This window comes from Quercus robur, chromosome 10 (assembly GCF_932294415.1).
Source record: "Quercus robur chromosome 10, dhQueRobu3.1, whole genome shotgun sequence".
In the NCBI taxonomy this organism is placed as follows: domain Eukaryota; kingdom Viridiplantae; phylum Streptophyta; class Magnoliopsida; order Fagales; family Fagaceae; genus Quercus; species Quercus robur.
In genome coordinates, this window is record NC_065543.1 from 29,071,350 (window position 1) to 29,336,479 (window position 265,130).

Sequence of the window (265,130 nt, forward strand, 5' to 3'; positions counted from 1 at the left end):
CCATACATAGTGCAAGTTTAAGACTAGTATATAGCGACAGGCCATTCCCCCCACCCCCAAAAGAAATCCCTTGACCATTGCTTTTACTCCAAGGGGCTTGCTCCCTCTTGTAGGTTAAAAACGTTGCCGTCTTCACTGCTGTTTAAAAGACATTTTTATGTTCCAAGTCTAAAGAGGTGAAAGTAGGTTAATTACTTTATTTAGCTTCACTAAGATTAAAGGGGATTTTATTCTCTCTGATAAATGAACCTCGAGGGAAGTCTAATTATGCTATGTAGATTTTTTTTTTTTTTTTTTTTTTTTATAAATTTAATAGTTGGGGGAAGGGAATATAAATCATAAATATCTCTTATTAAAAATATTAGAAGGTGTCAATTACTTGAATCATAAAACTTTTCACATGCTATGAAGATTAAAAATTGTGTTCTTTGAAGCTTTTTTGTTTTTCGTGAAGGATCCAAATTCATTTTCGTTCGTTTTCGTTTGTTCTTTTCTTTTCAGCGGCATATATGAACATTCTGGGTAATTTCCTATGAAGTCCCCAGACTCCCCACCATTATGGTTCAATAAAAGCCATTCGTCTTTTTGTACGGTGATCTTCACTTCATCAATTACTCCCTTGTCCCATTTTGTTTGTCCTCTATTTCATTTTGGGATGTCCCAAAATAATGTTCTGTTTTTAAAAATAAAAGTCATTAATTTACTAATGTTTCTATTATACTCCTATTAATTTACTAATTTAATTTTTTGATAAATTTATTTAAGGGTAGTTTTGGAAACTTATACATTTTTAAAAGGTAGACAAAACAATAAATGATGTTCCCTTAAAAAGTTTGACTTTTCAAACAGGACAAACAAAGTGAGACGGAGAGAGTACTAATTAGGAGATATGATCATATGACTCAACCATTAATTAATTATGATTGTGGAATTAAATAGTTATTCCCTTTGTAAGAACCAAGTACGAGACTTCTGGGCCTTAGATTACTTGGGCTCACAATTTATTTGTAGTGAGTTTGAGGATTTCCTACTTTGGGTCGTTCTCAGCAGAGAGACTCAAAGCAACACTCAGTTATTCTTTCTCACTTGATGGTTTTCTCTCAATTTTTCTGAACCCCTTCTTCTCCCCAATTTCTTCTATTTATAGCCAAGGTTAGTGGGGAGATTATGATCACAGCCACCGTTAGTGCTACTAAGGGTCCAATATTATCTGGTTAAAGTGGATGTTTAGGTGAGAGGGCGGTGCAGCATTTATGACCTTGGAACTTGGTTCCGGCTTGATGGATTATGTTCGGCAACTCAGCTTCCCGTGCATATCATGAGTTTCCCGTGCATGTCATGACTTTCCCGGACACGGCCAATTCACTTGCCCGGGAAGGTTAAACTGATCGTCGGTTGGAACTCTGACCCCAAAGCTTGTTTTCACGTTAAGGTAGTTTCAAGAAGGGCGTAGGGTAACTGGACCTTTCCGCTGGGCCTGCATCCAAAACCAGTATGGGCCTGGGCCCAAGACCTGTATGGGCTTTGGGGTCTCGGTGCCGTACATTAGCCCCCCCTTGATTCATACTCGGTCGTCGAGAAGAATCAAGGAGTTGTCTGGGACTTTTAACCTCGGGAATCTTATAGCCTGGGACTCGTGACTACGGCTTCTCATTAATATTTATCTCAAAAGACGCGCCGTTTCGCGGCGCCAGATGCAGTCGCCATTATTGCCTGTTGGTTCGCGAACCGAAGCGACGCGCGAATCACTTACGTTTGGCATTCGATGGGCCGCTCGTAAATCGTGCTCATTTATTGCTTGATTAAACGTTTCTTCTCCCGCCTTTCCTTTTGGCTCTATAAATAGTCCCTCTCTGAACATCATTTCATTTTTCCTTCGCCTCAGATTTCTTGCGCTTACTCTCTGCCGACCAAATCACTGTGCGCTTACTCGCTTGCCCAGTGTTCCTTTCTTGCGCTTACTCTCTGCCGACCAAATCACTGTGCGCTTACTCGCTTGCCCAGTGTTCCTTTCCTCCTTAGAACCCAAAGTAAGTTTTTCTTCCCCTTCCTGTTCCTTCAGCTTTATTTCTTCAAGTTCCCCTTTTGTAGTTTTAGTCACTGTAGATAGGTTACTCTTACCTTCTAGAATCCCCGGCTGCTTTAGCCACCTTTAGGAGTAAGTTTAATGTTCCCGATGACGTGGATGTGGCCTACTGCCATGAGAGTGATATTGAACTCCACCGAGGGCGGGGTACAGCCTTTTTCCCTTTGATGTCAATTTTAGAAGGAGGGGTTAGGTTCCCCGTGGATCCCCTCTTGATAAACGCACTTACATACTATGGGCTGTGTCCCGACCAGCTTCCCCCCAACTTTTACCGGGTAGTTAGCTGTGTCAGTAAGTTGAACCATACCTTTAACTTACAGTTAAACCATCATGATATTAACCACATGTATAGCCTCTGTGGGAACAAGTCCACCAACTATTACTTAAAGACAAGAGATAATCGGGTACGGCTGATATCCTGCCTACTTGACTCGAACAGGAACTCCGCCGGGGAGTTTGTAAGGGTGCGCGGCAATTGGTTTGCCGGGGACGTCCCCTGCCCCCTTTCACGGCGTGAAGTGGGTTCGTACTATTCCCTTGATTTAATTGCTTTCCTCTGCTTCTCTTTTTCTTCTTATTATTAGATACTAATGTGATACTTGCTCTTTTGCAGACGGCAAGGTGTTCGTTCCGGACCTCAGACCCGTCCACGTCAAGGATCTGAACTTCGTCCTCCGTTCCGAGATATACGTTCATTGGGACGGACAACTCCGGGCCTCGCACTTGATCCTCGAGATAGAGCCAGTTTACTCTACTTGGCAGACCTTCAAGCAGGCATTACTAGTTGACAGCCCCTTGCTATCATATATAGACGTCCGGTACGTAAACTTTTTGCCTCCGAAACTTACAATCGGGGAGGCAAAGGAATTTGGTCGGCGTTTCACTGCCTCGGACGAACTAGCTCCCTTGTGAGACGAGTCCGCAGAACGGGTATCTCAGCGCCTTAGAGAGATAGCCCACGAAGCCATACAGCAAGGTGACCAAGCCCAAGAGCAGCCCAATCCCGAGAATCCACCCGCCAAGCCTCAACAGCAAGTGGTAGAAGCGGCTACCTTGCTAGCTGAAGCTATCCAACCCGGTGCAAGGATGGTGGCTAGAAGAGTCATGACCATCGACCGGTTTGTGCCCGGTGCCTGGCAGCCCAATCAGCCCCCGCCTATGTAGGGTCGGGGTCAAGTGTCTCAGCCTCCACCCCCTTCGCAGTCCGGACGGGCCCGTAAGAAGCAGAAGGTGACCGATCAACCTTCCACGGGTCCGGGGGATGCCACAGCCCAGACTCCTCCTCGACCAACAGGAGGAATTGTTATCCGTGAGCCAACGGCTGAAGCTGGCACGGGGGTTGCGTCCTCCTCTCAGGTGGCTCCAGCATGGAAGCCAAAGTTTCTACTGGACGGCAAACCACTGCCCTCAACCGCCTGTGTTCGGATGTGGGAGAAGGGAGAGGGCGGCCGTATTGCCCAAACTTTGGCTGAAGGTCTCCTTCTTCCCGAGGATGTGCATGCCTTTGAGGAGGGATCCGAGGAGTCTATGGGGCGTCGGTTAGAGTGGCACGCCATTGCGGTAATTACTTAGCTTTTTGTTATCTTTCCATGCACCTTTTTCTGCCCCTTTATTAATTTTTGGGCTTGCCAGGCTGCCCAACTGGCTCACATAGTTGCCAGCCGGACACGGGATTTGGCCGAGGAAGTAGAGCGCGAGAAGGGGGCGCGGGAGTCGGTAGCCAAAACGGCGAAGGAAAAGCTTAAAGCTGCCGAGTCTGCCGAGAAGAAGGCTGCTGCTGCTGAAAAGAACCGGGCATTGGCCGAGAAAAGATGTGCCGAGATCCTGGCGAAGCAGAACGAGACGGAGGTTAAGTTAGCCGAAGCCATCAGCCTTAACACCGCCTACGCCGATGACATAGCCGATCTCAGGGCAGCTTTGGAGGCCGCGGAGCAGAAGTGGTACAACGAGGGCTTCGCTGATGCCGAAAATTCAGCAGAGCCGGTAGTGGCTCGGGCTCGGCATATGGGTTTTGAGGCCGGGTGGTTCGCCGCTCTCCAAGCAATGGGAGCTCCTGAAGATTCGCATCTGAGGGACCCCGGCCAGATTCCGTTTCCGAGCCCTGTCCCTCCCGTCCAGGAAGCCCCGGCCGCTGTTGACGAGGAGGAAACGGCCAGTATGAGGGAGCTCGTTGAACAAATTGATGCTCATGCTAAGCCCGAGGAAGTGGAAGTCACCAGCATCCCGACTGTGCAGGAGCTTCTTGGTGAAGTCCCGCCTTTCCCCCTGACCGTCCAAGCAGAAGTGACTGATCCTACCCGACCTTCCAACTGATTTCCTTTACAGCTTTTTTGTATTTTTACTTTGTCTTTATTAATTTTCTAATTTCAAAGGTTTGTTTGCCTAAGGCACCGGGATGTGGTGCATGAATAGTAATTTTATCTATTTGACGAGTAACATGCTTTCCGTTTGACTTCTATTTTAATCAGTTGCATGAATTTTTGTCAATTGTTTTGTTTCACGGGAATTATGCCAGTGCTTTGGGTCATTTAGTTTACCCGGGAGTCGTGTTTTAGTCCTTTGTGTTTTTAGTTATAAGGTCTAAACCCGTTTGTTGGTTCTAATCGAGCCGAGTACCGGGTTTTTGTCCTTAAAGATTTTTAGCTGTAAGGTTTCCACCTGCTCGGCGAATATGATCGAGCCGAGGGTCAGGTTTCTGTCCTTAGATTTATTTGTAAGGTTTCCACCTGCTCGGCGAATGTGATCGAGCCGAGGGTCAGGTTTCTGTCCTTAGAGATTCATTTGTAAGGTTTCCACCTGCTCGGCGAATATGATCGAGCCGAGGGTCAGGTTTCTGTCCTTAGAGATTCATTTGTAATTCTCTTGGTACATAGTTGCGAAAACGGCATAAATAAGTTCGTCATAATCTTGATTTTAACGAAATACAAGTTGTGGCTTACACGGGTAATTATGCGTAGAATTTCTTTAAGTTGTTGGCGTTCCATGGCCAGGGAAGCGGCCTCTCGTCGAGGTCTTCCAAGTAGTAGGCCCCTGCCCCCGCAATGGCTGTAACTCTGTATGGTCCCTCCCAAGTCTGAGCAAGCTTCCCTGCAACTATATCTTGCATGTTTCCCACCACCTTCCTTAATACTAGCTCCCCGGCGCTGAATTCCCTCCCCTTTACATTTCGGTTGTATCTTTAAGCCAATTTCTGTTGATACTCGACGAGCCGTATGGACGCGGCCTCTCTGCATTCTTCTATCCAATCCAAACGCTCCATCATCAGGTCGGTGTTCTGGACGGGGTCAAATCCGGCGACCCTTGCGCTGCATAAGCTCACCTCGGTCGGTATCACTGCTTCCGCTCCGTACGTCAGAGAAAATGGGGTTTCCCCTGTGGATCTCCTGGGGGTCGTGCGGTAAGCCCATAATACACTGGGTAGTTCATCTGCCCATCTTCCTTTCGCCCCGTCCAACCTCCTCTTGAGCCCGTTCAGAATAGTCTTGTTTACTACCTCCGCTTGACCGTTGCTTTGTGGGTAAGCCGGGGTTGAATATTTGTTCCTGATGCCGAGTTCGCTGTAGAAGGTCCGAAAGGCTTTGCTGTCGAACTGTAGCCCGTTGTCCGTTACTAGCGCATCTGGCACCCCAAACCTGGTAATAATGTTTTTCCACACGAACTTTTTCACGTCAGTATCCCGGATATTGACCAGGGCCTCGGCTTCCGCCCACTTCGTGAAGTAATCTATTGCCACCAATACGAAACGACGGTTCCCCGTTGTTCGGGGGAACGGTCCGAGAATGTCAAGCCCCCACTGTGCGAACGGCCAAGGGCTGCTGACAGGATTCAGACGCCCTGTAGGCTGATGGATCAGAGGGGCGTGCTTTTGACACTGTTCGCAGCTCCGAACATATTCAGCGTCATCCTTCTGCATCTGAGGCCACCAAAACCCTTGGGTCATCGCTCTGTGTGCCAAAGATCGTCCCCCAATGTGTCCGCCGCATACCCCCTCATGTAGCTCAGTCAGAAGCTCCTTGACTTTCTCGGGATGCAAGCACAAAAGGTAAGGGCCAACAAAGGACCTTCGGTTCAATTTGCGGTCCGAGGACAGCCAGTACCGAGGAGTAACCCGACGAATCTTCTTGGCCTCTTCTTCATCCTCTGGAACTACATCCTCGGCAAGAAAATCTATGATCGGCTTCATCCAACACGGATTAGTCACTGCTGCCTGCGCAACCTCTACTCTGGTTTGGCCGGGGACACTCTTCACACTGATACTTGGCTCCCTTATAAGTTCTATTGTGACTAACCGAGGCGTGTCCTCCGTAGCCGATGAGGCTAGCGTGGCAAGGGAATCGGCGTGCTTATTTTGCGACCGAGCTACCTGGGATACTTTTACTGTTCCGAATTGGCCGATGATCTGCTTGGCCATACTCAGATAAGCCTTCATTCGAGAGTCCCGAGCCTCGAAGTCTCCTGTGATCTGATAAACAACCAGCCTAGAGTCCGAGTAAACTTCTACATCTTTTGCACCCAAATGCAATACGGCCCTCAAGCCAGCCAGTAGGGTCTCATACTCGGCTTCATTGTTTGAGGCTTTGAATCCCAACCTGAAGGAGTGTTCCAATCGTATGCCATCAGGGGTAATTACGACAATGCCAGCTCCGGCCCCCATAGCATTTGATGCGCCGTCCACAAATACCCTCCACGGGCGAATTTCTGCGCTACAAATTACTTTGCCATCGTTCTTAGGTGTGAATTCTGCGATGAAATCTGCGAGGACTTGTCCCTTCACCGAGCTCCTAGGTCGGTATCTTGTGTCAAACGATCCCAACCGAGTCCCCCATTTGGCAATTCGGCTCGTCAAATCAGATCTCTTCAACAGCGACTGTAAAGGATACTCGGTGAGAACGAACACCGTGTGAGCCTGGAAGTAATGTGGCAACTTCCTCGTGGCATGCACCAGGGCCAAAACTAACTTCTCCAGAGGCAAGTACCTTGTCTCAGCATCTACCAAGGTTTTGCTTACGTAATACACTGGCATTTGTACTCCTTGGTCCCTTAGCAATACAGCACTTACGGCATGCTCGGTAACTGAGAGGTACATAAACAAATCCTCTCCGGGCTCTAGGGCTGTCAACCTCGGCGCCTTTGCCAAGTATTCCTTCAGCTCTCGGAAAGCCTCGTCACATCCTTCGTCCCAACGAAACCCCTGCCACTTCTTCAGAAGTTGATAGAATGGTCGGTAGCAATCGGCAAACTTGGAGATGAATCGGTTCAGGGCGGCTAACATCCCAGTGAGCACTTGCACCTTCTTAGGATTGCTCGGTGGTTTGAGGCGATTGACGGCCTCTATTTGGTCGGGGTTAGCCTCTATTCCCAGAGTGGAGATCAGATAACCTAGGGACTTGCCAGCCCCCACTCCGAAAGTGCACTTTTCAGCATTCAGGCGCAGTTTGTGCCGTCGTAGTATCTCGAATACTCCCCGAAGGTCTTCAGTATGCTGCAACTCTTTTCTACTTTTTACCACCATGTCGTCGATATAAACTTCAACTGTGCATCCAATTTTTTCTCGGAACATCCTTGTCATCATACGCTGGTAGGTGGCCTTGGCATTCTTTAATCCAAACGGCATGACCTCGTAGTGATAGTTTGCGTTCGAGGATATAAATGCTGTCTTTTCTCGGTCCTCGGGCGCCAAGGCAATCTGGTGGTAGCCTTGGAAGGCGTCAAGGAAGCTCATCCTCGGGTGCCCGTACGTGGCATCTACTAGCTGATCAATCTTGGGCATCGGGAATGGGTCCTTGGGACACGCTCTGTTCAAATCTGTGAAGTCCACACAAACTCTCCATTTACCGTTCTTCTTCTTCACTACGACAGTGTTTGCTAGCCATCTCGGGAAGAATATTTCTTTTATGGCCCCGGCTTCCTTTAGCCGCTGGACCTCCAGGTTTACTGCATCGACGTGTTCCTTTGATGCTCTTCTCGGTTTCTGCTTCTTCGGGGGAAATGATGGGTCCACGTTGAGTTTATGGACAATGAACTCGGGGTCTACGCCGGGCACGTCGTACGGGTTCCACGCGAAAACATCTACGTTCTGCAAAAGGAACAACAACATCTCCACCCTTTCCCGGTCATTCATGCTTGTGCCTATCTGAAAATACTTGTCAGTATCTGGAAGAATCCTAACCTTCAATACCTCTTCGGCCACATCCGCCCCCGCTTCCCCTCGGGGCCTCTGTAATTGCTATGAAGTCTCTTTATCGGCCTGCTCAGCTTGTCCGGGTTGTTCACTTTTCCATGTGGCAGCGGTGATAAGGCACTGCCTCGCCACTTGTTGGTTCCTCCTCACCTCGGCAATTCCGTGCTCGGTAGGAAATTTTACTTTCACGTGGAGGGTGGACGGGACAGCCTCCATGGCGTGAATCCATGGCCTCCCCAGGATTGCGGTGTACGGCGAGAATGATCGGACTACTATGAAGGTAACTATAACCCCCTTGCCTTCCATATCCACCGGGAGAGAGATTTGTCCCTCGGGAATTACGACTCTCCCGTCAAATGAGACCAGCGGCGTGTCATACTTCGCCAAATCTTGGGTCCTTAATCCGAGCCCTTCGAAGAGGTCTGGGTACATAACGTTAGCCCCGCTCCCCTGATCAATCATTACCCTCTTCACCAGGAACCCGCCTATCCGGGCCGTGACCACCAAAGCGTCGTCATGTGGTTGGACCGTTCCTTCCAAATCGTCTTCCCCGAACGATATGTTAAGCCGTCCAACTTTCTTCTTCTTCTCGGCTGATCCTCCTCCCGTGCAAGCCACTGTCAATACCCTTTTTGCTGCTGCTGTTCCTCTTGGTGCAGCGTGGATGACTTCGATTACCCCCAGTGGAGGCGGGAGGGGGTTCCTTTTCTGTTGAACGCCCCGTCCGGCTTCTTGGTGAGTGGCGTCTGCAATGAACTCTTTTAGGTACCCTGCCTTTACCAGCTGCCCGAGGTGATCCTTTAGTACCCGACACTGCTCGGTGGTGTGCCCCTTGTCTCTGTGGTAGGTGCAGTACAGGTTTTGGTTCCTCCGAGATGGGTCGCCCCCCATTTTGTTTGGCCATCTGAAAAATGACTCGTTCTTGATTCGCTCCAAGATTTTGTGCACGGGCTCCTTAAATGCCACATTTACCCCTTCGATATGTACCTCTGGTTCTTGCATTCTGAAGTCTTTCTTTGGTTTTGTGGGCAAAACGCCTTGCCGAGATCTCCCAATTAATGGGGCTTTCCCCTTGCTCTGCAGCCGGTCGTCCTCCAGGCGTTTGTACTCCTCTATGCGCCTCATCAGTTGCCTCATATCCTCGGGAGGTCTTTTCGTCAACGACTCCCGTAACTCAGAGTCTTCGGAGAGCCCCATCCTGAAGGTGCTCGCCGCAATTTTCTCATTCCCTCCACCAATCTCGTTGTAGAGTTCCCAGTATCATATGGCATAACTCCGAAGGGTTTCCCCGACCCTCATCTTCATGGAAAGTAGCGCGTCAACCGGCTGTTGCACTCGGCTACATGTAACAAATCTACTGCCGAATTCTTGAATCAGCTCGGCAAAGCTGTGTATGGAGCCCTTCCGTAACCCATTAAACCACCTCAGGGCCGTTGAGCCGAGGCTAGAGGGGAATACCTTACACATCAGTGCATCGTTGTGCGCATGTAAAGACATCATGTGGATGTAAGGACTGACATGCTCCACGGGGTCTGTCCTCCCCTCATAGGAATTGAATGGTGGTCGCGTGAATCTGCTCGGCATGGGTGCCCGTTCAATCTCATCGGAGAATGGAGACCGGGTTGCCATCCGTAAGACTCTGCTCATGGCGTCCATTGCGGCGTTGTGGTGCCGCCGCTCCTCTGGCGACTCCGATCCTCGGTCATGATATCCATGCGATCGGGAACGATCCCGTCAATGACGTGTCTCCCGGGAGTGTCGATGTGACTCTTGAGAGCGTGATCGGTCTCGGTGTTGTTGCATAACAGATCGGCTGGAACCCTCCTCGCCCCGGTTTCTCCTTGGTTGGGGGTTGCGGTTCCTTTCGTGGCGCCGACCCCTCGCTTCCAGCTCCAAGTCCATTACCAATCTACGTAACCGCTCCAGCTCTCGGTCTCTATCATCATATTGCCGATGTGCTGAGACGCCTGAAATCGTCCGGTGTGTCTGGGCCGATCCTTCTCCCAAGCTGGACCTTTCCTCTCCTCTTGGATGCTCCCTATCCTCCCGCCGTTTCTGCCTTCTCTCCCTCCACGTCGATCCCCGAGAAGATCCTATGGAATTGCTCGGAGCATGCCCTCCTGAACGCTCCTCAGACATCTCCCTTGTTTGAGTCTCACTCGAACCACAGCTTCGTAGGAGAGCCCCACGGTGGGCGCCAATTGTAAGAACCAAGTACGAGACTTCTGGGCCTTAGATTACTTGGGCTCACAATTTATTTGTAGTGGGTTTGAGGATTTCCTACTTTGGGTCGTTCTCGGCAGAGAGACTCAAAGCAACACTCAGTTTATTCTTTCTCGCTTGATGGTTTTCTCTCAATTTTTCTGAACCCCTTCTTCTCCCCAATTTCTTCTATTTATAGCCAAGGTTAGTGGGGAGATTATGATTACAGCCACCGTTAGTGCTACTAAGGGTCCAATATTATCTGGTTAAAGTGGATGTTTAGGTGAGAGGGCGGTGCAGCATTTATGACCTTGGAACTTGGTTCCGGCTTGATGGATTATGTTCGGCAACTCAGCTTCCCGTGCATATCATGAGTTTCCCGTGCATGTCATGACTTTCCCGGACACGGCCAATTCACTTGCCCGGGAAGGTTAAACTGATCGTCGGTTGGAACTCTGACCCCAAAGCTTGTTTTCACATTAAGGTAGTTTCAAGAAGGGCGTAGGGTAACTGGACCTTTCCGCTGGCCCTGCATCCAAAACCGGTATGGGCCTGGGCCCAAGACCTGTATGGGCTTTGGGGTCTCGGTGCCGTACACCCTTCCCTTTTGACATGCACAAAATCTTGATAATATATAATTTTTAGGAACTTCAATATCGATTTCCACAATTTGTATTTCTCAATTATAGAATTGTATGTCCTAAAAATCATGAAAGTCTAATTTTGATTGTGTATGTCCTGAAAACTGTGAGAAAATTCATTTATAGCATGGGTTTATGGAGAGGCAATAAAATTGAATATTCAAATGCAAAAGAAGAAAATGATAGAAAGCTGATATAAAAGTTCATATTAAAAAAAATAAAATGGATTTTTAACTACATATGTATATATATCTGAAAGGTTTTACTAATGTATACCCTTAAAGTACACTTAGAAAATTATTTTAAGAAACTTTTTATGTAAAAATGAAAAAATAACCAACTTTTTTCTAATGGTTATTTAATTTTAAGTAATGTTTTAGTACCAAGTAATACATTTATAATGCAAAAGTCAAGATAACTGTATTTTTCAGAAAAAGTGGTACAGAAAATTTGAACTTCACCTAAATAAGGTCACCTCATTATCATTACTATTAATTGTTTCCTCACGTGTTGTAGGAGCCCAAAAATGCAAAGTCCACTTAGAATAGTGGAGTCAGATTCTTTAGGCTCAATGCAATTAATTTGTTAGAGTATGAGCTTACAAGGTCAACTTTAATGCGTAATTATGATCCAACTATAGGGTCAATGGAGCTAGGGCTTCAAAGATAACAAAAGAAACACAACGGTAGAGAAGTAACACTTCCTCGGGTCTGTCCAAGGAGGTAATATACATTAAAAAAAAAAAAGGTTTAGGTGTTTAATACAAAGTCATGTTCTTCAGTTTCTGTCATTTTCTTTCAGGTTTCATTTTCTTTCTTGGATTTATTCCTTTACTTTATATAGTCCTTAGGATTGCATCCTAGCCCTCTTCTTGTACAGTTAATGACCTTCAACTGGATGCTTGTCCCATCAAAGTTGTGCTGGAGGTAGTAAACTGTGTTGCAAGTTGTGAGACCACTGTTCAAGGGTCACTCTTTCATTAATGTGGCCATCTAAGTTGGTAAAGTACATTAAATACGGAGGTGATGGCTACTTTATCTAGATATTTCCTTTCTTCTTTACTCCCTTGTCTCTTTCTCCTCTCTTGGTTTCTTGTCTTGTAGCACTGTCGGCTTGCTTGAGAATTCACGAGGGGTGCTTGCTTCTTGGGCTCCTTGGGGGGGGGGGGGGTCATCTTCTTTATCTTTCCTCCTCGGGCTCAGGCCTGCGGGTCGGGCTAGGATCTGATGTGCATGTGGCCCTTTTTTCCTCCTCGGGCTGGGCTCACGGTTCCTACTCCATACTCGGTTCCTCCCCTCCCACACGTGTTACAGCCTCTTTTTTTATTTATTTAAATGATCAACTCAATTATATTTATAGATGATTCTCAACCAAAAAAAAGAGAGGAAGAAGAAGATTTATGGATAAATTATATGACAGGTTGCTTCGAGTAAGGATTCTCCTAAACAACAAGACGCATCAGATCCTTGTAGTTGTAAATGATCCCCATGATGTATGGTCAACTCCTCACCTCTGAACTTATTATATTCCAGCAACACTTCATGCTACAAGTCGTTAATTGAATATAGTCTTGAAATCTACGTGTCGTTTATTTAAGTTTGCTACTCTTTGTTAGTATTACTGGTCGTTAGTTTGTTACATTTCAGTTTGGATTCTGTTTTGAAGGCTTCATAAATCTATTTCATCATCTTTAGATATTGAGAAGTGCTACGTCTATAATATTTTTACAACATTTTCACAACAAGTTATATGTGTTAAGTTATTATCGGTTCTAATTTGAATCTACCACTAAAATTACTTTTTTACCCACTCAATAACAACCTACTACTTATGATTTGTTGTGAAAGTATTGTAAAAATGTCGTGGATCTAACGTTTTCCTTAGATATTCTTTCAAATATACTTTCGAGATTCATACCTCACAAAATCTTTTCATACCCTACGTTTCATTCCACACACACATGGCTTTGCTTATGCACATGGCATGTATGTGAATGTTTTTGCAAAGAGAAATGATATATCTACAAAATTTTCATAACATTTTCACAACAAATTTTATGTGGCAAGTTGTTACAAGTTGTTATTAGTGGGGTAGAAAATTAATTTCAGTGGTAAGTTCAAATTAGAACTAATAACAACTAATTAATTGTGATTTGTTGTAAAAATGTTGTGAAAATATTGTAGACATAGCATCTCCAGTTTTTGTGTTCCTAGAAGGACAGAATAGTTAATAATTTGAAGTGGTGGCTTTTCTACTTATAATTGTTCTCTTTGGCATGCATTTATAGTGGTCTCTTGAGTCTTGACTGCCTTTTCTCTATGTAACAGCAATGTCCAAGCCATAACAAGTCCGTCTATATATACCATAAATATAACTTTCACAATTTTTTTATTTTATAATTATTAAGGTACAATAAATGCCATATAAATATGATAGTTGTACTTGAGAAGTTGAATCAAGCTTTTAGTTTCCAAATTGGGATGGTGGATGCTGTCAAAGAAAAATTGTTTTTGTGTGAAGCAATTGGCTGCTAAGTACAAGGTTAAAGCTGATTGGCTTAGAGCTCCAAAAGCCTCTAATGCATCTTGGGTTTGGAAGAGTATCAAAAGGGTGAAGGATATAATCAAGTTGAGAGCGTGTAAATTAGTAGGTTCTGGGAATACTATTTTAGTATAAGAAGATCCTTGGTTACCTGACAAGTCAGGTTTTATTCCAACACCAAGGGCTCAAGTAAATAATTCTTGTTTGGTAGTTTCCCAGCTTCTAAATTCTTCGGGTTCAGGTTGGAATGATATTTTGTTAAATGAATTGTTCGACCATGAGTCTATTGTAGCTATTAAAAACATCCCAATTTGGTATTTTGGTTTGGAAGATAGATGGACTTGGACCAAATCTGAAAATGGGTAGTTCTCGGTGAAGTCTTGTTATCGTCTTATTACTGAAGGAGGCAATTCATTTGGCAGTGTTTCTCTTACAAGGAGAATATGGAAGGCTAGCATTCATGAGAGACTAAAGATGCACCTTTGGAGAGTAGCATTCAATCTTCTTCCCACTAAGGACAAGTTGAGTAAGTTTTCACCTTCCTCTAACTAGCTGCCCTCTTTGTAATGTTGAGACAGAGTTAGCCCTGCACCTATTTACACATTGCCACATTGCTAGAGCTATATGGTTTGGCAATCGTTGGAACATTAGAATTGATAGATGGCTAGTTCAATCTCCGACCCATTTGATTGAGTTACTTATTGATCCTCCTACATCTCTCCAACTGGATAAAGAGCAAAGAAATGAATTCCTGCTATTTGGTGTGCTAACTTTAGATATGATTTGGATGTGGAGAAGTAAAGCAATTAATGAGAGATTTCTTCCAGTGGAGGGTCAAGTTAATAGAAGCATTCAGAAGCTGTTTTTGGAGCATTGGCGGCCTAAAGTTCCAATGTTGACAAGTGTCCCAATTAGAAACAGTGCCAAGTGGTGTTGTCCAAGTCAAGGTATGCTAAAATTGAATTGTGATGTAGTAGTAGGTGGTCTATCATCATATCATCATGTATAGCTATTGTCGCCAGAGATTAGAGAGGGAAGTTGGTGTTTGTGATTTCAAAGAAAGTTAACACCAACATCCCTGTTCAAGTAGAGGCTAACACCATTCTATTGGCTGCCCACATTGCGTTGAATTTCTCTTTTTGTAATTGCATTATAGAGAGTGATTGTAAAGTTTGTATAGATGCCATTAGTGCTGGTGGGAAGGTAATTCCTTGGAGACTTTTGAATTTTGTAGACTCAATTAAGAATGTAATTAGTGACTATGGCCATGTATTTTTTAACTGGGTTCATAGGGAGGCTAATTAGGCTACGCATATGCTAGCCAAGTGGTCACTTAGTTAGTCTTTTTTTGGTTCTTTCGATATGGGATTTGGCTCTCCAAGTTTTGTTAATGTTATCTTGGCTGAGGCATCCCAGGCTTTTGTAACTAATGTAGTTCAATAAGATTTTTATTCAGCAAAAAAAAAAAATCTTAATCTGTCACCTAAGATAATATGAAGAAAAAAAAAATTGTGAAATTCATTGCTTCTATAGCAGAGTTTAAAACCCTTTTCTATCAAAAAAAAAAAAAAGAGTTTAAAACCTTTTACAACTGGACATAATGGTCTGATGTTGTGGCGTCCCACCCGCTTTGTTCATTTTGGCATGCATTTATAATCGTTTTGACTTCTTTTTCTGTTGGGCAACAATGTCAAACTCAAGCGCAAATTAATGACATCATTTAAACAAAACAGAATGTTTTAGATTCAGTTTTAATTGCTTTATTATCTCTATAATTAAAATAAATAAATTACAAATAGTCATTGTCCATCAATCATGCTAATCAAAAGAATCTAACTTGATGGTAGATACACTCCCTACTGGTTTGTATCATTTGAGTAAATACCATGTTAGTGTAAACAAACTAGGGTATGGTTCCCTTTCTTTAAAAATAATATTATTATTTGCGCACCTTAGTGTAATGGTCACTCTATAAATATAAGTGTTTGAGGTGTAAGAAGTAAGACCAATATTGCCACAAATTTTTTTTAGGGATAATTACACTTTACTCACATGTGGTTTACCTCTAATTTGACTTGCCAATCCATAGTTTCAATTTTGACACTTACTTGTGATTCCCTCCATTACTGATCCGTAACCCACCTCTCCTTTAGCTGTTACTCTAACACATAATATGTCAAAAACAAAAACCCAAATAAATCAAAACACTCTCACTCAAATCTTGAACATGAAGAACATGAAGAACATACCAAAAAATCTAAAGAACATAATATGACTTGCGCTTTATCTTCTCCTATTTGTCTCTTGAGTTGGCTCACTAGAGCAAGCCTAGGCGTTTGTTCTTTTCTTTATATTTGTATATTTGTATACGGTTACCCTTTTACATTAATATAGTTCTGTCTATTATCTCAACAAAAAGAAAAAAAGAAAAAGAAAAAGTGAACCCATAATTTTTGAACATAAACCCAAACTAAAAACTAAACCCAGAAATCTTGAAAATTAACCAAAAATTAAACCTATAAATTTTGAACATAACCCACAACCACTGCAACTAAAGATTAAAACCAAATCAAACACACCACATATTTCTTTTTCAATCTTTTCTATCCTCTTGACAGTTTTGTTTGGATTCATAGGCTTGAGATTTGAGGATGTTCTTATGATCCCTACTATCGAACCAGTCAAACGACATCGGCATTGTCATGGATGACAACAACGACGTCGTTGGGAATTGGAGCTTGGCATCTTAACGTAAATGTTGCTGTGAAGGTCGAGGAAGATGGGTCCTCGGATTGGGGCTCTTAGGCATTGGCAATGGAAGTGAAGAGACAAGTTTGGATTTGGGATTGGGATAAGAATGCTGTGATGGAGTTTAAGGTTTTGATAATTAGTGAATTTGCCATTGAATTGGGATTTTGTTTTCTGTGCTCTAGGTTTTGCTGGAAATGTGTTTGGGGTTTTGACTATTTTTACTTCCCAAAACCACTTTTGCATTTGTAGAGGAATTTTGCTCTTGGAAAAGCTTTGGGCTGGTTGGTCAGCTCAGGGTTTGGACTTGTGTTGGATATTGTTTTTGGGTTCAACTTCTTGTAATTTTTTAGATTTTTGAGTATGTTCTTCATGTTCAAGATTTAAGTGAGAGTGTTTTGATCTGTTTGGGCTTTTGTTTTTAACATATTATGTGTTAGAGTAACGGCTGAAGGAGAGATGGGTTACGAATTAGTAACGAAGGAAATCACAGGTGGATGAAGTGTGAAAATTGAAACCACGGATAGGCAAGTCAAATTAGAGGCAAACCACAAGTGGGAAAAGTGTAATAACCCATTTTTTGTAAAAAGTTATTTTATTCTTTCCCATTTTAATCTCAACGGGGAGGAGAACATGTAATACTTAGAAATTATAAAGGTAAAAAACAAGTCACATCAGTACATAATTTATTTATCTTTTTTACCTACACCTCTCAACAATCTCCCTTGAAAAAACCCACCATCCATACACCAATGCTCTTGGCTGCAGACATCAAGAAACCATTAGGAAATTGTGTTGGAGATGCCATTAGAGCAGTTACAGCTCCATAAATTTTTTTTTAGGGGGTCATTTAGAAAATTAAATTAAATAAAATTTAATAAAAAGAAAACTTAAATATATTTAGTTATTGACAAAAAAAAAGTTGTAAATACATAAAATGTTACAATATTCTTCTATAAGTTTTCATATTTTGAAATTATCACATGATAATTCATTATCAATCGTTATTATCTATTGTTAATGTGAATAAATATGACCATTTTATTTTATTAAGTTTGTATAACATTTTTATTTTTATGCAATTGTCATTATCTATTTGTCATTGTTTTTATAAAAATATTTTAAACTAAATGACAAAACTCATCCCAATTACACAGTATGAATTATTGACTAACACAATCATATACATCCATACATTAATAATACACTAAGTGTCTACTTAACTAATCAAATGCTTGAATCTCTCTCATGAATCTCTCTTCTCTATTTGACTATCTTGATATATTTGATTTTAAGAGTAAAGATTGAGTGTTTGCTACTTGTGCGTATGTGTCTGATCAGAAAATACAGAGGATTTAATACATGTATGTGTATTGTTATCATATTATAATAATTTTTTGTTATAAAGTTAATATCATATGTGATCAAGGTGTGCAAGATTTAAGTCACGGTGTGCAAAAATATTTTTAATGATAGATTAAACAGGTAAAAAAAATATTATATATATAATATTTACTTTTATAAAAAGTCGGGGTTCATTTGAACCCCTGAAATACATCTAGCACTGCCCATGCATTAGAGTCTGAGAAGCACCGTCGGCCCTATTAAATTCTAAAGTCACTTTGAAATGTTAGCAAATAAATAGATTTTTAGTTGTAGATATCCGCGGTGAATTTGACTTGTACACACTTTGATCTTAGGCACTTGAATAATAGTTACACTTACATACTCATTAATTATTACATTTTCATGTAATTTATAAATTTAAAACCTAGTGGCATTTCTACTAACAAAACAGGGTAGCATGAATCATTTTTGAAGCTCTAAGGATCAAAATGGGGGTGAAAAATGTAACTTTGAAATTTTCACTCATTTGTATTAGATTTTGATCAAGCCTATTCTTAAGATTTTTTTTTTTTTAAAATTTTTTTTATTGGGTAATTACTTATATCTTTTCTGAGTAATACAAGATCTTGACATTGATTTGTATTTATAGACTTTGCATTTTCTAAAATAATTAATAAAAATTCATTTTATGGTGAATTGGGTTGTGATATAGTAAAATATTTTCATTTTATAGTGCATCAAACACCATAAAAGTTTTTCCAAAGCATTTTCATGAATGTAAGCGAACATCAAAATGTAAACATTTTAATTTCCTACAAAGGTAAAAACATTTTGTTATATAAAATGTTTTATAACGAAACAATAGAGCATAAAATTTAAAAATATTGCAATCATAGATACGTACACTTTCAAAAGTCAAAACAAGTGGTAAAATATAATCAACAACAAACATCCTGAAATTAGAGTTAAGTGCAATACCTACAGTACCGGCTCAATGAGTGAGCTAAATAGGCAACCGCCTAAGGCCCCCAATGAAAAAAGACCCCTAAATTTTTACCAATAGAGATATTCTTATACCAATAGAAGTATTAATTAAGCCCTAAATATTCACCAAAAAATAAAAGTAGTTGTTTTTTTATCAAAGAAAAACTATTTAAAGAAAATATTTTCATTGAATGGGTCAATCATTTAATCTCCCACACATAAATATTAAAAGAACTCATTAATCTTACACTACTAAATAAATTTATACTCAAATTCTATTTAGAAATATCAAATATATAACTTTATTAAAATTTTCAAGCATAATTTTTTAGTATTTGGTTACTTAATTCAATGAATAGTATTTATTTTAGTTGTATAGTCATTGAATAATGCGATGGGTTCGTTTTAATTTGTAATTTTTTTTCTAAAAAAATAGATTTCAAATGAAAAAAAAAAGTTAAATAAATATTCTATTAATATTCAAAATATAAGAATATACCTCACTTAAAGTTGTTACTTTAAGCCCCACAATACCTTGAGCCGACCTGAATACCTAGAGATGAAAATACCCTCTCACCACTCACAAAATTTTTTCACCACTTCCACTTTTCACTTTATTTTTTATAATTTTATTTATTTATTAATTTTTTAATAACCATAATTTTATTTATTTAATGATTAAGAATAAAAGTTATTTTTTAAAAACTTTTCATCTCAGCCATTAAAGAGTATTGCACCAAATAATTGATCTCAATCCAACAACCACCATCTATTGGCAGTAAAGTACGATCCAAGAGGGCTCTGGTGCCACCAACTCCATCTTACATAGTACAGCTAGCTGCTTAAGCTACTTTTGTTTTTTTTAAGAATAGACTTGTCCTACTTTTGTTTTTTGAGAATAAGACTAGGCCTACTTGGTGGCCCAAAAATTTGAGATTTAAAATTTATACTTGAGTAAAAGTGAAGACACATAATTAACACAATTTTGTACCATAATTTGTGATGTGATAAGTTATAATTGAAAAAAGTGTGCTTATTAATCACAATTCACCACATGAAAAATTATAGCACCAAATTAAATTAATTTAGAGTAAAATTTAAATATAGTATTTATGTGTTGTTCTTTAAATTTTTCTCTTAAAATTCTATCATATAATTTTTTTTTGTAATATAAAAATGTATTTTTCAGTTAAATAACTATTTAACTAAATTTTTTTTAAAAATTTTAAAGAATCTATTAATTTATGTCCCCACCATTCATTTCTAATATTACCCCTTCACAAAACAATAGCAAAAGGAAGTTTCGTGACTTTGTTATGTTTTCCTTTTCATTGTGTTCTCTTCGTTCATCGTGTCAGGATAAGGACAAAAAAAAAAAAAGGAAAGAGAGAAAAAGGAAACTTTCAAATTTCAATGATCCAAGATACAAGATACTTCTTTTGGATAGCAATCTTTTGGGTAGCAATTCACCGTCAGCACCACGTATGCGCGGATTAACATAACAATTGTACATAGTCGCACTGATTCTTTTTTTTTTTTTTAGTCGCACTGATTCAGCACTGGCTGCAGCCTGCCTGTCACTGCTGTACTTGCGGGGAAGTACATTAATTAATAAGTGTATTTTACATTTTTCCTTTTTTTGAGAAACGTATTTTACTATTCCTTTTTTTAAGAAAAATATTTTACTGTTCCTAGTGTAAGATTATAATATTATATTAAAAATTTATTAAAAAAGAATTCATAAAAACCACATGCTCGTATAATAAAGAATTTATTAAAAATAATTTATAAATCGTATTAAAAATTAAAATCTTCTTGTCAATAACAGTATGCCAGTTTTAAATAAATATAAATGGAGCTCTCCAATCAATGATAAGTATCTTAAATGCAAGGCTCATGTGGTACACGTATTATTATTCATTGTCGTCACGTGATGTGAGGTCGATGATTTCACACTGAAGATCCATTTTTTATTTAGCAAAAAAGAAAAAAATAAAAAAAAAGAGTATCTTAAATTTTGTGATTAGGATTAATAATGTGAGGATTTATGTGGTATATAAATCATTAAAGAATGTAATAAAATGGAGAAAAGCACTTTATTAACGTGTTTGAGAATTTATAAAAGGATGAATACAAGAGAAAGAAGTATCCAATTACTTAATATGTGATAACATTGACATTTTATCTCCATTTTCTTGAAGGAATAAATTTTCTTTCACTTCTGGGAGCAAAACTGTATTTCACTCCCACTAAATCCTTGGAATAAATACAATATTTCTTAAAAGTTAAAACGTCTTTTAATTCCTTCCATTTTCTAGTTTCAAAAAAAAAAAAAAAAAAAAAAAAACTTCCTTTCATTTTCTTTTCCTCCATCTTTGACCATTTACTGTTGTTTGCTCCGTGGAGTCTTAAAAACTCTTTTGGAATGATGGATTTATTGAATAATGGATTCTTGAAATTATATTTTCCTTTTCCTTTTGAGGATAATTCGAAAATCATAAGTAAGGAAAAGTGATTTGAATTTTGGTTCTCTTCAAAAAAAAAAAAAAAAAAGAAGACACAATAACACTAAAATACAAGATTTTGAGTTGAAATTAATACTGAAACTTGTTGTGTATTTAACAAATTAAATATAAGTCTAAGATTTTTATCCAAAAAAAAAGTGTAAGATTATAATATTGACAACATTGATGAATCAAACAACCTATTGTAGTTTCTAAAAAAAAAAAAAAAAAAAAAAAATCTATTGTGAAATTCTAATATTATTTTATAGTGGGTTCCAGTTAACTCAATTAATAAAAATCTTTTGTATTCTAACATAAAATTATATATATATATATATATGTTCCTATATTCATATCATATATTAGGTGATATACTAAAAGTTGGGTAATTATTAATGTCAATGGAAAAAGTGAAAAGGTTAATGCAAAAAGTAAAAAGTGAGTCTGTAGTTCTAATACTGTATCCACAAATTATCTTACCTATTATATTTTAGGTGATATGCTAGAAGTTGGTAATGATTAATGTAGAAAAATTGAAGCCCTCACTGTTTATAAAAAAAAGCGAGTTTGGAATTTTAATGTTACCATCATAATTATTTTATAATATTTTTATAAATTATTATTATAATAAATTTTTATTAATTTTTATCTAAACACATTACCGCTGACGTTAATTTTTTTTTTACTTACAATAACTGCTCGGTTTGTAAAAAAAGTTGGTTACTTTTGCATTTTTATTTTTATTTTTAAATAGTCTCTACACTTTTTTAAAACGTGGTGTATATACAAAGTCCTGACTTTCGAGAGTAGACAAGTATCCGCAATTTTAAAACGTGGCTACCGGCGAATATTATGCTATATATGTACGTCCCCCATTTATTTATTTATTTATTTGTGGAGAAAGCTATACGTCTCCATTTGATTTATATATGTCTCTCTCACTCAGTCTATAATATAATCTTGAAAGTTGAGAGTTGAAATAGTTTCCATTTCTTGTAAAGGAAAGAAAGTAAAATCACAGACTGAAAAAAAAAAAAAAAACAGAGAGCTCTCTTTTTGCAACAATGGCGTCTAATCATCAAGGAGTGGTTGGTTTCGTGAACTTGGACGACCTCAGCCTCGACTTGGCCGCTTCTCTTCTCCGCTCTGGCTACGCTGTCCAGGCATTCGAGGTTCTCTCTTTCTTTTGCTTTCTTTCTTGGTCGATGGATTAGTTGTCTGGAAAAAATGTTAGAGAAGTAAATTGAATTCTCTGGTTTCGTTCTTGAATTTATTCTATTTCTTGTTCTTCATTTCTGTGCCTAAGTGGTCAAAATGACCACACTGTTATTTGCTTTTTTTTTTTTTTGGTTTATTAATTATTATTTTTAGAAAATATATTGTTGTTTGTTAGAGCAATATTAGGCGCTCGAATTTTCTTTTTTGTTTTTATAACTTTTTATTTTATGCGGTGAGTTATGATTGGAGCAATATGATTTTTATTGTTTTTTTTTTTTTTTTTTTTTTTTTTTTTTTTTTTTTTACATTTGACTTGGGAAAAATTATGTATAGGTAGATTTATTTTATTGTATTTGTTATGTTTCGTGATATATGCATAATGCATGGGTGATCAATAGCTGTCATTTCTTATTCCGTTGGAGAAAACCAGCCCACTTACGTGTATTTGAAGTGTCAACTATGTATATATATACACACACACACGATGATGATGATGATGATTAGGCAATTTATGTACAACTAAAACGGCCTATGCCCACGTGGTCGGCTCAATGGAAAAAAAAAAAACACAAAAATAATTTATCTATAATTACAATATGAAAATATAAGATTAATGGTTTTGGAAAAAAAAAAGTTATAAAGTTTGATTATTTGAAATGAACAAATATGATGATGATATTTGAATTGGTTCTCTCTGGTAAAGTAAAAAGTTGAATGGACTGGTTTAATTTGCTTCAATTCTAAGAAACTTTAGAGGGTCAAATGGACTGAAAATGGCATTTGTTCAGTGTTGAACTGAATGAATTGGTCTGTTTCTAAACTATCGATTTTGGTAGTTGTGTATCCCATGTAAAAAATTGTAACCAAATGGAAATATTTAATCCTCAAAATCTATGATATTACTCAATCGAGATTCTTAGTCTAGTTATTTAGTTATGAACTCTTTTGTAAAAAAAGGAGGAAAGAAAATTTATATGTTATCGAACTACTAATTTGCTCTTACCAACTGGCCTTTACAATTTGCTAACCTAAAGGGGGATGAGGGTTTCAACCAATTGCTATAACAATGATAAACAAAATAAAAAAAAAAAATTCTTCTTTGTTGGTTGTTTGTATGGGTTGCTTCAAGTTTCTATAAAGTGAGGAACAACTTAGAATGTGGTATTTCCCATGTAATTAACAAGTAAATGGCATCTAAACAGGATTATAAACAATCAATCGAACTAACTTTTTGTATCTCAATGATTAGGTGTGGGAAACTTAAATTTATTGTTACTTTTTAATCAATAAAATATTAAATCCTTGCGTAAAACATCATAATGCGTTCAAGTGATTGATTTACGAAGCCTTGTTTTTTATATACTACTCCTTGTAGTTGATAGAGTAAGCCTTGGAGAGTTAGAACCCCACCCAGAGTTGCAAGTTGATATAGTAAGCCTCTTTTCACATGGACTACAACACTAAGGAAAATATTGGCAACAGGTAATTAGAGATTCAGGGAAACAGGAGTTGATGTTGGGTAGTTGCTACTGTTTTGTTTGTTTGGTGTCACTTGAGTAATGCCCAATTCAGTAGATGCTACATTGGAATCTTGGAAGGGGAAGTTGAGTAATCTTAGGAGTGGGGAAGTTTGGATTATAGCTCCTTCATGCCTCATGTGGTGAATCACTGTACTTTTGAAGGAAAGGAGCAATCTTAAATTTCTCTTTCTAAAGATGCTATAAGAGTTGACTTCCAATTCCTATATTTTCTCCATGGCTACTTTCATGTAGTTTAGTCGCTAAGTTTTCTATCTCTGTTCTTTTTTTTTTTTTTTTTGGGTCTTTGCTATTCTTTTGTATACATCCTGTGTACTAGGATACCACTTTATTTTGCTCCTTTTAAATGAATTTCTATTACTAATAGAAAACAAACTGTTTAGCATGTTTGAATCATGAACAAGAACTCCAATTGAATATCTTAAACGATGAAAACATTAGATTGCAAGAACAAGGAAGTCTATATTTCAATTAGTGTTCTAGCAACAAACGATTGAGCCCTTGATCCTTTCAGGCATTGAACAATGTGATGAGTGGTTAACTCACAGTAATAATTTGACTTGGTTATCAAATAAAATGAGTGTGGGTTACATTCTTGAGAATTGCCACTTGATGCAAAATTGTTGATGGTTGGGACTGCAATAGATGTCACACCCTAGGCCCTTGGTTTCTCTGGGCCAACATGGGGTAATGTTCTTTTAATAATGAGTAATAAAAATGGGCAAATGGACTGATAAATGTGCATTTTTCTTTTAGATAAAACTTGAAATTTCTGAGTCATGTATGTTAGTTAATTTTTAACTTTGTTAAGGCAAAATTTATTAAAAAAGTAATCTTAAGGCTAAAAGAAAAGGCTATCTAGTTTTTGTCTCTTTTTCATTATGCACTATGTATGTACTTGGTAATCAGTTTGATATGTCATCCTGTGAAAAGATAATTTTATGTTGGGGTAATTAACTTAATGTTTCATTGCAATTTCTCCATTTGCAGATATATGATCCTTTGATAACTGAGTTTTTGAAACTTGGGGGAATAAGATGTCCTAGTCCTATGGAGGCAGGGAGAGGTAAAACAATCTTATTAATGCATGTCTGTGATGATCTATGTTTGGCTAGATGCCTATTTTTTTTGTTGGGTAATTATAATCAACTGAGCTACACATGACTGACAATATCCGCAGTTAGTATATTCTGTATTTGTTTCTGTTTTCTGAACAGAGGATGATGGTGTCTTGATTCTACCTATGACTTGAAAGTCTTGTTTTACCTTGCCACTTGTCAGTTTCAATATTTATAGTGAAATATTCTCATTTCCAACCTTGAATAATGGGATATGCTACATATGACGAGGGACAAAGTTCATTTATTATTGAACAGTAGCAAAAGTTCTTTATTATTTATTATCATTTTATGAGGAAACACACACACACAAACCTTTGCAGAGGTCAATTAAATTATGTTCTCGGTAAGAAAATCTTAAATTCTATTGACGCCTACTAGGAAGTGGTAAAAGTAATTTTAAGTATGTTATAGGCAAAAATTACAAAACCTTTAGTGGTCAATTGGGAAATTTTTGATACAGTTCAAAGGACCAATTTGAGAAGACAAGTGCTAGTTGTTAAAGATATTGGGTTTATGTTAATGTAATGGCCCAAGAGACCCAATATATTGTAAGGTTCATTGTAATTGACAATTGAGAATGCAGTAAAGATGTTGCCCCTAGAGTTTTTATCTCATGGATGTAAGCCATCAAGCTAAATCACGTAACCCTTGCGTTCTTTCTCTTTCTTGCTTTCATTTCTCTAAATTATTTATTCTTGTCTTTCAGCATTAGTAAAGAAGGATGGTTTGAATAATAGTTAAATTTACAGATTCAAAACAACTTAAGCTTTTAGTGCTAGTGTTAATTTGTTATGGTATCAAAACAAGTGGTCTTACATTGAACCATGTCTTCACTCTAGCTACTATTGTAAAAAATCCCACATGTTGGGTAAGGTAGAGTCTACATGTTGGGGGGGGGGGGGGGGGAGTTATAATATTGGTTAATGATTGAATTTCACCTTTTCCTAATAGTTTAAACTTTTGGGACTAGTGGTAATTTATCAAGAATACTAAAACGAAAATTGACTGCTACCAAGTGATGATTGAATTTAACTTAGAACGTATAGAACAAATAATAAACCACATAAAATTCTTGATGTGAAGGCACAAAGACAGGACTGATATTTAATAGGAAAAGCCTTATCTCTTGTCTGGTATTGCGTGGTTCTACTCTGCAAGAACTGACTGCTCTGCTAGAACTGGGAATTATTCTCTTGAAGCTCATCTTCTTCATCAGAAAATGATTTGCTTGCCCTAGAATGATGCAGCTCAATCAGGAAATCCCATTTCATTGGGCCGTTTGATACAATCGAATAGAAAACCCAAGGGTGTCATATTCTAGGAGCTCAAACTATGTGATGAAATAAATCCTCTATCTGTTATGGGTTGAGGGCTCCTTGTTTCCCTTCTTCAAACTCTGATACTCCATGAACTTTAGATTAAGTATGATGGCATGTACCTTTTGCTCCAATTTGGTTTACCAGGTTATACCTTGAGGGCTTCCTGTTAGAAGCCATCAATTGAACCAATAAGGTTATATCATGTGTTACTATCATCTGTAATTGTTTTTTTAAAATATCTTTATACCACCAAAAGTTTCATGAATTTGACTATATTCCTATCAATTCTAAGTCTACAGATGAACCCAATCTCAGCATCACCATCGTTATTATACTTTGTTTAATGAGTTTTGAATCCTTGTCATATGGAAATTATGAAAATGTATGTCTCGTGTCTTAGAAATGTCTGCCTGATGCTTTTCCTGCTCAATTTTTCCTTGCAGGTGTTGCAGCTTTGATTGTGTTAATATCTCATGCAGATCAAATAAATGATGTAATTTTTGGTAACGAGGGCGCTTTGAAAGGTCTCTAGGAAGCTTCTCCACATAATGTGTAATATAATCGCCAGTCGCTTGGTTGATATACAAAATATGTAACTTTATGTATATGCAGGGTTGCCCAAGGATGCTGTCATCATTCTCCACTCAACCATATTACCTACCTATGTCCAGAACCTGGAAAAGCGCCTCACAGGCAATTTACACCTTGAAATTTTTTCCTTTATACTACTTTGGTTCTCTGGAAAATGCGCTCTTATGAGTAATATTTATGTTCAATTCGGTTGCAGAGAAGACACCATTATAAAATCTGAACTTTTGTTTCTTAAGTCAATATTACTGATGCTCATGTAAAGAACACATTATCTGCTATGGTAGAAAAGAAAGATATATAGTGGACTGTTTTTAAGAGTGGCAATCCATTAAAGAATCACCAGATGTGTGAACCTTATGACATGTACACACAAGTAAACATTTGTTGTTTTTGTATATTTGACATATCGTACATTTGTTTATTTGGTTTGCAAATGAGGAACTCTCTCTGTCTCTCTCTCACACACACAGTAGATAATTTATCCTTTGTCAGCAATCAATGTGATTTTAGGTTTATGTTTCATGTGATTCATGCTCATATGTCAAAGGAATGTTCCATAATTGGGAAATGGATGTCAGACTTCTATTCTTTACCTATGTAATTTCTTTCTGTTTAAAAATTTTATTTTCAATTAGTAAGAAATTAGGGGGTCACTCCTAATTCCCAAGCATGAAACCAAGTTAGCTCAGGAACTGAAGGTTTCTATTATGTACCAATCTTCTTTTTATGATCTTGATGGTTGCTTTCCTTCTGGGACATATAGCACTGATATTGAAATTTTTGCTTGCATCTGCCTGTATATTTATCTTGCAGATGATTGTGAGACAGCTTATCTTGTAGATGTATATGTCTCTAGGGGAATGTCTGAGCTGTTAGATGGAAAAGTCATGGTAATGTTATGTCTGTCTTAACATTATATCTTCTTTTTTCCCATATTGATTATTTGTAAATGTAAAGATCAATTTTTGTTTTTGTTATCAGCTAGTCCATAACAGCAAGGGTTCTGATGTTTTTTGAACTATTCAGATTACTTCATCAGGAAGGTCAGACGCCATTGCAAGGGCTCGGCCTTTTCTCTCTGGTAGATCCATTCTTGGTCTAATATGGTTGTATTAGAATATTGTTTTGTGAACCCTTATATATTTACCTTTTATTCTAAATGTTAATATATCATCTGTGAGTGTGTTTTGTGAGCAGCAATGTGTGAAAAGCTTTACGTTTTTGAGGGCAAAGTTGGTGCTGGAAGGTGTGTTTTCTTCTTTGCTTGCAAACCTTCTTTTCATAATCAAGACTGCTGTAAAATTGTATTGGCTTAATCTAATGGTTTTACTAATAATTTGGATAGCCAATGTAAATTTTTATAGTAAAAAAGTTAAAAATATGCTTAACATGCTTGTTAGTTGCTAAACGAAATTTCCTTAATTTAGCTGTTAGAATAGTGACCTAAATTGATATTAGAGGTTTTATTATGGTAGTTGATGGTGTATAAAATGTCTTTTTAAGTCATGATTTCGTTTTCTATTGCAGTAAAATTAAAATGGTTAATGAGCTGCTTGAGGGCATTCATCTTGTTGCTTCACTGGAGGCTATTTCTCTTGGTGTCAAAGTTGGTATTCATCCCTGGATAATATACAACATCATTTCTAATGCTGCTGGAAATTCATGGTGAGTCCTTCTAACTTTTTAATTTAATTTCTTTCTTTAATAACTGAAATTCATGTTCTGAAGTCCAAATTAGAAGCAACCTTAAGAATGAGATGCTGTATATTCATGTAGCTGGTTCTTATTATGAATTTTTATTGGGCTTTTGAATCTCAAGCTATATGTGCAAGAACTTGAAACATGTCTTTAGTGATTGAAAATTTTTTAAGGATAATATATAACATTGTGTTATGGGGATCCCTAATCCCCTCTTCTTTTCATTCTAGTTGTGGAGTTGCTGAGTAAGATGATCAATAGGGAAATAGAGGATGTTCATCTGATGGGGTTTACAGTTGAGGGGAGTCATGGAGATATCCTGATTATATCCCATTTGGTTTTTTTTTATTTATTTCTTTATTTTTTTGTGTATTTTTTCAACAATATGATTATCCTTTGTGGGGGAAGAGATGGAGAAAATAAGAATGTTGAGAGCCTCTTTTTTTTTTTTGTTTGATGGGTTTGAAAATAAATTTGGGTAAGAGAGAAATTTTTCTAGTGGGTTTGTTGGATGATATAGGAAGTGGCAATGATGTCATGTTGGTTCATTACCTATGACTTGGGTCTTCCATTTGGGGCTCACTTCAAGTTGTGGTCTCTATGAAATGTTATCATTGAAGGAATGGAGAGAAGGTTGGTTAGGTTGTAACGATTATATCTTCTAAAGGTGGTTGACTCACACTCATTAAGGGTATGTTGTCTAACTTACCTATATTTTGTGCCCCTATTCACTATGCCAGTTAATGTAGCTAAAAGATTGGAAAAGCTCCAATAGGATTTTCTTTGGGTAGGGTTGGGGGAGGAGAATAAGATTCATCTTGTAGATTGGGGCATTGCTAGTTTGCCTTTACATAAAGAGGGTTGTGGATTAAGAAGATGACTACATTTAATTAGGCATTATTGGGAAAATGGCTTTGGCATTTCAGCCAAAAGAGTGATTTACTTTAGAGGAAGTTGGTGGGGGCAAAATACAACAACAACAACAACAATAACAACAAAGCCTTAATCCCAAATTTCTTGGGACCATCTATGGATCCTCAACAGATTAGTAAGGATTGGCCACATGTATTCTTTTCTCCATTCTACTATATTTGAAGTCATACCCTCTATTTCTTCCTTAATTGATAGCTTAATTGACATGTCATTCTTTTTATACTATTTCAACTAATGTTATTTTTGGTCTTCCATTACCCTTAATCATTTCTTCAACTGGAATCATCTTACTCTTTTTAATTGATGCATTAGTTGGTCTCCTTTGTACATGACAAAACCATCTCAAGCGACTCTCCTTCGTCTTTTCATCAATAGGGGCCACCCATATCTTTAAGCTGATTTCCTCATCTTGAATCCTATCTTTTCAACATTCTTATGGTTTTGGTCTTTGGAAGGAATTAAAACAGGTTAGAATTCTTTCTATAGATTTGTTGGCTTTGGTCTAGGTGATGGAAGAAGGGTTAGATTTGGGGAGGATATGTGGAGCTCTAACAGGACTTAAACATCCTCATATCCTGTATTGTTTCAATTAGCTGTAAACGAAGAGGCTATGGTATCATATTGCATTTAGTTGAGAAATGGAGAAATCCATTGGAATCCTGTATTCGTGTGAGCTGCTCATGATTGGGAGTTGAGTGTTAGTTGCTTGGATTTTCCTTGGAAGGCTATTTGACAGGTAAAAACCCCCACTTGATTTTTTTTTTTTTTTTTTGGGGTATGGTCTGGAACTTGGGGGAAAATCCTTACTATAGATAACTTGGTGGAAAAGGGTATGGTGCTGTGAAATTGGTGTGTTATGTGTAAAAACTAGAAAATTTTCGATCATTAATTGCCTCATTGCAATGGCAATGAAATTATGGAACTTTATATTATTAGTGTTAGTTTAAGATGGGTGATGCCTAAGATAGTGAAGGGTGTGTTACAAGGGTGTCGATGAAGAAATAGAGCACAGAATGCAGTTCCTGGGAGTTTTATGTGGGTTACTTGGGGGGAGTGAATAGAAGGACATTTGAACACCAAGTAGTAGTCTCTACTTTGGGTTCATTATTTTGTTGGATGCCTTTGGGCCCGAGTATATCTTCTACACTATGATTTTTTAAAGCGTTAGCTTTGTGACAACATAAAGAATCTTAGGGTATACAACCTGTGTACTTCTAAGGTTCTTCTTTTGTACATGTGCCTTATCTCAGCTCCACAGAAAATGATAATATCAAATGCAAAAAGTGTGACATAGTCAAAGTTGTTCTATTCCTCCCCTCCCTCTCAAACCAGGGCATCCTTCCTCCTAAGATTGCCTTTCCAATCATTTTGCTAGGAACTTTGTGCTGTCATCTCTTTACTTTAGCTAAAGTATCCTAACTTTTCACAGTTTTGGGGTGTAGGATGCATAGCTTATTCATAAAATGGCTCTTAAATTTGTGTTACTTTATGGTAGATCTGGCCTCATATATTATACAGATAGATAAGTTTGCCATACCCTTTGATATGTCAGAGTGCTAATAAGTTTAACAGAAATCCTTTGATACATCAGAATGCTGGTGAGTTTACTAGAAACCGTGGATACATCAAGGTGCTAAAGCATTCTTCACTAATGCTACATTTTTATACCAATTAATTATTGTGATTATATTGATCCTTTGGTAATTTGAATGAATGCATTTATTGTTATGTCCTATGAAACAATTAGAATAAAATCTCCGTTCATGCAGTTTTTTATTCCTTTGTATTCTGGGGGTGGGCTGTGGGATGCTGGGTTTTTTTTTTTTTTTTTTTTTTTTTTTTTTTTTTTCAGGGTTTTCAAGAATCATGTTCCCAATTTGTTACATGGCAATACCAAACATCATTTTCTGAGCACTTTTGTTCAAAAATTGGTAAGATATATCATGATAAATAGTTTTTCTGATCCTATTTTCTGGTTGTATGTGGCTTCAGTTTCAATTAAATGTGTGTGGTGATGTTGTTTTTAATGCTTTGTCATATTTATCCTGTAGAACTATATCATTGTATATATTAAGCCAATTTTATATTGTCAAATTTTTTTGCTCTTTACAAGTTCGAAGTTGATTAATATGTCCATTTCTTCATCAAGCTTATGGAAGAATTAATTTTTAGACCATTAGTTAACTTCAAATGCACTACTTATTTGAAAGAAAAATGGAAAGAGACCAGAAGAACTTAGCTGAACCAACTTTACAATTTGGTCTGACTGGTTTGGTTTCTATTACAACCTAAAATCCATACTCTTTAGACTTAAATAAAGAGCCAATGGGAACTATAATAAACCGTAGAATTCCATTAAACCAAGCAAGTATGTACCCAACCTTAATACATTTGAACATCAAATACAGCTTACTATTAAAATCTCGAAATAACAAATTTCTCTAGGAAATTCCAACTTGTAAACAACACATAGATAAATCTCTGAAATTTCACTAAGATCCAGTCCACCCCAATCCTTGGAGCTCTAACATCATAAATCTGTCCAAAAACTTGTTTGTGTCGTAAAAGAAATTTCTAGTCAGATAAAGTATGGGAAACAAAGTGGATGGCCCCAGAATTATAAATGGATATCATATATTTAGAGCTAGTAGTTCTCGAACAATAATTAACAAACAACTAATGTAAAAATTACTGAATTAAAGAATTTAAGTTAATTGTTGAATTAATAAATATAAACTATATGATGTGAATTGTGTTCGCAAGAGATGGAGTGGCATGGTTGATTGTATCAATGGACTAATGGAGTGCTTTCTGGAAGACAGAAATCAATAGTTTGGAAATTTAAAGAACCAAAAATGTTAGTAATGGCACAAAGTGCATCAAATGCACAAGAAAGATTGTTGATGCGATTGGAGTTGTGGGGGAGGCATAGGAGTCACATATTCATAAAAATTATTATTGTTAGACTTATGGTTAAATGATTAAATTCACCATTTCCTAACAACTTAAACTTTTGGGACAATCGGTAATTTAACATGGTATTAGAGCAGGAGATCCTGAATTCGATTCCTGGCTAACAGCTTAAGCTTTTGGGACAATCGATAATTTAACAATTACTAAATTTCTTTTTAAAATCATCATCTACAGTTTATATAGGATGAGCAATATGTGCATGGTGGAGGTTAGTGGGGTGCCACTACCCATGAGTTTAATGAAAAATTATCTTAAATGAAACTTGTTAGTTTCAGTTACATAGATAGTGTGTTTCATCCTGAAGATCCAGTTGGTAAAGACAAATATTAATGCACTGTTTCAATATTGTCTCCTTGGTGCTGAGTAGACTTCTTTGTTAAGTGGAACTTTAGTTTCTAGCCACTCTCACACTTGGGGTCTAAAATTGGATACTTTTTGACTAATATGTATTTTAAATAGGAAAAGTGATAATCTAAATGGTTCAGATAAGGCTTGTCAAGTTTAATTGATATGTATATGTATTTCCAAAATATGGATCATTAAAAGAAGAAATGATTTTAAGAATGATATCCATATGTAGTTATTGTTTATTGAACTGAAAGAATATATAGCAATATGGCATACTTACGAATTTTTGAATCTTTGTGTTCTTAAGATTATAATTTTGATGTCAAGTTGAAAATTTGCCTTCTGTATGTTACATATAACTGCTTTGCATTTAAAACATGGCAATATTGGTCATGTACTGATATTGCAGGAAAGATTTATTATCCAAAGTATAATTTTGGATTCAAATCAATATATATATATATATATATATATATATATATATAAAAGTAGAGATCTCATGTTGGAGAGCATAATGTTGTGCCAAGTGGCGCATTCCTTGAATTTCTTTTTATTTAGGCTTCTATTTCAAAGAGTCTGCATTTATATCAAATTATTAGTTCATTGAATCAGCTAATAGAGTAAATGTATATACTAATTATTTGTAGTTGTGCATTAATTATTTATATTAAATGAATTTATAAGATTATTTTATAAACTTTATTTAAGAAGTAATTTTTAGTTGGAATAATAATATTAGATTTACAATATGACATTATTCCTCATGTTTAGCTGCTTTGACAAAAATTGACACAAACTAAAAAGAAAAAAATAAAACATTTGTGAATTCACTAAAAATTAATCTTAACCCTTTAAATTTCTTGATTCCTTTCAGTGACATGTGATGTGTGTGTGTAACTAACACTGTGTTATTTATTTTATGTAATTAGAAAGATAACTATTAGAATGAATATGTTTTATTTGTTTATTAATTATTTTAAGCATAATGAAATTTTAATATCATTTTTCTAAGATTTATACGAGAAACAATTGATTTTTTTTTTCTTTTTTTTAATGTGAGGAACAATTGATTTGAAATATGGTATTCTTACTAAAATATTAGTTGTCTTTGCAACTATTGAAACAATGTCTAGGAAAAAAAAAAAAAAAACTTTACTAACACAAAATCCAAAATGTAAAAAAAATAATTGAAGGATATTTGCATTTTTTGTATGCATGAAACATGCCTATTTATATGACCCAATATATCATGCAATTTTCAATTTAAAAACACATATATATATATATACTATGATCAAATCACCACATTATTCTTAGTGTTTTTCTATTTTGTCTATAAAATAACTAAAGATTACCTTTTTTTTACAAGGAAAGTTATTGAATTTTTTTTTATTATATATATTGATAGTTGAGGGTGAGAGATCTAAATCTGAATGTCTCTATTAGAAATTGAGATGCCAATTAGTTAAACTAAATTCTATTAAAATATTGGAGAAAACTAAAATGAGTTGCACTGCACATCGTGCGGGAACTCAGCTAGTTGTTTTTAAATGTTTAGTCATCTTGATGTTTTATTGTTACGGTACTAATAGAATTTCCATATTGAAGGGAACTATTTTGGGTGTTGCCAAATCACTTACTTTTCCTCTTCCACTATTGGCAGTTGCTCATCAACAACTTATTCTTGGTATCATTTTGAAAATACTTTATATTTTAGTTTAAATTCTGATGTTTGGAAGAAATCTAGTTCATTCTTATAGAATTCACACATTTCCTCTTTCAGGGTCTTCACATGTTTCTGGAGATGATGATAGTGCCACATTAGCCAAGGTTATCCCCACACAGTTCTGTTTACAAAATTTTCTGCAGCAAGTGTTTGTGACTTTCTTTCAAGAGAAGTTTCAAAAAATGTTTTGGAGTTATGCCTTGTCATATGTCAATATGATTTTGTTGTCTCTGAACTGTATAACTCTGAGCAGGTTTGGGAAAAAGTCCTTGGAGTGGGTATTACCGATGCAGCAAATGCGGAAATGTACAATCCCGAGCAACTAGCAAACCAAATTGCTTGCAAATCTAGTCCAGTGAACCGAATTGGTTTCATTGGTCTTGGAGCAATGGGATTTGGCATGGCAACTCACCTGCTGAGATCAAACTTTTGTGTCCTTGGTTATGATGTAATTCTCTATGTTCAATTCTTATTGCATTATACTTCAACAATTAAATTACTTGTTTGAAAAGGGAAACTGTAATGATTAGTAATTGCTTTCCTTCCCCAAGTTTATTCTTAACTTTCTCTGTTTGTGATCTTTCTTGCTTTAAATGTATTTGTCTAATGAAGTTTGAGGTTTTATGATGTAGTTATCTGAAATTTGAGAAATAAGTAGTGAAATGGATTTGGAATTTATTGAATAGCAGTCATGAAGTTTACCAGAAGTTAAATGTCGAACTGCATTATACTATTTTATAAATTCTCTGGGAGCGAAATTAAACCAAAATGGCTTCATTCTGTTATTTCTCTTGAGGTAATGAAATCGATGTGTCAAAAGATATAAATTATCTTTCAAACCCCTTCTATTTTCCATCTTGAGGGTGTGAAGAGGTGATTGCCCATAAAACTAGTGAACTTAGATGATTTAAAAAATTCATTTACGACTCATTTGTATATTTCTTGGAGGCACGAAGTGCTAAAGTAGTTTTTCCTTTTCTAGACTCATACAAATGTTAGTCAGAATATATTATAATAATTAACTATCATATAATTGGTGAACTTTATATGTAAGGATAAATTTGTTAACCCATTTGCACCCTTATTATTTTGTAGCTAGAATTGATTGAGCCTCATGTTGTTTTGTAACAGCTTGATGTGTCCATGTGTTGTGCATATGAACTGTGTATGTCTGCACATTATTGTGCATTCATGTAATTTTTTAAAATTTTGTTATACTTTTTGTTTTTTGTCTAGAAAGTAAACTTATGTTGCAAATTGAGGTGATCATTTAAAATGCCATTATAATTAATGTATTTTTGCACATTTCTTTGAGTGTAGGCGTATAAGCCAACATTGACTCGATTTTCTGAAGTTGGTGGCTTGGTTTGCAACTCTCCAGCAGAAGCAAGTAAAGGTAATTGGAGACATATGGAAATATTACCAATATAATCCACAAATGAGTGAACAAATGAATGAATAAAGAATTGATAGAAAAATTTTCAGTGTGATCTTTCTATGGCTACAATGAATTTTTTTGAGAATGTAAATTTCATGCTTCAATACAATAATAATTTTTACTTTCTATTATGATTGGTTTTTCTCTCCAAACACTTTCAGATCATATCTCTGTTAGGTTTGATTTTACCTTTGAAAAAACAAAAAACAAAAGAAGTCCATAAATGGGGCATAAGCCCATTTTTGTTATCATTGGGAAAGGCCCTGGCCTTGGGATCTTACTCTATAAAGCAGCAGGCCTATCATATAGCTACTACTTTTTTGTTATTGGAACCTCAAAAATATTTTTTCCATTACGTAACATAAGTTACATATATGATCTACATAGGCACAAGCTTGCCAGAATAATTATGTTTGTACCAACACTTCTAAGAGCAAAAATTGATGTATATATGATTACACATTAGCTTTAGCCTAAAGAGCATAATCCACATTTTCTGTTGCACTAGTTAATTCCAGTCAGTCTTATAACTGCCAAAATAGGAAATCAGATATGTCAATCTACTGTTAGATGTTTATGAGAAAAATTTGCAGTTATTTTCAAATTCCTTTTAAGGAGAAAGAACTTATTTGCTTTTGACGCGTTTTCTATTCCAGATGTTGATGTACTTATAATCATGGTCACAAATGAAGCTCAAGCTGAGAGTGTTATATATGGAGATCTTGGCGCAGTTTCAGGTAGACAAAACTTTTCAGTATATCAGCTTATTCCATAGCAGTACTAACCTTATTTTATGTGTTCTGTAGCACTTCCATCTGGAGCATCTATTATCCTTTCATCTACTGTTTCTCCTGGATTTGTGAGCCAACTAGAGCAGCGTTTGATAAGTACGTTGTTTTATGTTTGATAAGTATGTTGTTTTATATGTGGCATGTTAACTGTTGCTCTTTTATGCAGAATTCACTGCTCTAACATTTTTTTTCCCCCTTAACCAGAAAATTTCTTCAGTTTTATTGTATCTCATTATCATGGCAACGGTTTTTTCTAAGACTGCTCAAAATCTTGATTATATTTCATTTGTTTTGATCATGCAATGATTTAATGTCAGTTATCAGTATTTTTTCCCCTCATACTATCCCTTATTATAATTTTTGTCTGTGTTGGACAATGAGAACATCAAATTACATCTACAAAAATAGTATATGATTTATGAAAGATGCATTAAAATTTTCTCTTATACTTAATCTTACCATGTAAAATTTTCACAAAAGAAAAGACCAATTTGTTTTTTAACTACCATAATTGTTACTACTTTCTCTCTCTCTCTCTAGGGGGGTAAATGTTGGACTGCTTGTATTATCACTTTGACAACGTAGTGGGAAAGTTAAATTTTTTTGAATTTCACTACCAAAATAAATTTCATCCCTACTCCCATAGGAAGCATGGGTATTTCAGTGTCTGCTACACCTTATCTGACATGCATCTTAGGCTGATATGTATGTATATGCAGAATATGACACAGATACGTTTGGGATAAAAACTTGAATTTTTTTGGGATATAATTGGCTAGCTTTATATGTTGGAATGATGCTATATTATTATTTCAATTTAGTTCCTATGTTTAGGAAAAGGGGAAGACTGCTGATTGAAGGGTAATCTATAATTTCCTTCTATATGAGTGCTGAGTGTGTTTATTTTATGATGATCTCTGGAGAATTCTTTTTTCTTTGGTTTCTCTTTTCTTCTTAGATCTTTCCATGCGATGCTTTTACAAGTTACTTTCAGAATGTGATCATTTATTGATCAATCTCCAAATGTCTTAGATGACGGCAAGAATTTGAAATTGGTGGATGCTCCTGTTTCTGGTGGTGTTAAGAGGGCCGCCATGGGAACGCTTACGGTGTGAAAATACCGCCTTTTCTTTTACTAAAATAGCTCTTTGATTTTTGTTGGCTGAAATTTCACTAAGTTATTCTTTTCAGATAATGGCTTCTGGTACAGATGAAGCTCTGAAGAGTACTGGTTTAGTTCTTGCAGGTACTAAGCATATTTTTGAAATTCATTGGGGGTGTAGTGATTCAGAATTAACTTTGTGAGTAATACTTGACTGATTTTTTGTACAGCATTGAGTGAGAAGCTTTATATTATCAGAGGAGGTTGTGGGGCTGGAAGGTACTTCTGACTCATATTGGTCAATATTTCTCCGTACATTAAATTTTCATTCATCTAATAATAAGTCCATGGACACATGCATCCTTATATATGCTAATAAAAAAAAAGGTAATTTGTCTATTCATTTTCATGAGGCACGGTAATCTGGTTATGCTGGGGACGTCAATTTTTATTACAAACTTTTTTTTTTTTTGGTTCTGTAGCGGTGTAAAGATGGTTAATCAATTGCTTGCTGGAGTTCATATAGCCTCAGGAGCGGAAGCAGTGGCATTTGGGGCTCGACTGGGAATTAATACAAGAATGTTGTTTGATGTCATCACAAACAGTGGGGGGACATCCTGGTATGCAACTCTGTATTGTTCTAGTTGACTGCTGAAATCTTAGTTTCAACCTTAGTCTCATTTGATTTAATCTTCTGTGTTTGCTTAAGTGTGAGCACTGTTTTCTAATGAGTATCTAACAGTCTTGTGAGAGAAATTTCGTTTAGAGGATATGATGGTCTTAGTATGATTTTATTCACTGGTTGCGCTCTCTACTTACAAGCAGTTTTTTAACATGACATTGGAGACTGGTTTGTTGTTCTTGGACTCCACATGCTTCACTTGTTTGGTTATAACTGTCTTTGGTCTGTTCAGTTGGTTGGAGAATATTAGTCATATTGGATTGTCCCCTTTTTGTTTTTGTTTTTTTGGGCCATCACATGATAGGGGGTGTAAAGAGATAAGTTCCACATTGGTTGGGTATGGTCTTGGTTGTGAAATTATGTACTAGTTAGGCTTCTCCACATACTCGCTTAAGCTTTTGGGCAAGATGCTTTAACAAGTCTCAAACTTTCTAATGAGCTCTGGGATGATATGCAGATTCCTTCTTAATTTTTCTTAGTTTCCCTTTTTCTTCACAAAAGTCCCTCATCCAGATTTTTCTTTCAATTTTTATTGAAGTTAATGATAACATTTTCCCATAAATAATCTTTCTAAACAGCTGACAACCATGGTAATAATTGTAATGCAAGTCCAACAATAAAAAGGAAAACTTCCAACAATAGATTGTGATGTAAACCAAAACATTGTAATACAAGTATAATTACCCTCTATTGTCAGTATGGTGCAAGAAATAGCATAAAATGTTTTACTGTCTTAAAAAGGCTTTATGTGGTGGAGTTGCACAATATTCTAATTTCATCATTCAAGGCAGTGTCCTATCATTCTAGATTTAGGGATTCAGTCAACTAAACTTCTTCAAACTCCTACCCCTATAAGCATCAGTATTTGGTGAGAACTAACCAATGTAGGTTCTGGCAATGATGCAGAGGGCATGGATAAAAATTTGCAAAATCAGTGCTAGCTCCACAGGTAGGTCCCTCCATAGACCTATAGTTCAAAGCTTCTAGGAATGGTAGAACCAACTTGGTTCCATCCTCCTTTTATGTGGGGCAATGTTAAGATATCAAAATCATGCTTATTTGGTAATACTATGGTTTGTGGTTGTATTGTGGCAGACCTAGTACGTTGTCAATTTAGGGTTTTGTTAATTTACATTCTTTTTTGGATTTAGTTTCAGCTTATGTAGATATTTGGAATGTTTTTCCTTGTTTTGGTAGTTAGAAAATTGAGTGGGTGGAATCAAGGATGTAAGCTTTAAGGTTCTTTATATGAGTGAAGCTTGTATATACTATTAGAATAATTGTTAAGTGATTAAATTCATCATTTCTTATCAGCTTAAGCTTTTAGGATTGGCTTAATTTATCATGGTACCAAAGCTAGACGTCCATAGTCAAAAAACTGTCTCCACTCTAACTTCAACTTAAAATAAAAATTTTCACATATTAGGCCCACTTGTTGAGGGGGAGTGTGGCGCACATGCGTGTTAGAATAATAGTTAAATGATTAAATTCATCATTTCCTATTGGCTTAAGAATGTTGTTTTGCGCTTGTGAGATTTTACTGTGTTAGAGTTATTTTCTGGTTACTTGTTCTATTAGCATGTTGATAAGGGTATTTGTGTAATTATGTTATAAACCTAATATAAATATATTCTAAGGTGGAGGCTGACTAATTAACACCTAAACCTTATTTTCTTCAGGTTGTGATTGTCCATTTTTATTCATCTATGTTTTGTATTAAGAGAAGCTGCATGCATCTATGTTTTGGAATAAGTGTTTCATTTACAACTATGTAGATTGAGCTTCATTAAGTTCTTCTATTACAGGATGTTTGAAAACCGTGTTCCACACATGCTGGATGGTGATTATACACCATACTCTGCACTTGACATCTTTGTGAAGGACCTGGTCAGTCTAAAATCCACCTATGCCTTTTTTTAGTGGAAACAATGTATATGAATATTTCCTCATGAGTTTAAAGAAATAATGGTTATTATCATCTACAGGGAATTGTTTCTCATGAATGTTCCTCCCATAAAGTTCCCCTTCATATTGCCACAGTGGCACACCAGCTGTTCCTGTCAGGTGCTGCATAATCTTCTAAATTTTTATAATATCATAAAGTCTCTATTTTAGGTTCTTCATCACCTAAATCAGTGGAAACTAAATTGCATACTAAACTATAGATACGATCAGTGTGAAAACCTGGAGCAGTCTTGCAGGACAAAGCATTTGACCTGTGACTTGGCTACCCATTAATGTTACCCAAATTTGCAAAGAGCCTCCTGCTGTTCCAATTTCCTTCAAATTAACATTAAATTAAAGAGCATAAAAAGGAGAAACTGAAGAGAGCTTTAGTGTTTCATCTTAGTTATTCTTTTGGTTGTTTGGGTGGCACAATTTTTGCAATAATTTGTTCAACTTGATGGTAATTGGAATGGATGGGGTCTACTTGAAGTTTTAATGACACTAGAGAGTTGATTTCTCAATTTTAAAATTAGAGGTAGATTGAAACTTGAGTGATAGTTTAAGGTGGATATTTATAAATTACCTCTTTTTCTCATCAACTATGCAGAAATTTTCTTGCAGCTAAAATTACATCTTTTACCTGCTCCCCGCCCTCTTTGCTCTCCCTCTTGACTGGTCCCTTCAATCATTCCTTTTTGCTTTAGATATATGACTGTCCAGTGAACTGACTTTGCAATCTTCCTCTTATGTCCTGTTTGCATCTAAGTCAATTAGGCACTTAGACTTTTTCCTGTTTCTCAAAAACTTTCTCATGATTTTCTTAACCAAGCTTCTTGTATCTTAGATTAATATCTTTGGCCGATTCACCTAAGCCAATAATATTTTCCTTTCATAGGGAAAATTCACTTTTCAAGTCACCAAACATGAATCTTTTTCATTTAGATAAATTTAGAGATGCAGAAATTTCAAAACTAGCTTCAACACTTCTGATTGTGGCAGAACTTTTCTGCAGAAAGAGGAGGTGGCAAAAGATGGCACTTGCTACCATATATATGGCATAAACTGGAAATGCAAACTTATTAGTAAATAATATGGGACAACGGAGAATTACTCATAATTTTACTATTGAACAGGTTCTGCTGCAGGCTGGGGCCGGCAAGATGATTCTGGTGTGGTTAAGGTAAGAGCAAGTAATGCCAATCTTTTGATTTAAGCTGAAGAAACATAGTCAATCTAATGTGTCAGGCTAAATTTATGATCAATTGAGTATTTCAAAGATTCAAACAGTAAGCCTTTCTGCTATTTGCTTTTACCAGCAAGAAGCCTTTTGATTTTTGACCTATGGTTCCAGCTTATGTTGATTGCGTAAGGATTAATACAAAATATCAGATTTGGAAAGAGTGTTCCAACTACCTGTTAAAGATGGTCTATCATTGACCCATGCTGTTGTAACTGAATAATTGAAATAGCCTTAATTTCCCACATGATCTGAAGTAAGTAATTATGTTGAGTGACTTATGATAATCTCTAGGTACTCCGATTGGTAGATCATTGAATCTCCTTTTTTCTTTTTCTTTTTCCCTAATAAAATTACGTTATAACTTATTGAAAAATTAAATTAGATTCTAATTGAACCTGTTTCTGATATGACTTATCTGAATCTTCTTTTGTCCTTTTCCCTCCTTTTTTCTTGGGTCAATTAAATCTCTAACTGCTACCAAATCAGAACCCTACTTTTTCTAGGTTGTTGAGCCTGTTATGGTTTCTCGATTGCTTGTTCTTCATTTTTTGTGTCTCTCTGCTAGTTGTGTTTGAAATTTAATTTCAAACTAGAATGTGGTTATGTAATAGCATGAAGAAATCCTTAGATTTCAAGCTCAAATACATTTATAATTGATTAAAACCCTCCATAAATTTGAATACTGAAACTTTTTCTTCTTTTTTCCCTCCTCCCCCAGTTTTCTAACTATATTAAAATCTAAGTGCACAATTTGGGAAGCTTTTTAAGTGTAAAAAGGTGATCTAATGGTTCAAATCCAGAAATTGCAAGTTTAAATGCAATATTTATATTTCCACAGGTTTATGAGACACTCACAGGTGTTATTGTCGAAGGAAAACTTCCTGTTCCTAAGAAAGAAGTTGTCTTAAAATCTCTTCCATCTGAGTGGCCACTAGATCCCATTGATGACATACAAAGACTAAATCAGAACAATTCAAAGATTTTGGTTGTTCTGGATGACGATCCAACTGGAACACAAACTGTTCATGATATTGAGGTTTTAACAGAATGGTGAGTGTTTTTAATTGTTCTTTGTTTTATAGTTTCTTAGGTAAAGATTTGATCTAGATACCAGATAGTATGAAACACATTTCTATAAAACTAGTTATTTTTAGACATAAAGCCATAAAGCAAAGCTGCTGCATTTTTGTTGAATAACTAGTGTTATTCATCTCATTGCACATGTTAAATAAACCCTGTGTACTGTTTTATTTGTAGCTAAAGACAACTGTAATTCCTGGTTTGTATAGATTCGTGTGTAGATTTTTTTTGTGAAACTGTTGTAGGGGCATGTGCCCCACATCAGGTGTATAATAGGTTGATATGGGCTATATAAGTGATTACAGTAAGCCCTAATTGTGGCTAGTCCTTTCGGGTATAGCATAGACGTGACTAAAGCTTTCCTTGAGTCATGGAAAAAACCTTCCAAAAGATGAATTTACAGTTATTATAATTTGCACATTTTTCGTTGCAGGACTATTGAATCACTTATTGCCCAGTTCAGAAAAATTCCTAAATGTTTTTTCATTTTGACCAACTCCAGATCACTGAGTTCTGAAAAGGTAAAGATCTCGTTTTTATACACATGCCAATTCTTTTAAGATTGTTTCTCATCCGTTAATAAAAATAGTCCTTATTAGAACACAACTTTCTGCCATAAGAAGTATCTCAATACTATCTGCTTGTTCCTGGCCACTGAGTTTGAAATCATCTTTATACAGGCCAGTGCATTGATAAAAGATATCTGCAGAAACCTACATACTGCAGCTACGTCAGTTGAGAACATTGATTATACGGTAGTTTTGAGAGGGGATTCAACGTTACGTGGTCATTTTCCGGAGGCAAGGATAAGAACTTAAAATAGAATTCTACTGTGGAGTCAATGCTATTGAGACTGAGTAATTTCAATTCACATCATGACATAGGACTGCCTTTTTTTTAGGAAGCTGATGCTGCTGTTTCAGTATTAGGGGAGATGGATGCATGGATCATTTGCCCTTTTTTTCTTCAAGGAGGGCGTTACACTATTGAAGATGTACACTATGTTGCAGATTCTGACAAGTAAGGTTTCCCTTTTTGTGTTGAAAGGTTTGTTCAGTCATTATTAGATGCAAAAATATAACATGGATCATGGTGTCTGTAGGCTTGTCCCTGCAGGGGACACAGAGTTTGCTAAAGATGCTGCTTTTGGCTACAAAGCTTCAAACCTCCGTGAGGTCAAAATTTTTCTTTGATTGTTCAAAATGGGTAATCGTTTATACAAACTCTTAACACTAGTAGATTTCTCGTAAATTTGCAAATTTTTTTGTCTAAATATAGTGGGTGGAGGAGAAAACAGGTGGCCGCATACCAGCCATTAAAGTAACATCTATTTCTATACAACTGTTAAGGAAAGGTGGACCAGATGCTGTTTTTGAGCGTCTTTACAATCTTCCAAAGGTACATAATATCGTGAACACTCACATGCACACATACAACTGCAGAAATACATACGTACACTAACACATTAGTTGTGTGGTTGAAGTGATTTCCCTCATTAAGTAGTTGTCATAATATGCTTCTATATCTTCGGAAGTGGTTGTGTAATTTGTCAATAATGTCAATTGAGGGGTAAAAATAAATCTAGGCTAGAATGTTTTTCAGCAGATATGTTTATCACTTCTCTTCTATAAAATTTGGACCTGAATTAAGTGGGATACTATCATTTTATGGATCAAAAGTATTATATATATTTTTTGTAAGTAAATATTTCAATAAGAAGAGCAAAGGGGCACAAGTCATGTAAACAGGATGTATACACCAGCATTAAGCTCTAAAGTAAGCTATCAAGCATCTCAGGAAAATTGGCAAAAGAGAATAGACCTGAAGAATTTATCCACTCAAATAAAGATTTGAGAAATAAAACCTTAAAAAATATTTAGGTCAAGAACAGATTTTTCACTTCCGTCAAATTTTTTAGCATTTCTGTCCCTCTAGATGCACCACATTTGACAATGAGGGATTACCTTTCAAATCTCTATATTACTATGTCTACATTGCCTTCCTTGCCAACTTGCCAAGAGCACCACAACACCCTTTGGCATAACCTAGTGAATCCCAAAAAGAGAAATCACCATACTTTTAAGTTCTCTATCAACAGCGCAATGAAGAAGTAGATGATCTGTAGTTTTCCCAGCCAACTAACACATATGACACCAGTCTATAACAATTAGCTGGAGCATCCTGAGGTTGTTAAATGGATCAAATAAACGTTATTTGAAGAATACCTGCTTTAGTTTGTTTATTTTCCATACCATAGAAATGACATTTGGTACATAGACTTGGGTATGAATGTTACATGCAGGTAAGTATCCAGTGTTGGATATATATATATGGATATATTTCCAAATATTTTCCACCATTTTGAGTTTTTAGTACCATACCCTTATGAATGTCATATCATGTTGATACAATCACATGAATGTGAAGTGTCTGGGTAAAACAGGATATAAATGCAGCCGAGTCTAAGTGCCTCTGCCTTTTATTGTCTGGGAAATATCAATATCAACAGCCATATTTTGTTGCAGCTTCTATTAAAAGAATAGGCAGTTTATGTATTTGGTTTGATAAGAACGAGTGATTACACAATAAACTCCATCTATTTTATATGATAGGAACCAGTGATTAGTATAGAATAATACATTATCATGTTCTGCCCCGCAATGTCCATTAACTATGGTTGAAGCTTCTAGAACTTCTTTTATTGGACAAAGTTGCTAGAAAAGTATGAAAGGTAAATTAGATGGGAAGAGGAAGAAAATGTTTCTATTTGGTGAACGAAATAAAGAAAATGATAGATTCAACAAAAGGGAGGGAGACAATGGTTTAAGAAATTCCATCAAAATTCTACAAAGTTGGTGGTTCTCATGTATTGCAGAGGTTTTCTTCTTCATTGGCTGCTCTATAAAGATAGGGATAAGAAAATAAAATCTAGAGAAATTTCTGGTACATTGTTTGTGGATTAATAAATTCTCCATGGACAGTGGCAATATTGTTGGCCCTTTTGATAAGTGTAATGGAGTGAGTTCCACCAAGTTCTCAAATTCAGCCCACCTTCATTTTTAGGCAAGTCAACAGCTACAGCATCTTTGCCTTATTGCTTCATTCCAAATTAGATGGAAAACAATGAGGCTTGATCCATTTCCTGATACTTTTTTCACTCAAGCAGGTTGTATCCAATCTACAAATTGCAGTTCATTGAATGGGTTGATTTGGGATGAATATAGACATAGATTTTAGATTGGGTTGGAGGTCCCAATCCAACCGAAAGTTGGTATGAGCCAGGGCTCCAGACTAGCCAAGCTGACTGAGATTTACCCTGCTCAAGCTCAGCTTGATCAGAAATATGAGGGGCTCTGTAAGCTTGTCAAGCTCACGAGCGGCTCAATGAGCCTTGAGGTTCCTATCCTCACCCTGACATTCGGAATTTTTTAAACCAGTCCAGATCTCAATCCTACCCTCCCATACAGGCCCACACCAGAAGATCAGAAAGATGGAAGAGGGAAGACTTGTTGCCCTACCATCCTCTCTTGCTTTTCATCAATTTGGGATTCCTGCACCTCAATATTGAGATCTAATGAGAGGGAAGACATATAGATAAAACCCTCTTAGCCGCTCTCACTTTAGAATGCAATGTAAATCGTAAGTCCCATGTTAAGGATCAGTGACAACACTCAAATAACTAAATCTCTTTAAAGCTTTTCCTCCTCAAATCTGTTATTGCAAGTTACTTATCAAAAAAAAAAAAAAAAATCTGTTAGTGCAAGTTGCCCTTGAGCTGGTACATGAGCCTAGAAGCCAATCATGTCGATAAATTATCAATTTTCCCAAAAGCTTAAGCTTTTAAGGAAATTGTGAGTTTAGTTATTTAACCATATATCTAACATTCTCCTTATGTGTGGACCCAGACTCCCTTGTAATAAATAGGATAGGGTGGAGACAAGGTTTGAATTTAGGATCACTTGCTTTGATACTATGATAAATTATCGTCCCAAAATTTTAAGCTATCAGAAAATTGAGAATTTAATCATTTAACCATAATTGTAATAGATCTTAATGCTTGAGTTTATATCGTTATATTAAATTAGCTTTGGCATGAACTTGAGCTTGGGTCATTCTGCTTAATAGGTGAGCTGAGTTGAGCCCTTGGTTGAGACAAGCTTGGCTCAGTTCATATAGACCCCTAGTAGAGGATAAGGTTGTGACATTGGGAAATGGACCCAAAAAGAACTAATCAGTGACTCAGTGTTGAAGAGATGCTTATGTTGCTTAAGATAAAACTTGTTTTCATGAGATTTCGTCCTTTTCTTCTTATTATATAATCCTGTAAAGTGAACCCCTCCCCCCCCCCTCCCACCCGCCACCAAATAAGCGATATAATAAAAACTGTTTGTTGAAGAAAATTCGCAAAAGATAATTTAATCACTTATCTTAGTGGTCCTACCAATTTGAATTAACATAATCTAACCTCAGTTGCTCCTGATTTCCAACTCTAACAACCCTACCAATGTGGTGGATTTAATAGGAACCTCTAGCTATGTGGGGATTATCATAGCTGTATATGGCTTTTAAATTTAGTGGCAGGAGACAGGAGCCAGTAGGTTAGGAACTTACCTAGATTGCCCTTTCCAGGACCTTTCCTTTGTAGGAGAAACATGCACTTTAGCTACTCTAGAGGGGAATGACTATGAATATTGAAGCTAATTAGAATATCTGTGAAGCTTGTCTTGTCATCATTTGTTACAAATGAGCAGATCTTTGTTTAGAGCTTAACATAGTGAAAAGAAAAAGAACATATCAGCCATTATCCTAGTGCTACTTTATCTTTATCTCGCTAATGTAGTAAATGACATTTGATTTTTCAATGTATCATAGGACCTAGCTATTTGGAAAGTCAGTTTGTTAATTAAAAGTAAATGTGAGAAGAAATTACAGAAAGTGTGTTACTCAAAGAAATTACTTGATTGCCCAAAAAAAAGGGGTGAAAAACATTTAGACAGAGGTTGTGGGTTCAAGACCCATTGGGTGTGTATGTGTAACCTAACAATAAAAAATAAAAACATTGATATTTTTGTGAGTAATTTTATGAGAAGTGTTTATCAGCAACATAGCCTTCTCTTTTTATAATTAAAGTCATTAGTCAGCATTTTGTATTCTTCCAAAACAAAAAATTCCCACTTATTCCATTTTTCAAGGGGTTAAAAGTCTATAAGGTGAATTAGTCAGGTCCTGTTTATGATGCAAAATTTCATGGATCGTACTTGGGCTTAGCAATTCCTTTTGTCTATCCATTGTTCATTCTCCAGTTTGTTTTTTGCCTCGTAAGTCCCGCCTTACCATGTTAGTAATTCAAATCATACAGTTTTGACTCTTCTACTCCATCATCTAGCCATAAATTGGTTTTATTTCTTTTTGCCTGAGTCCTAAGTACTGCAGTGTTGCAATGCACTAAGACATCCAATATCTCACTCTCTAGCTGAACAAAAGTACCACATGTTACTCCAGAGTTTCATCTTTTAAACTAACAACTATTAAACATGGTTGTTGTTGAAAGCTTTTATGAGGCAGGTCTTAGTAATAAGGTTTAGGTATAGTCAAGTCATGTAATGTATATCTATTTGCAGGTATCATGCGTAATGCATCTTAACAGCTTAATTACGAAGTTTATATGACACAAAACTGTTAGCTGCACTTCTGTTAGCCGCACTTGTGCCAGGTGTGTGTGTGTGTTTTCTTTTGACAATGAAATGCTAGGTTTTGACTAATTTGTTTCTGGTTTATTTCATGAACAGGGGTCGACATGTATAGTTAATGCAGCTAGTGAAAGAGACATGGCTGTATTTGCAGCTGGAATGATTAAGGCAAGTGTCCTGCTATTGCTATGATATTTCTGTTTTTCAATTAGTATAATTGTGATTACTTTCCAGCATGTTTTCCTCAAAAGCTAGTATTTGTTTTAATAAGCTATGTTAAACTGACAGGCTGAATTGAAGGGAAAACGTTTCCTATGCCGTACTGCTGCTAGTTTTGTTTCTACTCGCATTGGAATTATCCCTAAAGCCCCAATTTTGCCAAAGGATCTAGGAATAAACAAAGAAAAGAATGGTGGCCTAATAGTTGTAGGGTCATATGTTCCAAAAACAACTAAACAGGTAGAAATGATGAATAATGGAGATTTCTGTTTCTTTCTTTTATCCAATATTTTGATATCTCTACTTGGTTGGTGCTCCCTCCACAGGTGGAAGAGCTCAGACAACAATGTGGCCAGATCTTAAGAAGTATTGAGGTTACCCAAATACTAAGTTTCTCTTTTAGTTGTGGATTTGTTATAATTATAGCTTTTCATATAAAAGACTGAATAGCCAACTTTGTAATGAAACAGGTTTCTGTTGATAAACTTGCAATGAGGTCTGTAGAAGAGAGGGAAGAGGAAATCAGTAGAACAGCAGCCATGGCAGATTGTTTTCTTAGGGCTCATAAGGACACTCTAATACTGACCAGTCGGGAGCTCATCACTGGAAAAAGTTCGACTCTTTTTTTTCCTGGATATGTTGCTTAGCTATGTGGATATTGAATTCTCTGAACAATATAAAGTTCTTTATGGATAATGTCCACTAGAGCAAGTTGTTAAATGTCTGTATTCAAAAAAACAGTTGGAACAGCAGTACTTTTTTTTCCTGCCTCCCCTTTTCTCATGTGTCAATTCATTTTGCATTTGCAGCTCCTTCCGAGAGTTTGGAGATCAATTTCAAAGTGAGCTCAGCACTGGTGGAAATTGTTAGGCAGATTACTATAAAACCTCGTTACATTCTTGCAAAGGTACTTTTATAATAAACAATACTCCTCCTTTTAACCTTGTTGACATGGCAAACAATGGTACTTTATGTTGATCTTGACACATTGTGGAAGCTTTATTAAAACAATTTGAGCTTGTGGACTAATTTCAAAGTACTCAAATTCAAATGCTACATACTGAAAACATTATTACTCTCTTTTAGGGTGGAATTACCTCATCAGATCTTGCTACAAAAGCCCTTGAAGCAAAATGTGCCAAGATAGTTGGACAAGCATTGGCTGGTGTTCCCTTGTGGCAGCTAGGTCCTGAAAGTAGACATCCTGGAGTTCCATACATTGTTTTCCCGGGTGAATATATGTTCTTATAGTGTTTCGGTTATGTAATCTTTTGTTGAAAATTTTATTTTGAGTCTGACAATTTGAAAATCTGCTTTATAGGTAATGTTGGTGACAGTAAAGCACTGGCCGAAGTTGTGAAATCTTGGGCTCGTCCTCTTAGACTTTCATCTACAAAAGAACTTCTTTCTGTAATGTCCATTAAAATAATATATAAAGATTTTTATAATTTGTGTGCTTGATTATATTGGTCCCCAATCACATACATCCTGTATACTTGGGTGACTCTTTTTCTTTTTTTTGGGATCAATAAAATATTTATCAAAAAAAAAAAAAAAAAAATTTAAGATATCTTGATACTTTTTTCCACTGATACTCAAAATTTTCTCTATATGCAGAATGCAGAAAAAGGTGGATATGCTGTTGGAGCATTCAACGTTTATAATTTGGAAGGAGCTGAGGCAGTTGTTGCGGCTGCAGAGGAAGAACAAAGTCCTGCCATATTACAGGTTGGAAGTAGTCTATTTAGAAGATTGATATTATAGCCATGGAGACTCATAAATGACATCTGCCATGATTTTATCCATAATTTGTGATAAGACTATTGAGTTTCCAAATTGAAGCATGGACATGTGTTGTCAATTTTTATTCTATTTTTAGGTTGTATTTGGATTTAATGATTATATTTTTCATTTCTTTATGTTGATTTATTTTCTCAATTTACTCTTAACTATTCAAATAACACATGTAAATTTCTTATACTTACATTAATATTTTAAAGTTAATATATGTCAATGATTATGTATTGTTTATTTATTTATTTATTTTTAATTGTATGAAATATTTACCTATATTTGCTTGAGATTACTGAGAAACTTAAGCATAATTATATTATATTGAGTCTCAATTGAATTTTAAATGAACTTGTATCTAGGTGGATTTTTGAATCTTGATGTGAATTGTTTATGATGGAAAAAATTTAATTTCATCTCAATTAACAGCATACATTTACATTATTTTTGTATAAAAATTAAGGTTTTTTATTTTTAAAAAAACTTATATTAGTTAATATTTTGCATTATTTCTTTCAACACTTGTCTTTTAATCTTATCCCTCAGTACTAAAATCTTGCTCTATTGACCATTGTCTGCATTGATGATATGATTGATGAAATTCTTTGGAAGAATCATGATTTAGGGAAATTTTCTGACTTGATTCTGTTCCTTTTCAGATTCATCCTGGTGCCTTAAAGCAAGGGGGAATTCCTTTGGTTGCCTGTTGTGTCTCTGCTGCTGAACAAGCCAGTGTAAGTGCCATTTCATACACTTGACTTAAGTAGAAAGCAAATAAGTTTAGGAAAAAAAATGAGGGGCAAAAATAAAAAAGCACTGAAAGGTTGAAAGAGAAACAAAGAAAAATTGTTTGCACATTCAGGGTGAAAAGCACAGAAAGGCCAGTGTTGTTTGCACGAGTTTCTATCAAGCACTTGATATACTCAATAGGCGAATGCTATTGTTTGGTAAAAAGCCCTGTTTTGGCTTAGTATGTGTTTATATGCCTCTGTTTAGCTTAGATGTGACATATATTTTATACAGCTGTTATGCAACTTGAGCATTGAAAATTAGTCATTCAATTAAAAGTGCTGAATTTATTCCTCCCAAAAACCCTTACCAGAAACAAAACTTTGTGCTGAATTTATTTTGTTCTACCTGAAGAAGTGCATCTCTTTTGTCTATAAATAATTGGATTTTGTTAATCTCTTGATCTCATTCCTTGTTTGGTTAAAAAATATGTATGGGTTAGAATTTTAGTTTTTCTCTGAAGACATCCTTCCTACTTTTTGAGGTTAGAATTCGTTAAACTATTGCTGATGACATTTAGTTACTAGATCTTGTGTTACAAGAAAGAGATATTGGATGTGTTTGTTTCTTATGGTTGGTAAAATAATTTATACTGCAAAAATGAAAGGAAAAAAAGAACAAAGAATAAGCAATTTTTTATGGAGGAAAAGAATACTGAGAATATATGGAGAATATGAAGGATTAAATATTGACATAGTAATAGCACAAACTTTATGTGATTTGGTGTTTGGCTTACCTTTTCAGGCAATTGAAAGGAAACTTACACTATTATACTTGGAGACTACAAAATTTTGAGAAAATGCTATCCATGATGTAACCACATAGTAGTTCAATCAACCAAATGATTTTCTAATAACCAAATACCAGGTCACTAAACATCTCATGAGCCTGTTCTTGTACTGCAACCCAATTCAATTTTTCTTAGGGGTTTACATTGCCAGACTCTTTGACTTCTTTATACTTAAGGTAAGATGTACAGATGTTTTGGAGTAAATGCTAATACATGAATGGCAGGTCCCCATCACTGTTCACTTTGATCATGGAACTTCAAAGCAAGACCTGGTTGAAGCTCTTGAGTTGGTTAGTTGTCTTTTTTTATTTAATATCAAAGCCATATGTCTTTCTGTCACCGTAGAGTACCTTCCATTTGATTTACTGCTGAGCATTCTATGTGGTCAGATTGCATTCAATTTATCTTCAATAAATAATAACTAAAGAGTCAATTTCATTTTTTGAACCCAACCGTGCCAGGGATTTGATTCAGTTATGGTAGATGGTTCACATCTTTCATTCAAGGACAATGTATCATATACAAAGTTCATATCATTCTTGGCTCACTCAAAAGATATGCTAGTGGAAGCTGAATTAGGGAGGTTGTCAGGAACAGAAGATGACTTGACTGTGGAAGATTATGAAGCAAGACTGACTGATGTTAATCAGGTTACTTCTGTTTTGAATTAGGTAGAGTCAGCTTTTCTTTTTCGCACATAATGTTGCCAATAACCAGCCTCATGAATTTCAGGCTCAACAATTCATTGATGAGACTGGCATAGATGCTTTGGCAGTGTGTGTTGGAAATATCCATGGAAAATACCCTGCAAGTGGCCCAAATCTTAAACTTGATTTGCTCAAGGTAAAGTATATATAAATACTTTTTTGACATTGTATAGTTTAGTAATTCAATTAGGATTAAAAAATTTACTGACTTCTGTGTAATTAATGTAACTTTACAAAAGGAAGGCAGCATTTGGTTGGTACTTAAAAACTTACCATATTTTGTTACATTAAGGTTTCTTTCTTCTTCTTTTTTTCTTTTTTTGGATAAAGTTACATTAAGGTTTCTAAGTTTTTATGTTCTAGAATAATTTTATGTTATATGGTCTATGCTGTTGATTTGAAATTTAATTTGTAAATTTAAATGGCTAAGGAATATGCTGTTAAAAATATTGATCTCACATTAGTCCTGCTAAAATTTTTGGCTTCAACTTAAAGCTTTGAGATTCGTGGTTATTTTGTGTAATATTATGGCCACTGGGCCAGATTATCTAGTGTGTCAGGAATAACATCCTTACAACTCAATAATGCTGAATCTCCTTTTACCTCTCAAACTAAGAACATCATAAAAAATGTATATTGAAAAGGCTGCCTTCTGCTAAATTTTTTGATTCATGCCTCCACCTCATCCATATTAGCTTTTTACTGATTCTAGCTTCCTTCTACATTTAGGATTTGCGCGCTTTGTGTTTGAAGAAAGGAGTTTTTCTGGTGCTTCATGGAGCTTCTGGCTTGTCAAAGGAACTTATCAAGGTACAATTATTTATAAAATACAAATTTTTAGAATTTATTGGCTTTTTTGAAGGTTTTGTTAACAATTCGAGAACAAAACATGTTCTTATGTACTATAACTAAGTTGGTGAATGGCTTTGAGGTTAATTGACATCATATGAGCTTGCTTGACTACTGCATACAGGGTTGTATAGAGCTGGGCGTCAGAAAGTTCAATGTGAACACTGAAGTGCGGAAGGCTTACATGGACTCATTGAACAACCCCAGCAAAGATTTAGTCTATGTTATGGCATCTGCAAAGGAGGCCATGAAAGCTGTGGTTGCAGAGAAAATGCATCTATTTGGTTCGGCAGGAAAAGCATGATAATTTATACAAATTAGGAAAAGGCCATCAACCCAATCAGCATTATGATGTGGCAATTTATGATATTTCCTTCAATTTGTAATTTTTTGTGAATGATTGACTGGGAGGCTAGCAATAAACGCACGATGATTTATATAAATATCAATAATGTGGGTGACCCCAATCAGTTTTATATCGGTAAAGAGTCTTATAGCTCAATGGTTTTCTTTAGTTATTTCCACGATGAGAATTTGGATTAAAATCCCCTCGGACCAAAAAAAAGAAAAAAAAAAGAGCTTTATGTTGTACGACTTGTGTTTTCTGCTTTGATTTGTGTGTAACTATCTATATATATACTGATATACATATATGTATTAGAGCATTCCATTCGGTTTTGCAAACTTCCTTTATTTTGCATCACAAAGCTAAATATATAAATATATATAGAGATGGGTTCAAATTGCATCTTTTTTAAACTATTGGATTTAAGTAGATCCAACGGTTACCCTCATTATTACAAATATTTTTATTAGAATCTTATTAATTATTCGCATTTATTACATTCTAAAGTATGACTCTCTCTCTCTATGTTTCTCTTCCTCTCCTTTTGTCTCTCCGTTTGTCTCTCTCTCTCCATTCTAAACCTACGTTTCTCTCTCTATCTCCTCCTCCATTGCTCCTCCACCATTGTTCCACCTCCACAGGTTGCCGGCAGAAAAAAAAGGAAGAAGATGGTTTCAATTTATTGCAGCGGCTATGATATCCGCAATTTATGAGGAAAATAAGGAAGAAGATGGTTTCTTGTATATGACCTATATGGCGAGAACACCTTTGGGATTTGCTGAATCGTGATTAAGCTGTATCTATGTGAATAGGAGTTGCAAATAAAACTAAGAAAATAATGGAATTAGCTTAGATGTAAATTTTATGTATTTCATTAGATTGATGTTCTAGGCAGTTCACTATGGTTTGGATCAATGACTATTTTTTAGTTCGTCAACTGTTTAGTATTATGTTCTTTTTAAATTCCAGATGGTTTGGATCAATGTCTACTTTTGCCAGTTTGACTACCTCTTTTATGATTAGGGTGAATGACTATTTTAAGTAAATGAATTGTTTGTGCAGCTCTATGGATGTGTGCGCGCTTGACTCTGTATTTTAGAGTTCTGGGGTTGGCACAAGCTCAACACCGATGGGTATGTGGAAAAAGGGGGAGGTGGGAGGACGTATTGAATCAGTTGATAGAAGTGGAAGGTTGAAAGCAAAACAGGGATGATAATGGCACATGGACTGGTTTCTTGAGCGCCACTGGTAAAGGATGGCCTCCATCTAGTCGTCTAGTTTGAGATAATAGTTTTAGAAGTTGGACCTGGTGCAGAAATTGTTATTGGCATCGTTAATAAATAATGGCACATCTAATGATAGAATTTTACAAGCTGTGGTCAGTGACTAGTCTGCCTATTGATACACCCCCACTATACTTCACAATATGCTTCAATGTAATGTTATGCTGGGATTGGATTTTAAGCAATTATACATGGGACCACCATGAGTACTTGCTGAATAAAAAAATTAAGCACATCAATTACAACTTCACACTTAAACATGTGGATTTGCATGTCTATTTGGAGGTGATATTAATACATGAATCAATATTGTGAAGTTGAGTGGGAAGGCTTGATCCTTTGCATAATTGGCTTGCGTGGGAAACAGATTTGCGTGAGAAGCAAATGTACTTGTCAAGCATGGTTGTTTTACTATTGCAAAGTCTGTCTTCACATTTGCGTGAGAAGCAAATGTATTTGCCAAACGTAGTTGCTTTATTATTGCAAAATCTGTCTTCCCAGACCCCCTAGAGGATTTGACAACAATTCTTAGTTTAGTGATTGTCTCGTGTTTTAGAGGTGTTGTAATGTGTATTGTTTTCTATTTTTCTATGGTTTAATGGTAACCCTTACTATTAAAAACTAAAAAGTGTTTTCCTGTGAGATTATTACGAAAAGTTCCAATAAATTTATAGACTCGGCTGTTATACAGACCGTTCTGGGAGACACAAATAGTCATCTGCGATTGAAATTTTAAGTCGAAACTGAGATCATAGTCTTAATTCTGCCATCGCTGTCCTGTGGGAGCTGTCTGCTACTATGGTAGACCTTGCTAGCACTGCCATGGCATTATGTCACTAAAAGGATTTTACAAAATCTTCAGAATGTACATCATAAAGCACAACAATATTAATATATTATAGAGGGTGAGGAACAGCAAAACTAAATCAAATTGTCCACCTTTGGGCTTGGGATAAGAAAAGTGAGCAACTGACTACCAGGCCAACAAAGAGAACTGTTCACATTGTCCACCTTGTATGTATAAAGTTTCATGTAAAATGTTCCTGGTTATTTTTTTGGAACAAATACAAATTTTCATTCATCCAATCAAAGGAGCAAATCTTTGTTCATTTAGAGACCTTTTTCTGGTACTGATTCTTGACCCATTTGATTCCCACCGAGGTTCCGCTCTTAACCTTTTGGGCGCTCACTGATGCAGCTGCCTTGGCCTTGCCGAGTCCTGCCGATGCTGCTGCTTTCACATCACCCATCTTGCTGCCACTGCTGTTTCCTACCTTGTTCATGAACTTGTCATCATCATCATTGCCACCATAACCTTCTGCGCTCCATTGCCCAACCCAGCCTGGTGCCTTACTTCCCATGGTATCTGAATTTTGCTCAAAGACACTGACCCTTTAAATTGCTTTAATTTCCTCTAGTGTCCAAAACAGAACTCGGCAAATGAATCCATAGATTACATACAGTCCCAAAAGAAATCACATCAAAAGGCAAAAATTGCAATCAAACATAACATAATATTTCAAAGGTAACTAATGAAATTATAATAAAAATATTTATAAAAAATGTGTAACTTTTTAGAGTTACATCAGGTGTAACTTAAACCCATCTCATATATATATAAATAAGCAACCAATTAACAATATATTTGCTATCCCATTTTTCATTTTAGAATACATCATGATAATGTGTGGAATCAGTAGACCATGTGCTTCGAACTTTAACGGTGGATCAGTGACCTGAAAAAGTGAGATAGAGTTAGACGAGGATATAAAGAATTGGATGAGCTAAAAGAAAGTTACACACTCTTAGAACAAAGACGACCCCAGGCACAAACCAAGGGAGGGAACAAATCCCTACCAACTTCGACGAGGTCACTAGCCCAAAAACGAAGAAAAACTCTTTCTTCCACACTCTATCAGATGTTGGAAGAAATCTTATCATCCTACAACTAGAACCCCTAGCAGAAAACTGATTAAAACCAAGAGTTTTTATTTATTTATTTATTTATTTATTTACTTATTTATCTCAATGGATTTGTAAACCAGAGTGAAAATGTCAAATGAGAAAATATGAGAAAGTGAGGAGGGCAAGCTAGAGATTGAGCTATTTATAGGCAACCAAGTGGGTCATCGAAGCGCCACGAGCCAATTAGAGAATGCCACGTGTCCAATCCACTTGAGGAACGAAGTGATGTGACCCATCAACCACTCACTGACAGCCACGTGGCAGCATGTACACCGAGTAATATCAGCATATCTCATGATGCCTAGTGTTCAAGCTATCAAAGAATTGAGGAGTGTCATGTAAAAAAAAAAGAAAAAAAAGAGAGAGAGAAAAGACATGTTTTAGAAAAACGAGAAATAACATAAAGCATATTTGATGAATATATGGACGACTTACAGACAAAGGGGCAACTAATGGGTAATTTATAAAAATATGATTCGTCGAAAAGAGTCATCCAAGATAGTCATCAAAAGGAAAAGAGGAGAACAATATTCAAAACCAAGGCAAGAAGTTGTCTAAGGAAGACCAGTCGTCTACACCACAAGAGAGTATAGATGAACAACAAACACTTAGTAGATTTTAAGGTGTTTTATGCAAACCAAGAATAGTTGCACCACTATCCACTATTCCAATACATGAGGTGAATTCCCTGAAATTCGCTCTACTCTCCCCATTAAGTCCACACATTTCTCACGACGTTAATGATTCCTAATAAGTAGACCCACTCCAAACTCTTTTTTAAAATGACCCAACTTCGCCAGACTAAGGTATGCATTACTATTCATTCACTCATTATACTTGAGTCCTAGAGAGGAATCTGACTTAGCCGTTGAAGGGTCCTTGGCCGGTTCACTCTGGTCACCTTTGATAGCCTCTTTCTTTCTTTTTCAGGTTACCAATCCACCGTTGAAGTTCAAAGCATACAACCTACTAATTTCACACATCATCACATCATATTACCAAAAAAAATAAAAACTATAGAGAGGAAAATAAAAAGACTATAGAGAGAGAGAGAATAAAATACAAAAAGTAAGTTTTGTGTAGTCGGTAAATTTTTTTGCACCAAATGTAGGGGTTATTTATGCATATTTTGTGAAAAATATCACCCATTTTGTATTTTTTTTGTGCCTTGCATTTCTAGATGAGAAAGCCCTAAATTACAAACAGACCAATTATCTTTTTAGATTCCCATATAAAAAAAAAAAAAAAAAAACCCTTTTTAGATCTTACAATGAAACACTTGTGGGGGTAGCAACTTGCATCTCCAACTAGGGATGACAATGGGGCGGGACGGGGCCGAAGGATGGGGTCTTCGTCCCCGCCCCGTATGGTTTAGTCTTGCCCCATCCCCGCCCCGTCCTGCATGGCAGGGAAAACTTTCTCACCCCATCCCCGCCCCTTGGGGTCCCGCGAAGCCCTACCCCACCTCGTAAAACTCTACTTTTTGTTAATTTGCTCTACAACTAATACAATTTTTTTAATGAAACCTATTTCATTAATAAAAATATACTTAAAATTACAACTAAGTTTATCCCATAAAATCAAATCAATTTTTAGAAAAAAATTGAATAATATATCCAAGTGTTTAACAAGACAATCATATATTAAAAAAAAAAAAAAAAAAAAAAACCTCATAGTATAACACATAACAAAATAAAGGCAAAGAACCACATTGAGTAAAATAAAATAAACTAATATTGATATAGTTATTTAAATAGTAGGGTTTTAAGGTATGAAAAATTTACCCCGTCCCGTGGTACGGGGCTAAAATCTTGCCCATCCCCGTTCTACCACCTTTGCGAGGCGGGAAAAACCCGTACGAGACGAAGCGTGGAGAGACGGATTAAATGGGGCGGGAAAAATTCCCATCCCTATCTCCAACCAATCTAAATTTTCATGCAGCCTGCCAATATTGTTCCCTACATGTCCAAATACGCTCCTATTCCAAAATATCCAGCTTTGTACGACAATGTTCCATACATTTGAATAATTGGAAATTCAAAAGTCAAGGAACAAATGATTAAGTGGACTTTTTAATTACAAAACATTATTATAGGTCGGCTAGTTGACTTTCAACCAAAGCCGACTTGACCGACCTGGGCTTGTGGCTTGCAATTAAAGCCATACCATATGCAAAAAATGGGTTGAGTTTGAACTTTGAACCGAAGCCGCAAAGGGTAAAAATGTAAAGTAAATAGAAATAAGAATAGGGCTAAAAGAAACAACACGTGAGTGTGAGATCATCTATTTATTCATCATCATAAAAAATAAAAATTTCTGATCTCATCTGAAATGGCTATGGCGGCTGCTACTGCTGATGTCCTTGTGCCGAGGTTGGAAGAAAAGCACGAGGAACCACAAGAGAAGAAGCAGAAGATGAGAGATGAAGAAAAACAAGAGGAGGAAGACGCCCCCTATCGCGAGAAAGTTGGCTTACCTTTGGATGACGAACTTCAAGAGAAGAAGCAGAAGAAGAAAGATGAAGAAAAACAAGACGTCCCATATCTTAGTGACGATGACGATGATGATTGTTTTCCTGGTGAGCTCCCTGAGATGACCCGTGCAGAATATGTTTTGTATCATCAACAGGTTGAAGAGAGCGGGGTAAGCAATCATCGGATATAGTGAGTTTGTGCGTGATGATGCTCCCATGAATCTTGTCTCATTTGTCGCTCTTTCTGATTCACAGGGCTTTGATGTTGACGACTTCTCCCACTCTTTTGCATGCGGTAGAATTGAGACGATGGGATTCGGGGGGGTCATTGATGATGCTGATAAGAAAAAACTTGGTGAATATTCTAAGGAAGCAATCCACAAGTACAACACTGATGAGGTCTTTTCATAATCAAACCCCTTAATTAGTTACCTCTATTATTATTGTTATTACTGTTGGCTTTATTGTGTCTGGGAACTTTAAGTTCAAGGAGGTGGTGAAGGCAAATGTGCAGTGCGTTGCCGGCCTCATGTATTATATTACCTTCAAGGCTGAGGATGCTTCTACTGCTACTATTGAAACCTTTCAAGCTAAAGTGTGGAGAGGAATTGGATTTGTAGAGGTCACATCTATTAGGGTAAAGCCCATCTCTATCTCCAAGCAAGGTAATTTCTTTTTCTATGCTCCATCAAATAAACCTTTGAAACTGCTCCTAAGTCATGCATTAGCTGAGAAAAGCATGATAATGTTTTACATTTGCAATTTCTTTTTTTGTATTAATTTGCTTGATGCATGAGGTTACAATGCTGAGTTAACTTAGTTGGAGAGGAATGTTTGAAAAGGATCTACTCTCTAATAATACACGTCTTTTAACCTATTGTGCTATTGCTCCTGCTTGACTTGTCTAGATTTGTAGCTTCAACCTTTTAGCTTGTGTGCATCTTCTCTGTTATTTGAATGATTACTTGAAAACTACTTGTTATCATGCTTTGGGAACTTATTGTGCTTGGACTCATAGTTAGGATGTATTTGAAACCATGTATACATTTTATTTGGAAGATCTACCTTCTCTTATTTGCCTTTGGATTTTGATGAATTTAGGCTTAACCTCAAAAACTACTAGTTTCAAAACTTATTCTCGATCAAATTCATGTTATACCGGAGCCACTAAGCCACTTTAGTTGTTATTTATGTTTTGGTTGTCATCTTCAGAACCCTATAACTAGCTATTGCAGATTTATATTCTGTTACTACTTTATGTTCCAGTGTTGCAGGCACCATGATGCAAAAAGAATATTGTTAATTTGAAATCTCGAATTTTGGAATTTCACCGATGTAAATCTTTATCCGACTAAAGATTTTGTGGGTTTTTATTTTTTATTTATTTTTTTATTTTTTAACTACTTTCCTTATTGATGTACTTATTGGAAGCCTATTTAAAATGGGTTTTGTAAAGATTTAAGGTAGATTTTGATGGTTGGAATTTTGTTCTGGAAATTTTTGAAGTGCCGGGTGTTAATTCCAAGCAAACCTAATTTCTAATTGAAACGTGCACTTGTTACATTCCTTTGAAATACCACATTAAACAAAATGGTGTCAAATTCTAAATGTTAGATGTGCCCTGATGGGACCATATTTTCAAAATCTTAAGATGCTATCAAAATAAAAAATTCCAAATATCAGATGCCCCAACCAATATATCCATCTCCATCCAATAAAAAATCTAGCACCTTTCTAGGCAAAACTCAAAAACTCCAAATGATCTAAAGACAAAACACCACAACTAATACACCCTCTCACATGAATCAAAAGATGATACACTATCTTGCCACTATTCCAACACATACAATACCTGGCCACAATTTGAAAACCTCTTCTCCTCAGGTTGTCGCCAATATCTTCCCTCACACCACCATCCAAACATGAAAGGAAACTTGCATAGGGGCCTTAACCCTCCAAATACATTTTCAAGAAAATATGACACAGAAAGACCCTCTTAGCACGTTATAGTAAGAATGAATATCAAAACTCCCATTTTTCTTCAATTTTCACCAAACACAGTCCCCATTCACAGTAGGAGTATTAGACTCCAAAATATGAAGAAAATTCAATTCCCAATAAGAAATCACCAAGGAATCTCACATATCACTTTTTAATATGTTTACAATGTAAACAGCACCACACTGGCTTACATATGCTTATATTCTATTGTTTGATCCATGTCTTACTTACATGATTCTCTGATTTATTCTCTTGTTTGAATACTTCGTTTTTGGCTAGCAAATGCCATTTTTTTTTTCTTCTGGTTAGAAAATGCAAGCTTATAAATTTTGTACACTACAGATGGAATCTATCTTCACTTGATTTTTTTTTTTTTTCATTTTATTTTCAGAAACAATAATAAATAATAAAAAAATGTTTCTCAACAAAAGCTTTATGAGATGCCAGTCTGAATTATGGATCCATAAAACCTATTGTTCTTACTAGATAACTTGGTGATGGACATTTAGTGATAATCTTAGATTGGAAATTATAATAAAGCTCCCAAGGGGTTGAAAAACTTCAAATTGCTCTGTGCTTCTTTGTTGCCTTGGCGGTTGTCCGAGTATGAAGGTTAGAAGGTTGGTAAAAGAACATTGCTGAATACCCAAATAAAGATAAACTTCAAATTGCATGCAAGATGCAAGGAGAAAAAAAGAATCATGACCAAATGCAGCATGGGTGCAACTAATTATTGTGCAAGTGAGTAGGTTCCATTTGCTGATGCAGCAAGATTAGGCCAAGGCAGAATCAAGATTTGGTCATAGTTAGAATTGATTATTTAGGACTGTGGACCAGCTAGTCTAATAGCTCAAAAATGGCGAATAAGGCACTTGACATAGACTTATTATTTGGTGTTTTTGACCTTATTTTTGTTATTTGCAGGAAATGAAGACTAGGCAATATGCTGTTCGCGAAGTTCATGAAGGTTGCTGGCAGTATTTTTCTATTTAAGTCAAATGGAGGGAAAACACTTTTTAAGTCTGAATTTAATATTATGTATGGTAAGTTTAGGTTGATATTCAGGGTCGGCTGAATGGTGGAGCAAGAAATGTAGTCGCCTAAGGCCCCAAGTAAAAAAAAAGCCCTCAAATTTTAACCAATAGGGTTATTTATAATCAATAAATAAAATAATTTTTTTTTACCAGATGAAAAACAAATAAAAAATAGAGAAAAATGCAACGTCCACAATATTTTTCACAATACTTTTACAATTAATGTTAAGTAACAGGTTGTTACAGCCTATTGTTGATGGCAAAAAAAAATAATTATAGTGATATTTTCAAATAGAAAACAAAAAGTAGTTTAAAATCTAGGATTTGTTGTAAAAAATATTGTGAATGTTGCACTTCTAAAAAAAAAAAGAATAATAATAAGAGTTTAGTTAGCAAATTTTTACTAGTTTTCATCTAAGTCTACCACTAACAACACTGTTTTATTTACCACTATCAATCTACCACATCAATAAGTATGAAAAATTTTGTCAAATTTTTTCTGTCTATAAAATTTCTAAAAAAAGAAAAAATTCTACATGGTTTATGTTAATTAGTAGTAATTTTGCATCTAAAACAAGATGATCAATTTTCGCCTTAAGCCCCCAAATGCATCAAGTCGCCCCTATTGATATTATGTTTTTGAGACTTGTTAAATTATGCATGGATTTTCTACTCATAGGTTGCCGAATGTGGCCTTTTTCATCAATTGTCAAGCAAAGAAAATGCCTCCTTTAGTTTCCTTTACTAAAGGGTTAACTTGACAATATTAAGGATGGGGATTGGGACATTGGAACTACACTTGTCCATTGCGTCTTAGAAGTTGTGTAGTGAGAGTGACCACCACCTCTAGCTCTTTTTGATTCATTGTAGTGCAGCTCGCATCTCAGCTGGACACCCCCAGATCCTTGCTCAAGGCTGCATCAAAGTGACAGTAACTAAATATTATAATAAAATCTTTGTTTTAAAGAGAGGACGTCTGAATCATTGATAAAAGTCACTAAGGAAATGGTTTGATTATAAAATCGTCGAATGAATCTATTGTCTTGTTTTTTTTTTTTTTTTTATAAATTTTATTTAATTTTATTTTTTTTAAGACGGATTTTTTATGTCCATTTTTACCCAAAATCTCAAAATTTTTGAGATAACTCGGCGACTCTGCTTGTGCTAACTTTCTAAGCAGTCCCAGCTTGAAAATTAAGTTATTCACTACCCCCATCCAAGGGACCCTCCCCCCTAGCCTCTTAGACGCTTTAAAGACTATGTTGAGACCAATTCTTCCATAGTTCAGCTTCTTAGTAGAATTTCTCTTGATTCCTCCTAGTTGTTAGTGTTCTTTTCTCTGGGCATTAAGATAATTGTTTTTTACACCCTAGTCTTCCTTAGTCTAGTGTTAATTCTTAAAGTGAAATCCCTTAGTCTAGTTTTGGAACACTTTTGTTGACGAAATTTATCAAATTGCATTTGGATTTTATATTGGATTCTATTTGAATTTGAATATTTTTGCTAAATTTAAAATTCTTGGATTTTTATTTAATGATTTGGGATATGCTAAATCCGAGTTTAATTTCTTGCTGTATTGGTGAACGAAGAAATTATGGCTAATTACAACTAACTCACTTGTGGTTTGGCCGAAGTTTAAATTGCTTATCCGTGGTTTGAAATTTGGTACTTTATTCACTTCAAGTTAGCTCAGTTAGCTCACTTATGTTAAAAATGAGGCTAAATATGTATTTTTGCTCCCATTATAAGTCTCTCTCCTCCCAAAACATAAAAAATATATTAAAAAAACAAGGGAAAACAATATCAAAAAGTGAGGGTTTTGTGAAAATTAAGAAAAAAGATTGCCCCACTTGTTCTTAATTTTTATAGAACTCTCACCTTTTGAGTTCGTTTTCCTTGTTCTTTTATGTTTTAGGGGGTGAGAGACATAAAGGGGAAGCAAAATTACATATTTAAACCTTTTTTTTTTTTACAGAAGTGGGTTACGGAACTCTAACTAAGTTAACGTTAGGTGGGTAAGGTGCCAAATTTCAAACCACGGATAGGTAACTTAAATTTTGGTTAAACCATAGGTGAGTAAGTTGCAATTAGCCCAAAAATTATATTGGTGGAAAATGAATTTTGGTCTTAATTTTTTTTTTTTAATTATCTACAAAATTTTATATAGTTTTGTGTTTTTATGAGTTAGACCAACATATTTGAGTCATTTGACTATCTATTACGTAACTGGACACCTCATTTTGTATTTCCTATGACTTGAGCCTTCGACCCTTGAAGACGATATCAAGGGAAGCAAGTATCAATAAAGTAGTGCACGAGATTGCAAAAATCTTTAATAATATATATATTAGTTCAGCATTTGCATGATTCATCCTTATGCAATTTTAAGGCAAGTGGGGAAGCCGCTTAAGGCCTTCAAATTTTAACCAATAGAGATATTTATTTCTTGTGAAAATATTAATTAGGCCATAAATATTAACCAATAAATAAAAAATAATTTGTTTTGTCAAAGAAAATCAAGGCCCCCAAGTGAAAAAAAGAGTGACCCCCAAATAAAATTAAAAAAAAGTCTCCAAATTTCAATTAGATGAAAGTTTTTTGGTAAATTAGTTGAGGGAGACATCAGATGACACATATGATATGACATACAACGAAATCAGTAAAACAAAAACCCAAAAAGTAGAAACAGTCATTTTGAACCAAATATTATTGATAGGAATGAAATGAAAGGCTCACGAGAATGAAGCAATCTATATGTGTTATAAAATTCATTGTTTTCTTATTATTTTTTTGATTTTTTTGGTAGAGGATTTCCAACGTTGGACCAAACAAGTAGTAAAAACATGTTTGTATAGAATTTTCAGAGAGAGAGAGAGAGAGAGTAGTACCCTTGAAAGGAAGGTAAAGTGCAATAGCGTCGTCTCTTGGGGAGGTTGGAATTGGAGGAACGCTTATGGCCTGTTTGGAAGTTTAAAAAAGGAGGGGGAGTAGAGTAGAGGGAGGGAGAGTAATTCAATTACCTTGTTTGGAAGTTTTTTAAGGAAGGAGGGGGAGGAGTTTGGAGGGGTTTCAACCACCTCTAACCCCTCATTTTTAATTCCCCCAAATTGGAGAGATTTGGAGGGAGAGTAGAGTAGATAAATTATTGACTAGATAAATTTCCCAATTTACCCTTTCTAAATTAATAATAGACCAATGTTGCAAGTCTATTTTCAAATAGGGGTAAATTTGTCTATTTTAATAATTTCCACTTCTCTCCATCCTAATTTTTAAAACATCCAAACAAGGAGAATGGCTAATTACTCCCTTCCCCCTTACTAATTTTAAAAACATCCAAACAAGGTAGAGGGGAACCATTCCCCTCTACTCTCCTCCCTCTCTAAACTTCCAAACAGGCCATTAGCGTCGACATTGATTTGCTCTCTCTCTCTCTCTTTGACTTTCTCTCTTTCTTTCTTTCTTCAACCTTTGTGTTGTGTGTGTTCTGTCTTGTAGTATTGTGAGGGAGAAAAAAAAACATATGTTGAAATTTAAATGAACATTGAATGTGAGTCTAAGGATAATAGATGTGATTTTCTAAATCATAGAGTCTTCTTAGACTGATTAACTAGTGAGATGCAGCTTAAAAAAAAAAAAAAAAAAAAAAAAAAAAAAAAAAAAAAAAAAAACACTAGTGAGATGTAGGGAGAGAACTAGGGCTGGCTAAGCATGGATCTAGCCTACCCGATCAACCGCCCGACTTGATCCAAACCTAAGGGTTTTGGGCAAGTTGGATAGTTCTCGGGTTGAATTTTGGGTCAAATACTTTGGTCATGAGTCCAACCTAACCCGCCCAATTTTTAATATTAAAAAAAAAATAGACAAAGGGAGAAGAAGAAAAAGAAAAGAGTTACCACGTCTCCTCAGCCTTCAAGACCTTTTGCTTGCCATCATTTTCTTTTTTTTTTTTTTAACAAAAAGAGGTGGGTTTTTTTTTGAAAATAAAAGAGGTGGGTTTTGAAAGCTTGGGAAGAGGTAAGGAAGGTTTTGGAATTATTCCATATTTCTAGTTTCTTACTTTTAATGACTTTCACTTATTATGATAATGCCTAAAATTATGATATTATATACTTATATTCCCAATATAATATTCAAAAAAGAATTATTCCTAAGATAGATTTCTTTCTTAACTTACAATATTTAATTCTTTCTCAAAAAAAAAAAAAAAAACTTACAATATTTAATTAAAATTCTTTGTCAACCATAACCATCTATTGGAATTTTCCTAATGCAAACCATATGAAAATTAAAGTTTCTTTTGAGTTATGTTTTCCCTCATTAAACCTTGATTCTAAATTTGAATTCCATTTTGAATTTGGTCATCCATAACTAATTAGGAATTTTGTAACATACTAGTCAAACATAAATTCATTAATTTATACTTATCAATAGGAATGTAATAATCGTATATGCTAATTCAATTTTTTTGCTTCACCGAATTTTTTATTTTTCTAACACAAATTTTTCATTTGAAAAGTCAAGTTTCCTTTTGTGTCATGTCTTCATGTGTGACATATCTAATTTAGTCAAATTCTCATCTAATTAAGTTTCATTAGATAAAGAAAATTAATAATAAATATATATTTCCATAAACGTCTCATATATACATATATATATATATATATATTCTAATAAAAAAAAACCTATTCTATTTAATTCATTTCATTTAATGTAAATTTAACTATTACCATAAATGTCTAATTTATGAAGACTATTACTCAAATCAAGAGTAATGCTACTAATACAAACTATTTTACAACATCTATATATAATAATAATAATAATAATAATAATAATAATAATAATAATAATAGGTAAAGTTGAAAGAAAATCGAATTAGATTTCAAATTGGAATTCAATTAGAGTCTAGTTCTGCGTCACGTGTCCCATCTAATCTAAGTTTTTAAATTTTTGTGTCAAGTGAGTTAATTCAATGTAAAAATTGGATTTCAATTAGAGTTTAATTTTGCGACATGTGTCCCATCTAATCTAAGTTTTTAAATTTTTGTGTCAAGTGAGTTAATTCAATGTAAAAATTGGATTTCAATTAGAGTTTAATTTTGCGACATGTGTCCCATCTAATCTAAGTTTTTTAATTTTTTATCAAATGAGTTAATTTAGTGTCAAAAACGAGGAGTCTAATATAAGTAAACCAACATAATTTTTGAATGATTTTATATTTATGAGCCATTTTTTTTGTAGAACTAAAAACAATTCAAGTTTATAAGTCATCTATATATTATATATAGGTAAAAATGGGAGAAAATCTAATTAAATTTCAAATTGGAATTCAATTAGAATTTAATTTTGTGCCACCTGTTTCATCTAATCAAAATTTTTAATTTTTTGTACCAAATTAGTTAGTTCAGTGTAAAAATTGGATTTCCATTAGAGTTTTTTTTTTTTTTACGGCATATGTACCTTCTAATCAAAGTTTTTTTTAATTTTTGTATCAAATGAGTTAATTTAGAGTATAAAACGAGGAGTCCAATATAAATAAATCATAAAAAACATAATCATATATCTAACACTATATATAAAATTAGAGGAAGAGAGAGTTTTTTAATGATTTTATACTTATGAGCCTTTTTTTTTTATAACTAAAAACAATTTAAATTTATAAGTTATATATATATATATATATATTAATAGGTAAAGCTTAGAGATAATCTAATAAATTCTACAATTGAAGTCCAATTTTGTACCATGTGTCCTAAACTATTTATTTTTAGAGAGAGTTTTATTTCTTAATTTTGGAATCAAATGTAGGACCATATTATAAATATCCATCCAAGTGAATTATTGTGTAAAAAAACCAAAGAGTCTAGAATTAATAAACATAAAAATCTTTAAAAACTTGACAATTTACATTTTCTACCTAATAGCATTTTTACAAGACTTTTTAAAGAGTTAAAAAAACATAAGAATGACTATCAATAATATTTAAATTATATATGTAAGAATTATACTATGCATCTTAATGTGTATCTTTTAAGTATATCCATGCATATGCATGGGGTTATGGATAATGTAATTGTGGCTTTTGAAACCCTCCATTACCTAAAAAGAAAGACCTAAGGGAAACTACTTTACATGGCTTTAAAACTTGATATGAGTAAGGCATATGATAGGGTGGAATGAATTTTCTTGGAGAAAGTTATGAGGCATTTAGGGTTTGCTGACAATTTGATTTAAATTATTATGTCCTGCATGTCAACTGTTTCTTATGTTATCCTTTTGAATGGTCAACCCGTGGGTAACATCAAACCCACCAGAGGGTTAAGACAAGGTGACCCCTCTCCCCCTACCGCTTTTTACTTTGTGCTCTTGGTCTCCAGGGTTTGTTAAAAAAAGCTGAAGTGCAAGGCGATATAAATGGGGTGTCGATTTGTCGTAATGGCCCTAAAGTATCCCATCTTTTTTTTTGCTGATGATAGTGTCCTATTTTATCGAGCCAAGGAGGAGGAATGCCAAACTATCCTAGATTTGTTAGCAATCTATGAAAGAGGGTCGGGGCAAAAGATTAATAGAGAGAAAACCAATATTTTCTTTAGTTCTAATACTCTTCCACAGGTTCAGAGCAATATCCAGCAACTCCTTGGGGTACCGACCATTTGGCAATATGAAAAATATTTAGGTTTGTCAGCTTTAGTGGGGAGAGCAAAGAAACAAAGTTTCATCTACCTAAAAGAGAGGGTTTGGAGGAAGCTCCAAGGGTGGAAGGAAAAAAATTCTTTCTCATGCAGGCAGAGAAGTGTTGATAAAATCGGTGATTCAAGTTATCCCCATATACACTATGAGTTGTTTCAAACTCCCTAAGGGGTTGGTGAAGGAGTTGGAGGTTTTGATTAGAAAATTTTGGTGGGGATATTATGGGGATAGTAGGAAGGTTCATTGGGTGAATTGAAAGCGCTTATGCGAGGCCAAGAAGTTGGGGGTTTGGGCTTCAAAGAGATTGAGAAGTTTAATGACTCATTATTGGCTAAGTAGGTGCGGTGCATGATAAACAACCCAAACTCCCTTCGCCACAAGGTGTTCAAAACAAGATTTTTCCCGGATTGCTCAATCCTAGATGCCAAAGACTCTACCATTGGTTACTATGCATGGAAGAGTATTCTAGGAGCTAGAGATGTGATCTGTAGGGGTATGGTGTGGAGGATAGGGAATGGGCAAGATGTTAGAATAAAAGAGGACATATGGCTTCCGATTAAATCCAATAGAACTGCTATATCACCCCTTACTTCTGTCCAGCCCGAGACAAAGGTGTGCTCCTTGATTAATCATGAACTGGTCGCTAACCCGTGTGATGCACGAGAATAGATTTTGAATGAGTTTTAGGGAAAAAATCATTATTTATTATTTTTTAGTTGGAGTAGTAAGCAAAAATGCATAAAATTAATATATATATATATATATATATATTAAAAGAAATAGCTCAAAGTTTTATTAGTTAGACAGAAGAAAGAAATGTTGTTTTATTTATTAGTTTTTTGTGAGAAGGAATTAGAGACAGAATGTTGAATCTCTAATTTAATTTGTGTTGTATATAGAGGTATATAAAATATATATTGTAATATATATACTAAAAAGGATCTTATTGAAATGTCATAACTCTTTGTATTAGATATACTAAAAAGTGCCTATTGAATAAAAATGTACTTATTAACTAAAAATATGTTTATTGAATGAAAAGGTACCTATGTAAATAAGTATGGAATGGTGTTTGTAAATCATGCACCTTCCAAAAAGCTTCATTTTTCACTTTTGCAAAAATATACCACTACCCACAAGATTATCTCAAGAGAGTCAATACTGAATAGAAACACGTTTTGATAACACCTTTGAATTGTTTTGAAGTTACCGCTAATTTTATATATAAATAAATAGATATAAATATTTATTTATGCATTTATGTGTTTATTAGGCAAAACTTAAATAAATTGTTAAAAACTTCAAGATTTAAAATAGTTCATATATTTCAATATTATCAATAAAAATTTATGTACAATTATAATAATAATTATTGTAGGGGTAAAATTCCCAAGTCAACAATGGGCCTTGGGCCCCGCACGGAGTCCAGCCATGACCAAAAGGGAAAAAGGGGACCAAAAGACTTCCACCCCAACCCTGTTGAGCCCAACTTATTTAAAAAGACATCCGAGGAGGAATGTCTCCTCGGACACACCAAATATGGGCCCAATGTGCGCCCCATCCATAGTCAAGAATCATCCCAAACAAATGTGGGTAGTAGGATGAGCCTCACAAAGCAGGAAGAAGGAAGAAAATGTAAGATGTCCAGGGGGAAACCACAACTGCCGCATTAAATGCAAGGAAGCTACTTTTCCAGCCGCATTAATGTGGAGAAGACAGGCGAACAGTGTTACATTGGCCAATACAACTCACAGAAAGATAAGGTGGATGTCCGATGGGACAGGCACTCAAGTGAAGGTCCAGATGGTTAACAAGTGTAAGGCTCTTATCAATTTAAGGAGGCTATATAAGAGAAGGAAATCCCCATGAAGAAGGGATCGGAAATTTGAAAACAAAAAGGATATAGAAAGAGAGAGGAAGGCAATAGTCTTTGATCAGAACTAGAGGTGCACCCATACGTCCCCTCGGACTGAGTATCCTATGGATATTAAGGAGATATTCTTACGTTCAAACTGCTGCATGGCATACAATTAACTAATGTTCACTTCGTCCAGCCCTAGTTCTGTAACCCGTTCTCTACAAATTCATTGTCTAGGGTTCTTTGGGCCAGCATCACTTACTTGTTGGGCCTGGGCCTCAAAGACCGACCCTACAATTGGCACCGTCTGTGGGAAGAACTTGTGTCTTGACAAGTGAAACTGTAAGAAATGGAAGGATCAGGTCCGCGCCAAACCAGATGTGCAGATCCCCAACGGCAGGACAATTTTTTGAATCTTGAACGGGAGAAAGACCAAGATAAGCAACGAGAGGGCAGTGTGAACACCTCTCACACGAGCAGAAGCCGCTCGAAAGGGAAAGGTAATTCATCCCATAAGCAAAACGATCGAAAGGCTTTACAACAAGAAATTGATGATTTGAAGAAGAAGCTGCGCCGAGCGCAGCGAAAACATCCTTTACCTGGCTCGGACACTAGTAGTGATGAGGATAATGAATACAGGCGGAGATCAAGAACCCCTCAAAGCGAGACTTTTTCCTACGAAGAAGAGCGACCTCGCAAACGCGGCCACAAAAGCCCATCTTACCAAGGCCTGGCCAACGATGCCATGAGCAAGGCCTTGGATCGCATCTCCCAGTCACCTTTCACGCGTAGAATAAAGGGAGCAGAGCTTCCTCAGCGGTTCCATCAACCAACATTTGCCATATACAATGGTCGGACTGACCCAGTAGGGCATGTAAGCCAATTTAATTAGAGGATGGCCATCCATTCTAGGGACAAGGCGTTAATGTGTAAGGTGTTTCCATCCAGCTTGGGACCTATGGCGATGAGATGGTTTGATGCCCTTAAGCCGAATTCCATAGATTCCTTTAAACAGCTGACACAGGCTTTTGGTTCCCGCTTCATTACCAGCAGCAGAATCCCTCGGCCCCTAGATTCCCTCATATCCTTGTCCATGCGGGAAGGGGAGACACTGAAGGCCTACTCAGATAGGTACTGGGAAATGTATAATGAGATAGAAGGAAATTACGATGACGTCGCCATTAGTACATTCAAGAGGGGCCTGCCGACAGAGCACGGCTTAAGAAAGTCCCTCACTGGGAAGCCAGTCACCAGCGTGCGCCAACTCATGGACAGAATTGACAAGTACAAAAGGGTTGAGGAAGACCAGCAGACGGGGAAGGGCAAAGCTAAGGTTATCCCTCAAGAGAGGAGGGACTTCAGGTCAGACCGCATTATCAACAGTAATAGGCCAAGGAGAGATTACTCAGAACAGTCTGGTTCCACTGGGGCACCAGCGGTCCATACTGTGTTCCGAGAACCACTACACAAGATCCTAGAGAAGGTAAAGGGCGAACCGTTCTTTCAATGGCCGAACAGGATGGCAAGTGACCCCTTGAAACGTAATCAGAATCTATATTGCGCGTACCACCAAGAGCCAGGTCACACCACCGTTGATTACAGGAATCTGAAAAACCATTTGGACCGGCTTGTCCGAGAAGGGAAGTTGAGGCATCTGTTACATCGCCCTGAAAGATGGCAGGAACAGTCAAATATCGAAACCAAACAAAGTACATTGAGGCCACCCATTGACACAATAAATGTCATTCTTGCTGCACCTGGAAGGACCGGTTCCAGCCCTTTCAGAGTAGTGTCAGTGGGCAGGTTCCTGACTGAGCCGGACGACAGGGAATCCAAGAGAGCCAGAGTAATTGCCACGCCCTTAATCGGGTTCTCGGATGAGGACAAACAAGGAACCCTTCAACCCCACGATGATGCCCTAGTCGTCACGCTCAGAATTGGAGGTTATGACGTGAAAAAAGTGCTGGTTGATCAAGGATTGAACTTGAAACCAGAGGACCTGTCGCCATACGACTCCCCTTTGGTTAGTTTTGAAGGAAAAACCGTCATCCCGAAAGGCATGATTAGGCTGCCTGTACAAATAGGCTCAGACGTGGTGGAGGTGAACTTCATTGTGGTAGATGCATACCCCCCCTACACAGTTATCATGGCCCGACCATGGCTTTATGCACTAGGGACTGTGCCATCAACCTTGCACCAAAAAGTGAAGTATCCGTTAGGAGGTCAAGTCAAAGAAATAATAGGGAACCAAACCATGGCCAGGCAATGCATGGTGTCCGCAATCTCACGACGACCAAATAGTGAACCTTCCACCTCAGCCGAGAACCGCTTATAGCAATTAATGACCCCGGTCCCAGCTTCGGATGGTGGAGGACCAGCCATGGAGGTGAGCTGTGAGGATCTGGAGAAAGTACTCATCGGATCAGACCCAGAGAAGTTTTTTCAGCTCGGTTTAGAGTTACCACCCCAAGGGAAGTTAGCGCTAGTTGATTTTCTCAAACAAAACGTGGACGTATTCGTTTGGGACGCCTATGAGGCCCCTGGGGTCGACCCAGATTTCATCTGCCATCATCTTAATGTTAACCCGGCTATAACGCCTAAGAAGCAGCCTCCTCGGCGACTGTCAAAAGAACACACAGACGCAGTGAGAGAGGAGGTCATAAAATTGAAGAAAGCAGGGGCTATTAAGGAGGTTTTCTACCCCGAATGGTTAGCCAACACAGTCGTGGTAAAAAAGAAGAATGGAAAATGGCGGGTCTATGTAGATTTCACGGACCTAAACAAGGCCTGCCCAAAGGACCCTTTCCCCATGCCACGGATAGACCGATTGGTGGATTCGACCGTTGGACACCCCCGAATGAGTTTTTCGGACACCTTCCAAGGCTATCATCAGATACCCCTGGCTGTTGAGGACCAAGAGAAAACTGCTTTTGTCACCCCAGTCGGAAACTATCATTATAAGGTGATGCCCTTTGGCTTAAAGAATGCCGGGTCGACCTATCAAAGGATGATGACCAGGATGTTTGAACAATAGATGGGTAAGAGCGTTGAAGTGTATATAGATGACATGGTAGTGAAAAGCAAATTAGTGGCCGACCACGTTAGAGATCTCGGGGACATCTTTCGAATTCTGAGAAAGTACAAGCTGCGACTAAACGCATCCAAATGTTCATTTAGGGTTGGATCAGGGAAATTCTTCGGTTACATGGTGACCCACAGAGGTATAGAAGTTAACCCTGACCAAATAAGAGCTATTCATGGCTTGCAGCCTCCTCAAAATCCCAAAGAGCTCCAGAAGCTCACCGGCATGATAGCTGCTTTAAACCGTTTCATCTCCCGCTCAGCGGACAGATGCAGGCCTTTCTTCCTCCTATTGCACAAGTGGAAGGGTTTCGAGTGGACTGAGGAGTATGCTTTAGCTTTCTAACAGCTCAAGGAATACCTTGCCCGACCACCAATTATGTCTAGTCCTGATGCCGACGAGGTGTTGTTCGCCTACATCGCAGTAGCCTCTCATGCAGTGAGCTTAGTACTAATCCGAGAAGATAATGGCACGCAACGGCCCGTCTACTACGTAAGCAAATCGCTGCACGAGGCAGAGATCCGCTACCTCCCCCTCGAAAAGGCCGTTTTGGCAATCGTACAAGCCACGCAAAAGCTCCCCCACTATTTCCAGGCACACACTGTGGTTGTACTAACTCAACTTCCGCTAAAGTCCATTCTCCAGAGTGCCGACTACACGGGCAGAATTGCAAAATGGGGAACAATCTTGGGCGCCTTTGACATTAGGTACCTCGCACTGCTGTGAAGGGTCAGGTCCTTGCAGATTTAGTAGCCGAATTTGCGAAGCCCATACTAGAAGGAGGGGGAGGTTCACTAAGTTCAGACGGGAAACTAATAAGTGCAATCACTTAGCAAGAGCCCAGTTGGTGGAAAGCGCACGTCGACGGCGCAGCCAACCAAAAGGGCTCAGGTGTGGGGCTCGTTCTGGTCTCCCCCGAAGGTATCACCATCGAAAAATCGTTAAGGATTGGTTTCTCGGCCACAAATAATGAGGCAGAGTATGAGGCACTATTGGAAGGAATGTCAATGATCCAGAAACTGGGTGGAAAATCCGCGAACATATTTTCGGACTCAAGACTCGTCGTCGGACAAGTAAATGGGGAGTTGGAGGCAAAGGACGAAAGAATGCAGGAGTACTTAGCCCATGTTAAACGCCTACGGACCCAATTTTGTCACTTCCATCTGGCGCATGTGTCAAGAAGCCTGAACACCCATGCTGATTCTCTTGCAACGCTAGCCACCTCCTCGGCTCAGCCACTTCCCCGGGTTATTTTAGTAGAAGACCTCTACCGCCCAACGACGATAAAGGCCAACAAAATACGAGTCCACAACGTCAGGGCTGAGCCTAGTTGGATGGATCCTCTAGTGCTATTCTTAAAGCACGACACCTTACCAGACGATAAGAATGAGGCCGACAAGATTAGAAGAAAGGCCTCTCGATTCTGGTTGTCCGAGGACTCGAAACTGTACAGGCGCTCATTCTTAGGGCCATACTTGCTGTGTGTGCACCTAGAGGCCATTGAACTCATCCTAGAGGAGTTACACGAAGGAATCTGTGGAAGTCATACGGGGGGAAGGTCCCTGTCCTATAGGGCCATAACGCAGGGTTACTGGTGGCCGAACATGCAGAAAGAGGCGCTGGAGTATGTGAAGAAATGCGATCAATGCCAAAGGTTCGTCCCGAATATACACCAGTCGGGCGGAAAACTTAACCCGTTGTCCAGCCCTTAGCCATTCGCATAGTGGGACCTAGACATCCTAGGACCATTCCCCAAAGCAGCAGGGAACAAGAGATTTCTTCTCGTCGGCACAGATTATTTCACCAAATGGGTCGAAGCTGAAGCACTGGCAAACATTAGGGACATCGATGCCAAGAAATTTATTTGGAAAAATATCGTCACCAGATTCGAGATCCCTCACACACTGATCTCGGATAACGGCCTCCAGTTTGACAGTAAAGCTTTCAGGAGTACTGTAGTGAGCTGGGAATTACCAACAGATACTCCACACCGGCTTACCCGCAGGGTAATGAGCAGACAGAGGCCGTCAACAAAACTATAGTGAATGGGCTGAAAAAGAGGTTAGACGATGCGAAAGAGAGGTGGGTTAAAGAGTTGGCCCACATCTTGTGGACATACCGCACCACAACTCGCAGGTCCACAGGGGAAACCCCCTTTTCGATGACCTACGGGGCCGAGACTGTCACTCCACTAGAGGTAAACTTCCCAACACAAAGGATCACTGCATTCTGCTCCAGTGCCAACAACGGACTTCTGGAAAAAAGCTTGGACCTCATCGAAGAAAGAAGGGAAAGCGCAATGGTCCAGCTTGCCCACTATCAGCAAAAGCTCAAGCAAGGCTACGATGCCAAGGTGAAGCTAAGGCCCTTGGCGCCTGGGGATCTGGTATTGAGGAAGGTCCTGGGCACTGCGAGAAACCTTGAGTGGAGAAAACTCGGACCAAATTGGGAAGGCCCATATCGTATCACCTCCATAGCTGGCATAGGAGCCTACTTTTTGGAAGATTTGGATGAACATGTAGTGTCACGGCCTTGGAATGTAAATAACCTGAAAATGTACTGTTATTAATGAAAGATATAATTCATGGCACCACATTACTGTATAGCTACTTGGACTAAGTGTTAAACAGAACCCAAGTCCTGCCTGTCTCCTCGGACCACAGGCTTGGAGGAAATTAACAGTTTTGTCATTTTCGCCAAGTGTTAAACAGAACCTAAGTACTGCCTGGCTTCTCGGACCACAAGCTTGGGGGAAACTAACAGTTCTATCAGTTTCGCTAAGTGTTAAACAGAACCCAAGTACTGTCTGGCTCCTCGGACCACAGGTTTGGGGGAAATTAACAGTTCTATCAGTTTCGCCAAGTGTTAAACAGAACCCAAGTACTGCCTGGCTCCTCGAACCACAGGCTTGGGGGAAATTAATAGTTCTATCAATTTCGCTAAATGTTAAACAGAACCCAAGTACTGCCTGGCTCCTCGGACCACAGGCTTGGGGGAAATTAACCTTGAAGCCATTTTCGCTAAGTGTTAAACAGAACCCAAGTACTGCCTGGCTCCTCGGACCACTAGTTTGGGGGAAATTAACAACTCTATCATTTCTCGCTAAGTATTAGATAGAATCCAAGTCTTGCCTGGTCCCTCAGATCACAGGCTTTGAGGAAGTTAACCTGGGAGCAGTTTTACTTAGTCATTGACTATCATTTTTTACTCATTGATTATCATTTTTTACACATTCACTCTTTCATGCTTGGTTCTCAACAATTAGTGGCAGAGTAGATATTCATTTATAATGAAAGCAGAAAGATATCAGTGCAACAAAATCTAAAGGAAAATGACATCATTCATTGAAATCCAAAAGTGTTCTTCCACATACATTAACAGTACAAAATGTAAGGATTAAAGAAAACAGCTACAGATAAAGTCCTACACTACTTTCCTAAATCCTAACCCTGAGTAGGCTCAGGTTGAACATCTCCTGCCTGAGGTCCCGGAACAGCCCCCTTGGCTTGCGCGACAACATCCTTGATTGAGAGATTGTCCTCGGGCGATTTATCCTTCGTGGCTGGCTGTGTCCCCTCAGCCTCGGGCACATGGGAGTCCGAAGTTAGGTCCTTCGAAGGAAGAGGTTCCTCAGGAGCAGCCGAATCCGGAATATCTCGAATATCTTCCGGGAAAAAGATATTCTCAGCTTTCCAGAGATCGGAGTCCGCCGGAACTGCCGCCCGATCCAAGGCTACACCCCAAGATATAGTGATATAATCCCTGCATACGGCGGCCACCTCTTCAGTCAGCCTAATCTCGGTGTCCCTAACACCACAATCATATGAGGCCGACACTACTTTCTCAATCGCCTCCCTGGCCATGCGAGCCGCCTCCTGGACCTTTGCAAGTTCAGCCCTGAGATTTGAGACCGCCTGCTTCTCTATCGCGAGGTTTGCCTCGGACTGTTGGAGCTGTTGGCGCAGATCCTCAGCCTGCTTGGTGACGTTCTTATGTCCGGCCTCAGCGCTCGCGCGAACCCTCTGCGCCTCCTTCACCTCGCTTCTCAGGCGATCCTTTTCCTGCCTAAGGTCGCCGGCAGCCGTTTCAGCAGCTTGGCGGGACTTAGCCTCATTGTGCAGGTCCTCGTGAGCCTTCTTGGCCCACTCATCGGCAACGAAAATTTGTTGAGTGACCTACGCAAAAAATAGAAACCAAATTAAAAGAGAATGATGAACAAACAGATACGGAATAAGAAAGCTAGATAAGAGAAGTTTTACTTACCATAGCCATGTCCCTCTTCAGCGACATGAAAAGGTCTGGTTGCCGAGTAGCCCGAAGACCCTCCATATCTCGAGGCAAAAGGAGGAGTTGTTGCAGGGCCTCGGCCAGGAAGGACGCCTGTCCTCGCTGGGCTTCCCAGAGAGTTGCGTCCCAAGAGATCGGAGCGCCATCCAACTCCAGCTGTGGCAACCAGGTTCGCTGTTCCCTCCGAATAGCAGCCTCGTCTCGGCTGTCAACGGACCTGGTCCTCTTCTCCTTAGGCTCTTTAGTCTCTTTGCCCTTCTTTTGGTGCTTGGCATTTTCATGACCAACCTCGCCCTTCTCCAACTCTTTCACAGGCCTTTTTCGCCTCAAATTGGGCATGGGCTGTAGTGCTTGGTTGGACGTGGGAGGAAGGGGAGGAGGAGCCTTGGAGGTAGTTTGCTCCTTTGGGGCATCCTTGGAAGATTGCCCTTTATTCTTGTTAGAAAGGAGGCCCCTGAGACCAGACCTGGGTTTCAGATCCATACCTTCTTCCTCGATTTCTTGGCTGGTATCGACTTGTGCAACTACCAAACCAAGATTGGGAGCCGCCGAGGCTCGGTCTAGGTCTGAATCAGAGTCTGAAAGCTCTACTGGCCTAGCTGACACCTCTCCCTCCTTGGCGAAATGGAACTGGTCTATCTGATCCTCCAACGACGATTGCGAGGAACCAGCTTCTTCCACCGAGACAACTGTTGCGGGAAGAACGCGCTGAGCAGGCAGTTGGACGGGAGGTAAGTCTCTTGAAGCGAGAAATCCCGATATGGAGACGTCAATGCGTGCTAGCCTTGGACTACCAGCGCTGATGGCTTGACTAGCGTCTACTATGGATCACGAGAGAGGCACGTAGTCCAAAATCAGAGGAGCGGACCGTAGTTGCCCATCCGCGCTCACGTAAATCTCGGACCTTAGAAGAAAATTGAGTGTCGGAACATTAACCAAGCTTAGCCAAGGAGACGTTCGCTCCTTGTTTGCGAAGCCCAAAGAAAGGGTTACGTTAGTCCGAGGAGGCAAATAAACAAAACCAGAACTGAAAAAGGAAAAGAAAGCTCAAAACTAAGGTCCCCTCCAGGGGATCTAATTCTACGATGTCCCACCTGGTTTTCCTGCCCTGACCGGACAGTGAATGCCGTCGTGCCATGGTTCGAAGACGATCAAAAGGTCATCCTTCAAGCCTTTGTTGGACTTGGGAAGGTAGGATATCAACCTCACCTCGTCGGACCTGGACTTTAGGTAATATGAGTCGTCGAGGCTATGGCATTCATATAGATGAACCACGTCGTGCCACGAAAGGTCAAGGTTCATCTTATCGTTCAAGGCATCTATGCACCCCAGGATGCGGAACATGTTCGCGGCGCACTGGTGGGGGGCCAACCTATGACCACGCAAATAATCCCTAGTTATCCTCCCCATTGGGATCGTCATTCCTCCTTCCACAAAGGCTATCATTGGAATGGCGACCTGCCCCGTCTTTCTCTTGATCAAAATTTCCTCCAAATGGCAATACTCTAGACCTACTTCCGGCGGAATACGGTACTTCGCCCTGAAGCCTTCCATACCGGTCGAAGAGTCTACCATTTTCTCAAGCTTACCCATCCCCCTAATCCTAGGCAACGCAACGATGATTTACTCAAGGAATAACGCCGGGAAAGGCAACGGAAAAGAAATGTGCACTTACGGGTGAGGAACTTGTCGGAAATCTTCAAGGGGATGACTGGGAAGGCTTGAACACTTTGAAAGGGAAGGTACTGGAGTGCTCTGAGTGCTTGTCCAAAAAATGGGGAGGAAATGCCTTTTAAAAATCTTATATATCCGGGAGAAGCTAGACAGACATACTCCCACCTAGAGAAATGGAAATGATATCAACCGTTGATCTGGCACCCAACCGTCGGATTGAAAAGATATAAAACCGCTAAAAGTAATAATTAGCACCTCATGGGTCATTAAACGCCTTCAGCATTAATGAGGCACGTGGGAAGCATATCTCCGCACGGGTGAAGCAGGAATCCACAATAAATGATCCTATGAATGTCAAAATCCCGCCTTTCCTCCTCGGACAAGAGAGAAAGAGCCGGAATTTTGAGGGGCTATTGTAGGGGTAAAATTCCTAAGTCAACAATGGGCCTTGGGCCCCGCACGAAGTCCAGCCATGACCAAAAGGGAAAAGGGGGACCAAAAGACTTCCAGCCCAACCCTGTTGAGTCCAACTTATTTAAAAAGACGTCCGAGGAGGAATGTCTCCTCGGACACACCAAATATGGGCCCAATGTGCGCCCCATCCACAGTGAAGAATCATCCCAAACAAATGTGGGTAGTAGGATGAGCCTCACAAAGTAGGAAGAAGGAAGAAAATGTAAGACGTCCAGGGGGAAACCACAACTGCCGCATTAAATGCAAGGAAGCTACTTTTCCAGCCGCATTAATGTGGAGAAGACAGGCAAACAATGTTACATTGGCCAATGCAACTCACAGAAAGATAAGGTGGGTGTCCGATGGGACAGGCACTCAAGTGAAGGTCCAGATGCTTAACAAGTGTAAGGCTCTTATCAATTTAAGGAGGCTATATAAGATAAGGAAATCCCCATGAAGAAGGGATCGGAAATTTGAAAACAAAAAGGATATAGAAAGAGAGAGGAAGGCAATAGTCTTTGATCAGAACCAGAGGTGCACCCATACGTCCCCTCGGACTGAGTATCCTGTGGATATTAAGGAGATATCCTTACGTTCAAACTGCTGCATGGCATACAATTAACTAACGTTCACTTCGTCCAGCCCTAGTTCTGTAACCCGTTCTCTACAAATTCATTGTCTAGGGTTCTTTGGGCTAGCATCACTTACTTGTTGGGCTTGGACCCCAAAGACCGACCCTACAATTATTATTATTATAAACTAAAAGGCTAAAAGCACTTGCTTCCAGACTATCACTGAAAGCAACAATATAACCTTACACGTTGATCTTACAAGTATTATATTTATACTATTTAAAAATAGTTTATAATAATAATAATAAACTAAAAGGCTAAAAGCACAGTTTATATTATTATAAACTAAAAGGCTAAAAAGTTAAAAAGGAAACCTAAACTACACATCTAGGTAAAGCAACAGCTGCAACACGAAGAGGAACAAAAAAAAAAAAAAAAGAAGAAGAAGAACTAAAGGACGATGTCAAGGTATCGGTACAAAAAATTATGTCTCTTTCTCACCGTATCTTCTGTAACTATCTCTTCTTGCCTCTTTATTTTTCTTTTTCTTTTCCCCACAATCAAATCCTTTGTTATCCCTCTCTTGTAGTAGTGCTTTTTTCTACACCAATCCTTCTCTTGTAGTATTGCTCTTTGTTGTCCTTCTCTTGTGGAGATTTGTGGGTTGGAGTAAATTGGCCTTGGACCACCAAAGAAATGTTTCAAAGTTGTGGACAGAAAAATAATTTCAGAGAGAGTGAGAGGAAGAGAAGAGCATACTTTTTGTGGATATGGTGGGTTTTGATTGAGGAATTTTTGTCTTTGATGGAAGAAGTGATGTGTCTTTGGATGGAAGGTGGGCTTTGCCGTGGGATTGAGGAAGGAGCGTTGGGGAGAAAGGTTTATTGGGTTTTGTGGGACTGAAGAAGGAGTGTTGGGGGAGAAAAGTTTATCGGGTTTTCAAAAAGATTTATTTTGATTTTATGTTTTTTTTTATTTATGTTTTTTTTTTTTTTTTTTTTTTTTTTTTTTTTTGTAAATATTGTGCTGATGTGAAAAATTGTGGGAGCTTCAAAAGTTTCGGTTATATATATATATATATATAGATTAGGAATGTGGAAATTTGACGTGGTGGAAAGGTTTTTCCTTCCCCATGAAGCTTCCTTGATTTTGGGGATCCCTTTGAGTCTTAGAATGCCTCCTGATGATATTACATGGGGTCTAACCCCTAATGGTATTTTTTTCAACTAAAAGTGCCTACAAGATGCTGGTTGCCTTGGATAATAGTGGTGAGGCAGGTAGCTCTTCCCCTGATCCCCAGTTGAAATTTTGGAAGAGTTTATGGTCTTTGAGGGTACCGAACAAAGTGAAACATTTCGCCTGGCGTGCTTGTAATAATGCCCTCCCCACAATGGTTAATCTTTAGCACAGACATATGAGCACCACTGACCTCTATGAGCAATGCACGATTGAACCCAAGGACACCCTTCATGCATTGTGGGCGTGCAGCAAGCTAGAAGAAGTCTGGCACACACTGTCTTGGACTCTTCCTGCTGCCCAGGCCCGCCCGCTAACCTTTAACGCCTTATTGGATTGTTTTTTGCAGGTGAATGACGATTTCAGAAAGGAGATTTTTATAATGACAGCATGGACAATATGGAATCGCCGAAACGCTCTGAAATTTGGGTGTCCAGCTATACCGGTAACCAACATCATCCCAAGAGCAGGTGCACTTCTTCAGGTGCACATCATACCGGTCTCATCTTAGTGGCACCCTCTGAAGTTCCTATACTACAAAGCCAACTTCGACGTGGCAATTTTCAAAGCAAGCTCCTCAGCTGGGATTGGCGTGATCATCTGAGACAGCAGGGGTGATGCAATTGGTGCTCTCTCAGTCCCAACCCCCCTCTCTACCTCAGTTGCATTAATGGAAGCGCTGGCTTGTGGAAGGGCGGTCCTCTTTGCCAAGGAAATTGGGCTCAGCCAGGTAATCTTTGAAGGTGATTCTGCAGTGATCATTCAGGCTGTCATCCAAGGCAATTCAGCGTCAGCGGAGTATGGAAACATCATTGACGGTATCAGGATTCTAGTTGCTGATTTTGATTTTATTCATTTTAATCATGTCAAACACAACTGTAATGTAGTTGCTGATGCACTCACCAAGAAGGCTAAAGTTTTATCAGACCTAGTTGTTTGGCTAGAGGATGTACCAGAGGACATTGCTCCTCTCCTTTTGTTTGATGTTCCTTAATAAAGTTTTTCTTCCCTGGACCTCATGGTTCAGGTTCTCAAAAAAAAAAAAAAAACCATAAAAAATAGACTATTCTATTTAATTCATTTCATTTAATGTAAATTTAACTATTACCATAAACGTCTAACTTATGAAGACTATTACTCAAATCAAGAGTAATGCTACAAACACAAACTATTTTACAACATTTTATATAAAGTATCCAATATAAAAAATAGACTATTCTATTTAATTCATTTTATTTAATGAAAATTTATTTACTACCATAAACGTCTAATTTATTTTGTCTATTCCTGAAAATCAATTATAGAAAGTTTCCAATATAAAAAATAGCACATTTTATTTAATAAAAATTTAACTATTACCATTAACATCTAATTTATTTTGACTATTCCTGAAAATTAATTATAGAAAGTATCCTAAGATTAAACTTTGTTGATTTTTTTTTCTTAAATAATAGGGACAAAAAAAAAAAAAAAAAAAAAAGGTGACCCAAGACCAACCTGAAACCTGACCAAAATCTTCGAGTTAGGTGGGTTTTATCCTTCGAAATTTTGTGTCGGGTTGCGGGTGGCTGGAAAACTAACTTGAACTGACAAAAGCTTAGCCCTAGAGAGAACAATTATTATTATTATTATTTTTATAAACACACAAACAACTTTATTAAGAAAACGCAATAAATATGACAAGGTGCTACATAAATGTCTCATGAGAGTCTTGTTGCTACTTAATCTTTAGGTCCTCGTTTAGGAGAAGGGAATGGAATTGCATAAAGAGAATAATTTTAGAATATTCTTCGCTTCCCTTATTTGGGAGTTTTAATGGGTTGAATGGAAAGTCCATTCTCTCGTTTAGGAGTTTAATTGGGAGGGAATGGAATGGGTATGAAGGAATACTCATTTCTCTCTATTCCCTTAAAACTTCAAATTTTCATTCTCCCCCTAAATTGGGAGGAATTGGAGGGAATGAAATTAAATTTAATGAATTTTTTAATAAAATTCTCAAAATACTCCTATATATTCAGCTCTTTATTTTAAAATGGGGTCTAATAGTAATATTTTTATAAAATGATCAATTCCTTTCCCTCTATGTTACTCCCAAACAAGATTACTTACATTCTATTTATTTGCATTTCATTCCATTCCTTTATTTTTTAACATCCAAATAAGGATACTTAATTCAATTTCATTCCTTTCTTTTGCATTGCTTTCCCTTACTTAAATATTACATTACATTCCATTCCATTCATTTATGATCATTTCATTCCATTTCCTTGCGAACTCCCAAACGAAACCTTAGTCCTTATAATTTCTTCTTATCTTTTCTATTAGTTATATTATCTTAATTCAATTTCATTCCTTTCTTTTGCATTCCTTTAATTCAATTTCATTCATTTCTTTTGCATTTCTTTCCCTTACTTAAATACATTACATTTCATTCCATTTTCTTATGAACTCCCAAACGAAACCTTAGTCCTTATTATTTCTTCTTATCTTTTCTATTAGTTATCTTATCTTAATTTGAGTAGCCCTAGTTATTTAAATATCTAATCTCTATTTGAATAGTTATCTAGAAATTATATCTAGTTATCTTAGGAGATTGTTGCTCTTTAAATAAACGTTTATGCCATTAGGCCAGCTGTGGAGGAATTTGCTATTGTACTGTGGTTTGTCTTCTACACAAAGGAAGTATTTTATTAATTTCCATCTCTGTTCCAATCAACTTGGTATTAGAGATTGGCCACCAACAAGGACCAAATTGAGAAATTAGAGAGTGAAATGCAAGAGCTGAAAGAGAGCATACAAAGGATGACCACAGAGTCCCAATCTCTTGGTTCATCCATGCGTGAAATTAAAGAGATGCTACCCAAATCTCATGACAAATCAAATTCTCTTTTAACCCCAAAATCAGATGAGTGGAAGACCTCATCACACACTGGAGAGAAATCAAATCAGTCAACTGGATTCAAAACTATAATCCACGATCAACCACAACCCACCAAGCGGGATTTTCCAAAGTACTTGGGTGATGATCCAACAGTTTGGCTTGAACATGTAATGCAATATTTTGATTACTAAGGGACTGTGAGAGACGCGTCCATCAAAAAAAGAGATTCGACTACCTTTTAGGGCACCTCTCTTTTTGGGTAAGTGGTGTAGAGTCGCCACTTATTTTTTATGTACAAAAAATAAGAAAAACTAATATACAAATATATGACTAAATTGTCTTGTTTCATTGATTGAATAAAAAAGATACAAAATTTGAAAATTTGAACTTTACACGGCTTTGGGTCCTAGTTACAATCTACCAAATGTACATGGCTTTTTGTCCTAGTCACATTCTACCCAAAATAAACAAAGATAAGACTAGATCTACTTAACCAAATACTTAAATCCAGAGGCTAGGTTGTGGAATGGGAAGGTGTTAAGCACCCATTCCGCCTAGATAGAGTCTGTTCTTCTAGACTATTGTGACTAATGTACTATGTTATGCATGTCATGAATGATGTGTCGAACATGTTAATAAATCAAATCACACAAATTTATTTATGAATGAGATCTCTTCTTTTGTTTAAAAAATTCAAATCTGTTTTGGTGACTAAGAAAATTGATTTTGGTTTGTAAAAAAAATCAGATCTACTTTTATATGTGTAAAAAAACGGTTTTGGAAGAGAAAAGTCAGATCTGTTTTTATTAATAAAACACAAAGTCTTTTGGTTTGTTAAAAAGTTCAAATCTGTTTTTTAAGAGATAAAAAAAATGGTTTTTTATGTAATAGAAAAAATCAGATTTGTTCCTATATTTGAAAAAGACATTTTTTTTATGAAGAGGATCTCATTCAGAAAATAATTTCACGTTACATGACTCAAACAAAACAAACGACAAAACAACAATTCATGATCTCTTTCTTTATTTCAAAAATCTGCATATGTTTTAAGAAAAATCAGATTTGTATCTTAAGAAAGATACAAATCAGTTTTGATGTGAGAAAAATTTAGATCTGCATCTAAGGAAGATGTAGATCCCTTTAATTTTGAAGAAAAATTCAAATTTGTATCTAAGAAAGATGCAGATATGTTTTATTTGAAGAAAAATTCAGATCTGCATCTAAGAAAGATGTAGATCCATTTTATTTGAAGAAAAATTCAAATTTACATCTAAGAAAGATATGCAGATCCGTTTTATTTGAAGAAAATTTCAGATTTGCATCTAAGAAAGATGCAGATCCATTTTTAAGAAAAATTTAGATCTGCATCTAAGAAAGATGCAAATCCGTTTTATTTGAAGAAAAATTCAGATCTGCATCTAAGAAAGATGCAGATCCATTTTTTATTAAGAAAAATTCAGATCTACATCTAAGAAAGATGTAGATCTGTTTTTATTTAAGAAAAATTCAGACCTGCATCTAAAAAAGATGTAGATCTTTTTTTATTTCAAGAAAAATTCAAATCTGCATCTAAATGAGATGCAAATCCGTTTTTAAGAAAAATTCATATCTGCATCTAAATGAGATGCATATCCGTTTTTTGGTTAAGAAAAATTCAGATCTACATCTAAGAAAGATGTAGATCTGTTTTTTAATTTCAAGAAAAAGCATTGATCATATGCAAATTATGGGAACTAAGAAAGAGATCATAACAATAAGGAGAGAAATTAAGAACATGTTTTGACATAATAAATCAACAACTCATGATATGAAAAAAAACTAAACTAAAAATATAGACAAACAGATATCATCACAATAAGAGAAGCATCAGGAAAAGAAAAGGCATAATCAGAAAACAACCTCTTGTATGGAGCAATCTTTTTCTTTAGAGGATATTTTAGGGTTCAAAGAAACTTGTTTAGCTATCTTTAAAACCTAAAAACCCTAATTCTTGTAGCAAATCTCAGAAAGAATCAATTAATCTCAGCAATTTGTGAGTCTCCAAAACGTATGCCTCTTAGAGCGTAGAAAAAAGGTGCTGAATTATGAAGTTCAGTCTTTATTTATAGAGGCCTAAGGATCCTAAAAAATAAGTACGGACGATGAGGGTTTAAATTCATATGCATCCTTTTGCGAAAAGATCAAAAAGGGTATGTATAATTGTCACCTGAAGGCCGTTGGGCCAAAACTCGAAACATGGGAATTGGCTCTTGGAGGCCGAACGCATTTTCGTGTTCAGGTGCCATTTGGTCTCTCCTTTTAGGGTTTTTTGGCCGGTCCTTGTACCTAGACACGTTTTCATCCTCCATTTACAACTTTTTTTTGTCTCTTTTCTGGATAATTTAGGCTTTTTAAGAACAATTATCTTGTAGATAACTACCCTAAAATAAATCTGGATAAAGTTCAGATCATCTACAATTTTAATGTTATCCAATCATCCCTTTTATTCCCATGCATGCATCCCTATTTTAAACACTAATTATTAACCAATCACGGAATTATTTAATTAATTTTAATTGTTTAACCAATTAGAATTAATTTAAATAGACCATGTGTGGTCGATCCTACCTAGACATAATGCATGTTGACTGTGCAAACTTGATCATGTGAGATCTTTCGATCTGATGGTCCGATTTGAAAACTGGAAACACCGTTGCGATCGTTAGAATCTCAAGATCATTTTTATGATATGCAATGAATGAATTAATGCATGTAATGCAAAGACAAAATGATGCATGTGATGAAATTATGATTTTTGGGGTACATGGATGGTTATTCAAGTCATTCTCCTTAATTAAATCATGGTTGCAAAATCAAGTGTCTACAGGGATATTTAAAGATCTTAAAGTCAAGTTGGCTGCCTTTCATTTGGATAGGGATGTGAACCAATGGTGGCAACAAAGGAAGAAGGTGTATCGCGAGGAGAAGATTGAAATCACTTGGAAAAATTTTTAAAAGGAGTTGCTGGTCGGATTTGGGGCAACTGAGGTGGAGGATTTTGATGAGGCTTTGTCTTGAATATGTCAAAGGGGGACACTTAGGGACTACCAGCAAGAGTTTGAGAGACTAGCTAATCAGGTCAATGGTTGGCCTCAAAATGCATTGGTGGGAGCATTCATGGGTGTTCTGAAAGATGATATTGCTTTAGAAATTTGTATGTTCAAACCAAAAACACTCTCAAAGGCTAGTGAGTTAGCCAGAATTAGGGATGAGAGTGTGGATAAACAACAACGACAAAACATTGTAGATCAGCCACAAACAAATGAGGCATCCTTGTTAGAATAGAGTGCCAATCCAACCAACACACCTAGACCAATGAGTCAAACAAACGAAACTGGAAGTACCAAAAAAATTTCTTCAGAGGAAATGCAACAGCGGAGGGAGAAAAGGCTATGCTTCAATTGCAATGAGAAGTTCACATCAGGACATTGCTGTGCAACTTCACAAGCCTTTGACATTGAAGTTTGTCCACATCAAGCATTCTTAGAAGGCAGCGGAGATGCAGCTTGGGATGACAAACCTTGTGGGCAGGGTCCAACTTCATTGGGGGGGGGGGGGTACCATGTAAATGTCTCATAAAAGTCCTACTGTTACCCAACCTTTAAGAGTACTTATTGTTTATTCTTATATCTTCTACTAGTTATCTTATCATTATTTGAGTAGTCCTAATTATCCAGGTATCTTATCTCTACTTGAATAGTTATCTAGTAATTATATCTAGTTATCTTAGGAGAACGTTTCTCTTTAAATAAACGTTAATGGCATTAGGCCGTGTGTGGAGGAATTTTCAATTGTATAATGGTTTGTCCTCCACCCAAAGGAAGTCTTTTATTAATTTTCATCTCTGTTCCTATCAAGATACATCCTGGAGAAGAGCTTGTTATATAGAATAAGGATTCTCTTCAATCCAAGCAATGAAATCATGAATACATAAAGCTTGTTTCGCTAGAATATGAGCAAGAACATTGCCCTTCCTGTGGATATGAGAAAATCTTACACTACGAAACTTATAAGAAGAAGCTAACCTCCATAAATCATATGAGCAACAAAGGCTGGAGCTGGAGGAGAATCACTTTCCAACACAAGATCTTTAATCCCGATTTCTCTTGCAAAGACCAACCCAATTACAAGGGCTTTAGCTTCAATCTCAACTGCATCAAAAGGAAACTGAAACTTCTTGCTCAACCCAGCAATAAAGTTTTCTTCATGATCTCTAATGACAACTCCCACACTAGCTTCATTTTTAATCTCAAACATAGCCCCATCCACATTAGCCTTATAGGAAGGTCCAATTGGGGGAAGCCATTTTGACTCTAAAACCTAATGATCCTTCATTGAAACCTCCATTGCAGTCTAATACTCTCTTAATTACTGCTGACACCAATGTAACACTTGCCAACCATTTTTTTCTTTTGCCACCATGTAAAACATCATTCCGATTTGACCAAAGTACCCCAACAATAGTTATTGACATAACAACATCCTATCCAGACCACTAAGCCTCCATTAACAAATACCAAAGAAAATCAACCAAGTTTTGAGAGTGCAATAAGTGTAAAGACTGAAACAAATTAGATAACTGCCATGTTTCTTGAGCCTTAGGACATTCCCAGAAAGAATGAACCAAAGATTCAGACTTTAATACACACACTTCACAAGTATCATCCAGGAGAACATGACAATGAACCAAATTTGCTTTTGTTGATAGAATATCTCGAGCAGCTCTCTAAGCATTGTGTCTCACCGTATGAGTGGCATTAATCTTCCAAAGCTTCCTAAAAAATGAATGCGTATCTCCCCCGTTAGAGGTAGAACCAGCTTGGTCATTCTTGTTATGGTCCATAGCAATCTTATAAGCACTACTTCTAATGTGAAGAAACCATTGGAAGTCACACCTAGATTTTTTTATCATCTGGAAACTGATTGCTTAGAGGCATCCCTTCGATAATTTCAGCTTCAAAAATGAGGAATTTACTTCTAATCAAATCTAAATTGTAGCACTTATTTGTACTATCAATAAGATCACTCACCAAAGATATCTATGGAGTTAAACTTCTTGGAGAAATCACCTTTGACATATGTGTATCGCCTTGTCTATAATATGATTTCCTTGCTATGATGACATGTTTATTGCCATGCTTGCGTGGCTACTTTGTTTGATTCATGATAGAGTTTTACATGTTAGGGTTTCTTTTGTATTTGGCTTGCTTGCTTTAGGATGATAAGTACGTTGTTTTGGGATAAAGATGCCATGTTGTATGCTTAGATGTATGTTAGTGTGTGTGTGAGTATAGATGCAAGTGTTGAACATGCTTTTAATAAGGTTAAGATGTAAGACACAATGATGGGAGGCCAACCTCAGGGTTGGTCGATCTTGGATGCTTAACACCTTCCCAAGAGAGGACCTAAACTCCAAACCCATACTCTGATAGTAAGATCAAAAGGTCATTCCTTGAAAGGACGTTATATTTATAATTCTTAGACCACATAACTAGGTGGCGACTCCCCCACTTGTGTCCATAATGATGCATCATCTTAGAAGCCACTACAACATTATCTATGATTAATTTTCCATGCAAAAAAGTATTTTGTGGGTCTCTCATAATTTTTGGCAAATTTTTTTTAAGTCTATTGGTAAGGGTTTTAGAGACAAAGTTGTAAATCACATTACGCAATTTTTTTGTTTAGAGAGTTTCAACCTATGGCATCCACTCTTGATGATAGCTCTGTCATCAGACAAAGACACTAATCCATTGGGACGGGGCCACCACAGTAGGTGTGGAGAGTATCAAGGGTGACGAGCCTCTTCCAGGAGCTTTGTGTGAAAGGGATGTCCAACACGCGCCTGAGGAAATCTTCTTGTTCAGGGGTATCCATTGGCAATTCTTTAGCTGAAAATAACATAGAGCATGTTAGTTTGATGAAAATTAAAAACCAACAAATCAATAGGAGTGACGAACGACCTATCAGACTTATTCAAAATTCCCCAGGCATGATTATAAAAATCGCCCACGGTGTCTTGCCCGTCAGGTTTGCACACCTAGTTAATCCCCTGGACAAAGAAAAATCTACTTTTCCGCATATGGTTGGAGTCAAGCATCCCAGACACTAACCTTAAGGTAGCCTGACAACAAACAAAGTTATAGAAACCCCAAGACGAGGCTATCTTTGTGATTTGTAATATTAAAAGAATTCCTCAACTGTTTGGGAACGGTTGACCCACTTAGTTGCCCTCATAACACCTTGGCACCTATGAAGTCCTCTAGGCGTTAGGGGTTATCTAACAGATGGATTTGCCTAAATAATCTGCCAACTGATGATGGAGATGGCTAAGAGGCAACCTTAACCCCGCAATGAAGGCCTTTCTCCCCTTTGACAGCCTTCCTTATGGGAATGTCGTCGAGTATCTGGAACCGAGGCCTAAGCTTGCTAAAAACCTCCTTCGTCATGCTCACTGGGAAGATATTGACTGACCATATGCTAGGGAGGATGATTTTTCTGCTAATTTGCCCCGACGATTGGTTTCCTCCTCCTCCAAAGGAGAATCTATCGATGACTCCCTCTTAAAGATAGACAGCTCATTAGATGTATACTCATGTCCTGATGAATGAGACTCCTCATCACCAGATTCCATGCGGGTGGACACAGAATGTTCACTTGTCGCTTCACTACTTTCTGACATTCTCTTGCCTACAAGCGACGAATGAAAACTGATAATCTACTCACTCACTCCTAAGCATAAGATCAATAGATTTATCAAAATGAAATAAAATAAATAGAAAAGGGGGCAAGGAACTTACGTAGAAATCCGAATATGGGATAGGTCAGTAGAGAGTTCAAACCAAAAAGAGCCAATGAAAGAACAAAGAGAGCAATGAAAGCTAAGGGGCGACAAGAGAAGATCTCTGGTTTGAATAAGAGAAGGGATGTGACTATTTGAATTAACTGTCGGACCGTGTGCCTTACCAATCCATCCAACGACCAATTGGTGAAGGATGAGGGGGTACAAATCTTTTATAGCATTCGATCGCAGACCAAGCCCATTGGTATTGAAGCGAATTGTGAAATCCCTCATAATCCCTCCCTCACAATGCGGCTCCAACGACTTGAACCTATGACTAGGCTCTAATACCACTTATCGGACCGTGTGCCTTACCAATCTATCCAACGACCAATTGGTGAAGGATGAGGGGGCACAAATCTTTTATAGCATTTGATCGCAGACCAAGCCCATTGGTATTGGAGCGAATTGTGAAATCCCTCACATTAACCAACCATGAATCGCCACGTGTCTTGTACCTCCTTCAAAAGACCTTTTTACCTCTAATAAATAAAACTCCAAGAATGACTAATTAATGACGAGAAGATTCTTTTTAGATACTCTGTAGCCCATCGGATGTCCCGACAAACGACAAAGTAAGGGGTAGTTGATAAGGACATTTTTATTTGGACCTATAAAACTTGTTGCCCTTCGGGATCTATAGACTCCACCTATGGGTCCTATAAGGTTATGGACCCGTCAGACTACATGGGATGGATCCTATAATGTCATAGACTCGTCGGACTACATAGGTCGGATCCCGATGAGTCGGTCTTCCTTTAGAAACCCTACCATTACCAAGCGATTATCGATATAACCGATGGATCAAAAGGCCTTGACTCATAACAATGGATAGAGGTAGAACCATGCCAACGAGCAATGACAAACCCCATGAACGAGGTAAGCAAAACTGACAGATGAAGACATAAGGCCGATGGTTGATCTGTGGGATCCACAAGCCCTTGTATGCTCACCACTCATAAATCCCTACATGGAAATAACTTGCATGCTATGCTCAAAGACCCTATTCACACATTTATGTCTTCCCAATATGAGAAGAAAGGCCCTGGGATCTCTAAGCATTAACTCCATATCTTCCACACAAGGAAAAATCCTATGTTCATGGGATCTTGGTTGTTCCTCTGCCACTAAAAAAGCACCAAGCCTCCTCATACCTAAGGTACGCAGAAAATTCCTAGCTCTCATACTATTGAGTTCTTGGTGATCTTTTCTTCATTGACTTAACCTTCAGAGAGTCTTTGGCCAGCACCCCGCCGATGCTTTTTATGAGTTCTTGGTTTTCTTGTTCCTCATGTATCCCATTGGAGCACTCGTGGACAATCAGCTCACTAATAATAATTGTGCATCATCACTAAGCATGCAAAGATAGATCAAAATAATTGAAATAAAAAAGACATGGTAAATATGTGTGCGATGTGTGATAAACCCTAATCTAAGAGCATATTCTAAAAATTTGCAATAAACACACAAAAACAATGTAGTCAATTTCTACAAATTTACAATACCATTAAGTTATAGTGTAACTAATTATTTTTAAGGTATTGCATATTTGTATAATCCTTATCATTTCCATAATCAACATCATCATCACAAAAATTGGCATCAACAATATTCAAATAGAGTTATCATTAGGACCGAACGCCATAAAAATTGAGATGAATTAAAATATCCATTCCTGTTAGTAAATAGTACAATATATAACCCTGGACAAATAATTTGCTAAGGAGATAAAATATATATACACCAGACAAACAAATCTTTTTTTCAAAACAAAGTATCCCACAGCTTACTTAAAACTTAAAAGTCACACCTCAAAGTTGGTAATTTTCCCCCTATTTTTATCAAATGAAATGACTTGACACATATATAAGCATATTTTAGCAACTTTGATAAAGTTCTACACTATGCCCTTTTTTCTTTTTTCTTATTTTCATATTTTGTTCTTTGTTTTTTCAACAATAAGTTAAATTTGATTTATATAACAGCCTAATGTCTCGCATGATATGCATGAAGATGTTGATCAACAACGGGATGGTCTCTATTCAAATGTGTAAGCAAAAGTCTTGGATGCTATTATTCGCACTTTCCACAGGAGATGAAAAGCTTACATTGTTTATCTTGTGTTTAATTTTTTATTCACGAGACTTTTAGCTTTACCTTTACCCTATCAAGATATAGGTACTGATGAAGTATGAATTCGTCTTTCTCAGTTGAACTCCTTGCCAATACAGATGGATAATGTGAAGCTAGCAACAGTACGGATCTTGCTAAAAGAATAGGCAAACTTGGGGCACACCAATGTAGTGTGTGATAAAGAGTCTCTGATGCTCTAGTCAGAAAGATGAAAGTTCAATCGTACATAAAATCAATATAGGCTAAAATTCTCTTGTGTATTTGTTGTGTACCTTAATACCTTTGTCTATTCTTTGTGTCTTTTTTATAGGTCATTTTCCCTATTTATGGGATTAAATGCCCTTCTTTATGACTCTGGATCCATTGGCAATAAATGGCGGGATGTTAGAGATTTCAATGATCTTCTACCTGTTGGTCCGTCGGTTACACCTTTACTTGTCTGGCATGTTAACTGATTATCCGTGTCATTTATGGGAAACTTGTTTAATGTTTGTTGTAACTGTCCATCCCCTGGACGATGGTAGATTTCTTCCTCTTCAGGTTCGTTTTTAATTACTTCATGATATTAATATATTTTCTTGTGTTTGCTTGAATGATTAGCAATGTTCATGAAATTTGAGGTAAATATATATATATATATATATATATATATATAAGATATTAAATCTAGGGATGCAATGAGGGAGAGACAACGATGGGTCTCTCTTCGAATGTGCATGTGAATGTCTTAGATGTTGTGACTCAAACTTTTCACGGGATAAGGGAAAGTTTACTTTGATTATCATACGACTGAATTTTTACTCAGGATACCTTTTTGCTTGTATAGTATGACACATATAATTTACGGTATGATTAATACGATATACATCTATGTATTGTGCGATTTACAAATATGTTCAATATATATTTATGATACAGTATTTTTTTCACTCAATATGTATCGTGTATTGAATGTTATTGACAACTATGCCACTTATTAATCGACCCAACTATTTAGGTTACACACCTTCACCATTTTCATTTAGGAGATTTTTCTTCATTCCAATTAAAAAACACCACTTTTGTTTTTATCCATATTCAATTAAAAATGATAATCTTTATGAACCTTTTCTATTCCTTTTTTCCCTTTCAAATAGCAACATAAATGTCGAAGTGAACATATTAATTAATCTGAAATAACCCAACTTCAAAGAATCTACAAAAGGAAAAATGAAAAAATTAAATGAAAATAATAATAGTCCTTTGTGCACACAAATGTAGGGCCCATACCATCTGCGACAAATGGGTTGAATTTGAACTTTGAACCGAAGCCACAAAGGGTAAAATTGTAAAGTAAATAGAAATGAGAATAGGGCTAAAAGAAACAACACGTGAGTGTGAGATCATCTATTTATTCATCATCGTAAAAAATAAAAATTTCTGATCTCATCTGAAATGGCTATGGCGGCTGCTACTGCTGATGTCCTTGTCCCGAGGCTGGAAGAAAAGCACGAGGAACTACAAGAGAAGAAGCAGAATTGGCAGATGACAGATGAAGAAAGACAAGAGGAAGAAGACGTCCCCTATCGCGAGAAAGTTGGCTTACCTTTGGATGACGAACTTCAAGAGAAGAAGCAGAAGAAGACAGATGAAGAAAAACAAGCCGTCCCATATCTTAGTGACGATGACGATGACGATGAAGATTATTTTCCTGGTGAGCTCCCTGATATGACCCGTGCAGAATTGGCTTTGTATCATCAACAGGTTGAAGAGAGCGGGGTAAGCAATCATCGGATATAGTGAGTTTGTGCGTGATGATGCTCCCATGAATCTTGTCTCATTCGTCTCTCTTTCTGATTCACAGGGCTTTGATGTTGACGACTTCTCCCACTCTTTCGCATGCGGTAGAATTGAGAAGATGGGATTCAGGGGGGTCATTGATGATGCTGATAAGAAAGAACTTGGTGAATATTCTATGGAAGCAATCCACAAGTACAACACTGATGAGGTCTTTTCATAATCAAACCCCTTAATTAGTTACCTCTATTATTATTGTTATTGCTGTTGGCTTTATTGTGTCTGGGACAATTTCTTGTAGAAGAAGAACTTTAAGTTCAAGGAGGTGGTGAAGGCAAATGTGCAGTGCGTTGCCGGCCTCATGTATTATATTACCTTCAAGGCTGAGGATGCTTCTACTGCTACTATTGAAACCTTTCAAGCTAAAGTGTGGAGGGGAATTGGATTTGTAGAGGTCATATCTACTAGAGTAAAGCCCATCTCTATCTCTAAGCAAGGTAATTTCTTTTTCTATGCTCCATCAAATAAACCTTTGAAACTGCTCCTAAGTCATGCATTAGCTAGGAAAAGCATGATAATGTTTTACATTTGCAATTTCTTTTTTGTATTAATTTGCTTGATGCATTCTTGAGGCTACAATGCTGAGTTAACTTAGTTGGAGAGGAATGTTTGAAAAGGGTCTACTCTCTAATAATACACGTCTTTTAATCTATTGTGCAATTGCTCCTGCTTGACTTGTCTAGATTTGTGGCTTCAACCTTTTAGCATGTGTGCATCGTCTCTGTTATTTGAATGATTACTTGAAAACTACCCTGTTTTTAAAAGAGCTGTTATCATGCTTTGGGAACTTATTGTGCTTGGACTCATAGTTATGATGTATTTGAAACCTTGTATACATTTTATTTGGAAGATCTACCTTCTCTTATTTGCTTTTGGATTTTGATGAATTTAGGCTTAACCTCAAAAACTACTAGTTTCAAAACTTATTCTCAATCAAATTCTTGTTATGCCGGAGCCACTAAGCCACTTTAGTTGTTATTTATGTTTTGGTTGTCATCTTCAGAACCCTATAACTAGCTATTGCAGATTTATATTCTGTTACTACTTTTATGTTCCAGTGTTGCAGGCACCATGATGCACCAAGAATATTGTTAATTTGAAATCTCGAATTTTGGAATTTCACCAATGTAAATCTTTATCTGACTAAAGATTTTGTGGGATTTTTTTTTTTTTTTTAATTACTTTCCTTATTGATGTACTCATTGGAAGCCTATTTAAAATGGCTTTAGTAAAGATTTAAGGTAGATTTTGATGGTTGGAATTTTGTTCTGGAAATTTTTGAAGTGCCGGGTGTTGATTCCAAGCAAACCTAATTGCTGATTCAAACGTGCACTTGTTACACTCCTTCGAAATACCACATTAAGCAAAATGGTGTCAAATTCCAAATGTCAGATGCCCCAACCAATATATCCATCCAATAAAAAATCTAGCACCCTTCTAGGCAAAACCCAAAAACTCCAAATGATCTAAAGACAAAACACCACAACTAATACACCCTCTCACATGAATCAAAAGATGATACACTACTTGGCCACTATTTCAACACATACAATACCTGGCCACAATTTGAAAACCTCTTCTCCTCAGGTTGTCGCCAATATCTTCCCTCACACCGCCATCCAAACATGAAAGGAAACTTGCATAGGGGCCTTAACCCTCCAAATACTTTTTCAAGGAAAGATGATACAGATAGACCCTCTTAGCACGTTATAGTAAGAATGAATATCAAAACCCCCATTTTTCTTCAATTTCCACCAAACACAGTCCCCACTCACAGTAGGAGTATTAGACTCCAACATATGAAGAAAATTCAATTCCCAATAATTGAAATCACCAAGGAATCTCACATATCACTTTTTAATATGTTTACAATGTAAACAGCACCACACTGGTTTACATATGCTTATATTTTATTGTTTGATCCATGTCTTACCTATATGATTCTTTGATATATTCTCTTGTTTGAATACTTTGTTTTTGGCCAGCAAATGCCTTTTTTTTTTTTTTTTTTTTTTTTTTTTTCCTTTTTTTCTGGTTAGAAAATGCAAGCTTATAAATTTTGAACACTACAGATGGAATCTATCTTCACTTGAATTTTTTTTTTTTTTTTCATTTTATTTTCAGAAAAAAATAAAAAAAAATAAACTGTTTCTCAACAAAAGCTTTATGAGATGCCAGTCTGAACTATGGATCTAATAAAACCTATTGTTCTTACTAGATAACTTGGTGATGGACATTTAGTGATAATCTTAGATTTGAAATTATAATAAAGCTCCCAAGGGGTTGAAAAACTTCAAATTGCACTCTGCTTCTTTGCTGCCTTGGCGGTTGTCCGAGTATGAAGGTTTGAAGGTTGGTAAAAGAACATTGCTGAATACCCAAATAAAGATAAACTTCAAATTGCATGCAAGATGCAAGGAGAAAAAAAGAATCATGACCAAATGCAGCATGGGTGCAACTAATTATTGTGCAAGTGAGTAGGTTCCATTTGCTGATGCAGCAAGATTAGGCCAAGGCAGAATCATGATTTGGTCATAGTTAGAATTGATTATTTAGGACTGTGGACCAGCTAGTCTAATAGCTCAAAAATGGCGAATAAGGCACTTGACATAGACTTATTGTTTGGTGTTTTTTACCATATTTTTGTTATTTGCAGGAAATGAAGACTTGGCAATATGCTGTTTGCGAAGTTCATGAAGGTTGCTGGCAGTATTTTTCTATTTAAGTCAAATGGAGGGAAAACACTTTTTAAGTCTGAATTTAATATTATGTATGGTAAGTTTAGGTTGATATTATGTTTTTGAGACTTTTTAAATTATGCATGGATGTTCTACTCATAGGTTGCCGAATGTGGCCTTTTTCATCAAATGTCGAGCAAAGAAAATGCCTCCTTTAGTTTCCTTTACTAAGGGGTTAACTTGACAATATTAAGGATGGGGACTGGGACATTGGAACTACACTTGTCCATTGCGTCTTTGAAGTTGTGTAGTGAGAGAGACCACCACCTCTAGCACGCATCTCAGCAGGACACCCCCAGATCCTTGCTCAAGGCTGCATCAAAGTGACAGTAACTAAATATTATAATAAAATCTTTGTTTTAAAGAGAGGACGTCTGAATCGTTGATAAAAGTCACTAAGGAAAGGAAATGGTTTGATTATAAAATCGTAGAATGAATCTATTGCCTTTTTTTTTTTTTTTTTTTTTTTTTTTTTTTTTTTTAAGACGGATTTTTTAAGTCCATTTTTACCCAAAATCTCAAAATTTTTGAGATAACTTTTGAGATAACTCGGCGACTCTGCTTGTGCTAACTTTCTAAGCAGTCCCAGCTTGAAAATTAAGTTATTCACTACCCCCATCCAAGGGACCCTCCCCCCTAGCCTCTTAGACGCTTTAAAGACTATATATGTTGAGACCAATTCTTCCATAGTTCAGCTTCTTAGTAGAATTTCTCTTGATTCCTCCTAGTTGTTAGTGTTCTTTTCTCTGGGCATTAAGATAATTGTTTTTTACACCCTAGTCTTCCTTAGTCTAGTGTTAATTCTTAAAGTGAAATCCCTTAGTCTAGTTTTGGAACACTTTTGTTGACGAAATTTATCAAATTGCATTTAGATTTTATATTGGATTCTATTTGAATTTGAATATTTTTGCTAAATTTAAAATTCTTGGATTTTTATTTAATGATTTGGGATATGTTAAATTCGAGTTTAATTTCTTGCTGTATTGGTGAACGAAGAAATTATGGCTAATTACAATTAACTCACTTGTGGTTTGGCCGAAGTTTAAATTGCTTATCCGTGGTTTGAAATTTGGTACTTTATTCACTTTAAGTTAGCTCAGTTAGCTCACTTATGTTAAGAATGAAGCTAAATATGTATTTTTGCTCCCATTATAAGTCTCTCTCCTCCCAAGACATAAAAAATATATAATAAAAAAAACAAGGGAAAACAATATCAAAAAGTGAGAGTTTTGTAAAAATTAAGAAAAAAGATTGCCCCACTTGTTCTTAATTTTTATAAAACTCTCACCTTTTGAGTTCGTTTTCCTTGTTCTTTTATGTTTTCGGGGGAGAGAGACATAAAGGGGAAGCAAAATTACATATTTAAACTTATTTTTTTATAGAAGTGGGTTACGGAACTCTAATTGAGTTAACATTAGGTGGGTAAGGTGCCAAATTTCAAACCACGAGTAGGCAACTTAGATTTTGGTTAAACCATAGGTGAGTAAGTTGCAATTAGCCCAAAAATTATATTGGTGGAAAATGAATTTTGGTCTTAATTTTTTTTTTTTTAATTATCTACAAAATTTTATATAGTTTTGTGTTTTTATGAGTTAGACCAACATATTTGAGTCATTTGACTATCTATTACGTAACTGGACACCTCATTTTGTATTTCCTATGACTTGAGCCTTCGACCCTTGAAGACGATATCAAGGGAAGCAAGTATCAATAAAGTAGTGCATGAGATTGCAAAAATCTTTAAAAAAAAAAAAAAAAAAAATTGTTCTGCATTTGCATGATTCATCCTTATGCAATTTTAAGGCAAGTGAGGAAGCCGCTTAAAGCCTTCAAATTTTAACCAATAGAGATATTTATTTCTTGTGAAAATATTAATTAGGCCATAAATATTAACCAATAAATAAAAAATAATTTTTTGTCAACGAAAATCAAGGCCCCAAAGTGAAAAAAAAGAGACCCCCAAATAAAATTAAAAAAAAGTCTCCAAATTTTAATTAATTGAATTTTTTTTTGGTAAATTAGTCGAGGGAGACATCGGATGACACATGATATGACATACAACAAAAACAGTAAAACAAAAACCCAAAAAGTAGAATCAGTCATTTTGAACCAAATATTATTGATAGGAATGAAATGAAAGGCCCACGAGAGTGAAGCAATCTATATGTGTTATGGAATTCATTGGTTTTTTTTTTTTTTTTTTTTTTTTGGTCGAGGATTTCCAACGTTAGACCAAACAAGTAGTAAAAACATGTTTGTAGAGAATTTTCACAGAGAGAGAGAGAGAGAGAGAGAGAGAGAGAGAGAGAGAGAGAGAGAGAGAGAGAGAGAGAGAGAGAGAGAGAGAGAGAGAGAGAGAGAGAGAGAGAGAGAGAGTAGTACCCTTGAAAGCACGGTAATGTGCAATAGCGTTGTCTCTTGGGGGGGTTGGAACTAGAGGAACGCTTAGCGTCGACATTGATTTGCTCTCTCTCTCTCTCTTTCTTTCTTTCTTCAACCTTTTTGTTGTGTGCGTTTTGTCTTGTAGTGATATGAGGAAGAAAAAAAAACATGTTGAAATTTAAATGAACAATGAATTTGTGTCTAAGGATAATAGACGTGATTTTCTAAATTATAGTCTTCTTAGACTGATTAACTAGTGAGATACACCTTAAAAAAAAATTAAAAAAAAAAAATAAGAGAGGGAGAAGAAAAAGAAAAGAGTTACCACGTTTCCTTAGCCTTGAAGATCTTTTGCTTGCCATCTTTATTAAAAAAAAAAAAAAAAACAAAAAAAAACAAAACAAAAGAGGTGGGTTTTGAAAGCTTGGGAAGAAGTAAGGAATGTTTTGGAATTATTCCATATTTCTATTTTCTTACTTTTAACGACTTTCACTTATTATGATTATGCCTAAAATTATGATATTAAATACTTATATTCCCAATATAATATTCAAAAAATAATTATTCCTAAGATAGATTTCTTTCTTAACTTACAATATTTAATTAAAATTCTTTGTCAACCATAACCATCTATTGGAATTTTCTTAATGCAAACCATATGAAAATTAAAGTTTCCTTTTGAGTTATGTTTTCCCTCATTAAACCTTGATTCTAAATTTGAATTCCATTTTGAATTTGGTCATTCATAACTAATTAGGAATTTTGTAACATACGAGTCAAACATAAATTCATTAATTTATACTTATCAATAGGAATGTAATAATCGTATATGCTAATTCAATTTTTTTGCTTCACCGAATTTTTAATTTTTCTAATACAAATTTTTCGTTTGAAAATTCAAGTTTCCTTTTGTGTCATGTCTTCATGTGTGACATATCTAATTTAGTCAAATTCTCATCTAATTAAGTTTCATTAGATAAAGAAAATTAATAATAAATATATATTACCATAAACGTCTCATATATATATATATATATATATATTCTAATATAAAAAAAAAAAAAACCTATTCTATTTAATTCATTTCATTTAATGTAAATTTAACTATTACCATAAATGTCTAATTTATGAAGACTATTACTCAAATCAAGAGTAAGGCTACTAATACAAACTATTTTACAACATCTATATATAATAATAATAATAATAATAATAGGTAAAGCTGAAAGAAAATCCAATTAGATTTCAAATTGAAATTCAATTAGAGTTTAGTTTTGCACCACGTGTTCCATCTAATCTAAGTTTTTAAATTTTTGTGTCAAGTAAGTTAATTCAATGTAAAAATTGGATTTCAATTAGAGTTTAATTTTGCGACATGTGTCCCATCTAATCTAAGCTTTTTAATTTTTTTATCAAATGAGTTAATTTAGTGTAAAAAACGAGGAGTCTAATATAAGTAAACCATTAAAACATAATTTTTGAATGATTTTATATTTATGAGCCTTTTTTTTTGTAGAACTAAAAACAATTCAAGTTTATAAGTCATCTATATATTATATATAGGTAAAACTGGGAGAAAATCCAATTAAATTTCAAATTGGAATTCAACTAGAATTTAATTTTGCGCCACGTGTTCCATCTAATCAAAATTTTTAATTTTTTGTACCAAATTAGTTAGTTCAGTGTAAAAATTGGATTTCAATTAGAGTTTTTTTTTACGGCATATGTACTTTCTAATCAAAGTTTTTTAATTTTTGTGTCAAATGAGTTAATTTAGAGTATAAAACGAGCAGTCCAATATAAATAAATCATAAAAAACATTCATATATCTAACACTATATATAAAATTAGAGGAAGAGAGAGTTTTAATGATTTTATATTTATGAGCCTTTTTTTTATAACTAAAAACAATTTAAATTTATAAGTTATCTATATATATATATATATATTAATAGGTAAAGCTTAGAGATAATCTAATAAATTCTACAATTGAAGTCCAATTTTGTACCATGTGTCCTAAATAATTTATTTTTAGAGAGAGTTTTATTTCTTAATTTTGGAATCAAATGTGGGACCATATCATAAATATCCATTCAGGTGAATTATTGTGTAAAAAAACCAAAGAGTCTAGAATTAATAAACATAAAAATATTTAAAAAATTGACAATTTCCATTTTCTACCTAATAGCATTTTTACAAGACTTTTTAAAGAGTTAAAAAAATATAAGAATGACTATCAATAATATTTAAATTATATATGTAAGAATTATATTATGCATCTTAATGTGTATCTTTTAAGTATATCCATGCATATGCATGGGGTTATGGATAATGTACTTGTGGCTTTTGAAACCCTCCATTACCTAAAAAGAAAGACCCAAGGGAAACTAGGTTACATGGCTTTAAAACTTGATATGAGTAAGGCATATGATAGGGTGGAATGGATTTTCTTGGAGAAAGTTATGAGGCAATTAGGGTTTGCTGATAGTTTGATTAAAATTATAATGTCCTGCATTTCAACTGTTTCTTATGCTATCCTTTTGAATGGTCAACCCGTGGGTAACATCAAACCCACCAGAGGGTTAAGACAAGGTGACCCCTCTCCCCCTACCGCTTTTTACTTTGTGCTCTTGGTCTCCAGGGTTTGTTAAAAAAAGCTAAAGTGCAGGGTGATATAAATGGGGTGTCGATTTACTGTAATGGCCCAAAAGTATCCCATCTTTTTTTGGCTGATGATAGTGTCCTATTTTGTCGAGCCAAGGACGAGGAATGCCAAACTATCCTAGATTTGTTAGCAGTCTATGAAAGAGGGTCGGGGCAAAAGATTAATAGAGAGAAAACCAATATTTTCTTTAGTTCTAATACTCTTCCACAGGTTCAGAGCAATATCCAGCAACTCCTTGGGGTACCGACCATTCGGTAATATGAAAAATATTTAGGTTTGTCGGCTTTAGTGGGGAGAGCAAAGAAACAAAGTTTCATCTACCTAAAAGAGAGGGTTTGGAGGAAGCTCCAAGGGTGGAAGGAAAAAAAATTCTTTCTCATGCAGGCAGAGAAGTGTTGATAAAATCGGTGATTCAGGCTATCTCCACATACACTATGAGTTGTTTCAAACTCCCTAAGGGGTTAGTGAAGGAGTTGGAGGTTTTGTTTAGAAAATTTTGGTGGGGATATTATGGGGATAGTAGGAAGGTTCATTGGGTGAATTGGAAGCGCTTATGCGAGGCCAAAGAAGTTGGGGGTTTGGGCTTCAAAGAGATTGAGAAGTTTAATGACTCATTATTGGCTAAGTAGGTGCGGCGCATGATAAACAACCCAAACTCCCTTTGCCACAGGGTGTTCAAAGCAAGATTTTTCCCGGATTGCTCAATCCTAGATGCCAAAGACTCTACCATTGGTTCCTATGCATGGAAGAGTATTCTAGGAGCTAGAGATGTGATATGTAGGGGTATGGTGTGGAGGATAGGGAATGGGCAAGATGTTAGAATAAAAGAGGACAGATGGCTTCCGATTAAATCCAATAGAACTGCTATATCACCCCTTACTTCTGTCCAGCCCGAGACAAAGGTGTGCTCCTTGATCAATCATGAATTAGGAATGTGGAAATTTGACGTGGTGGAAAGGCTTTTCCTTCCCCCATGAAGCTTCCTTGATTTTGGGGATCCCTTCGAGTCTTAGAATGCCTCCTGATGATATTACATGGGGTCTAACCCCTAATGGTATTTTTTTCAACTAAAAGTGCCTACAAGATGCTGGTTGCCTTGGATAATAGTGGTGAGGCAGGTAGCTCTTCCCCTGATCCCCAGTTGAAATTTTGGAAGAGTTTATGGTCTTTGAGGGTACCGAACAAAGTGAAACATTTCGCTTGGCGTGCTTGTAATAATGCCCTCCCCACAATGGTTAATCTTTAGCACAGACATATCAGCACCATTGAAATCTATGAGCAGTGCACGATTGAACCCAAGGACACCCTTCATGCGTTGTGGGCGTGCAGCAAGCTAGAAGAAGTCTGGCACACACTGTCTTGGACTCTTCCTGCTGCCCAGGCCCGCCCGCTAACCTTTAACGCTTTATTGGATTGTTTTTTGCAGGTGAATGACGATTTCAGAAAGGAGAATTTTATAATGACAGCATGGACAATATGGAACCGCCAAAACGCTCTGAAATTTGGGCATCCAAATATACCGGTAACCAACATCATCCCAAGAGCAGGTGCACTTCTTCAGGAGTTCATGTCAGCTCAAGAAGCTCCAGAAGAGCCCCCATCTGTTGCGGTCTCATCTTAGTGGTACCCTCTGAAGTTCCTGTACTACAAAGCCAACTTCGACGTGGCAATTTTCAAAGCAAGCTCCTCAGCTGGGATTGGCGTGATCATCTGAGGCAGCAGGGGCGATGCAATTGGTGCTCTCTCAGTCCCAACCCCCCTCTCTACCTCAGTTGCATTAATGGAAGCGCTGGCTGGTCGAAGGGCGGTCCTCTTTGCCAAGGAAATTGGGCTCAGACAGGTAATCTTTGAAGGTGATTCTGCAGTGGTCATTCAGGCTGTCATCCAAGGCTATTCAGCGTCAGCGGAGTATGGAAACATCATTGACGATATCAGGATTCTAGTTGCTGATTTTGATTTTATTTATTTTAATCATGTCAAACGCAACTGTAATGTTGTTGCTGATGCACTCACCAAGAAGGCTAAAGTTTTATCGGACCTAGTTGTTTGGCTAGAGGATGTACCAGAGGACATTGCTCCTCTCCTTTTGTTTGATGTTCCTTAATAAACTTTTTCTTCCCTGGACCTCATGGTTCGGGTTCTCAAAAAAAAAAAAAAAAAAAACCTGACCCAAGACCAACTTGAAACCTGACCAAAATCTTCGAGTTAGGTCGGTTTTATCCCTGGAAGTTTTGGGTCGGGTTGCGGGTGGCTGGAAAACTAACCTGAACTGACAAAAGCTTAGCCCTAGAGAGAACAATTATTATTATTATTTTTTTATAAACACACAAACAACTTTATTAAGAAAACGCAATAAATATGACAAGGTGCTACATAAATGTCTCATGAGAGTCTTGCTGCTACTTAATCTTTAGGCCCTCATTTAGGAGGAGGGAATGGAATGGAATAAAGAAAATAATTTTAGAATATTCTTCGCTTCCCTTATTTGGGAGTTTTAATAGATTGAATGGAAAGTCCATTATCTCGTTTTGGAGTTTAATTGGAAGGGAATGGAATGGGTATGAGGGAATACTCATTCCTCTCTATTCCCTTAAAACTTCAAATTTTCATCCCCCCAAAATTGGGAGGAATTGGAGGGAATGAAATTAGATGTAATGAATTTTTTAGTAAAATTCCCAAAATACTCCTACATATTCAGCTCTTTATTTCAAAATGGGGTCTAATAGTAATATTTTCATAAAATGATCAATTCATTTCCCTCTATGTTACTCCCAAACAAGATTACTTACATTCTATTTATTTGCATTTCATTTCATTCCTTTATTTTTTAACATCCAAATAAGGATACTTAATTCAATTTCATTCCTTTCTTTTGCATTCCTTTAATTCAATTTCATTCATTTCTTTTGCATTTCTTTCCCTTACTTAAATACATTATATTTCATTCCATTTTCTTATGAACTCCCAAACGAAACCTTGGTCCTTATTATTTCTTCTTATCTTTTCTATTAGTTATCTTATCTTAATTTGAGTAGCCCTAGTTATTTAAATATCTAATCTCTATATGAATAGTTATCTAGAAATTATATCTAGTTATCTTAGGAGATTGTTGCTCTTTAAATAAACGTTTATGCCATTAGGCCAGCTGTGGAGGAATTTGCTATTGTACTGTGGTTTGTCTTCTACCCAAAGGAAGTATTTTATTAATTTCCATCTCTGTTCCAATCAACTTGGTACTAGAGATTGGCCACCAACAAGGACCAAATTGAGAAATTAGAGAGTGAAATGCAAGAGCTAAAAGAGAGCATGCAAAAGATGACCATAGAATCCCAATCTCTTGGTTCATCCATGCGTGAAATTAAAGAGATGCTACCCAAATCTCGTGACAAATCAAATTCTCTCTTAACCCCAAAATCAGATGAGTGGAAGACCTCATCACACACTAGAGAGAAATCAAATCAGTCAACTAGATTCAAAACTATAATCCACGATCAACCATAACCCACCGAGCGGTATTTTCCAAAGTACTCGGGTGATGATCCAATAGTTTGGCTTGACCATGTATGCAATATTTTGATTACCAAGGGACTGTGAGAGACGCGTCCCTAAAAGAAAGAGATTCGGGTACCTTTTAGGGCACCTCTCTTTTTGGGTAAGTGGTATGGAGTTGCCACTTATTTTTTATGTAAAAAAAAGAAGAAAAACTAATATACAAATATATGACTAAATTGCCTCATTTCATTGATTGAATAAAAAAGATACAAAATTTGAAAATTTGAACTTTACATGGCTTTGGATCCTAGTTACAATCTACCAAATGTACATCCCTTTTTGTCCTAGTTACATTCTACCCAAAATAAACAAAGATAAGACTAGATCTACTTAACCAAATACTTAAATCTGGAGGCTAGGTTACGGAATGGGAAAGTGTTAGGCACCCATTCTGCCCAGATAGAGCCTGTTCTTCTAGACTATTATGACCAATGTACTATGTTATGCATGTTATGAATGATATGTCGAACATGTTAATAGATCAAATCACAAAAATTTATTTATGAATGAAATCTCTTCTTTTGTTTAAAAAATTCAGATTTGTTTTGGTGACTAAGAAAATTGATTTTGGTTTGTAAAAAAAATCAGATCTGCTTTTATATGTGTAAAAAAACGGTTTTTGAAGAGAAAATTCAAATCTGTTTTTATTAATAAAACACAAAGTCTTTTGGTTTGTTAAAAAGTTCAGATATGTTTTTTAAGTGATAAAAAAATGGTTTTGAGTTTTGTAAAAGATTAGATCTATTTTGATGATGATAAAAAAAAAATGGTTTTTTATGTAACAGAAAAAATCAGATCTGTTCCTATATTTGAAAAAGACATTTTTTTTATGAAGAGGATCTCATTCACAAAATAATTTCATGTTACATGACTCAAACAAAACAAACGACAAAACAACAATTCATGATCTCTTTCTTTACTTCAAAAATCTGCATGTGTTTTAAGAAAAATCAGATTTGTATCTTAAGAAAGATACAAATCAGTTTTGATGTGAGAAAAATTTAGATCTGCATCTAAGGAAGATGTAGATCCCTTTTATTTTGAAGAAAAATTCAGATCTGTATCTAAGAAAGATGCAAATATGTTTTATTCGAAGAAAAATTCAGATTTGCATCTAAGAAAGATGCAGATCCGTTTTATTGGAAGAAAAATTCAGATTTGCATCTAATAAGAAAGATATGCAGATCCATTTTATTTGAAGAAAAATTCAGATTTGCATCTAAGAAAGATGCAGATCCATTTTTAAGAAAAATTCAGATCTACATCTAAGAAAGATGCAAATCCGTTTTATTTGAAGAAAAATTCAGATCTGCATCTAAGAAAAGTGCAGATCCGTTTTTGATTAAGAAAAATTCAGATCTACATCTAAGAAAGATGTAGATCCGTTTTTATTTAAGAAAAATTCAAATCTACATCTAAAAAAGATGTAGATCTTTTTTGTTTCAAGAAAAATTTAGATCTGCATCTAAATGAGATGCAAATCCGTTTTTAAGAAAAATTCATATCTGCATCTAAATGAGATGCAAATTCGTTTTTTGTTTAAGAAAAATTCAAATCTACATCTAAGAAAGATGTAGATCTGTTTTTTAATTTCAAGAAAAAGCATTGATCATATGCAAATTATGGGAACTAAGAAAGAGATCATAACAGTAAGGAGAGAAATCATTTGACATAATAAATCAACAACTCATGATATGAAAAACAACTAAACTAAAAATATAGACAAACACATATCATCACAATAAGAGAAACATAAGGAAAAGAAAATGGGTAATCAAAAAACAACCTCTTGGATAGCGCAATCTTTTTCTTTAGAGGATATTTTAGGGTTCAAAGAAACTTGTTCAGCTATCTTTAAAACCTAAAAACCCTAATTCTTGTAGCAAATCTCATAGAGGATCAATTAATCTCAGCAATTTGTGAGTCTCCAAAACGTATGCCTCTCAGAGCGTAGAAAAAAAGTGCTAAATTATGAAGTTCAATCTCTATTTATAAAGGCTTGAGGATCCTAAAAAATAGGTATGGACGATTAGGGTTTAAATTCAGATGCATCCTTTTGCGAAAAGATCGAAAAAGGGTATGCATAATCGTCACCCGAAGGTTGTTGGGCCAAAACTCGAACCATGGGAATTGGCTCTTGGAGGCCGAACGCATTTTCGTGTTCGGGTGCCATTTGGTCTCTCCTTCTAGGGTTTTTTGGCCGGTCCTTGTACCTAGACACGTTTTCATCCTCCATTTATTTATTTTTTTTGTCTCTTTTCTGGATAATTTAGGCTTTTTAAGAATAATTATCTTGTAGATAACTACCCTAAAATAAATCTTGATAAAGTTCAGATTATCTAAAATTTTAATGTTATCCAATCATCCCTTTTATTCCTATGCATGCATCCCTATTTTATAACTAATTATTAACCAATCACGGAATTATTTAATTAATTTTAATTGTTTAACCAATCAGAATTAATTTAAATTGATCATGTGTGGTCAATCCTACCTAGACACAATGCATGTTGACCGTGCAAACTTGATCATGTGATATCTTTCGATCTGATCGTCTGATTTGAAAACCGGAAACACCGTTGCGATCGTTAGAATCTCAAGATCATTTTTATGATATGCAATGAATGAATTAATGCATGTAATGCAAAGACAAAATGATGCATGTGATGAAATTATGATTTTTGGGGTACATGGATGGTTATTCAAGTCATTCTCCTTGATTAAATCATGGATGCAAAATCGAGTATCTACAGGGACATTTGAAGATCGTAAAGTCAAGTTGGCTGCCTTTCATTTGGATAGGGATGTAAACCAATGGTGGCAACGAATGAAGAAGGTGTATCGCGAGGAAAAGATTGAAATCACTTGGGAAAATTTTTAAAAGGAGTTGCTGGTCTGATTTGGGGCAACTGAGGTGGAGGATTTTGATGAGGCTTTGTCTCAAATATGTCAAAGGGGGACACTTAGGGACTACCAGCAAGATTTTGAGAATCTGCTAATCTGGTCAATGGTTGGCCTCAAAATGCATTGGTGGGAGCATTCATGGGTGTTCTGAAGGATGATATTGCTTTAGAAATTCATATGTTCAAACCAAAAACACTTTTGGAGGCTAGTGAGTTAGCTAGAATTAGGGATGAGAGTGTGGATAGACAACAATGACAAAACATTGTAGATCAGCCACAAACAAATGAGGCATCCTTGTTAGAATAGAGTGCCAATCCAACCAATACACCTAGACCAATGAGTCAAACAAACGAAACTAGAAGTACCAAAAAAATTTCTTCAGAGGAAATGCAACAACGGAGGGAGAAAAGGCTATGCTTCAATTGCAGTGAGAAGTTCACATCAGGACATTGCTATGCAGCTTCACAAGCCTTTTACATTGAAGTTTGTCCACATCAAGCATTCTTAGAAGGCAGTGGAGATGCAGCTTGGGATGACAAACCTTGTGGGCAGGGTCCAACTTCATTGGGGGGGGGGGGGAGGGATTAATGGGGTACCATGTAAATGTCTCATGAGAGTCCTACTGTAACCCAACCTTTAAGAGTACTTATTGTTTATTCTTATATCTTCTACTAGTTATCTTATCTTTATTTGAGTAGTCCTAATTATCCAGGTATCTTATCTCTAGTTGAATAGTTATCTAGTAATTACATCTAGTTATCGTAGGAGAATGTTGCTCTTTAAATAAATGTTAATGGCATTAGGCCGTGTGTGGAGGAATTTTCAATTGTATAATGGTTTGTCTTCCACCGAAAGGAAGTCTTTTATCAATTTCCATCTCTGTTCCTATCAAGATACATCTTGGAGAAGAGCTTGTTATATAGAATAAGGATTCTCTTCAATCCAAGCAATGAAATCATCAATACATAAAGCTTGTTTAGCTAGAATATGAGCAAGAACATTGCCCTTCCTATGGACATGAGAAAATCTTACACCACGAAACTTATAAGAAGAAGCTAACTTCCATAAATCATATGAGCAACAAAGGCCGGAGTTGGAGGAGAATCACAGAAAGCCCGAATCTAAAGTAGAGAATCACTTTCCAACACAAGATCTTGAATCCCGATTTCTCTTTCAAAAACCAACCCAATTACAAGGGCTTTAGCTTCAATCTCAACTGCATCAAAAGGAAACTAAAACTTCTTGCTCAACCCAGCAGTAAAGTTTTCTTCATGATCTCTAATGACAACTCCCACACTAGCTTCATTTGTAATCTCAAACATAGCCCCATCCACATTAACCTTATTGGAAGGTCCAATCAGGGGAAGCCATTTTGACTCTAAAACCTGATGATCCTTCATTGAAACCTCCATTGCAGTCTAATACTCTCTTAATTACTGCTGACACCAATGTAACACTTGCTAACCATTTTTTCTTTTGCCACCATGTAAAACATCATTCCGATTTGTCCAAAGTACCCCAACAATAGTTATTGACATAACAACACCCTATCCAGACCACTAAGCCTCCATTAACAAATACCAAAGAAAATCAACCAAGTTTTGAGAGTGCACTCAGTGTAAAGATTGAAACAAATTAGATAACCGCCATATTTCTTGAGCCTTTGGACATTCCCAGAAAAAATGAACCAAAGATTCAGACTTTAATACACACTCTTCACAAGTATCATCCAGGAGAACATGATGAAGAACCAAATTTGCTTTTGTTGAAAGAATATCTCGAGTAGCTCTCCAAGCATTGTGTCTCACTTTATGAGGGGCATTAATCTTCCAAAGCTTCCTAAAAAATGAATGCATGTCTCCCCCATTAGAGGTAGAACTAGCTTGGTCATTCTTGTTAAGGTCCATAGCAATCTTATAAGCACTACTTCTATTGTGAAGAAACCATTGGAAGTCACACCTAGATTTTTTTTATAATCTGGAAACCGATTGCTTAGAGGCATCCCTTCGATAATTTCAGCTTCAAAAATGAGGAATTTACTTCTAATCAAATCTAAATTCTAGCACTTATTTGTACTATCAATAAGATCACTCACCAAAGATATCTGTGGAGTTAAACTTCTTGGAGAAATCACCTTTGACATATGTGTATCGCCTTGTCTATAATATGATTTTCTTGCTATGATGACATGTTTATTGTCGTGCTTGGGTGGCTGCTTTGTTTGATTCATGATAGAGTTTCACATGTTAGGGTTTCTTTTGTATTTGGCTTGCTTGCTTTAGGATGATAAGTACGTTGTTTTGGGATAAAGATGCCATGTTGTATGCTTAGATGTATGTTAGTGTGTGTGTGAGTATAGATGCAAGTGTTAAACATGCTTTTAATAAGGTTAAGACGTAAGACACAATGATGGGAGGCCAACCTTAGGGTTGGGCGATCTTAGGTGCCTAACACCTTCCCAAGAGAGTACCTAAACTCCGAACCCATACTCTGATTGTAAGATCAAAAGGTCATTCCTCGAAAGGACGCTATATTTATGATTCTTAGACCACATAACTAGGTGGCGACTCCCCCACTTGTGTCCACAATGATGCATCATCTCAAAAGCCACTAAAACATTATCCATGATTAATCTTCCATGCAAAAAAGCATTTTGTGGATCTCTCATAATTTTTGGCAAATTTTTTTTAAGTCTATTGGTAAGGGTTTTAGAGACAAAGCTGTAAATCACATTACACAAATTTTTTTTTATAGAAAGTTTCAACCTATGGCATCTGCTTCTGATGATAGCTCTATCATTAGACAAAGACATTAATCCATTGGGATGGGGCCACCACAGTAGGCGTGGAGAGTATCAAGGGTGACAAGCCTCTTCCAGGAGCTTTGCGTGAAAGGGATGTGCAACACGCGCCTGAGTAAATCTTCTTGTTCAGGGGTAACCGTCAGCAATTTTTTAACTGAAAATAACATATAGCATGTTAGTTCGATGAAAATTAAAAACCAACGAATCAATAGGAGTGACGAACGACCTACCGGACTTATTCAAAATTCCCCAGACATGATTATAAAAATCGCCCACGGTGTCCTACCCATCAGGTGTGCACACCTAGTTAATCCTCTAGACAAAGAAAAATCTACTTTTCCACATATGGTTGGAGTCAAGCATCCCAGACACTAACCTTAAGGTAGCCTAACAACACACAAAATTATAGAAACCCCAAGATGAGGCTATCTCCTGCGATTTGTAATAGTAAAAGAATTCCTCAAATGTTTGGGAGTGGTTGACGCACTTAGTTGCCCTCATAACACCTTGGCACCTATGAAGTCCTCTAGGCGTTAGGGGTTATCTAACAGACAGATTTGCCCAAATAATCAGCCAACTGACGATGGAGATGGCTAAGAGGCAACCTTAACCCCGCAATGAAGGCTTTTCTCCCATTTGACAGCCTTCCTTATGGGAATGTCGTCGGGTATCTAGAACCAAGGCCTAAGCTTGCTAAAATCCTCCTTCGTCATGCTCACTGGGAACATATTGACTGACCATATGCTAGGGAGGATGATTTTTCTATTGATTTGTCCCGACGATTGGTTTCCTCCTCCTCCAAAGGAGAATCTGTCGATGACTCCCTTTTGAAGATAGACAGCTCATCAGATGTATACTCACATCCCGATGAATAAGACTCCTCATCACCAGATTCCATGCGGGCGGACACAGAATGCTCACTTGTCGCTTCACTACTTTCTGACATTCTCTTGCCTACAAGTGACGAATGAAAACTAATAATCTACTCACTCACTCCCAAGCATAAGACCGACAGATTTATCAAAATGAAATAAAATAAATAGAAAAGGGGACAAGGAACTTACGTAGAAATCCGAATATGAGATAGGTCAACAGAGAGTTCAAACCAAAGAGAGCCAATGAAAGAAAAAAGAGAGCAACGAAAGCTAAGGGGCGACAAGAGAAGATCTCAGGTTTGAACAAGAAAAGGGACGCGACTGTTTGAATTAACCAACCATGAATCGCCACGTGTCTTGTACCTCCTTCAAAAGACTTTTTTACCTCTAAGAAATAAAACTCCAAGAATGGCTAATTAATGACGAGAAGATTCTTTTTAGATACTCTGTAGCCCACCGGATGTCTCAACAAACAACAGAGTAGGGGGTAGTTGATGAGGGCATTTTTATTTGGACCTATAAAACCTGTTGCCCTTCAGGATCTACAGACTCCACCTGTGGGTCCCATAAGGTTATGGACCTGTCGGACTACATGGGATGGACCCTATAAGGTCATAGACTTGTCGGACTACATAGGTTGGCTCCCGATGAGTCGGTCTTCCTTTAGAAACCTTACCATTACCAAGCGATTATTGATATAACCAATGGATCAAAAGGCCTTGACTCATACCAATGGATAGAGGTAGAACCATGCCAATGAGTAATGACAAACCCCACGAACGGGGTAAGCAAAAACCGACAGATGAAGACATAAGCCCGATGGTTGATCCGTGGGCTCCACAAGCCCTTGTGTGCTCACCACTCATAAATCCCTACATGGAAATAACTTGCACGCTATGCTCAAAGACCCTATTCACACGTTTATGTCTTCCCAATATGAGAAGAAAGGCCCTGGGATATCTAAGCATTAACTCCATATCTTCCACACAAGGAAAAATCCTATGTTCATGGGATCTTGGTTGTTCCTCTGCTACTAAAAAAGCACCAAGCCTCCTCATACCTAAGGTACGCAGAAAATTCCTAGTTCTCACACTATTGAGTTCTTGGTGATCTTTTCTTCATTGACTTAACCTTCAGAGAGTCTTTGGCCGACACCCCACCAGTGCTTTTTATGAGTTCTTGGTTTTCTTGTTCCTCATGTATCCCAATGGAGCATTCGTGGACAATCAACTCACTAATAATTTTTGTGCATTATCACTAAGCATGCAAAGATAGATCAAAATAATTGAAATAAAAAAGACATGGTAAATATGTGTGTGATGTGTGATAAACCCTAATCTAAGAGCATATTCTAAAAATTTGCAATAAACACACAAAAACAATGTAGTTTATTTTACAAATTTACAATACCATTAAGTTATAGTGTAACTAATTGTTTTTAAGGAATTGCATATTTGTATAATCCTTATCATTTCTATAATCAACATCATCATCACAAAAATTGGCATCAACAATATTGAAATAGAGTTATCATCAGGATTGAACGCCATAAAAATTGAGATAAATTAAAATATCCATTCATGTTAGTAAATAGTACAATATATAACTCTGGACAAATAATTTGCTAAGGAGATAAAATATATATACACCAGATAAACAAATCTTTTTTCCAAAACAAAGTATCCTACAGCTTACTTAAAACTTAAAAGTCACACCTCAAAGTTGGTAATTTCCCCCCCCCCCCCCCTATTTTTATCAAATGAAATGACTTGACACATATATAAACATATTTTAGCAACTTTGATAAAGTTCTACACTATGCCCTTTTTTCTTTTTTCTTATTTTCATATTTTGTTCTTTGTTTTTTCAACAATAAGTTAAATTTGAATTATATAACAACCTAATGTCTCGCATGATATGCATGAAGATGTTGATCAACAACGGGATGGTCTCTATTCAAATGTGTAAGCAAAAGTCTTGGATGCTATTATTCGCACTTTTCACAGGAGATGAAAAGCTTACATTGTTTATCTTGTGTTTAATTTTTTATTCACGAGACTTTTAGCTTTACCTTTACCCTATCAAGATATAGGTACTGATGAAGTATGAATTCGTCTTTCTCAGTTGAACTCCTTGCCAATACAGATGGATAATGTGAAGCTAGCAACAGTACGGATCCTGCTAAAAGAATAGGTGGACTTGGGGCACACCAGTGTAGTGTGTGATAAAGAGTCTCTAATGGTCTAGTCAGAAAGATGAAAGTTCAATTGTACAGAGAATCAATATAGGCTAAAATTCTCTTGTGTATTTGTTGTGTACCTTAATACCTTTGTTTGTTCTTCGTGTCTTCTTTATAGGTCCTTTTCCCTATTTATGGGATTAAATGCCCTTCTTTATGACTCTGGATCCATTGGCAACAAATGGCGGGATGTTAGAGATTTCAATGATTTTCTACCTGTTGGTCCGTTGGTTACGCCTTTGGTTGTCTGGCATGTTAACCGATTATCCGTGTCATTTATGGGAAACTTGTTTAATGTTTGTTGTAACTGTCCATCCCCTGGACGATGGTAGATTTCTTCCTCTTCAGGTTCGTTTTTAATTACTTCATGATATTAATATATTTTCTTGTGTTTGCTTGAGTGATTAGCAATGTTCATGAAATTTGAGGTAAAAAAAAAAAAAATATATATATATATATATATATATAAGATATTAAATCTAGGGATGCAATGAGGGAGAGACAACGATGGGTCTCTCTTCGAATGTGCATGTGAATGTCTTAGATGTTGTGACTCAAACTTTTCACGGGATATGGGAAAGTTTATTTTGATTATCATACGACTGAATTTTTACTCAGGAGACCTTTTTGCTTGTATAGTATGACACATATAATTTACGGTATGATTAATACGATATACATCTATGTATTGTGCGATTTACAAACATGTTCAATATATATTTATGATACAATATTTTTTTCACTCGATATGTATCGTGTATTGAATGTTATTGACAACTATGCCACTTATTAATCGACCCAACTATTTAGGTTACACACCTTCACCATTTTCATTTAGGAGATTTTTCTTCATTCCAATTAAAAAACACCACTTTTGTTTTTATCCATATTCAATTAAAAATGATAATCTTTATGAACCTTTTTCTATTCCTTTTTTCCCTTTCAAATAGCAACATAAATGTCGAAGTGAACATATTAATTAATCTGAAATAACCCAACTTCAAAGAATCTGCAAAAGGAAAAATGAAAATAATAATAGTCCTTTGTGCACACAAATGTAGGGCCCATACCATCTGCGACAAATGGGTTGAATTTGAACTTTGAACCGAAGCCACAAAGGGTAAAATTGTAAAGTAAATAGAAATGAGAATAGGGCTAAAAGAAACAACACGTGAGTGTGAGATCATCTATTTATTCATCATCGTAAAAAATAAAAATTTCTGATCTCATCTGAAATGGCTATGGCGGCTGCTACTGCTGATGTCCTTGTCCCGAGGCTGGAAGAAAAGCACGAGGAACTACAAGAGAAGAAGCAGAAGATGACAGATGAAGAAAGACAAGAGGAAGATGACGTCCCCTATCGTGAGAAAGTTGGCTTACCTTTGGATGACGAACTTCAAGAGAAGAAGCAGAAGAAGACAGATGAAGAAAAACAAGACGTCCCATATCTTAGTGACGATGACGATGATGATTGTTTTCCTGGTGAGCTCCCTGATATGACCCGTGCAGAATTGGCTTTGTATCATCAACAGGTTGAAGAGAGCGGGGTAAGCAATCATCGGATATAGTGAGTTTGTGCGTGATGATGCTCCCATGAATCTTGTCTCATTCTGATTCGCAGGGCTTCGATGTTGGCGACTTCCGCCACTCTTTCGCATGCGGTAGAATTGAGCCGATGGGATTCGAGGGGGTCATTAATGATGCTCATAAGAAAAAACTTGGTGAATATTCTATGGAAGCAATCCACAAGTACAACACTGATGAGGTCTTTAAATAATCAAACCCCTTGATTAGTTACCTCTATTATTATTGTTATTGCTGTTGGCTTTATTGTGTCTGGGACAATTTCTTGTAGAAGAAGAACTTTAAGTTCAAGGAGGTGGTGAAGGCAAATGTGCAGTGCGTTGCCGGCCTCATGTATTATATTACCTTCAAGGCTGAGGATGCTTCTACTGCTACTATTGAAACCTTTCAAGCTAAAGTGTGGAGAGGAATTGGATTTGTAGAGGTCACATCTATTAGGGTAAAGCCCATCTCTATCTCCAAGCAAGGTAATTCCTTTTTCTATGCTCCATCAAATAAACCTTTGAAACTGCTCCTAAGTCATGCATTAGCTGGGAAAAGCATGATAATGTTTTACATTTGCAATTTCCTTTTTTTGTATTAATTTGCTTGATGCATGAGGTTACAATGCTGAGTTAACTTAGTTGGAGAGGAATGTTTGAAAAGGATCTACTCTCTAATAATACACGTCTTGTGCTATTGCTCCTGCTTGACTTGTCTAGATTTGTAGCTTCAACCTTTTAGCATGTGTGCATCTTCTCTGTTATTTGAATGATTACTTGAAAACTACCCTGTTTTTAAAAGAGTTGTTATCATGCTTTGGGAACTTATTTTGCTTGGACTCATAGTTAGGATGTATTTGAAACCTTGTATACATTTTATTTGGAAGATCTACCTTCTCTTATTTGCTTTTGGATTTTGATGAATTTAGGCTTAACCTCAAAAGCTACTAGTTTCAAAATTTATTCTCGATCAAATTCATGTTATACCGGAGCCACTAAGCCACTTTAGTTGTTATTTATGTTTTGGTTGTCATCTTCAGAACCCTATAACTAGCTATTGCAGATTTATATTCTGTTACTACTTTTATGTTCCAGTGTTGCAGACACCATGATGCACCAAGAATATTGTTAATTTGAAATCTCGAATTTTGGAATTTCACCAATGTAAATCTTTATCCAACTAAAGATTTTGTGGGTTTTTTTTTTTTTTTTTTTTTTTTTTTTTTAACTACTTTCCTTATTGATGTACTCATTGGAAGCCTATTTAAAATGGCTTTAGTAAATATTTAAGGTAGATTTTGATGGTTGGAATTTTGTTCTGGAAATTTTTGAAGTGCCGGGTGTTGATTCCAAGCAAACCTAATTGCTGATTCAAATGTGCAGTTGTTACACTCCTTTGAAATACCACATTAAACAAAATGATGTCAAATTCTAAATGTCAGATGTGCCCCGCTGGGACCATATTTTCAAAATCTTAAGATGCTATCAAAATAAAAAATTCCAAATGTCAGATGCCCCAACCAATATATCCATCCAATAAAAAATCTACCACCCTTCTAGGCAAAACCCAAAAACTCCAAATGATCTAAAGACAAAACAACACAATTAATACACCCTCTCACATGAATCAAAAGACGATACACTATCTTGCCACTATTCCAACACATACAATACCTGGCCACAATTTGAAAGCCTCTCCTCAAGTTGTCGCCAATATATTCCCTCACACCGCCATCCAAACATGAAAGGAAACTTGCATAGAGGCCTTAAGGGTTTGTTTGGATACAGCTGAAAACTGAAAAACACTGTAGCAAAATAATTTTTAAATGTGTGAATAGTACCGTGAGACCCATTTTTAATGAAAAAGTTGCTGAAAAGTGAAATTTGTGAGTCTGTGAACAGTGCACGGTGTGCACTGATTGGCTGAAAATTGTTTGACAAGTCAAACTTTGCGGCTACTGTTCATGAACAGTGCATGAAATGTAGCCGTAACAGTAAAATTTGTCCCAAAACACGTGAAAAAAAAAAAAAAAAAAAAAAAAAAAAAAAAAAAACAGAAAAACGCAAACACAAACGCATCAGCCGGACCCAAACGCACGCTAACCCTCCAAATACTTTTTCAAGGAAAGATGACATAGATAGACCCTCTTAGCACGTTATAGTAAGAATGAATATCAAAACCCCCATTTTTCTTCAATTTCCACCAAACACAGTCCCCACTCACAGTAGGAGTATTAGACTCCAACATATGAAGAAAATTCAAATCCCAATAATTGAAATCACCAAGGAATCTCACATATCACTTTTTAATATGTTTACAATGTAAACAGCACTACACTGGCTTACATATACTTATATTCTATTGTTTGATCCATGTCTTACCTATATGATTCTTTGACTTATTCTCTTGTTTGAATACTTCGTTTTTGGCTAGCAAATGCCTTTTCTTTTTTCTTTTTTTCTTTTTTTTTTTTTCTGGTTAGAAAATGCAAGCTTATAAATTTTGAACACTACAGATGGAATCTATCTTCACTTGATTTTTTTTTTTTTTTTCATTTTTTTTTCAGAAAAAATAAAAAAATAAACTATTTCTCATCAAAAGCTTTATGAGATGCCAGTCTGAACTATGGATCCATAAAACCTATTGTTCTTACTAGATAACTTGGTGATGGACATTTAGTGATGATCTTAGATTTGAAATTATAATAAAGCTCCCAATGGGTTGAAAAACTTCAAATTGCACTGTGCTTCTTTGTTGCCTTGGCGGTTGTCTGAGTATGAAGGTTTGAAGGTTGGAAAAAGAACATTGCTGAATACCCAAATAAAGATAAACTTCAAATTGCATGCAAGATGCAAGGAGAAAAAAAGAATCATGACCAAATGCAGCATGGGTGCAACTAATTATTGTGCAAGTGAATAGGTTCCATTTGCTGATGCAGCAAGATTAGGCCAAGGCAGAATCATGATTTGGTCATAGTCAGAATTGATTATTTAGGACTGTGGACCAGCTAGTCTAATAGCTCAAAAATGGCGAATAAGGCACTTGACATAGACTTATCGTTTGGTGTTTTTGACCTTATTTTTGTTATTTGCAGGAAATGAAGACTTGGCAATATGCTGTTCGCGAAGTTCATGAAGGTTGCTGGCAGTATTTTTCTATTTAAGTCAAATGGAGGGAAAACACTTTTTAAGTCTGAATTTAATATTATGTATGGTAAGTTTAGGTTGATATTATGTTTTTGAGACTTGTTAAATTATGCATGGATGTTCTACTCATAGGTTGCCAAATGTGGCCTTTTTCATCAAATGTCAAGCAAAGAAAATGCCTCCTTTAGTTTCCTTTACTAAAGGGTTAACTTGACAATATTAAGGATGGGGACTGGGACATTGGAACTACACTTGTCCATTGCGTCTTTGAAGTTGTGTAGTGAGAGAGACCACCACCTCTAGCTCTTTTTGATTCATTGTAGTGCAGCTCGCATCTCAGCAGGACACCCCCAGATCCTTGCTCAAGGCAGCATCAAAGTGACAGTAACTAAATATTATAATAAAATCTTTGTTTTAAAGAGAGGACGTCTGAATCGTTGATAAAAGTCACTAAGGAAATGGTTTGATTATAAAATCGTAGAATGAATCTATTGTCTTGTTTTTTTTTTTTTTTTTTTTAAGACGGATTTTTTATGTCCATTTTTACCCAAAATCTCAAAAATTTTGAGATAACTTTTGAGATAACTCGGCGACTCTGCTTGTGCTAAATTTCCAAGCAGTCCCAGCTTGAAAATTAAGTTATTCACTACCCCCATCCAAGGGACCCTCCCCCCTAGCCTCTTAGACGCTTTAAAGACTATGTTGAGACCAATTCTTCCATAGTTCAGCTTCTTAGTAGAATTTCTCTTGATTCCTCCTAGTTGTTAGTGTTCTTTTCTCTGGGCATTAAGATAATTGTTTTTTACACCCTAGTCTTCCTTAGTCTAGTGTTAATTCACATCCCACATTCTCCTAATTCTTAAAGTGAAATCCCTTAGTCTAATTTTGGAACACTTTTGTTGACGAAATTTATCAAATTGCATTTGGATTTTATATTGGGTTCTATTTGAATTTGAATATTTTTGCTAAATTTAAAATTCTTGGATTTTTATTTAATGATTTGGGATATGTTAAATCCGAGTTTAATTTCTTGCTGTATTGGTGAATGAAGAAATTATGGCTAATTACAACTAACTCACTTGTGGTTTGACCGAAGTTTAAATTGTCTATCCATGGTTTGAAATTTGGTACTTTATTCACTTCAACTCAGTTAGCTCACTTATGTTAAAAATGAGGCTAAATATGTATTTTTGCTCCCATTATAAGTCTCTCTCCTCCCAGAACATAAAATAAATAAATAAATAAATAAAAAGGGAAAACAATATCAAAAAGTGAGGGTTTTGTAAAAATTAAGAAAAAAGATTGCCCCACTTGTTCTTAATTTTTATAGAACTCTCACCTTTTGAGTTCATTTTCCTTGTTCTTTTATGTTTTGGGAGGAGAGAGACATAAAGGGGAAGCAAAATTACATATTTAAACCTTTTTTTTTTTTTTTTATAAAAGTGGGTTACAAAGCTCTAACTAAGTTAACGTTAGGTGGGTAAGGTGCCAAATTTCAAACCACGGATAGGCAACTTAAATTTTGGTTAAACCATAGGTGAGTAAGTTGCAATTAGCCCAAAAATTATATTGGTGGAAAATGAATTTTGGTCTTAATTTTTTTTTTTTTAATTATCTACAAAATTTTATATAGTTTTGTGTTTTTATGAGTTAGACCAACATATTTGAGTCATTTGACTATCTATTACGTAACTGGACACCTCATTTTGTATTTCCTATGACTTGAGCCTTCGACCCTTGAAGACGATATCAAGGGAAGCAAGTATCAATAAAGTAGTGCACAAGATTGCAAAAATCTTTAATAAAAAAAAAAAAAAATTTGTTCAACATTTGCATGATTCATCCTTATGCAATTTTAAGGCAAGTGAGGAAGCCGCTTAAGGCCTTCAAATTTTAACCAATAGAGATATTTATTTCTTGTGAAAAATTAATTAGGCCATAAATATTAACCAATAAATAAAAAAATAATTTTTTTTGTCAAAGAAAATCAAGGCCCCAAAGTGAAAAAAAGAGTGACCCCCAAATAAAATTTAAAAAAAGTCTCCAAATTTCAATTAGATGAAAGTTTTTTGGTAAATTAGTTGAGGGAGACATCAGATGACACATATGATATGACATACAATGAAATCAGTAAAACAAAAACCCAAAAAGTAGAAACAGTCATTTTGAACCAAATATTATTGTTTTTATTTTTATTTTTTTGGTAGAGGATTTCCACCGTTGGACCAAACAAGAAGTAAAAACATGTTCGTATAGAATTTTCAGAGAGAGAGAGAGTAGTACCCTTGAAAGCAAGGTAAAGTGCAATAGCGTCGTCTCTTGGGGAGGTTGGAACTGGAGGAACGCTTAGCGTCGATGTTGATTTGCTCTCTCTCTCTCTCTCTCTCTCTCTCTCTCTCTCTCTCTCTCTCTCTCTCTCTCTCTCTCTCTCTCTCTCTCTCTCTTCAACCTTTGCGTTGTGTGTGTTCGGTTTTGTGGTATTGTGAGGCAGAAAAAAAAAACATATGTTGAAATTTAAATGAACATTGAATGTGAGTCTAAGGATAATAGACGTGATTTTCTAAATCATAGAGTCTTCTTAGACTGATTAACTAGTGAGATGCATCTTTAAAAAAAAAACTAGTGAGATGTAGGGAGAGAACTAGGGCTGGCTGAGCATGGATCCAGCCTACCCGATCAACCGCCCGACCCGACCCAAACCAAAGGGTTTTGGGCAAGTTGGATAGTTCTCGGGTCGAATTTTGGGTCAAATACTTTGGTCATGAGTCCAACCTAGCTAACCCGCCCAATTTTTAATATTAAAAAATATATATATAGAGAGAGGGAGAAGAAGAAAAAGAAAAGAGTTACCACGTTTCCCCAGCCTTCAAGACCTTTTGCTTGCCATCTTTTTTTTTTTTTTTTTTTTTAACAAAAGAGGTGGGTTTTGAAAGCTTGGGAAGAGGTAAGGAAGGTTTTGGAATTATTTTCCATATTTCTAGTTTCTTACTTTTAATGACTTTCACTTATTATGATAATGCCTAAAATTATGATATTATCTACTTATATTCCCAATATAATATTCAAAAAAGAATTATTCCTAAGATAGATTTCTTTCTTAACTTAGAATATTTAATTCTTTCTCAAAAAAAAAAATTACTATATTTAATTAAAATTCTTTGTCAACCACAGGTCCATAACCATCTATTGGAATTTTCCTAATGCAAACCATATGAAAATTAAAGTTTCCTTTTGAGTTATGTTTTCCCTCATTAAACCTTGATTCTAAATTTGAATTCCATTTTGAATTTGGTCATCCATAACTAATTAGGAATTTTGTAACATACGAGTCAAACATAAATTCATTAATTTATACTTATCAATAGGAATGTAATAATCGTATATGCTAATTCAATTTTTTTGCTTCACTGAATTTTTAATTTTTCTTATACAAAATTTTCATTTGAAAAGTCAAGTTTCCTTTTGCGTCATGTCTTCATGTGTGACATATCTAATCTAGTCAAATTCTCATCTAATTAAGTTTCATTAGATAAAGAAAATTAATAATAAATATATATAACCATAAACGTCTCATATATATTTTTATATATATTCTAATAAAAAAAACCTATTCTATTTAATTCATTTCATTTAATGTAAATTTAACTATTACCATAAATGACTAATTTATGAAGACTATTACTCAAATCAAGAGTAATGCTACTAATACAAACTATTTTACAACATCTATAATAATAATAATAATAATAATAATAATAATAATAGTAATAATAATAGGTAAAACTGAAAGAAAATCCAACTAGATTTCAAATTAGAATTCAATTAGAGTCTAGTTTTACGCCACGTGTCCCATCTAATCTAAGTTTTTAAATTTTTGTGTCAAGTGGTTAATTCAATGTAAAAATTGGATTTCAATTAGAGTTTAATTTTGCGACATGTGTCCCATCTAATCTAAGTTTTTTAATTTTTTATCAAATGAGTTAATTTAGTGTCAAAAACAAGGAGTCTAATATAAGTAAACCATTAAAACATAATTTTTGAATGATTTTATATTTATGAGCCTTTTTTTTGTAGAACTAAAAACAATTCAAGTTTATAAGTCATCTATATATTATATATAGGTAAAACTAGGAGAAAATCCAATTAAATTTCAAATTGAAATTCAATTAGAATTTCATTTTGCACCACGTGTTCTATCTAATCAAAATTTTTAATTTTTTGTACCAAATTAGTTAGTTCAGTGTAAAAATTGGATTTCAATTAGAGTTTAATTTTACAGCATATGTACCTTCTAATCAAAGTTTTTAAATTTGTGTCAAATGAGTTAATTTAGAGTATAAAACGAGGAGTCCAATATAAATAAATCATAAAAAACATAATCATATATCTAACACTATATATAAAATTAGAGGAAGAGAGAGTTTGAATGATTTTATATTTATGAGCCTTTTTTTTATAACTAAAAAAAATTTAAATTTATAAGTTATCTATATATATATATATATATATATATTTATAGGTAAAGCTTAGCAATAATCTAATAAATTCTACACTTGAAGTCCAATTTTGTACCATGTGTCCTAAATTATTTATTTTTAGAGAGTTTTATTTCTTAATTTTGGAATCAAATGTGGGACCATATCATAAATATCCATTCAAGTGAGTTATTGTGTAAAAAAACCAAAGAGTCTAGAATTAATAAACATAAAAATATTTAAAAAATTGACAATTTACATTTTCTACCTAATAGCATTTTTACAAGACTTTTTAAAGAGTTAAAAAAAATATAAGAATGACTATCAATAATATTTAAATTATATATGTAAGAATTATACTATGCATCTCAATGTGTATCTTTTAAGTATATCCATGCATATGCATAGGGTTATGGATAATGTACTTGTGGCTTTTGAAACCCTCTATTACCTAAAAAGGAAGACCCAAGGGAAACTAGGTTACATGGCTTTAAAACTTGATATGAATAAGGCATATGATAGGGTAGAATGGATTTTCTTGGAGAAAGTTATGAGGCATTTAGGGTTTGCTGACAGTTTGATTAAAATTATTATGTCCCGCATGTCAACTGTTTCTAATGCTGCCCTTTTGAATGGTCAACCCGTGGGTAACATCAAACCCACCAAAGGGTTAAGACAAGGTGACCCCTCTCCCCCTACCGCTTTTTACTTTGTGCTCTTGGTCTCCAAGGTTTGTTAAAAAAAGCTGAAGTGTAGGGTGATATAAATGGGGTGTCAATTTGCCGTAATGGCCCTAAAGTATCCTTTTTTTTTTTGCTGATGATAGTGTCCTATTTTGTCGAGCCAAGGAGGAGGAATGCCAAACTATCCTAGATTTGTTAGCAATCTATGAAAGAGGATTGGGGCAAAAGATTAATAGAGAGAAAACTAATATTTTCTTTAGTTCTAATACTCTTCCATAGGTTCAGAACAATATCCAGCAACTCCTTGGGGTACCGACCATTCGGCAATATGAAAAATATTTAGGTTTGTCGGCTTTAGTGGGGAGAGCAAAGAAACAAAGTTTCATCTACCTAAAAGAGAGGGTTTGGAGGAAGCTCCAAGGGTGGAAGGAAAAAAAAATTCTTTCTCATGCAGACAGAGAAGTGTTGATAAAATCGGTGATTCTAGCTATCCCCACATACACTATGAGTTGTTTCAAACTCCCTAAGGGGTTGGTGAAGGAGTTGGAGGTTTTGATTAGAAAATTTTGGTGGGGATATTATGGGGATAGTGGGAAGGTTCATTGGGTGAATTGGAAGCGCTTATGCAAGGCCAAAGAAGTTGGGGATTTGGGCTTCAAAAAGATTGAGAAGTTTAATGACTCATTATTGGCTAAGTAGGTGCGGCGCATGATAAACAACCCAAACTCCCTTTGCCACAGGGTGTTCAAAGCAAGATTTTTCCCAAATTGCTCAATCCTAGATGCCAAAGACTCTACCATTGGTTCCTATGCATGGAAGAGTATCCTAGGAGCTAGAGATGTGATCTGTAGGGGTATGGTGTGGAGGATAGGGAATGGGCAAGATGTTAGAATACACTACAACAAAAGTGGGCTATGGTGACAAAATCTAGTGAGGATAAACAATTTCATCACCAAATGATAACATTTAGTGAGGAAAAGAAGAATTCATCACAAAATATTATAAAAATTTTAAAATTGGTGATGAAATCAATATTTCATCACCAAAGATGTACCAATTGGTGACAAAATCAATATTTCGTCACCAAAGATGTACAAATTGGTGACGAAATATTTATTTCCTCACTATAGGTCATGAAAAAAAGGCAAACCTAGGATGACGAAATATTCGCGTCACCAAAGACTTACCAGAGGTGACGAAATTATAAATTCGTCACCCAATATTAGAATGTAGGTGTTTTTGGTGACGAAATAAATTTTCGTCACCTATTGTTTAACCAAAGACTAACCAAAATACATCTGAAATCTAAAAACTGACTGAAATAGCTTGGATGCTTGAAAATTACCAAAATACCCCTAATTGTAAAAAATGACCAAAATACCCCTCAAAACCCAAAAAAAATGACTAAAATACCCCTGAAACCTATAAAATGACAAAAATGGCCCTAAAACCTATATGATGATAAAAATACACCTTAAACCTAAAAGATGATCGAAATACCCTCAAACCTAAAAATGATCAAAATACCCTTAAATGACCAAAATACTCATTTTTATAATTTCTAGCTATTTTGGTCATTTTTTAGGTTTATGGGGTATTCTGGATTTTTTATAAGTTTCAAGGGTATTTTGGTCATTTTTTAAGGTTTTGAGGGTATTTTCAGTTATTTTATAGGTTTTGGGGGGTATTTTGGCAATTTTCATATTATGAGGGTATTTTGGTCATTTTAGGTTTCATGGATATTTTGGTAATTTTTAGGTTTTGGGGAGTATTTTGGTCAATTCTTAGGTTTAGGACGTATTTTTGTCAGTTTTAGTTTTGGGGGGTATTTTGGTCATTTTGAAGGTTCCGGGGGTATTTCGGTTATTTTTTAGGTTCAGGGGGTATTTTGGTTTTTTTTTTTTTAGTTTCCGGGGATATTTTGGTAATGTTTTAAGTTTTAGGAGTATTTTGGCATTTTCATGATTTTAGAGGGATTTTGATCATTTTTAAGGTTTAGGGTGCATTTCGGCAATTTAAGAGGATTTTAGGAGTACTTTGGTTATTTGCAAGTTTTAGGGGCAATTTGGTAATTTTGATTATTGGGTAATTGGGTGGATTGGGGCTTACCCATAATAATTTGGTTGAGTTAAGTTTGGGTTAGATTTAATTGGTTAAATGGATAATAATGGGTAAATTACATCCGATTGACATGAAAATTGGCATGCATGTTAAGACCATATAGAACATGTAATCCAACGGTTAGATTTTCAAAATATGAAATCAATAATAATTTATTGGGTGGTGTAACATTTTTTAGAGTTACATTAGGTGTAACTTGAACCCAACCCTATAATTCTTAATTCGATGTGAATTTTGATAAATCTACCGTTAGATTACATTATCTTCATATATTTTTCATGCTTATAAAATTTCAATGTGATCAAAGATTAATAGGTATGTCATCAATCAATTGTCTAAATTCAAGTTTTTGTAGTTTAAAATAACGTAAAAAATATGAGTTTAAAGATCAAATGGTAAATTACACCTGATTGGCATGGAAATTAGCATGCATGTTAAGAACATATAGAACATGTAATCCAACAGTTGGATTTTCAAAATATGAATTCAATAATAAGCTATTGGGTGGTGTAACATTTTTTAGAGTTACATCAATTGTAACTTAAACCCAACCCTATATTTCTTCATTTAATGTGAATTTTAACAAATTTACCGTTAGATTACATTATCTTCATATATATTTTCATACATTCAAAATTTCAAAGTGATAAAAAATTAATAGTCATGTCATTAATCAATCATTTAAATTAAAGTTTTTGTAGTTGAAAATAACGCATAAAAGATGAGTTTAAAGATCAAATGGTAAACTATATCCGATTGACATGAAAAATGACATGCATGTTAAGAACATATAGAACATGTAATTCAACGGTTGGATTTTCAAAATATGAATTCAATAATAAGCTATTGGGTGGTGTAACATTTTTTAGAGTTACATCAGCTGTAACTTGAACCCAGCCTTATATCTCGTAATTCGATGTGAATTTTGACAAATCTACCGTTAGATTACATTATTTTCATATATTTTTCATGCTTACAAAATTTCAAGGTGATCAAAGATTAATAGACATGTCATCAATCAATTGTCTAAATTCAAGTTTTTGTAGTTTAAAATAATGCATAAAAAATGAGTTTAAAGATCAAATGGTAAGTTACACCCGATTGGCATGAAAATTTGCATGCATGTTAAGAACATATATAATATGTAATTCAACGGTTGGATTTTCAAAATATGCATTCAATAATAAGCTGTTGGGTGGTGTAACATTTTTTAGAGTTATATCAGGTGTAACTTGAACCCAACCCTATATTTCTTAATTCAATGTAAATTTTGACAAATTTACCGTTAGATTAAATTATCTTCATATATTTTTCAATCTTACAAAATTTCAAGGTGATCAAAGATTAATAGTCGTGTCATCAATCAATTGTTTAAATTCCAATTTTTGTAATTTAAAATAACGCATAAAAGATGAATTTAAAGATCAAATGGTAAGTTTCACCCGATTGGCATGAAAATTTGCATGCATGTTAAGAACATATAGAATATGTAATTCAACGGTTGGATTTTCAAAATATGTATTCAATAATAAGCTATTGGGTGGTGTAACATTTTTTAGAGTTACATCAGCTGTAACTTGAACCCAGTCCTATATTTCGTAATTTGATGTGAATTTTGACAAATCTACCTGTTAGATTACATTATCTTCATATATATTTTCATGCATTCAAAATTTCAAGGTGATCAAAGATTAATAGGAATGTCATCAATCAATTGTCTAAATTCAAGTTTTTATAGTTTAAAATAACGCATAAAAGATGAGTTTAGAGATCAAATGGTAAACTACATCCGATTGGCATGAAAATTGGCATGCATGTTAAGAACATAAAGAAAATGTAATCCAGTGGTTAGATTTTGAAAATATGAATTCAATAATAAGTTATCAGGTGGTGTAACATTTTTTAGAGTTACATCAGGTGTAACTTGAACCTAGACCTGTATTTCTTAGTTCGATGTGAATTTTGACAAATCTACCGTTAGATTACATTATTTTCATATATTTTTCATGCTTACAAAATTTCAAGGTAATCAAAAATTAATAGACATGTCATCAATCAATTGTCGAAATTTAAGTTTTTGTAGTTAAAAATAACGCATAAAAAATGAGTTTAAAGATCAAATGGTAAATTACACCAGATTAGCATGAAAATTGGCATGCATGTTAAGAACATATAGATCATGTAATCCAACGGTTGGATTTTCAAAATATGCATTCAATAATAAGTTATCGGGTGGTGTAACATTTTTTAGAGTTACAATAAGTGTAACTTGAACCCAGCCCTATATTTCTTAATTCAATGTGAATTTTGACAAATTTACCGTTAGATTAAATTATCTTCATATATTTTTCAAGCTCACAAAATTTCAAGGTGATCAAAAATTAATAGTCATGTCATCAATCAATTGTTTAAATTCAAGTTTTTGTAGTTTAAAATAACGCATAAAAGATGAATTTAAAGATCAAATGGTAAGTTACACCCAATTGGCATGAAAATTTGCATGCATGTTAAGAACATATAGAATATGTAATTCAACGGTTGGATTTTCAAAATATGAATTCAATATTAAGTTATTAGGTGGTGTATCATTTTTTAGAGTTACATTAGGTGTAACTTGAATCCAGCCCTATATTTCTTAATTTGATGTGAATTTTGATTGCTCTAACAACTATGACTTCGGGATCATTTTGGGATCTTAACAGAAACGTTCAAAAACTGGTTGAGTTGTCTTGGTTTTCGGTTTTCACGGTTGATCAGCCGATTCCTAGTCAATCTTGGGTTTTTACTATTTTTCGGTTTTTAGTTATAACCAAACTGGATCTATGATCGGTTCCTGGTTGAATCGGCAAGTTTGGTCTAGTTATTAAAACCATGATAGTGCCAACCATGGTTTTAAAAACCGATACGAACAAAGAACCAAAAAAGTTACTGGTTACCAATTTTTTGGTTCAACCGGTGACATCATAAATATTTATTTTATAATTATAAAATAAAAATATAATAAGTTTATTACTAATAATATGTAGGTAAAAATTTGTAAAAGATTTATGTGAGTTTTCACATCTTATATTTAGAAAATAAAAATAGCAAAATGTAAAAATGTAACATTTAGTGATACTTTTCATTTAGATTTAATTATTTTTCTTCAAAATGGACCATCGCATATGTTGAATTGTAATCTTAAAAATAAAATGTTTATTATTTATTTATATGTGTATATATATATTAATGAATTAATGTTAGAGAAAAATTAAGTACTTTTTAAATTTATTCATTTAATTAGTTAAAACTACTATTTTTTTTAATCATAATTATAATAAGAAAAAAAAAACTAAATTCAGTGAATAACAAAGCTAAATCATAATTATCAAGTAGTAGTGGTAATATATATATATATATATATATATTATAATGTTTTTGAGAAGTAGTATTACAACATACGCTTAACCAAAAAAAAAAAAAAAAAAGTGTAATGTCCAGTGTTGCAAATAAGACAAAAACTAAAAGTAAAGGCTTAAAAAATATCAAAATTACGTGGCTCTTATTCATTCTATATTAAAAACTCAAAAACAAAGGTGTGGCTCTCATTTATTTGTTGTGTACACAAATAGGACTAGCAGACTAGTAAAGTAGTGAAGCACACACTTTGTAAACTGAAAGTAGAAGTTCAGCTTTTTCTTTTGAGTAGTGAATAGCACGTAGTGAAATTTTTTGATTTCATTTTGCGCGGTGACCAATTTTTAGGCGGACTCTAAATTTTTTAGGTTTTTTTTTTTTTTTTTTCATTATTTTTTATTGGATAAAATTCTAGTACTGTTGCTTAAGTTTCTCTCTTATGATTTTTTCATGTGGCTACTTAATTTTAAAAATACACTTTTATTCATGAGAAAAAAGCCACATAATAAAATCTTAAGTGAGGAATATGAGGAATAACATCTAAGAATTGTAGCTAAGTTTTACCCTTCTTTGTTTGTGTGAACAAACCACTGTTACTCTCTCTTTCTCCTCCCATAGACAGACCCACGCCTCTCAGCCTCTCCCAAAAAGACTGGTAAGCTCTCTCTCTCATCGATCCTCTCTCTGCAAAAGTTTATAAAGTTAAATATCATATCTGATTTTCTGTGTGTGCCGTTTTAAAGTATGGATTTTGGGATTATTTTTGAAGTCTTTGCATAATAATAGCAATAAATGCCTTCTGATTGATTGCCCAACAATTTTTGTAAATGAATAGTAATTATTTGCTCTATGGATCCATAATATTTTGTAGTGTTGTATACGTGTATGTGTTTAATATATTGAGTTATCATGAATTAGCAAAAACCTTGGTATTTGGAGATTGTATTGTACGCTTTTAAAAAAAAAATAAAAATCTATATAATAGTTTGTTCTTATTTATTTATAAGGTGTTTGGATATATAATTTCACTAGCCGTGCACAGATTAATTAAAATTCATATCTAAAATAAGATCAATTCATTTTATTAAAACTATAAATTGTGGGAGATGAGCAAACCTATTTAAATAAATAGGTTTAATTTCTTTTCAGATTTTCCAAACTTTTAATAATACAATTTTCATGTAAATAGTAATTTAATCGTATTGGAACTTTGGCAATAGGGCTTTATGTAAATTTAAATTAACTTAATAAATTTAATCTGTTTAAAGTGTAGTGAGAGCATAAGGGGAGGGTATATAACATATGATATTATAATCCTTGCATTATTCTAGGCCTCTTTCCTGAAAGTATTGAATTGATAAGTTTGTGGTATGCACAGCTTATTTCCTTAGGCCTTGTATTGTTCACCTTTCTTATTATGTTGTTTGCACTGCTTGTTGTGGACAAGTCTTGTGGCTGTTTCATTTTAATTCATTTGTTTTTTTGATTGGTAATTTACTCGTCTTTTGAATGTTGCCTGCTTTTCAGATGAGCTCTGTGCCAATGCTGCATACATGTCTTCTGAATTTACATCTACTTTTTTTTTTTTTTTTCTAATTAAAAGTTTATATGTTGGTATATGGTAGGTTATAATGCTAGTGGTTCAGATTCAGATGAATTGAAGGGTGATTCTTAGCAAACCCTTTAGGCCTGTAAGTTCGAAACAATCAAATGTAAGTTGATATCCCTATTATGTTTGGCCTTATTGTACTTAATTTTTCTCATTACCTTGTACTTAATTTAGAATAGCGAGATGTTTACATGGCCTTATTGTACTTAGTTTTTCTCATTACCTTTTACTTAATTTAGAATAGCACGATGTTTATAAACATACGAAGATCATGGGTTATTCACTGTCAATTGTGATAACATGCCCTTTTGTGTTTGGTTTTGTGAGAACCTATTTTGTGCGTTCACATATAATTTTGTTTTTACTTGGCAGTAAGATGCACTTATCTGAATTTGATTAGCGCATTTAATACTATAATTTAGTAAGTTGATTTACCTTTTTTTTTTTTGTTATTAGCGCACTTAATACTATAATTTAGTAAGTTGATTTACCTTTTTTTTACCCTAAAAATAGTGAAGCTTTTGTTGGTTTCTTGTAGATTCACATGTGTAGGTTTCATCTTTCTAGACTTGCTTGTTTGATTTGCCTTAGTGTAATCATTGAAGCTACTGTCTCTCTTGTTAATTTGTCCCATAGAACACACCTTGGTTAGTGTTTTATTTTCCTGCCTAAAAGCATTAGTATTGGGGCTTGTATATGGTATATGTTGCTATATTGTTTAATGGTGGTGGTGGGTTTTTTGTTTGTGGTGGTGGTGGGTTTTGTACATGTGTTAATGATGGTGGTTGGATTTTTTGTTTATTGTGTGGTTAGGTTTTTGTGTTTATGGTGATGATTGGGTTTTTTGTTGAATGTTGGTGGTGGGTTATTTGTTTATTGTGATGGCTGGGTTTTTTGTTTATGGTAGTGACTGTGTTTTTGTGTTAATGGTGGTGACTGTGTTTTTTGTTTAATGGTGGTGGTGGGTTTTTTATTTATGGTGGTGGTTGAGGTTTTTTGTTTAATGTTAGTGGTGGGTTTTTTTGTTTATTGTGATGGTTGGGTTTTTTGTTTATGGAAATGGTTGAGTTTTTGTGTTAATGGTGGTGGCTGTGTTTTTTGTTTAATGGTGGTGGTGGTGGTAGGTTTTTTGTTTATGGTAGTGGCTGGGTTTTTGTGTTAATGGTGGTGGCTGTGCTTTTTGTTTAATGGTGGTGGTGGTTTTTGTGTTAATGGTAGTGGCTATGCTTTTTGTTTAATGGTGGTGGTTGGGTTTTTTTATTTATGGTAGTGGCTGGGTTTTTGTGTTAATGGTGGTGGCTGTGTTTTTTTGTTTAATAGTGGTGGCGGATTTTTTGTTTATTGTGGTGGATGAGTTTTTTGTTAATTGTGATAGTTGGGTTTTTTGTTTATGGTAGTGACTGAGTTTTTGTGTTAATGGTAGTGGTTATGTTTTTTGTTTAATGGTGGTGGTGGGTTTTTTGTTTATGGTGGTGGATGTGGTTTTTGTTTAATGGTGGTGGCTAGTTTTTTTTTTTTTTTTTTTTTTTTGTTTAATATTGTTGGCTAGATTTTTTATTCGTTGTGGTGGTTGGGTTTGTGTTTATGATGGTGGTTGGGTTTTTGTTTTGGATTTCACTTTATTTGTTTTATTTTAAATTGAGATTTTTTCTGCATTCTTTTTTATTTCTCCATGGTTTGTAATGTGGGTTTAGTTTTTATTTGATGAGAATGTTGTGGGTCTTCTTTCTTTGATAGTTTGGCTTCATATGATGTTGCATTTTGAATATTTTGTCTAGTTTGTTATTGGGAATTCTGTGAACTTTTTATGCATTGTCTTACTAATAATAATATTTTTTTTGTTGTAGTACATCTTATCAAAGATATAGGTTTGTAGTCTAGTTTGTTATTGATGTATTTTCCTTTATACTTGTGCAGATATGGGATTGGTGGCAAAAAGATAGCTTTTGTGGGACTACTTGAACTCAAATAATTTTTTGTAAAGTTTGGAAGCTAAGACATCATTTGTATATAAATGGTTGTAATTACTTTGTGAACATCTTTATTGCATTTTTAGATTGTATGGATGTTTTTTTTTTTTTTAATGGATTTGGTTAGAAATGAATGGATGTTTGTTTTTATGGATTTGGTTAGAAATGAACAGGTTAATGTAATGGCAAGTAAATGTAAAGAATATTAATACAAAAAATAAAATTGGTGACATAATTTTCGTCGCCATATTTGACTATAAGCAAAAATTAGTGACGAAATAATTCGTCACCTGATCTATTGAAATTAAAAAAAACAAAAAAATCAGTGACGCAAAACTTCGTCACCTAATCTATTGAAATTGGAAAAAAAATACATTTGGTAAATAAATATTCCGTCACTGAAAATAAGGTTTAGTGACGAAAACATTAGGTGACGAAAACATTAGGTGACGAAAAACTTTTGTCACCTATCATTTTTTATTAGTGACAAAAAAATTTTGTCACCTGTCATTTTTTTATTGGTGATGAAACATTTTCGTCACCAATACATTCTGTGACGGAGCTTAGGTGACAAATGCTGTTTCGTCACCATTTCGTCACCATATGTATTTGGTGACGAAATAAGAACATATTGTGACGAAAAGTTTCATCACCGTAGTCCACTTTTGTTGTAGTGATAAAAGAGGACAGATGGCTTCCGATTAAATCCAATAGAACTGCTATATCACCCCTTACTTCAGTCCAGCCCGAGACAAAGGTGTGCTCCTTGATCAATCATGAATTAGGAATGTGGAAATCTGACGTGGTGGAAAGGCTTTTCCTTCCCCGTGAAGCTTCCTTGATTTTGGGGATCCCTTTGAGTCTTAGAATGCCTCCTGATGATATTACATGGGGTCTAACCCCTAATGGTATTTTTTCAACTAAAAGTGCCTACAAGATGCTAGTTGCCTTGGATAATAGTGGTGAGGCAGGTAGCTCTTCCCCTGATCCCCAGTTGAAATTTTGGAAGAGTTTATGGTCTTTGAGGGTACCGAACAAAGTGAAACATTTCACCTGGCGTGCTTGTAATAATGCCCTCACCACAATGGTTAATCTTTACCACAGACACATCAGCACCACAGACCTCTCTGAGCAATGAACGATTGAACCCAAGGACACCCTTCATGCATTGTAGGCATGCAGCAAGCTAGAAGAAGTCTGGCACACACTGTCTTGGACTCTTCCTGCTGCCCAGGCCCGCCCGCTAACCTTTAACGCTTTATTGGATTGTTTTTTGCAGGTGAATGACGATTTCAGAAAGGAGATTTTTATAATGATAGCATGGACAATATGGAACCGCCGAAACGCTCTGAAATTTGGGCGTCCAGCTATACCGGTAACCAACATCATCCCAAGAGCAGGTGCACTTCTTCAGGAGTTCATGTCAGCTCAAGAAGCTCCAGAAGAGCCCCTATCTGTTGCGGTCTCATCTTAGTGGCACCCTCCGAAGTTCCTATACTACAAAGCCAACTTCTACGTGGCAATTTTCAAAGCAAGCTCCTCAGCTGGGATTGGCGTGATCATCTGAGACAGCAGGGGCGATGCAGTTGGTGCTCTCTCAGTCCCAGCCCCCCTCTCTACCTCAGTTGCATTAATGGAAGCGCTGGCTTGTCGAAGGGCGGTCCTCTTTGCCAAGGAAATTGGGCTCAGACAGGTAATCTTTGAAGGTGATTCTGCAGTGGTCATTCAGGCTGTCATCCAAGGCAATTCAGTGTCAGCGGGGTATGGAAACATCATTGACGATATCAGGATTCTAGTTGCTGATTTTGATTTTATTCATTTTAATCATGTCAACTGTAATGTAGTTGCTGATGCACTCACCAAGAAGGCTAAAGTTTTATCGGACCTAGTTGTTTGACTAGAGGATGTACCAGAGGACATTGCTCCTCTCCTTTTGTTTGATGTTCCTTAATAAAGTTTTTCTTCCCTGGACCTCATGGTTCGGGTTTTCAAAAAAAAAAAAACATAAAAAATAGACTATTCTATTTAATTCATTTCATTTAATGTAAATTTAACTATTACCATAAACGTCTAATTTATGAAGACTATTACTCAAATTAAGAGTAATACTACAGACACAAACTATTTTACAACATTTTATATAAAGTATCCAATATAAAAAATAGACTATTCTGTTTAATTTATTTTATTTAATGAAAATTTAATTACTACCATAAACGTCTAATTTATTTTGTCTATTCCTGAAAATCAATTATAGAAAGTATCCAATATAGAAAATAGCACATTTTATTTAATTCATTTTATTTAATAAAAATTTAACTATTACCATTAACATCTAATTTATTTTGACTATTCCTGAAAATTAATTATAGAAAGTATCCTAAGATTAAACTTTGTTAATTTTTTTTCTTAAATAACACGGACAAAAAAAAAAAAAAAAAAAAAAACACCTGACCCAAGACCAACCTGAAACCTAACCAAAATCTTCGAGTTAGGTCGGTTTTATCCCTGGAAATTTTGTGTCAGGTTGCAGGTGGCTGGAAAACTAACCCGAACTAACAAAAGCTTAGCCCTAGAGAGAACAATTTTTTTTTTTTTTTTTTTTATAAACACAAACAACTTTATTAAGAAAATGCAATAAATACGACAAGGTGCTACATAAATGTCTCATGAGAGTCTTGCTGCTACTTAATCTTTAGGCCCTCGTTTAGAAGGAAGGAATTGAATGGAATAAAGAGAATAATTTTAGAATATTCTTCGCTTCCCTTATTTGGGTGTTTTAATGGATTGAATGGAAAGTCCATTCTCTCATTTTTGGAGTTTAATTGGGAGGAAATGGAATGGGTATGAGGGAATACTCATTCCTCTATATTGCCTTAAAACTTCAAATTTTCATTCCCCCTAAAATTGGGAGGAATTGAAGGGAATGAAATTAAATGTAATGAATTTTTTAGTAAAATTCCCAAAATACTCCTATATATTCAGCTCTTTATTTTAAAATTGGGTCTAATAGTAATATTTTCATAAAATGATCAATTCATTTACATCTATGTTACACCCAAACAAGATTACTTACATTCTATTTATTTGCATTTCATTCCATTCCTTTATTTTTTAACATCCAAATAAGGATACTTAATTCAATTTCATTCCTTTCTTTTGCATTCCTTTAATTCAATTTCATTCCTTTCTTTTGCATTCATTTCCCTTACTTAAATACATTACATTACATTCCATTCCATTCATTTATGATCATTTCATTCCATTTCCTTATGAACTCCCAAATGAAACCTTAGTCCTTATTATTTCTTCTTATCTTTTCTATTAGTTATCTTATCTTAATTTGAGTAGCCCTAGTTATTTAAATATCTAATCTCTATATGAATAGTTATCTAGAAATTATATCTAGTTATCTTAGGAGATTGTTGCTCTTTAAATAAACGTTTATGCCATTAGGCCAGCTGTGGAGGAATTTGCTATTGTACTATGGTTTGTCTTCTACCCAAAGGAAGTATTTTATTAATTTCCATCTCTGTTCCAATCAACTTGGTATTAGAGATTGGCCACCAACAACGACCAAAATGAGAAATTAGAGAGTGAAATGCAAGAGCTGAAAGAGAGCATGCAAAAGATGACCACAGAGTCCCAATCTCTTGGTTCATCCATGCGTGAAATTAAAGAGATGCTACCTAAATCTCGTGACAAATCAGATTCTCTCTTAACCCCAAAATCAGATGAGTGGAAGACCTCATCACACACTGGAGAGAAATCAAATCAGTCAACTAGATTCAAAACTATAATCTACAATCAACCACAACCCACCAAGTGGGATTTTCCAAAGTACTCGGGTGATGATCCAACAGTTTGGCTTGACCATGTAATGCAATATTTTGATTACCAAGGGACTGTGAGAGACGCGTCCCTAAAAAAAAGAGATTCGGGTACCTTTTAGGGCACCTCTCTTTTTGGGTAAGTGGTGTGGAGTCGCCACTTATTTTTTATGTAAAAATATAAGAAAAACTAATATACAAATATATGACTAAATTGCCTCGTTTCATTGATTGAATAAAAAAGATACAAAATTTGAAAATTTGAACTTTATACGGCTTTGGGTCCTAGTTACAATCTACCAAATGTACATCCCTTTTTGTCCTAGTTACATTCTACCCAAAATAAACAAAGATAAGACTAGATCTACTTAACCAAATACTTGAATCCGGAGGCTAGGTTACGGAATGGGAAGGTGTTAGGCACCCATTTTGCCCAGACAGAGTCTGTTCTTCTAGACTATTGTGACCAATGTACTATGTTATGCATGTTATGAATGATATGTCAAACATGTTAATAGATCAAATCACAAAAATTTATTTATGAATGAGATCTCTTCTTTTGTTTAAAAAATTCAAATCTATTTTGGTGACTAAGAAAATTGATTTTGGTTTGTAAAAAAAATCAGATCTGCTTTTATATGTGTAAAAAAACGGTTTTTGAAGAGAAAATTCAGATCTGTTTTTATTAATAAAACACAAAGTCTTTTGGTTTGTTATAAAGTTCAGATCTGTTTTTTAAGAGATAAAAAAAATGGTTTTGAGTTTTGTAAAAGATCAGATCTATTTTGATGATGATAAAAAAAAAATGGTTTTTTATGTAACAGAAAAAATCAGATCTATTCCTATATTTGAAAAAGACATTTTTTTTATGAAGAGGATCTCATTCACAAAATAATTTCACGTTACATGACTCAAACAAAACAAAAGACAAAACAACAATTCATGATCTCTTTCTTTACTTCAAAAATTTGCATATGTTTTAAGAAAAATCAGATTTGTATCTTAAGAAAGATACAAATCAGTTTTGATGTGAGAAAATTTTAGATCTGCATCTAAGGAAGATGTAGATCCCTTTTATTTTGAAGAAAAATTCAGATCTATATCGAAGAAAGATGCAGATATGTTTTATTTGAAGAAAAATTCAGATATGCATCTAAGAAAGATGCAGATCTGTTTTATTTGAAGAAAAATTCAGATTTGCATCTAAGAAAGATATGCAGATCCGTTTTATTCGAAGAAAAATTCAGATTTGCATCTAAGAAAGATGAAGATCCGTTTTTAAGAAAAATTCAGATCCACATCTAAGAAAGATGCAAATCTGTATTATTTGAAGAAAAATTCAGATTTGCATCTAAGAAAGATACAGATCCGTTTTATTTGAAGAAAACTTCAGATCTGCATCTAAGCAAGATGCAGATCCGTTTTATTTGAAGAAGAAAAATTCAGATCTGCATCTAAGAAAGATGCAGATTCGTTTTTGATTAAGAAAAAATCAGATCTACATCTAAGAAAGATGTAGATCCGTTTTTATTTAAGAAAAATTCAAATCTGCATCTAAAAAAGATGTAGATCTTTTTTGTTTCAAGAAAAATTCAGATCTACATCTAAATGAGATGCAGATCCGTTTTTAAGAAAAATTCATATCTACATCTAAATGAGATGCATATCTATTTTTTGGTTAAGAAAAATTCAGATCTACATCTAAGAAAGATGTAGATCTGTTTTTTAATTTCAAGAAAAAGCATTGATCATATGCAAATTATGGGAACTAAGAAAGAGATCATAACAATAAGGAGAGAAATCAAGAACATGTTTTGACATAATAAATCAACAACTCATGATATGAAAAACAACTAAACTAAAAATATAGACAAACACATATCATCACAATAAGAGAAGCATAAGGAAAAGAAAAAAGGTAATCAAAAAACAACCTCTTGTATGGAGCAATCTTTTTCTTTAGAGGATATTTTAGGGTTCAAAGAAACTTGTTCAGCTAACTTTAAAACCTAAAAACCCTAATTCTTGTAGCAAATCTCATAGACGATCAATTAATCTCAACAATTTGTGAGTCTCCAAAACGTATGCCTCTCAGAGCGTAGAAAAAAAGTGCTGAATTATGAAGTTCAATCTCTATTTATAGAGGCCTGAGGATCCTAAAAAATAGGTATGGACGATTAGGGTTTAAATTCAGATGCATCCTTTTGCGAAAAGATCGAAAAGCGTATGCATAATCGTCACCCGAAGGCCGTAGGGCCAAAACCCGAAACATGGGAATTGGCTCTTGGAGGCCGAACGCATTTTTGTGTTCGGGTGCCATTTGGTCTCTCCTTCTAGGGTTTTTTGGCCAGTCCTTGTACCTAGACATGTTTTCATCCTCCGTTTATGATTTTTTTTTTTTTTTTGTCTCTTTTCTGGATAATTTAGGCTTTTTAAGAACAATTATCTTGTAGATAACTACCCTAAAATAAATCTTGATAAAGTTCAGATTATCTACAATTTTAATGTTATCCAATCATCCCTTTTATTCCTATGCATGCATCCCTATTTTATAACTAATTATTAACCAATCACGGAATTATTTAATTAATTTTAATTGTTTAACCAATCAAAATTAATTTAAATTGATCATATGTGGTCGATCCTACCTAGACACAATACATGTTGACCGTGCAAACTTGATCATGTGATATCTTTCGATTTGATGGTCTGATTTGAAAACCGGAAACACCGTTGCGATCGTTAGAATCTCAAGATCATTTTTATGATATGCAATGAATGAATTAATGCATGTAATGCAAAGACAAAATGATGCATGTGATGAAATTATGATTTTTGGGGTACATGGATGGTTATTCAAGTCATTCTCCTTGATTAAATCATGGGTGCAAAATCAAGTGTCTACAGGGACATTTGAAGATCGTAAAGTCAAGTTGGCTGCCTTTCATTTGGATAGGGATGTAAACCAATGGTGGCAATGGATGAAGAAGGTGTATCACGAGGAAAAGATTGAAATCACTTGGGAAAAATTTTAAAAGGAGTTGCTGGTCTGATTTGGGGCAAATGAGGTGGAGGATTTTGATGAGGCATTGTCTCGAAAGGGGGACACTTAGGGGCTACCAGCAAGAGTTTGAGAGACTAGCTAATCAGGTCAATGGTTGGCCTCAAAATGCATTGGTGGGAGCATACATGGGTGTTTTAAAGGATGATATTGCTTTAGAAATTCATATGTTCAAACCAAAAACACTTTTAGAGGCTAGTGAGTTAGCCAGAATTAGGGATGAGAGTGTGGATAGACAACAATGACAAAACATTGTAGATCAGCCACAAACAAATGAGGCATCCTTGTTAGAATAGAGTGCCAATCCAACCAACACACCTAGACCAATGAGTCAAACAAACGAAACTGGAAGTACCAAAAAATTTTCTTCAAAGGAAATGCAACAACAGAGGGAGAAAAAGCTATGCTTCAATTGCAATGAGAAGTTCACATCAAGACATTGCTATGCAACTTCACAAGCCTTTGACATTGAAGTTTGTCCACATCAAGCATTCTTAGAAGGCAGTGGAGATGCAGCTTGGGATGACAAACCTTGTAGGCAGGGTCCAACTTCATTTGGGGGGGGAGGGGGGGGGAGATTGATGGGGTACCATGTAAATGTCTCATGAGAGTCCTACTGTTACCCAACCTTTAAGAGTACTTATTGTTTATTGTTATATCTTCTACTAGTTATCTTATCTTTATTTGAGTAGTCCTAATTATCCAAGTATCTTATCTCTAGTTGAATAGTTATCTAGTAATTATATCTAGTTATCTTAGGAGAATGTTGCTCTTTAAATACACGTTAATGGCATTAGGCCGTGTGTGGAGCTATTTTCAATTGTATAATGGTTTTTCTTCCACCCAAAGGAAGACTTTTATCAATTTCCATCTCTGTTCCTATCAAGATACATCCTGGAGAAGAGTTTGTTATATAGAATAAGGATTCTCTTCAATCCAAGCAATGAAATCATCAATACATAAAGCTTGTTTATCTAAAATATGAGTAAGAACATTGCCCTTCCTTTGGACATGAGAAAATCTTACACTATGAAACTTATAAGAAGAAGCTAACCTCCATAAATCATATGAGCAACAAAGGCCGGAGCTGGAGGAGAATCACAGAAAGCCTAAATCTAAAGTAGAGAATCACTTTCCAACACAAGATCTTGAATCCCGATTTCTCATGCAAAGACCAACCCAATTACAAGGGCTTTAGCTTCAATCTCAACTGCATCAAAAGGAAATTGAAACTTCTTTCTCAACCCAGCAATAAAGTTTTCTTCATGATCTCTAATGACAACTCCCACACTAGCTTCATTTTTAATCTCAAACATAGCCCCATCCACATTAACCTTATAGGAAGGTCCAATCGGGGGAAGCCATTTTGACTCTAAAACCTGATGATCCTTCATTGAAACCTCCATTGCAGTCTAATACTCTCTTAATTATTGCTGACACCAATGTAACACTTGCCAACCATTTTTTCCTTTTGCCACCATGTAAAACATCATTCCGATTTGTCCAAAGTACCCCAACAATAGTTATTGACATAACAACATCCTATCCATACCACTAAGCCTCCATTAACAAATACCAAAGAAAATCAACCAAGTTTTGAGAGTGCACTAAGTGTAAAGACTGAAACAATTTAGATAACTGCCATGTTTCTTGAGCCTTAGGACATTCCCAGAAAAAATGAACCAAAGATTCAGACTTTAATACACACTCTTCACAAGTATCATCCAGGAGAACATGACGATGAAACAAATTTGCTTTTGTTGATAGAATATCTCCAGCAGCTTTCCAAGCATTGTGTCTCACCTTATGAGGGGCATTAATCTTCCAAAGCTTCCTAAAAAATGAATGCATGTCTCCCCCATTAGAGGTAGAACTAGCGTGGTCATTCTTGTTAAGGTCCATAGCAATCTTATAAGCACTACTTCTAATGTGAAGAAACCATTGAAAGTCACACCTAGATTTGTTTTTATCATCTGGAAACTGATTTCTTAGAGGCATCCCTTCGATAATTTCAGCTTCAATAATGAGGAATTTACTTCTAATCAAATCTAAATTCTAGCACTTATTTGTATTATCAATAAGATCACTCACCAAAGATATCTGTGGAGTTAAACTTCTTGGAGAAATCACCTTTGACATATGTGTATCGCCTTGTCGATAATATGATTTTCTTGCTATGATGACATGTTTATTGCCGTGCTTGGGTGGCTGCTTTGTTTGATTCATGATAGAGTTTCACATGTTAGGGTTTCTTTTGTACTTGGCTTGCTTGCTTTAGGATGATAAGTACGTTGTTTTGGGATAAAGATGCCATGTTGTATGCTTTGATGTATGTTAATGTGTGTGTGAGTATAGATGCAAGTGTTGAACATGCTTTTAATAAGGTTAAGACGTAAGACAATGATGGGAGGCCAAACTTAGGGTTGGGCGATCTTGGGTGCCTAACACCTTCCCAAGAGAGTACCTAAACTCCGAACCCATACTCTAATAGTAAGATCAAAAGGTCATTCCTCGAAAGGACGCTATATTTATGATTCTTAGACCACATAACTAGGTGGCGACTCCCCCACTTGTGTCCACAATGATGCATCATCTCAAAAGCCACTACAACATTATCCACGATTAATCTTCCATGCAAAAAAGCATTTTGTGGATGTCTCATAATTTTTGGCAAATTTTTTTTAAGTCTATTGGTAAGGGTTTAGAGACAAAGTTGTAAATCACATTACACAATTTTTTTTATAGAGAGTTTCAACCCATGACATCCGCTTCTGATGATAGCTCTATCATTAGACAAAGACACTAATCCATTGGGATGGGGCCACCACAGTAGGCGTGGAGAGTATCAAGGGTGGCGAGCCTCTTCCAGGAGCTTTGCGTGAAAGGGATGTGCAACACGCGCCTGAGGAAATCTTCTTGTTCAAGGGTAACCGTAGGCAATTCTTTAGCTAAAAATAACATATAGCATGTTAGTTCAATGAAAATTAAAAACCAACGAATCAATAGGAGTGACGAACGACCTATCAGACTTATTCAAAATTCCCCAAGCATGATTATAAAAATCGCCCACGGTGTCCTGCCCGTCAGGTTTGCACACCTAGTTAATCCCCTGGACAAAGAAAAATTTACTTTTCCACATATGGTTGGAGTCAAGCATCCCAGACACTAACCTTAAGGTAGCCCGACACACACAAAGTTATAGAAACCCCAAGACGAGGCTATCTCCTGCGATTTGTAACAGTAAAAGAATTCCTCAAGTGTTTGGGAACGGTTGACCCACTTAGTTGCCCTCATAACACCTTGGCACCTATGAAGTCCTCTAGGCGTTAGGGGTTATCTAACAGACGGATTTGCCCAAATAATCTGCCAACTAACAATGGAGATGGCTAAGAGGCAACCTTAACCCCACAATGAAGGCCTTTCTCCCCTTTGACAGTCTTCCTTATGGGAATGTCGTCGGGTATCTGGAATCGAGGCCTAAGCTTGCTAAAAACCTCCTTCATCATGCTCACTGGGAAGATATTGACTGACCATATGCTAGGGAGGATGATTTTTCTGCTGATTTGTCCTGACGATTGGTTTCCTCCTCCAAAGGAGAATCTGTCGATGACTCCCTCTTGAAGATAGACGGCTCATCATATGTATACTCACGTCTCGATGAATAAGACTCCTCATCACCAGATTCAATGCAGGCGGACACAGAATGCTCACTTGTCACTTCACTACTTTCTGACATTCTCTTGTCTACAAGCGACGAATGAAAACTAATAATCTACTCACTCACTCCCACGCATAAGACCGACTGATTTATCAAAATGAAATAAAATAAATAGAAAAGGGGGCAAGGAACTTACGTAGAAATCCGAATATGCGATAGGTCAATAGAGAGTTCAAACCAAAGAGAGCCAATGAAAGAACAAAGAGAGCAATGAAAGCTAAGGGGCGACAAGAGAAGATCTCTGGTTTGAACAAGAAAAGGGACGCGACTATTTGAATTAACCAACCATGAATCGCCACGTGTCTTGTACCTCCTTCAAAAGACCGTTTTACCTCTAAGAAATAAAACTCCAAGAATGGCTAATTAATGACGAGAAGATTCTTTTTAGATACTCTATAGCCCATCGGATGTCTCAACAAACAACAGAGTAGGGGGGTAGTTGATGAGGGCATTTTTGTTTGGACCTATAAAACATGTTGCCCTTCGGGATCTACAAACTCCACCTATGGGTCCCATAAGGTTATGGACCCGTCAAACTACATGGGATGGACCCTATAATGTCATAGACTCGTCAGACTACATAGGTCAGATCCCGATGAGCCGGTCTTCCTTTAGAAACCCTACCATTACCAAGCGATTATTGATATAACCAATGGATCAAAAGGCCTTGACTCATACCAATGGATAGAGGAAGAACTATGCCAATGAGCAATGACAAACCCCACAAATGGGGTAAGCAAAAACCGACAGATGAAGACATGAGCCCGATGGTTGATCTGTGGGCTCCACAAGCCCTTGTGTGCTCACCACTCATAAATCCCTACATGGAAATAACTTGCACGCTATGCTCAAAGACCCTATTCACACGTTTATGTCTTCCCAATATGAGAAGAAAGGCCCTGGGATCTCTAAGCATTAACTCCATATCTTCCACACAAGGAAAAATCCTATGTTCATGGGATCTTGGTTGTTCCTCTGCCGCTAAAAAAGCACCAAGCCTCCTCATACCTAAGGTACGCAAAAAATTCCTAGCTCTCACACTATTGCATTCTTGGTGATCTTTTCTTCATTGACTTAACCTTCAGAGAGTCTTTGGCCGACACCCCACTGGTGCTTTTTATGAGTTCTTGGTTTTCTTGTTCCTCATGTATCCCATTGGAGCACTCGTGGACAATCAGCTCACTAATAATTTTTGTGCATCATCACTAAGCATGCAAAGATAGATCAAAATAATTGAAATAAAAAAGACATGGTAAATATGTGTGTGATGTGTGATAAACCCTAATCTAAGAGCATATTCTAAAAATTTGCAATAAACACACAAAAACAGTGTAGTTTATTCTACAAATTTACAATACCATTAAGTTATAGTGTAACTAATTTTTTTTAAGGTATTGCATATTTGTATAATCCTTATCATTTCTATAATCAACATCATCATCACAAAAATTGGCATCAACAATATTGAAATAGAGTTATCATCAGGACCGAACGCCATAAAAATTGAGATAAATTAAAATATCCATTCCTGTTAGTAAATAGTACAATATGTAACTTTGGACAAATAATTTGCTAAGGAGATAAAATATATATACACCAGACAAACAAATCTTTTTTCCAAAACAAAGTATCCCACAACTTACTTAAAACTTAAAAGTCACACCTCAAAGTTGGTAATTTCCCCCCTATTTTTATCAAATGAAATGACTTGACACATATATAAACATATTTTAGCAACTTTGATAAAGTTCTACACTATGCCCTTTTTTCTTTTTTCTTATTTTCATAGTTTGTTCTTTGTTTTTTCAACAATAAGTTAAATTTGAATTATGTAACAGCCTAATGTCTCGCATGATATGCATGAAGATGTTGATCAACAATGGGATGGTCTCTATTCAAATGTGTAAGCAAAAGTCTTGGATGCTATTATTCGCACTTTTCACAATAGATGAAAAGCTTACATTGTTTATCTTGTGTTTAATTTTTTATTCACGAGACTTTCAGCTTTACCTTTACCCTATCAAGATATAGGTACTGATGAAGTATGAATTCTTCTTTCTCAGTTGAAGTCCTTGCCAATACAGATGGATAATGTGAAGCTAGCAACAGTACGAATCCTGCTAAAAGAATAGGTGGACTTGGGGCACACTAGTGTAGTGTGTGATAAAGAGTCTCTGATGGTCTAGTTAGAAAGATGAAAGTTCAATTGTACAGAGAATCAGTATAGGCTAAAATTCTCTCGTGTATTTGTTGTGTACCTTAATACCTTTTTCTGTTCTTCGTGTCTTCTTTATAGGTCATTTTCCCTATTTATGGGATTAAATGCCCTTCTTTATGACTCTGGATCCATTGGCAATAAATGGCAAGATGTTGAGATTTCAATGATCTTCTACCTGTTGGTCCGTCAGTTACGCCTTTGCTTGTCTGGAATGTTAACTGATTATCCGTTTTATGGGAAACTTGTTTAATGTTTGTTGTAACTGTCCATCCCCTGGATGATGGTAGATTTCTTCCTCTTCAGGTTCGTTTTTAATTACTTCATGATATTAATATATTTTCTTGTGTTTGCTTGAGTGATTAGCAATGTTCATGAAATTTGAGGTAAAAAAAAATATAAGATATTAAATCTAGGGATGCAATGAGGGAGAGACAACGATGGGTCTCTCTTCGAATCTACATGTGAATGTCTTAGATGTTGTGACTCAAACTTTTCACGGGATATGGGAAAGTTTACTTTGATTATCATATGACTGAATTTTTACTCAGGATTCCTTTTTGCTTGTATAGAATGACACATATAATTTACGGTGTGATTAATACGATATACATCTATGTATCGTGCGATTTACAAACATGTTCAATATACTTTCTCAAAAAAAAAAAAAAGTTCAATATATATTTATGATACAATATTTTTTTTCACTCAATATGTATCGTGTATCGAATGTTATTGACAACTATGCCACTTATTAATCGACCCAACTATTTAGGTTACACACCTTCACCTTTTTCATTTAGGAGATTTTTCTTCATTCCAATTAAAAAACACCACTTTTGTTTTTATCCGTATTCAATTAAAAATGATAATCTTTATGAACCTTTTCTATTCCTTTTTTCCCTTTCAAATAGCAGCATAAATGTTGAAGTGAACATATTAATTAATCTGAAATAACCCAACTTCAAAGAATCTGCAAAAGGAAAAATGAAAAAATTAAATGAAAATAATAATAGTCCTTTGAGCACACAAATGTAGGGTGTACCTACACTAGCAGCTCCACATGCAAGCCATGGTAGTCATAGGACCACTCTAACTTGCAAAAGAAATGCATATATGCACTTGTCAAAAAATTATTGTATGTTAAACTAACCTATTGTAACCGCTCTAATAAAAATGTTGAACAACTTGACTGGAGAATTACAAAAAGTTGGATTCAACAAAAATAAAAATAATGCTACATTCACAACATTTTCACAATACTTTTACAACAAATCCAATGTGATAACTTGTTACTAATTCTATTTTGGGCCCAATAATGACATTATTTTTTTACTCACTAATAGCAACATTTTGCATAAGATTGACTGTAAAAGTGTTGTGGATGTAGCATTACTCCAAAATTAATTCCCTCCCCCCCCCCCCCCCCCCTCCCCCACAAAAAAAAAATCCTTAATCCTTTTTATAAAATTAAAAAGAAAAGACTTAAATAACAACAATAAATGTTAGCCCAAATAACAACAAACATAAACTTAACAAAAATAACACAAGACCAAATAACATCAAGTGATCAAATTATTCAACAAAAAGTCTATTATAAAACAAAAAGATAAAAATCGCCAAATATTCAAATTTGTAGTTCGTTCAACTTATTCAATAAAATAATTTCTTATTTTTCCCTAAAAATGGTACCAAGAAAAATATTGTAGTTGTTAGTTCATTTTTATGGTGACGATGATTATATTCTTTTTGACTTTGCAGTTGCAACAATTTTACTCTCCTTAGCGACTCAACTCACAATTATAGCAAATATTCAAATTATTGTTTTATTACATTTTGTATAATTTAAATTTCTTAGTGATCATCCTAAAATAAATTTCTAGAACAATATTTGCTCATCTGGAACCTCCCTCATTGAAACAATATTTTGTGGGATAGCAACCTTCATCTCCAACAAATTGAATAATTGGAAATTTTGTTCCCTACATGCCCGAATACACTCCTATTCCAAACATCCAGCTTTGTACGACAATGTTTCCATACATTGAATAATTGGAAATTCAGAGTCAAGCAACAAATTATTATTAATTAATCGCTAACCCATGTGATGCACGGGAAAGCTATTGTGTATAAAGATGTAAACTATTCTTTTTCTCTTCCTCTTTGATTGTACATTAGGATTCTAGTCTTATAGTTCCTATCCTTGATATGAAATATTAATCTTGATATGAAACATTAATTTACATAATGAAAAATAGAAATCAATCTTAAGTTTAAAATAAAATGAAGAATTAAATCTTTAACATCCTCACTTATCCATAAAACGTATAAAACACAAATTTAAAGAACTACTTAATCAATATTTCAAATAAATTGAAAAATTGAAAGACAACTTTAAAGTGTTTTTTGCTACAACTAAACTTACGAAGAATCAAACTAAAACCCTCAATTATGGGAAACTCAACTAAGGCCTTAATGGCTTAATGCCGCCTCATACTTGAAATTACTACAAAATACACAAGCATTTATTTCAAGCCAAACATAATAAACCACCGCAGACCTATCAATTTTTCTTATGGTGCTTTTCAAACTTCTGCCTTCCAACACTTTAATTATACAAATATAATATTTATTTATAAAGTAAAGAAAAAACAAAGATCAGAAACCTTTTAATTTGATTTTGGGTAGAAATAAACTCAAAGACCCATCCGCACGATTTAATTCTCCTTTTCTTTTGGTTACAGATAGATTGGTGCTCTTCCCAATCATTAGAAAAAAAAAAAATTTTATTTCATGTCACAAAGGTGGAGAATTTAAACACATAAATTGTTTAAATTGAAGATACAAAATATTCTAAAATTATAGGAATAAATATTCTAAAATTAATGATCTTGATGTCATTGTCTACTGGTCTATACATCGCATTGCCATCAACCACTTGAAAATAAGAGAGTTCATACAATTTTCCTTCTTGCAGAAGAGGCTTGAACTTTTTAGCTATATTATTTCAAATGATTGCATGTATTGAATTATTCTGCAAGTAAAGTGCATCAATTTTATATAGGTAGAGTTCATGGTATATATAATGATCGAACAATATTAAAAGCTATAGAAGAAAAACAAACCTGCTCATAGATTAAAATCATATTTAAACTAATAATATCATTATTTTTTGAGTTGATTGCATTCCACATCCTTGATATTCTGATCTTGACTTTCCAATTTTCTTTGTGTTTGTCTATACAAAGCTGATTAAGAAGAGAATATTACATCATCTTGGATCCCTACCTGTATAGATTAATAAAATTGAAAGTATTCGTACATTGAATGCATAATCATGAACCTGGCTTTCTGCCCTCCTTGTACTTGAAATGTACTTGTATTTAACCATCAACAGATATATATATATATATATATATATATTATAATATACCTCTTGTGTCTCTTATAAAAGAATCCCATATTAATTAACAACAGTAGATTAAGCTGACGAACTCTTTCTCAATCAGTTGGGTCGAGAGGTGGATAGACTTGGACCTTACATTCATTGCCGCATCTGCAACCGTTGAAGCATTCCGGCCATTTCAAGTAGTAGCTTTTAAGGAATTAGAAAAAAGTAACTTGTAAGTACATATTAATATATTATACAATCAAAAACTATACCAACGAACAAAACAGAGGACCATTAACCCTTCACGCCTCACCAAAACATAGCAAAGCAAATGAAGTAGGACAAATACATAATAAATTATTACAAAGGCCTTTTTTGCCTGAAAACTTAGACTTCATTTAAAAAATAAATAAATAAATAAATAAAAAACACAAAAACAACAACAATAACAAAGAAGCAGGACAGACGCAATAAAGAGAGAAACAATCACACAACTAAAACAGGCCAACATTGCTGGTTAACAAAGCCTTTGTTAACGTAGTCTGTAAAAGTTGGTAGCCTTTAATAGAACAATTTTCCTTCACCAACATGCAAACATGATATTGCAAATTCCATCGAAAGCAAATTCATCCACGCTAGCCCTTGGGATTCGAAAAATAGTAAATACATGTAAATAATTTAGTTTTATATATATACAGTCAAATACGTATTATTTCAGGCCAAATGCTTAGAGGATTTGGTGCATAGGAAAGAACCAAGCAGAGGTTACCTTAATTCAAAACTTGAATCAAGAATTGTTATTTGAAAGAATCAAAGTTCAAATCAAATATCTCAAATTCAAACCCAAATTAGCCTTCAAATATGGCCCCTATCAGCCATCAGGATTTGTTGTTTTTTTTTTATTTAGATCATTGAGACATTTTGTCAAACACTTACGGTTGGCCTATTTTCACAAAGGATATCAATTCTTATATCATTCTCTCAACCATTATACCAGCAAAACATGAGAAAGAGAAAGAATTACAGAGAGAAAAAGTAAGAAAGTTGGTGAATTTGTCAAACAAAATTGGATTTTGAATAACATACAAAAGACTTTGTATGTTTTGAATAAAAGGAAGATCGTTTATATATAAAATAAAATAAAAAAGAGAATAATCAAATAAGATAGCCAAATTGGATTGCAAACATATATTATTAAATAGAAACTCACCTGGAGAGGATACAGATTTTCAACGAAGGGTATCGATTCATGTTGATGGGCTGGCCTTTCTTCACAAAGGATATTGGTTTGAGTGACAGAAGAAAGCTTGGAATGAAGGTAGAGAAGGGAAAAAGACCGGAGGCAGGGGAATATGTATGTAGAGAGAGGCATGGAGGAAATTGTGTGTTTGAAGAAAGAGATGGGACTGCATGAAGAAGAAGTGAGGGAGTTTGATGAGCATGTGCTACTGTGTTTGCGTTGAAAGGGGAGTGTTTTTTTAATCGGGTTTCAGTTTTGGGCAGAAGGAAATTTTAGGGTTTTAGGCTTTTGGCTATTTTCTTTTACCTGAAATTTTCGGGTGTTTTTTTTTCTTTTTAATAATGTCGTGTTTTAGAAAAGTTTTTTTTTTTTAATATTGTGCTGACGTGGAAAATTGTGGGAGTTTCAAAGGTTTCGATTTTTTTACCTGAAATTTTTGGGTGTTTTTTTTTTCTTTTTAATAATGTCGTGTTTTAGAAAAGTTTTTTTTTTTTAATATTGTGCTGACGTGGAAAATTGTGGGAGTTTTAAAGGTTTCGATTTTTTTACCTGAAATTTTTGGGTGTTTTTTTTTTCTTTTTAATAATGTCGTGTTTTAGAAAAGTTTTTTTTTTTTTTAATATTGTGCTGACGTGAAAAAGTGTGTGAGTTTCAAATGTTTCATTATATATATATATATATATATATTACTATCTGTATTCGGTGTTAAAAACATTATTATATGTCGGCTAGTGGGCTTTCAACCAAAGCCGACTTAGGCTTGTGGGTTGCAATTAAAGCCATACGGCCCAACCATCTGCAACAAATGGTAAAAATGTAAAGTAAATAGAAATGAGAATAGGGCTAAAAGAAACAACACGTGAGTGTGAGATCATCTATTTATTCATCATCGTAAAAAATAAAAATTTCTGATCTCATCTGAAATGGCTATGGCGGCTGCTACTGCTGATGTCCTTGTCCCGAGGCTGGACGAAAAGCACGAGGAACTACAAGAGAAGAAGCAGAAGATGACAGATGAAGAAAGACAAGAGGAAGAAGACGTCCCCTATCGCGAGAAAGTTGGCTTACCTTTGGATGATGAACTTCAAGAGAAGAAGCAGAAGAAGACAGATGAAGAAAAACAAGACGTCCCATATCTTAGTGACGATGACGATGATGATTGTTTTCCTGGTGAGCTCCCTGAGATGACCCGTGCAGAATTGGCTTTGTATCATCAACAGGTTGAAGAAAGCGGGGTAAGCAATCATCGGATATAGTGAGTTTGTGCGTGATGATGCTCCCATGAATCTTGTCTCATTCTGATTCGCAGGGCTTTGATGTTGACGACTTCTCCCACTCTTTCGCATGCGGTAGAATTGAGACGATGGGATTCAGGGGGGTCATTGATGATGCTGATAAGAAAGAACTTGGTGAATATTCTATGGAAGCAATCCACAAGTACAACACTGATGAGGTCTTTTCATAATCAAACCCCTTAATTAGTTACCTTTATTATTGCTGTTGGCTTTATTGTGTCTGGGACAATTTCTTGTAGAAGAAGAACTTTAAGTTCAAGGAGGTGGTGAAGGCAAATGTGCAGTGCGTTGAGGGCCTCATGTATTATATTACCTTCAATGCTGAGAATGCTTCTACTGCTACTATTGAAACCTTTCAAGCTGAAGTGTGGAGAGGAATTGGATTTGTAGAGGTCACATCTATTAGGGTAAAGCCCATCTCTATCTCCAAGCAAGGTAATTTCTTTTTCTATGCTCCATCAAATAAACCTTTGAAACTGCTCCTAAGTCATGCATTAGCTGGAAAAAGCATGATAATGTTTTACATTTGCAATTTCTTTTTTTGTATTAATTTGCTTGATGCATTCATGAGGTTACAATGCTGAGTTAACTTAGTTGGAGGCGAATGTTTGAAAAGGATCTACTCTCTAATAATACACGTCTTTTAACCTATTATGCTATTGCTCCTGCTTGACTTGTCTAGATTTGTAGCTTCAACCTTTTAGCGTGTGTGCATGTCCTTTGTTATTTGAATGATTACTTGAAAACTACCCTGTTTTAAGAGAGTTGTTATCATGCTTTGGGAACTTATTGTGCTTGGACTCATAGTTAGGATGTGTTTGAAACCTTCTATACATTTTATTTGGAAGATCTACTTTCTCTTATTTGCTTTTGGATTTTGATGAATTTAGGCTTAACGTCAAAAACTACTAGTTTTCAAAACTTATTCTCGATCAAATTCGTGATATATCGGAGCCACTAAGACACTTTAGTTGTTATTTATGTTTTGGTTGTCATCTTCAGAACCCTTTAACTAGCTATTGCTGATTTATATTCTCTTACTACTTTTATGTTCCAGCGGTGCAGGCACCTTGATGCACCAAGAATATTGTTAATTTGAAACCTCGAATTTTGGAATTTCACCGATGTAAATCTTTATCCAACTAAGGATTTTGTGGGGTTATTTTTTTTAATTACTTTCCTTATTGATGTACTCATTGGAAGCCTATTTAAAATGGCTTTAGTAAGGATTTAAGGTAGACTTTGATGGTCGGAATTTTGTTCTGGAAATTCTTGAAGTGCTGGGTGTTGATTCCAAGCAAACCTAAGTGCTGATTCAAATGTGCAGTTGTTACGCTCCTTCAAAATACCACATTAAACACAATGGTGTTAAATTCTAAATGTCAGATGTGCACCACTGGGACCATATCTTTAAAATCTTAAGATGCTCTCAAAATAAAATTTCCAAATGTCAGATGCCCCGATCAATTTATCCATCCAATAAAAAGATCTAGCACCCTTTTAGGCAAAACCCAAAAACTCCAAATGATCTAATTGAAGTCAAAACACCACAACTAATAAACCCTCTCACATGAATCAAAAGATAATACACTATCTCGCCACTATTTCAGCACAAACAATACCTGGCCACAATTTAAAAACCTCTTCTCCTTAGGTTGTCAACAATATCTTCCCTCACACCGCCATCCAAACATGAAAGGAAACTTGCATAGGGGCCTTAACCCTCCAAATACTTTTTCAAGGAAAGATGACACAGATAAACCCTCTTAGCACGTTATAGTAAGAATGAATATCAAAACCCCCATTTTTCTTCAGTTTCCACCAAACACAATCCCCACTCACAGTAGGAGTATTAGACTCCAACATATGAAGAAAATTCAATTCCCAATTATTGAAATCACCAAGGAATCACACATATCACTTTTTAATACGTTTACAATGTAAACAGCACCACATAAGCTTACATATACTTATATTCTATTGTTTGATCCATGTCTTACCTACATGATTCTCTGATTTATTCTCTTATTTGAATACTTCGTTTCTAGCCAGCAAATGCCTTTTTTTTTTTTCCTGGTTAGAAAATGCAAGCTTATAAATTTTGAACACTAAAGATGGAATCTATCTTCACTTGATTTTTTTTTTTTTTTTTCATTTGATATTCAGAAAAAATAAAAAAATAAATTGTTTCTCAACAAAAGCTTTATGAGATGCCAGTCTGAACTATGGATCCATAAAACCTATTGTTCTTACTAGATAACTTGGTGATGGACATTTAGTGATAATCTTAGATTTGAAATTATAATAAAGCTCCCAAGGGGTTGGAAAACTTCAAATTGCACTGTGCTTCTATGTTGCCTTGGCGGTTGTCCAAGTATGAAGGTTTTTGAAGGTTGGTAAAAGAACATTGCTGAATACCCAAATAAAGATAAACTTCAAATTGCATGCAAGATGCAAGGAGTAAAAAAGAATCATGACCAATTGCAGCATGGGTGTAACTAATTATTGTGCAAGTGAGTAGGTTCCATTTGCTGATGCAGCAGAATATGGCCAAGGCAAAATCATGATTTGGTCATAGTTAGAATTGATTATTTAGGACTGTGGACCAGCTAGTCTAATAGCTCAAAAATGGCAAATAAGGCACTTGACATAGTTTTATTGCTTGGTGTTTTTGACCTTATTTTTGTTATTTGCAGGAAATGAAGACTTGGCAATATGCTGTTCGCAAAGTTCATGAAGGTTGCTGGCAGTATTTTTCTATCTAAGTCAAATGGAGGGAAAACACTTTTTAAGTCTGAATTTAATATTATGTATGGTAAGTTTAGGTTGATATTATGTTTTTGAGACTCTTGTTAAATTATGCAAGGATGTTCTACTCATAGGTTGCCGAATTAATGTGGCCTTTTTCATCAAATGTCAAGCAAAGAAAATGCTCCTTTAGTTTCCTTTACTAAAGGGTTAATTTGACAATATTAAGGATGGGGACTGGGACATTGGAACTACACTTTTCCATTGCGTCCTTGAAGTTGTGTAGTGAGAGCGACCACCACCTCTAGCTCTTTTTGATTCATTGTAGTGCAGCTCGCATCTCAACAGGACACCCCCAGATCCTTGCTCAAGGCTGCATCAAAGTGACAGTAACTAAATATTATAATGAAATCTTAGTTTTAAAGAGAGGATGTTTGAATCGTTGATAAATTACAGTCACTGAGGAAATGGTTTGATGATAAAATCGTAGAATGAATCTTTTGTCTTTTTTTTTTTTTTTTAAGACGGATTTTTTAGGTCCATTTTTATCCAAAATCTCAAAACTTTTTAGATAACTCCGCTTGTGCTAACTTTCTAAGTAGTCCTAGCTTGAAAATTAAGTTATTCACTACCCCCATCCAAGGGACCCTCCCCCCTAGCCTCTTAGACGCTTTAAAGACTATGTTGAGACCAATTCTTCCATAGTTCAGCTTCTTAGTAGAATTTCTCTTGATTCCTCCTAGTTGTTAGTGTTCTTTTCTTTGGGCATTAAGATAATTGTTTTTTACACCCTAGTCTTCCTTAGTCTAGTGTTAATTCATATCCCACATTCTCTTAATTCTTAAAGTGAAATCCCATGTTCTGCTTAAAGCTTTACTTTTCTGCATGTATATATTGTTCCCATTTGAATTCTCAAGTCAATATTTATTTTTGTTCATAGTTAGTAGATTGGTACCTTTTGGTTCCTCTAAGGGATCCTTGGGCCTTTATAAATTTCCTAAAACCATTAGGCAAAGACTACTTAGAGAATATGAAAACAATTCCTATATAAACTTTACAAACAAGGATTATTTTCTCTTTTAATTGTTCAAATTCTTAAAAAACATGCACAGTTGCAACCACAAGATAAACTGCAACTTGCTTACAAAAAGCAATTTGATCATCATTACTAATTCTCTTAGGGTCCGTTTGGATACAGCTGAAAACTGAAACTGAAAACTGAAAAACACTGTAGCGAAATAATTTTTAAATGTGTGAATAGTATCGTGGGACCCATTTTTAATGAAAAAGTTGCTGAAAAGTGAAATTTGTGAGTCCGTGAACAGTACACGATGTGCTGTGATTGGTCCAAAAAAATTTGAAAAGTCAAAGTTTGCGGCTACTGTTCATTGAACAGTGCATGAACAGTAGCCGCAACACCCAAAACGCGTGAAAAAAAAAAAAAAAAAAAAACAGACAAAACGCAAACGCAGGGAACTTTCAGCCGAATCCAAACGCACTCTTATAACTTTTAATACTGATTCCTAGCCGAAAGAAATAAAATAAAATATATTTAAGGAGCCAAATAATGAACATAAACACAAATATAAATATATGCCTAAAAATATATATACATTACCTTAGTTTTTGGCTTACATTAGTCTCATTTTTGTCCTTGAAAAGGACAGTCTTCCTCAGTAGAAATTCCACTGTCCATTATTCACTTAAATGCTCTATTAATTGAATGTGTAGTAACCTTTTTTATCAAGTTTCTCGGGACTCAATTCACAACAATCTACCAACTCTTGTGGTGATAATGGAGTTATAACCCTATTGATGTGATTGTGAGTCTATAGAGCTTCTATGGCTCAAGGGGCCGCATTGCCTAACAAGAATATTTAAAATAACTTATAATTTTTGGTTATAATAGAAGTTTTAATATATTAGAAAAAAAGCAATAACTTAAAATGAAGAAATCATTACAATAAATTTATACAAATTATTTTTACAATTTATTGCAACGAAGTTATCGTTGCAATAATTTGATATTAATTCTTTTATAATCTATTACAATGCCTCATATGAAACTGCAACGAATATATCATTGCAATAATCTAATATCAATTATTTCATAATATATCGCAATTAAAAAATAAAGTAATTATCTACTACAATGAAGATATCATTGTAATAATTTAATCCAACTTATTTTGGTTAATTATGTAGTACACTATAATTATATTTATTTCGAGCTAAAAATCAAAAGCTAGAAGAAAATGAAGAGCTTTGTAAATAATTACTATAAGCATGTTGATATATACACACACATTACCTTATTTTTTGTTTTACAATATTCTCCTTTTTGTCCTTAAAAAGGATAGTCTTCTTTAGTAGAAATGTCATTGTCCATTATCCACGTAAATGCTCTGTTAATTGAATATGTGTAGTAACATTTTTTATTAGGTTTCTCGGGACTCAATTCACAACAATCTACCAACTCTTGTGGTGATAACAGAGTTATGATCCTATTAATGTGATTCAGAGTCTATAGAGCTTCTCTAGCTCCAGTGGCCTTGATTGCCCAATAAGAATCTTTAAACAATAAAATGGTAATACATTATAATTTTATTTATTTCAAGCTAAAAATCAAAAGTTAGAAGAAAATGAAGAGCTTTCTAAATACTTACTACAAGCACGTTCATTTCTAACTGGATGACTCCAATCCACTACACTACAAAAAAAATTGGTTTTATAGCAGCCTTCCGGCAGTTTTGAAAACTGCCACTATAGGAGACCTAATGTGATGCTTTTAGGAACTGCCACAATAGGTTGACCTATTATGGCAATTTAAAACCAGCGCTATACTCTACTGCAACGCTTTATGAAACTACCACAACATATTAAGCTATTACGGTGTTTCCAAGTACCGCTACAGGTTTTAAATTAATTAATTTTTTTTAAAATGACCTATTACAGCAATTTTAAAACTGCTGCTATGGGTTTTGCCGTAGGTAAGACTTATTATGGCAGTTTTAAAACTGCTACTATATAGTAAGACCTATTATAGCGGTTTCCAACCGCCACTATAGGTTTTTAATTAAATCTTTTTTTTTTACTGACCTATTATGGTGAGTTTAAAATTGTCGCTATATAGTAAGGCCTATTACCACGGTATCTAACCGTTGCTATAGGTTTTTAATTAATTTTTTTTTTCATTGATCTATTACGGCAATTTTAAAACCACCGCTATGTTCAAATTATTCACGGATTTGAATGACCTATTGCAGCGGTTTTAAAATAGTCATAATACGTTTAAATTACAAAATTTTAAGAGGGCCTATTGTGATAGTTTTGAATCGCCGCAATAGGAATTCACAATAGAAATACCTATTACAATAGTTTAAAAACCGTTGCAATAAGATTAAAGTCAAAAACTGTGTTTACAGAATTCCTTTGTGAAATCCTTTGGATTTTGGTAATGGATTAGCGTTATTGTGTTATTTAGTAACGTTGATGTTATATAAACTTATAACATTGCCTTTATTATATTTAGGATGGTGATGATATGGCTGACCATTTTCCTACTGCACAAAATCAATCATCAGGGGAATCTCATCAAGAAATATGCTGCGGTTTTTTTTTTTTTTTTTTTAGGACTATTTAAATTATCTTGTTGCACTAAATGTATTAAATAGTTTGCAGCTTTGACATGACATTCTAGACATTTGGAATGTCTTGTACAGAGCATAACAATTATTATAGCTAGAAATTGTATTATTGTATTTTATTAATTTGATAGCTTGAATATGTTTGATTATTGTGGGGTCTATATTGCGTGCGAAAACTAGATCTAGTCCTTTATTTAATATTGATTTTTGTTTAACCATAAACAGGTTGAGAAAACAAAATGCAGGAAAAATATTTTTGCTTAAATGTTTTTTTTTAAATGACCTATAGTAGCGCTTTTAAACTACCGCTAATACTGGTATTTTAAAAAGACCTATAGCAGCAATCTTGAAACTGCCACTAAAGGTAATATTGGAAAATTTTAAAAATGACTATAGTGGCAATTTAAAACTGCTGGTATAGGTTCAACCTACTATGACGATTTTCAATTTCTGAAAAGTGCCGGGTTAAAAAAAACCGCTGCTAAAGGTTATATTAGAAAAATATAAAAATACCTATAGTAGTCGTTTATTATTGATGTTGCATGCGTTTTCAATAAATATGTTGGCTTATAAAAATAGTATAATTGTAAATTATAATTATAATGTTATATATTAGACTATTAGTTATTAAAAAATATTTCTATATTAACATTATGAAGAAAATTTTAAAATAAACTTAGAATTTTTATATTTACTTAAATAATAAGAAACTTATACTTTTTTTTTTTTTTTAAGAAGGTCATAGCTTAAAAGTTCATTAGCTTATTTAGATTAAAAATATAAACTAGTTAAAAGTACAAGTTTGCCTAAAATAAGTGAGACTTTCTTAAGCCAACTTATAAGCTTAAAAGAAATGAATCCTTAGTGTGTAATCTTGTGTGCACTAGAAAATTGTTTCCTAATTGTTTGACACTAGAGAGAATTATACTGAGAACTAATGTGACTTAGAAAAAAATAAATGAGTAATATTCATTAAAGACTAAGTTTGTACTAATAGTCATTCTCAAAAACAAAAATGTTTGTAGTAATAGTTAACTTACTAATGACAACGCAGTAAATGTAAGAGAATTTTAAAGCAAACGAATAGAATAAATTTGTACCATTTGTTTTGATTTTTTTTTTTAGTTATTGACTTACACTTATATTTTCCATAAATTTATGGAAAATGAGATAAAAAATAATTTTAAAAAATTACAAGAATTTTAAATGGCTTACCCCCATCTTTGGATCTAGAATTATAGCAAATATCTGCATCAATATAAAAACTCTATGTAAAACTTTTACTTTAAGAAAAAGAGGCCATAACAGAAAAGTAATAGCTGATGAAAAACAACACAGAGAAACCGAAGTTAAGCAAAGATATAATAGCAATTTAATGGAAAAACTAAATAAATAAATTAAAAAAAAAAAAAAATCATGAAACCAATGATAACATAACTTCTTCAAATTTACAATAATCTAAGATATCTAGTCATTCTCTTAGAAACCAAGGATAAATACTATATCTATATTGATACGCATGTTTGTACCCCACCACTAAAAACTATTAAATCTATTGAATCAAATCATTTATATATTCCGGAAAACTAAGAGCATGTTTGGATATGATTACAAACCAATATGTAAATAAAATTTCAATTAAAAAAACTATTACATTATATAAATGAGAAAAATATAAAATATTTTATAACTTCATTTTATTTAAGAATCAAGAGAATTTAAACTTGAAGCCCCTTTCTCACATATTTCCTTTATTCCATAAGTTTTTTTTTTTTTCACTTCCTAGTTTCTACCTAAAATCATGTGTTTTAAATAATGCTTTTTCTTTTTTTATACAAGATAAAATTCTACTCTAATCTAATCAAAATGTATATGTGTGTGAAGCTCTCTCTTGAAGACTTGAACCCCGACATTCCCCCCCCCCCCACCTCACAAGAACTTTATTCTTGTAGAATGACCATCAAACCAATTGTGCGCGGTGGTAATCATGTTATTCTTAAAACAAGCATATTCTTGTATACAAATATATGTAATTATAGATATATGACCATTAATAAAATCAACAAATAATTATAGGCTATATATTTATAGTTGCATGAATTTATGAAAATCTATATCTATATACAATACAATAACATAAATAGGTCTAGACTCTGTATAGAGTTTTCATTTGAATTTTGACTTGTGAAATATTTATGTTATCCTTAGCGTGGAAACTAAGGGTCCGTTTGGATACAGCTGAAAACTGAAAACTAAAAAATACTATAGCAAAATAATTTTTAAATGTGTAAATAGTACCGTGAGACCCATTTTTAATAAAAAAATTGCTGAAAAGTGAGGTTTGTGGTCCCGTGATTGAAAAGTTGCTGAAAATTTTATTAAAAGGTGCTAGAAAAGTTGCTGAGGTGTGCACTATTCACACCTTTCCAGTCAACAATCATGGCATAGAGAATAAAAAAAAAGGGTGAAACGCGTTTTGCGTCCAGATGTGGACGCAACCTGGATGCAAAACGCAGTACCCAAACAGAGGCTAAGGTTTTTTTTTTTTTTTTTTTCCTATGTATTTGTTGTATACTACCTAAGAAATACTCAATTAAGGGTGTGTTTAGTTCGAAGAAAATTGATTTCTAAAAATACTTTTTGAATTTAAGAGTGTTTAGGACGAGGGAAAATGTTGGTCAATCAGAAATTGTTTTTCGGTTGATTGTAGAATAAAGGCACTTATGGTAGAAATTGGTTCATGCTTTCATTTTTCATAAAACCATTTCCGCCTCATTCAAAACTTATTAACCGAACCTCCCCCCTTACTGCCTACCACCTAACCACCACCCCACTAATGTCCCTAGTTTCCAGTGGCCAACCATCGTCAAAGTGTCGGTATAGGTGCACATATCGGTACTCGTGCACATACCGATTGTACCAGCCTGTACGGTATGGTATCCTTTTCCTTAGATGATATGCTATTCTTTAATAAATTTGTAGCTAAGGAACAATTCAATATTATATTTAGGCTTAAGTTTTTTTTAAACAAAATTAGAAACATATGGATCTAGGTCAACTTTGTGATTAGCTTTCTAATCATTCATTAAAAAATAATAATTACTTTGTGCATTTTGAAATTTGGACTTTTATAAATATAAGAACTTTTTATGAAATGAAATTTGCGATTTTTTTTTTTTTTTTTTTTTTTTTATAAAAGGGTAGGTATTTTATTCATAAACTAATGGAATACTTCAAATTGAAATTTGGGATTTCAATAATATATATATATATATATATTATTTAAATTGTTACAATATACATAATACATGTAAATTATATTTCAATTTCCATATTCATCAAAATTAATTCACAAATAATAGAATAAATTAAACTCAAAAAATCTAAATAAAGGTAATAAAATAAACTTAGGATCAACAAATAGCCCATTGCCCACGTCCCGACCCATTAGCCCGATGACTCGCTGGGATAATGAGCAGCCCGACCCATTTCTGTAGAGGCTCATGTGTAGCCCACTAGCCTAATGGGTCAAGCTATGAACTAGTTTTTATGATCATGGGGGCATAGTAGGTCAGCCCATTAGATTAGCCGTTGGCCCAACTTGTTGCCTAGTCCAATAACATGGAATTCATAACAAAAATATATATGAGAAGAATGGGGAATTGATCTTGAAACATTAAAGCAATTTTTTAAGCACATACTTAAGTGATTGTGTTAAAATTAATTTACTAAATATATTTTTCCAGTAGTCTAGCAACTTAAAATTTAATGATTGACATTTTTTAAATTAAAAGTTAAAAAAAGAAAAAATTGTTTAAAGCTTTAATAAAAAAATTTAATAGATTTGACCTTAAAAAAAATTAAATAAGTGTTAAATTCTTTTATTTTTTTCCTTTAGAAAAAGAGATCAATTTTTTCTTATTAAAAAAAAAGTAAAATAAGATGTTAACACAAGCCCATTAGTCCCAGCCCGGTAGCCTAGCATACTAAAGAAAAAATGAGCATTGCCTAAGGGTAGGATTATAAGCTAGGGATTTCTCTTTCAACCTAGCCTAACTTGGCCCATTAACTAGTCAACGGCTTGTTATGACCAGCCCATTGTGCCCATAGGCCTAGTAAAAATGGGCCGACTTGGCCTATTGGTGACCCTTATTAAACCTATATATATCTCCAGTTCAGTTGTGTTAGATGGGTTAAAAAAACTATCAACTTGAATCTGTTCCAACCTAAGGCGAAAAAGAATTCTAACTATTAAAGACAGTAACCCAAAGCATTCGGTGAAAATAGAAGAAGAAAAGTCAGAGCCTTCAACAGCTAGTTAACGGCTAGTTTCTTAATAGAAACGATGCCGTATAACTTAGCTTATTTATATTCTTAATGAAACGGATCGTTTTGGTATTCTGAGTATTGGTTTATGAAACGGAATGTTTAGTGTGTTGGGCATACTTCATCTTGTCGAAAGACTTCTTCCAATCCTTTGTTCCTATACTTGGTTTCAGAGTTTGCTTCAGAGAGCTCCAACTACCTCCAAGCCTTCCAACTGTCATTCCTTGATTCTCAGCGCATAATGTGGAGTAGGTTACTTTCAGTTAGAACGGTTATAGTCTTTAGAACATTCTTGATGTATTTATGCTATATAAATAGTTTTGATGGTTGTAATTCATTTTAAGCTTCTGTGAAATATATTTCTCTGAGTATTCTTTTCAAATAACTATCATAATTATCAAATTTCATATTAAGAAACACAAAGGGAGGGGGCGAGGGTGAAAGCAAGAGAGAGAGAGAGAGATGTTATTTGCATAGTTATGTCTTCCATTTTGTTTTGCTCAAAACGGCTTGGATTTTTCCTTCCAAGTAGTTAACCGATACAAATCTCTTATCTATTTCATCTCATTCTAAATTTCATCACATTCCTTTCCATTCTAAATTTCATTCTAAATTTCATCACATTCCTTTCCATCTATTCCAATAAGTTCCACCCAGTATGGTGATTTAGATTGGCATGTAAACGAATTTTTTTTTTTCTTCTTAAACCCATAATTTTAAATACTTCACTCACAAATGACTTTTTATTATTATTTTTCCTTTAACAATATATTTCTCTTGTTTACATTACTCACATGGCACATGGTTTTTTTCTTCACTTATATATGACATATTATATATTTATATTACGTAATGACAATATTAAGAATATGCATTATTTGATTTTGAATTAATAATTTGATATGGTATAATATAATGTGATGCAGACTTAGGTATGTATATACATAGCTTTAGCAGTAATCCCGAAATGGTACTCTGAAATAGACTAGTATCAAAATGTTTTGTTTTAACTTTTAATGGACAAATCGAAATGGGTCCAAAATAGTATTCAAAACATTATTTGAAGTTATCCATTTAGAAGAGCATCATATAGCAACTAGGTTTGAGTGATTATGACAAGCACTGCCTTCAAATAAATAATGATTTTTAATTATTATAATTATTTTCTAACTCAATTTTTTTTTTCGATACTAAATGTAAATACCTCATTTTGCAATTTTTTTCAACCTCGTTCTAAGTGCATATGGACATTTTACGGTGTAAGGAAAAAACTAATTTTTACCATTCAATATCTCTGCACTTAAAAGAAAAAAAGAAAAAAAAGTTTTAATTATCAAAATGACATTGCATGTGTTAAATCAAACCAACAGAATAAGAGTTATAACAAGTCGTTATGTTTGGTTCTTTAACATATAAACTGCTTTAAAAATCATTTTGAGAAACCTACTGACCAAGCTTACTTTTATGTATTTACTAAATGGATGTACTCCCCCCCCCCCCCCTCCCCCCCAAAAAAAAAAAAAAAAAAAAACACTGGAACCTGCTAATTTTATGGGAACTTGTCAGATTGCATTAAATATAAGTATATAACCAACCTACTTAACTTAAGGTTATTATTCTAGATTTTATGGTAAATATAGTAGTCCAAATCAGTGTTTTTATTTTGTTTGTGAACAGCACATGGGCCCCTAGCTTTTACAAGCATTCATAGCTCACCGTGAAAAGTCCAAGTTTGGGCCTATTGGTAAACCCACATAGGTCTAGTCTTTACTCTTTATCTTTCAAAATACACTCCTTCAATCCTCCAAATAAAAACCATCGGCTTGGCCATATATGAAAATAAAATAGTAAATGGTAAATTAAACCCATAAAATTTGGGGTATTTGAACTTTACACTCTAAAATTTCAAGATTTGAAATTTACCCTTTAAAGTTTAGGAATGTTTAGATTTTACACCCTCACGTTTCAAAACTTGGATTTTACCTTCTAAAGTTTGGAAGTGTTTAAATTTTACACCTCCAAATTTTGAAACTTCACGGCGTAAAATCCAAAAATTCCTAAACTTTAGGAATAAAATCCAAATTTTAAGAAATAAAATCCAAACACCCTTAAAATTTAGGGGGGTAAAATTCAAATTTTGAAACATTAGAGTTTTAAACACTTCCAAACTTTAGAGGGTAAAATCTAAATTCTGAAATTTTAAAATGTAAAATCCAAATATCCCTAAACTCTAAGAGTGTAATTTAAAATTTACACTTATTTAACTCTATACGTTCCACTCCTTTGGACTTTACTTTGTCTTTTCACATTTATCTAGATTAAGCTGCAATTAACTAATTGAATAACATACTAATAAAAAAGGAAATTAAAAGTGGATCATTTATATTGATAGATACACCAACTGAGACTGCTACTATATAATGATAGTGTATCAGTGTTGTAATTTATAAGATATTTAGGATTTTTTTTGGTAGTGATGTGTGTGATTTATGGAGTAGTTTTTTTCCTGGTAGTTACTAAGCTTTTCTTTTTCTTTTTCTTTGTCTTTTAAGTTCATAAAAATTTACATATACTTTAAAAAAATTTGGTGAATCTTTACATACACCATAATTGCATACATTCCACTACTTAATGTTTGTAACTGAAAAGAAGTCCTTTGGTTACTGGAGGACATATCCTTTTTATTGTTTCATATTGTTCTTCCATTTATTGAATATAAATTGCAGAAATTCAGTTATAATTTTAAATTTCCATGGTTGTATTTAATGATTGATGATTTATTATAATTGCGTGTACGCAACAGTTGATTTTCTTGAACTTTAAGGGTTTAAGTGTTTGGTTATTTAATATTATGATTTGAAGAGGTTGCTGAATTTAAATGTTAAGTAAGATTTTTTTCTCAAAAAAAAAAAATGTTAAGTAAAATGAGTTGTATGAGATTATTTTTAGATTGTTAAATAATTGGAGTTATAAATTTACCTAAAATGAGGAAAGGTCATGGAATATTTAGTTTATTATCTAATTTAATTAACAAATTCAGTATTAACACTCCTTATATTTAGTGTGAACATTCCTTAGGATTTAAATTTATTTCTTGAACTTTAAAGGTTTAAATGTTTGGTTATCTAATATTATGATTTTGAGGAGGTTGCTGAATTTAAAGGTTTAAATGTAAAGTCAAATGAGTTGTATGAGATGATTTTTTTTTTTTTATTGTGAAATATTGGAGTTATAAATTTACCTAAAATGATGATAGATCATGGAACATTTAGTTTATTTATCTAATTTAATTAACAAATTCAGTATGAATACGCCTTATATTTAGTGTAAACATTACTTAGGATTTAAATTTATACATGTTTTTGTATGGATGAATACTTTATGAAATAGAAATTCACCACCAGCAACTGCACTATAACTCGTGTCAAATTCCCTCTCCTTATAGTCCTTTCCATGTTCTCCATTAATTTTTATAGGTGAAAATAATTGAAAAGTGTTTTAGCCTTTTAGGTAAACCTGATCAAGCCGGGGAGGTGGGGTCATTTGAAACAATAAAGTTCAATGGCTAAAAGGCTTCTTCATCAATATAGGTATTGGCGTATTGCCACAAATAATTTAGCTGAATTGTGTGATGCCAGGTATGAATTAAATCTTGAATGGCAATCAGGTTACAAATATGTTAATTTGGAAATGGATTCCCAAACAGTGCTTAATTAGTTAACAACTAATTATGTTTTTGTACCAGATATTGTTATTTTGATATTTGATTGAAGGTGGGGACTAGACCGTCCACCTCAGACACGTTTTTTGTGAAGTTAGCAGGTGCACAGACGATATGGTAAAAAGAAGCCTTAACCAAGAGAGCAAGGTTATGAAAAATATGAGAGTTGTCCCGCTTTTGTGTATCAACATTTTGTTTAGGACCTTGTGTATTTGGGCACACCACAATATGAGAGTTGTCCCACTTTTATGTATCAACCGTTTTGTATTTGGGCACTCCACGAGCGTGCTCTACAGTTATATATCTCTAAATAAAACTTCCCTTCTGTGAGGGCTGGGGGCTAATTGAAAAATGCTCCCCCCCTCCCTTTATTTATTTAAATTACTGCTTATTTTGCAAAGTCTGCTGGCTCTAGATATGAAATGCTCTAGACATGCTCCGGTTCAACTTGAAATGCTCTAGACATGGCCCAAATTCACTCTAACAAAACCCATACACTTAATTCTGATGTGGATGGGCTTTGAGGTCCATTAGAATTTTTGAGAGAGGTTGAAACTCTCAAAAATTCTAATGGACCTCAAAGCCCATCCACATCAAAACTATAATTCACGATTACTTTTACGAACTTGTCATTCTAGGGACGCAACACATATGCCACACCATTTTACTAATTGATAGAAAAATGCAGTAATTATGTTGTGATCTTTGTTGGTGGTTTGTGGAGATTTCTTTGAAAGAGTTTACTCTTTAATAACATTAAGCTTTCATCAGAACTTCGACACAAAGAACAGCCTCTAAATCTGTTATAAGCAAAGATTATATGAATAGTTCTCATCATCCGGTTCCAACACTCATTGGTAGCAAGAAAACCAAAAGTCAACCTTATTCTGACATCTGCTCCTTTAAAGACTGCCACTTTATTCAACTGAAAACTCAAACAACATTGTGTGTTGATACTTCTCACCAGGTTCAACAACAATAGAAGGGAAGTTTGTTTGGTTTATGGCATTTGGGAATCCCTGAGTCTCCAAACATAGCCCGGCACCTCCTTTACCAACAACCCCATTTACATAGTTCCCAGTGTAAAACTGCATCCCAGGGGCATTGCTTCACAAGTTAAGGATCCTCGAGCTTGATGGGCCCTGCACTTTCGCAGCATGTTTCAAACCCATTTTTTCCTCCCCGCATGCCACAGTCTAGAACATAGTTTTGGTCATACCCTACACCAACCTCATGGATTGACTCACCTATCCTCTTCTCAGCAGTGAAATCAAAGGGGTATCCTTAACTGGCATGATTTCACCAGTTGGGATTGGGTTCTGATCCACAGGAGTAACATGGTTTGCCCTAATCTGAATTGAATGGTCAAGAACGTTTCCAGAGTTGTGGCCAGCTAAATTCCAGTATATATGCTGAGCTAAGCTGATTGGAGTTGGCTTGTTTGGCACAGCTTCCATGTCAAATCTCATTATTGTGCTTAAAGTAAGCGTGTTAGTTGCAGTCACAGAGACATCACCCGGGTAACCTAGTGACAGGAGAAACAGATATACGCAAATATGAGAGAGAGAATAAGAGACATTGAGCAAGAGCAAGAGAGACAAATTACCTTCCTCCCCATCAGAACTGTGATATTTGAAAGTGATGGATGGATTCTCGCCCTTCGTAATATTAGTTGCCTCCCAAACCTTTTTATCAAATCCCTTGTGCCCACCTAAAGAAAGGGGGAAAAGTTAGTGAGAAAGAGGGAGTGGGAGAGAGTATAATTCATACTACATGAATATAGAACTTGCCCATTTTCAGTTACCTTAAAAGCAGACTTCTAAGAAAAAAGTAAGCTCACAAAATAAAACATAGGTTTTTTTTTTTTTTTTTTTTTGGGTTTCCAAAAGACTTTTCTATAATTGGAGTATAATCTTGATCTGAAGATTCTGAACTATGGGGAATACAGATCAATCCTACAAGCATAAAGTTCTGGTTTAGTTCTTGCAGGTACTAAGCATGTTTTTGAAATTCATTGGGGGTGTGGTGATTCAGAATTAACTTTGTGAGTAATACTTTGACTGATTTTTTGTACAGCATTGAGTGAGAAGCTTTATATTATCAGAGGAGGTTGCGGGGCTGGAAGGTACTTCTGACTCATATTGGTCAATATCTCCATACATTAAATTTTCATTCATCTAATAATAAGTCCATGGACACATGCATCCTTATATATGCTAATAAAAAAAAGGTAATTTGCCTATTCATTTTCATGAGGCACGGTAATCTGGTTATGCTGGGGACGTCAATTTTTATTACGAACTTTTTTTTTTTTTTTTTTTGGTTCTATAGCAGTGTAAAGATGGATAATCAATTGCATGCTGGAGTTCATATAGCCTCAGGAGCGGAAGCAGTGGCATTTGGAGCTCGACTGGGAATTAATACAAGACTGTTGTTTGATGTCATCACAAAAAGTGGGGGGACATCCTGGTATGCAACTCTGTATTGTTCTAGTTATGACTGCTGAAATCTTAGTTTCAACCTTGGTCTCATTTGATGTAATCTTCTGTGTTTGCTAGTGTGAGCACTGTTTGCTAATGAGTATCTAACAGTCTTGTGAGAGAAATTTCCTTTGGAGGATATGATGGTCTTAGTATGATTTTATTCACTAGTTGGGCTCTCCACTCAAGGTTTTGAAACCCAAACCGGACCGTACGATTCAACCGGAAAAATCTCGAACAGTTCATATTTGCGGTTCTTTTAGCCTCAAGAACTGCTCTATGAGAAAAAAGCAGGGATCTGTGCGAACCACAGTCAGACCTCACGATTCTGAGAACCGTAATCAGACCGTTTCTCATGGTTTCCTACTTCCCATTGAATCTGAACCTAAAAAAATAAAATTAAAAAAAAAAACACAGAAAAGGAGAAAAGGAAGAAGACGACGACGAAGCAGGGGTGGCGCCATGAAGCAACTGCTTCTTCTTCTTCTTCTTTCTTTTTTTTTCTTCTTCTTCTCTATCCGTCTCCCTCTCTCCTTTTTTTGCTGAACTTTGTTATGTATGTGGTCTGGTTTCGCACTTTCTCTTTCTTTGTATTTGTTATGACTACACTGACACTAGCTACTAGCATTAGAAATATTGAAAGCTTCCTAAGCTCTCCATGTGTCTACAGTACACTGACACTAGCTGCCTAACATTGGAAACATTGAAAGCTTTTAAATTTTGAATAAAAGATGAGCTCTCCACGTGAAAGGAAAGAAAGGATAAATAATGAAAAGAATAAAAAATCACAATTAAATGTTACTACAATATTTTTATAATGTTTCACAGTAAATTTTAAGTAACAGATTAGTATTAGTTAATATTGATGAGTAAAAAAATAATTTCAATTGTAGGTTCAAATTAAAACTAGTAACTTTTCACATAAATTTTGTTGTGAAAGTATTGCTAAAAATGTTGTAGACTTCTTCGCTATTTCTGGAGACTTCTTCTTTGCTGCTGTGTGCTTTAGTGTCAACTACTAACATATAATGTTTTCTTGTTGTCAAGCACTTCCTTCTTGGGTTTTGTTATTTATTTAACTTTAACAATTTTTAAATGCTTGGACATCTTCTGATCTAGCTTTTGATTTTTTTTTTTTTTTTTAATTCATAATAAATGGTGAACAGTGACTATTCAAATGGGCTTGGGAAAAAAATGATCGGCTGTCAAATGGGCTTGGCCATGAGCAAATAAACTAATTTGTCTCTTAACTGTTTTATTGGGTTTCATAAAATAAAAATTATTGGGTATTAAAGTGTGCTTTGTCATGACTTAAAAATAATTTAGAAACTCAATAGCTATTAATGTTTTTTTAGAATTTAATAATTTTTATTTGTATTATGAAAGTTATGTTATAAAAAAATACTATCTATATTTGTTTTGGACTATTTTAGTTAATTTTTCTATTTTTTATTAATTTAATGATTTTATATATATTTAAAATAATTATTAAATTAATTATAACGTCATCACGGTTCGACCCCGGTTTAACCTCGGTTCGACCTCAAAAACCTTGAACCTCTTCTTTTTACGGTTCAATGAACGGTTCGAATCTGAAAACCTTGTTTATTACAATAACAAAAAATCATTGCAATAACATCAAAGTCATTGCAATAGTTTATGCAAGTTGTAATAAATTTTGAGGTAATAAATTTGTGCAACAAAAAATTTCATTGCAATAATCACTAAATATTTTAATGACAACTTTGATGCAATGATATATATGTTGTTGCAATAAACAATTTATTGCAATGATATATTTGTTATAATAAATAATTGTTTCATATTTGTCATTGCAATAGGTTGTAAAATAATTAATATCTATGTTGTTGCAATAAACAATTTATTGCAATGATATATTTGTTGTAATAAATAATTGTTTCATATTTGTCGTTGCAATAGATTGTAAAATAATTAATATCAAGTAATCGCAATGATATATTCTCGTTTAATGTTTGTACTTCACGACCAACAACTACTAAATATATTGAATCAAATCATAACTGATTGAAGGAAATCCAAAAACTGCATTGTCATAGAAACGTAAACTTCTTTCCATTTCCCATTATTTTTCTGAAAATTTTTCATTTTCAATCTAGTTCTCCAACACAAATAGGGAGATATTTATATCAATAATTCAATGTAATAACCAAAGAATACAAAGTGAATTGGTATGAAATGCTTTATGCAATGCAATCTGATATGGTGAGACAGGTCCAACTTGGACCAAATATTCACTTCTCACTCCCTTGCTTCTCACTCCATGCTATTCTCTAATAAATTTCTAGCTACGGAACCATTAAATATTACATTTGGGCTTAAGTTTTTTAGTACAAAATTAGAAACATATGGATCTAGGTCAGCTTTTAATAGTCAAACCAACAGATTAAGAGTTATAACAAAAGCAACTTTTAATGGTCAACAAGAAGAAGAAGAAGAAGAAGAAGAATTTTGAGTCATGAAATATTTATGTTATCCTTAACATGGAAACTAAGTTTTGTTTTATATTTATTTGTTATATACTACTTGAGAAATAATCAATTAAGGGTGTGTTTAGTTTAAAGAAAATTGATCAAGAAGAAGAAGAAGAAGAATTTATGCCTTAATGTGAGGGAGTTTCAAGAGTGAAAAAGAAAAACAATGACCTTTAATGTGACGGAGTTTCAAGAGTGAAGAAGAAAAGAATGTGAAAATTTTTGTAAAAGAAACTAAGGCTGCGTTTGAATCGACTTCAAACGCATTCCGGAAATGATTTTCCGGAAAATAGGTGTGTTTGGTTGGTCCGGAAAATTCTATTTTCCGGAAATTGAAATCCGTTGACCGAAAAAAAAGGCCTTTGACCACGGAAATCAATTACCGGCTCTATTTTCACTTCAAAGGATTTCCGGAAAAGAGAGAAAGAGAGAGAGAGAGAGAGCGCGAGCGCGAGGGAGAAGACCAGTCTGCGCCGATCTCCAGTCCTAAGACCAGTCCGACGACGGCTCGCCTTCGCGAGATCGCGCTGGATCGAGATCGCGATCGACGGCGTGATCTCGCGAAGCGTCGTTCGCGAGATCGCGCCGTCGATCGCGATCACGCCTTCGCGAGATCGCGCCGGATCGAGATCGCGATCTCGCGAAGCGTTGATCGCGATCTCGCGAACGCGAGATCGCGCCGTCGCGAGATCGCGACGTTGATCGCGATCTCGCCTTCGCGAGATCGCGCCGGCGAGATCGCGATCCGCCGGCGAGATCGCGATCGCGCGATCTGGATTTGTGTTTTCTGCTTGTTTCTGGATTTGTGTTTTCCTTTCTTCTTTTCCAAACACTAGAAAATGTTTTCCGGAAAATTTTTTGAAATGCAACCAAACACACAGAAATATTTTCATTTTCCAGAAATTAGCATTTCCGGAAAATATGTATTTTCCGGAAAACGTTTTACGGCAACCAAACACAGCCTAAGTGAAGAAAAAGAATGACCTTTAATGTGAGGGAGTTTTAAGAGTGAAATGTGAAAATTTTTGTAAAAGAAAATGAGTAAAGAAGAAAAATAGTTTAAGCAGTCAAAGAATGCAAAGAGTATGAGTTGCTTTATATGGTGGAATCTAATATGGTGACAGGCCCAACTTGGACCCCTATTGACTTTACCGTACAACCATTCAAAGAATCAAATATTCACTTCTCTAATGCTACAGAACTATGCTATTACATTTGAGGTAATAAGTTTGTACAATAAAAATTTTCATTGCAATAATCACTAAATATTTTAATGGCAACTTTGATGCAATGATATATATGTTGTTGCAATAAACAATTTATTGCAATGATATATTTGTTATAATAAATAATTGTTTCATATTTGTCATTGCAATAGGTTATAAAATAATTAATATCTATGTTGTTGCAATAAACAATTTATTGCAATGATATATTTGTTGTGATAAATAATTGTTTCATATTTGTTTCAATTAAGGGTGTGTTTAGTTTAAAGAAAATTGATCAAGAAGAAGAAGAAGAAGAATTTATGCCTTAATGTGAGGGAGTTTCAAGAGTGAAAAAGAAAAACAATGACCTTTAATGTGAGGGAGTTTCAAGAGTGAAGAAGAAAAGAATGTGAAAATTTTTGTAAAAGAAACTAAGTGAAGAAAAAGAATGACCTTTAATGTGAGGGAGTTTTAAGAGTGAAATGTGAAAATTTTTGTAAAAGAAAATGAGTAAAGAAGAAAAATAGTTTAAGTAGTCAAAGAATGCAAAGAGTATGAGTTGTTTTATATGGTGGAATCTGATATGGTGACAAGCCCAACTTGGACCCCTATTGACTTTACCGTACAACCATTCAAAGAATCAAATATTCACTTCTCTAATGTTACAGAACTATGCTATTACATTTGAGGTAATAAGTTTGTACAATAAAAATTTTCATTGCAATAATCACTAAATATTTTAATGGCAACTTTGATGCAATAATATATATGTTGTTGCAATAAACAATTTATTGCAATGATATATTTGTTATAATAAATAATTGTTTCATATTTGTCATTGCAATAGGTTATAAAATAATTAATACCTATGTTGTTGCAATAAACAATTTATTGCAATGATATATTTGTTGTGATAAATAATTTTTTCATATTTGTTTCAATTAAGGGTGTGTTTAGTTTAAAGAAAATTGATCAAGAAGAAGAAGAAGAAGAATTTATGCCTTAATGTGAGGGAGTTTCAAGAGTGAAAAAGAAAAACAATGACCTTTAATGTGAGGGAGTTTCAAGAGTGAAGAAGAAAAGAATGTGAAAATTTTTGTAAAAGAAAATAAGTGAAGAAAAAGAATGACCTTTAATGTGAGGGAGTTTTAAGAGTGAAATGTGAAAATTTTTGTAAAAGAAAATGAGTAAAGAAGAAAAATAGTTTAAGTAGTCAAAGAATGCAAAGAGTATGAGTTGCTTTATATGGTGGAATCTGATATGGTGACAGGCCCAACTTGGACCCCTATTGACTTTACCGTACAACCATTCAAAGAATCAAATATTCACTTCTCTAATGCTACAGAACTATGCTATTACATTTGAGGTAATAAGTTTGTACAATAAAAATTTTCATTGCAATAATCACTAAATATTTTAATGGCAACTTTGATGCAATGATATATATGTTGTTGCAATAAACAATTTATTGCAATGATATATTTGTTATAATAAATAATTGTTTCATATTTGTCATTGCAATAGGTTATAAAATAATTAATATCTATGTTGTTGCAATAAACAATTTATTGCAATGATATATTTGTTGTGATAAATAATTGTTTCATATTTGTTTCAATTAAGGGTGTGTTTAGTTTAAAGAAAATTGATCAAGAAGAAGAAGAAGAAGAATTTATGCCTTAATGTGAGGGAGTTTCAAGAGTGAAAAAGAAAAACAATGACCTTTAATGTGAGGGAGTTTCAAGAGTGAAGAAGAAAAGAATGTGAAAATTTTTGTAAAAGAAACTAAGTGAAGAAAAAGAATGACCTTTAATGTGAGGGAGTTTTAAGAGTGAAATGTGAAAATTTTTGTAAAAGAAAATGAGTAAAGAAGAAAAATAGTTTAAGTAGTTAAAGAATGCAAAGAGTATGAGTTGCTTTATATGGTGGAATCTGATATGGTGACAGGCCCAACTTGGACCCCTATTGACTTTACCATACAACCATTCAAAGAATCAAATATTCACTTCTCTAATGCTACAGAACTATGCTATTACATTTGAGGTAATAAGTTTGTACAATAAAAATTTTCATTGCAATAATCACTAAATATTTTAATGGCAACTTTGATGCAATGATATATATGTTGTTGCAATAAACAATTTATTGCAATGATATATTTGTTATAATAAATAATTGTTTCATATTTGTCATTGCAATAGGTTATAAAATAATTAATATCTTTGTTGTTGCAATAAACAATTTATTGCAATGATATATTTGTTGTGATAAATAATTGTTTCATATTTGTTTCAATTAAGGGTGTGTTTAGTTTAAAGAAAATTGATCAAGAAGAAGAAGAAGAAGAAGAATTTATGCCTTAATGTGAGGGAGTTTCAAGAGTGTAAAAGAAAAACAATGACCTTTAATGTGAGGGAGTTTCAATAGTGAAGAAGAAAAGAATGTGAAAATTTTTGTAAAAGAAACTAAGTGAAGTAAAAGAATGACCTTTAATGTGAGGGAGTTTTAAGAGTGAAATGTGAAAATTTTTGTAAAAGAAAATGAGTAAAGAAGAAAAATAGTTTAAGTAGTCAAAGAATGCAAAGAGTATGAGTTGCTTTATATGGTGGAATCTGATATGGTGACAGGCCCAACTTGGACCCCTACTGACTTTACCGTACAACCATTCAAAGAATCAAATATTCACTTCTCTAATGCTACAGAACTATGCTATTACATTTGAGGTAATAAGTTTGTACAATAAAAATTTTCATTGCAATAATCACTAAATATTTTAATGGCAACTTTGATGCAATGATATAAATGTTGTTGCAATAAACAATTTATTGCAATGATATAATTTATATAATAAATAATTGTTTCATATTTGTCATTGCAATAAGTTATAAAATAATTAATATCTATGTTGTTGCAATAAACAATTTATTGCAATGATATATTTGTTGTAATTAATAATTGTTTTATACCGTACAACCATTCAAAGAATCAAATATTCACTTCTCTAATGCTACGGAACCATGCTATTACATTTGAGGTAATAAGTTTGTGCAATAAAAAATTTTATTGCAATAATCACTAAATATTTTAATGGCAACTTTGATGCAATGATATATATGTTGTTGCAATAAACAATTTATTGCTATGATATAATTGTTATAATAAATAATTGTTTCATATTTGTCATTACAATAAGTTATAAAATAATTAATATCTATGTTGTTGCAATAAACAATTTATTGCAATGGTATATTTGTTGTAATAAATAATTGTTTTATATTTGTTTCAATAAAGAAAATTGATCAAGAAGAAGAATTTATGCCTTAATGTGAGGGAGTTTCAAGGGTGAAAAAGAAAAACAATGACCTTTAATGTGAGGGAGTTTCAAGAGTGAAGAAGAAAAGAATGTGAAAGTTTTTGTAAAAGAAACTGAGTGAAGAAGAAAGTGAAGAAAAAAATGACCTTTAATGTGAGAGAGTTTTAAGAGTGAAATGTGAAAATTTTTTTAAAAGAAAATGAGTAAAAAAGAAAAATAGTTTAAGTATTCAAAGAATGCAAAGAGTATGAGTTGCTTTATGTGGTGAAATCTGATATGATGATAGGTCCAACTTGGACCCCTATTGACTTTACCGTACAACTATTCAAAGAATCAAATATTCACTTCTCTAATGCTACGGAACCATGCTATTACATTTGAGGTAATAATTTTGTGCAACAAAAAATTTCATTGCAATAATCACTAAATATTTTAATGGCAACTTTGATGAATGATATATATGTTATTGCAATAAACAATTTATTGCAATGATATATTTGTTATAATAAATAATTGTTTCATATTTATCATTGCAATAGATTGTAAAATAATTAATATCTATGTTGTTGTAATAAACAATTTATTGCAATGATATATTTGTTGTAATAAATAATTGTTTCATATTTGTCATTACAATAGATTGTAAAATAATTAATATCAAGTAATTGCAATGATATATTCATTTCATGTTTGTACTTCACGACCAACAACTATTAAATATATTGAATCAAATCATAACTGATTGAGGGAAATCCAAAAATTGTATCGTCATAGAAACGAAAACTTCTTTCCTTTTCCCTTTATTTTTCTAGAAATTTTTCATTTTCAATTTAGTTCTCCGACACAAACAGGGAGAAGGAGGCAAATAACTAAAAACAATATAAAAAAAATGTGAAAACGTAAACATCAAATCAACTAAGGTTCATAAAGATACATTCTCTTGAAACGGAGGAAAAAAAAAAAAGAATTTCTGGGAATTTACCATTTTCAATCTTCTTTTCCAACACAGACAATAGTTAATAAGCCATATAGAGAAAATGGGGCAAATAACCAAAAGACAGCATATCATAAACTGAGAAAACATAAACTTAAAATCAACTAGGGTTCATAAGTAGTTAAATATTAAACAATATCCTTTGTTAGATCTAAAGAATATAAAAAGTAGTTAAATATTAAAGTTGTGGTGATATTCATCACACTAATGATTTTTAGATGATAGGATATGATACCCTATGAACAAGAGGGTATACTTTCTCTTCCATCTTAATCAAGACATGACCAAATCCAAGTATTTTTCCATAGCCATCATCTCTCTAATTTAAGCCCTATGAGTTTTTAATCAGCCAATAATCCTCTCCCTTCTCATGCCACACCCAGCGACAAGGATGACATGGGTACCTTTTGGTTCCTCTAAGGGATCCTTGGGGCCTTAATAAATTTCCTAAAACCATTAGACAAAGACTACTTAGAGAATCTGAAAATAATTCCTATATAAACTTTACAAACAAGGATTATTTACCCTTTTAATTGTTCATATTCTTCAAAAACATGCATAGTCTCAGCCACAAGATAAAGTGCAACTTGCTTACAAAAAGCAATTTGATCATCATTACTAATTCTCTTAGAACTTTTAATACTAATTCCTTGCCGAAAGAAATAAAATAAAATAAAATATATTTAAGAAGCCAAATAATGAACATAAACACAAATATAAATATATGCTTAAAAAATATATACATTACCTTAGTTTTTGGCTTATAGTAGTCTCCTTTTTGTCCTTGAAAAGGATAGTCTTCCTCAGTAGAAATGCTATTGTCCATTATTCACTTAAATGCTCTGTTAATTGAATGTGTAGTAACATTTTTTATCAGGTTTCTCGGGACTCAATTCACAACAATCTACCAACTCTTGTGGTGATAACGGAGTTATAATCCTATTGATGTGATTGAGAGTCTATAGAGCTTCTATGGCTCTAGTGGTCGCATTGCCTAACAAGAATATTTAAAATAACTTATAATTTTTGGTTATAATAGAAGTTTTAATATATTAGAAAAAAAATCTTTGCAATAACTTAAAATGAAGAAATCGTTGCAATAAATTTATACCAATTATTTTTGCAATTTATTACAACGAAGTTATCATTGCAATAATTTGATATTAATTCTTTTAAAATCTATTGCAATGTCTCATATGAAATTGCAATGAATATATCATTGCAATAATCTAATATCAATTATTTCATAATCTATTGCAATGACAAAATGAAGTAATTATCTACTACAATGAAGATATCATTGTAATAATTTTGTTAAATATTAGCATTGATACACCATGTTGAATATGCTAGTATAGATGCGAAAGCGAAAGTATAAAGTATAGAACACAGTAACGCACGAGGGTTACGTGGTTCAGCCTAACGGCCTACATCCACGGAGGAAACCCTAAAGGGTTACATCAATAATATATTAGAGTGTAGTACAAATCCTGTGTTACAATGAATCATAACATGTGTATATATAGTAGACTAAACCCTAGACTAATAGACTTCTAGTACAAGTAGGAGACTTGACTTGCACACAAAGTATAATTAGGCTTTGGCCTATACTAATGGGCTAATATATCTCTAACACCCCTCTCAAACTCAAGATGGAAGCTTGATGAAATCTTGAGATTTGATAAGGTTGAGAAGATCCCTTGAATGATGGCTCAGTGACGGTAGTTTGAGGAAGGCAATGGTCTTGCAGTGTTGATGCAACTTCTAACGGTGGCTTGACTATACCGGAGAATTTTGACGGCAGCAGTGGGAAGTCAAAGAAGATTAATGCAGCGAAAAAAAAACACCAAGGAAGACAAAGATTGCTCTTAAATATACCGCAAGAACAGAAAACCATGGCCACAGGAAGGTGGCTCTGATACCATATTAAATATTAGCATTGATACACCATGTTGAATATGCTAGTATAGATGCGGAAGCGAAAGTATAAAGTATAGAACACAGTAACACACGAGGGTTACGTGGTTCAGCCTAACGGCCTACATCCACGGAGGAAACCCTAAAGGGTTACATCAATAATATATTAGAGTGTAATACAAATCCTATGTTACAATGAATCATAACATGTGTATATATAGTAGACTAAACCCTAGACTAATAGACTTCTAGTATAAGTAGGAGACTTGACTTGCACACAAGGTATAATTAGGCTTTGGCCTATACTAATGGGCTAATATATCTCTAACAAATTTAATCCAACTTATTTTGGTTAATTATGTAGTACATTATAATTATATTTATTTCGAACTAAAAATCAAAAGCTAGAAGAAAATCTGCTTTGTAAATACTTACTACAAGCACGTTGATATATACACACACATTACCTTAGTTTTTGTTTTACAGTAGTCTTCTTTTTGTCCTTAAAAAGGATAGTCTTCTTTCTCAAAAAAAAAAAAAAAAGGATAGTCTTCTTTAGTAGAAATGTCATTGTCCATTATCCATGTAAATGCTCTCTTAATTGAATATGTGTAGTAACATTTTTCATCAGGTTTCTCGGGACTCAATTCACAACAATCTACCAACTCTTTTGGTGATAACGGAGTTATGATCCTATTGATGTGATTCAGAGTCTATAGAGCTTCTCTGGCTCCAATGGCCTTGGTTGCCCAACAAGAATCTTAAAACAATAAAATGGTAGTACATTATAATTTTATTTATTTCACGCTAAAAATCAAAAATTAGAAGAAAATGAAGAACTTTATAAATACTTACTACAAGCATGTTGATTTCTAACTAGACTTAGTAGATGACTCCAATCCACTGCACTACAAAAAACTGGTTTTATGGCAGCCTCCCAGCAGTTTTGAAAACCACCACTATAGGAGACCTAATACATCGTTTTTGGGAACTATCACAATAGGTTAAACTATTATGGCAGTTTAAAACCGGCGCTTTTCAAACCACCGCTATAGATACCCTATTGCAGCACTTTATGAAATAGCCACAACAAGTTAAGCTATTACGGTGTTTCCAAGTACTGCTAGAGGTTTTAAATCAAAAATTTTTTTTTTTTAAAATGACCTATTATAGCGGTTTTAAAACTACCACTATGGGTTTTTTCATAAGTAAGACTTATTACGGCAGTTTTAAAACTGCCACTATATAGTAAGACCTATTACAGCAGTTTCCAACTGCCGCTATAGGTTTTTAATTAAAACTTTTCTTTTTAAATGACCTATTATGGCGATTTTAAAATTGCTGCTATATAGTAAGACCTATTACCGTGGTATCCAACCGTCGCTATAGGTTTTTAATTAAAATTTTGTTAATTGATCTATTGCAGGAATTTTAAAACCACCTCTATGATCAAATTATTCGCGGATTTGAATGACCTATTGCAGGGGTTTTAAAATTGCCATAATACGTTTAAATTACAAAATTTTAAGAGGGCCTATTGCGACAATTTTGAATCGCCGCAACAGGTATTCACAATAGAAAGACCTATTACAATGGTTTAAAAACCGTTGCAATAAGATTAAAGTCAAAAACTGTGTTTATAGAATTCCTCTGTGAAATCCTTTGGATTTTGGTAATGGATTAGTGTTATTGTGTTATTTAGTAACGTTATTGTTAAATAAACTTATAACATTGCTTTTATTATATTTAGGATGGTGATGATATAGGTGACCATTCTCCTACTGCGCAAAATCAATCATCAGGGGAATCTCATCAAGAAATATGCCACTTGTGATTTTTTTTTTTTTTTTTTTGAGGACTATTTAAATTATCTTGTTGCAGTAAATGTATTAAATATTTTGCAGCTTTGATATGGCATTCTAGACATTTGGAATGCCTTATACTGAGCATAACAATTTATGGTATTTATGGTAAAAAGAGGCATTGACCAAGAGAACGAAGTTGAAGATTATGAAAGTTGTCCCGCTTTTGTGTATCAGCGTTTTGTCTAGGATGTTGTGTATTTAGGCATACCCGCTTTTGTGTATCAGCGTTTTGCAAAGTCGGCTGGCTCTAGACAAGCTCCAGGTTCAACTTGAAATGCTCTAGACATGGCCCAAATGTGTGAGGGTTGGGGGGTATATGCCTCCCTTTCTTTAATTTTATTTATTTAAATTACAGCTTATTTTGCAAATTCGGCTGGCTCTAGACACGCTCCAGGTTCAACTTGAAATGCTCTAGACATGGCCCAAATTCACTCTAACAAAACCCATACACTTAATTCTAATGGACCTCAAAGCCCATCCACATCCAAACTATATTAATAGATTACTTTTACGAACTTGTCATCCTACACACAAGAATATCATGCCCCAAAATTATTAGTTAATTAGTGTTTTCATGACTTAGGGACGCAACACATATACCACACCATTTTACTAATTGATAGAAAAATGCAGTAATTATGTTGTGATCTTTGTAAGTCAAACAGCCAGAGTGAGAGAAAAGCACCCGCCCTTGGGAAGAGGGGAGATTTCTTTGAAAGAGTTTAACTCTTTAATAACATTAAGCTTTCTTTAGAACTTCGACACAAAGAACGGCCTCCAAATCTGTTATAAGCAGATTATATGAATAGTTCTCATCATCCGGTTCCAACACTCATTGGTAGCAAGAAAACCAAAAGTCAACCTTATTCTGACATCTGCTCCTTTAAAGACTGCCACTTTATTCAACTGAAAACTCAAACAACATTGTGTGTTGATACTTCTCACCAGATTGAACAACAATAGAAGGGAAGTTTGGTTGGTTTATGGCATTTGGGAATCCCTGAGTCTCCAAACATAGCCCGGCATGCTTTCCATAAACAGCGCCTCCTTTACCAACAACCCCATTCACATAGTTCCCAGTGTAAAACTGCATCCCAGGGGCATTGCTCCACAAGTTAAGGATCCTAGAGCTTGATGGGTCCTTCACTTTTGCAGCATGTTTCAAACCTGCTTTTTCCTCCCCACAGTCCAGAACATAGTTGTGATCATACCCTAAACCAACCTCATGGATTGACTCACCTATCCTCCTCTCAGCAGTGAAATCAAAGGGGGTACCCTTAACTGGCATGATTTCACCAGTTGGGATTGTGTTCTGATCCACGGGAGTAACATGGTTTGCCCTAATCTGAATTGAATGGTCAAGAATGTTTCCAGAGTTGTGGCCAGCTAAATTCCAATATGTATGCTGAGCTAAGCTGATTGGAGTTGGCTTGTTTGGCACAGCTTCCATGTCAAGCCTCATTGTTGTGCTTGAAGTAAGCGTGTAAGTCGCAGTCACAGAGACATCACCCGGGTAACCTAGTGACAGGAGAAACAGATATGAACAGCAAATAGGAGAGAGAGAATAAGAGACATTGAGCAAGAGCAAGAGAGACAAATTACCTTCCTCCCCATCAGAACTGTGATATTTGAAAGTGATGGATGGATTCTCGCCCTTCGTAATATTAGTTGCCTCCCAAACCTTCTTATCAAATCCCTGGTGCCCACCTAAAGAAAGGGGGGAAAAGTTAGTGAGAGAGAGGAAGAGGAAGAGAGAGTATGATTCATACTACAATGAATATAGAACTTGTCAATTTTCAGTTACCTTAAAAGCAGAATTCTAAGCAAAAAGTAAGCTCACAAAATAAAACAGAGGTTTTTTTTTGGGTTTCCAAAAGACTTTTCTATAATTGGTGTATAATCTTGATCTGAAGATTCTGAACTATGGGGAATACAGATCAATCTTACAAGCATAAAGTTCCAACTGGTATTGATTTTATATTATGCAGAAAGGCACTTCCATCCATCATTTTTGTCAAACGCTGAGTTATCGCATTGCATACAAACAATGAGTGCGGATTTGATTTGGTTTGATCTTTTAAACTTGCTCCAAGCCAGGATGTATGCCAAGCCACCAATAACACATGCATAGAAGAATCCCATTCATTATGTGCAAGTACTGATCTCACCCTTTCTTCATTGGCTAATTAGGGTAAAATACCAAAGGAGCCTCAAACAAATTTACTTTTCTAGAAAAAAAAAAAAAATCCAAGGAAATATTTTCCCATAAATTCTTTTTCATTACAAATCACTTTTAAACCCACAAATCTTTTAATATCTTTCAATTACAAAATATAAGAGAAAAAAAACCATGTCTTTCACACTATCACCAGCATGCTAGATGGTAATATTCAGGTTTGTCAAGAGTCAACACTAGCAATTAATTTTCGGAAAAACCAAAAAAAATATTATTAAAACTTTCAACATTCAAACACAAATTAGTAACAATTTTGGCTAATTGCAAAATTAAATAGATGATCTCACAGATATTTAGAACCATGATTTTCATGCCACACTGCCTAGATAAGATTGATTCAGACTAGCATTAAGGATAAAGAGTTTCACGATTGTCATACCATGGAGACTGTTTGGGGGCTTGTTGATAGGCAAAGAGTAATCAACCCCATTGAGTTTAAACTTCCCATCTTTGATTCGGTTTGCAACCCGACCAACGATGCTGCCAAAATAGGGTGCAGCACCTTTCTGATCATACATACATCAAAACCCACAAAACTATGAGATTAAATCAATGTTCACCAATTTAGAATAAAGATAAAGCTAAACCCAATAATTGATCTAATAATATGTATATCGCTATGCCCAAAATCATAAATCATATTTTCATGAATACATAACAAACTTTAAAATAATAATAAAAAAAAATTTTAATTGTTACAACAAGTGGGGAGGGGATTTGAACCCGACCAGACAATGTCGTTGAGTTACAAGGTTTTTGGTAAATATATAACATAACAAATGTTAAATGACATTTCTGAAAAAGTAAATGGATTTCACACAATTATCAAATTATAAAACTTTATCAAATACAAAAGTAGAAAAATCCAATTTATGCAGAAATCATACACCAAAAAAGACATTGCAGATAAAGGTGGATAGAATTCACAGAAGCATAAAGTTGCAACCTTTACCGAATAAATTCCTTTGCTTTAACTATAATAAATAAACAATTCCAATCCATGCAGAAATCAATGCACCCAGAAGCAGTTTGACCAAAACAAGATTAAAAATCAAATGGGCTTCAGAGAATATTACTAGATATGGTTCAAGAGAGTCGAATCCAAGAACAACATCAGCCAATTTGCCTTCAAAATCCACAGAAACCAGACATCAGCAACATTCCCACAAACCCAGAAAGAAATAATAATAATAAATGAAAAGACTTGGCAATTGGGAAAAGAATATATAATAAAAATACCATCTTTGTCAGGTACAGACAAGGAAGTGATGGTGCAGCCCAGGTTGGTGATGAGTGCACGCATGGTTCCATTGTTGAGTTCGAAAAGCTCGGGCTTCAGATTTTGATCGGCCATCGGGTTTTCTTTCAGTTTGAGAATTGAGAGATAGAGAGAGTGTGTACTCAGGTTCTGATTTCTGAGCTGTGAGAGAATCGGATACTATTTCAAGTGAGTCAGATATGGCACAATGACGTAATATTCTCCTACTATGTCTATTGTCAGTTACGATTATGTTAATCCTCTCTCCTCGTACTTTTGGAAAGGATTTTTCCTTTAGATTAAATTGTAAATTATACTCTAAATTTGTAGCTGATTGGATCTTAGATCCTAAAATTTTAAATTTTAGAATTTACCTTCATAAAATTTGGAGTTGTTTGAATTTTACATCTTGACATTTTGAAATTTATATTTTACTCCCTAAAGTTCAAGGGTATTTAGATTTTACACATTGACATTTTAGAATTTGGATTTTACTCCTTGAAATTTGGAAGGTATTTGGATTTTACACCCTAACGTTTCATAATTTAAATTTTATCCCCTAAATTTTAGGGATATTTGAATTTTACTTCCTAAAATTTGGAAGTATTTGGATTTTACATCCTAAAGTTTTAGAATTGTGAGTGTAAAATCTAAACACTCCCAAACTTTAAGCGATAAATTCCAAATTTTGAAACTTCATAGTGTAAAATCCAAACACCTCAAATACTCGTTAAATAATATGTGTTAACATGTAATAGACTTGTGGGCTTTAGGCCCACTTTATTTGTTTTGTTTAGCACACATACTTATACAACATATTTATTTGTAAGGGTGTTCGCGATGCAGTTTTGGACCATTTTTAGCACTGCACTTTGTAGTGAGGTTTAACCAAAATCATAACCACAACGCACTTCATTTTTGCAATCACATGAGTGGTGCAATGCGGTTTAGAGTTTAACCAAAACCATAATCGCATTACACCTCATTTTTGTGGTCACATGTGTAGTGCGATGTATAAGATACGATTTGAAACCAATAAATTTTTCAAATTTTGGGATTTTCTTACCTAACCCAAAACTAATTTTTCCCTTTGTTTTGGATCAAATTTTAAACTATTGAGCTAGTTTTTCTTTATTTTGAGTTGACTTTTCTAGTCAACACTTACTTAGGTTATTAAACTTTTTTTTTTATTGAAAACTAGAGTTATTAAACTATTAATAATATATTTAATACTTAAAAAATAAATATATTAATATATAAAGGGTGCGGTGCCGTGTGATTTTTTTATTATAAAACCGCAAATTGCACTGCACCATACAATGCGGTGCACAATTAGTTGCGGTGCAGTGCAGTTATGCCATTTTACAAGCGCTTTTAGTGTGATTTTTACAGTTTATGCGATTTAGTGAACACCCCTATTTACTTGTAAGGCACAAATAATACTTCTATCATGGCATCAGAGTAGTATGCAAAGATTAATTTTTTTTAAAAAAAAAGTACATGTAAAGGTTTCCAACCAAAAAAGGCATATGAAAGTTTTTATGAACTTAAAAGACCATGGAAAATAAATACTTAATAACTGCAACTATCACTATTTCATAAATCACACACAACACTACAATGATCATCCTAAACATTTTATAAAGCGTAAATTGTAAATTACACCCTTAAAGTTTAGAGTGTTTGGATTTTATACCTTAAAATTTCAAAATTTGGAATTTATCTCCTAAAGTTTAGGAGTTTTTGGATTTTGCACCTCGACGTTTCAGAATTTGAATTTTACCTCCTAAATTTTGGGAGTGTTTGGATGTTACACCCCAAAATTCTAAAACTTTAAGGTGTAAAATCTAAACACGTCCAAACTTTAGGGAGTAAAATCCAAACATCCCTAAAATTTATGGGATAAAATTTAAATTCTGAAATGTTAGAGCGTAAAATCCAAATACTCCCAAACTTCAAAGGATAGAATTCAAATTTTGAAATTTTAAAGTGTAAAATCCAAACACTTCCAAACTTTAATGGTGTAATTTGCAATTTTCTCTTATTATTATATTAGTAGTATTGTTTTTTGTTCAACAAAACAAAGACGATGTAAAAACAAATTATTTAGAAAATAAAGTAAATGGTAAATTGCAAATTATAACCGTAAAGTTTAGGGGTGTTTGGACACCCTGAAATTTCAAAATTTAGAATTTATCCCCTAAAGTTTGGGAGAGTTTGGATTTTACACCTTAATATTTCAGAATTTAGATTTTACACCCTAAAGTTTGGAAGTTTTTGGATTTTACACCTTCAAATTCTAAAACTTTAAAGTGTAAAATTTAAATACTCCCAAATTTTAGGGAGTAAAATCTAAACACCCCTAAAGTTTGAGGGGTAAAATCTAAATTCTGAAATTTCAAGATGTAAAATCCAAACACTAACAAATTTTAGGGATGTAATTTGCAATTTACTTTATTATAAATAACAACACCATTCAGCAAAAAAATAATAATAATAATAACACACAACACTACAATGATCATCCTAAACATTTTATAAAGCGTAAATTGTAAATTACACCCTTAAAGTTTAGGGTGTTTGGATTATATATCTTGAAGTTTCAAAATTTGGAATTTATCTCCTAAAGTTTAGGGGTATTTGGATTTTACACCTCGACGTTTCAGAATTTGGATTTTACCCCCTAAATTTTGGAAGTGTTTGGATTTTACACCCTTAAATTCTGAAACTTTAAGGTGTAAATTCTAAACACGTTCAAACTTTAGGGAGTAAAATCCAAACATCCCTAAAATTTATGAGATAAAATTTAAATTCTAAAATGTTAGAGTGTAAAATCCAAATACTCCCAAACTTCAAAGAATAGAATTCAAATTTTGAAATTTTAAAGTGTAAAATCCAAATACTTCCAAACTTTAACGGTGTAATTTGCAATTTTCTTTTATTATTATATTAGTAGTATTGTTTTTTGTTCAACAAAACAAAGACGATGTAAAAACAAATTATTTATAAAATAAAGTAAATGGTAAATTGCAAATTATAACCGTAAAGTTTAGGGGTGTTTAAACACCCTGAAATTTCAAATTTTAGAATTTATCCCCTAAAGTTTGGGAAAGTTTGGATTTTACACCTTAATATTTCATAATTTAGATTTTACACCCTAAAGTTTGGAAGTTTTTGAATTTTACACCCTCAAATTCTAAAACTTTAAAGTGTAAAATTCAAATACCCCCAAATTTTAGGGAGTAAAATCTAAACGCCCCTAAAGTTTGAGGGGTAAAATCCAAATTCTGAAATTTCAAGGTGTAAAATCCAAACATTAACAAACTTTAGGAATGTAATTTGCAATTTACTCTATTATAAATAACACCACTATTCAGCAAAAAAAAAAAATAATAATAATAACACCACTATTCAGCAAAATAATAATAATAATAATAATAACACCACTAATCCATTATAACTTATTACTACATGTGTAACTAACTATACCATATAATCAAAGCATTAACATACAACATGAATTAACTTATTAATTGCTAATCCAAATTTTCACAATTGTTAAAAGAGAATCGCTAAACTTTTTAGGCAATATCAAGATAAGATACACAAAGTTTCGTTTTTGTCTTCCATAGAAAAGTAGATTGTCCATACTTTCGTTTAATTAGTATTAGTACTGGAGAGTTCTCGTGTACCATGTGTTGCAAGCAAAGCAAGCCACATTGATCTATCAACAACTTGAATTGAATGTATACACATTCCAAGAGAATATGTGGACATATGCTTTACTGGTTTTATGACTTTATCACACTACTGATGTGTACAGTAATTCTTTAATTATTCTAATAATTTAATATTTTCAAGGTACTATTTAGTAAAATTATATCATATACTATATAATAATAGTTTGACTTAAATTTTCAAGGTATTGTTTAGTAAAATTATATTATATACTATATAATAAAAGTTAGACTTAGAAACTGTGATTGCACCAAGTAGCTACTCTCACTAATTAGGATATATTTCCTCTAAGAGATAATATTTAACAATTGTTTTTTACTAATTAGTGAGAGTAGTCACTTGGTGTAATCACATCTCCTAAGTATAACTTTTATTATATATTATATGATTTCTAAACTTAAATCTCACACCATCCACGTTTTTGTTTTTGTTTTTTTCCTCAAGTTGCATGATTTAACAATAATTTAAATTTGTTTTTTACTAATTAGTAAGAGTAGCCACTTAGTGTAATCACAGTTTCTAAGTCTAACTTTTATTATATAGTATATGATTTCTAAACTTAACTCTCACCTAACTCACGTTTTTGTTTTTGTTTTTTTCCTCAAGTTGCATGATTTAACAATAATTTAAAACAAATTTAAATTCTATTTAAACTAAAAGTCTATTATAAAATATTTCTAAATTTAAATCTCACACAACCCACATTTTTGTTTTTTTTCCTCAAGTTATATCTTATTAAATTAATATTTTATTAGAATAATAAGTTACAAAACTCTTGACTAAGGGTTAAGATTTAACCAATAATTTAATTTAGATAAAGTTTTATCATCTAAGTTTTAGAAATTTAAATTATACTCCAACTAAAAATCTATTATCATTTTTAGAACTTATATATATATATATATATATATTCAATTATGATTTTTCAATACAATCCTTCTTAACCAATAAATCATTCCTATAATTAAATCCCACACAAGACACCCTACGCTGTTGTTTTTTTTTTTTTTTTTTTTTTTCAAAATGCAGCTTACACTTATGTTTTAATCTAATAAATTCATCTTACTTATTGTAAGTCTTATATATATATATATATATATATTCAAATTTTGTACTCTTTTGTGAATGTTTTTATTTTTGGTTTCGGTTATTGTATTGTACTGTATTTGTGAGTGTGTTGAGTTTTTTCAATTAGACTATCACTAGGAAAAAATCAGTATTAAATTATTATTGTTTGTGTTGGTTAGGAAATAGATTAAACATAACCCAAATAGAAACGATCAAACTTATACTACATCTCATATTAAGAAATTAACAAAAAGTACAAAGAGAATTTTAAAATATGAAAATAGATAACATTGATAAAGTCTAAACTCTAAACAATCAAAATTTAAAGTAGTTTTTTTAATTAAAATTATTTACTTATTTTATAATTTATTATTACTATTTATTTAATAATTTAGTTTTAATTATTCTAAACTTTTTGAGCTTACATTTTTTTTTTTTTTTTGAGAAACAAACACACACACATATAGGGGAGAGGGAAAGAGGTTCTAAAACAATGACACATCACAACTCTACTCAAAAGCCATGGTTTTTGAGCTTACATATGAATCTTCATCAAGTCGTGTATCGTACGGAAATAATACTAGTAATGTGTAAGACAAAGCATTTTAAGAGAGAGAGAGGTCATGTTAATTGAGTGAGGTAATGGAGTTGAAAAGATTTTAATAGTATTATTCTACATTAATATACAATATTATTGATTTAAAAAATTAATCTTCTTAAAAAAATGTAAAAAAATTTATGTCAAGTTTTTCAAAATAACCTCACTCAGAAATGTCCCAAACTCACTACTTACATCGTCTGCCAAATCATATATCAGATGATTTTCAAATTTTTAAGGATAAAATTTTAAATGTAGCAATTTAGTTGTATAATTCTTAATACATTTATTAATATCAATGTTGATGTTAATAAACGTTCAAAATTATACAGCTAAAGACTAAAGTGGTACATTTAAAATTTTGTCATTAAAAAATTGAAAACATGCGATTTATGACTTGGCAAGGGTGTGAGTGGTGAGTTTGGTACACTATTGAGTGGGGTCATCTTGAAAAATTGACATAAATTTTTTTACATTTTTTTCGGAGACTAATTTTTTTTAAATCAATTATATAGTATTTTAATTTAGAATAGTATAAACTCTTTCTAACTCCATTAGTTCACTCAATAAACATAACTCCTCTCTCTCTCTCTCTCTCTCTTAAAATGTTTTGTCTTACACAATTTTTTTTTTTTTGAGAGAGTTTCAACTTATGACGTCATCTCTCTCTCTCTCTCTCTTAAAATGTTTTGTCTTACACATTTTTTTTTTTAGAAAGTTTTAATTTATGGCGTCCTCTCTCTCTCTCTCTCTCTCTGTCTGTCTTAAAATGTTTTGTCTTACACAATTTTTTTTTTCTGAGAGAGTTTCAACTTATGGCGTCCACTTCTGATATAGTTCTTTATCATCAGACCAAAACACCAATCAGTTTTTGGTGTAGACAGAGATTGAACCCCAAATCTCTTATTCAACCATCAGAGATTTTACCAATTGAACTAACTGGAACCCACTCTTACACATTGTTTTACTAAACAATACATAGTTGACATCCTTATTAATTTTCATTCACCTGATAAATATTGGGTAAACTACATATTTGGTTCCTATCGTATACACCATATTTCAATTTGATCCCTAACTTTTCAATTGTATCAATTTAATCTCTAACCTTTCAGTATCGTGTCAATTTAATCTCTGTCATTATCTTTTGGATGAAAATTGACGATATATCTAATGGCCAAAATAAAAAATTAGCTTATGTTGATATGACAATAAACTAAAATTTTATTTTGACCGTTTACTATGTCAGCAATTTTCATCCAAAATATAACAGCAGAAACTAAATTAACACGACACTAAAATTTTAAGGATCAAATTGACACAATTGAAAGATTAAAGACTAAATTGAAATATGGTGTAAAATATGCGGACCAAATATGTAGTTTACCTTAAAATATTTTTCCAAATTGCAATTGACAATTTAGGGGTGTTTAGCAAATTGCTCAAACTGCACAACCCTACTCAACCCGACTAAAACCGCCTGTAAAATGAAGTAACTACAACACATTGTGCGGTTTTATAATAAGAAAACCACACAAAACTGCATTGCACCACATCCATATATATTTATCTATTTTATATTAAATATATATTAATAATTTAATAATATATGAAATAAATGATCAGCCTAGCGTTAGTTCATTTCAATTTCATGTTAAAACGATTTTGCTTTGATTAGATACACAATCAAAAGTTTAAAGCATCATTCACTTCTCCATCTCACTCTCATAAAATCAAAAATTTAGAAGTTTAATATTATTTTGTTTTGTTTTGTATACTCTATATATTTGTGGTCCTTTTAGTTTAATATCAATCTATCATGATTTTTTTTTTTGTACATATTTGTGTTATTTTTTGTCACATAGATTATATTTAAAAATAAAAAATAAAATAAAAAACTTACTATCATATTGTCATTATTATTTTTGAGGAAAAAAATTTACTATTGTCATGATTAATTGTAAATTAGAAATTGGCCATGACATTTTTAAAAATATATTATCTCAAAACCGACCAAACCATACTTTGTATATTGCACTGCACCATACATGTACCGCAAAATTGAGGTGCAATGCGGTGTAGTACAGTTATGAATTTGGCCAAACCGCACCGTAGAGTACAATACTTAAAATGGCCCAAAACCACACTATGTACACCCCTAACTGACATCTTTATTAACTTTTATTTTTGTAAAAGTAATTATATTATTGGTGTAAATTATAATGTTACTTAATGGTAATTGTTGAGTACCTTATCATTAGACTCCCATTCCAAGGATATTTTTTCTTGATTGTCCTCCTATTTTTTGTGTTTATATATTTTTTTTTCTCATGTGGTATTTGTTCCTTGAATTGTTGAGGAATTCCTTCGATTCAATTACGTTCCTTATTTCTTTCATGATAGAAGAATATAATTAAAAAATAGTTAATAATTATTATATATGAAGATTGATATTAAATTAAATTAATCTATTAGAATGAAAGTATGGTCAGGAAAAAAAAAAAAAAAAAGCAAGCTTTTTAAAACATTACCTCTCAATCAAGGTTGCAGTCTCAGGTTTTTCTAAATTTATGTACACTTTTGTTGTACTTGTAGATGACAAATAGTGTTCTACTGTATTTAATAAAAGAAAAATGTTAATTATCTACATGAACAGATATGTTTTTAAAAAATATATTACCTCGAAATATGTTCACAATCGTAGATGTTACTACTAGTCTACTTACTACAACAAAGGGTCTCGGATTGTTGGTGTAAAAATCATCCTCAATTTGATCTGTTGCAAGTTCCCACAGAGTAATTATTATTTTGATTCCTTTGTTGGATGCAAAAGTATATGAGTTATAAATAGTCTAAAGTAATATTATTTAACAATTTATTTTTATTTTTATTTTATTGTAGGAACATTATATAGCTTACTCTGCATTTATGTCTTATGATATCAATATTTCTCATTGGGACAATAGATACTTGACCATGATCGTTTTCTACTGGTCCAATAGTTGGCTAACTAATTTGGAACATAATTTATTTAAAAAGAAATTAGAAACTCTTTTGTTTGTCGAAATAATAGTTTGAAGATGTTAATATGTTAAAGTATACATAATAAAAATAAATTTTGATATTCAAATCTAATCCGTTCATCTATAAGAACCTTGTCCAAAAGTGATCAGCTCTGAATTTTTTTCGGTTGACAGCATGCCACACTCTTGAAACTCGGACTTTTTTTTCTTTCCAATTCTGTTTTTGATTAGAAAGTTGCTTGATAAGATTGTAGCTCATTTTTTAATTGAAAATATTATCAATAGCTTGTATTCGATTCAGCTGAACTGTTGTTAGAATGGAAATACACATAATATATATATATATATATATATATTTGCAATGATGTGCATAACAGAGCACAGTTGAAATCTGCTATGATGTTGATTTATCTTATGAAATAGAGAAAAAAAAAAGAAGTTTTTGGGAGGCATAATAGAATATACCTTGTAAACTAGGAGTATTTTTCTCTTCAATAGAGAAACAAATAGTTTTGAGATGTAGTATAGAACATTTTTTTGAGAAACTGATGTAGTATAGAACATACATTGTATATAACGAGTAATTTTTTATTTTTATAGTTGTTAGGTCATCTCTATTTATGTAAAGGGAAAATTTATTCTCTTGCTAGTTAGTTGCCTTTTGTATGGTTATCAAAAAGAAATAAATCTCATGGCATGTCTTTTTTTTTTTTTTTTGAGAAAAATCTCATGGCATGTCTTAAATAGCTTAAAAGTGGTTATGTTACTGCTATGTAAAAGTTTTTTTCCCTTTGAATTTCTAAGGTAACTTAAAGAAATTTGTTTACTTTCGTTTCAATCAATTTTTTTGAGAAAGAGGTTTCAAATTTCAATCAATTGGTATTCCGTTTGTAACCGAAAAAATAATACCGTTTCATGGAATTTATTTTTCATGTATATGAATTATGAAATAATGGCGATATTAATATATACATTCATAAAACCATCTTTGCCATATGAAAAAAAGCAAAGTATATTGCAATGACAAAAAACTTGAACAATTCTCACTTATTCATTGCAATCCTGAGGTTTTATTTTCAACTATATCACAATATAAGCTTTCTACATTAAAGTCCCAGAAAATGACAGCAGCAATCTTTAGAAGATGTAAGGAGGTTGTACTATATTGTCTTCCATTTGAATTACGTGCTACAATCAAGCGAATTCTGACATTTTGAATTACAAATTCACTAAATCTACCCTAGCCATTTTAAAATCTTTCACCAATCGATTACAATCACCCAGCATCTCCAATAACCCAACGACAATATCAGAATCTACGACATCTTTGTCATCTTTACGTACCACTGCACCAATTCTATTACCTATTTTAAAACAAGTCTCCAATAATATACTAGATATCACGAAATGTATGATTATGGAATACATTACTATTTATTGAATTATTTCAAGTTGTAGTTAACTATTTTTGTTAAACCAACCAAAATGTAAATATATATATATATATATATATATATTTAAAAGCTTATTAAAGCAAATAAATCCTAATATATATTATCATTCAAACTTTCCAAATAATATATTATCATTTTTTTTTTTGAAGAAATAATATATTATTATCATTCTAACTTTCCAAATAACAAAAGAAAAATTATCACACGCAAGTTAATTTAAGTATTGAGCTTTTTACATTGATTACATACAAATGGATTAAGAAGCAGTTCCTAATGAAAGGGAAATTAAAATCAATAGTGAGTTTATTTTCTCAATCTACAAGGTACTTGATGTATGACCATCGTCTCTCCATCAATTGTTGCCTTTGCGCAAATCAACCTACCTTGTTCTAACCAGTTCAAGTGGCAGAGATTCCATTGCCGTCTGAAATATGAGAAATCACAACTTCAGACAACAATTTAGGGCCATTCATCAATTAAAAAACACAAATAACCAGCTTTAGTAATAAAACTAAAAGATGCTTACCCAAAGCGTAGGGGTTGTGGGATCAGATTTTGGATGCAATTTATATAGCTGTGACTGAAAGCTTATGACTACGGAAACTTTGAATTCGATTGAAAATGGACTGCAGATATAATTAAAAAAATGGAGTCAACACTACTAGTAGTTTCAGTTGTATCTAATAAATACAATACTGGCAGTAGAAGAACCACAGAGCACATCAGCTGTATATATTTGTGAAGAACATGTGCTGAAATCTACTACATTTAGAAGGTATGGCAGCTCTGGTTTACCATCATTGTTCTGTTTAACAAGACCAATTGTTACCAGGAAAAGGAACACCAAAGATATCAGAACTAAAAAATAAATTTAAATGTCCCCATCTTTGATTTTTTTTTTTTTTTTTTTTTTCTCATGTGTTAACTAAAGTTTAGTTGCCAACTTGCTGATTTGCCTAAATAATCTATATCACCCTTTCTAAAGTACAAAGCACGCACAACACATGAATTCATATGATCTATTAAATTCTAGTTCCTAGGACAAACAGGCAAATTCTAATGGCTAAAAGTGTTGAACCAATCAAAGAAATCATATACAGTTGTCTTTTCAAACTTCCTAACTCCCTTAGGGAATTCACCCCCCACCCCCTTTTTTATTTAAGAAAAAAAAGAATAACATGAGAAGAAATGGGGGGCACCCTTGAGAAAAGCTTATTCCTCAAAAATATAGCAAGCAGCCACAAAATTCTATCATATGCAGATTAGGCTTCATGCTGTTGCATGGTCACAATAAAGATTGCATGCATTTTGAAACACTGATCCTAAATATAATCATAAAAATCTTTAGTCTATCATGGGTCACACAAAACTAATCCCACATTTGTCAATATGCAAATGCCTTCATGTAAGCTAAAAACCAACTCCATTGCATCAAATGTGTTTAGTCTATAATTGATTGTTATGTCATTCAAATCTGAATAACAGAGAATAAGATTTTAAAACATGGTGTGGTGGGTAAGGGTGAGAAAAGCTACAGATTTTAGGGTTTTTGAGGGAAGCATGGTCGGTATAATGGGCTGTTTCTGTACACTGATTTTGTATTTTGGATAGATAGGATTTGTTTTTTGATGGGAAACGGGGTTGGGCATGGTCGGTGTAGTTCTGCTTAGAGCCTAAGCACAAGCCCACACCTAATTGAAGTAAAGCGTTCATTTTCAAATATAATTGATATTAACATATAAGGGGGAAAATGTTAAAAGAATATAAATACTAAAATATGTTTGGCCCATTAGCGAAAATTGATAGAGCATTGTGCAAGTAACTAATTTGTCACATACGAAATAATATAAATAACAATAAACACAAATCATGCTATGTTTGGGGTGAAAGTGAAACATAACAAAATCAGTGCTTTGTTTTTAAGTTAAAGAGTGCAAATGCAACAGGCGGGGAAAAGCACTGGAGAGTAATAGAAGCAAACACAATATGTTCAGGAAAGGGAATCCCCCCCAAAAATAAAAGAAAAAGAGAAGAAGAAAGAGATATTGCTTTTCTTTAGGGGGAAGAATGAGGAAAGAGAGAACATGCCCAGAATTTTTCTTTTAAAGGGCCAAGCTTGAAAACATTCCCCAAAAAAAGTAAAAGAGCTTTCTCTTTGGCACTTAGGACTTTTCCAAAAAGTCCAAAGCACAAAGCGCTAAAAAGCACATATTTTTAGTAAACACACTTCACTTCAGTAATCAGAGGCGCTACACTCCTTGTGCTTTGGGTAAATTGAGATTTCTACGCAGTAAGGAATGGTTTCCAGATCTGATTGCGGGTTTGAAGAAGAATGGAGGTGCAGGAAATCAGAGAAATAAATTGACAGGATAAATTAAAGAAACATTCACAAGTCACAATATCAAATGTCAAACCAAGAAAATCTGTAAATCTCAAGGTATCAAACACTAATTCAATAAAAGAGTTACAAACTTTTATAAACAAAAAACCCTAGTGTGAAGTACTGCTAACCCTTGAATAAAATATATCAAAATCAATCATATAAAACATTCACTATAAGAATAAGACTTACAAATCAATAAGGCCCAACAAGTACCATGAATAATTAACCACAGAGCAAAAGACTTATTTTTTATTTTTTATCTATTCATAACCCTGGACCAAAAAGGTTTTCAATTGGATGTGCCTCTTCATTGACACAAGGGCGCCCCAAAGCCTTATAGTCTTGGCATGTGTCATATTCATACTCAATTGCCATTTGTTCATGGAAAAGTATTTCTTCATAAAAGAAAAGCCAAGATGCTAATGCTCACTTTGACAAAATTAGTGGAAATAAATTTCTCATTGAGTTCAATTGGTAATCACACTTAAAAGTGCAATATAATTGGCTTTTGCTGTAACAAATTTCCTCTCCCCTTGGGGCCAAAAACTTGTTAAAAAAAATACTCTTACAAAAATGTATTCAGATAAGATTTGAGAACAATTACTTATAACTAGCAAGTAGCAACTCACCCAGCTAAGATTGTTGGACAAGTCAAAAGGCGAGGAAGTATAATATAGATGGGCAGAGTCATATTATGACAGACATCTCCATCTGCTATCTAACAAATGAAAAGAAATTATATAGCATGTTAAATATAATGTTAACTAACTTTAAATAAGTTAAAAAGATGTAAAATGTCACATGCCTGGGTACTCTGAATCAGAGATGTTTCAGTTACAATTTTCTCCCCAAGAAGAATTGACTCTACACGGAGCAAATGAATGTCAATGGAGTAAATGGGAACTGCTGACGCTTCTACAGTTAGTTCACCAGTGATAGGATCTGATAAAGAACATTGAGTGGACATCTTTCCTGTCACCCTGAATCCACCTAGTCAGTAACCTCTATTATCAGAAGTGGGATAATGTCATTACTATATTCTCAGATAATGTCATTACCATAATTTCAATACTAATCAAAGAGAGGATAAAAATAGAGGACACCTAGATAAGAATTTTTTTTTGCAATGCATCTAGGCTTTCAAGTATGCGGCCTTTTAAATGAATGAAAAAACAAAAAGACAAACATTTCCAGCATTCCACATAAATTGAAATTAGTACTTCAAATGTTAAGGGACCAAAAAAAAAAAACAAGAGAAAGGGATAGCAGAGGAATGTGATAAGAAGCACACCTGATTTTAATTCAAGAAGTAGTGGATGTCTTTGTGTGTCTTGAGTAATATAAAAGATAACCATTTCAGGAGAAACTGGTCGCTCGAGAAGATCATCTGATGACAGCATAACAAAAAGTAACTTAATTTTATTATCTAGATAACATAAAGAAAGACTAAGACTGAATCATACCTTTATCACTTTCGACTATGAACTCCACTGTTGCAGATAATGTTTTTTGTAGGTATCCTCTTATTATATCTACAGTTACCAGATACTATCAAAAGTGTTGTTAATCATCCACTGTCACTTAAATGTATAAGAAAAACAATGCCTAAATAAGGGACGAAAACACTCACCTGAGCACTGATATTGGCTCCATGGAAGGTCTCATAAAATCTTTCTAGGTTGTCTTTTCCTGGCTGTCTCAAAAACATGGAAAATGGTATCTGCCACAATACATGAACAATTATAAATTACAGAGGATACAACAGGAATATGCAATTCACAAATCTGTAACAAATAACAAACTAAACCAAAGATCAAAACCAAAATGCATTTAGCATGACTTTGAAAGAGAGCAGAAAAGATAAGGCTACTAAAGACGTAAACCAGACAGGAGAAGAAAAGTAACTCAACCCTTTAATTATTATTTTTTTTATGAGAAGCTGACAGAACATTTAAGCTAGAAAATATGTTACCTAAGTAAATTTTAGAATTATACAGAAGCATTCAAAATTCATGGTGGGAGTAAAAAGGGAAGTTCACACCACACATGAAGAGGAGAGAGCTTCCATAGCAGAACCTAGGAGACTTATAACTAATACTTGAGTCCCAATACCCAAGGATACAACATTGCACATTTCTAAAGATAAACTATAGAGAAGGCCAATTTAAGAAGACCTTCAAGTTAAACTCTTTCATCAGTAGTGCTGCTGCTGCTGCACCATTTTTGAAATCATGATATTGTGTCTGGTAGAATATTAATCAAACAACTAGATTCAGAATGTCCTAATAACTTAAGTTTTTGGGATAATCAATAATTCATCATGGTATCAGAATAGGTGGTCTTAAGTTCGAACCCTGTCTTCACTCTACCTCTCATTTAAAAAATTTTAAAAATCTCGTGTTGGACCCCAATAATCAAGAGAGAATATGGTTCACATGTAACGGAGAGTGCAAAAACAATGGTCAAGTAATTAAATTTTCCATTTCCTAACCGTTTAAACGTTTGGGACAATTGGTAATTTATCAATTTCAAAGCAAAGAATTGTAAAAAAAGAAAAAAGGATAGTTCTCCGGAGATGTAATACCTCTGTTGTACCCAAACCAATCTTCCCGGAAGGTCTAACCTCTGTACTCTTATTTCTGTTTCGAAGTAAGAGAAAACAAATTATCTGTACAAATCTCCATATGAGGCAAACATAAAAGTTAACTATCATGAAAGAAACAATCAACTAAGTAGCTCAATGGAATAGCTATTAATATTAATAGTTTATTACATTACAAATCATCACAAACATAATTAACATAGACCAAAAATAAACACAGAAACCGCAATTACACATTATATAGGAACCAGAATTCACATAAACTGAAAGGTATAATTGAGTTATGGCTTCAAAATATGAACTTCGCAAAATTAGGGCTTCTCAAAGATTGAACTTACAAAATGGAGATAGGCTTGACAACACCATATAAGGACTCAATAATTCCAGCCGATCCTCCACGAATCTTCAAACAAACAAAAGCATTTCAGTTGAGATTTTACCATGATAGAGAAACGAAAAGAGAAATAAATAGCTCTGTTTGGTTGCTGAGAAATAAGGAAAAAAAAAATACGAATCTCGTTTAAAAACAATATTTTCCGTCATTTTTTCTGGGAAACCAAACGGAGAGGACTGATTCAATCCCACCTGCAAATTGACGGATCCATTGACAGTGAGACGAACACCATAGTGAGAAATGGAAGAAGAAGATTTTACTGTGATTTTTCCCTCCAGAGGTTCCTGAAATTCCAATACTCATCTTTTTAGAGAATAGAGAGAGACAGAAATAGTAGGTATCTATGTGTGTATATAGAGAATGAGAGAGAGAGAGAGAGAAAGAGATGAGCTACCGAAGGGTGATAGATACGACTTGCACGGGAAAGTTTGAGCTCTATTGACATTGTGAGACTGAGAGACGATGATTTGAATGAAGAAGCTAATATTATAAACCAGACTCATGAGTAAACAGACAAAAGCCTGGTAATCTAATCTAGCCTTTTATTTTTATTTTTTTATACTAGTACACAATTGAAAGTTTGGCGCATTGCTACTCTCCTCCCTCGTTCCCATACTAGTACACAATGCCCTCTCTTTTTTTCTTTTTCTTTTTTTAATTTATTGAGAGTTAACTAACATATCACTTGATTTTTGGTATAGGGTGAGATTTGAACATAAATATGTTATTCAAAAACAAGAGATTTTACTAGAAGTTGAAATCCTACTTATTTTATTCCGATTTGAAGGTACATTTGCTTTTTACTAAAATTATATGTGTATGGGCTTTTCGTTTTTAGATCGTCAGACAAAATTTAGTTATAAAATTGGTTATAACTTAAGGCTACAAATTCACTCAGTAAAATAACTATTACAACTGTGCAAGCCTGAAATGAGACTGTTGGGCTAAACCTCACTTGGACGCACAATTTATTTATAAAGTGGGCTTCAGGATTTTCTATTTTGGGTCGTTCTCGACACAGAGACTCAAAGTAATATTCCTCCTTTCTTCCTAAATGACTCTTCTTTCTCCCTTTTTTCTGAACCCTTTCTTCTTCCCCAACTTCTTCTATTTATAGTTTTAAGTTAGTGGGGAGATTATGATTACTGCCATTATTAGTGCAATTGAAGGTCCAATATTATATGTTATAAGTGGATGTTTAGGTGAGAGTGGAATGTAACGATTATGGCCTTGGAACTTGGTTCCAACTCAGGTAAATTTGCTCGGTAATGATGTTCCCCGAGCATCCTATGGTACGCCTGGACAAGATTTCACTGATTGTTCGGAAAGTTTTATGCCGAGCATAGTTCAGGAGCCGAGGCCCAAAACTCGTATTCTTTGAAGACAGTTTCAAGCAGAGCTTAGGGCGACGGGGCCGTGCCATTGGGCCTGAGTTTAGGGCCCATCTGGATCTTGGGACCTCGGTGCCGTACAATAACATATTTTGAAAATTTAACCGTTATTTGCATGTTCTTTATGCTTTTAATACATATCTTAAATTTTGTGTCAATCGGATATTATTTACTATATAATCTATAAGTTTATATTTTATGCATAATTTTAAATTACAAAAACTTGCAATTTAAAAAATTTATTGATAACATATCTATTGATCTTTAATTTTTTTTGAAATTTTGCAAGTATGGAAGATGCAAGAAGAAGATATAATCCAATGATGGATTTGTCAAAATTCACCTCCAATAAAAAGATATTAAATAAGTTTGTAGGCTAAGGCTGCAACTAATTTTGTAGTTAAACTCTATCCGCCATGTAATACACGTTATACCAAATATTTAATTTTAGGAGAAATTATATTTTACCATTCTAAACTATATCATTTATTACACTTTGTACCCTAAACTTTTTTAATGAACTTTTTGCACTCTAAACAAAAACACTCGTTACACTTTGCACCCCAACATCAAGTTTGAGGTTAACTTGAATGGAAAAATATGATACCGCTTGAAAAGACTCAATTGCCCATTTTCTCAATTCCTTAAAAATAAATAAGAAATTATACTTTACCATTATAAACTATCAATTACATTTCGCACCATAAACTTTGAATTTTCTTCTAAGTTAATAGCAAACTTGATGTTGGGTATAAAATGTAACAATAGTCATAATTTAGAATACAAAACGTTCATTCGAAAAGGATAGGATATAAAGTATAATTTTGTATATTATTTAGGTGGTAAAATATAATTTTTCCTTAATTTTGTTGATGGCACATCGGCAAGATAAGAGTAGGCTACGGAGGAGACTGGCAACGTGATTGCCATGTAGGAGACAAGTAACAAATTAACATACCGAAACCCTTACGAGAGACAAACGGCATCAATCTACGAGAAATTGAATAATAGCAATTATCTCGGGTGGTTTTGTCTAAATGGGTGCACGTGAATACAAACAGTTACCTTGATGCAGTTACTAGAGGGTATTTTAGCCAAAATCTATAGATACGAAAGCAATAAAAACATGACACTAGCAGAAGGACAAGGCTAACTATCCGAGCCTCGAGTATAAATTATAAATAGGGAGAGATATTTCAACATTAAGACACAAAATTAGTCACAGAAATACAAAGTATCATCTCTTTTTTATCAAAACAATCTGTATCAAAACATTGAGGCAAAAGCTTTTGAAGTTGGCCTTCAGTTTACAAAGAATGTGGAATTACAGGAATTTAATTTAAAAGGTGATTCTCCAAATGTCTATCGTGTTCTTGCTAGATTATCTCCTTCCCCTGCTGTGGTAGCTCCTGTTGTGTATGGAATTCTAGACTCTTGCTAGGAGGTTCGTTATGTAAGGTTTGCTCATGTGCCTAGGAAGGAAATAGACTAGCTCATCTTTTAGCAAAACATGCTATTGACATTGTTGGTTATTTAGTTTGGATGGAAGAGAGTCCTTATTTTTTGGAACAAGCTCTTCACCATAATGTTGTCTTTTGTTAATTAACAAAGTTTTAGTTTTCCTATAAAAAGGAAAACAATTTGTAGGCTTGCAAGAGACTCTCATGCTTGTAAGTTTTTAAAACGGCCTATTATCAATTCAAGTGCATATATCACTTTGAATAGGTTTTGTTATCTTAAACTTGTTAATTTAGGTTATTTCCTTGAAGTTAGATAATTCCCTTTGAATAAGTGTAAATTACTTAAACTAGCATAAAAATTGGTTTTGACTCAAACGATGGTTTGAAGGAAGTTTCCTCCAAACTTAATTGGAGGTAAACTTTTTTATTTATTTATAATTTTATAATTTGTCACATAATAAGTTGGAATACTTCCAAACCTATAACCTCTTCCTTGAAGTTAGATAATTGCCTTTGAATAAGTGTAAATCACTTAAACTAGTATAAAAATTGGTTTTGACTCAAACGATGGTTTGAAGGAAGTTTCCCCCAAACTTATTTGGAGGTAAACTTTTTTATTTATTTATAATTTATAATTTGTCAAATAATAAGTTGGAATATGTTTGGAACCAAATTTTGTCCAAAGAAATTTAAATATTGAATGTCTTCGTTTAAAATATCAATTGACCAAGAGATGTCCAATTGTATACACACGTATATAAAAACTTATTTCATGCTTTTAAATTTGTCACTATGAAGTCACACTTTTATAATTGTATCAAATAAAGCCTCATTAGATTTTCTTTAATATTCTAACTAGAACACAATAAAATTGCATATCAACATGCTTTTAACTTGATAGAAATATGATCGCAACCAACTTTTTTTCCCGAAAAAAGAGAGAGAACCTAACATTTATAAGGGAAGTCATGTAAGTAGTGGCACTTTGTGAAAGTATGACGTTTAATTTGTTATAATGATAAAACTTTTTTTTTTTTTTTTTTTGTTAAATTGGTTCTAAAGTTTCATAGTGTGTCAAATAATTACTCTATTTTCTCAATGTTTTTCTTTTCTTTTCTTTTTTTCTTTTAAAATTTGGCAAGAGCTTTAATTAAAAAGTTTGATCAGAAGACACCTCTATACTCTATCATTTGTTCTTCTTCATCTTTCAGTTTTGTGTTTCCGTTTTGCTTTTTATCCACCCAAAAAAAAAAAAAAATCCTATTTTAATTTTGCTTTTTTTTTTAAAAAAAAATTTAATAGATAGATTGAAATTCTAATATAATGATGATATATATTTTAAAATTTCCACTTTCATTCTTATAACCATCAAATTATAAAGGATAATCTCATAAAAAAGGATAAACTTTAGCTACAACATAATTTGAAAGAAATTCCTTCAAACAACAACTTAGGTGGCATATTATAAAATAACAAGCTTGTGTCCTAAAGTGTCAACTTAACAAAATCCTTTCCAACTTAACACTATTAAGCTCCCCCTCACCCTCTCTATCTCTCTCCGCCAGTTCCCCCACCCCTACCATGTCTTCGCCGTTCTCTCTCTCTCTCTCTCTCTCTCTCGGGTGCATGAAAACTTATTGAATCACATTTTACAATTTTTGAGTTGTGATTGAATCCCAATAAGTTTTACTCTCCCCCATCCCTCCCCACCCCCCCCCCCCCCTCCCCTCCCCTCCCCTCCCCGGCGCAAACACTACTCTATCTAGCTCATCAAAATCTCCAATTTCACAACTTGACCTCTCCTTATAGAATACGCAAATCTTCAATTTTGAATAAACCCATTTGTAATCTTTGATTGCATTGTAAACACCACACACAAACTCTTAAACCACTGTCATTGTCAGTTCAAGCTCCTATCAAACCTTAATCCCATCGCCATATCAACATTTCTCTCCAGCTATCTCTGATCCATTCTAAAATATTATTGCATTACAATCAATCCCTAAGCCACTTATCCTTGAGAACCCATCCTACATCTCACCCACACTTCCACATTCAATTATAAACAAACCAAATAACCCTTGAAATCCTAACCCCTTAATCTTTTCATATTTAGCAAATAAGGTACTCAAAGTCAAAACTATGGCATAACAAACAAACACTCGCCTGTTACTTGGCATGTGGTATTTGGAGTTTTTGGTAAATGCCGCATTAGGATTCTTAAAATAGGCTCAATTTCCTTGAAAATTCAGTAGCGATACAAATTAGATAAACGAGTCCACGTACAAAAGACAAAACTGTGCTTATCAAAAAAAAAAAAAAAAAAAAAGAGAAAGAAAGACAAAACTGTGGGTTGTTCCAAGGTCTGCTGCTCAAATAATAATAATAATAAAAAGTTGTTCCAATATCCTATCAACGAACGCATTGCTCCAACTTTTAGTACAGAGATGGTACCTGCATGGAACAGTAAAAAATCTACATCAGTGATTTTTTTTTGATGAATTACATCAATAATTTTGATAACTACCATGTCACTTATGCGAAATAGATAAGGTTGTCTTTGGTTCGTATAAAAGCATTTTCGGAAAATATTCCATTTTTTGGAAATGCTATTTTTCGGAAAGGAAAATGTTTTTATGTGTTTGGTTGCATTTTGAAAAATTTTTCGAAAAATATTTTCTGGTGTTTGGAAAAGAAGAAGGAAAAGACAAACCCAGAAAAACACGGACAAAACCCAGAAAAAAAAAAATCGTCAACGATCGACTGGCTAGTTCGATGAGGGGCGAGATCGCGATCGACGCTCGACTGGGTTCAATGGCATGGTGCTTCACGAGATCGCGATCGACGCTGATCTCGCGAAGCGTTGATCGCAATCTCGCGAAGCACCGTGCCAATCGACGCTTTGCGAGATCGTGATCAGCGCGGTGCTTCGCAAGATCGCAATCTCGGATCGCGATCGACGGCGCGGTCGTTGGACTGGAGCTCGCGAGATTAACTGGTGCGTGCGATCGACATGGACTGGAGCTCGAGGTTTGCCGGCGATCATCGGATTGGACTGGAGCTCGGGGGCCTCTTCTTCCTCTCTCTCTCTCTCTCTCTCTCTCTCTCTCTCTCTCTCTCTCTCTCTCTCTCTCTCTCTCTCTCCGGAATTCATTTGAAGTGAAAACAGGAACGAAAATTCATTTCCGTAGTCAAAGCCTTTTTTTTTTTTTGTCAACGGAAATCAATTTCCAGAAAATTCTATTTTCCGGACCAACCAAACACCTGCATTTCCAGAAAAGTATTTCCGGAAGTGATTTTCACCCAAAACAAACACACCCTAAATCTCCGATATTTTACCCATTCCCAGAAATCCTAAAATTTCTTTCTTCTCCTCTTCTTCTACTGCTCGAACATCATTGATCAATGAAAACAATGCCTAGCAATCCAAAATCTCATACTCTCTCCCCTAATTTTCTCTCTCTATCCTCTCTCAGTCACCGCCCGCTCCTTCTTCATTCTCTCTGAAGACGATTTCAAAGACACCACCACATCCTCTTCTGATGACTACTCGGCCAAGTGGGACGAGTTCGACCCTGGCTCCTGGCGCTCAGTCTTCGAGCCTGACTCCAGCTACGCCAATCCTGTCTCTGTTTCAGAGCTCAATTCGATGCACACCTCTGGAGTCGCCAAGATGGTCTCGGTGGCGAGCTCGGGCAACACGCGGGTGATGGAGGAGGCTGTGTCGGAGATCGATGCAGCCGCATCTAAGGGACATGCATGTGCACGTGATCGAGGTCGGTGCAAGGGTTTCTATACGGGACGGGAATGATGGGAAAGAGGAACAAATACAAAGCTTTACTGTTCCATCACTTCGCTGCCAATGGCGGTAACATGCAGTCCAAGATGGCCCTCGCTTATACCTACAAGCGCCATGCTGTGAGTGAGCGTCGAGGGGTTTTTACTTTTTTTTTTTAAATTTTCATTTGAAAAGTGAATTCATGTTCACGAGTTAATTCCACTGATAAAACCTTTTATTTTTTAATGTGAGATATGAAATTCAAATTTTACCTACCAAAATTGATTAATGACTTGGTCTATTGAAAAAAAAAAAAACTATAGTTTGAAATTCTATATCACATACACCTATCAAAATATTAGTAATAGTAATAATAAAGATCAGTTTGAAAAATAACAAGTTATTCATGTAATCGTGAAGCAATATCCAAATGTAAGAAAATCTACGACAAATTAGTGATCGTATTCAATATATTATATGTATGGTTTTTGCACATTAAAACTTCAATTTTTTATTTTATTTTTAAAGGCATGATTCTACTTACTGATGTAAAAATATCTAGTTGTTACATCAAGTACAATTTATGTAGGTCTTTTTTTATATAATTAATTTAGAATCAAATTTATGTTATTTTGGTAAAGCAATAGTATAGATTTGTTTATTTTAGCTTAACATGTCCGCTTATTTATTATTCTTAACTAATCTATCGCTTTGTTTTTTTTTTTTTTTTTAAAGTCTTCACTTTATATACACATATATATATATATAATTTATTTTTTAAAATAAAATATTTCAATAAAAAAATTTTGTCCAAGCACACTATGAACATTTGTCAACATGAATTGTTACAAGAACATAACTTAAAAACAATATTAAACTCTAGAATTTAACATGTATTGTGTAAAACAAGTTTTTACTTTTAATTATTTAGTTAGATTAATTTTGGGTTCTCTAAAGTTTAGTACATATGCCATTTAGTCCACTAATTCCTTAGACCACGTAGCTAAACTAAAATTTGACACATTATTAAAGCACTTGAATGCCTCACCCTTGCCTCCAAACAACAACTTTTCTTAGCTTTTAATAGGTTGGGCTATTTGTATGTCAAAGGCTATGGAGTAGACACGAAGAATTACACCAAAGTAATGGCCCATTTGGATGGAGGGGGAGTAGAGGAGAGTATAATAATATTGATTAAAACTAAGCTAATTTTGTGTTAAATCTATTCTACTCTAATTTACTCTTCCTCCCTTCCCCTCAATCCAAACTGTTAAGGATAAGATTACCTTTGCCATTCAAAACTCAAATATCAAGATCACACAACTAGAGGATAACAGCCAAGATTATCACAACAGCCAAGATTACAACAATCCAGCTCACAGATAACATTTAGCTGTTGTATATTTAAATTCAAACTCTTCATGTACATCTGAAACTATGTAACTGATCAGTGTATAAATGCAAAGAGCCTTCACCGTATTTGGTAAGGCAGCACAATATCAATTTGTTGTTAGCTTTCACATGGTATCAGAGCTTTTTTTGACTAACGTCAATTCCTATGGCCAGCTCTTCCTCTTCTGACTCCACCAACACCATTGCTACAGCCAATCCATCCTCTCACAACCTCATCAACCTTCACCACAATACCACAATCAAATTAACCCGAGACAACTATCTCCTTTGGAAAGCTCAGATTGTTCCTTACATTAAAGGTCTCCATCTTTTTGGCTTTCTTGATGGAACCAAACCTGCACCCCCACAATCTATCACTAGCCAATCTTCAAATGGTGTAGCCACTGTCACTACAAATCCTGAATTCCTTCAGTGGCACCTTCAAGATCAACTTATCCTCAGTGCATTGACATCATCACTGTCAGAATCTATACTCACCCATGTGGTAAAATGCCTCACCTCTCGAGATGTTTGGCAAACTCTTGAACGCATGTTCTCTTCTTAAGCTAGAGCATGACTCATGCAAATTCATTATCAAATTGCCACACTGAAAAAGGGCAATCTTTCTGTTGCAGATTATTTTCAGAGATACACCAATCTAGTTGATACTCTTGCTTCCATAGGAAATCCTCTAAATGATTATGAGTTGGTCTCATATTTTCTGTCCGGTCTTGGCTCGGAGTATGATTCCTTTGTAACATCAATTACAACACAAGCGGATCCAATGACTCTTGGTGATCTTTACGGTCATCTTCTTGCTCATGAACTCAGGCTTGAGCAAAACCAACCTGCTGTTGACTTAGCTCTTGTAAGTGCTAACATTGCAGCAAAGAAAGGATCATCACGAGGGGGTCATGGTGGTCGGTCTCAACAATTTTTCTCATCTGGTAGAGGCCATAACTCCAACAACAATAGCAACAGAAACTTCCGTGGCAGGGGGCGTGGTCGTGGTTCGACCTCTTTTTCTGGAGCTCCTCGCACCATCTGTCAAGTCTGCCTCAAACCCGAACATGATGCATTGGCTTGTTATCATCGATTTGGCAACTCTTATCAAAGGGATTCGAATCAAAACATGCAAGCTTATTTTGCTGCACCTTAACCTGTAATAGATCCTTCCTGGTATCCAGATTCTAGCGCAGCACATCACATAACTTCTGATCTTGCCAATCTGAACATGCAAGCTGAAGAGTACACAGGTTCAGACCAAATCAAGATGGGTAACAGTACTGGTTTAGATATTAAACACATTGGCTAAACCAAAATTCTCACACCCACTACTTCTTTTCTTCTACATGATGTTTTGCATGTTTCTTTAATTAAAAAGAATTTATTGACTGTTCACAAATTTACCAAAGACACCAACACTTATCTTGAATTTCATCCTTCTTGTTTCTTTGTGAAGGATCGAGCTACGGGGAAGGTTTTGGTGCAAGGCCCGAGTAACCATGGGTTATATTCATTTCCATCTTCTCTATTCCGTCGTCGTGGTCCTTCTTCTCGTCTAGTTTCCTCTGCATTTGTCAGTGAACGCGCCACACTCACATAGTGGCATTCTCGTCTTGGACATCCAGCCTTGCGAGTCGTCTCTCATGTGGTTTCAAAGTTTGGTCTTCCAATGTTTGCAAATAAAATGGACAGCTCTTGTCCAGCGTGTCTTAGTTCTAAGAGTCATAGATTAATTTTTCCTTTATCTAATTCTCATGTAGCAGCTCCTTTGGAATTTATTTACGCTGATGTTTGGGGGCCGTCCCCTGTCTGTTCTAGCATTGGAAATAAATATTATGTTTCTTTTGTGGATTCCTTTAGTCGATACACATGGCTCTATCCAATGTCTTGCAAAAGTGATGTTTCTTCCATATTCCTCAAATTTCAAAAATATGTTGAACGATACTTTGATCTAAAAATAAAAACAATTCAATCTGATTGGGGTGGTGAATATCGCTCCCTCCACCAAATCCTCCAAAGTAATGGCATCTCACATCGGTTATCCTGTCCTCATACACCTCAACAAAATGGGGTCATTGAGCGTAAACACCGTCACTTAGTTGAAACTGGCCTTGCTTTAATGTCTCATGCTGGTGTTACCTTAAAATTTTGGGATGATGATTCAAACGGCTTGCTATCTCATTAATCGATTGCCCACTCCACTTCTTCAAAATTCCTCTCCTTATGAAACACTCTTTTGTTCCCCTCCTGATTACTCTCTCTTACGAGTTTTTGGTTGTGAATGTTGGCCTAATCTTCGTCCTTATACTGCCCATAAACTTCAACCTCGTTCTCTTCCTTGTATTTTTCTGGGCTATAGTTTGCTGCATAAGGGATACAAGTGTCTTCATTCTTCCACAGGCCGAATATATATCTCCAGAGATGTCATTTTTAAGGAGACCCATTTTCCTTTTCTAAACTCTTCACCCTTCAGTCCAATTTCTTCTCAGTCCACTGAGTCTGTCATGCCTATGGTTACCAAGTTTGGGCCGGCCCATTCACCTATCTCTACAAGCCCGATTCCTTCACTCACCTTACCAACCCACTTCACCATACCTAGCCCAATCCTACAAAACCCAAAACAATCTGCTCCAAATGCCTTTCATCCTCCACCTGTAAACCCCATCTCTTCTTCCTTAGCTAACACCTCATCAGCTTCTTCTATAAGTGAACCAACTTTCCAACCTCAAAGTGAACCAACTATCCAACCTCAACCCACTGTTCAGCCAACCCACCCAATGACTACAAGGTCCAAGAACAATATTTCCAAAACCAAAAACCACACCGATGGCACCATCCGTTATCCCGTCCCCACGACTCTCTTGGCTGAACATGATTTTAGTGATTTTGAACCTACTTGTTACTCTACAGCTTGTAAGTTTCCAGAATGGCGAGAGGCTATGAACAAGGAGTTTAATGCTTTGCTCAAAAACAAAACATGGGTCCTTGTTCCTCCAATGGCTGCCACCAATGTTATTGGCTGTAAGTGGGTGTTTCGCATAAAACGGAAAGTTGATGGTTCTATAGAACGCCACAAGGCCCGACTCGTTGCCAAAGGTTTTCATCAACGATTTGGAGTTGATTTCACTGAAACTTTCAGTCCAATTGTGAAACCTACAACGGTACGTATTGTGCTCTCCATTGCTATTTCTTTGGGCTGGCAAATTCGACAAATTGATGTCCATAATGCCTTTCTACATGGTTTTCTCTCCGAGGATGTTTTTATGCACCAGCCACCGGGATATGTCCATCCAGACTATCCTAATCATATATGTAAACTTCAAAAGGCTCTCTATGGCTTAAAGCAGGCACCTAGAGCATGGTTTTCCAGACTTACTTCCAAGCTGATCTCACTTGGTTTCAAGGGTTGTTGTTCAGATACTTCACTTTTCATCTACAAAAATCATCTTTTTACTATGTATATTTTGATTTATGTAGATGACATCTTAATTACATGCTCTAACTCATCTGCCATTACTGAGTTGATTTCACTACTTGGTGTGGATTTTGGCATTAAAGATTTGGGCTCTTTGAATTTCTTCCTCGGCATTGAAGTTCTTCCTCATGGAAATGGTGTTCTTCTTTCTCAAAGGCGATATATTCTAGATTTATTGAAGAAAACTAACATGCTTGAAGCTAAACCAGTCAATACACCTATGGCTGCTTCAACTAGTTTATCTGCCTTTGATGGAACTTCTTATGAAGACCCCATACTTTTTTCGTAGCACAGTTGGAGGCCTGCAATACTTGGCTATTACACGGCCTGACATTGCCTTTGTTGTTAATAAACTCTCTCAGTTCATGCACCGCCCAACTGTTACTCATTGGCAAGCTACTAAACGCCTTCTCCGATACCTCAAACATACACTCAATTTTGGTCTTCACTTCCAACGTTCCAATGTTTCTTTCCTTCAAGCATACTGCGATGCTGATTGGGCAAGTTCTCGTGATGACAGAAGATCAACTGGTGGCTATTGCATTTATCTTGGCACTAATCTCATCTCTTGGAGTTGCAAGAAACAAGCTACTGTAGCTCGTTCAAGCACTGAAGCCGAATATAAAGCTTTGGCTAACACTACAGCAGAAATATCTTGGTTGACTTCTCTGCTTTTTGAACTTGGCTTTCCAGTTTTACCTTCACCTCTTTTATGGTGTGACAACATTGGTGCTACATATTTATCCTCCAATCCTGTGTTCCATGCCCGTACAAAACATGTTGAAATTGATTTTCACTTTGTACATGATATGGTGGCGCGCAAGTCAATAATATTCGTTTTCTCTCTAGTCGTGATCAGATTGCTGATATCTTTACAAAGCCACTATCCTCCTTTAAATTTGTCTTTCTTCGGACCAAGCTCAAGGTTGTTCCTTTATCCTTGAGCTTGAGGGGGCGTGTTAAGGATAAGATTACCTTTGCCATTCAAAACTCAAATATCAAGATCACACAACTGGAGGATAACAGCCAAGATTATCACAACAGCCAAGATTACAACAATCCAGCTCACAGATAACATTTAGCTGTTGTATATTTAAATTCAAACTCTTCATGTACATCTAAAACTATGTAACTGATCAGTGTATAATTGCAAAGAGCCTTCACCGTATTTGGTAAGGCAACACAATATCAATTTGTTGTTAACTTTCACACAAACGGACCATAAGAGTTATTCATAGCTCTACTACACAAAAGTTAAAACATTTCCTTGATCCTCACTTGAATAATACTTGCAAGTTGTAACATGTGGTGTCTATAGTTTAAAACATTTTATATTTTCAGTTTTTTTTTTTTTTTGAAAGTGGGGTTGTTTAATTTTTTTTTTTTTCAAAAAAAGAACTACATGTTTAACAAAGTCGTACTTTGAAAAAATGTGATTTGAAACTGTTTTACGTACAAGCTAGACAGTTTTTTGCCACCACTCGTTATATTAATCATTTTTATTACAGGCAATAGAGTACTTTGCAAAGGCCGCTAATTTGCATGATCCTCACGGCCACTATAACCTAGGAGTAATGTATCTAAAAGGGATTGGGGTAAAGAAGGATGTGAAGATAGCATTTAAATATTTTATATATAGCGGCTGCTAATGCGGGTCAACCAGAGGTAATCTACCAGTTAGCAAAGATGTTTCATACGGGCGAGGGGCTTTTTAAGAAGAAACTTCCTATGGTAAATTAAATTTGATCACATTCTTTTATCGTCATTTGTTATTTTTTTATGTTTCACAAACTTTATATTTCTAATGTACTAAGATATCTGTCTTCCTGTTGATTTTTCTTTTTCTTTTTGACAATTATCTCTTAAAAGTTTAGTGATTTTCTTGGTCCGTACTCTTAGAACTTAGAAGAATAGCATTTATGATATTATAGTTTAAAAGAAGTTATAACTTATAAGCCAGTTTTAGTTCAAATAACATTCCTCTCGTTATAAGAGCAAGGAGAAGATAAGATTGTGAATTCATATAACTTCTCGATCAATTACTAATTTCTCAAGGAAATCATCCTTATGAATTTCTCTCCATATCTACTACCTAATTATAAGGATGATTTCCTTGAGAAATTAGTATATCCCTACCACGTTTAGAATTTGATTCAAGTGACGTGTTGGAAAATATCATCAACAACAACCAAAACAAAAATCAAGGAGAGCTAGCACATTGCCCGGGTGTGCTATTGATTGCCCATGGAAAGTAATTGGGTCCTGATTTCAAAAACTTAAGATAAACATGGCAGAATTAATTGGGCCAATGTGAAACCAACTCATAAATAAGTACCACAAATTATCACTAGCATTTGCATTTATATTTAGAATTATTAAAAATATTTAAAAATAAACAGAAATACATAGAAAGATATAATTCAAATTAAAGAAATTCATTTAAAATAATAGTAGCTTATATTGATGAAAAGACAAGGAAGATTTGATTAGGATAGTTTGTTCATATATATATATATATATATATAAAGGAGAGTAAGTAATGTGCCACTAAATAAGAGTGAGTTGATTCAAGTTAAAGAAATGACAAAAAAAAAAAAAAATTGATATAGATCTTTAATAATATTATTAGTAGAAATAGTTGAAAATTACTTGCTAATTAAGAAGGTGATAGAGCATTTGTATAGGATAGAATAGAGAAAATGAATAGATGAAACTAACCTTGATTATTATTTATTTTTTTGAGAGAGTATCAACCTATGATATCTACTCTTAATGATACTCTTTATCATCAGACCAAGACACCAATCAGTTTTTTGTATGGGTGGGGAATGAACCCCAGATCTTTTATTCAACCATCAGAAACTTTACCAATTGAGTTAACTGGAACCCACAACCTTGATTATTTAATTTGTTAAGAATCAACAACCAAACCAAAAGTTTGGGACTTAAAAGACTTTGTTCTTGTAGCTATTCTTTTTGACAAGTTATTTAATGGCAAGATAGTAAATGCCTTTGACCAATTAATTTAATTAACAACTACTTTGTCTCCCCAAGGAAAAAAATTTTACATTCACCAATGGATTTGGATTTATCAAAGCACTTTCCTTCTTTCCCCCCCCCCCCCCCCCCCCCCAAAATGATCAAAAAATTTTACAATCCTTTTGAGAGTAAGATATTTGAATTGCATGTAAATTCCTAGCAGCTATCTTGAATCTTATTAAGTTGCCCTAACTCTGATTTATCTACCAATCAATAATTGAGCTTTATATGATTTCAGGCAATTAGATTCTACAAATCTGTTGCAGAACGTGGACCATGGAGTTTGTTATCAAGATGGGCACTTGAATCATACTTAAAAGGGGATGTGGGCACTGCGCTCTTCTTGTATTCAAAGATGGCTGAGCTAGGTTATGAGGTTGTACAGAGCAATGCTGCATGGATACTCGACATTTATGGGAAACGAAGCATGTGCATGGGAGATTATGGATTGTGCACAGATGCAGAAAGGCATCAACGTGCACATTCTTTGTGGCGGCAAGCTTCCGAGCAGGGTAATCAATATGCTGCTGTGCTGATTGAGAACCCAAACCATATTCCTGTTGAGCCCTATTGACATTTTAGGAAAGTGAGAAACCACGATTTGAATAAAGCGAATGAAGTAAACAATCAGCTGGTAAACTATAGCTTCTATAGTCTATACTCTACATGTAGAAAAATGATATGTTTGGTGCATTTTGCAAACTCTGTCATAATTAATTAATCAAAGTTTGTAAATGATCCAGCTGTTTGAATTTTACTTTTTTTTTGGGGGGCAAAAACCAAAAAAATAAAATTTATAATTTTATGCTTGTGGCAAATTAAATGTTTAGATTTCCTCCATTTTTTTGTCAGATATGAGATATGTTGCATTTATTTGATTTCTTGTGATTTACTTGGGTTTCTTAAGATTATTAGATCTTTTTAAAGGTCATGCATCTTGCATTTGGATTAATATTGATGGATATTGGTGGTTTTTTTTTTTTTTGGTTACTATTAATTTGATAATTACAATATGAGAGAGAAATATTTGGATCTTGAATGTCTTTGCTAAAAACACTAAAAAATGATAATTAATTGAATTACGAGGCTCTTGGTGAAATTAATGGATTTAAATTGAATGAGAATTTTTTCAATCATTTTTATTTTGAAAAATTGGCAGGGATCTATGGCAAACATCCACCATCTCATGGAACATACAAACCCCGAGTTTGCATTTGGATTAATATTGATGGATATTGGTGGTTTTTTTTTTTTTGTTAATTTGATAATTACAATATAAGAAAGGAAGATTTGAATCCTAAATGTTTTCACTGAAAACACTAAAAATTTATAATTAATTGAGTTACGAGACTCTTGGTGAAATTAATGGATTTAAATTGAATGAGATTTTTTCCAATCATTTTTATTTTGAAAACTTGGCAGGGATCTATGGCAAACATCCACCATCTTAGGTGGTTTTATATTATATATATTATTTATTCTAGTAGGAAAAAAAATGTACGCACACATATATAAAACTTATATATTTCATACTTTTGAATTTGTCACTATGAAGTCACACTTTTATAAGTGTCAAATAAAACCTCACTCCTTATTTAGATGGTTAGATTTTCTTTAATATAGTCCAACCAGATCAACACAAAATAAAATTGCAAATCAACATGCTTTTTACTTGATAGAAATATGAACGCAACCAAATTTTTTTCCCGAAACAGAGAGAGAACTTGACATTTATAAGGGAAATCATGTAAGTAGTAGTACCTTGTGAAAGTATGATGTTTAATTTGTTATAATGATAATTTTTTTTTTTTTTTGGTTAAATTGGTTCTAAAGTTTTAGAGTGTGTCAAATAATTACTCTATTTTCTCAATTTTTTTTTCCTATTTTCTTTAAAATTTGGTCACAAGAGCTTTAAAAAGTTTGATCAAAAAACAACTCTATACGCTATCATTTGTTCTTCTTCATCTTTCAGTTTTATGTTACTGTATTGGTTTTTATCCACCCAAAAAAAAATCCTATTTTGATTTTGCATTTTTTTTCCATTTAATAGATAGATTGAAATTCCAATAAAATGATAATATATATTTTAGAATTTCCTCTTTCATTCTTATAACCATCATTATAAAGGATAATCCCATAAAAGGGGTAAACTTTAGCTACAACATAATTTGAAAGAAGTTCCTTCAAACAACTTAGGTGGCATATTATAAAATAACAAGTGTCCTAATCAAGTGTCAACTTAACAAAACCCTTTCCAACTTAACATTGTTAAGCTTCCCCTCTCTCTCTCTCTCTCTCTCTCTCTCTCTCTCTCTTGGGTGCATGAATATTGAATCACATTCTACAATTTTTGAGTTGTGATTGAATCCCAATAAGTTTTTCTTTCTCCCACACTTGCCACCCCCACACGCACATAAACACTACTCTATCTAACTCATCAAAATCTACAATTTCACAACTTGACCTCTCCTTGCAAGATACCCAAATCTTCAATTTTGAATAAACCCACTTGTAATCTTTGATTGCATTGTAAACACCACACCCAAACTCTTAAACCACCGTTATTGTCGGCTCAAGCTCCTATCAAACGTCACTTTCTTTTACCACTTGCATCCCCACCACAAGCCCATGTCAATCAACCCATTGTCATCAACCTTGAGCTCCAACATAAGGACCACCAATGGCAGATGCAATCATGGAACATACAAACCCCAAGTTGGTTGTTCACAACTTGGTTCTATACCAATTGTAACCTATTTTCCAATCATTGAGTGAAACTACTAAATTGTTGATAGACTTGATATTCTTATACTTTGAGAAAGAGACCCCCTTGGAAGAGGTCTTAATTGAAAAAAAGGTGACTCTCTTAAAGTATAGTTACAACCCATTCCATCTCTCAACTCATCCATGCACTCAAACCTTAATCCCATCAACCATATCAACATTTCTCACTCCATTCCAAAATCTTATTGTATTACAATCAATCCCTAAGTTATTTATCCTTGAGAACCCATCCCACATCTCACCCACACTTCCACATTCAATTATAAACAAATCAAATAACCCTTGAAATCCTATCCCCTTAACCTTTTTATTCAAGATTCCACTTGAATTTTTGAAAGAACACTCACCGATTATTGTGTTCCTAACACTTAGCCTTGACGCCTCTTTCTATCTCAATACTTTCCCAAATTTGTATTATCCCTCTCTCTCTCTCTCTCTATCTCCTAACTCATCCCCATTGTCACGCCAAACTCTCATCACGTAGAATCCCATCCCTATTGACCCTTTCTCAATGGCTTCTCAATCTATCTAAAGAAAAGAAAAGAAAAAAAATTCTCATTGAAACGGTGAGCTTTGTAAGTTCTCAGTACATTATAAGTTCTCGATCTTATCTTTTTGGTTAAGTCTCTATATAATTTTTTTTTCTTTTCTTTTTTTTTTGAAAAACAAACACACCAAAATAGATTAAACTATGTTTTAACACAAAGTCATTTTATTACTCTAATTGAAATTATGGCTTCCAATTCCAACTGGCAATTTCTAATTCGAGAATTCTTTAACTGTGGTCCTCACAAGATCGTGTTGTGTTAGTGTATGCTAACATGGCAAAATCTGATTGGCCAGGTGACAACCATTGACGTGGCTTTCAAACACAAAATGTTCATTTCATAATCCCAAAATTACCCTTACCAAACGAACCAGTTTTACAAAATTCCACAATCTCTCTCTCTTCTTCTTCATCTTCTTCTTCTTCTCTCTTTCTTCTGCTTCAACCATCAACATCATCGACCAATCAAAACGATGCGTATCGCAACCAAAAACCTCACACTCTCTCTCCTAATTCTCTCTCTCTACCCTCTCTCACTCACCGCTCGCCCTTTCGTATTCATTCTCTCCCAAGACGATCTCAAAGACGCCGCTTCATCCACCTCCGACGACTCGCCCCCCGATCCCACCACTCCCCATGACTCGTCCGAGTGGGACGAGTTCGGCTCCGAGTCCGACTCGCCTCACAAGTCCGAGGACGAGCTCGACCCTGGCTCCTGGCGCCCGATCTTCGAACCTGACTCCTCCTCCTCCTCCTCCTCGGCCCCACCCGATCCAGTCCCCGCCTCGGAGTCCGATTCGCTTTACTTCTCGGGAGTCTCGAATATGGTATCGGCGGCGAGTTCGGGCGACGCGCGGGTGATGGAGGAGGCGGTGGCGGAGATCGAAGCGGCATCGAATGAGGGATACGCGCACGCGAGGTCGGTGCTAGGGTTTCTGTCCGGAATGGGAATGATGAGAGAGAGGAACAAAGCCAAAGCATTTCTTTTCCACCATTTCGCGGCCGCGGGCGGTAACATGCAGTCCAAAATGGCCCTTGCTTATACCTACTCGCGCCAGGATGTGAGTGCTTCTCTGCTCTCCATTTTGATTTAGTTAGTTATTTAGTTAGTTGGTTTGTTAGTTAGTCCCTATAGAATTGATTAATTTCGGGCTTAATTACAATGTTGGTAAGTTTAAAGTGATGACTTTAAACTTCAGGACCAAAATTGATCATTTTTAGTATTTTAAGGACTAAAAGCGATCATTTTAAGTTTGTTTTGGATTAAAAGTGATAACTTTCAACTTTAGGACTAAAATTGAGCTGAAGTTTAGGGACCAATATCCATACAATAATGTATTTTGAGCTTGATTTTGCTTTGTTTGTTTGCAGATGCATGATAAAGCGGTTAAGCTCTATGCCGAGTTAGCAGAGGTAGCTGTAAATAGTTTCCTGATATCGAAAGATTCACCGGTGATTGAACCGGTGAGGATTCACAGTGGAGCAGAAGAGAATAAGGAGGCATTGAGGAAGTCTCGAGGGGAGGATGATGAGGACTTTCAGATTTTGGAATATCAGGCACTCAAAGGGAATGCTGGAGCCATGTACAAGATTGGCCTCTTTTACTACTTTGGCCTAAGAGGTTTGAGGCGTGATCATGCCAAAGCTATGTCATGGTTTCTCAAGGCTGTGGAGAAGGGGGAGCCTAGGTCTATGGAACTTCTAGGAGAGATATATGCACGAGGAGCTGGGGTTGAGAGGAACTACACTAAAGCGCTTGAGTGCCTTACTCTTGCCGCAAAACAACAACTATTTTCGGCTTTTAATGGGATGGGTTATTTGTATGTCAAGGGCTTTGGAGTAGACAAGAATTACACCAAAGTAAGATTTATCATATTTATATATATATATATATATATTTTTTTTGTAGCTTGTATTTAAATCACGACCACACCCTACACCCTGTAGAATACTGCAGTTGGTGGAGGTGGAACCCTTAGAGTGGGATATATGACTTTTATTCCACCTCTACTCAAAGGCAGTGGAGGTGCCGTTAATAAAATTTATTCATTGCTCTACCAGTCAAAGGTTAAAGAATTCCTTAATTGATACTCACTGGAAGAATACTTCGTGCCTGTTTGGTATCAACTTATTTTTCAGTTTTTTGAAAATGGTTTGTTTGAAAAAGGTGTATCTAGAAGAAAGCTAAGCGTAGAAAAGTTGTACTTTGAAATAGTGCAGTTTGATACTGCTCTTCCTAATGCTCTTTGCCCTCGCTTGTTGTGTTCAAGCTGTTTATGGTCTATTGATATGTTAATATGAGAATATATGCATCATACTAATCAAATTGTTCTCATTACAGGCAAAAGAGTACTTTGAGAAGGCTGCTAATAACGATGATGCTGGAGGCCACTATAACCTAGGAGTAATGCATCTAAAAGGGATTGGGGTAAAGAAGGATGTGAAGATAGCATGTAAATATTTTATACTGGCTGCTAATGCGGGTCAACCAAAGGCATTCTACCAGCTAGCAAAGATGTTCCATACGGGTGTGGGGCTTAAGAAGAACCTTCCAATGGTAAATTCAGATTGATTATGTTCTGTTATCTTTGTTTTTTTTGCCTTTATGTTTACAAAATTAATATTTTATAAACATTGCAACTTAGCCTTTTGTCTTCATGTTTCTTTTCCTTTTTTAAATTCATTTGACAATTATCTCTTACAGTTAGGTGATTTTCCTGCTCAGTGCTTTGGCTAACCTCATGACTTGTTAAGATTAGCTGTTTCTTATTTCATGATCAAATTAATATTATTTATGATATTCGAATTTAGAAGAAACCATAAGTCAACAAGCTATAGCTCAAATAGCAATAGCACCTCCTTTCATTGTAAGATCAAGGTGGAGGGTGAAATCGGGATTCAAGCCTCACTGAGGCCATTTGTAACTTATTGATTAAAAAATAAAAAAAGAAGAAGAGAATTTAGAAGGAGCCATAACTTTGAACAAAGCTTAAGGTACTACATATCAGTACTTGCATATTTATTTAAAATTATTTTTAAGAAGCCTGATTTACATATTTATTTCAGGATGTTTATGATATTTCTGCAGTTAATCATTTTCAAAAATAATTTTCTTTGTTTAATGGTAAAACATGAGAATATGAAAGATGGATAAGTGCAAATACAAAGGAAGATACGATTCGGAATGAAGAAATTTACTTAATAGGGGTAGCCCCTATCAATGAAAAGATGAGGAAGAGTCACTTGAGATGGTTTGGTCATGTACAAATGACAGTGATTAATGCACTGGTCCCGAGATGAGGGAATGAGAAAAGGTAGAGGATGACCTAAAATAATATTAGTAGAAATAGTAAAAAATGACATGTCAATTAGGGAGGTGATGGAGAGTTTGATTCTGTATAGGATTTACGTGTTACCAAGATTATTCTGTTTTGGGAATTGGGACTAAGACTTGGTTGTTGTTGTTATTTAATGGCAAGATAGTAAATTCTCTTGACCGATTAATCTAACAACTACTTTGTCCCCCCAAGGAAAAAATTTTACATTCACCAATGGATTTGGGCTTATTAAAGCAATTTTTTCCCCAAGAAGATCAAAACTTTTGTAACCCCTTTGAGAGTTTAGAACTAAAAGATTGATTTGCAAGTAAATTCCTAGTAGTTATCGTGAATCTTATTTGTCCCAATTTGATTTATCAATCAATCAATAATTTGAGCTTTATATGATTTCAGGCAACTGCATTATACAAATTAGTAGCAGAGCGTGGACCATGGAGTTCGTTATCTAGATGGGCACTTGAATCATACTTAAAAGGTGATGTGGGCAAGGCGTTCTTCTTGTATTCAAGGATGGCTGAGCTAGGCTATGAGGTGGCACAGAGCAATGCTGCATGGATACTTGACAAATATGGGGAGCGAAGCATGTGCATGGGAGAATCTGAATTTTGCACGGATGCAGAAAGGCATCAACGTGCACATTCTCTGTGGTGGCAAGCTTCTGAGCAGGGTAATGAACATGCTGCTTTGCTGATTGGGGATGCATATTACTATGGTCGGGTATGTGTCTCAAAGTGAAATAGTTCATTGGGTGCTCAAGTTTCAAGAGATTTAGGTCCAACAGTTTGGTCTCACGCAATGAGTTCCTTAATCTTCTTATCTTTTCTTAGGGTACTGAGAGAGACTATCATCGTGCAGCAGAAGCTTACATGCATGCCAAATCCCAATCTAATGCACAAGCCATGTTTAACCTTGGCTACATGCATGAGCATGGCCAAGGACTCCCATTTGATCTCCATCTTGCTAAGCGATACTATGATCAAGCCCTAGAGATTGATCCTGCTGCAAAATTGCCTGTCACACTTGCCCTTACAAGCTTGTGGATACGAAAGAACTATGCTGATGGATTCCTGGTGAGTATCCTGGTCTGATTTACTGGCTCGCCTTCTTGCAATTCTAATACTATTATAATTTTAGACAATCAAGTGTGGCAAAATGCCTTCTCTATGAAACAGTTGCACCTTGCTGGTTTTCAATTCATTACCTGTAAAAAAAATTTAATTATTTTCAGTGTTAGACATTTTTTCTGATTTTAGTTCCCACATGAATAGGATTAAGACTGACATTTTCAACCCCAACTCCTCCAACACTTACTGGTAGGAATATAAATTTACAGTACTTCTCCACACACACATACACACACACACACACACACACAAAAAAACCAATAGGTTTGAGAACCTGGCATGCGTTCTGATCTGACTGGTCGATGCTCTTGCAAATGGCTCATGGGGCTTCTGAGCTTCCTTTGAATGGTGAAAAAAAAAGGTGCTGCATCCCAATATGAGATGTTTGGTACTAAAACTTTTAGCATAAAATTATATGAATATGTTGAACATTTTCTATATACTTATTTTTTGGAATTTTAAATTACTACTAAGTTGCAATATTCTAGTAAAACTGAAATATATATTATGGGTGAGGGTAATGGGAGCCCTCTGATAGAGGAAGGTACGTGAGAGTTTGGTACAAGGTACAGTTCTGTTTAGCAGGTGCCCTATTTCAGAAGTTTGGCCCTTGTTGCCTGTTTCAGATGTATAATTAATAAGTGGAGAATTTCATCTCCATAAATTGTTAGGCACCATTTAAGTTAATATACCCAATTTTCTTACCAGATACTTTTCCTCGAGGAATGCAAATAGAGGAGAAAAATGTGGAAAAATCTCTTGGTTTTTACCTTAACCCTAAGAGCTTGAAAATGTTGAAGACTCAAAAAAAAAAAAAAAAAATAGTTCTCAAATTTTTTTTTTTTTTTTTGGATAAATTGAATTTCTCTATTGTGCTTGATCTTGTTGATTACAAAAGTTCATTGAAAAAAATCTTCTGATACTGAATTAATGGCTTAATTTTTTGTGTATTTAGGTCCATTTGATTGATTCTTTGCCTGAATTCTACCCAAAAGTAGAAGTTTGGGTGGAGGATGTGCTTTTCGAGGAAGGAAATGCAACCATACTCACTCTTTTCGCTTGTCTCCTCACTGTCCTTTATCTACGCGAGCGGAATCGTAGGCATGCCGTTCCTGCAGCTGGCGAAGTGGCTGTGCCACACAACCCTATCGAACATGCAGCACCTGTACCCAATTAATTCATGTCACTGGTGGCCTACAGAAACTACAAGGCTATTTTATTCTCTCTGAGAAAAGGAAGATTTTTTCTACCATATGATGTACAGTTACATGTTTTAGGGCACATTGTAGCATAGTCTTAAGTGAGGTGGAAATAAATTCACATGAAAAATCATGTATTTTACATAGATTTATTACATGCCCGCCACTGGGCCTTGTAGCCCAGTGGCACCCGGATCTGTAGGATACCGTGAGCTCGGGGGTTCTAGCCCCCGTAATTACCTAGCAAAAAAAAAAAAAAGATTTATTACATGCCCACTTTAGTTGCGGAAGGTATAACTCCCAAGTTTAACCCATTTTTGTTTTTTTTTTTTTTGGTTGAAATTATTCGTACCAAAGAAGGATGGCAGAAGGTACACTTATTGTCCTTAACATCATGAAGTGGTAATTCTTTTGGGGATTATTACGTGTCAGATTTGTAAGATTCAAGCATAGAACTCAGTTTTGAATTATAATACTCAGATGAAGATTTTGAAAATTTTCTCTTGTTCCCCCACCACCTAAAAGAAAATTGGCAAGGCAATTTTCCTTTGTGATATACTGCCATGGTGGAAGTTGTTTATAAGTTGTTTATTTCATGTGAGTGTGATCCATGTGGAAGTCAACATCCATATGCACAATATACCCTTGGTATGACCTGCATTGCCTTCCTAGAGTGGCAAATAGTGAATAAACTTGGTAGCAGAGCATTTGCACCAGGCCGTCTAAAATTTTCTATCTATTTTAACATAACAACTTACTTTTTCTATTTTATACCGTCATTTTTACAAAACACTTATATCAGTTCATTTATTATACACTCTTTTATTTAAATAATTTTTTTTTATCTTTTTATTATTATTATTTTATTAAAATATCTCTCAAACTCACATTTCTTCTCTCACTCTCTCGTCCCAAACGGTAAAACCCTTCTCTCAAACTCTTCACCTCTCTCTCATCCCAAGCTCCTCACAAAACTCTCTCTATCATCAAAATCTTCTCAGCTACTTATCTTAGACCCCTTATCTTTCTCTCAGATTTCTCTCATGGCAATGGCTATGGAGACTAGTCCATATTCATCAGCAACAGCATGCATAAGGACTATGATGATTTGGGTTTGGGTTGATGGTTTTTCATTAATGGTTTATTTTGAGTTTTTCATTTGATATGTTGGAGTTGATTTTCCATTAATTTCATGTTTGATTTCCATTGATTTTTGGTTTGATTTTTGTTGATTTTGGCTTTGATTTTCTATTGAATTTGTGGTTGGATTTTTATGTGTTGTATGGTTGCGGTGGTTGGGTGGTGATGGGTTGCGGTGGTTGAGTGGTGGTGGGTAGACGGTTAATCGGCTACACAAATGAAGAGAAAGAGAGTGTGAGATGAAGAAGAAGAAGAAGAAGAAGAAGAAGAAGAGAGAAGAAGGGAGAGAGAGAGGGTCTGACTGTGAGAGAGAATAAAATATAATAAAATAATGATTTGCAAAGTTACAGTCAATAACTGTGTAAATATGCTCAATTATTGTAGCAAGTTTGGATTTTACCCAATAATACATTGTCTGATGCGTGTGAGTTATAGGCTATGTTGTGTAAATTTTTGCACTTTTTCCATTTTGCGCTCATTGATGTGAATGCTCTTACTTGCATACATTTTCTTGGATGGCAATATTTGACAAGACTTGTGAACTCAAACTTGAGACAAACATAATATAGAATTAGCATTTTAGTGTTTAGCATTAATGTAAATAAGTTTGTCAACACGAATAGATATGAATAATAAATGGGTCTAATTCAGGTTGATACGTATAACCCGTAATAACCTATTTGACCCAAATTACTAAACTAAATTTTATCAATTTCTCTCTCTCTCTCTCTCTCTCTCTCTCTCTCTCTCTCTCTCTCTCTCTCTCTCTCTCAATGCCTAGTCCCATCCAACCTAAATTGTTTGACCTAACTTTCTAAAGGTGAATTTTATGAATTTTTCCTTTCTAACCTTAGGTATATAAACCTCTTTTTCTCTCACACGGCTATTTTCCCCTCTAGCACCCTTACAATTGACACCCAACCCACTTAACTCCTCTCCCTACCTTCTTGTTGCCACTAGCCACTGTCACAATCATTAGCCCATAGCCTAAAACCCACTATTGTTGCTACCAACCATCATTACAATCATAAGTCATTGTGTTAAGAACTTAATTCTCTTGCATAGGTAGTGATGGAGCCAAGAATTTGTCTTTGGGGGCGCCAAGTATAAAATGAGCCTACAAAATTTTCCTTTGTATATATTTTATCTATATTATGTATAATGAGAAGTGCTATGTTTATAACATTTTCAAAATAAATCTTAAGAAGCGATATTGCGAAAGTATAGTAAAATGTTTAGAACGTAGCATTTTTCTATATACAATATTCTAAAATAGAATTATAAATAAAATACTACAATTATTGAAAATATAAAAGAATATAATCCAATAAGAGGAATAACCAACCATATGCTTTTGTCAAATTAATAATAATGTATTATATTTATATGCTATATAATATATTATATTTATCATTGTAATGGTGGTGGGCCTTGTTTACAATGTTGGGCTACTTCCTACTACACTAGGCCCAAGTTTTCTAGATAAGGGAGTTAGGACCAATCCAACTGAAACCCACCTTGGTCCAGCTTGTGCACAAACTACACCACATCTGCCAAGCTTTGGTTACATGCCCATAGCAAGCAGAGCCACTATAAAGAAGTTATGGCAGGCAGATATAATACAGATAACACAAGAAAATATAGTCAGTACTTTTAACTATAATAAATAAAAGTGAGCAACTAAAGGCTCTTCGTACACAGAATAAGCTAAGTGAAGGATAAACAAAGTTAGCAAAATCAAAGTGTTAATCTGCCATGCCAAGTAATACACGGGATTAAAACCAAGAAAGGGATGATCGTTCTCTTAACACAAGTAATCTCAGAGAAGAGATTAATTGTTTTGAGAGAACAGGCCTAAATGGTCTATGCCCAAATACAGATCTTTTGCCTTTTATTGAGAGCAAGGCTATTAAGGGAGAGAGGAAATCAACCTATTGGTGCATGCCTGCCGTTCTAAACTCTCTATTATTCTTTTCCTCTCCTTCCTACTTCTTAGTTTTCTTTTTCTTTGGTTTTACTTCCTTTCCTTCTCAATGTTTACTTCTGGGTTGTGTTTTTCTCTAAAAATTCTTATTACTGTGATTTTTCGAATCCCCCCTTCTTAGTGCACAGCAAGGGGTCCTTTATAGAGCCTACCGTGACTGGTATTTACTATTTTAGCCCTTAACAGCTTTTGCCTAGTGTGGGTGTCCTTGCCGACCACTTACTGGTCGTCAGTGGTTCAGCCACCACCACCTACCTGTGCTGGCTGTATCGCTCCCTTCTGCCAGACAAAGAAGGCTATTTTGTTTGTTTGCTTGCTGTGGCTTTTCTACCCTTTACAGTGTGTGTGGTTTCTCTCTTTATCCCTCATGGCATGCACCTGGTGGTTCCAACTCATCCTTACTTCTTTTGGGTGGCATGTTATTCCAGTAGGACATTTTCCCCAAAAGAGCCTAAGCAAGAACCCCAGAATAGGTTTTTTTTCCCTCTCCCCACTGCCAGACCATACCCTTTGACCCATGGCCCACCACTTCCTATATTGGCTGGGTACAGGCTGGTGGTGCCTAGGTCTTGCGCGTGCTTCACCTTCTTCACCCGCCGCTCATGCATTTGCCGTGTTCTAGAGATTGGTCTGTATATTCTGCTGTGCACTTTTGGCTTCTTATGGCGTGGGTTTTTTTCCGATCTGCCGTTCTTTATGACTTGCTTCTTTTGGAAATTGGGCCTTGTTGGATCATGGGCCTTCCTTCTCCTGGCCTATTCTATGTTCACTCCATGGCCTTGTTAGCATTTTCCTGCCGTACCACTTTGCTATTTCTGCTGTGATGTTGTTTGACTTAATCCTGCTAGGCCTCTTTGGGCCTACTGTTTATTTCCTTCCCAATGACTCAGTGTGTTCATTGGGCCTTTTCTTACACTATTTGCAAGCTCCTGTGTCCCATTTCCCTCTTGGGCATCCTTGGCCCATTTGCTTTCTTTGGGCTTCCTCGGCCCTTTTCCAATCTTGCTTTCCCATGGGCCTTTGCTAAGTCTCTTGGGCTTCCTTGGTCCAATTATTTTATACTTCATCCTTGGGGCTGATAGGTCTTTCATTAGGCCCTTACTTTCTTTACTTGCATTACTTTGGGTTTGCTGTGGCCCATTCTCGCTTTTCTACATACTGCCCATGGGTTTGCTTCCTCTCTCTTTCCGGGTCCATTCAAGTCCGCTTGCTTCTTCAGGACCCACTTTATGAGCCCTTGAGCCATTCATTCCTGCCACTTGGACTCAATGGCTTTTCTTGCTTTACTAACTTTAGTCTGCCCATGTTTCTAGGCCTTTTCTCTTACTAGGCTTGTCAAAAATGAGCCTCAACAATCATAAATCAAAATAGTATAGTTTTAATTTATTAAAAAATAAAGAATACAAGAACTAGACAAGGAAAGTGGGAGCTAATTTACTTTCTGGTTGTAATCGTTTTGTATCCCATCCCTCTATTGTTACCCCTTTTTTCTTGTCTAATTCCTTGGGTTGTCTCAAAACAGGGCTTGCCCAAGTGTATCCATTGACAGTATTTCCTAATTAATATTAACTATCCTTTTTACCAAAAAAAAAGAGAAGGAAAGCCAGAAACCTGGGGACTTGGGGAAGAAATGAGAACATTTTTTTTTCTTTTGAGGTGTAATGTTTTTAAACCCTACATGTGGTGATCTCTTGGAATTAGAGCAAATATTAAAATATTTTTAGACTTAAAAATTTGTAAAGTACAAAAGGATTTAGAAAACAAGTTAGACCAAAGACCAAAGAAGAATTTTTTTTTTTAATTTTTCCAGATACAAAACTAAGACAAGAAACAGTCAAGCTCATAAGAAAGGTCCTGTGAATTCATAAAAATTTTGGAGGGGCCAAGGTCCCCTTCGGTCTCAACATGGCTCCACCACTCATAGGCATGTGTGAATATTAAGGTTTTGTGCCACTTGTGGGCTAAGATTATGTGTAAAGAGTTAGTTATATTTTTCCAATGTAAGCATGTGTTAAAACAATTAAGTATGTGTGTGATTGAAGATAGTTAGTAGGATATTAGTCTAGTGCCAGCTGGCCAGTTAGATAGATACATTGACAAGCCAATCTTGGCCTTTGTATTATAATAAGTCCTAATATAAAAGGCTGCCACTCATTGTAATCATGCATTGTAAAATGTTAAGCAAATTCTAGTTTCCCATACCTATCCTTTCTCTCTAGACTCTTTTCTTACTTAAAAGGCTTGAATACCTAGAATCAGCCACCCAAATAATCCAATCTACACTAATCAGTTCTTAACAAGTGGCATAAGAGCAGTTCAATCTTAGCATAACTAAAAGAACTCGAGTTGAGACAAACTCGAGCATAATACCAGATCCTTAGGGATCCTGAACTAACAAATGAGGCACTAAATAAGCTAACTAAGGCTAAATAAAAGGCAACATGTGCCTCAGGTGCTTAACTTGCAAGATCCTACAGCAATAAATGCAACATTGATCAATTTGCCTAAGCCCATCAAACTCGAATTTCCAAGATTTAAGAGTGAAGACCCTTCTTTGTTGGGTGTATAGGGCATATCAGTTCCCTAATTTCTACAATATAGTGTTTGACAGTGCTCCAATATTCTTGATAGAAGAAGGCAGGAATATTGTCAAGCAAAGGAGCTTTGTTGGCCCCAAGCTAAAACACAGTAGATTCAAACTCTTCCCTATTGACTTCTCTCTCCAAGAGTATTCTTTGGTGATGGTCCAATTTAGGGATAGGGAGAAAATGGAGCTCTTTGAGGATGTCCTAGAATCTATTAGGTTGGTTTGCTTCATATAGTTACTTGAAATATCTTCCAAACTCAGCCTCAATTTCTTCCAATTTATCGGTAGTATTGCCTTCAGTTGTTTTCGGTTGAAGTATATTGTTTCTGGCTCTACTTTACTTTACCACAGTCTGAATATACTTTAGTGTTTTTATCACCAAATATGACCCAATCACTTCCAGCCTTTTGAGCCCGAAGTATTTCCCTTCTGTAGTAAAGACTCAACTTCTTTTCTAACCCTCCTCCAATGACAAATATCCTCCGATGTTTTGATGGAGAATATACTGAAGTTCCTGGTGTTTCACACTCCACTTTGCCAAAGACCGTTTTGTTCCATAATCTAAATTCCTTTTTCTTTTTCTTTTTTTTTCATTGATAAGCTTGCATATAAGCCTATAGGCTCTGGATCCACTTGAATTAAGACTCCAAGCATGCTGGGCAACTTCTATGCAATTGGGGTGGAGTAACCACATTTTTTCAAAACTGAAAGGTCTTCTAAATGCTTGTTGCATTTCCAAGTCAAGAACAACGGGTCCGTGATACAATCTCAGAATTGGTAGATTCTTTAGAGCATAAAACGAATATGAATTGACCCAATCCACACTAGCAAAAGCTCTATCCAACCTTTTCATGACAAAATCTTCTCCATCTCTCTTGTTCATCCATGTAAATCTCTGACCCTTGGTTGAGAGGTTCTAACTCTGAGATAAGATCTTGTAATTTTTCAGCCCCAATAATTTTCCCCTTGTTGAAAGAAAATTTTCCATTGTCTAAAATGATTTGGTTGAAATCTCCAATGCATAGTCCATTAGGATGGGAGGTAGACAATTGTCTTAGCATGTTCCAAACATCATTCCTCTTTGAATGATCTGGCTGTCCATATACAAAGGTAATAGTAAGTGTTACCTTAATTGTCCACCAAATCAGTATCCACTGTGTTTGGAGTTGTACTTGATTTGCATTCTTTGTTTTGGATTCATCTAAGTAAAGACCGTCCATAAGCCTCTCCCTGGGAAATTCCCAACCTTCTATAAATCCACACTGATCCAAAATTCCATCATTTATCCTTTGCTAATCGAGTCTCCATAAAAAAGATTAGATCGAGTTTGGACTCAAGGACCTTTTTTTAACATTGACGAATTACAGAGGATTTTCCCAGCCCTCTACAGTTCTAGCAACAAATCCTTATGGCCCTTGGGGAAGCTGTTGAGGGCCAGCTTCCCAATGCCCATACACGGTATCTGCATGTGTGTTTTGCCTAGTCGTTGCTGGGTTGTTTCTCCTGTTGAAGCACTCCTGAACAATCTCCTCACTAACTTGATCTTCTCATGTAGATTCTTTGGTGAAAATATCACAAAGAGTCCTTGTTTAATGTTCCTGCCCAATATTCCTCTCCTTTTGAATCATTTTCCTTGTATTTGACTTTTTGGCAAGCGCTGGAAAACATCTTTTCACCCTTTTAAGTAGTGTAATTTTACAAAGCAGGTGCAGTTATTAAGTAAAGGGACAATAAGAATTAAAGTGATGCTGGTGATTCCATCCATGGAAGACTTTTTAAGGTGGGTTGTAATGCTTTGTCAATGTAGACAATTTTAAGAGAGATAAAGGAGGAAGATTGTAATCATGGAGTGATCCTACCAGATTATTGACTCGTTTACTCTCCGTTTAAGTAACTCCAATCTAATTCAGGCTACTCATATGAAGCCATTTCACTATGATTGGCCAGAATGAAATTTTTGGCAGGGAAAAAACTTTTGCCACTTCTAAAGTAGCCAATTGTGAGTAGAAAAAGAAAAAAGAAAAAAAAAGGGGGTTTATATGAAAATGATTGTCTAACACTCACATTTGATTACTTAAGCATAATATGGCAAAAGTTGTGACCATAGAAGAATTGCTTCTGACAATTGCCTTGAGAGTTGAGACAACCTACAACTTGGATAATCGTTGTGTATTGCATTGAAATTCCCTCACTTACCAGCTTGCCTCTCTCTCTCTCTCTCTCTCTCTCCCCCCCCCCCCCCCCCCCCCTCTTTTATATATATATATATATATAGTTAGGAGAGTGGGATTTGAACTTTGGAGTCTCCGTTGGAAACATCAAAGAGGTGTCAATCATCTCACCCATAGTTCTAGCACACTAAAATATCATGTTGAATTGTAAATAATGTAAAAATGCACATGATTTCTGCAAAAAAAATGCAGAGATCGTATATCTTGGACTAAAGAAACAATTAGTAGTTCCAGGCTTCCAGCTTTACGACGTAATCATATAAATGACAAAAACACCTTTAACACGGGAAATCTAGATAATCAGCAAACATTTACAGCCACCCATCTACAATGGGTCTCTGGCACGAAACAGATGTTCCCTAATTTATTTACAGACACAAACAGGATAATACAGCATATACAACAGTGCTAGGCAGCTGCTGTTACAAGTAAGATGTAAGGATTTAATAATAATAATAATAAATAAATAAATAAAAAGACGTAGCAACAAACAAATATCTACTCAACCACCTTGGTGTCAAAGATTCTGTAGTGTCTACTTCCCCAAACTTCAGTTTTAGAGAGGTAATAGGATTTCAGGCAAAACTGTACCCATGGTGGATTTCTTGGAGAATTGTTCATTTGCTTGCCATTATCACTTACAGTTAGTCCAAGTAATTTGTTTAGCTTCTGTGTCAATGCATCCACGGAGGGATAACCACCAAAGAATTTCTCCTATTATAAATGAAGATTACAAAATCAACAAGAATCCAAAGATGTAAAAAGAGCATGGATGAAGGATAGCAGTATATAGAACTGGTTGATTTCAATGCATTGATGAGATCTAAACAAATTCAGCAACCATATGAACAAGGAGCCCCAGGAGAAGATTTTGGATATATGACTTTATCACCCAAAATTGTGAAATTTCAGTCTTGTTAACTGTCACTATTTCTATCTATGGGCTTTACACGGGAAGAAACTAATGTCTGAACCTCAATCTATATAGGAAAGATAGTTTTCAGTAAACACAGTACTGTTGGTTCAAAGACATTTTCAGGTGCAATCTAGGTTCCAATATATCTAAGTTACATTAAAAGTCGATCTGAAACTCGCCCTTCTAAGTGGCAAGAGAAAAGGTAGAAATTAGTTGGTATGTTAGAGAGAGACATCAACCTTATGTAAAAGCAAAAAAGCAAGGAAGTCGGAAGTTCAAATGTTATGAAAACATTTCTTTTCACGTGACTCACAAGAAAATATTACAAAGTTCCTCAAATTTACTATGTTGCAATTCAAATGAACATCTATGTATACTTTCAATCACATGACCTATTTAATAGTAATGCAACTTATTTAGATAACTCAATTGGTCATTTTATTAAAATGTGTATGGATAGTCATTTGCAACATCATGAGTTAGAAGAGATCCCTCTAAATTGGTTTGCAGTAAAACATTGTCTCACAAAATATATGATTAGAAAGGTATCTTGGAACTCTTTAGTATGGATCACTTAATTTGCATTCATTATTTTTTGGAATCTCTTCCTTTTGACCTTCCCCTTTTATTAATAAAATTATTTATTACTTATAAACTTGTGAATACATAAATGTTGAAAACAATAGGGACATCTTATAAGGAAATTTTTTTTTATCAATATGAAGAGATTTGAGATGCATTCTTACCCCATCTTCACCATACAAAAAAGCATGGATTCTGGCAGTTGGATCCTCTAGGGTCAACCTGATCCTGTAAGTCCCAAGTGGAGAGAGGAAGTCCTCAGCCTGCCATGGAAATGCTGCTACAACTCGGGCTACACACTTGAATTTTGCTGTTACCTAAGAGATGCAAAATTCATCAATCACTGAGATAAAGCTTGTATGGCCCCTGCATAATTTATAACCTCAACTTTATGTGGAAATTAGCCTCCTCCAAATGTCCATTTTGACAGAAAGAGAGAGAGATAGACAGCAGGCCTCCGGCGCGCCCCCCGCCCGGGGGGGGGGGGGTGGGGTTTGTTTGGAGAGAAGAAGCCGCCTTGTTTTATTTCTTCCCCAGTCAATTTCCAGGTCAAAGCATCACAATTGCCTCTTACCTTCCCTCCCAAACCCTAGTTATTTCCCTACCCAAAGAACACAGACAGTTCCCAAATTTATCCTACATTACTTTCCCACTTTCGCTCAGAATTTTAGATTTTTACCATCAAGATCAGTTTGAGACTTGGTGACCACGCAAAATGAATTGATCAATAAGTTCTACCATTTTTGTTTGGAAGAGATGGGGGAATGGGACAGGAACATACCCCTCTCATTGATCTTTTACTTCCTCTTTAGTGGCAGTTATGGTCAATTATGTTAATTAGTACATTCTAGCCACCTTACTCTCTCCTCTAACCCCCATCTCCCTCCATTCCAAAAATACCCTCTCTTTGATATTTTATGGCTTCTCTATTGGCACTTTTTTTTTTTTTTGGGATGACGTGGAACCTAGAACACTAGAACCTATCCCACCCTCTAGAACAGTGTATTAGATAATCTAGGGGAACTCCTAGTGGGAATCAAATCTAAGATGTCTAGGTCTACAACTCATCCCAAGCCTCCAACCACTAGGTTGCACCCTGACAGGAAGATTATCTATGGGCACTTATATAGGAAACAATGAATATCTCTATAGGGCTTTAGGATTCAAATTCTAACCACTAGGTTGCACCCTGACAGGAAGCTTATCTATGGGCACTTATATAGGAAACAATGTATATCTCTGTAGGGCTTTAGGATTCAAATTCTAAACAGCAAAGCCTTAATCCAAAAAATTTGGAGCCAGCTATTGATCCTCGACAGATTAGATTGGGTTGGCCACATGAATTCTTTTCCTTCATTTTATTCAATCTAAAGTAATGCTCTTTGTTACTTACCTAATTGACACGTCTATTTTATTACTTCTAATATTATTTTTGGCCTTCCTCTACGTTTGTTCGTTCCCTCAACTTGGATCATCTTACTCTTTCTTACCGGTATATTACTTGCTCTCCTCTGAACATGACTAAACCATCTCAAACTACTCTCATCATCAATAGGGCTACCACTATAGTTAGATGGATTTCCTCATTTCCATTTAACAAAATAATGAGAAATTGATACAAGGTCTTGACCCTCGAGGCTATGTAATGTAGACTCTTTAAATAAATAAATAAAAACCATTTCTCAGCATTTCCATTTAACAAAAGCATCGATAAGACGCAACAACTCTAGATTTCATGGTTTTGACTCAATTGTATTTTAAACAAGTGCTAAAAAAAATGTAAATTGGATCTTAAATAGATGTCCTTGAATATGAAAAGAATGTCAATGTAAAAAGAATTTCCACCAACGATCAAGTCAACCCATCAATAAAAGAAATAAGTTCAAAGTACACTTTGTGTAACTTTTAGTTAATGTTACACAATCCAATATCTTTTTTATTGTCCAAGTATTTCAGCAAACCCGCCTTAGATAATATTTTTTTCTTCATACCCATCATACTTGTCCAATATCAAGATGATCGAAAATTAAAACTATCTTATCTATAAATCATTTGGGATTTTAGTTTTTGTACTTTTTAAAATAGAATAAATACATAAATTTATGATTTGAATGGTAAAATGACATTTGATTGATTAAATTTTGACATACATGGTAAGTATAGAGATAAGAAGTGTAGTTACCAAAGGAATATAAAAAATAGTAATTCAATTTACTAAGTGGTGTCACTTTACCAAGGTGTAACTTATACTCTATATATATGTAGGACTAATACTCATTTATTAGATTATGTTTATGATAACATGTAGAAAAAATAGAATTGGTAGAATTCCCATGCGATGCCCAAACAACCGATAAAAAAAAGACAATTCTAGAACAGTTACGAATTCCTAGAAGTTTTATATTACAACCTTCCTAACTAATGCACAAATTCTTCTTACATGAGAATTACTTGCCCATAAGAAGTGCTTAAAAAAACTAAATATGAATCCGTAGATGATAAGTGATTGAAAGTCCCAGAATTGCAGGGAAGCATAGGTGTGGTTCTTTGTTGAAATGAACAAAATTCGATGCTCCAAAATTAAAAAGTTGGGAAGAAGACATTATCATTATAAAGATCACGGACATCAAAATAAAAAGAATTTAGATGTTACATTTAGATGCATCAAAAGCAAAAGAGTACTACAGGGAACAGATATGGTACCTTTGAGTAGCTGAGAACATCCCTTAATGTAACAAATGGCACATTGTCATAATCTACCACTGCGCATTTGTTGGGGAGAGGGGGTGGGGAGAAGATATCATTATAAAACTTCCACAACATGAAATCAATATTATTTATGACCTTTAATCAGAGAATTAATGAATGAGAAACCTGTAATATTTGAAGGCCATGGAAAGCTCGAGTATGGAATCCGTCCCCATTTCAGTGATAACCGCTCATTATATAACCTAGCAAAAACAATTACATTGCTACATTTTCTTAGTAAAATATTGATGCCATATCCACTCTTTCATTTTATGATAATTAAATAAAATTTAAAACTTAAAAAAATAGAGAAAATGGATGTTATATTATTATTAATCCACTGAAGTGTCAATCAAAGATTCAAAAGCAACAATAACCTTTGCCATGCTGATACAAGATGGTCCTCATTTGGCGTATATTGAAGCTTTGTGAAAGGCGTAAAGACACCACGCCATAATCCTGAATGCACTTCGCAAAGTATGTTCACAAATTTTACCCATTTTCCAGTATGTAGAAAGCGGAGGAGATGCTTCTGCATGCCTTGGTCAAAGATCACCCTTAAGATGGTTCCAATGGTAGGAAAAGTACATAATACATCTCCAGGCAGGGGCACGGGTTCCAATTGTAAAGGAGCAGGGTTATTCATTTCATCATCTAGCCTGTCATTCATAGTAAAAAAATTTGAGATCTAATATACAACCAGAAATTTAAAACCACATATCCAAACACACGCACACACACACACACACACACACACACATATATATATATTAGTTCACGCCTAAAATATGTCGTCAAATAACCAAATTTTGCTTTCTAGAGCTTCAAGATCACTTGTAAATCAAATATCTGAAGAATAAATCTTCTTCTGGCCATTATTGGTCAAGCTTATCACCTTTTTTTTTTTTTAATGTTAAAATTTGATAGTTACAATGTGAGAGAGAATTTAAACCTTAGATGTCTCCGTTGGAAACACCAAAAGGTGCCAATTGAGCTATACAAGGCTCTTGGTGTCAAGTTTATCACCTTAAACATGAGATAAATGAGTAAATTCAAAAAAAATTTCAAGCTAGAATTACTCCACTAGGCAATCAAGAATGGACATGACAATTCTTAAAAAACTTAGACATGACACAGCAGAGACATGCAAATAAATTAACTAGCTAGTCGATTAACCCATGCAATAGTTTTAATATAATATAATAGATAGAGGATGACTGCTAACGGTGAGAGCTAATGGGCCAAGATGAGTGCTGAGACCAGCAGCGATGAGATTTGCTGTAGTGTAGATAGAGGAAAATAGCAACCAAATTAAGAGAGAGTGATGATGGGTTGAGACCACCATCGACCAGGTTGAAAACCATTTTGTTTTTTTCATCACTGTGTCACGACCATGTCCTACTAGCCTTGTCTTGGTCAAGTCCAAAATAATGAACAATTTTTTTTTTCTCCTGCCGGACACCACATTAACACACTGAGCTTTTTGTTGTGTCTGTGCTTCCTGGCCATGAGGCATGAAAAGGTAAGGTGATGCTCCTACATCACACTATTTCACATTTCACATATAGATTGGAGTTGATATTTAACAGGTCAGGCAAAATAAAGCCCATTCAAGTGTTGTGGGTAAAGATATATTAAACACTACTACATGTATTGCAATTACCATTCTGTTTTGTCTTTAAGCTGTGAAACGTTAGAGAGTATCATATACACTTATAGTGAATAAGAAGTTCAATTGCAATTCATCTGCCTTACAATTAGAAAGATTGAGTATAACTCAAGATGAAATACTAATCAACTCACTTTGTAGGAAGACTAATTGGTGGAGCATCAGTTCCATCCCAAAGAAATGCCATCCACTCATCTTTAGCAACCTCACAGATATGAACTATCTTAAGGCACAATACATTGAAAATATGAAAACTGATCAGTACTATAGGATACAGAAAAAGGATAATAACTTGATCAGGTCAGCCACTATATAATCTTCAAGCACAACCAAGAAAAAAAAGGAAAATTACATTTTTAAACAACCCTTAACCCATAAAAACTGCAAACACAACACCATTCCACTTAAATGAGCAGGGGTTAATTTGTTAATTTCTAAAACCTCAACATTTAACTTTTTTACTTTGAAACTATTACACTTAGAATGTAATTTTCCCAAAAAAACAAAAGAATAAACTGCATTAGTCTTTATGATTAACTAATGTACATAAAATGGTACAAAAAATTTGTTGAATTACCTTGCATATCAAATTAACGCGTTCTTCTTGTTTGATTTCTCTCAAAAACAAGAACTTAGTCAGCCCTACAAAGCAAATGCATAGTTCAAAGCTTTGCATCAAGATGAAATGCACAGTTCAATTCCAGCATTGTAACAGAAAGGAAGGAAATGAAGAAGTTGTGAGACATGTTAAGAGTGTGTCAGGAAGACAAAATTAACCATGACTTTAAGGAGATAGTATAAATATGAAAGAGAGTTGAAATCGTTGTTTAGTGACATCAATGTATCTTAAAGAGTACCTTCATCAAGCTGAAAATCAACCAACCATTTACGCAGGCCTTTTATAAAAGTCTTGTCAAGGTCTCTTGGGCGAAATTTTGAAGAAACTTGATAAGGAAGACAGTCTTCACCACCGTTCCCTTCATATAAAGCAAAAGAAGAAAACCTCTTATTGAAAACAGCATTCACTTCCCCACAATGAGTTTTCATCTACAGAAGAACATGCCCCAACTTTTAGCATGCATAAGACAATATAGTTGCATTAAAAATAAGTAAAATGACTCCCACAAAAAAGCATAAGGTGGAATAGAGAACAAAGCCAATTTAAAAATTAAATTAGTGGACACTTGTACCATCTGCCTTCATTCCTTTCAGAGGGAAGTTTTTCAACTAAACTATTATAGGTGTAAGATTATATTATCTGAAGCTAATTTGAAGATACATTAAAAAATGTACATCATGCTTCATAACAAGATATCCATTAACAAATTTAAAGGCCTTAACTCCTTGAACATTTTCACACGTCAACCATATGGTACAACCCCAACAGGTAGCACAATCAGCCGAGGACCACACCTTATGAAGCAAGGGTCACTGCTTCAAATCTCACATTCCCTCTCCCCCGTGGGGCAAACAATTACTTATCAAAAAAACATTGGAATAAGCAAAACATTTTGAAGACTATTGCAGGCCAAAATTCATTTATTACCTTAGACAAAATTATGTGAGCTAGAAATATTGAGCTCCCCACTTTTTCTAATTACTCATTTCCTTGTTCCTCTCCTTTTCCATATGTTGTTTCATCCATTAAAAGAATATATGACCTAGTTGGAATTGCTGGTGTTTCCTTTTTTCTTTTCTTTTTCTTTTTTTCTTCCTTTTTTGAAAAGTAAAATTTATACAGGTTGTGTCCTAAAGGTACACCAGCACAAGCACAAAAAGAACAACTAGCAATCACCTTAAGCATATTGGACCAAGAATAAGGACCAAAAGCATTCACCCACTCAAATAGAGATTTGACTAATGAAAATTTCAGATATAGAACAGAATTCTCACAATCCTCAAAATGTCTGGCATTTCTCAACCTTTAAATGCTCCACGAAAGACAACGTGATATCAGGTCCCAAATTAATATTTCTGCATCTACCAAACCTGCCTTTCCAACAAGCTAATAGGCCTGCAACCGTTTGTGGCATCACCCATTGAACCCAAAGGAGAGAAAAGATCAAAAGACCAAACTCCAAAGGTCATGGGCTACAGGGCAATCATATACATACGACACCAACAAATAATAATGACTCATCTCTTTCTGAGATTATCAACTGTGAGAATTTACCCTAAAACCACTGTCCAAAGAAAGAAACTGCCTTGGTTTGGACCTTAATTTTCCACTCCAGGGAAAATATGAGCAAGTTGGAGGGTTGGTTCAACACAGACTATAATAGGATTTAACAGCCAAGGCATTCTAAGAAGATGATATCCAACGCCTTAAATCTTCCCTATTTCGCCTATGCTCAGAATATAGGATATTTATGAATATTACTACTGATTCTAGCTCCTAATCTTTGACTGATCTCACAAAGTAATGCCCCCAATGGTAATTTTTCCCAAATGATCAATCTGCCATTGAAACCTCCTTATCACAAGCAACAGTAGAGTTCCAGGAAACACTCTGTCAGCGGTTGCCCTCCATGCCAAGAATCATGCCACTGTACGCGGGGACCATCATCCACCTCACAGCTAGTGAAACAAAGAAAGCTTTCCCAGCCTTTCCTTATATTCTTCCATAAACTCACCTCTTTTTTTTTTTTTGATAGGTAATCAGAGAACTATTATTAATGAAAAAATAAGGAATAGTACAAGTTGTTCATGATGATGAACAACATGAAAAAGACAAAACAAACAGCAAAAAAGAGGGAAATCAGGAAACTAATCTAAGAGAAAACATAAACTCAGAGAGAGAAGAATAATCAGTAAAACCCCAACAACGAGACCACTCAAAAGACTACATTGGCATAAAACCCTTAACTAATCCAACGTCATCCATAAACTCACCTCATACAAGCCTGTGACCCTATTAAGCACCACCCACCCCACATGCTACCATATTTATGGTCCACAACCCTTCTCCACAAAGCCCCCTCTCAATTGCATTCCTCCATTTACCTAATAAAGCTTGATTGAACACAACTAGGTTCTTAATGCCTAACCCTCCACTTTTAGTTGATTCACAAATTTTCATCCTTTTTTTTCTCCTTTTTGATAGATAAAAATAATATTATTGAAACGAGACTACTTCTTGAAAATAAGCACAAAGTAACCTAAAGAATTACAATGGGAGAAATATCTACATATGAATTGACTCTAAGAAGAAGTGAATAGAATTACTATTAGTAAGACCCCAAAAGACTACTCATAAAGAGAACTAATGAAGGAAGCTTGCAATTGAGAAGACGTGCACTCCACATTTTCAAAAGTATCAAAAATACATAAAAAATACACCGATTTCATTCCCTCCATATCAGTGGCAGAGCCACATTAAGAGCAAGGGGCCCCATGGCCCCTCCAAATTTTTCCAAAATTTCCATATATATAACAGTTCAAAAAAATTTCAAAATAATGCTACTTCCACAACATTTTCACAATAAATTTCATAACAAAATTTAGGTGATAATTTGTTACTGGTTCTTATTTGAGCCCACCAGTGACATCACTTTCTACCTAACACTAACAATTCACACTTGCACTCAAAATTTGTTATGAAAATGGTGTGATCTTAACAATTTTTTTTTTTATAAAACTTTATGACTAGTAAACAGTGACACTTCTTGGAACTCTAAAACTTTTACCGATTGAATTGAATTTCTTACTTAATATTGACTGTTTGACTAATTTATAAATTATAAAAAATTAAAAAAACTAGTATTAAAGTTTAAGTTCAATTGCAAGACTCCAAGCATTTGTGTACAGAATAAACTAAATTACAAAAAAATAAATAAAACCCTTTAAATAGGGATGATAATTGACATGATAAAAACAGATAATTAACATAATTTTTTACCATTAAAGTTTCAAGTTTGCATGTTTTCAGATTTAAAATACAATCTCCTAACACTGCATACACTTTGACGTTGATCAATTTACAGTAAGACCAATTTTTAAAAACCAACGAGTATCTAGCTAAAATGTCGATAAATTAGAGTTATATCTTAACATTTCTTTGGGTACTTTCAAAACTAAATCACATCTATAAATAACGCAAAAAATATTAAGCATATTTACATTTTCATTTTCATGGAATCTAACTTAATGGACATAATGTATCATATAAATATAACATCGTTATAAAGTAATTGTGTATTGAATTGCTTTGATACTATTCGGCCCTCCCAATGACAAATTGCTGGCTCTGCCACTGCTCCATATAGTCCGCATCAAAGATAATGGAATAAGATTCTAGATATCTGAATATGGTCCTCGACATAGCCACCCACATAATAAATCAAGAACTTTCTCCAATAAAACCCATTGAACCCCAAACATCATAAATATAAAGCTCCACAACTCGAAAGCCATGCTACAGTGAATCAAGAGGTGATCCACATTCTCCCTACTACAACGACACATACAACACCAACTCACCATTGAATAACCTCCCTTGATGAGATTCTCACAAGTGATAATTTTCCCTCAAGCAGCTGTCCACAAAGAAAGAAACTCTCCAGGGGGCCCTGGCCCTCCATATGGCCTTCCAAGGAAGAGGCATAGGGCATGAGCCCCGCAATGTCTCACAAAAAGATTGTATAGTGAACTCCCACCCCAATACTCTTTAACTTTCATATCATCCTATCATTCCCCTCATTAAGGGGATTGCGAGAATTCAACAAATGGAAAAATAAAGTAACCTCATCAATCTCTTGCCTTTGAATTCCACACAACAATTCCTACTTTGCCCCTCCACCAATCTCTCCAATAATGATTCCACATAAGCATTCTTATACACGGAAATTTCAAATAATACAGAAAACATCAGTTTTAAAGGCTAATCCCCACATCAAATATCATGCTAGGATCAAACTCGACTACCAAAACCTACATCAAAACGAATGCACTATAAGAAATGATCTCCCGTCATTCTAATGCTCCTCCAAAACCCACAGCCACGAATGCCTCAAATAGATTTCGATAACCATCCACCCCATTCCTCCCCATATTTCACAGTAACTAACTGTCTCCACAATATTTTTCCTCCAACCCAAACCTCCATATCCACTTTCCTAACTAAGATTGATTGAAAGTGGTAAGTTTTCAAATCCTCAACCCCTTCCCCCCTCCCCCACATTAGCCAAAGGCGTGCACACCTTATCCCATCACACCAAGTGGTGCCTGTACTCCTCTATAACCTCTCTATTCAATTCACCACATTGGAGGGAATGGTGAATAAAGATAAATAATAGCTAGGCAAGCTTGAAAGCGTACTCTTCAATAACGTTGACCTTCCCTCTTTAGATAAGTACATCCTCTTCCAACCAGCTAAACGACATTAAAATTTCTCCAAAATGGGATTCCAAATTCCTATTGATTTAAAAGAGGCCCCTAATGGCATTCCAAGATAAGTCATAAGAAAAGACCTCACCTTGCAAGACAAAAGATTAACCAGTTCATGCACATTCTCCACCTCACCCACTAGCACCATCTCACTTTTTCTCAAATTAACCCGCAACCCAGTCACTGCCTCAAAACAAGTTAGTAACAATCAAATGTACAAAACCTCTTTCGTGCTTGCATCACAAAATATAATAGTGTCCTCAACAAATAGAAGATGTGAGATAGACATCCACCAACATTTCCCACCTCAAAACCTTTAATAAGTCTTTCCTCCTCCATCTTCTATAGCATTCTATTGAGAACCTCCATGACAAGGATGACGAGCAAAGGAGAAGGATCCCCCTGCCACAGTCATCTAGATGGGCAAAAAAACCACAACGAGACCCATTAACCAAAACAAAAAACTGTATTGTGGTGATACATGTACGAATCCACCTTCTCCACTTTTCACCAAACACCATCCTCTCCAATAAATAAAGAAGAAGCTCCCAATTAACATGGTCAAAAGCCTTTTCTATATCCAGCTTATAGATAATGCCAGGAATGTGACTTTTGATTTTGCTATCCATACACTCATTGGCAATGACTACTGAAACCAAAATTTTTCTTTCACCTACACCTGCATTTTGTGATGCAAAAATAAGTTTATCCAGCACTCCTTTCAATCTATTTGCCAACAACTTAGCCACAATTTTAAAACGCTTCTGGTCAAACTGATAGGTCTAAAATCCCTAACATTAATAGCATTAGATTTGAGGATTAATGCTATAAATGAGGAATTAAGTGATTTTTCAAACTTACAGTATTTATGAAATTCCTCAAAAACAGCAAACACATCTACTGCAACCACCCTCCAACAGTGCTAGAAAAAGGCCATAGTGAAAACTTAAACTCATCACCAATTCCACCCCACAAGAAATCCTTTTGCAACTTTTCAATAGAAAGAGCAACCCCCATAGGATTAGGGAAGGGAGATAGGTAGCATTGGCAGGTTGGATAATGTGCTATTAATACTTATCAAAAAAAATAATGTGCTACTAATTAAAGTGACTCAGCCTCCCTTAGAAAAATACATCATTTTCCATCCAGCTAGTTGTTTCTCCATTCTTTCCACAACAAAGTTCCAAACTACCTTCTGATTAAAAGTTGCCCCTAAAAGAAGGCCAAGTATTTCAATGGGAGCACCACCACTTTACATCCCAATTGTCAGCTAGATCTACAACATTCTGCACAAAACCTACCAATACCAATTTTGAATTCCCTAAATATATCTTTAAACTTGACACAGCGTGGAATCACAAAATTAATTTATCATCTGCAAATAGTAGATTTGAAACCATTAACATTGAGTTAGTTGAACCTCCTACCCCTGGCATGCCCATCTTCAGTTTGTTGTCTTGACATTCATTGGCAATAAAAACAGCCAGTCTCCCTTTAACAAAAGCATTCCAGAACTCAAACACCACCCCCGAAAGCACTATCTTCAACCTATTAGCATTGGCCCATTTCACTTCCCACCAGCCATCTAGGCCATGCTCCACTCCCAATTTTAAAATTAGTTCAATACATACATTGATGATCCAACCCAATCCCCTCATTCAAATCACACCCATGCAAAGCCACTTGGCTCCCTCTCCCCCAAGTACAACATTGCTAATGTGATTCTTCTTTCATTCGATTATATGTAATACATTAATCAAAAATAAATAAAAATTTATCCGCATTTTCATGATGACTTCAAATGTTTTCTATTATAAATAAAAGAAACGTCGTCCTTCCCATCCTTCTTTGCTGAATCTTATAACTTTGGCCGTGGTTGTCGTTTAAGGTAGTCAGTGGTTTCTGGGGGGATTAGTAACCTTTTTTTTTTTTATAGCTTTTTGTTATCTCATTTCTGATAATGAAATATAAACTGATCAAAAATATAAATAATTAAAGTAAAAACCCTGGGAAGATCCAATAATTTACTAAAACAGAGAACTTGAAAGAAAAAGAAATTGACAAATTGCCTATATCTTAAAAATTTATCACCTAGAAATGCATAGTGGAAATCATATTTTGGAGGAATTTACAACTAGGATGTACCACAACATGAGAAAGCTGAATTATATCCCCAGCTGACGCAACGTGGGGAAGCATTTCCATACTTTCAGCAAAAAAATTGACTGAAATCCCAGGTTTCGAGCGTGATTCATCAATTATTTTTAGTGTGCAAAAGCAATCTGCAAACAAATCATAATATTTGTTAAGAGTACTAAAGTGCAAGAATATTCATAGCAACAACTTGAACACTGAAGTTCACTTATCAAAAATGGTTTTAAAAAAGGTTTTGCAGAAGGAATTATGAAATTTACAATTATTAAAGCACATGAAGAAAACTAAAATCATTGGGTCTCAACTAAAGCAGAAACAGAAAGTTAAATTTTCAGATAACTATTTAGTATTTACCAAGTGACTTTTATATACTATTTACCAAGTGGCTGGATTATGAAAATTAACATATGTAATATGTGCAAACTTTGACTTTAGAATTTACTAGGAAATGAAAGCCACACAGTTTAGAACCAACCAAGATTCCCAAGATTATCTAATTCAATGTTCAAGAATGCATTTTTTTTCTCCCAAAATGATAATTTTCATCTAACTTCAAAAGCTGGAGAAGATTTCTTTGTTTCAAAATTTGCATAGAGATCTAAAGCAAAATATGCCATCCACAACAATGAGATGATTCTAAGATACTCATTGTCAATCCACAACTCTCACTAGTCCTTTTGTAATATTGAGAAGAAATTGATTCAGCCATGGAAGAAAAGTCAAGTTGCTGCCTTTAGAGAAATTTTCAGCTTTTGGCAACTAACAAGCTTTTCATGTATATAGCAATCATGCAACGTCTGACCCAACTTAGGGTTGTTTTTAGAATCATATTTGGTATTATTTTAGGATTTCTAATAGTATTAGTAGCTGTATTGGGTTTTCTTAGTCCTTTAGTTTACGAGTCAAAGTCTTAATTCTAATGTGATTGGTAAGAACCAACGAGTGTATGTATATGAGGCCTCAGTGGCAGATTACTAGAAATTTTCTAATGGCAACATCCACTGGGGACATTGGGTTATGCTAAAGTCAGTTGTGGGACTCCTAGCTTGTTGGCAAGGGCGGTTTGGTTGCCATCGGAATGGTCATATATGGATAATTGTTCCCCATTGTCTAATGTGGTGTTTTGAAGATAATGAGAGATCCATATCAGACCTCAAGTTATTTTTCTTTAGAACCTTAGTAGATTGGCTGTTAGCTTTGCAAAACCAATCATTCTCTTCCTTTCTTGAATTTCTTAATTTATGTAATTTTTGTACTTGATTTGTTTGACCCCTAGTACACAGAAGGCGTCCTTTTTTTTAATATCAATAAATCTTATTACTAATCCAAAAAAATAAACATCCATTGGGGACATTATTACCTTTGTTAAAATAGTGCAAGATTGGGAATTAGAGTCCCTAGCATCTTCCGTGGATTTAATTAGTTAATTTACTCTAACAAAGTGGGGTAAAGATATATTATGCTGGAACCCATCAAAATGTAGACTTTTTTTTTTTTTGGGAGTTAATAAAATCACATATTATTTGTTTCTCCTCATAAATAAAGAGGGAGAGAAAAAAAAAATACCCAAAAAACAAAAGTGGAAAAGATAGTAAAAAAGATGTTGTAAATTGGCAACATTATTGGATTATATGAAGAAAGAGAGAGAGAGAGAGAGAGAGAGAGAGAGAAGTGGCTCAGAGCAAACACCTTACTTATTGTAGTTTTCATCAGTCTACTACCAAACCAACTAAAAAACTGGTAGCAGCAGTAAGTCCGGCCTTTGTTTCATCATTGCCCAGCAATAAATTACCATTTTCATTCAAACAAATGGAATAACATAGAAATGAAATGCATATAAAAGAGAGAGAGAGAGAGAGAGAGAGAGAGAGAGAGAGACCAGTGCCCTTGGTTTGCTTAGGGAAACCGATCTCGAAGATGACGCCGATGAGGTTCACCTTCTGGTTTATGGAAGTAATGGCGTCCCTTATTTGAAGGAACTTGTAGTCATCATCCACCATCTCTCTCTCTCTCTCTCTCTCTCTCTCCAAAACCCTTTATTTCTTTCAAGCGAGCAAGTCTTGTCTTTTGCTTTGAACCAGTTGCTGTAGCCTGTATCTGCTACCGTTTTATAATATGCCAACCCTTTTTTCGCCTTTTATTATGCTACTCTTCTACTAGAATCTACTAGAGCCCACAGAGCACTGCGGTCACGTGCTAAAATTTAAAAATTGTTTGTTCCTTTTTCTTTTCTTAAATCTAGATTTCATTTTACATTATTATTATTTTTTTTTAGAACAACACATTTGTGTTTGGTTTGCCCTTGTGAACATTGGCCAAAATGGAAAATTAACCCTAATTTTCAACATTATAATTAGTAGGCCACGTTTTCAAACTATATTTTTTACTAGCATCTCGAATCTTAGAAACTCGATTTATCTCGATTTAGGGCCTATAAATCGAGTCTCAAAGACTCGATTTTCATGGGTTAATCACGTCTGATGTGGTATTTTTTCCACGAGGCGTCTACCTGGAAATCGAGTCTCTAAGACTCGATTTATAACCCAAAAATAATTACAATCATTCATACTCTCAGAAGACCCAAAATGCAAAAATAACAAATACGCAAAAAGAAAGAAAAAGAGAGAGAGAGAGAGAGAGAGAGAGAGAGAGAGAAGAAGAAGAAGTAGAAGAAATGGAGACCCAGGCCGACCCAGGCCGCGCTGCCCAAGCCAAAGACCCAAAATGCAGAAACAGAAAAAACGCAGAAAGAAAGAAGAAGAAGAAGAAGAAGAAATGGAGACCCAGGCCACCCTGCCATGGGTAGCGTGACCTCTCTCTCTCCTATCTGATTTGGGTCTCTAGATCTTTCTCTCTCTAATCTGATTGTTGTGTCTCTGATCTGATTGTGCTAGATTATTGTGTTTCTTGGATTTCTTTTTTCTTTTTTCTTTTTTTTGGGTATTTCTGGGAATGGCTAAAAGACTTGAGACTTAAAAAAAAATTTTGGTTTATAAATCGAGTTTAAAGACTCGATTTCCAAGTGAACGCCATGTATTAAAAATACCACATCAGACGGGATCACAGACCTTGGAAATTGAGTCTTTGAGACTCGATTTATAGGCCAAAATTGAGTCTTAAAGACTCGAGATGCTAGTAAAAAATATAGTTTGAAAACATGGCCTACTAATTATAATATTTGAAAATCAAGGTTAATTTCCCATTTTGGCCTGTGAACATTACATCCACATTGGTTCTCAAAAAAAAAAAAAAAAAAAAATTACATCCACATTATTGTATTGTGAATATTAGGGTGTTTGACTCATTTATTGGTATAAAACATTATGGTACTACCTCCGTCTCAATTTGTTTGTCCTGTTTGAAAAGTCAAACTTTTTAAAGGAACATTATTTATTGTCTTATCTACCTCATTAAAATGTATAAGTTTACAAAACTACCATTAAATAAATTTATCAGTTTTTTTAAAAGAGTCATTCTTAATGAGGCAACTAAAAGCGTGCTCCAATTAAATTGATTTTTTAAATATTTATTAGTTTTCTTTTCAAATAATTTTGAAAATAAAGTATGGGTATAATAGGAATATTAGTAAATTAATGATTTTTATTTTATATTAATAATAATAATTATTATTATTATTATTATTATTTTGTAAAGTTGTGATTTACAACTATGTTTTATGTTGGCTTTATTCCATGACCAAAACTGTTGTAATTGCTTTAATTTTGTTCCTTGTATTTTATGGGTTTTTATTGTATTGGATTTAGTATCAAGTTGGTGAAGAATCAAGTATAAAATGAAGAATCAGTGGATTTCGCAAGAAGCTAACCCGTAAAAGAGCCACGTGAGGAGCACATGACTGGAAGCTGAAGAGTCGTACCACGCTGTCATTTTCGCAAGTGTCTCACTAGTAAGGTCTTCCCGCGAGGTAGTCGCGAAACATTCTGCTTGGAGGATTTTTAAGTGTGACTTCCCTACCCTTCACCCATACTATATATATCCTCATTACTCACAAATGTAAGAGAGGCCATTTAGAGAAAAAAACCCTAGATAGGTTTTCTACAACACACACACCCATCTTTTAGAGAGAGAGCTATTCATCCTTAGTGAGAAATCATTGTAGCCTCTTTTCCTTCCCTCTCCCATTGTCATACCTTGAGAAGAGATTTGTACCCAAACACAACTCACACCTATTCAAAGTGTAAAGAGTGTTTTGGAGCTTGGGAAACTTTGTGGAATTGCCAAAAGAAGCCAGTGAGGCTTGGCGGATGCAATCAGGCGTATTGCGAGATCTAAAAAACTAGACAAGACACGGTTCCGAGAAGTCTTGTTGGAGCAGGAGCTTGGAGGGCTTAGGTACATCGGCTAGGGCATTACAAAATCTTGGTCTGAAGTTCACAGCTCATTCTGTGATTGTTGCTCCGTCCGTTATGTTTTATCATCAATGAGCATAATAAATGCGTGACATCGTCTCTTGGTTAAAGACGGTTTCAACTTAATGACAATTGTAAATTTCTGACTCATCAGCGGCCCCCTTGTTCGAATCTTCATCTGTTGGACGAGATGAGAACATATTCATCTGATGCTTCATATTTCCTGTACTGCGCATTTGTGACAAGTTAATTTTTAACTAGTTGAGTGCCACATGTACGGTCAGGATGCGTTTGACGTGCAAACACTTCTCAGTTTTCCCACACATGTTTTGGTCACTTATTTCGCATTTTTCCCTCCTGTTTCCCTTTCTTTGTAATCTTTCCTAGTTTAGTTTTCATTTTAGGTTTTGTTTCTCCTTCAAGCTTCCTTTCTCTGTCCTGTGTTCCCTGGTAAGTTCTTCATGCTCCTGTTTCTCTTTCTGTTCTTCCATGGTAGATTACTCTTCTGTTAGGGTTGATTGTCCTTCAGTAGCCTTTATTTTTGCTCGCTTAGGTTGTTTGCTTGAGGCTTTAGAGGGAAAGTGTCTCAAGTGGGTCAGTTTCTTCGTGGGGGAGGACTATCCACATAATTTTGTCCTTTCTTCTTTATTCCCTCTGGTTTCCCATTCTACTAAGGTAGCTAGGTCACTGAAGATGTCTGAGGTTAAGTCTAGTGAGTTGGAGACGGGGTTATCCTCGTCTGATGACCATGTGATTTCTGAGGTAACTTCCCTTTACACCCTTTATAAAGCTTGGAACATCTCGTGTTCCCTCACGGGAAAAGATGAGAAGCGAATCAGGGATAGGTTCCAGTTTCCTAGTTTAGTGAGGATTAGGATTCCGAGTGACAAGGATAGGGTCTGTCACTCTTATGCTGACGAAGTTTATTTCTACGAGGTAGACTTTACTAGTGGTCTTCGTTTCCTTGCTTAGCTTTTTGTTATGGAACTTTTTTCTTATTTGCACCTTACTCTGATACAGTTAGTGCCTAATTCTTTGAGGATTGTCATTTATTGCATGGTGGAATGGATGTCCACCAATGATGGGGACGCCATCAAGAAAGACGAGTTCCTTCATTTTTATCATCTCAGAAAGTCTAAAAACCCTGACTACTATGAATTTAAGCCGTGAGATAGGACTTCTAGGTTAATACTTGATTACCCATCGTCTCTTCGAAATTGGAAGCCAAACTTCTTTTTTGTTTCTGGAAGTGGTTGGGAGTCCGTCCCTGGTGAGGACCTAAATGAAGCCCCCAAGTTTTTTCGTAGTTGGGGAACCCTTGTGTCTGGTGCGTTTTTCTCGTCTTTCTATTGTTTTTCATTCTTTGTGAGTGACAGTGGTATGTGACATATTTGTGTTTTTGTTTGCAGTTTCCCAACGCCCTCGTTTGAAGAAGAGAATCAGCGTCGTGCTAAAAAAGTAAATGAATATTTGGAGATCGTTAAGGACTTTGATGAGTTTGTCTCACCCCAATCGTTATTTCTCCATTTCCTGGGTTCGGAACCATCAAGTAAGGTCCGAAGAAATCTCAAAGTTGTGAAAAAAAAGTGAGTGTTCCATCTTCTCTTCTTCTCTTTCTCTTTTATATATATATAGTCTCTCTTTTTCGTCGGGAATGACAACTAGATTTATCAAGCAAAAATTGGTTGAGGCTCAATAGAAGAAAGCCAAAGGTGGCCTCGTCATTGGTCTTCTCTCAAAGAAATGTTTAAAGGTAAGGGACGTTTCCAAGGATGATCCCGTGGTGACTCCTCCTTCTGCCTATTCTCCTGCTAAGCATCCTGCTTCTCCCACCTCGTCTCTGGAGGTAATTGCCTCTGTTGGGGATGAGACTAAGAAGAAGAAGAAGGTTGGTGGCAAACCTTTCCTTCCTTCCTTCTAGGACGATGCTGATGCTGCTGCCGTGAAGGCTTATGAGGCGCTCTTTGTGGATGACCTAAACCCTTCGATGGCAAAGTCGTCCAGCAAAGTGATGCCGTCCCACATTCAGAAACTCATGCAGGTATATGTTGATAACATAGATTGCTTTTTCTTTTTTGTTTTGCTTTTTGCTAAGAGTGATTTTATGTGTAGGCTCTAGGGGAATCTTTGTTCGTTTCTAGGAAGCTTCTGGACTTGGAAAAGAAGGTATCCACAGTTAAGCCTATGATTAAATCCCTTTCTGCTGAGAACAAGACGCTGAAGAACAAGGTCGTCATCCTTGCTGTCAAGGCTGAGAATGACAAAGAATGCGTGGCGGCCTTAGAGAAAAGTCTTCAAGTGGAGAAGGATTTTTGTAAGCTAAAGGATAAGCAGATGGGAGATTTGCAGCTTAAGTTGCAAAAGGTTAGGGCTATGGCAATGCAAGAATTCAAGGACTCTGACGAGTACTCAAACGAGCTGTGTGGGTATTACGTGGAAGGCTTCAATCTTCTCCGAAAATGGATGACAAAGCATCACCCTGACTTGGACCTTTCTAGTCTAGTTATTGGTGATGTTGAGAAGGAGCTCTTGTCTGATCGTCCTTTTGAGGCTACAGCTGAAAATATAATGGAAGAAGCCACAACCATTACAGAGGTGACTGAAGAGGCCGCGCCCATAACTCCTGCAGATCCTACTCCAAACAAACAGTAATTTATCCTTTGTTTGTTTTTTTTTTTTTTTTTTTTTTTTTTTTTTTTTTTTTTTTTTTTTTTTTTTTTTTTTATGTGTAAGACAGAAACAATGTCTTCTTATGGGCTCGTTGTGATAGACCAAGAATGCATTGACCCCTTGTGACAAATTAGCCAAGTTAATTAATTAAGTTAATTAACATGCAATACAAGTGGTAGCACAAACAAATCACCAACTAAGTTAATATGTAGCGGAAAATTAAGTAGACATGGTGATTTGTTTACAAATGGGGAAAACCTACACGGCAAAAACCCCACCGGGTAATTTTAAGGTCACCACTCTCGAGAATTCACTATTATCACAACAAGCGGTTACAAGTAAAGGAATCCCAGTACCTTATACCAACCTATAGTTGAACCCTTACCTCAATATCTAATTTGACTTGTTTTGTAGTGATAATCTCTCATTTTAATGCACGGATCCCAATACATGACTAACCAATTGATGCGCGGATCCCAGTACGCAGTTTACACACCAATTTGAGAAAGATGTTAGTAGCAAAGTTCTTCAATTCATCCACATGATGAAGATTAAGAAACTCCTTGGTTACAAAACCCTACGGCGTACAAATACAGCAGATTCTTGAAGAGAAAGATGAATTAGGGCAAATTGTCTCCAGTCACAATATGCTTGTGAAAAACTTTTGCATCAAGTTGTACTTACTTGCATCAGCTGTGACAGCCCTTAAAATAATTCTTATATATGTTTAGGGTTGTGAGAAAAGAAAGCCCAAACATGTATACACAGATTGGATGAAAAACAAAACTGAAAATCTAATTTTCATAGATCTTTATAGATAGGGTATCTATCGAGCAGCTGTCGAGTATCGGGCTAAACTGCCTTTTAAACCTCGATAGATGCTATCTGTCGAGCTAGATGTCGAGTTTTAAAATCCAGCACTGATTCACTTGTTTCTTGGACAGACTTGCATGGTTTTAACACTTGGACTTGAACTCTTGTTCCTTGAAACATTAAACACATCCTAGATCTACCCGATTACAAGTAAAGTGCATTTTGTCAAAGGATTAACCAATTCTATATTGACATATGTTCCTAACATGATTCATATATGTCATAACACGTTGTTTTTATTGAGTCATGTTTGAATGACAATCTTAGTTGCGTTTGAACAACTAGTTATTTTTAGTTATGTTTAAATAACTTTTTATTGAGTCATGTTTGAATGACGATCTTAGTTGTGTTGGAACAACTAGTTATTTTTAGTTGTGTTTAAACAACTTTTTATTGAGTCATGTTTGAATGACGATGTTAGTTGTGTTTGAACAACTTATTATTTTTAGTTATGTTTGAACAGCTTTTTTTTTAGTTATGTTTGAATGACAGTGTTAGTTGTGTTTGAACAACTTATTATTTTTAGCTGTGTTTGAACAGTTTTTTATTGAGTTATGTTTGCATGACGATATTGCACTGTACTTGTGACTTAAAGTCGTGGTATTGGAGCGTTTTTAGGTTAACCGTTTTTTTGTTCATTCATGCTTGAATGATGGTTGTGTTTAAACAACTTTGATTTAGTCGACTTTGGTAGTTGTGTATTAACAACTTTGATGGCTATGACGCCGTTTGTTGTGTAGGAATAGCTTTTGGTTTGAAATTTTAATGACGGAAATCCTTGGTACGTCTTCCAAGGGTAACTCCTAGTGTTGCACATATTTTCATTGATAAATAACTCATGGATAATCATTGATAAATACTCATTGATAATGTTTTCATGTATTATTGATCTATGAATGACAAAAATAATAATTGTCGTACATATTGATATGAAAATTAGGCAACTTGAAATGTAAAGCATTCCTTACTGGTAGTATTTCTTCAAGTGTTCTATGTTCCACGGTCAAGACAATTCCTGGCCGTCTAAAGACTTTAGGTAGTTGGAGCCTTCTCTGGAGTGGCAGATTACTTCTAGGGGCCTTCCCAGGCTGGTCCCAGTTTTCCTTAGGATGGGTCCTTTGTTGCCTACAATACCTTCATAAGGACGAGCTCTCTTGTGTTGAACCTTCTTACCTTAAACTTTTTGTTGTAGTGTATGGTCATTGCTTTCTTGTGTTTGGTCATTTGCTTCATAGCTCCTTCTTTGACTTCACCAATTAGGTCTAAGTTGCTATTAAGCTCCTGCTAGTTCTTCTGGTCTTCATAAGTTTTGACTCGGAAGTTAGTCAGTCCCACTTCCACTGGTATGACGGCCACAGTGCCAAATGCCAATCTGAATGATGTTTCTTCTGTTAGAACTCTAGTGGTCGTCCTATATGCCCAAAGGACATTTTGTAATTCTTCAAGCCATGCTCCCTTTGCCCCCTCAAGCCGAGTTTTGATAATTTTGAGCAAACTTCTGTTCAAAGGAAATCAAGTTCAAAGGAAGAAAAACGCAGAGCAGGAAAAAAGAAGAGTAAAGTAAAGAGGAAGAAGAAGAAGTTTAAAAAGCTCCCTCAGAAAACGGAAACCATGGGAAGCTTAAGAGTTTTTCTCAGAAAAAAGTGCCACTCCCAAAAAATCAGAGCACGACATGTGCATCGCCGTCACGTTGTAATAAATGCAAAAGAAGAGGGAATCCCAAAAGTCGTAACCAGCAAAGAGTAACCCTTCGTATTCCTAGGATCGTCATTATGTGTCTTAACGATCATGGAATAGGGAAGCAACTGACGAACCCAATAAATCCCTTCGCCCAGATAAGTCTATGCTAGACAAGGGAAATCACCATTAAGCCCATATTAAATGGAATGCCGTTACTCACCACTAAATGCAGGAAATAAGGTCATTGGAGAAGATATCAAATCTACCTGGTTAAATTCATCCAGGGGCATTATGGAAGGACATTCAAGACACCATTAAATGCCACCAATGGCTAGAAGGGAAGGCCCTGTAAATATACAGGGCCTCAAATCCCAAAGAGACGTACGAATTTATTTTTATCCACATATAGCAAAATCAGAGCTCTTATCATTACCACTATTCCTTAGTTATTTGATTTTGCCATCGGAGGCTCAGTGGTTGGCACCACACTAGTCGCCTTTCGAGTGGAAATTCTCTTATTGTTCTCGTGCAGGTCATCTGACAACCTTGAGCGACTTCCTATCTGGACAATCACCACGATTGGCGATTTTGGCATCATCACCAACATTTTTCAACCGGTTTAAGTAGAGTCAAAATGTTATCTCTAGCCCAATCCTCCATACACTTGAAGATTTCAACTTTTTCAGGTGGCATGGAAGGGGTTACTCCAAGCCTGAGCTCTTGTGAAGGGTTAAACGATTTTTTGAGATTATTTCCCACTCTAACATTGAACAAAAGAAATAAAATTTAGGTGTTTGTATGTGCAAAGCCATAGTCGGCTTGACTAGCATGTATTAAAAGTAATTGGTTTTGATGTCTAGACGATCACCACGACTGGCGATTTTGGCATCATCACCAACATTTTTCAACCGGTTTAAGTAGAGTCAAAATGTTATCTCTAGCCCAATCCTCCATACACTTGAAGATTTCAACTTTTTCCAGGTGGCATGGAACGGGTTACTTCAAGCATGAGCTCTTGTGAAGGGTCAAACGATTTTTTGAGATTATTTCCCACTCTAACATTGAACAAAAGAAATAAAATTTAGGTGTTTGTATGTGCAAAGCCATAGTCGGCTTGAGTAGCATGTATTAAAAGTAATTGGTTTTGATGTCCCACGTCAAATTTTTTTTTTTTTTTTTGCTGAAGATGTCCCACGTCAATTAATCCTTCATAGTCTTGTCACACGCATATTACACCCTTAAAATTCGTGATTACTTCAGTAGGAAAACCAGTAATTAGTGACAAAAAGTAGCAAGAAAACCATGATATGCACCTCCCTACAAGACAGTACTTAGACCCGAAAAAGATGAAGTTATAATATGGGCTCTATAATTTACCCCCAAAAAAGAAGAAGAAGAAGAAGAAGAAGAAGAAAGGAGGCCTATACAGTCCAATAATTATTTAATACATTTAATGCATGCATAATTCCTTTCACTAATAAAAACCGATATATATGTACTAATTAATTATTCTCACAACTCGTTTCTCAAAAAAAAAAAAAAAAAATATTCTCACAACTCTTTTGAATAGAAAGATTGTGGTTCAGGAGGAGGGGAGTTTCAACTTCAAACCACTAACATGGGGCACTACAAAGGTATCATTATCACTACCTTTATCACGTGAACCCCACTTAATTACACGATTTTGAGATAAAATGTATGTGAGACTTAAGTTTTCTTATGGTAGATAAATTTTTTTACTATCATCATCATGATCTAAACTCCGAACTTTGGAGCAATAACTTCACATCAAATATTAGACTCTATAACACATATTGGGGGTTTGAAGTTTGATCTTTGAAGGACGATGGCTAAATAAAAATGATATATATTTAACTCAATTAAACAAAAAAGAAAAAAGAAAAAAAAAGAAAGGTAAATTCCACTTACACACCTGAGGTCTCGGTTAATGCCAACCAAGTTCAAAAATTTTCAAAACTAGCCAATTTAGTCCCTAAGACCAACTTAATTCTTAAACAATTAGCTATTTTCTTTCAACTATCTTAGACCTAGCTAGCATTAGCTCAAACTTCAAGGGGTGTGAATGGAATTTACTACAACCCCTTTTTGGAGAGAATAAATAATTCAAAGAACACAGAAACTCACTTTAGAGGTGGAGAAGTGGAAGCCATGCAAAACTTAGATGTCATGTTCACACCACGGGTTGGCTACCACGTGAAATGTTGGATGGGAGTATAAATGTATGATTGAGTTTTAAAACCATTTCTTTCTGTTCTCAGCCTTTGATTTCATTCTTAGTCCTTATTCCTTACCAAATACACCAACTTCACTTATGTAAGTGACAGGAAAGCCTAACTAAACACCATCTAGATGAGCCTGAAAAAAGTGGAAGATTGTTAATCACTCTTTATGTGTGATTATGTATTTCGTGCTCTGAATTTAATTTCTTCCTACATGGAAATGACAATTTCGAATTTGAAAGTAAAGGATAGAGCTATTGTCATTTGGAATTGACATGTATGAGAGAAATGATAATAGAGATCTATATCGTATTGTTTCCATTTTTCTATTTTATTTTTATCTACAATCTACATAACATGTCAATTACATTTCTTTTAGGAGCTCATCCAATTAAGATAAGTTAGCTTAAAACATGCCATTATTTATTTTGGACAACCAATCCTTTGTACCCTAATATTAGGTACATTCTGTTAAAAGCATTGATGGAACGATGTTTTCCAAATAACATCCTATATAATACCAAATCCACGTGAATTACATGAAAATATATTATCTATTCATTTCACTTCTACTTGTAATGAGCATCTTCAAGCCAATATCTTTGTGGTGCACCCTAAACACGTCCTAAATTGGTTAAGAGAAAATAGGAAGTTAGGCTGGACACTCCTGCAAAATGGGCCTTTAATTAGGTCATATCTTGCCACACCCAACCTAAAAGCAAACATTAAAGCCCAAAATCCAAAATAACAAAAAAAAATAAAAAATAAAAATATTAGAGGATAGAGTGGGTTAATCAATAAGGTAAAAAAGGGAGTTTTGATCCCAACCCCCACAGGCTTGTGGCTTAGCTTGTGCCATTCAAACCTGTAAGATTTGGAATCTCATTTGGAGTAGCCTGCATGTCAAATTATATTGGAAACCAAAATCTTTGTGAATAAAGAAAAGGACGGGTGAGTAAGGTTCTGGTAAGAGTGGAAGAACTAAGCAGTGCATGTGCATGCAATTAGATTTTGATGGGAGGAGTTTTTTTTTTTCAAAGGATGGGATACTGTCATACTGATAAATTTGTTTTGGAAGGTTTTAGTCTATAACTTTCTATTTTGGCCGGTTAGTCTCCTTTCTTCCTTGTTGCGTCCTTGAGCTGACCGAAACCTTCACTTATACCCAAAATCAAGGGAATCCCAAAGGCCAAAGCCCTTGGACAATGGACTCTTGATTTGTCCCTCTAATTGTAACCTTTATTTCTGCTTTGGGTAATTAGTGATGATGAGATAGTATTTGTTCATTCTAGTCAGCAATGGAAGATTCTTTATCTCGACAGAATGGGTAGCAAGTTGCAGCAAAATGTTAATGGGATCAATTCAATGGCATCGAGCCCAAGGTACTAAACATGCATCTTGTAGCAACTTTCCCTTTTTTTTTTTCTTTTTTTTTTTCTTTTTTTTGAGGGAGATGTAGCAGCTTTCCTTTGATTCTTATGAAACATGAGTTCCTATAAATATATATATATATATATATATATATAATAAATGCTACATCCACAACATTTTCACAACAAATCTTAAGTGGCAGATTGTTATTCGTTATTACGGATGAGTAAAAAAGTAATTTAGGTTTTGAATTAAAATTAAAATTAATAATAACGTAGCACCTCTTGTTTTTAGAGGTGTGAGTTATTGAGATCTTCTAGAGTTCCTAGGGTACTCTACTATGTAGAGTTTTTTTAATCTGAGCCTTTCATTTATAATAAATGGTCTAGATTTTGCCATATCATTAATCCACTAACAAATCTCCTAAAATAATGGTTTAAAAAATAACTACTCATAAATGATAATTATTGCCTTATCCCATCAACTAGAAGTTGACTCAAAATATTAGGAGGATTAGAGAACTACACGAAAATCTAGAGCATTGAACCTTCTAATTAAAACACTACTAAAACTTGTTGATAGTACATAATAATCAATTTTCTAAATAAGCAAATTTCTTTTGCATTTAATGCTGCAATGTCATAGCCACCATTTGCATTTAAGGTAATAACTATCATTTATGAGCAGTTATTTAATAAAATCATTATTTTTGTAGATTTATTAGTGGATTAATGATATGGCAAAATCTAAACCATTTATTATAAATGAAAGGTTCAGATTAAAAGAACTCTACATGGTAGAGTACCCTAGGAACTCTAGAAGATCTCAATCCGTGAGTTAAGTTACAAATCTCTTGACACATCATTATTAGATTGAGATTCTCAACATTTTAAGGATTTTCTTACCATAAAAATTTGAAAATACCAATTGTGGGGGGTAAAAGACCTATAGGCTCACGTCGATGTCTACACTGGGCCAGGGGCCCGGCCCAAGAAAAAATCCCTCCTCGGCCATGGGGAAAATCCTCCTCGACATGGATATAGCTGAGGATGAGAAAGGCAACCTGCCATCGGTAGTAGCACTCCATATCGTTCCACAGAGCAAAAAAAGCACTAAAGCAGAAAAGGACAACGGAGAAAACAGAAGTGTCTAAGGGAAAGGCTGTCATTATTGCATTCAGTGCCTTGTGTCTGACACGGCCATACTTTTCTGTCCTTACAACCACTCCTAACAACTGGAGGGAAGGGCTGATGGGACAAGCACCTACCCTAGGGACCCTATTCCGGAGGAAGGAAACTACTATAAAAAGGGAAGAGAGAAAGACAGAAAGGGCAGGGCTGAGACCCCCCATCCCACTAGAAGCACCGGAAAAAGCTCCCTGGACCGTGCCGAGGAGCAATCCTCTCTGGTAGACTCGATCCATGAAGAACGCCGCAATTATCGTTGTTCATAAACCAAAAACCTAGCTCTTTGGCCCACTCTCTACAAATTCATTGTACCGGGCTCACAGGTCTAAGGTCCCAAGCATCTTGGGCCGGGCCTGAAGAACGTGACCCTACAATTGGCGCCGTCTATAGGAAGAGCTTGTGCGTTAGCAAGTGCAACAACTAATCACAGTGGGATCAAGCTCCTGCCAGTAGGAGTCCATCAGGAAGACCGTTGTGGCGGTGGTACAAACTACACAAAAGCCTCCCCATTATTTCCTAAAACACACCGTCATTGTCGTAACTCAGCTTCCACTCAGGTCTGCACTTCGAAGCGTTGACTACGCGGGAAGGGTTGCTAAGTAAAGCGTGGCCCTAGGGGCTTTTGACGTCAGATGTGTGCCTCGTGCACTTGACAAGGGGCTAATTCTCACGGGCCTAGTAGTCCAGTCCGCTGAATCCCCTCCGGAGAAAGAAGCTGATGGCCAAACCAAGAGCCTAAATGCTAGACAGAACCAAGGTCTTGCATGGTCCTCGGACTCAAACTTATGGGGAAACTAGTCACTCCAAGAGCCTAAGTGCTAGACAGAATCAAGGTCTTGCATGGTCCTTGGACTCAAACCTATGGGGAAACTAGTCACTCCAAAAACCTAAGTGCTAGACAGAACCAAGGTCTTGCATGGTCCTCGGTCAAACCTACGGGAAACTAGATACTTCAAGAAAGGCCTAAGTCCTAGGCGGAATGGAGGTCCTCTGTGTTCCTCGGACCTCTGGCTTTATGGAAACTAGCACACAATGGCACCTTTTTAAGTGTTTTAGACTAGGTACAGTCATGTCTTGGTCCTCGGGCCAGACGCCTAAAGCAAATTAAAGCTATGAATATCATCGGAAACGTGGAGAAGAACCCTAGCACTCATCGACCCCCTCGGACAATTTATTTTAGATTACACATCTTCGAACGGTCACCTCGTTCGCAGTACAGAACATGCGGCTGTCATCCCAGTTAGTCTTATATAGTTAACCTACTTAAAGTCGGCATTGTTGTGCCCGTCAGTTTTGATAAGTCCAAAGTGATAATTCTTTGCTGACAAGGGCATCGATCCTAAGTACTGTTCGAAAGAAAAGACACCAGCACATCCATTCCCAAAATAATTATTGCAGAAAAGAAAGGATACACAAAATGAGATAAAATCATCTTTTATTAGATAAAGAAGTAGTACAATATACATAAAAGGGTTTAGACAAGCCTATATCAGAAGCTAACTATAAAAATAAAAAAAAATAATAAAAAAAGGGGCACACGGGAACGATGAATCCTCAATTTAGCTCCAACAGCAATAGCGCAAGTACGAATGGCACCAGCGGTGGAAGAGAAGAAGAAGCGGAGGCGCCCGACCCATGACCTTGCTCTAACAGCAACCAAGCAAGTCTGGACGGGACCGGCGGTGGAAGAGAAGAAGCGGAGGCGCCCGATCCACGACCTTGCTCTAGCAGCAACCAAGCAAGTCTGGACGGGACTGGCGAGGGAAAAGAAGAAGAGGTAGGGACGCCAAAATCTCCATACTTGCTCTAGCAGCAATCGAGCAAGTATTGCTCTAGTAGCAAATGAGCAAGTATGGATGGTACCGGAAATGGGAAGCCCAAATCCTCACATGCGTGGCACACGGTGTTGGATGAAAATCCCAATGCTGTCGCACCAAAAATCTGATGCGACCTCCACCTGCTTTGGATTTTGGCTGAAGGAAGAAGAGACTCATTTCTTGTCCTATCGAGGGGAAGAGATATCTTTAACCTTTGTCTCCCTTGCCTTGACTGCGCCATTCTGAATCTCGGAGATACCCAAGCTTCTGAAGAGGGTCTGGTTCCTTTACCCTCCCCTAACCATGACCATTTCACTCTCTAAATCTCAGTCACACTCATAATGGGGACTTTGGGAACCTTTGGAGAGTTAGGAACCCGGAAAGCTCAAGGGTCTGCAAATAAAAGGGAGTGACCTCCCACCGTGCGTCTTATATAGGAGGCAAACCTGATGGCAATCAATTCACCCAAATCTCTAAGAAGGAATTACAAGCGAAATAAATCTCGCTCAATTTCCAAAGTAGTCTTCAACTGTTGGATTTATGTCGCTTCGTGAAGAGACCCTCATTAAAGCGCGCCTTGTGCACCGAAACGACAGGGACACGGCTTGGATAGACCAAAAGAATGTCTCACAGACAGGAATGCGCCTTAGGCAAACGAAAAGGCTCTGGCATTAATGGAGGGCAAGACTTGGCAAGCCATGACAGAGACCCGACGTCACCAAAACCCTCCTCTCCGTCTGAGAAGCCAGACAACAGGATTTTGAGGGGCTATTATAGGGGGTAAAAGACCAATAGGCCCACGTCGATGTCTACACTAGGTCAGGGGCCCAACCCAAGGAAAAATCCCTCCTCGGCATGAATATAGCCGAGGATGAGAGAGGCAACCTGCCATCGGTAGTAACACTCCATATCGTTCCACAGAGCAGAAAAAGCACTAAAGCAGAAAAGGACAACGGAGAAAACGGAAGTGTCTAAGGGAAAGGCTGTCATTATTGCATTCAGTGCCTTGTGCCTAACATGGCCATATTTCTCTTTCCTTACAACCACTCCCAACAACTGGAGAAAAGGGCTGATGGGACAAGCACTTACCCCAGGGACCCCATTCAGGAGGAAGGAAACTTATATAAAAAAGGAAGAGAGAGAAAGACAGAAGGGGCGAGGTTGAGACCCCCCATCCCACCAGAGGCACCAAAAAAAGCTCCCTGGACCGTGCCGAGGAGCAATCCTCTCTGGTAGACTCGATCCATGAAGAACGCCGCGATTATCGTTGTTCATAAACCAAAATCCTAGCTCTTTAGCCCACTCTCTACAAATTTATTGTACCGAGCTCACAGGTCTAAGGTCCCAAGCATCTTGGGCCGGGCCTAAAGAACGTGACCCTACACCAACCATTTATTAGTAAGTGGTTTAGATTTTTCTCACATCATCAGTATTATATGTGCATTAATTAACAATATTTCGATCCTTACCAAAAACTCCAAAACTTTTTTTTCCACTTAAAGTTCAAATCAAGATATTTATAGATATATATATATATATATATATATAAAATTAACCTAAAATTATAGCAAGAAATTAATTTTATATATATATATATATATATATGAGTTGGGTTCAAGTTACACCTGGTGTAACTCTAAGTAATGTTACACCACTCAATATTTTTTAATTGGATGTAAATTTTGATAAATCTACCATTAAATTACATTATCTTCGTATGTTCTCCATGCTTGCAAAATTTCAAGATGATCAAAGATTAATATCTATGTCATCAATAAATTTTTTAAATTCAAGTTTTTTTAGTTTAAAATAATGCATAAAAGATGAGTTTATGAATCAAATGGTAAATAACATGTAATTGACATGAAAATTAGCATGATTGTTAAGAACATATAGAACATGTAATTCAACGGTGGGATTTTCAAAGTATGAATTTTATATCAAGTTATTATGTGGTGTAATATTGCTTAGAGTTACACCAGGTATAACTTGAACCTAACCCTCTATATATATATATATATATATATAAGTTTTGAGAAGATTATAAAGAGAACCATCGAGGAGATCGATAGATTCAATATCTAATGAGTCCACCCATTCATAGATTGTTGGTTTGTGGACTACTAAGAGATTAT

The 265,130-nt window shown here is 35.1% G+C and overlaps 9 protein-coding genes, 2 long non-coding RNA genes, 1 other non-coding gene and 2 pseudogenes across 22 annotated transcripts; 8 read left to right on the top strand and 6 right to left on the bottom strand.

Moving 5' to 3' along the window:
* The first annotated feature begins 22,179 nt into the window (after positions 1 to 22,179).
* Positions 22,180 to 55,549, top strand: LOC126703194 (uncharacterized). 2 transcript variants are annotated; one of them, XM_050402146.1, is made up of 42 exons: positions 22,180 to 22,406; positions 24,981 to 25,056; positions 26,874 to 26,954; positions 27,043 to 27,123; positions 27,835 to 27,911; positions 28,048 to 28,102; positions 28,219 to 28,267; positions 28,549 to 28,686; positions 31,505 to 31,583; positions 34,582 to 34,660; positions 34,757 to 34,803; positions 34,953 to 35,147; positions 36,020 to 36,095; positions 36,794 to 36,874; positions 36,944 to 37,024; positions 37,961 to 38,037; positions 38,120 to 38,174; positions 38,261 to 38,309; positions 38,513 to 38,650; positions 40,518 to 40,599; positions 40,698 to 40,776; positions 41,793 to 41,839; positions 42,738 to 42,949; positions 43,413 to 43,500; positions 43,660 to 43,779; positions 43,881 to 43,999; positions 44,082 to 44,154; positions 44,258 to 44,377; positions 48,769 to 48,837; positions 48,958 to 49,128; positions 49,215 to 49,262; positions 49,359 to 49,500; positions 49,698 to 49,795; positions 49,975 to 50,119; positions 50,210 to 50,298; positions 50,506 to 50,616; positions 51,339 to 51,413; positions 52,483 to 52,548; positions 52,720 to 52,908; positions 52,991 to 53,101; positions 53,695 to 53,775; positions 55,223 to 55,549. In XM_050402146.1, the coding sequence occupies exons 1-42, from the start codon at positions 22,299 to 22,301 to the stop codon at positions 55,244 to 55,246; spliced, it is 3,981 nt and encodes a 1,326-aa protein (XP_050258103.1). In that variant the 5' UTR covers positions 22,180 to 22,298; the 3' UTR covers positions 55,247 to 55,549. The 2 variants fall into 2 exon arrangements, with proteins under 2 accessions (XP_050258103.1, XP_050258102.1); XM_050402145.1 differs by lacking the exon at positions 55,223 to 55,549 and adding an exon at positions 53,939 to 54,290 and having other exon boundaries at positions 22,184 to 22,406.
* A 4,140-nt stretch (positions 55,550 to 59,689) lies between these two features.
* LOC126702087 (uncharacterized) lies at positions 59,690 to 121,789 on the top strand. 4 transcript variants are annotated; one of them, XM_050400706.1, is made up of 5 exons: positions 59,690 to 59,884; positions 118,037 to 118,203; positions 118,278 to 118,421; positions 118,512 to 118,707; positions 121,317 to 121,789. In XM_050400706.1, the coding sequence occupies exons 1-5, from the start codon at positions 59,740 to 59,742 to the stop codon at positions 121,355 to 121,357; spliced, it is 693 nt and encodes a 230-aa protein (XP_050256663.1). In that variant the 5' UTR covers positions 59,690 to 59,739; the 3' UTR covers positions 121,358 to 121,789. The 4 variants fall into 4 exon arrangements, with proteins under 4 accessions (XP_050256663.1, XP_050256660.1, XP_050256661.1 ...); XM_050400703.1 differs by lacking the exon at positions 118,037 to 118,203 and adding an exon at positions 60,137 to 60,234 and having other exon boundaries at positions 59,692 to 60,051; positions 118,373 to 118,421; positions 121,317 to 121,619; XM_050400704.1 differs by lacking the exons at positions 118,037 to 118,203; positions 118,278 to 118,421 and adding an exon at positions 60,137 to 60,280 and having other exon boundaries at positions 59,695 to 60,051; positions 121,317 to 121,619.
* On the top strand, positions 96,071 to 157,374 carry LOC126702086 (uncharacterized). 2 transcript variants are annotated; one of them, XR_007647649.1, is made up of 5 exons: positions 96,071 to 96,420; positions 96,506 to 96,649; positions 96,740 to 96,935; positions 99,155 to 99,283; positions 157,198 to 157,374. XR_007647649.1 is itself a non-coding variant. In XM_050400702.1 (4 exons), exons 1-4 carry the CDS (start codon positions 96,097 to 96,099, stop codon positions 99,193 to 99,195), a joined length of 705 nt encoding a protein of 234 aa, XP_050256659.1. In that variant the 5' UTR covers positions 96,071 to 96,096; the 3' UTR covers positions 99,196 to 99,366. The 2 variants fall into 2 exon arrangements, 1 of the variants encoding a protein (XP_050256659.1); XM_050400702.1 differs by lacking the exon at positions 157,198 to 157,374 and having other exon boundaries at positions 99,155 to 99,366.
* LOC126702090 (uncharacterized) lies at positions 151,594 to 153,370 on the bottom strand. Its single transcript, XR_007647650.1, has 2 exons — positions 153,048 to 153,370; positions 151,594 to 152,041 (listed from the first exon to the last, which is right to left on the bottom strand). It is a non-coding gene; the product is annotated as an uncharacterized LOC126702090 (long non-coding RNA).
* On the top strand, positions 154,006 to 157,207 carry LOC126702089 (uncharacterized). Its single transcript, XM_050400707.1, has 4 exons — positions 154,006 to 154,312; positions 154,387 to 154,530; positions 154,612 to 154,807; positions 157,069 to 157,207. Exons 1-4 carry the CDS (start codon positions 154,007 to 154,009, stop codon positions 157,107 to 157,109), a joined length of 687 nt encoding a protein of 228 aa, XP_050256664.1. The 5' UTR covers position 154,006; the 3' UTR covers positions 157,110 to 157,207.
* A 12,687-nt stretch (positions 157,375 to 170,061) lies between the features above and the next one.
* On the bottom strand, positions 170,062 to 170,976 carry LOC126704025 (uncharacterized). The gene is made up of 3 exons (XM_050403067.1): positions 170,889 to 170,976; positions 170,421 to 170,525; positions 170,062 to 170,339 (listed from the first exon to the last, which is right to left on the bottom strand). The coding sequence occupies exons 1-3, from the start codon at positions 170,974 to 170,976 to the stop codon at positions 170,062 to 170,064; spliced, it is 471 nt and encodes a 156-aa protein (XP_050259024.1).
* Positions 170,977 to 183,775: 12,799 nt separating this feature from the next.
* Positions 183,776 to 186,890, bottom strand: LOC126702013 (uncharacterized). Its single transcript, XM_050400552.1, has 5 exons — positions 186,580 to 186,890; positions 186,417 to 186,466; positions 185,720 to 185,846; positions 184,707 to 184,811; positions 183,776 to 184,622 (listed from the first exon to the last, which is right to left on the bottom strand). The coding sequence occupies exons 1-5, from the start codon at positions 186,692 to 186,694 to the stop codon at positions 184,003 to 184,005; spliced, it is 1,017 nt and encodes a 338-aa protein (XP_050256509.1). The 5' UTR covers positions 186,695 to 186,890; the 3' UTR covers positions 183,776 to 184,002.
* A 9,800-nt stretch (positions 186,891 to 196,690) lies between these two features.
* Positions 196,691 to 202,406, bottom strand: LOC126702773 (uncharacterized). The gene is made up of 11 exons (XM_050401624.1): positions 202,253 to 202,406; positions 202,050 to 202,142; positions 201,803 to 201,867; positions 201,447 to 201,501; positions 200,493 to 200,582; positions 200,326 to 200,410; positions 200,154 to 200,249; positions 199,668 to 199,852; positions 199,492 to 199,580; positions 197,006 to 197,105; positions 196,691 to 196,903 (listed from the first exon to the last, which is right to left on the bottom strand). The coding sequence occupies exons 1-11, from the start codon at positions 202,301 to 202,303 to the stop codon at positions 196,859 to 196,861; spliced, it is 954 nt and encodes a 317-aa protein (XP_050257581.1). The 5' UTR covers positions 202,304 to 202,406; the 3' UTR covers positions 196,691 to 196,858.
* A 4,750-nt stretch (positions 202,407 to 207,156) lies between these two features.
* On the top strand, positions 207,157 to 216,973 carry LOC126704026 (ERAD-associated E3 ubiquitin-protein ligase component HRD3A-like; annotated as a pseudogene).
* On the top strand, positions 210,568 to 210,698 carry LOC126704490 (small nucleolar RNA Z247; annotated as a pseudogene).
* Positions 216,974 to 220,093: 3,120 nt separating the features above from the next.
* On the top strand, positions 220,094 to 225,887 carry LOC126704456 (ERAD-associated E3 ubiquitin-protein ligase component HRD3A). The gene is made up of 6 exons (XM_050403492.1): positions 220,094 to 220,791; positions 221,102 to 221,590; positions 222,072 to 222,287; positions 223,462 to 223,785; positions 223,896 to 224,138; positions 225,148 to 225,887. Exons 1-6 carry the CDS (start codon positions 220,204 to 220,206, stop codon positions 225,367 to 225,369), a joined length of 2,082 nt encoding a protein of 693 aa, XP_050259449.1. The 5' UTR covers positions 220,094 to 220,203; the 3' UTR covers positions 225,370 to 225,887.
* A 7,667-nt stretch (positions 225,888 to 233,554) lies between these two features.
* Positions 233,555 to 248,880, bottom strand: LOC126702039 (protection of telomeres protein 1b-like). 6 transcript variants are annotated; one of them, XM_050400636.1, is made up of 10 exons: positions 248,667 to 248,880; positions 246,766 to 246,915; positions 240,106 to 240,225; positions 239,826 to 239,890; positions 239,383 to 239,471; positions 237,957 to 238,238; positions 237,706 to 237,782; positions 237,535 to 237,593; positions 234,996 to 235,148; positions 233,555 to 234,047 (listed from the first exon to the last, which is right to left on the bottom strand). In XM_050400636.1, the coding sequence occupies exons 1-10, from the start codon at positions 248,785 to 248,787 to the stop codon at positions 233,832 to 233,834; spliced, it is 1,332 nt and encodes a 443-aa protein (XP_050256593.1). In that variant the 5' UTR covers positions 248,788 to 248,880; the 3' UTR covers positions 233,555 to 233,831. The 6 variants fall into 6 exon arrangements, with proteins under 6 accessions (XP_050256593.1, XP_050256592.1, XP_050256595.1 ...); XM_050400635.1 differs by having other exon boundaries at positions 240,106 to 240,295; positions 246,779 to 246,915; positions 248,667 to 248,879; XM_050400638.1 differs by having other exon boundaries at positions 240,106 to 240,295; positions 246,779 to 246,915; positions 248,725 to 248,878.
* On the top strand, positions 235,802 to 236,106 carry LOC126702040 (uncharacterized). The gene is made up of 2 exons (XR_007647639.1): positions 235,802 to 235,919; positions 236,013 to 236,106. It is a non-coding gene; the product is annotated as an uncharacterized LOC126702040 (long non-coding RNA).
* On the bottom strand, positions 248,459 to 248,566 carry LOC126704511 (small nucleolar RNA snoR113). The gene has a single exon (XR_007648218.1). It is a non-coding gene; the product is annotated as a small nucleolar RNA snoR113 (small nucleolar RNA).
* Positions 248,881 to 265,130: the final 16,250 nt, after the last annotated feature.

Excerpts from the sequence above, each read along its gene's own strand:
- LOC126703194 (XM_050402145.1), top strand. The coding sequence starts at position 22,299 with ATGGCGTCTAATCATCAAGGAGTGGTTGGTTTCGTGAACTTGGACGAC. Across the intron at positions 49,129-49,214 it reads TTCCAAAAACAACTAAACAG|GTGGAAGAGCTCAGACAACA; the intron begins GTAGAAATGATG and ends CTCCCTCCACAG. Across the intron at positions 52,549-52,719 it reads TGGTTGAAGCTCTTGAGTTG|GGATTTGATTCAGTTATGGT; the intron begins GTTAGTTGTCTT and ends CAACCGTGCCAG.
- LOC126702087 (XM_050400703.1), top strand. The coding sequence starts at position 59,740 with ATGGCTATGGCGGCTGCTACTGCTGATGTCCTTGTGCCGAGGTTGGAA. Across the intron at positions 60,235-118,372 it reads GATGCTGATAAGAAAAAACT|ACTTGGTGAATATTCTATGG; the intron begins TGGTGAATATTC and ends TCATAAGAAAAA. Across the intron at positions 118,422-118,511 it reads ACAAGTACAACACTGATGAG|AAGAAGAACTTTAAGTTCAA; the intron begins GTCTTTAAATAA and ends AATTTCTTGTAG.
- LOC126702086 (XM_050400702.1), top strand. The coding sequence starts at position 96,097 with ATGGCTATGGCGGCTGCTACTGCTGATGTCCTTGTCCCGAGGCTGGAA. Across the intron at positions 96,650-96,739 it reads ACAAGTACAACACTGATGAG|AAGAAGAACTTTAAGTTCAA; the intron begins GTCTTTTCATAA and ends AATTTCTTGTAG. Across the intron at positions 96,936-99,154 it reads CATCTCTATCTCTAAGCAAG|GAAATGAAGACTTGGCAATA; the intron begins GTAATTTCTTTT and ends TGTTATTTGCAG.
- LOC126702089 (XM_050400707.1), top strand. The coding sequence starts at position 154,007 with ATGGCGGCTGCTACTGCTGATGTCCTTGTCCCGAGGCTGGACGAAAAG. Across the intron at positions 154,313-154,386 it reads AACAGGTTGAAGAAAGCGGG|GGCTTTGATGTTGACGACTT; the intron begins GTAAGCAATCAT and ends TCTGATTCGCAG. Across the intron at positions 154,808-157,068 it reads CATCTCTATCTCCAAGCAAG|GAAATGAAGACTTGGCAATA; the intron begins GTAATTTCTTTT and ends TGTTATTTGCAG.
- LOC126704025 (XM_050403067.1), bottom strand. The coding sequence starts at position 170,976 with ATGTATGGAGATATTGACCAATATGAGTCAGAAGTACCTTCCAGCCCC. Across the intron at positions 170,526-170,888 it reads AAAGCTTCTCACTCAATGCT|GTGGGCACAAGGGATTTGAT; the intron begins GTACAAAAAATC and ends CCCTTTCTTTAG. Across the intron at positions 170,340-170,420 it reads CAGTTCTGATGGGGAGGAAG|GTTACCCGGGTGATGTCTCT; the intron begins GTAATTTGTCTC and ends TCCTGTCACTAG.
- LOC126702013 (XM_050400552.1), bottom strand. The coding sequence starts at position 186,694 with ATGGCCGATCAAAATCTGAAGCCCGAGCTTTTCGAACTCAACAATGGA. Across the intron at positions 186,467-186,579 it reads GTCTGTACCTGACAAAGATG|GCAAATTGGCTGATGTTGTT; the intron begins GTATTTTTATTA and ends TGGATTTTGAAG. Across the intron at positions 184,812-185,719 it reads GCCCCCAAACAGTCTCCATG|GTGGGCACCAGGGATTTGAT; the intron begins GTATGACAATCG and ends CCCTTTCTTTAG.
- LOC126702773 (XM_050401624.1), bottom strand. The coding sequence starts at position 202,303 with ATGTCAATAGAGCTCAAACTTTCCCGTGCAAGTCGTATCTATCACCCT. Across the intron at positions 201,502-201,802 it reads GTCAAGCCTATCTCCATTTT|AAATAAGAGTACAGAGGTTA; the intron begins GTAAGTTCAATC and ends ACTTCGAAACAG. Across the intron at positions 199,581-199,667 it reads CTCTGATTCAGAGTACCCAG|ATAGCAGATGGAGATGTCTG; the intron begins GCATGTGACATT and ends TTCATTTGTTAG.
- LOC126704456 (XM_050403492.1), top strand. The coding sequence starts at position 220,204 with ATGCGTATCGCAACCAAAAACCTCACACTCTCTCTCCTAATTCTCTCT. Across the intron at positions 221,591-222,071 it reads TAGACAAGAATTACACCAAA|GCAAAAGAGTACTTTGAGAA; the intron begins GTAAGATTTATC and ends TTCTCATTACAG. Across the intron at positions 222,288-223,461 it reads TTAAGAAGAACCTTCCAATG|GCAACTGCATTATACAAATT; the intron begins GTAAATTCAGAT and ends ATATGATTTCAG.
- LOC126702039 (XM_050400635.1), bottom strand. The coding sequence starts at position 248,787 with ATGGTGGATGATGACTACAAGTTCCTTCAAATAAGGGACGCCATTACT. Across the intron at positions 237,783-237,956 it reads CTTGTATCAGCATGGCAAAG|GTTATATAATGAGCGGTTAT; the intron begins GTTATTGTTGCT and ends TGTTTTTGCTAG. Across the intron at positions 235,149-237,534 it reads ATGTTCTCAGCTACTCAAAG|GTAACAGCAAAATTCAAGTG; the intron begins GTACCATATCTG and ends TGCATCTCTTAG.